Source organism: Sus scrofa, chromosome 9 (genome assembly GCF_000003025.6).
Source record: "Sus scrofa isolate TJ Tabasco breed Duroc chromosome 9, Sscrofa11.1, whole genome shotgun sequence".
Classification (NCBI taxonomy): Eukaryota; Metazoa; Chordata; class Mammalia; order Artiodactyla; family Suidae; genus Sus; species Sus scrofa.
In genome coordinates, this window is record NC_010451.4 from 1,933,661 (window position 1) to 2,178,954 (window position 245,294).

The 245,294-nt window shown below is 53.3% G+C and overlaps 4 protein-coding genes across 29 annotated transcripts; 2 read left to right on the forward strand and 2 right to left on the reverse strand.

The window, feature by feature from the left end:
* On the forward strand, window positions 3,293-17,197 carry OVCH2 (ovochymase 2). Its single transcript, XM_021102643.1, has 14 exons — window positions 3,293-3,380; window positions 4,796-4,905; window positions 7,117-7,208; window positions 8,837-9,017; window positions 9,632-9,722; window positions 9,950-10,101; window positions 10,718-10,907; window positions 12,029-12,052; window positions 13,262-13,352; window positions 13,479-13,603; window positions 14,549-14,689; window positions 15,067-15,197; window positions 16,328-16,421; window positions 16,935-17,197. Exons 1-14 carry the CDS (start codon window positions 3,293-3,295, stop codon window positions 17,099-17,101), a joined length of 1,677 nt encoding a protein of 558 aa, XP_020958302.1. The 3' UTR covers window positions 17,102-17,197.
* Window positions 38,789-52,766, forward strand: LOC110262320 (NADH-cytochrome b5 reductase 2). Its single transcript, XM_021102714.1, is given in 11 exon segments — window positions 38,789-39,660; window positions 39,859-39,904; window positions 39,907-39,930; window positions 42,287-42,393; window positions 42,657-42,850; window positions 44,751-44,946; window positions 45,980-46,025; window positions 46,028-46,078; window positions 46,839-46,859; window positions 46,862-47,597; window positions 51,578-52,766. Coding segments are annotated over 10 exon segments (915 nt in total). The 5' UTR covers window positions 38,789-39,576; the 3' UTR covers window positions 47,008-47,597; window positions 51,578-52,766.
* PPFIBP2 (PPFIA binding protein 2) lies at window positions 51,057-207,768 on the reverse strand. Of its 26 annotated transcripts, none has more exons than XM_021062284.1 (27): window positions 173,983-174,080; window positions 158,672-158,886; window positions 122,233-122,319; window positions 117,215-117,328; window positions 104,875-105,006; window positions 98,203-98,370; window positions 94,343-94,435; window positions 89,392-89,503; window positions 86,662-86,723; window positions 85,602-85,677; window positions 84,393-84,496; window positions 81,966-82,033; window positions 80,438-80,495; window positions 79,494-79,535; window positions 76,388-76,523; window positions 75,238-75,270; window positions 74,606-74,747; window positions 73,764-73,892; window positions 64,641-64,791; window positions 64,293-64,404; window positions 63,959-64,047; window positions 63,574-63,696; window positions 61,849-61,974; window positions 61,002-61,190; window positions 59,786-59,962; window positions 53,651-53,753; window positions 51,057-52,723 (listed from the first exon to the last, which is right to left on the reverse strand). In XM_021062284.1, the coding sequence occupies exons 1-27, from the start codon at window positions 174,044-174,046 to the stop codon at window positions 52,710-52,712; spliced, it is 2,919 nt and encodes a 972-aa protein (XP_020917943.1). In that variant the 5' UTR covers window positions 174,047-174,080; the 3' UTR covers window positions 51,057-52,709. The 26 variants fall into 26 exon arrangements, with proteins under 26 accessions (XP_020917943.1, XP_020917941.1, XP_020917954.1 ...); XM_021062282.1 differs by adding an exon at window positions 57,742-57,807 and having other exon boundaries at window positions 51,057-56,697; XM_021062286.1 differs by lacking the exons at window positions 51,057-52,723; window positions 53,651-53,753 and adding exons at window positions 54,261-56,697; window positions 57,712-57,807.
* Window positions 212,018-238,215, reverse strand: OLFML1 (olfactomedin like 1). Its single transcript, XM_021062306.1, is given in 5 exon segments — window positions 212,018-212,754; window positions 212,757-213,143; window positions 213,146-213,364; window positions 234,646-234,934; window positions 237,712-238,215. Coding segments are annotated over 5 exon segments (1,200 nt in total). The 5' UTR covers window positions 237,838-238,215; the 3' UTR covers window positions 212,018-212,575.

Sequence of the window (245,294 nt, forward strand, 5' to 3'; positions counted from 1 at the left end):
TAAGCATAAACCTAAGTATGTAGTTAAAAGACCTGTACTCTGAAAACTATAAGACACTAAGAAACTGAAGATAACACAAACATATGGAAGATATACATTTTTTATGGACAGGAAGAACTAATATTGCTAAAATGACCATACTACCCAAAGCAATCTACAGATTCAATGCAATTCCTTTAAAAAAAATCACATTTTTCACCTAACTAGAGCAAATAATTTTAAAATTTATATGGAAATGTAAAGAGTGAAAATAGCCAAAATAATCTTGAGAAAGAAGAACAAAGCTGGAGGCATCAATGCTCCTTGATTTCAAACTGTACCACAAAGCTAGTCATCAACCCAAAAACAGATACATATATCAATGGAACAGAATAGTGAGCCCAGAAATAACCCCACACACTTGTGGTCAATTAATCTACAACAAGGCAATGGGGAAGAGACAGAGTCTCCAATAAATGGTGCTGGAAAAACTGGACAGCTACATGCTAAAGAATGAAATTAGAACACTTTCTCACACCATATACAAAAATAAACTCAAATGGACGAAAGACCTAAGTGTAAGACCAAAAACCATAAAACTCTTAGAAAAAAACATAGGCAGAATTCTCTTTGACATATATGATAGCAACATTTTTTTTGCTAAGTCTCCTAGAGCAAGGGAAACAAAGGCAAAACTAAACAAACAGCCTAAGTAGACTGAAAAGCTTTGGCGCAGCAGAGGAAACCATCAACAAAATGAAAAGACAGAGTCCTGAGTGAGAGAAGATATTTGCAAGTGACATGACTAATAACAGGTTGGTATCCAACATATATAAACAGCTCATACGACTCAACATCAGAAAACAAACAACCAGATTTTAAAATGGGCAGAATATCTGAATAGACATGTTTCCAAAGAAGATATACAGGTTCCTACAAGTAACATTGAAAAGATGCTCAACATTGCTAATTATCAGAGAAGTGCAAATCAAAAGCACACTGAGACATCAGAGTGGATGTAGTCAAAAAGACCACAAATAGCAAATGTTGGCAATGATATGGAGAAAAGTAAATCTTTGTGCTCTCCTTGTGGGAAGGTAAATTGTCGCAGCGGCAATGGAAAACAATTTGGAGGTTCCTTTAAAAACTAAAAAATAGAACTATCTTATGATCCAGCGATTCCATTCCTGGGTATATATCCAAGGAAAACATTTTAAAATTGAACACTTGTTTCCTGGCTGGAGGTCCTGGTGGCAAGCCTGGGGTGGCTTGCTTGGCACCCTCGCCCCCCAGGAAGTGATGGCGCACCTTCCCACCCAGCACAGGAATGACAGTGAAGTGCCCATAAACCACCCCAGCATGGGTGGGTCTTCAGCCTGATAATCTACAAGATCTGGCCAGTCCTGGGAGAGGTGGGAATTATATGGAAGGATAATTGGGGCTCTGGAGCCAGATTGCTTGAGTAACTGATTTGGAATCAAGATGCTGGCACTTTCCAGCTGTGTAACCTTGAGCAAGTGACATCATCTTTCTAAACCTCAGTTTCCTTACTTATAAAATAGAGATTTGTTAGGATTAAATTCAGAAATCATGAGTTTCCCTTGTGGCTCAGCAATAATGAACCTGACTAGTATCCATGAAGATGCAGGCCTCACACAGTGGGTCTAGGACTCAGCATTGCCCTGAGCTGTGGCATAGGCCAGCAGCTGCAGCGCCTATTCGACCCCTAGCCTGGGAACGTCCATAGGCCATGGGTTTGGCCCATTAAAAAAAAAGTTGAACACTTTGAAGCACTCAACAAAATCAGGGTTCTGTTACCAAGAAAAAAAAAGAGGAGACTATACATTGGATAGACAACTAGAAAACTTCACCACATAACCTCATCTTGGTTGTTGCTATTGTTACTGTATTATTACTATATTGTTACAGTATTATTACTATTGTTATATTATTCTTGGTTAGATTTATATGTGTTTTACCATTTTTTTTCTTTATTCATCATTGCTTCTTACATCCCTCTCCTTCCTTATAGACTCAATTTCTTTCTTCTAATGTGCTTTCTTCATTTAGTGGCTCTCTTAGCAATGGTATACAGACATTAAATCCTTTCAAGTGTTTGTTTTTTTTCCCTGAAAATATCTTTATGTCACTCTTAGCCTTAAGTGATCTCTTAGCTGGGCAAAACATTCTAAGTTGATAATTATTTTTGCTCAGCATTTCGAAGATATTATTTTCTTGCTGAGTATTTGTGGATAAAGCCTCAATTGGTGTTTGAGTTTCCCTCTTTTCATAAGGCCATAGTCTGGACTGTTCCCTAAATTTGCAATACTCACAAAGTTTAAAACTCCTTTGTTTTTCCTGTATATTATGTGTATGTATTGTGTTTTTATAGACTTGTTTTGTAGAGGGGTGAAAGTCTCCACAAGGAAGTTAGAGGCTTCTGGTTTGACATTTTCTGTTTAGGGGAGGTAATTTGTAAAAGTTGACAGGAAAAAAAAATCTCATAGATGCTATCACAATTACAGTGTGTTCATGGATGCCATTGGTCAATCCACAAGTGTTTCTCCACACACTGACCACAGCCCAGAAACTCAGCCAAAGAAAAGGAAGACTTGAATGTTATCAGAGCCACATGCCACTGCCACATCACCTACCAGGTGCAAAAGTTAAGGCAATTTAGTTTTTGCTTTCCATAAACACACTCACAAAAAAAAATGGTGAAAGCATGAAAATTCACAAATGCCCCAAATGGATAGTATCCTAAATGACAATCTAGCAGCTTCACTTCCTGAGTGTGCTACCAAATTCTTTCCTCTCTTCTAACACATGGCTATAATTACCCATTTACATTTGGGAAACAGGAGAAAGACAAGTGCTTTAGCATATACTAATGGGTTGTTCACAAGAGTGAAGAAATATTTATCCTTGCAAATAAAGACAAAATTGATATTCAGTCGTCTTCTAGGAATTGATAACATCTCCCAAGATGCAAGTAATGTTTGCAGATGGACGTCTTAGGCACCAATCTCTTGGCTGGCCAGATGGACTTTGGGGGAAGCGGTGCATTGACGTGGGCGTAATGGACCAGTACTGTTGCTTGATCAAGACTTTGTCTCTGTGGTTGACTCCCCACATCTTGCAGAGATCTTTGCAAGAAACCACATTCAGAAATATCATATGGACATGGTTGAATGCCTTGATCTTGGCTAATGAACAACTTTCTTTTAAATTGGTATATTGCTGCTCTCAAGGCTTTCTATTTTGGTTCTCTTCAGTCTCTCTAAAATTTCAGGGGAAAACCCTGAGTTTCAAAATGCATATGAACAAGAATAAGCTCATCTTACTACTTGGAATGATCTTCTTGGGACAAAATAAATCTGCAACTCTCGCTCTCCCCAAAGGTAAGTTCCAAGTGAATTCTATAGCTACCTTTAAAGAAAGAACCTTGGCTGGCAATGAACATATTTCCCTCCATATTTATTTAGGAAAACAGGAGAGGCAAATATAATTCGGAGACCTAGTTGGTTTTCATATAATTAATTTGGACTTCTTTCCTACAATCAGCATATTAAACTGAATAGAACTTTTATGGAATACAACTGGGACAAGTTGAACTGATCTAGAGAAAACTGGGATTGGTCACTTATTTGGATGCATTCCGCAATCCCATCCCCTTTCATGGAGCAAATCTGGGAAATCAGCATAAATTTAGAAGCCCTTGTAATATTTTTAAAAATTATATTTCTGGGAAACATGAAGCATGTTCACTGTAGTGTATTGTATATATGTAAATGGTTTTTTTCCCCTTAAGTAACATAAGCTGAAAACAGTTCTTGGCATGCTTCTCTATACTCTTATTTGTATCAGCCTGAAGAATTATCGTTTTTTTTGTCTTTGCTCCAATGATTTCAGGAAATAGTAAATTTTGTGTCTAAGGTATTTACAATTCATTCAGCTGAAGCAGCTAGAAAATTAACTTTTGATTCAATGCCATGCCTATATTGGGTTCAGAATCAACAGACAGTGTTACATCCATGTTTTGCCATTAATTAGCTTTGCATGTCTTTGATTCATTTTCCCATCTGTAATGTGAGGGTAAGAGTGCCTGATTCACAGGCCAAGAATGGGGATTAAATGAGAAGTTACTCAAAAAATTTGCATATTTTAACATAATAATCTAAACAGCTATGCTTTCAAGGATATGTTCTCAAGAAAAAACACTTGTCCATCCTTCCAATTGTTCTAAGTGTCTACTGAATGCTATGAATTGTGCTAAACGTTGGGAGTACAGAGCTGAATAAAACCTAAGGTTTTTTTAAGTAGCTCATAGTGCAAGAAGGGCGATAGACAAACAATGCGCTATGACAATCCTGTAGGGCAAAAACGACGAAAGGGGAGACACGTTTCACATAAATCAAGGAGGACTGCTCAGTTGAGGTGATCTCCAAGCTGAAGAACAGGCATTGGAGGATCCAAGTATGTAAAGGAGTGGGGTGATCATGAGCAGGGCATTCTAGACTCTCCTAGAAAATATTTAGAACCAAAGAGGCTGTATTTGCACTAACCCAGTGGGTAGCTACCTCTGAGACCCTTAAGCCTCATATCAGAAAAACAGATTTCTTCATGACATGAATGTTCTTTGTGAAAAAGCTGGACAATCTCTTGTACTGCAGTTCACAGCAAATCCCTCAATTAAAGCCATTTTGGGAAATTTTCTACATACCCATGTTTTACTTTCTCACTCAGAAGAGTCTCCTGTACCCCTTAGTGCTCAGAACTGTCTAATCACTAATTTTTTGTCCTGTTTCCCCCCTAGTTCCCACTTGCGGGCAGAGTCGGATGAAGGTACAGCCTTTGAGCCACCTTAGCATTTTCAGTCGTATTGTTGGGGGAAACCAAGTGGAAAAGGGAGCCTACCCTTGGCAGGTGAGGCTCAGGGAAGTGACGGGTAAATAGAAGTGGGTCTCAGGATGAGACCTCTCAGAATCCCACGCCACTCACTCACGAGTATGCTCCACTCCGCTTAGCTCCCCAAGATCTCATGGTGATATGCATGTTCTTTTTTTTTTTTTTTGTCTTTTGTCTTTGTTGTTGTTATTGTTGTTGTTGTTGTTGCTATTTCTTGGGCCGCTCCCGCGGCATATGGAGGTTCCCAGGCTAGGGGTTGAATCGGAGCTGTAGCCACCGGCCTACGCCAGAGCCACAGCAACGCGGGATCCGAGCCGCGTCTGCAACCTACACCACAGCTCACGGCAACGCCGGATCGTTAACCCACTGAGCAAGGGCAGGGACCAAACCCGCAACCTCATGGTTCCTAGTCGGATTCGTTAACCACTGCGCCACGACGGGAACTCCGATATGCATGTTCTTTGTGATCTCAGAGTGTGTACAGTGACCCAAGACCCTCGTGATATGCATCAGCCGAGTTCTAGAAAAGATGTGTGCATAACAGCTACAAGCACTGTTGGCTTGCTCCAAAATGTACCATGTAAAAAAATGTTCTGATTCAATAAATATGCTTAAAATATGCTTATCTTTTTATAGTTAAAGATGGTAAGGAAGTCAGCATTGTCATACTCACAGGTCTACTTTGCGTGTGGGATGTGAGGTTCATGCCTACACCATGGGACCTCTCAGGGAATGGCCAGGAGTGCTGCATCTTTAGTGGGTAACGTCCTAGGAATTCTGTCTCAGTCAAATGTTCTGGCTCTCCCACACCATGGAAATGCCTGTGCTTCTGCCTGCAGCCTCTGATGTTCACACTTACTGTCTTTGAAAGTCTCCCAATTTTCTTCACCCTGGGAGCCAAGCTGTATTCTTCCATCTTCATTCTATAAGTAGAACAATAGCTCTCTCTTTTTACTTCTCTTGAGTCAATCATATTAACTTCTGGATCAGTGCATGTTTGGTAAAGGTTTTTGATTGATTTTGTGTCCAGTGGGCTAATGGAATGGCTGAGTCATTGCCATTTTTTAACTGACGAATTAATTACTTGGGTGAAGAGTTGAAAGATCCATTTCTTACTTGGTCGTTTGGTTATCTCGTCAATTCAGAAGCCCATATTCAAGTCATAGTCAGGGTGACTCATTGCCTTTTTCATACTTGTGCTTTGTTGTTCGCCTTTTCTCTGTATTAATTTTTTTCAATTATTCTTGGAATAATTTTTGGTCAAAAAGGAGACAATTCTAATAAATCACTTCTTCTCTGATTCCAACAGTAGAATTAAAAGTGTTTACTTGTACCCTATAAGTCATGTTGGGGTCAAACCAAATACCATGAGTAGGATAATCCAAAGATAGAAAATGCATTGTAGGATTTCCCATGGTGCAGTGGGTTGAGAATCTGACTGCAGTGGCTCAGGTTGCTGTGGAAGCATGGGTTCTATCCCCTGCCCGGTGCAGTGGGTTGAAGGATCCAGCATTGCCACAGTTGCAGTGTAGGTGGCAGCGGTGGCTTGGATTCAATCCCTGGCCCAGGAACTTCCATATGCAGCAATATGTCCACTTAAAAAGAAAAGAAAAGATATTCTAGAGGTGGCTTAAAAAGTAAGCTTGAAGAAGTTGTAGAGGTCAAATAATTGAAGAGTATGAGAAGGTTCTACATCCAGACTATCTCTCTAGGAGGTTTGGAAGGTTTGGAACAGAAACTGGAAGACCCCTTCAGCCTTCATATTGCCTTGATCCCAAACTTCTTCTTCTGGACTCTGCTACATCTTATGCTTCTCTTTCTTTATCTTCATTCACAGATATTGTTCATATTGTTCATATTTTTAGAGCAACAGTCTGAGTCAACAGCATCATATAAATACATCAGTACCATTTATCAATCAATACATACAGCAATACAATTTTTACTACCAATTTTACTAAAACCTTATAGCCAATACCCTCAAATCAACTAGCTCCCCTACAGACCGGGGGTGGGAATATTCCGGCTCCAGCATCTCTCTTCTTTCTGAGCTGTAGTGTGTTTTACCATTTCACTGTCTGTGATTTCTGGTATTTATGAGTAAGATCCGTGATTTCTGATATTTATGAGTAAGATATCTGGATCTATTTTTCAGAATATACTCAGTCTCCAAGTTTGGGGAGACCCCAGGGCATTAACCCGTTGCCATTTAAGATCTTTGCAATTCAGGTGTCTCTGAAACGAAGGCAGAAGCATGTCTGTGGTGGGACCATCATCTCTCCACGGTGGGTGATCACAGCTGCTCACTGCGTTGCTAACAGGTAGGGAAGGCCCAGCTCATCCTTGAAGGTCTGATTACCCTGATTCTCTCTTGGAATCAGCAGCAGTAACTAACTGACTAAATAATCAGCAGCAGTAACTAACTGACTAAATAATCAGCAGCAATAACTGACTGACTAAATAAATAAATAATCAGCAGCAATAACTAACTGACGAACTAAATAAATAATCAGCAGCAATGACTATTAAAACACACAACTGTGTGGTGTACACTTTGGTGGGGGAACATCTTAACTGCGTAACACAAATAGGGCCCATTGATGTGGCCAGAGGGGACTCACCTTGGTGGGAAAACATGCATTCCTTCTGGGAGTGAATACTTTGTTTCCCTAAAATTGACTAGAGGTTAATAAAGAATAATATCCAAGTGGGGAAAAAGCATTATAAAGATTGATTTGTGAAAATTCTCTCCTAGTTTTTTTTGAATTTCAGTGAAAAAAATCCATTTCATTATGCATCTTAGTAAGTGGATAAAAGGAAATGAGGGGAGGCCAGTGAGACATGAAGAAGGCTCCTGTGTCTTCCTTCCTTTTGATCCTGCCTCTCTGAGCAGCACTCTAACAACTTCGCTCTTTCATCTGCCATCTGTGTGCCCCAGACAGTCTGTTGTTGTTAGTGCTCTCGACACGCATAAGGCTGCAAGATCATGCCCCATATTCGCCCTTTTTCATTTAAAGGCTGAAAATATCTCCTGGACATATACTTAGTGCAAGACACTAGTGGGTACCAAAGACACAAAGGTGACTGACATGATTCCTGCCCCCAGAGGGTTGATAGTCTAAAGAAGAGTCAGCTGATGACTCCACTGCAATGTGGCAGATGGTTAGGCTCGAGAGATGCTGTGTAGTAGGTTAGGTACCTAATAGAGCCCCGAACAGTGGCGGTATACCAAGAGAAAACGATGCCCTTTCTGATTTTGTATAAAGCCATCACTTCCAAATCCCCAAGGCTGGCAAGCCCAAAGCTTTTAATCCACTTCAGTCTATCCTGTCAATTTCCTCTCTGGCAACTTTGCTGCAGGTAGAAAGGAAATAGAATGATGCTTCCTACGTCATGCTAGATCTCTGAATCACAAACAGAAGGAGAGGAGGGAAGGTTCCCACTTGCCACTGTTTAATCAGTCGCAGAGCCCTGAGGGAGTGAACTCTGTGGGACTTCAGAGCTACGGTGTATCTATGGCGCCGTCTATGGTCTCTCATCGTGTGCGTTATGCATTAGATCTCTGACGGTAAAGCCGCATGCTTGGCAGGAATCCCAAAGACTTCCCAAGGGATCTCACTGAGGCTGAGGCCAGGCCAACCATCTCGCAGAGCTGAACAGAGCGTTGGGCCCTGAATTACGGCGGACCTGCGTTTTTAGACATTTAACGAGGAGCAGTGAGGAGCAGTCCGTGTACCACCACACCGTTGGCTTCACACGAGGCCGTCTTTCCTAGTCCCCCGCTCGCATTGGGAACGTCTGCATTTGGAATTATTCCAGCTTTCTCTGTACAGCGGCTTCACCCCTGCACTCTCTGTTCTTGTCGTTTGGAAGAGGCCAGTTTGGCCACCACTACAGCTGTACCCAGAGGTTCAATGAAATCCACCCCTTTACTGTTTCCTACCCATAGAAATATTGCATCAACATTCAATGTTACTGCCGGAGAATACGACTTGAGCTATGTCGAGCCGGGAGAGCAAACCCTCACCATTGAAACCATCATCATACACCCACATTTCTCCACCAAGAAACCAATGGATTATGACATTGCTCTTTTGAAGATGGCTGGAGCTTTCCACTTTGGTAAACATGTTGTTATTGCTGTGGATTTTTAGGGCCACACCCATGGTATATAGAGGTTCCCAGGCTAGGGGTTGAATAGGAGCTGTAGTCGCTGGCCTACACCACAGCCACAGCAACTGCGGGATCCAAGCAGTGTCTGCAACCTACACCACAGCTCACAGCAATGTCAGATTCTTGACCCACTGATCGAGGCCAGGGGTCGAACTTGCATCCTCATGGATGCAAGCTGGATTCGTTTCCACTGTGCCACACTGGGAACTTCCTTGGTAAACACTTGAAGCTTATTCTGAGTTGTCTGCCCCATGTTCTCCAGAACTTCCATTTCATAGCACATTTCCTATAGTATAAGTTATGTACCATATGATCAAGAATTATGGAGACGGGAATTTGAGGTGGGGGTTCCCCTACCTGAAACCCTTATTGCTCGTGGCTTTAGATGCAGGATTATGTGAGGTCAGTAGAGGGTCTTTCTCTCTTTGACTGGTAACCCCTGAAGGTGCCAGACAGAAATATCACAATCCTTACAAAGTCTTTGGGGACCCACTTAGATGCCGACTGGTGAGCAGCTATGGGGTCCCCTCCTCCATGGGTGAAACAAGCCCTCCTCTTTTCTGCAGACCAGTTTGTGGGGCCCATGTGTCTTCCAGAGCCAGGGGAGCGATTTGCACCTGGATTTATTTGCACAACTGCAGGCTGGGGCCGACTGAATGAGGGTGAGACCTGTATGCACTACTCTTGATCAGCTCTCAGAACTTTCTGGTGGGTAATCAGAAAATAGAATTTTTAAAAGACCATTGCATGAACAGTTTTAAAGTAGAGAATATTCCATTGTACTTAGAAATCCAGATCTTTACAGAAGACACGAATGGGAATGGGGCAGCTTCAACTCGGGAAGGGTGAAAGAGTGCCTTGCTGGGGTTCTCATTTCTGTGTTTCCTAGACGGCATCGCCCCACAAGTCCTGCAGGAAGTGGACCTGCCCATTTTGACCCAAGACGAGTGTATTACAGCTCTGCTGACACTACAGAAACCCATCAGTGGGCAGACGTTTCTCTGCACGGGCTTCCCAGAGGGAGGAAGAGACGCATGCCAAGTAGGTGGAATGGTCGAGCTGGCAGGTCCCAGGCAGGGTTTCCCTTGGCTTTGTCATCAGATGAGGGGCTGAAAGAAGGATGTAGTGAAGACTGACTCTGGAAAGAAAGATCAGGAGTGATAAAGGGGCCGTCTAAACAACCTGTTTTACCAGAGACTATGAATTCAGAGGTCTTTTGCTTTTGCCAAAGGACCAAATAACAGAGACGATATCAATAATGAATTCAGGGTACCCCACCCCTGAAGGGTACGTGACCTCCCTATTCAGAGGTTTCTAGTTTGTATATAAAGGAGCTCTTCTTCCCTCTGTCCCTCCTGCTCACCAACACCTGAGGTTGATTGTACTGCTGGACAAGATCTCTCTGAGTCTGTAGAATAAGACAGGAGAGGGGAAATCTGGTATCTGATGAAAGCCTAGGATGGGGGAGAAGGATGGGGAAGGAGGTAGACTTGATAGGCTTCAGTGGTATTTAGAGATCACCTGCGAATTGTGCTTCCCTGGTCCCCCAGGTCTCTGGGGAAATTCACAGATCTTCATCTAGCGTCTTTGAGGGGAGACGGAGCACTTTGGGGACAGACACGGACAGTGATGATAACAGAGATATTTTCTCCCGCAGGGAGATTCAGGGGGTTCCCTCATGTGCCGGAATAAGAAAGGGACGTGGACACTGGCGGGCGTGACTTCTTGGGGTTTGGGCTGCGGTCGAGGCTGGAGAAAAAATCTGCAGAAAGATGATCAAGGATCCCCTGGGATCTTCACAGATCTTACTAAAGTGCTGCCCTGGATCCACAGACACATCCAAATTGGTAATCAAGTCAGCACGTAAGGTCAAGACACTAGAGCCAGAGAAAGCATCAGCAGAGTCAAGTCAGGACCACTGAGCAGACAACCTCTGCTTCTGTTCTTATTGTCTCACATGGGGATTGTGGTGTTTACCGAGTCTAAAACAAGGATAAACTAAGCTGTGTGGTACAGCATACACATATTCCGTGAAACTTGAATACATCCACCCTGGACTTTGTCCAATTTGCCTTTAATTAAAACTGGCTTCATCTGGTAACCAGTTTCTACCACTTACTTCTCAACGATACCAGCAAGATTCAGCAGCTATAGCAGAGATCAGTGGTTTTCAACCGGGGAAATTTTGACCCCCTCTCCCCACCACCCCAGGGGACAGTGTCTGGATACATTTGGGGTTGTCACGACAGAGGAGGGGTGCCCCTGGCATCTGGGGGTGGGGCCGTGGATGCTCCTGACCATCCCTCAGTGCACAGGACAGCCCACCCACAGCAGAGAGTGACTCAGACCAAAACGGCAGTCATGCTGTGTACCACGCGTAGAGTCAGGCGCCGTGAGTCTGAAAAGGATGGTGTCTATGCACACCCTTCTACCAGACTGACCACTCAGCGAATTTAAACTTCATCTTGGACGACAAATCCAGCGTAATTGCCTTCTGACCTGGAGGTTTCCAGCATCTGTGAGACTTTTATTTTTTCCCAGAGGGGTTAATTCAAATTAGGAGGAACTTGAGTTTGTTTTCAAGTCCACATTACAGTGGAAGGTATTGGAGTCCTCCGTTCAGCTGGTAGCTATCCCTGCATCTCTTTTGTGGTTGCTTGTGTGTTATATCTACCTCCAGCCTCCCTCTCCATGCAAAGTTAGGGGTAGACCAGATGTCCTCTTCTTGCTTTGTGTCCTCTCCAAGCTAACCAGCCGGCTTAATAAAAAGAGCGAAGTCGTTTAAAACACAAAGGCCCCTTTTCTGCTTTGTCAATTTGTCCCTTCTGTTCTTTCCACTGATTATATTTTCATTAGTTAAAAATCAACTTAAAAACCTCTGTACTTTTGAGACAGGGAGATGTTAACTTCTTGAAATATTTTTCAGGAAACCACAAAACTTGAATCACATCTTTCTTTTCTTTCCCAGGGAAGCGGAGGAAGAGCTACAGAGGTGGGTATTTCTTGCAGCCTGCCCTGCCTGGAGCATGAACTAATCTCTAGCAGTTTTTTTGTTTTTGTTTTTGTTTTGTCTTTTTAGGGCTGCACCCATAGCATATGGAAGTTCCCAGGCAAGGGGTCAAATCAGAGCTGCAGCTGTTGGCCACAGCCACAGCCACAGCCATAGCAGATCCAAGCCCCATCTGTGACCTATACCACAGCTCACGGCAATGCCAGATCTTCAACCCACTGAGAGAGGCTGGGGATTGAACCTCTGTCCTCACAGGTGCTAGTTGGGTTCATTACTGCTGAGCCACGATGGGAACTTCTCTGTAGCATTTCTGAATGTCGGTTCCCCTGGCGTAAAATCATCACCTGGAGCATCCAGAGCCATTCGTCCCCAGCCAGTCAGAACAGGTCCTTCCCAGCAGGACCCCCAGATGCCCCCGCTAGCAACTTCCACATGCGTCGAGCACGCCCCCCAAAAAAGCGTAGACTTTATTGAGTCTGAAGTTGACTAATTAGATAAATAAATTAGAGCTACACTTTAATGCTGCCATAAGGGGATTCAGTTGGAGGGGGAAATAATTCAAGGGGGATTTATGAGATTATACATTAGTTCAAAAGACAAGAAAATAAGGCCTGGACTCGGGCAGTGGCGGGCACAGACGTGGGATGGACAGGACGGGCTGGTCCCTGCGGTGAGGCGGTGAGGGAGAAGAGAGAAGAAGAGCAGCGCCGAGCCCCGAGCATGAAAGGCCGAGGAAGGGCACGCGAGGTAATCACATGAGAAGCGGAGGCAGTCCGGCCGACCCTGCGGAATCCCCCTGGCAGCACAGGACGTTCCGGGAGCTATCTAGGGGGCGGCTGAAAAATCAGAGGTTCCGAAAGGCAGAAATAGAAAGGTTTGAAATGGAAGGTGTGAATGAGATGGGTCAGAGGGCTCCTACGGAGAGAATGCAGACCACGAGGAGAAGCGGCGAAACAGCCGTATTCATCCAGTGGGATCATGGAGTCAGAGAAAGAGGAGTAAAGGAGGAGTCATAGGGTCTCAAGGTCAAGCAGTCACCTACGAGGGTACCATAAAAGCCAAGACAGGAAAAGGTTTCCTGCAGAAAGGAAGCATGCGCAAAGAACCAGCAAGCCCTAGCGTCTCTACAGGTTCTGGCAGGAGAGGGCGCGCCATCACCGTGGGCCTGATTCGCAGGGCTTTCCCTCCCAGCCTCATGCGGTGAGCAGGATCGTGTGATCAGAGCATCAGAGGGGGAGCTGCACTTCCCAGAAAGCCCCTTCCTGTATTACCAGCGCAAGCAGTGAGTAGCCCCTGCGGCCCCCCTTCCCCCTGGCTCCCACCTCCCGTTTGTCTCTGCCCCACTAGCGGGACAGTGACAGCCGCCTGCTACGGAGCAGTCACACCCTCTCTCTGTATCTCCCCGCAGGCTGTGTGTCTGGACCCTCGTGGTGCCAGAGGGGATGCACCTGCTCCTTACTTTTGCCGATTTTGATGCAGAATCTTGTCCCCACAGTTACCTGTCAGTCTATTCGTTAGAAGACGTACTCGTGGGTGAGTGGCTTTTCATGTTGTCAAGTGGACACTAGCGCTGACTTAATGGGGCCCGGGAACCATAGCTCTGCTCCTCAGGCCCCTGTAACACCCCGCTTCCTGTCTCCCACTTTAGGATTGATGGTGGAGAGGGGTAAAATCTGAGCCCGTGTGACGGCTGTAAGGCCAAAGTGCATGTCAGGGGCTGCAGCAGCTTCCCACGGAGCCAGGCTTCCTAGATTCATTTGCCAGACCTGGAGCCCATCAGGAGTAAAATGTAGACCTACCGCAGTGCCTCTCAGTGCCTCCCAGACAGAATGCTGCTCCCCTAAGCATGAAAGTGACTCTACCTGCCTCGACCAGCTCGGCAGGAAAATACCAGCAGATAACCACGAGTAGGAGACAAAGGTTACTAATATAAGAAGCAGAAATGGAGTTCCTATTGTGGCTCAGTGGGTTAAGAACCCAACGTAGTGTCCACGGGAATGCAGGTTCAAGCCCTAGCCTCACTCAGTGGGCTAAGGATCCAGGGTTGCCGTGTCTGTGGCGCAGGCCAGCAGCTGCAGCTCCAATTCAACCCCTAGCCTGGGAACTTCTGTAAGCTGCAGGTGCAGACGTAAAAAGAAAAAAAGTAGCAGAAATGGAGGTGTGTTTCTGTGGTTCTAAACTGGAGATGATTTTGCCTGGACGACAGTAGGCAGTGTCGTAGGAGCATTTTTGACGGTCACAACTGGGGGAGATGTTCCTGGTCTCTGGTGGGCGGAGGCCAGGGAATGCTGCAGAATAGCCTACTGGGTGTGGAGCAGCCTGAACACAACGTTTCAGATCCAAATGTCAGCAGTGCTGATTTCAGAGGCCCCGGTTTAGACAAGCCTGCACTATCCTGAAAGGTCTGTTCCCCCTGAGCCTTGTAACGGGTGCTGCTCTCTCAGCTCTGAACAAAGACGCTCCATCTTTACTCTGCAGGGAGATTCTGCGGCGAGATCCTGACTTCATCGGTGCTCATTGGCTCCAACACTATAAGGCTGAGCTTCATCTCTGACACCACAGATGACGCCGCTGGGTTTAATCTCACCTATAAAGCTCTTAACCCAAACTACCTTCCTGGTAAAACCATTTGCTTTCATCACACACTAGGCCTTTTGCAGAAGCAGAGGCCCCATAGGAAGGGGGAGAGGGGTTGGAAGCCCTATCCCAAGGCCCACTGGGCTCCACGGCAGAGCGGAGCCCAAGGCCAGTGAGACGCGGGCTTCAGGGAAGCCTTCCTCGGTCCTGCTCACGCACACTTGCTGCACCCAGGTGAGCTGAGAGGGTCTGCTGAGCTCCTGAAAACCAGTGCACAGTCCTGTCCCTTCTCAATAGCACTGCCTAAAGACTCAGTTCAGGTCCAACCCGTGGGAGAGAACAAAGGGGGACGAGGCAGAGGGTCCCCTGTTCCCGGGTGATGCCAGCGTTTGGACGTTCTCCCTTGTGCTGTGTTGCAGATTCAGGCTGCGGCTCCTTAACTATCCTGTTTGAAGAAGGCCTCATACAGAGTCTTCACTATCCCCGAGACTACAGCAACATGGCCAGCTGCCACTGGATTTTTCAAGCCCCCAAACATTATCTAGTGAAGGTACAGACTCTGGAGACCCTGACTTTGATCTGGATCGCCACAGAATTGCTCACGTTGACACCATGACGGCAGAGGTTTTTATCTGATGTCTTCGCTGCTGTATCCTTAGTACCGAGAACCTAGCCCCTGGCACCCAAGGCTCTTGATAAACACTTGACTAACAGACCAGCCAAGTATCCCTGTAATTACCCGCACCTACCACTAGATGGCAACAGTGCACTTTTGTCAACACACTGCCTTCATCTGTACCAGGTAGCTTGTTTCATCCAGGTCTGGCCGTTTCTAGAAGCAAGCATTTCTTCCTTATCAATTACACTGCTAACAAAACACTTTGTGGGGCGTGGATAACAAAAGTGTAGCGCTGAACAGGTTCGGGTTAGGGTTAGGGTTAGGGTTAGGGTTAGGGTTAGGGTTAGGGTTAGGGTTAGAGTCTGCCTTGGATTCAGAAGAGGAAACCGGAGCACGGGCTATGGTAGAAGGAGGGCGAGGCTGACTTCAAAGGACGGAGGGCTTTGAACGTCGGGATGCGGAGAGTATTCGGCCTTCAGTGTGCGGTGCTGTGGCCATTTGTCTGTGTGGTGGCTCACTCGGCACGAGTGGGCCATCTGGACACTGCAGTCCGGGTGAGGCTGGAGTTAGGCATTTATTTAGAAGCTGTCCTCTTAAAATCATAATTGAAAGCAAGAGAGTGTATGGAGGCAGAGTCGTTACAAAACAACGGGGAAGGAGTAAGAGTGAGGAGACCTCGGCGCTCTCGTGTGTGTAAGAAGCCAAAAGAGTCCGAGACCCAGGAGGAGAACCAGACTGGTGTAGTATGAGTCCACAGAAAGGAGGCTCTAATTCAAAACGAAAAAAACAAAAACAAAAACACCCAAAGAGGAGCCTTTAATTCAAAACGCAAAACAACCCACCAAAAGACTCTTGCACATCCCCCCCGCCTTGTATTCGGGCGCTTAGATGTTTCAGAAGGGGTGGCAGGCTGGTTTAGCATCGTTTCCTGAGCGATGTAACCCACACGTGGGTACCCGTTACCGCTCTCATCGAAGCCCACGCTCGGGTTTCCTCTGCCGAATCCAAGGCAGGCAGTGCCTCCCGTGAGTCCCTCTGGATGTAACGTGGAGTCTTCTCAGCTCTCCTTTCAGAACCTGGAGATAGAGGAGAGTGGAGACTGCACCTCCGACTACGTGAGCTCGCACGCGGACGTGGAAAGGAAGGAGGAGATCGGTGCGTGTCCCCCGAGCCTCCGCGTCGGGACCCAGTTCTCCTTGGGAACCTTTTAGGGACGAAGAGGGAGCTGGCCCCGTGTTCCTCCGCCCCCCCCCCCCCGCTCCGTCTCCATCCCTCCCTGTGCTCTCACCATCCCGCCTCCTACCTCAGGGGCAGGAGCAGCTTCAGGGAGAATCCAAGAACCATTTGATCCGAAAATGTGGAAGGCCCGCGGTGACCTAGGGGTCCGAGGGGAAAGGGCCACTGAAATAGGCCCTGGGGCTGGACCCAGTTCCCCTACTGGCACTCCCGGTGGGAGTGTTTGGGGATAAACAGAATCGAAATATGCATGCGGTTAAATCACAGTAAAAAGGTGTCCTCTGCCTTTCTGTTTCGAAAACGAATTGTGACATCCACTGGACAAGTTTATTTCTTCACAGTTACCTAACGGACAACTTTTTTCTTCTCTCCAATGCCACGTCTCTTTGCTGGGCCCTCGACTGTGTCATGCCTGGACGGGGTGTGGACCAGCTCGGCTGTGTGGCTTTGTCCTTCCTGCCCCAGTGGTGAGCCCCTCCCAGGTCATGTCCATCACCTTCCAGTCGGACGAAACCTCGACCTTCAGAGGCTTTCAGGCTGCCGTCTCCTTCATTCCGGAAACAGGTGAGAGGATGGAGCCCCACCTGACGCTGTGGTAAAAGGGCAGCAAGGGCAGCCTGTGGCGCCTGGCGTGGTTACAGCTGAGTCACTGTTCACTGCGTCTGAATCCCGGGGATACGTGGTTTCCCATCAGTCTGCGGTTTTATGTGCGTGGCTGTCTCAGGTCACCCTCTCTCATATGTATTGTTGATGCATTAGCATTGAACTTGGCCGGTGCCCCTATAACTCCTGTCCGAACAAAGCCTCTCCATCACAGTCTTTTCTCCTCAAGGCACAGCCCAGGCCCTTTGGCCTTGGCAACACTAGATGGCACTTCAGCACTATGCTGAGGGCCCTTGCAACCAGCAAAACCAAAGAGCACACAAGAGCAAAAAGCAAAACAAAACAGAAGGTGGTGCCAACAGACCAGGGAAAGGACGCTTGTTTATGAGTTGAGACTGGGACAGACTGTTGCTTCCCTAGACCTCAGCCAGGACGCAGGGACCAGGTGACTCAGATGCTTCACTGCTCTGCGCATATCTGCGCAAAATTGGGTTGGAGTTACAAATAAATGTTAGCCAGTAGGTGACTTCGAAAACACGGAATCTGCGAAGGATGAGGATCAGCTGAATCCGCTGAATCAGGATCAGTCTTGGCCTGTCCTTGCTGGAGGTGTGATCTGAGAGTCATTTAAGACTCATGCTCCTCCATGTTTTACAGTGAGAGAATAACACAGGCCGGGTGCGAATGCAGGAGGATTAAGTCGGACAAAGTACACTTGGCCGTGAGCAAGTGAGACACAAAAGGGAGGCTCAGAGATATGACAGCTCTTCACCACCCCGGTCCCTAGACAATTGAAGACACAGCTTCCTCGCAAGTTCTCACACCCACGAACACTCTGCCCAAACCCTGCAAAGCCAACTGTTGTCTTCTCAAGTTGTTCATTCTTGGTAGGCGGTGAGCGGCTGCTTATGGCAAACCCAGGTTCTAGCAAAATACTCCACTTTCCAGTTGAAATACCCAGACAGCCCCATTCGCTGAGACGCCCCGGAAATCTGCATATAATAATTCTGTGATAAACCCTAAACATCAGCATTGCTTGTGTGATCTGAGCAACTCTGCTATGCTTATACTCAGATTTTAGTATCTCCGGATTAGAGAAAGAATCAGTGTTTCTGGAGACGTGGAATGTCCTACCTGAACCATCCAATACGTCAGGTAAGGTGTTTTGGAGAAAGAGATGCCCACAGAGTGTATGAGTCAGGGTTTAACCGGAGAATTCCCAAAACGATACATCGGGTGCTAACATCCGTGACCTCGTTTGGAGATGGAGGGCTTACAAAGGCAGTCGGGTGAAAACGATGCATTACTGTGGACCCTAATCCATTACGCCCGGTGTCCTTATAAAAGGGGACGTTTGGAGAGAGAGACACGCACACCCGGAGGACAACAGAGGGACATGAAGGCGAGGCTGGGGTGATGCACCACCTGCGAATGAGGAACGCCAGAGATTTTGCCGGAAGCCACAGAAGCTAGGGGAGTGGCACGGAGCAGGTCTCCATGCCCACCCTTGGCAGGAAGCCGCCTTCCCCACACCTTGATCTTGGACCTCGAGGCTCCAGAACTGTGATGCAATAAAACATTGACTTTTAAGCCACCTGTCTGATATTTGCTACCGTGGTCCTAGCGAGCTAAGCCAGGGGACCTGGCTTACATGCTGGTGGGGCTGACTAAGCAAGGCAGTCCCTTAGGCGGGTGATGAAAAGGGGACTGGAATTCCACAGGCGTGGGAGGAGGCAGAATTTCTTCTCTCTTCAGGGGAGGCTCCAGCTCTGCTTTTAAGGTCTTTCCATCCAGTGGCATCAGGTCCAGCCAGATTAGCCAGGCTGGTCTTCCTTACCTAGAGTCAACTGATCAGGGGCTCTTGTTACATCTGCAAAACCCCTTCAGGGCCACGTCTAGATTAATGTATGATTGAATAACAGGGGGCTGCAGCCCAGCCAAGCTGCCACATCAGAAAAGCCATCACATGGAGCCAGATGGAATGTTGGTTGTTGTCCTTTTGCTCAAAGCAGCCCTGAAGTATTTCCATCAGAGGATCAAAATTCCCATCTCGAGAGATGGATTCGGTAGGAATGGCTGAATGCTCTGCCAGCCTGTGGTCTGCCCCACAGATCCACCCACAGGGACAAAAGTGAGTGAACCCCTGTGTCTTCATGCAGGGAAACACCGAGAGGCCCTGGGCTTTCTCTTTTCCTTGTTTCCTCCGTGACATCCGCTGACATACCCGTGTGACACCCTGGTCCCTGTGGACAAGGTGGTGAGGGCAGGCAGAGGCCGGGGGTTAAGGGAATTGTCATAGTTTCCCATTTTGATAGGTTATTAAGAGAAAGGTCTACCCCTATTTTAAATTACTTCACTCTTGTTTTATAAATTATCTGAACACAGAGGAACAGAGAGCGTGGAGGGTGAGTATTCCTTGTGACAAGGAGAGACAGAAGCAGTGCGAGACTTTTTGTTCTGGCTTCTTGGACCTCGTGATGCACAGCTATCCTGGGTGGAAATTCTTTGAAAAGTGTGTCTGCAGTGGCTCCTCCTCTCAGCCTATGGGGGGTACAAAGCCATTTCTCTCAGCCTAAACCACGTGCAGTATTTGCCAGGGAGTCTCATGACAGTGCTTGGCTAGATGTATTCATCATGTTATCCCCAGCACCTGCCACAGTGCCCAGAACACCGGAGATGCCAAATAAATACCAGATGAATAAAACTTAATCCACAGAGAGCTCCTGATGTAAAAAGAGACTCCTGATTCTCTCTCCCTGAACTCACAACTGCTTAAGAGCCTTCTTCATGCATACGAATACTCATAAAGACTTAAGAAGGACCGAAAGAAGTTTACATGTGCCCTGTTGTAAATAACACACCTAACCTGGATTCCTTGGGCCATGCAATAGGCAATTCTGGGCTTCACTTTCATTGTACGATTTTGCGAGTCTACAGAACAGGTGGGAGAATAATGCCATGACACCTGTTTCTCCATTGCTCCTATTCCCCAGTTGCTGACATCCCATCGGATTGTCCTGATGCTCATCTGGTGCCCTCTCTGGGCAAGTCTCTGTACCAGAGCCCAGGGCGTGGCAGAGGCAGATACAAAGGAGAACAAGATAGGTACCGACTTACTCCTTATTTCCAAGGAATTTATATTCTAATAATGAAATTCATGTGTATAAATAGAGAGTACCTTTGTGTCAAACTAAGGCTATTCAAAGCTTATATACAGTGTTAGATGTTAGGCTTTGGGGGCGTGGACTGGCCTCCTGAAGTGTTCTCTGGGCTTCTGCTAGTCTGCAGCGTGATCTGGCTCTGGCTCTGGCAGATAAGCGGGCAAAAAAGAGGGGAGGTCAAGGGCAAGGTCGAGACTTTACTCGGGCGAAACGACTAGTTTACGTGTATATTATGCGAAAAGCATTTCCCATTATTCTCAGGTGCCTGTTAGAGTTCCCGGCGCAGGGAGATGCCCAGACCTGGACCTGATGGTGAGAAGGATCCATGGGTATAAAGATGCCTCTTCTTGGCCCCCTTCCGGCGGCCTCTGGGCACCCCTTCCCCTCCCTGCCAGGTCCCTTTCTAGCCAGACTGTGGGGGGCAGGGGGCCCCAGTCAGTTCTTGGCCATTGCAGGTCAGTCTGAAGATTGCCGCTGGGCATCTCTAGGGAGACCTGGCTGGTCACCCCTGCTCATCGCCTCACCAGTGGGTAAGGACACCCAGGGAACGGAATGGGGGGGGGGGGGACTGGGGGTCTGAGTTGGCTGATGGCTAAGTCTTCTGCTAGCACCTCTGACCTCCATCAGGCTCTGCTACCACGTCCCTTTCACCACCCTCATGGGCGCTTCGCCTCGCCAGGCAGGACCGGAGTTCCTGTGCGCTCAGAAAGTTTCCTCCCTCACACAGACTTAATTCAACATAAGTCTGGTTGTTACATAGAGATGTGTTTATTTGCTCTTATCTTCCATCCCAGGATTTTAAAATCAGAAACGAATACTGAATTTTGCGAAATACTTTTAGCATTTGTGAGACGACCAAATGGTTGTCTCCTTTGACATTAATATATTAAATCAAATTAAAACATCGCCTAACTTTCCTACATCCCTGAGTCCCACTTGGACATGAGACATTTGTCTTTCGATGCACTACCGGGCTCTGCTTATGAAAATTTCACTTAGATTTTTGCATCAACCTTCATAATTGAAATTGGCTTTTGACGTTCTCAAAATGGCTCTGGAGATCCTTTTCAAGGCTCTGCAAGGTCAAAACGAGTTCATAGTAACACTAAGACATGATTCTCCCCTTTCATGCACGTTCTCACATGAGAGTGCAGTGGCGTTTTCCAGTTTTTCACCACATAACACGTGATATCGCAACAGATTGCATGTAAAAAGCAGATAGGAAATCCCATCTGTCTTCTGTTTAGCCAGACTTTAAACAGTTTGCGGCAAATGTGAAACAATGCCAGTTTTATTTAAATTTTTTGTCTTCACATACAGATGGCCAAAAAACACATGAAAAGATGTTCAGCATCACTCATGATTAGAGACATGCAAATCAAAACCACTTTGAGGTACCACCTCACACCAGCCAGAATGGCCATCATCAGAGTCTACAAACAACAAGTGCTGGAGAGGGTGTAGAGGAAAAGGAACCCTATCGCACTGTTGGTGGGATTGTAAATTGGTGCAGCCACTGTGGAAAACAGTATGGAGATGCCTCAGAAAACTAAACATAGAACTCCCATTTGATCCAGCAATCCCACTCCTGGGCATCTATCCAGAGAAAACCACGACTCGCAAAGACGCATGTACTCCAATGTTCATTGCAGCACTATTTACAATAGCCAAGACAACGTAAATGTCCATCGACAGAGAAGTGGCTAAAGAAGATGTGGTACATAGACACAATGGAATATTACTCAGCCATTAACAGGAATGAAATACCGGCCTTTTTAGCAACATGGATGGACCTAGAAATTATCATGCTAAGTGAAGTCAGCCATACAATGAGACACTAACATCAAATGCCATCACTGACATGTGGACTCTGAAAAAAGGACACAGTGAACTTCTTTGCAGAACAGGGACTGACTCATAGACTTTGAAAAACTCATGGTTTCCAAAGGAGACAGGTTGGGGGGTTGGGGGAAGCACTGAGGGTTTGGGATAGAAATGCTATAAAATTGGGTTGTGATGATCACTGTACAACTATAAATGTAATAAAATGCATTGAGTAATTTAAACAAATAAATAAAAATAAATTTTTTGTCTTCAAAAGTGTAGTTATTTGGATACATGTTACTTATGTTCATACTTAATAGTTTCATTATGGTTGCCTTAAATAAAAATTGCATAATCTACAAAATTCTGCTTTATTATTTAGTATGTTAACTAGTGATAAATATTACATAACCAAGAGCTCTTTAGAATTCTCAGTGAGTCTTTTCAAAGTATAAGATGTCTCGGGACCAAAACGTTTGAGAACTGCTGATTCTGGTTTTCTTTCTATTTTCTGCCTTTGTCAGACTTTGCATCTCTCTTCTTCATGAAAAGAACTGAAGAGTTTTCCTTCCTTTTTTTTTAAATTGAGGTGTGACAGGGGACATGTTAATTTCAAGGGTACCTCGTAATGACTTGATATGTGTATTTTTGTGGCATGATCATTGCAATAAGTGCAGTTAACTTCCACCACCACACAGTTTCGAAGTTTCTCCTTGTGATGAACACTTTTAAGACCTATGGTCTCAGCAGCCTGGAGCTTCCTTGCTTGCTCTGTGCTTCGCATAAATGTGTAACAGGGGAATAATTAACAACCATGTCATGCAATTACGTATACTACACATCTGTTCCTTGAAGACTTAATGGTAACTTTCTCAATTTCCTTCATTGTTATTGGTTTTTAGGTTTATAAATTTCGCCTTCAGTCAATTTGGTAACTGGTAATCTCCTAGTAATAGCTCTAACACTCAGATGTTCCCACAGATTGTGTTGTACAAATCATTTCCTTATAATACCTTCTGTCTGTGATATTTTGTTCTTTCACAATTTTGCATGTTTTTTAAATCTTTTTTTTTTTTTTTTTTTTTTAAGCGCCTTGCCTGCAGCATATGGAAGTTCCCAGCCTAGGGGCTGAATCCGAATCAGAGCTTCAGCTGCCAGCCACAGCAAGGCCAGGGATCTAATCCACATCCTTATGGATATCGGTCAGGTTCTTAACACCCTGAGCCACAGTGGGAACTCCTTAAATCTTTTTTTAAAAAATCAGACTAGCTAACCTCTTGTCATTTTATAGCAATTGTACTTTTATTTTAGAAAGCAGTTCAATTTTTGTAATGAACCTATTTCCTCTGACTGAACCCTCTTGAGTCCCTTCAGCTCACCCAGACAGGCAGACGGAACCCAGGCGCCGGGGACTGGGGCTCCGAAATACTTCCTGTGGGGGACAGACAGGCACAGCTCTAACCCATGCTGCCACTGAAATGAAGCTGTGAGACTTGGTTATGTTCGTATTCGATCTCTGGACATGAGTGGTGTCCGAGACTGGTGTGAGGGCAGAGGCTGGTACTGGCTGTGTGAGGGCAGAGACTGGTTGTGTGACGTGTGCGACTCACGTGATGACAGACATCCATCTTTCCGACCTGGGATCGTCTGGTCCTGAGAAGAGGGCCTCATCCAGAGCTTGGCGGGGCTGCTGGTGGGGCTGGCTGCTGCCTTGGCCCAGCTCAAGGTGGCAGCCTGGCTCTCCCTCTGACCCCAGGGCTCCTTGCAAAGCCACCCCCCAACCCCAGGCGTCTGAGATTCCTTCCCTTCGCATTTTCTGGCTGCCTGGGTGGTGAAGGCAGATGTCCATGATTTGGCCAAAGGCTCCCCTCGGGAGAGAAGCCTTGGCACCTCCCTCCTCTCCAGGCAGCCTGGCTCCAGCCTTTCACGGTGACTGCCACAACCCCGCGGTGTGGACCGAGGGGTGGCCCTAGATGTGCCTGGCGGGGAGCACAGGATTCGGACTAAATTTCCTGTCCCTTTCTAAGGAGAGCAATAGGCAGGGTTCAGGAGCCAGTTCCGGTTTGTCCCTGTGTCGGGGTCCACAGCGGAGGCCCTCTTTTTCCCTGGGACCTCCTGCTGCCCGTAGGTCAGCTCTGCCCTGTTTCTAGCCCCACAAAACGGGGGGCTGAGAACAGTCACTTAGAAACCCCCCCTGAGACCCACGTCCGCCTGGTGCCATGCGGGGCCCTTTGTGAGTCAGACGCCATCCCACCCCGCGAGCAGGGACCCACACTTCAAGTTGCCCCTCTTTGGGGGTTGGGGGGGATTCGAGCACCAGGCTCCTTGAGCCTCCCTTCTTCGCTGGGCCTATTTAACGCTCCTTTGTCTCAACAGAAAAGGCCCGTGGAGCCCCTCGAGGCCCCCCTGCCTCCTGCAGCACCACTGCCCCCGGTGGACCCGCTTCACTTGAGTCAGCCCGGAGCAGCCCGTGTGCCAGAGAGCGGCGACGGGCAGCTGCTTCCAGGGTGGGCACAGCCGCAGGACGGGGCCTCTTCCAGGTCGGCGATCCGCCCTCGCACGAGGGTCCTGGGAACCTTCCAGCTCGCGGCCCCGCGGACCTGGAACCCGACTCCTTCTCTCAGCGCTTCTCAGGCCCCGCGGTCACAAAAAGGAAAGAAACGGAGGCTTGTGGAGTCGAAGTGACAGTCACAGCGCTGCTGAGACAGCCCGCGCTAGACTGATTCCAGCACAGCCCTCTCGCCAGCGCCCCCGCGTGGTGCCGAACCCCACACGTCGGGTGCCGCCGCCGCTCTTCCCGCCCCACGACCCATCCTCCGTCGTCGGTGCTTTCACGAGGTCACGTGCACGTCTTCACGGAGCCGCATCTTCCTGCCAGACTCTCAGGCAGACCCTGGGGATGCGAGGTTCGTAAAACCCCACCCGCGGTTTTTGAATGGGACTTCGGGTCTGTGTGCACCTGCCCCACATCCTCGCGGACGCTGTGTCAGGTTCTTAACCGGCTGAACCACCATGGGAACTCCTGTTTTTGTTTTTGCTTTTTTTAACAGGAATTTCCTCCACAAACAAAATTCTTTTCTGAAAAAGTCCTCTTTTTGTTCCTGCGAGAGACGAGGAAGCGGAGGCTGGCACGAATTAGTGCACAGCCAGCGCCCTGGTCGTGTCCCAGTGGGGGAACAGGAAGCCTCTTTCACTTCTTTCTTTGGGGCATCTCCCCTTCTTCCTTCCCAGAGGCCAGTAGTTCTCCCAGGACAGGTCTGAGGCTCCGGGTCCCAAGCTGGCAGCCCCGCCAGGACCTGAGCAGGTGGAGCATCCCCTGGAAGCTGCATTTGCTTCCTGTTGTCTCCACAGCCCAAGCTGTGAACTGACAACTACCTGCTACCTTCTGGAGGAGCTAACCCAGCCCCTGGCACAACAGATGCTGTTTGAGAAGAGTTGAGGCACCTGCTGTAAACACGGGGGCGGGGGGGTGGGGGACTTGACTACTAGCATCATTAGCTCTGTAGCCAGAGCCACTTAGGAAGATTCCTCCGGGCGTAGAAGAAATGACAGCAATAGCTGTTCTCTGGCTCCTCCCAAACCCGCTGTGTCTGGCAAATTCCGGTCATTCCTGGAGTCCCAGGTCTCTTGTCTTTATTCAGTCCTATCCCATCGGGCCTACGGCGGCCCCTGGAGCATGCCAGGTTTTCCTGGTCACATTTCTGTTGTACAAGCCAAGGCTGAGACAGTCCAGAAAGCAAAGGGTGACCATTGCTTTACGTCTGTCTGCAGTGCTCGGCAGGGAATTCTGATCCGGTAGCATCAATGAACACTTGTTTAAAATCCTTGAAGAGGAAAACCAGACAAACTCCAATTCAAGTAATACTTTGCTGAGGCCATGGCCCGTTGCTTGGAGTGGGGTGGGGCCTCCATCTGCGTTCTCTTCTAAAGTTCCCTGAAGTCACCTAGATTTGTCCCTTGTTCAGGATGACATTTTTGCACAATGCACAGAGGACAGGCCAGAGTCAGGTTGCAGGGGGAGGGATGGAGCAAGTGGGCTGCTCGTGTGGGGTGGGGGGTGGGGGCAGGAGGCTGCTGAGCTGCTGAGAAAGGTTATCAGGTTAGAAAAGAAACCTGTTCTTAGAGCAGTGGGAGCATCAGGCCCAGAGGAGAGGCCACCTCCTGCCTTCTCTGACCAAAGTCACAGGAAATATGTTTTTTGAATAAATCCAAGTACAAATGAAAAGCCCTAAGAGACAAAACACTGGTTCATGTAGCGCACACGCTTTCTATCGCTGCTGTAGCACATTAGCACAAGTCTCCTGGCTTTCAACAGCACAAAGATATTCTCTCAATTCTGAAAGAACTGGTCTGTGTCAGGAGATTCGTTAAAGATGAGCCAGAATTAGAAAATCAGCTTCACTGAGATAAGTCCATGTGTCAGCAGGGCTGGGCCCTTCCAAGCCCTCTGAGGCTCTGAAGGGATCCCTTTCTTTGCCCTTTTCAGCTTCCTTGGTTTGCCCACCCCCCCATCTTCAAAGCTTATCCCTCCAACCGCTGCTGCTGTCACCGCGTCCTCTTCTTCTCTGTCCCCTCCTGTGTCCTTCTTATAAAGAATATTGGATCGGGTTGGGCCCAGGAGACAATCCAGCATCGTCTTCTCAACTCAAGACCCTTAACCTAAGTGCAGATACAAAGTTCCTCTTACCATAGAAGGTGCATTCACAGGTTCCAGGATTTAGGATGTGGTGTACTGCGGCGGGGTGGCTCTTATTGGCCTGCCACAATTTAAGCTTCGAATGGCCAGACGGGCTCCTTTGTTCAAAGGATAAAATGGAAAGAAATCATTTTCAAAGTTAAAAGCTAGTGAAACGTCTACAGCAGCCTGGAAATTTAAGGGGCACATCCTTAAAGGGGACACCTTTGTGACATCAACTGCTTAGTTAGGAGTTCCCACTGTGGCTCGGGGGGTTAAGAACCCAACTAGTATCCATGAGGATGCGGGTTCCATCCCTGGCCTCACTCAGTGGGTTAAGGATCCAGGGTTGCCGTGAGCTGTGGTGTAGTTTCACAGATCCGGCTCGGATCTGGTATTGCTGTGGCTCTAGTGTAGGCTAGCAGCTACAGCTCCAATTCAACCCTAACCTGGGAACCTCTATAGGCCACAGGTGTGGCCCTAAAATAAATAAAAAATAATATTTAGGATGTATAATTACAAACTGAAGTAACAGCTATGAATAGAACATAACACGTACATCTCCTTAAATTGGGGGATCAGAGCAGGCATCTCTAAGGAAGTAATCGTTGAACTGAGAACTAAACAAGAGTGAAAAACATAAACGGCTGTTATAAATTATTGAAATTAGAGAAGTATGGTATTGTCACAGGGGCTGGGCAACTAAATGAGTGTAAGAGAGCGGGGAGGCCAGAGCCAGACTCGTCCGTATTCAGACACTGACATAGGACGGGGGGTGGGGGTGGGGGGGGGCTTTGCAGGCTAGTGACCAGATATGAGCAATTCAGTCAATACCAAGATACAGAGACAAGGCATTATCCATATCGAACAAGTTAAACCGGATCCTTGCTTCACCTCCTACACGGAACTCAGTCCAGGTGGGTGAGAGGCTTAAGGAAAAGGAAAAAACAATTCAGTCTTGTCAGAGAAAATAGAGAATAATTTCTTTTTGTGAACTGTGACCAGTGTTCTGCAGGCCTTGGGTATGAATAGACAAGTCACAAAAAGCCTTAACCATAAAGGCAAACGTTTGAAGACTGATCCATTTGACCACATAACAATTACAAACTTCTCTTCATCCCAAGGCAGAGAGAGCAGGAGAGGGACAGAGAGAGGGAGACAGAGTGGGAGGGGGGAGAGAAGGGGAGGGAGGGGAGGGGGAGCAAAACCTTGCAGCTGACATAATTGGCAAAGAAGCAGTCTCAAAGATATATAAAGACCCCAAAAAAAAACAGTAGGAAAAAGACAACAATACGAAAATGGGTAATGGTCATGAGCAGGCTTTTTTTTTTTTTTTTCAAAGAAAGAAACTCCATGGGAAATAAACCTATGAAAGACGTTCAACCCCCGTAGCAATTAGGTAATGAAATTAGTTCATAAGCCAGCATTTTACATTTAGAAGATTGCCAAAAATGAAAGTATTTGGCCGTAAATCCTGGCACCTGCAGGTGTGTATGGGGGTTGGGGTGTTTCTGTGTGTGCCTGTGGTGGTGTGTGCGCCGGGCCAGGCGAGAGCCCATTCTTGGCATCTGTGTCTAGCTCAGGCTCCGGAGGCTGGGATTTACTTTGCTGTTGGCAGTGGGAGAACTGATGCGGGAGGGGCAACCAAAGTTCTGAAAGGTGCTGTGGAGCAGCCCCATCACCGTCTCTGCCTCCCATTCTGCCTCCTCTTGGTCTCGTGGCGGGTACCGACCATCTCTGTCTTAACAGAGAATGAACGTGTGTGATTCAGTCACTCTCCAATCCCACAAACACCTGTCCTAGGAGCGGGCTGAGGGTGGGAGCCTGTGGAAGCTCATTGGATAGTCCTGTGCGCTTTGAATCGGCCTGGCTTCCCGTTTCGCTGCCCAGCATCCCCTTCCTCCAGCCTTGCCGCAGATTCAAACAAGCGGAGGCGGATGAGGGCTTTCCTGGGTCAGGGCTGCTCAGAATGCGAGCGGAGGAGGACAGGATGGAGGGAGCTTCGTAACCAAAGGGTGGTAAGCCGGGAGCGATGCAGCCGGGTGGGCTTGGGCTTGGGCCTGGGGGGCAGGCCCGGGGCGGAGCCGGAGTCCCGCGAGAAAGAGCCTTCGGAGCCCGGCCCTCGGGGTGGGGGCACCCGAGGTGCCCCGCGCGCCACCGCCCGTCCCCGGCGCGCGTTTCCCGGCCTAGCCCCCCGCCCGCGTCGGCCCGGCCTCCCAGCCAGCGCCCCTGCGGCAAGTTCGGCGTCTCCTTTAGGGAGGGGTCCCGGACCCGACGGCCCCGGTAGGACCCGGCGGGGCGCCCGCGAGGGGGGGCCCGCCAGGGGCGGGGGAGGCGTGGCGCGGGCGGGGTCGCCGCCGGCCGGGAAGGGGGTGGCCAGGCCTGCCTGGCCGTGGGGTGGCCGGCGGGGTGGGGGCGGATGCGGGAGGCCAGCCGGGGGACGGCAGGCCCCCACCTTCGCCGGCCTCGGAGGCTGTTGGTGTGTCCAGGGCGGTAAGGTAACGGGGTGCCCCCAAGTCCTTTAGACCCTCCTCGGGCCCTGGGGTGGTTTCCGCTGGGGTTTGAGCGGCCACGTCTGATACCCGCACGGCATAAGCTTTATTCCGGGTTCAAAGAACGGAGAAGCGGGAACTCTTAAGTTTGCAGATAACTCGCCGCCTGGTGAGAGGGGTTTCATTTAAAAGAGTGGATTCGAAGGGGAAGCAGTGGTGCTAGTGACAGGAGCCAGAGGCTTCAGTCTACTGGGGAAGGGGTTCCAGAGGTGGGGCGCTGCCCCGTTTTCATCCTTTTAATCCTTTTTTGGTCTTCAATGTCTGGTCTTGGCGGGCCTGGCCGCTGGTGGGTGTGTCATTGACTGTGAATGTAGTGAAATCAGCGTGTCACAAGCGTCCATCTGCTTGGAGGGCAGATTCATCGCCAGCTTGGTCCCAGCTGGTTCCATCTGTTTTTGGCTTTTTCTTTATCTCTGGACTCTTTAAGCTAAAGATTTATGTTCACTTCTGCTAAGGGGGGTGGCGCAGGTTGTGAGCAAAAGGAGGTTCCTGCTGAAGGCGGGGGGTGGTTGGTGGATTTTGAGCAAGGACCTGGAACTGCGCAGGCAGCAGAATCCCCCCCCCCCCCTTCCTTGTTGCTGCTCCTCCAGGGGGCCGCAGGTCTCACTTCTGAGGCTGCTTCCTACTGAACGTGGGTGTAGTTTTCCCCGGGATTAGAGGAGCAGAACTGTTCCCTGACTCCCCTAAATGGATTGTGGCTGAGCTGCAGGCCCGGGTACTTGAACCCCTGGGTCAGCATCATCTCAAGTTTGATGGCTTCAGGCTCTTTCCTAACAAAGCCGACAGGCCGCTGAGAAGGCAAGGCCTGAAGATAAGCAGGAAAAAGCAATTAGGGAGCTGAGAACTGCAAGAAACCAGGTTCAGCTGGGGAGGCTGTCTCGTCACCTGGACCTTGTGTGTTCTATCTGCGGAACTATTGCGGTTGCTCAGGCAGCTTTCTTGTTTGCCTTCATCTGACTGCGGTTACTGCTGCACATGCAGCAGGCTTCACCAGAAACTGCACACGCTCCCCCTTGCTCAGGCAGCAGCTAGTCGAGGGCTAGCCTGGTGTCAAGCACAGCGTTTGCTAGTGAGTTCAGAGAAGTACCGAGTCCTTGTACGGGATCCCTCGTGTCTTCAAGCAAGTCCTCAAGGGCCTGTGCGAGATTTGGGAAAGTGATTTCGCGGGATGTGACACCTCCCCAGGGCACTGCCAGTCTGAGAGCGTCCCCACTGCTGCCAGAACGAGTCCCGTGGCCCTTTCTCTGTCTCAGGCTGGATGACCTCATCTGCCCAAGTTGGGCATCATCTAAGCGAACATAGGCTAGAGCCCATCCAGAGAAGGGAAGGAGGAGCTGGGGCTGCTCTGGTGGGGCCCCTGGTTTATTCTAGGCCACAAAGAAATAGGTGCCCAAGGGGAGAGCAGGGCTGGTGCATTTCTGAGCAGTTAAATAAACAGCCTCTGGGAGTGGCCAGCCCTGGAGGAAGGGTCCTTGCCGTGTGGGGAGAGAGGCCCGCCTGCTATCGGGGTCGCTGGCAGTGGAGGTGGGGGGTGGGATTCTTAACTGGTGAGTGGTTTTTCATCTGGCCTTAGCAGGGCCATGTGCTAGACACACAACACACAATTTCCCTCCCTAATAAGTACCTTCCTATCTGGTCCTTGTGTGTATTCATCCACTCAGTCCAAAGGCATCAGTGGGTGAGATTTCCGCGGGAGCCAAGCTCAGGGCACTTCAACTGCAGGGTGGAAGAAGCACTGATCAGAGTCCACAGCAGCCCAGGGTGTTTCTGCAAGTTCCTCCCTTTGGTAGGTGCAGTGAGAGCGGTGGCAGCAAGACTGGTTAGAGAGACACACTTTAGAGTGAGTGCTTGGTATTCGTTAGATGTGTTAACGGCAGCTGTGAGATCCAGGCAGGGAAGCTGCCTCAGGATGGGCATGAACTTCTGAAGGGGGCACGTTTAGCAGACCTGCCAGCCAACGTGAGCGTCGGACTGTCCTCCTTAGGGTAAGAGGCAGTGCCTTTAATCCACAGGTGTCACTCTGAAGGCGGGGGTGACAGATCCTGCACTGGGATGGATCTTGCCTGTGGGTATAATCCTCCAGAGAGTTACTGCTGCATCGAATTCCCCTTCTGTGTGGACAGCTGTAAGAGACAGAGTTAAGACTAAACAACAACAGTCATTTATTCTGCTTCCGACATTAATATTCCTGCAGGCAGCATGGACAAAGGAGGCGTTTGCCAGAGGGAGCGCTTGGGCAAAGAAGCCGGAGCCGAGTAAGGCAGTGGCAATGACACAGCCAGCTATTACACCTGTTCACCACACTGCTTATCTATTGGGAAGTAACTTAAGGTCTGACAGGGTCACAGGTGTGTTGAGTGGGAGGCTCAGTAGCTACTTCTTCAGGCCGAGGTGCTGACTTTGGTGTGGCCACGGAGTGTGCCCAGTCATTTTAAGGTGGGAGGACTTGTCAAGGTGACTAGTGACTAGATAAGGCCTGCCCACTTGCAGTCTAACTCAACGTTGGATTTCCAGCCTTTCAGGTGTTCAAATAAACCCAATCCCCAGGGGAGAGATATAAAGCCACGTTAGGAAGGCAGCTGCGGATTCCTGCAAGCGTGTAAAGCTTTGACTGATCCCCTGTCCGTGAGGCAGGTTGCAGTCGGTCCATATCGCTGAGCTTGCCTTGTAGCCGGGGCTCGCGTACCTGATCTTTTATGGACTTAGCCTGGGGCTGTTCGCATTCCCGGAAGTGCTGCGGGCAGGAGAGGCCAGGATGGATGAGCCCCTAGACATAGTTTCCTGAAGTTTCTTTTGAGAGTTTGTTCTTTCTGCTTTTTCTGAGAATTGTGGTCAAGGAGAGTGTCACTGGCATTGAAATCCTGGGGCTCTGAAGACTCCCTGAGTCATCTGAGAAACCAAGCGGGCCCATTGTCACTTTGTATGGATTTAGGGAGCCCAAACCTGGGGATTCTTTCCTGAGCAGAGCCTTAGAGACCTCCAAGGCCAGCTCTGGGCCACCCAGCCAGAGCCGGCCGTCAGGAGCAGCAAACGCCTAAACGGTGCTTGCGCCCGGAGCATTATTGTAACATCTGTTGGCCAGTCTTGACCTGAGTATGTGCTAGGTGCTTCTATACTGGGGGGAGGGGGTCACTCCTTGGCCTCTGGGGGAGGTGAGTGTTGGGGTTATGCTGGAGGCAGACAGGGTAAGCTTCCACCAAGTGTGTAAAGAGACTCTGGCCATGGGACTAGGCATGGATGTGCTGAGCCACTGACGTCAGGCCTCCTGCCCTAACGTGCGTTCTGGTGAGCTTCCGGGGTGGCTGGGAGGGCCCAGCTGATGGGAAGGACAGCGGCCCTCGGTCGTTACCCACCCACTCCAGGTTTTCCCCATAAACAGCCCCACCCCAAAGCCTTTTCTCTCTTCTGGAGCGTATACGGGGGTGTAGGAGTTAGGGTCTGGGGGGGCCGGAAGGAGTGGTGTTTGTAGTCTGCCCCCACGCTCTGCTGCTTGTTTAGCTGCCTACCTGCCCTGTTGTTTCCGCTTCTCCCTTTTGGTGGCCTCTGCAGTATAACTGCCGCCTCCTTTGGCAGGAGTGTAGCCCCCAGCAGACACATACTCCCCCCTTCCCCCACTTTGAATCTGAGTTTCCTGAGATCAGCATCCTGCTCTCCTTCTGGATGCCCCAGGGCAGGACTGAATAGGTGTGTATAGAGTCAGTGTAGGTAGGACTGAATAGGTGTGTATAGAGTCAGTGTAGGTAGGACTGAATAGGTGTGTATAGAGTCAGTGTAGGTAGCAACGACTTTCTCTTTCCCTCGTTCCAGGGCTCTGGTCAGGAGTGTCAACTCCATTAATGACTTGAGCCCTCTGAGCAGCGCAGCCAGAGAGCAAGGCTTTAGCTTCCACCAATTCAGGGATGGAAGCCATGCTTAGCTTGCCTTGCATTTTCCGTCTTTTGTGCAGGGACCCCCATCCGTGAGCCCTCCCACTTCTGCCTCCTCTAAAGGGAGCGCTTCAGGGCAGGACCTCTGGAATAAACCCATCCTTACCTTCCTCACAACTGTGAGTAGCCTGGACCCGCCTGAGGTGGCAAGCAGCCAGGGTTAAGGCTCTAACAGGGCTTCTTAGGCAAATGGGTTGTCCAGGAGCGTGGTCTGGACTGGGGGAGTTTGACGAGGGGACAACCGGTCTGTCCCCTTTCTGTTATGAGGAGTTGAAGGTGATCGGGGTCCAGAAGTTATTTGTCCTTCTCTTGGAGAAGCTGAGGGAGAGCAGCTACAGCCCATAAGCATGGGGCCATCCTCTAGCATTTAGGTCCAATTGTTTAGCAAAATAGGCTACAACCTGCGTCAGAGGTGCCGGGTTTTGCCTAAGTACCAGGGCAGTTCCTCCTCCGCCATCCTGAACGAATCGGTGCAAGGCTCTCAAGTCGGGTTCCGCTAACACAAGGGCTCCCATGAGACGGTTTTCAGGGTAGGAACCCCTGGTCACAACTGGAAGTCCATTCAAAAGGATTAAGGTCCTGCCCTCATTGACCCTTAATTGTTCCCACGAGGGCTTAGCAATTTAGCCAGAGCTGGGCATCCATTTACAGCAGAACCTGGCCGTCCCCGTCCTCAGGAAACTCTGGAGCTGGTTCCTCATGCTAGGGGGTGCCTTCAGGCACATCAGTTCCTTCTTCAGATGGCGCCCCCTTTCTGTTATAAATCCTAAGTGTTCTACCCGTGGGAGGGAGATCCCAGCTTTTTCCTTGGAAACTTTGTATCCGCTGTCAGCCAGGTGACAGGTGTTAAGTGTGTTCTGGCCAGAAAGCTCGGAGGCTGGTGATGAGAAAGTTGGTGTATCGAGGTCGAGTTCCCTGTGCTAACTCAGGATCACCACCAACCTCAGCTGAAACCTTTCCAAAAAAGGTGAGGGAGTTTTCAAATCCGCGGGGCAGAACCTTCCAGCACAATTCTTGTTCGCTCCAGCTGTGGAGATCCTGCTATTCCAATGCAAAATGTATCGTGTTCTGCAGCTAAGGGCCCACCCAAGCAGGTGTCTTTTAAATCTAACACCGAATACCAGATTCTCTGGGTTTAGGGTAAAGAGAAAAGTGTAAGGGTTGAGCATTTCCGGGTGAATTTCCTCCACAGCTTCATTTCCTGCTCTGAGGTCCTAAACTAGCCAATATTTCCCTTTCTTTCTTTGTTTTCTTTCCTTTTTTTTTTTTTTTTTTTTTTTTTTTGCTGGCAGAATAGGAGTGTTGCAAAGGTAACGGCAGGATCTAAGAAGCCCTTGTGTGAGTAGCTTTCTGATACAGGCTTAATGCCCACTAGGGCTTCTTTGCTTTAAGGGTATTATTTTTTATTTGGGTGATTGTAGCCAGGTCACAGATTAAGTAGGACTAGTGGTGTCTAGGTATGAGGATGGTACGATTTTTGTCTCAGATAAATTGTGGCTCCCGGTTTATCTGCATAGTAAGTCTCTTCCTATTGGAGGAATCGGCAGCGGGCAGGTATAAGAGCAAGGTGGTACTTTCCCTGCCAATCAAGGGACTCTGTGAGGTCGTGCTTCTTGCTTCCCTTCCACTCTCATTACATTTATCTGGTCACTTTGCTTGGTTGTGTGTTGGAGCCCAAGTAGGTGGCCTCTGCGTCCACTGAGACGTCAGCCTTGTTACCCTTTACAGGGTCAGCCCAGGCTCCTGGGGGCAATTTCCAGGGTGCTCCGGGGAGCACCTGGACCCTCCAGCCCTTTTCCGCTTTTACCTGTGCGAGGACAGGCCAGCACACGGCTGTCCACTGGGTGTCCCTCGGAGCCCTTTGGGCTGTTCGCCTCCAGGGGCGCCTCCTCCACGCACGGTGCGCACTGATTGGCTGTCAGCCCTTCTCCACTGTGGGCGTGGTCAGCCCTTCTCCACTGTGGGCGTGGCCTTTGAAACCCTGGGCGGCTCAGGGAGGTCCGGCGTCCCTCCGGTTGGGGGCGTGGGGCAGCATCCTGGGACGCCTGTTGATCCTGAGTCCCAATACTGGCCGCTCATTGGCAGTTCACTTTATCGCTGCAGCCACCCCCAGATCCCGGCTGTTGAACACCCGGAATTCCCACAGACCAGCCAGGAAGTGGGTGTGGCGGCCCTCGTCTCAACTTTTGTAACTTTCTCGCGGGGGTTGGGGCGGTCTGGGAAATAAAGTGCGACTTCGGAATGGCCTGGCTTTCCCTGACCCCCGGTCTGCCTTCGTGTACAGCGAGGCTCTGCCTTAGCCTCTCAGGAAGGCCTAGGGATTTGGGATTTTCCCTTGGCCCTTGGATGACTCCCGGGGCCCTTCTCCAATTCGCTGACAGGATGCCCTCAACAATAAAACTCCCAAAATGTGCAAGGTGCTGCCAGCCCTTTTCTTCTGGATGGTCCCACCCCGTGTCTGGGAACAGCCTGGACTCCCGGCTGGTACACAGCGCGCCCTGCATTATTTTAAACCCTCTTGAAGGCTCCTCCCCTGCATTAGTTACAATCGTGCCTTTTCTTCCCCAGAGAATAAGATATTTTAGGAGGGTTTGGATCTCTGCCCAAGTGGAGACGTGAGTGTGGCGTACTCCTTGGACTTTCCAAGGACTCCCTCGGGTCCCGGCCTCAGGCCCTTGGATGGAGCCTTCCTGATCTGAGGGAGAGAAGGTAGAGACGTGGTGGGCAGTCCAGCGTCTCCCTTAGGGACCTCCGATGGAGCACAGCTTACGGAGTCCAGAGGGCTGCCCCAAATGTGCACTGGCCTAGTCCCCGAGGGGCGGTGGGAAGCCCTCCTCTGGCCCACCTGTCGGGAGGAGGAGGGGGCAGCAGGTAGGGCAGTGGTGACCCTGAGCCAGTGGAGAGCGCAGGGGATTCAGGAGGGCAGTGGCTGGTGTCGATGACTCAGGAGCTTGGGGTGAACTGCTGGGACAGGCGCTGCCCTTGGTGCAGGGTGTAAATGAAGAGGATGCTCAGGCTGAGGCTCCGATACCAGGAGAATGCGATTTGGACGAGCCTTGCGTTTTGTGTGGAGGCCCTTGTTTTGACTAAGCATCGTGAAAAATTGTGCGTAAGGGATCTCATCCCACTTTTGTAAATGCTGGCAACAGAGGTCCAATTGAAAAATTGATTGCAATTCAGAGAGCCAACTTCTTCCCTCTGCCGCTTTGTCCTGGGGCCACGCTGTGTACCACGTGGTGTTGCAAAAGAAACTAAGCTCTTTGTTAGGGGTGACCCTCGAGGAATTTCCAGCCTTGGAGAATGGAGCTGAGTGATGCTGGGGCAGCACGGAGGGGTTCTTAAATCTAGTTGGTTCCTAGTGGCTTCTTCATAGGGTTGGTGGCAATGCAGGTCTCACAAGATCTGGTCCACGCCGAGGTGTCTAGGTGCTCTGGCTGAAACCTGGACCCCTTTTAAGTCAATGCCTGGACGTTCCCAGGCCCACTGCGGGGCTGCAGGGGGCGCCGGATGTGGGTGCGTGCTTTCAGCAAGCAGTCCCCAGAGGTAGGGTGCGGGGGGGTGGTGGAAACAGGGGCTCTCTACTCAGAGAAGTTGCCCAGAAAGCCTCTCTGGCATCAAGGAGGGCTTGACCCTGCTCAGTTACAGGTAATCAGACAGGGAGGCTGAATGCACACCTGTCCTGTGCTCGCAGCCACAGGGACCCAGGGACTCCGGCAATCAGGGGTCCCTCTTCTTCCTTCCCCGGTTAGACAAAGCGATGTTCCTGAAGCCTGGCAAAATCAGGATTTTAAAGGGCTTGTGTCTCAGAGGAAGGATCCCTAGGGATCTGGGAGGAGCGTCCTGGGAGAGCCCTATCCTGCGGAGACGCACACCTTTGCCCCAGGATGGCAGGCTAGAGCAAGAGGAACCCATAGGAGAGACGTGCTTCTGGATTTCTGACCGTCCCCTGGAGGTGGGCACGCCCCGGGGGTGGGCTGTGAGTGTCTACGTCACACCTACTTACACAAACATTTGTTTCTAATCTGTAGGGTGCCTGCTCCTCTTCCACCCTGGTCCAGGACCAGCCTCTCCTTTCACAGGAGTCTTCCGTGCTGAGCACCCTAGTGGCCTGGCCGTGCTCAACCCACGCCCGCAGTCACAGCAGGTGTTTCCAAGAGCAGTAGGACAGTCAAGGCCACGTAGGACAGAGATGGAAGCCTCATTCGTATCAAGAACAGAGGCTAAGGCTTATGACACCCATGAAGAGATGTGCTGACCGTAGGGCAGGCAGCCTCGGAGGGCTTCCCATCCAGTCTGTCCAGTCCTGTCCCCTTTGCCAGGAGCCAGTCCAACCAGGTAACCAATTGCCCAATCTTGCCCCCCCACCCCCTTACCATAACACTGGCTCCATTTAGACAACCAACCCCCTGGTCCAGTCCTCTAGACAGAGGTCTGGCTCCAACCAGACGCCCAGGGTCCTTTCCCTTGACCAGCCAAGCCCTTCGGCACCCCAGCTTTATCGGCTGAAGTGGAGTCAGCGTGTCCAGTGCCGGGCATCCCCCAGACACTACCCCAGTCTCTAGCCAGCATCCTTACTGTAGACATGCTGGGAGTGAGGGCGTGTCTTTACCTGGGGAGCGCTGCACTTGAACCCTGGCTGCTTTGGGACCTCAGGCTCAATTTAGGGGCCCTTGCTGGCTGGCCCAGAGGTCAAGAACTGGGACCAGCTGCCCAGTGATTTAGCCGGCTTTGTCAGCCCTGGGGCAGGAGGCAGGTCTTGAGTTACGAGATGGAAGGGGCCCCACGTTGGACACAAAATTTCGTTGCTGAATTAAGTCATGTGGAGAGATGCCGCTCAGGCCCTGGTGTAGCCGAGGCCCTCCACCTCGGTTTGGGGAAGGTTCTTTTTCTGTTCAGGTTCAAGTAGGTGAATAATGAAACCCAAGCTGAGATCAGTGTAGCATAAGCTTTACTCGGTGGTCAAGGAATAGAAAAGTGGGAACTAGGTTGACAGATCAGCATCTTACCCACCTTGCAAGACGGACTTAATTTTAAAGACTAAAGATGAAAGGGGAGGAATGAGGCTCATGATGAGGAAGCATAAGCTTTATTCTGCATAAGAGATACTAAAAAATGTCCACACCAGGGCTGCCTGTGCCAGCCCTGGAAGGGGCAGGACTTTCCAGGGAGTGGGGTGCCACCCCTTTTTATCCTTATTTGGTCCTTGATACCTGGTGGCCGCCACTGGTAGGTGTGTCTTCTAACCTGTTACTGGAGGAAAATCAAGGTATGATGAGACTCAAGGTCTGTCGGAGGTCAGATTTGAGGCCATCTTGGTCCCAGCTGGATTTTTGCTTGTGTGTAGCTTCCTTTCTTTCTTTTTTTTTTTTTTTTTTTTTTTTTTTTGCCTTTTCTTGGGCCACTCCCGCAGCATATGGATGTTCCCAGGCTAGGGGTCCAATTGGAGCTGTAGCCACCAGCCTACGCCAGAGCCACAGCAACATGGGATCTGAGCCTCGTCTGCACATACACCACAGCTCACGGCAACGCCGGATCCTTTACCCACTGGGCGAGGCCAGGGATTGAACCCGCAACATCATGGTTCCTGGTCAGATTTGTTAACCATTGAGCCACGACGGGAACTCCCAGTAGCTTCCTTTCTTATCTTTGGATTCTTAAAGATTTATGTTTCCTTCTGCTAAAGCTGTGGCGGGGGGGGGGGGGGGGGTGGTGGTGGAAATTTTCAGCAAGGACCCTGCTGCCAGTGGGGGTTGATGGGATTTGAGCCAAGAACAGCTCTGGCTACAGAGGTACCCACCCCACCCCACTCCTGCCCCCACCAGACTCAGAAGGGCGCCGGGGGAGGCAAGCCCCATCCCTCCTGGCTCTCAGCAGCTCGTCCCCAGCTCTGCCCCTGGGGGTTGGCGTCTTCATCCCGAATTGTGTATTAAGAGCAATGTCCTCACCCCCTCACCTCAAAGGGTGACTTTCAGGGCTTGCACCCTTGGCCGTAGCCAGGATGGAGACAGATGGCAGCAAAGGCCTGGTGGCATTAGCACTCCCGGGCCGTCTGCCTGGGAAGCTGAAACGTCTCCTTTAGTCTGATCTGCAGCCGGCCCCTCCCAACCCGCCGGGTCCACCGTAGACTCCGCCCGCCTCCTGTTTTAGTATATTTACCTCCGCCTAGTTTCTTTCAGAACAGCTTCATGCGTGCCTTTGGCATGGGGAGGGTGCCGCCGTGCCCGAGAGCCATCCTGCAGGGCCGGCAGGACCCGAGCCACCCTGCTCACGTTGTGTCCAGTAGGACCCGTCCCTGTCGTTGGGGTCGCGGCGCTCCCGTTGGCATTGAAGAGCATGAACTCAAAGAGGAAACGTCCTGTCACTTTGCAGGACCCTGAAACCGAGTACCCGCTACCCTGATTGAGAAACAGGTCATGGGTCAGCCCTCCTCGCGATGCCAGGGTCGGGGTTGGGCTGGCTGAGGAGGTGGGGCCGTGCAGTGGGCATGTCCTGGCGTCTAGTTTGGCTGCCGCTGCCTGTGTGTGTACGCTGGGAGCGCCTTCCCCAGGCATCTCAGCTGCCCAGCAAGGCTTCCGGAAAGCTGACAGAGCCTGCCTGTGGTTTCTGTTTCATTAGCAAATCAACCACAACACCCAGAGGTTCCGCTTTGGGTTGCCCTCGCCGACCATGCCTTAGGGCCTCCCGTGGGTGAGTGGGTTTGGTGTCATCCCCAGGGCTGGGGGCCCTGCAGGCGCTCTGCTCCAAAGGGAGGCGCCTCTGCTGAGGTCTGGAGCTTGCCCTGCTGTCTTTCCTGAAGAAGAGAGGTGGGGAGACGGGCTGGGGACCGACCCTTCCCTTTGTCATTGTTCCAGTAGGGCTGACACCAAAGCCGGTCTCACTGAGAACTGCAAACAAGTGAGGCTAAAGTCCGAAGGGCGAAGGTCCCAGTTCCGGCTCCTTGCTGGGCGACCTCAGGGAAGTCCCTCCACCCCTCTGAGCCTCAGTCCATGAACTGGCATTTCCCACTGGTCTTGTGCGGGTTAAGCAGTTGATGTGAAAATTCAGAAACTGGAAACTGCTCTGCACTGGGGTCTCAGACCCACTGCGGATGGGGGTCCCAGCCGTCTGCGAGTTCTGAGTGCGCCCCTTTCTAGTCTGTTCCACCGCCAGGCGGCTGCAGCAGCCTTACTGCTCTGCTAGGCCCACACCTGACACTGTGCAGCCTGCTGTGGGGCTGGCCGGCCTCATCCACGGCCCCCTTGTCCTGTGCACGGAGGTGGGGGTAGAACTTGACGTCACCTCTTCAGGTGACGCACTGACCCACGAGGCAGCCGGCCTGGCCCTTTAGCTCCCCCTCCCTCTTCACCCGTGGGAGCTGAGTGTCCACTGCTGTCCAGCCTCTGCCTGGCTTGCAAGGCCAGTCCTATTGGCGAGAAGGCTAAAGAATGAAATGCTTTGAGAAATCAAACTTGCTAGAAAGTGCCGAGACCTCTGTCTCCTTGGCCCTGGGGCGGGCAGTGCCCAGTTGGCAGGACCGGCTGATTTCGGGGCTTCTGGGGAGTTGGCTGCGAAGACTTAGGCACCTCTGCGACATGAAGGGTGAGAGGCGGGCCCTGTGGGGCCTCTCTGGGGCCACTCCCAGGCCAGGCCCAGCTTGGTGCATCTGCAAGAGCCTCTCTGGGGCTCCTAGTCTCAGCCTGGTTCTCGGCAGGAAGCTGTTTCAGGTGTTTATTTCCGGGATCCCGGTGCCCAGACAGGCCGTGGCTGGTCAGTGAGCCGTCCCTTCTGGCCCTCCGGCCTCAGGGCCCCTCCCCTTTCCTCCTCCCTCCCTCCCTCCGTTTCTCCCAAGGCTCTGTCCGCACCGCCCATCCTCCGTCCTCTGCCCACACAGCTCCTGCTCCCTCGGGCGCTCTGGGCCCTCAGCATCTCGTGATGGAGCTTCTCCCTCACGGCTCCTCGCCTTAGTCACCAGGGCCGCCCGTGTCAGATCCCGCAGGAACCTGCGTGGCCCAGCCCATCCCGTGATGCTGGGAGGTAGCCATGGCCCGCAGGCCTCTGGGCACCCCTGGGCCATCTGTTTCTACCCCAGAGGGGCAGAATTACACGAAGTTCAGAATTCGATGGCTGCCCTTCAGCAGAGCCGTGGACCAGGGAGGCGCAGGGCTCCTGCTGGAGCTCGTGGTCCGTGGACCTGCGAGCCCAGGCCGGCCCTGGGCCAGGCAGCCGGACACAGACCGTGGACCTGCGAGCCCAGGCTGGCCCTGGGCCAGGCAGCCGGACACAGACCGTGGACCTGCGAGCCCAGGCCGGCCCTGGGCCAGGCAGCCGGACACAGACCAGGGACTGCGAGCCCAGGCCGGCCCTGGGCCAGGCAGCCGGACACAGACCGTGGACCTGCGAGCCCAGGCCGGCCCTGGGCCAGGCAGCCGGACACAGACCAGGGACTGCGATCCCAGCACAGACCCGGTGATGCATCCAGTTTAGGAAGAAAGGACTGTGAAGACAGCGTATTTCGCTTTAAAAGAGAAACACCTTTCTGTCACGTTTAGTACCCAGCCTCCAACTTTCACTAGCTCTTCCGGCCCCACAGGCCAGGGCCCTTTGACACAGTGAGCTCGCACCGACAAGTAGGCTTCCAGTACGGGACGCTCACAGCTACCCTAGGGTGGAGTCAGGGCAGACATAGAGGGCGAAGGGACGTGTCCAGGGTTGCACAGGGGGGACAAGGGCAAGCCTGGGATCCAGGCATCCTGGACTTGGGCTCCTTCCCTGCTTGGCCCTCCTCCCGTGCATCCTGCCTCCCCATGGACCCCTCCTCCCTGCGCACCTCTCCTCATGGGCACCCCTCCTCCCAGTGCACCCGCCTCCCTGTGCACCCCTTCACCCAGTGCACCCGCCTCCCGGTGCACCCCTCCACCCAGTGCACCCGTCTCCCGGTGCACCCCTCCACCCATGCCCCCTGCTGCAGTAGGCACCCCCCACCCTCACCCTCAAGCTCAGTCCTTTAGAGAATCCTGGTCCTGTCAGGCTGCCCTGCTCAGTCTTAACTCTGCCTTTTCTCTAGGTACCTCTGTTCACCTCTTGGCCAAAACCGACGGTGTCTTGGTGGTCAGGGCTTACACGCCTGTGTCCAGTGATGATGATCTGGGCTTCGTGGACGTAGTTATCAAGGTAAATGATGCCTGCCATGTCCAGCTCACGAGCCTGTTTGGGGTGATAGGTGGAGAAGGACACGTGCCCTGGACAGGGCTCCCCAGCGGCATCGCTTAACAGTGAAGCCGACGACCTGGTGATGACTCAGGGTGTGGGGTGAGGGGACAGGGCTCACAGAGCTTAGAGCTCTTCATGGCCCCTGGTAGCAGGTATATTCTTGAGACATGTGTGGCTGTGGCTTCAGGTCTGAAGGTGTGAAATCCATGCTGCCCTATTTCCAGATCTACTTCAAAAACGTACACCCTAATCATCCAGATGGGGGGAAGATGACTCAGAACCTGGAGAACATGAAAACTGGGGACACCATCCTTTTTCAAGGCCCATCTGGATGCCCATTCTATCATGGGTCAGGTCCTGGGGGGGGTTACCTGGGACCTCAGGCTGGGAGGAGGGAGATCCCTACAGCCGTCATATTGTTCTAGAAAACTCCTCAGATTTGAGTCACGTGGGCTTCATGCAGTCCCTCACACACCCGCTCTGTGAGATTGTGAGCATCATAAAGGCATGGGAATGATGGGGAGCTTCCCCGTCATGGTACACCTGGTACATGAGAAGCATTTGCTGTTGCTGAAAAATGGAAGATGGGTGAGTGGCTGGATGGATGGGTGGAAGGGTGGAAGGATGGATGGAAGGTAGGAAGGAAGGATGGAGGGAAGGAAGGATGTATGGAAGGAAAGATGGATGGACAGAAGGATGGATGGATGGAAGGAAGGATGGATGGAAGGATGGATGGAAAGATGGATGGATGGATGGAAGAGTGGGTGGATGGATGGAAGGAAGGATGGAAGGATGGATGGATGGAAGGAAGGATGGATGGAAGGATGGATGGAAAGATGGATGGATGGATGGAAGAGTGGGTGGATGGATGGAAGGATGGATGGAAGGAAGGATGGGTGGATGGAAGGAAGGATGGAAGGGTGGATGGATGGAAGGAAGGGTGGTTGGATGGATGGAATGATGGATGGATGGAAGGAAGGATGGATGGGTGGAAGGGCGGATGGATGGACGGACGGATGGATGGAAGGATATATGGAAGGAAGGGTGGATGGAAGGAAGGGTGGTTGGATGGATGGAAGGAAGGATAGAAGGAAGGATGGATGAATGGAAGGAAGGATGGATGGATGGAAGGGTGGGTGGATGGACGGATGGATGGAAGGATGTATGGAAGGAAGGGTGAATGGAAAGATGGAAGGGTGGATGGAAGGATGGATGGAAGAGTGGGTGGATGGACGGATGGATGGAAGGATGGATGGAAAGATGGATGGATGGATGGAAGAGTGGGTGGATGGATGGAAGAGTGGGTGGATGGATGGAAGGAAGGATGGGTGGATGGAAGGGTGGATGGAAAGATGGAAGGATGGATGGATGGAAGGGCGGATGGATGGATGGAAGGAAGGATGGATGGATGGAAGGGTGGGTGGTTGGACGGATGGATGGAAGGATGTATGGAAGGATGGATGGAAGGGTGGGTGGATGGAAGGATGAATGGAAGGAAGGATGGATGGAAGGGTGGGTGGATGGAAGGATGAATGGAAGGAAGGATGGATGGATGGATGAAAGGGTGGGTGGATGGATGGAAGGAATGATGGATGGAAGGGTGGATGGAAAGATGGATGGATGGATGGAAGAGTGGGTGGATGGAAGGAAGGATGGGTGGATGGAAGGATGGATGGATGGATGGAAGGGTGGATGGATGTGAGTGTGGATGAATGGATGGAAGGATGGAAGTTTTTCCTCAAGGATGTGTTTGGGGCACCGGAGAGCTGGGGCTGGCCGAGGAGCCCCTCTGGCTTGCTCCTCTGCCTTGAAATGGTGCGGCACTCCCTTAGGTGGACTCACCTCCTGGGAGTCTTCCAGTGATGTTTGCAGGTTCTCAGGCAAGAGCTGTGGACCTCAGAAGTATCCTGTGTTTCCAGGGAGGTTTACAGTCAAACGATACAAAGCGAGAGAGTCTGAAAACAGACCGGCCCGTCACTTGGGAATGATCGCTGGGGCACAGGTCAGAGGCGACGGGGCTCCCTCCCTGGGGAAGGAGTCATCTATCCCAGAAGGGTGATGCCAGACCTTCCATCCCTAGCTGTTTGTGATGGGAGCACAGGGTTAATGTCTGGACGCTGACTCTGTGAGCCCTGTCCCCTCTCCCCTCATCCTGTGAGCTGCCCCTGGAGCTTCCCAGGCAGGCTGGGAACATGCAAGAGGCTGGGAGCCAGGCTGGGCAGGCCCATGCGTGGTCTCCCAAGGGCTTCTGGGTGCTGTTGAGCCTAATGCTCGGCACCCCTTGAAAATCACACCTGAAAGATGAGAGCAAACACGTAACTACGACGAGCCAAGCATCACCACAGATGCCTTGAAAGCAGCCCATTTACTTTCATTTCTGCTTCACAAATGAGGACACTCAAGAGCTCCGACTGGGGTGAGGGAGCCGCTACCTGCGTTGCGGGCATCGCGCCCCTGCTGCAGCTCATCTGCTGCATCACCAGGACCAGGACCTCCCTCATCTTCGCCAACCAGGTCAGTTCTGAGTCTGCCGTGAGGGCGGGGGATGTCCCACTGTTGGCTGAGTGGGGCCTCTGCGTGCCCCCGGCCCCCAAATCGCCGAGCTCCTGCTGCTCGGGCCCCAGGGCTGTGGAGGGGCTCACTGGGCATGAGTAAGGTGGCCGGAGAAGCCGAGGCCAGGCCTGGTTTTCCATTGTTCCTGTTTTTTAAGCTCTTTCCTTAATACATAAGTCTGGGCTCTTCCCAATCTAAAATCACGGATACCTTTAGTGGAAATTTCAGAAAATTCAGAAGCATGTAAATATTTTATTTTTTTTGGCCTTTTTTCTACTCATTGCTATACTGTCACAATTACGTATGTGTTGTGCATATATACTTCTTCATTTTTAGTTTTTTTCACGCAACATTTTCTTCTCATTAAAACCCTTTATATTTTCATCTGTATCAAGTCACACCATCATTTACTAAATCTTCTATATTCAGGTTGTTTCCAGTTGTAAATCATGAATGAGAGATGAATAATTATGTCTAGGCTCCATCACTCAGATCTTCTTAAACAGAATCCCATTAGTAGAATTATTGGGATGGGCCATGATGCATTTTAAGATCCGAGTCCTGAGTGTAGTATCTCAGAGCCTGTGTCTCTGAGATCCTCCGGCTTTGCTCACTCTCCCCAGCACAGGCTCCGGCCTCGTCCTGCCCTGTGGCTCTCCAGGGCTGGAGGTGGAGTATATGGTGCCACGTGTGGCCACCTTCGTTCTCCTGCTGGGGATCCCGGGCCAGTGGGCTTTGCCGGCCTGGTGCTCAGGGCGGCTGTAGCAGTTGGGGCTGGGACCCAGTGCTCAGCCACAGCTTCCCATCCAGAGGGTCGACACCCACCGTCTGTGCCCCCAAGAGGGGGTTGGTCGTGTGGGAGCCTCCCAGAATCAGACCCCAGAATCTGCTGTGCACATTCCAGCTGGAAAGAGGCAGCAGGAGCAGGAATGTGCTGACCCTCGGAACAGGCAGCCCCCCGGGAGGGGCACAGCTCAAGTTGCTTCTTTTCTAGACTGAGGAGGATATCTTGCTGAGAGAGGAGCTTGAAGAAGTTGCCAGAACCACCCAAAGCAGCTCAACTTGTGATACACCCTGGACAGGCCTCCTGACGGTACAGTCCCCATTGTCCCCAACCCCGGACTTAATCAGGGGCCAGTCCCTGGCTGGGCTCGGAGGCTGAGGTTGAGGCTCCGTCTCTACGTGGGAAATGCAGGCATTGGAGGGAGAGGAGAGGTGGGGTGAGCTTCTGGTGAGGGCAGCGGAGGGCAGGTGTCTGACGCCCCAGTGCCCTCTACACACCGCAGCAAACGTCAGGGGCCACCGGCTTCCGCACGGCAAGGGACAGAGCATCTGCTGCACTAACTACGGCCACCGATGCTCTGTCCCATGCCCTCGCCTCGGCCAGTCCTCACAGGCAGAGCTCCCCCGCCACCAGTGCACACAGCCCTCAAAGCCTGCACACCCGCAGGCTGCCTCTCCCGCACACTCTAGCTGAGCCTGCCTTGTCATGCCTCCTACTGCCCAGCAGAGGGCGCCACCCGACCGACCTGGTCCCCAGGTGCCATGGCACAGCCCCTGGTCACTGTGCGGATTCCCACTGTCTGGATTCCCGTGGTCTGTCTCACGGTGGTGCTCTCATCTCAGAGCAGGCAGACACCAGCCGGGGCCTCAGAGTCCCAGTGGGGGCTGGGATCTGGGGTGAATACTCACAGAGCAGCCTGGGTCCCCCCATCCTCCCCGCACCCAGAAGAGCAGTGCTGGAGGCTGAACCTTGGACGCAGCCCCGTCCCCTCTCCCTGGCCTGAGGGGGGAGGGCCGGAGGCCAGGGCTCAGGGACGCACCTGGCCTTTTGTTCCTCTGCTGAGTCTCAGGCTGGAAGTACAGCTTGGGCTTCCTACCGCGGGCCTGATCAAGGAGCCCCTCCCTCCCCCTGGGGGTCCACCTTCATCCTGGTGTGCGGGCCCCGCCCCTGATGCAGACGCCGCGCCCCCGCCCCTGGAGAGACTGGCTGACGCCAAGGACATGGCTTTCACCTACTAACGCCTCGGCCTGCTCTTCGCAAAGTGGCCCGGTCCTGTTCAAGTTTCAGAGGGCGCTCAGCGTCACCACGTTAAACTGGCTTCCGAACACACCCTTGGGCATGCGGGTACACTGCTTTTGGTGTGGGCCTGAGAAGCAGGTTCAAGAGGCTGGAGACAGAGTGGCTTCTGAGGCCACCTTGCTTGGGGAGGCTTGGAGGCATTCAATTTCAGTGTCTTTTCCCCATAGTTTAGGGGAAATGCAGTGCAGAGACCTGAGTGTGGCTCTGTGGGGGACCTACTCTCTAGGCTTGGCCCGCCCCACACGTGGCTTGGCATCTGTGTGTCCTCCGGAGGGCAGAGCTGGGGCAGGACTCCAGAGGAACCCAAGGAGGCTCCGTCAGCTCCCAGCAATTCCTCCTGAACCCCTTTTCTGGAGTTCTGTCTTTAAGGTAAGACCTGTTAGAGGGCTCAGGCACCCTCCACATGCACTCTCCTTTCTGTTATAGGAGACCCTGGAAGTGGGAATGGTGGTAAAATTACCCATCATGGCAGGAGTCAAGGTGGGCTCCAGGAATTCTAGACTCCCTGCTCTTTGCGCGACAAACGGAGGTAAGGGGTGCTTCTTCATTAGCATCCTCTACATGCCAGGCCCTACTCTTCTGTGGTGGGGTAGGGGTGGTTAGCACAAAAGCTTCTGAACTTACAAACAAAATCAGGTTCCTAAAGCTGTTCCTTAAACCCTTCATATACCAAAGGGTAAAAGTGCTCACTATCACCACCTGCTGGTTATAGTCAGGACAGCATGCCGTTGCTTTGTAGCTCTCTATCACCATCTGCTGTTTGTGATTGGGATGGCACTCTATTGTTTTGTTCGTTCTTTTTAGGGGCGGTACCTGTGGCACATGCAAGTTCCCAGGCTAGGGGGAGAATCAGAGCTGCAGCTGCTGGCCTACACTACAGCCACAGAAACCCAGGATCCGAGCTGTGTCTGTGACCTACACCACAGCTCATAGCAATGCCGGATTCTTAACCCACTGAGCAAGGCCAGGGACCAAACCTGCAGCCTCATGGATACTAGTGGGGTTCATTACTCCTGAGCCACAATGGGAACTCTTGCTTTGTTATCTCTAAGTGGGGTAGAACCACTTCTGCTGATATTTTTTATCAAAATATAGTTGATTTAAAGTACTTCAAGTGTACAGCAAAGTGATTCAGTTCCAGTCTTTTTCAGATTATTTTCCACTATAGATAAGATATTGCATATAGTTCCCTGTGCTATACAGTAGGTCCTTGTTTATTTTATATATTATGGTACATATCTGTTAATTCCAAATTCTAAATTTATTCCCCCCCTTGGCCTTTGGTAACCATAAGTTTGTTTTCTATGCTTATGAGTCTATTTCTATTTGTGTCATTTTAGATTCCACATATAGATTGTATCATTTGACATTTGTCTTTCTCTGACATATTTCACTCAGTAAGATAATCTCTAGGTCTATCCAGGTTGCTGCAAATGACATTTCATTCTTTTTTATGGCTGAGTAATATTCCATTATATAAATATATCATCTTTATCCATTTGTCTGTTGATGGACATTTAGGTTATTTCCATGTCTTAGTTAGTGTGATAGTGCTGCAGTGAATAGTGGAGTGCATGCATCTTCTTGAATTATAGTTTTCTCCAGACATATGCCCAGGAATGGGATTCTGGTATCATATAGCAATTCTGTTTTTAGTTTTTCAAGCCTCTGTACTATTTTCCATAGTGGCTGCACCAATTCACATTCCCACCAACTATGTATGAGGATTCCCTTTTCTCCAGCACTTATTATATTTTGATGATGGCCATTCTGACCAGTGTGAGGTGGTACCTCATTGTATTTTGGGTTTGCGTTTCTCTAATAATTAGGGATGATGAGCATCTTTTCATGTGACTGTCGGCCATCTGTATGTCTTCATTGGAGAAATGTCCATTTGCATCTTTTGCCCATTTTTTGATTGGGTTTTGTTTTTTGATATTGACCTGTATGAGCTGTTTGTATATTTTAGAAATTAATTCCTTGTTGATTGCATTATTTGCAAATATTTTCTCCCATTTCATTGGTTGTCTTTTTGTTGTTTATAGTTTGCTGTGTAAAAGTTTTAAGTTAAATTAGGTCTCATTTGTTTATTTTTGCTTTTTTTTCCATTACTCTAAGAGATTCAAAAAATTGTTGCTGCTGGAGTTCCCATTGTGACAGAGCAGAAATGAACCCAACTGGCATCCATGAGGATGTGGGTTTGACCCCTAGCCTCACTCAGTAGGTCAAGGATCCGGTGTTGCTCTGAGCTATGGAATAGGTTGCAGGTGCAGCTCCAATTTGACCCCTAGCCTGGGAACTTCCATATGCCACGTGTGCAGCCCTAAAAGGGAAAAAAAAAAAGTGTTGCTGTGATTTATGGAGAAGAATCCCCTGCCTAGGATTTTCTCTAGGAGTTTTATAACATCCAGTCTTACAATTAGGTCTTTAAACCACTTGTGTTTATTTTCGTATATGGTGTTAGAGAATGTTCTAATTTCATTCTTTTATGTGTAGCTGTCCAATTTTCTTAGCACCACTTATTGAACACGCTGTCTTTTCTCCATTGTATATTCTTGCCTCCTTTGTTGTAGAATAGTTGACCATAGGTGTGTGATTTTATTTTTGCGCTTTCTATCCTTTTCTATTATTGATCATATTGTTTTATGACTGTAGCTTTGTAGTATACTCTAAAGTCAGGGAGTGTAGTTTCTCCAGCTTTGTCCTCCTTTCTCAAAATTGTTACAGCTATTTGGGGTCTTTTGTGTTTCGTATAAATTTAAAAATTTATTGTTCCAATTCTGTGAAAAATGCCATTGGTAATTTGAGAGGGATTGCACTGAATCTGAGGATTGCCTTGGGTATTATGGTCATTTGAACAATATTGATTCTTCCGACCCAAGAATGTGGTATATGTTCCCATTTGTGTCATCTTCAGTTTCTCCCACTGGCATCTTAGCAGTTTCCAGAGCACAGGTCTTTTACCTCCTTAGGATGGGTTTATTCCTGTATTTTTTTGTTGCAGTGGTAGACAGGATTTCCTTAATTTCTCTTTTTTGTATTTTATCATTAGTGTATAGAAATGCAACAGATTTCTATGTTAATTTTTTATCCTGCAATTTTACCAAATTAATTGACCTCTAGTAGCTTCCTGATGGTGCCTTTAGGATTTTCTTTGTATGGTATCATGTCATCCACAAACAGTGACAGTTATATTCAATTGCTATGGCTAGGCCTTCCAAAACTATGTTGAATAAAAGTGGTGAGAGGGGCATCCTTGTCTTGCTCCTGATCTTAGAGGGAATGCTTTCAGCTTTTCACTATTGAGAATGGTATTAGTTGTGGGTTTGTCATATATGGCCTTTATTATGTTGAGAGAGGTTCTGTGCCCACTTTCTGGAGTTTATCACAAATGGATGTTGAATTGTATGCAAGAATTTTCTCAGCCTATTGTAGATGATCATGTGGTTTTTATTTTTCAATTTGTTAATGTGGTATATTACACTCATTGATTTGTGGATATTGAAAAATCCTTATACCCCTGGGATAAATACCGGTTGATCATGGTGTCTGAACCGTTTAATACATTGTTGGAGTAGGTTTGCTAGTATTGCTGAGGATTTTTGCATCTCTGTTCATCGGTGATAATGACTTGTAATTTTCATTTTTTGTGATATTTTTGTCTAATAGTGGTATCTATGGTAGCTTCATAGAATGAGTTTGGAAGTGTTCCTTTCTCTGCAGGTTTTTTTTTTTTTTTTTTTTTTGGAATAATTTCAGAAGGATAGGTGTTTTCTATAAATGGACGGTAGAATTTGCCTGTGAAGCCATCAGATCCTGGACTTTTTGTTTGTTGGGAGTTTTTAAGATTACTGATTCAATTCCAGTACTGGCAATTGATCTGTTCATATTTTCAGATTCTTCTTGGCTCAGTCTTGGTATTATACCTTTTGAAGAATTTGTTCATCTGGGTTGTCCATTTTATTGGTGTATGGTTGCTTGTCTCTTATGATCCTTTGTGTTCCTATGGTGTTGATTGTAACATCTTTTTACATTTCTGATTTTATTGATGTGGGCCCTCTCACTTTTCTTCTTGATAAGTCTTCCTAAAGGTTTATCAATTTTTTTTTCATAGAACTAGCTTTTAGTTTCACTACTCTTATCTATTTAAATCTCTAATTCATTTGTTTCTGCCCTGATTTTTATGTTTTTCCTTCTACTAACATTGATTTTTATTTGTTCTTTTCTCTGTTGCTTTAAGTAAGGTTAGGTTGTTTAAGGTTTTTCTGGTTTACTGAAGAAAGAAAGATTATATTGCTATAAGCTTTCCTCTTAGAACTGCTTTTGCTTTATCTTATAGGTTTTTTGATTGTCATGTTTTTGTTTCTAGATACTTTTTGATTTCCTCAATAGCATATTGTCTAGCCTCCATGTGTTTGTGTTTTTTGCAGTTTTGTTCTTTTGATTTCTAGTCTCATAATCTTGTGGTTGGAAAAGATGCTTGATATGAATTTTTCTTAAATTTACCAGGCTTGTTTTGTGGCCTAGAATGTGATCTGCCCTGGAGAATGTTCCATGTATGCCTAAGAATGAAGACTGTATTCTGCTGCTTTTAGATGGAAGGCTCTATAAACATCAAGTAGGTCTGTGTTTTCTTATGAATTTTCTATCTGAATGATCTGTCCATTGATGGAGGTGGGGTGTTAAAGGCCACTATTATTGTGTTCCTGTCAATCTCTCCTTTTATGTTATTAATTTGCCTTATGTATTGTGGTGCTTCTATGTTGGGTGTATATATGTATTTATAATTTTATATCTTCTTTTTGGATTGCTCCCTCATCTCATAACCTAGTATATAGTTGGTTGCCAGGTTCTGCCTTGTGTTAATGCTGCTGTTTAGTGGGGCCTGGTCATTAGGTGGTTAGTTGTAGAATGGTAGGGGGCCGGGTGCTTGTGCTAGCTCCCTGGTAAGTGCAATCAGGGTCCTCTGGTAGATGAAGCCAGATCCTTGGGTTAATGATGGACTATTGGCAGGCAGAGCTGGTTCCTGGAGTCTAGCTGTAGAGCCCAGGGATCCCAGAGCTTATTTCACATCATTGGTGGACAGGGTGCTGCTTCCTGACACAGCTGAGTAGGAGGTCTGCTGTGGACCAAAGGTTGTGCTGGCCCACTGGTGGGCGGGCCCTCAAAGAGAGATGCTCTGGAGGCTCAATTCCAGTGCTGGACCCTCTGCCCCCCCAGGTTGGGTAGCCAATTGTAGGGCTCAGAAATCTCACCACTATGGGAACATCTCTACAATAAAATCCTCATTTGTAGGTCACCCCACCCTGGAGGGTGTGGGATTTGATAATATCATGAGTCTGCCCATGCTACCCATCTTGTTGTGGCTCCTTCTTTATGTCTTTAACTGGAGAAGATCTCTTCTGGTATGTTTTGGTCTTTTTCATTGATGATTTTTGATGTCTTCCTGAGAGGAGATGAGGAGTTTGGGGTCTTTTTACTCTGCCATCTTGGATGCTCTCCCCCCATGCTTGATTTTGTATAATTCTCTTAACAAGTCAGAAATTCTTCAGGGATGAGGAAACTGAGGCTTAGAGATGAAGTTAGTATCCCCAGGTCATTCAGCCAGTAGTAGGTGACAGAGCTGCACATCAAACTGGGTTTAACTGGCAAAAGCTAGTTTTTGCAAAAAAAAAAAAAAAAAAAAAAAAAAAAAAAACAAAAAAAACGCATAGTAGCAGCATTGCTTGAACTTGGTGTCACTGGGTTTCTCTCTCAATGTATGTGTATGGGGGGAAGTGAGGAGTTACAGGAGGGAGAGAGTGGCCAGAGAATTCTCTGAAGTACAGCAGTGTAGCACCCACTGGGTGGCCTAACCCAGGTTGGTCTCAGGACAGCCAGTGGGAGTTGGGGAGGTGACTTAGCCTTTACCCATCCAGGTGAGCCCTCTTCTCAGAAAGACAGTGCTGAGCACTGCACTATGAGTAAGTTCCTACCTTCATATGTTTTTAAACACAAGTCATACCATGCTTTTCCCCTGCTTTAAACCTCTCTTTGCTTTCAGTAGGCCCTCTCTGGACACCCTGTCTCCAAGATAAATTCCAGAAGCCTGGTTTACAAAGACTTTCTTGGTGCGGCTCCAGCTAAACACACTACATTCTTTCTTCCCTGGGCCTCGCACTCTGCCCCCCTTCTCAGCCCCAGTGGTTCTCAACCAGAGGTGACACATTCAGGTAAAGTCTGGAGACATTTTTGCTTATCACAACTAGAGGGGTGCTACTGGCATCTGGAGGGAGAAGCCAAGGATGTAGAGCACACCCAATGGCCCATCAGAGAATTATCCAGCCCCAGACAGAGGTCAAGAAGCTCTGCCCTGGTCTTACCAACCTGGGGCATTTCCTCAGATATTCTGGGGTGTTTTGGGTCCATCTGCCTGGAGTGCCTTCCCCCTCTGGCAGCCCTGAGGAACCTGTTTTATTTTTCGGAATTCAAGTATCACTTCTTCCTTGGAGACTTTCAGTCCCTTCCTCTAGCCACCCATTAAAAATGACAACTTGCTCTCTGAGGCTATAGATACTTCTGTAACATTCAGCACAGTCTTACCTGAAACAGGTTTATAGTCCCACATGGGACCAGCAGCACCCGTGGTGGGGTGTTCATGCCTGTATCTCCAGTGCTCCTTAGTCCAGCATGGAAGGTACTTAAGCTGCACATATGAAGGAGTGAGTGGTTCAACTTACCATGGATCTCAGGGGCCATCTGAGGACCCCGATTGGGTCCTCCTGCTGTCTCTACAGGAACCCATGCATAGCAGGTACATGATGAGTTTGTGGTAAGGGTGGGTGTGAAAAGGGAGAAAGGTGAGCTAGGAAGTGCTTGGGCTCAAGCACACACAGCGGACCTCCAACCATAGCACCAGTGAAGGCTTCCTGGAAGAGGCTGAGGCTGTTCTGAGCCTCAGAAGGCAAGATTCAGCTTTGTGACAAGGTGTAGGAGGAAAGTACACTCCATGGTGAGGGAAAGGCAGAAGCACAGGCTAAAGTTCATGAAGCCTGAAGGTTCAAAGGGTCTTGAAGATGTTTTAAAGAAATGCAAAGAGACTTCCATACTCTTGGGTTGGAAAAATTAATGTTAAAATGGCCATACTACCCAAAGCAACATACAGCTTTAAACTGATCCCTAGCAACTTACCCATGACACGTTTTCACAGAACTAGAACAAATAATCCCAAAATTTATTTGGAACCATAAAAACCCAGAATTACCACAGCAATCATGAAGAAAAAGAACAAAGCAGTAGGCGTATCTCTCCCAGATTATACTACAAAGCTACAGTAATCACAACAGCATGGTATTGGCACAAAAACAGACATATGGATCAATGGACTAGAATAAAAAGCCCAGAAATAAACCCATACACCTACTGTCAGTCTCCTCAGCAAGTGATGTTGGAAAGTTGGACAGTCACATGCAAATCAATGAAGTTTGAACACACCCTCACGTCATACACAAAAATAAACTCAAAGTGGCTTCAAGACTTAAATATAAGTCATCACACCATGAAACTCCTAGAGGAGAACATTCTCTTACATAAATCATACCAAAGTCAATAGAAATAAAAGCAAAAATAAATGGGACTTAAACTTACAAGCTTTTGCACAGTAAAGGAAACCATAAACAAAACAAAAAGACAACCTATAGAACAGGAGAAAATATTTGCAAATGATGCGACTGACAAGGGCTTCGTCTCCCAAATATACAAACAACTCATCAACAAAAAAACCAACCACCCAATCAAAAATGAGCAGAAAACCTAAACAGACATTTCTCCAAAGACAACATACAAGTGGACAACAGGCACCTAAGAAAATGCTCAACATCACTAATTATTAGAGAAACGGAAATCAAACCTCAGACCAGTCAAAATGGCCGTCATTAAAAAGCCTACAAATAACACAGGCTGCAGAGGATGTAGAGAACAGCAAACTCTCCTATACCGTTGGAAACGCAAATTGTTGCAGCTATTATGGAAAACAGTATGGAGGTTCCTCAAACACTAAGGATCCCGCAATCCCACTCCTGGGCATGTATCCAGACGAAACTATAATTCAAAAAGATAGGTGCACCCACATGTTTATAGAAGCACTATTCACAAGAGCCACGACATGGAAACAACCTAATGTCTATCAGAAGATGAATGGATAAAGGTGATAGGTACACCTTTACCCAATGAATTGCTACTTGGCTACAGGAAATAATGAGGTAATGCCATTTGCAGCAACATGGACGCAACTAGAGGTTGTTATACTAAGTGAAGTAAGAAAGAGATACCATATGATATCACTTATTTGTGGAATCTAAAATATGACACAAACCTATCTACAAAACAGAAACAGACTCATGGACAAGGAGAACAGACTTGTGGTTGCCAAGGGGGACGGAGTGGGAGGCTGGGGTTATGAGCAGGTGTAAGCTACTATCCAGGGAGGGGATGAACGAGGCCCTACTCTAGAGCCCGAGCACCACATCCAATGTCCCACGATAAACCGGACGGAAAAGAGTATTTTAAAAAGTGTATATATATCTGTGTATACCTGAACCACTCTGCTGTAGAGCAGAAATTAACACTACATTATAAAGCAACTAGAATTTTAAGAAAGGGTCGAGTGCTAAGGTCGTTGAACGCTAATCTTTGGTAGCTGTGGAACGGAGGCGTTCTTAGCAGGTACCAGGATGAAAACATCCCCTGGGGATGGTGGGGGGCCGGGGGGGTCGGAGGGGAGACCTGGAGTCCGACTGGGAAGGAAGCGTGAGGGATCAAGGAGAGAGACCGGCTGTGGAGACAAGAGGGGAGGGGCCAGGGCTGCCACACGGAGAAGAGGAAGGGACAGGACTGGGGGGGAAGATGACTGGGAAGGGACTGTGGGGCCAGTGTTTGGGTACCTCTTCCTGAGGGGGGACATACCGGAGATGTGTTGCCATGGAAACGCCACGCGGGGTCGCCAAGGGCCTTGCCCTGGGGGAGCTGTTTGATCTGCCAATTGCCTCTGAGGCTCATGAGGGAAAGGCCCTGCTCAGATGCTGGCAGGCTCACAGCCAGAGGACCTGAGACACCACTGCAGCCAAGGGCAGCAGGAAGTGAGTCAGCCCCTGTCGGGTGCCTGGGAGCGGGGACACGACGTGGGCTTCAGGGTGCAGCAGCCCAGCAAGGGCCCGTGGCCACTCACCCAACTTGGAACATTCGGAATCTTTTTCCAACAAGAGCTTTTATGAACTCACAACCCTCCCCCTTTGGTGGCAGCACCCCACAACCGTCCCCAGGGACAGTGGGCATCTCAGTCTGCACCGGCATCTCGTTCCCCTCCCTCAAAGGCGGCCTGCAGTCCACGTGTAAACATACCAAAGTGCCAAAGCTGTGAGCACAGCACCCATGACCCCCTCCTGACACCGGCTCCACCACCCGGCTCGTCCTGTCCACACGCACGTAGGAGGCGCCCTGCAGCCCAGCCGGGGACCAGCTCCCCAGGGAGGCAGACGCGGGCCCCGCAGGGGCCTCTCCAGCCCCTCAGCCACAAGGAGTCAGCTCCAGTCCTCAGCGCTGGGGGCGGCCAGGCGGGCGTCGGTCAGCAGCCGGTCTTGGCTGAGCAGAGTCTGAAAGGACACGGCCGGAGGCGCCGGTCAACAGCATGTTTCAGTCAAGGCCACCATGTGGCCTCTACAGGAGAAGCAGCGGGGCCCTGGGTGTGGCCTGACCCAGCCCCTTCTAAGTCCACGGGGTCCCAGGGACCCCACGTGTCAGGTCAGAAGAGACAGCACAATCGAGAGCTGTTCCCACCCCAGAGGAAGGTGCTGCGGTGAAGGCCACTAAAGGCTTGTTAACGTGATCGGGGCAGGACTGGATGGATGCATCTCAGTGTCTGAGCCAAGAAAAAACAAGCTGAACAGATTGTTTGGGTTCAGGGAGATCCCATGACCCAGTCTTGGCGTGGAATACTGCCTTCTTCGAGGCCTCAATGCATCAGCCAAGGACAGTAACGAGGCCTCAACAGGGACAGACGCTGGGGCCGGCAGGCTCGGTGTGGAACCGTCCAGGAACGGACAGTCCATCCTGTTGACTGGCCTCCTCCTGCCCGCTCGTCCACCTACCAGCCTTGCAGGAGGCTGTTATCAGCCCTGCCTGATGGACAAGGAAACCAGGGCTCAGAGAGACAGTGACTCGCCCAAGGTCCCAGCAGGGACCAGGTCAGCCTCCCTCAGACGGCTCCTCTCCCCGGAACCAAACTGCTTCCCCCAGGATTTGTCCCCTGGGCACGCCAGGATGCTCACATGCCTGTCACGTCCGGGAAGGGAGAGGCGTGATAGGAAATAGGGCAGAGCAGGGCTTTGGGCTGATGAGGCAGGGGACCCAGAGCTGTCGAGCCTCTCGGCTTCCTCAGCAGCCCAGGGTCTGGGAAGAGGGCCTGCGACCTCACACACTTTCGCTGGTTTGAGCCCAAGGCCAGCAGCAAGCCAACAAAGCCCAGCAAAGGCCACTGAACCGCTTTCTGCCTCAGGGCTGGTGTAGGCTCCCAGCCCACTGGCCCCATTCACTCTCCCCCATCTGCAGCAAGCAGGGCTACCCCCGGCCCCAGTAGCACCGCACTCCCAGGGCCTCCCCGCACCTACCCGGCAGTGGAAAGAAGGTCAGAGTCCTACCGTGAGGCGGTGAATGTCTTGGGAAAGGAGCCCTATCTGCGTCACGGTGCCCTCCGAAGGTGCCACCTGTAAAATGGGCAGCAACCTGGTCAACACCCACGGCCTGAGCTCGTGATGCACAGAGGCGGCATGCGAGTCCTGCTCGGGCGTGCTCCCCGAGAGAGCAGGCAAGGACTGGGCCAGGCCCGCTTCTGTCCCTCAGGAAAGGCACAGCTTCCAGTGTCCCACACTGTCACACACACACTCCTGCGTCCCCAACCTGGCGCCGGCACTAAGGGGGCACAGGAGCAGGACACAGACAGGGCCTGTCGAGCAGCGCTTCAGCACAGGTTCAGGGCTCCAGCTGTGCCCAGGAGCGAGGAGCGGCAGAGCTGAACACACTGACAACTTCTGGCACCAGCAGGAACCCAGACAGGTGCCCAGGGTGGGAGTAGCTGGGCGTCCTCGAGGAGCAGCTCCTGGGGCTTCCTCACTTTAGGGAGTCCCTAAACCTATGTGGATGTCGTGGATTTGGAAGCATCTTCTTGGGGCCACCAAGGGTTACGGGCCTTCCCTGAAGCTGGAGAGAATTAGTGCCGTAACGGTTCCGGGTGGGGTGTGAGAGCAGGTGCATGAGAAGACTCTCCCACCAGGACACAGAGCTCAGACATAAGGGACAGAGCCCACAGTGTGTGGCTCTAAACTGCAGCATGCAGGCAGAAGCCTCAGGGAGCACCTGTCATTCAGTGGTGCTGGCCCAGGCATCAGATGGCAGCCATGCCAGCTGCCAAGCCTGTGCCCTCATCTCCCGCTGGCTGGACTCCAGGGGAGGCCGTGGCCTGAGCTGCTGGTAGTTTAAGAAGCAAATTTTCACATCACCTCTGTTTGGAACAGATCAGTGTCCAAGCGGGGGTCACGAGGCCCTGCCCCAGCCAACAGACTTAGGACACTGCTGTCCTGCCTCTGCAGGTGAGGCCCTGGGGACCCAGCGGAGCCGAAAGCTGCGCTGGGGCAAACTGGGATCTTACGAACAGGAGCCCAGACTGGCAGGTGGCGTCCGCTCCTCAGCCCTCGGCCAGAGCGGCCCGTCTAAAAGACCCATTAACAGTTAAGTCTCCAAACCAGGAGAATAGGTCCGTTCCAGCTCTGCCAACACAGGCCAACCCCACAGGGCACGGGCCCGGCTAGGTCAGTACAGGGGAGCTGGCACAACACACGGAGAAACGCAAGGCCACCTGGTCTCCCCACGCCCCCCTCACTAGGCGGCCCAACCCCTCGAAGCGGAAACCAACCTCCCCTGGGGTCTGAACGACAGACAGGCCTCCAGTCGGCACGGGAGACGCAAAATGCCTCTGGGCCTCACACCACACAGTGGAGCCCGAAGCAAAGCCACAGGTCTCCTCTGAAGGATCAGGGGCCCGCCTCACTTCCCCCCCCGCCCCCCTGAAACCTGCCAGTCCTGACCCAGCTCAGCGGCGTCGGCTCTGGAGCTGCCCGAGCAGCAGGACTCGGCCTCCCGCTGGCCCAGCTCGCTTCCTCAGACAAGATCACCAAAGACGGGCTGCAGGGCCTGCTCGGTACATAAACACGGCTTTATTACGGAGAGAGGCGACCGCCTCTGCAGGAAGGATGCTCCCTGTTGCCAGCCTTTTGGTCTCAGCCAAGACTGGCCACAGGCCTAAGGCACTTGGGATTGCCCTCAACTGGGCACAGCCGGCGGCCTGAGAGCCCAGCCTCCTGGGATTGTCCATGGTCTCTGGACCCGTCGCCACTGGTGCTGAAGGCGCACGTCCAGCCTTACTGAAGATGTACGAGCGTCTTTAGGTATGCTGCCTCCTGAGTCCCCAAGCCTGGCCCCTCGGCACAGGTGCAGCTCCGTACCTGGCCCCCTCAGGGCTCAGAGACAGACCAGCCCAGGCACATGCAACGGCCGGGACGTGCTCTGGGAGGCATGCACACACGCAGGGGGTCAGGTGCAGTTACGTGGTGACACACACGGTGTTACTGTGAGCTCCCAGGACCACAGGCCGCACAGGTGACAAAGACATCAGCTGATCTGTCCCACCTGGTCCAGCCCGTCCAGTTCGGGGCCATCAAGGGGGCTGAGGCCCCGGAAGCCACCGTAGACCCTGTGACCGTCCGCGACCCCCTCGCTGGGCTCCATCGGGCAAATGTAGTCCGTTGATTCATCGAACTTCTTTTTTCTTATGTTTCCAAAATGTGAGAATCCCAGTTTTCTTGGCTAAAAGAGCAGATGCGAGATTATGATAAATTATTAAGCTGGTTTGCAGCCACCGCTGACACTGCATTTCAGAGCAGGCCCCTGGGGAAAGGAAGAGAGCAAAGGGCTTCTGGAAGAACTCTCTTAGGAAAACAGAGCTCCTGCAAGCATGGCAGCAGGGACGCCAACAGGTAAATCGTCTCCAGCAAGGAGCTGCTGCTTCAAGGCTTCGTCCCCGAAATGCTTGCCCTGCTTTCCCTGCACTCCCAGAGGATGCTGCGGTCCCTGCAGGGGCTGAGCGCCACGCAGGGGGACACCCCTGCTCTCTGCTCGTAGCACCTCGGGAAGCCCCGCACAGCCCAGGTGGCCCTGCCCCCGCTCCAGCTCCCCCCAGCACTGTGCCTGCATCTCTCTCCCCAGCACACTGCCTGTCCTGCTCCCTTGGGTAGGAGTCTGGGTGTGGACTGTAGCTGGACCTGAAGCATCAGCGGGCTGCTGGGGACGGGCCTGCCTGGTCTCCAGAGATCCAGTTGGGATGTATCATCTGAGGATGGTGTGGCTCGAGCAGGGGGAACAGACTCAGTGGGACGCAGAGAGTCCCAGGGAGCAGTACTGTGCTTGGACAGCCTCGGGACCTCTGGCCGCCCGTGTGCTGGCCACTTCCACAGCACAAGGCCACCGGGGCACTCCCTGAGTTGGCAGGACAGCTGTGACCAGGACCACACACTGCACGTGGCATGCAGGTGGGCCTGCCCAAAGGGAACTTGTCTGCTTTGCAGAACGCGTCGAGGCAGCCCTGGGGGACCAGCTCCCAGGCGCCCCAGCCCGGATGCTGCCTGCGCATCACTTCTGCATGAAGGAACCTGTGTGCGCTTGGACACAGAGGGGAGGGAACTGGCCTAACGCAGACAAACAGACGGTGAGAGCAGAGTCTCAGGGCAGAAGCCAAGAGTGCCTCCTCATCCAGGCAGGCCACTGGGGTTTGGTCTCAGGCAGCCCAGCCCAACACGAGGGGCAGAGGGCAGGCCTCCGCCGACCCAGGAAGGGCCCGGCAACTCACCCGGACTTTGGCTGTGGTGGTCAGCGGTGTGTAGGAGGGTGAGGTCATTTTGTCCCGCTTCTCCTGTTCAGCCTCCGGGCCAATCAAGGCATTGAATTTGGTGGTTAGGTGGCGTCTGAGGAGCGTCTTTTGGGGCGGGATATTGAGAAGCATAGCCAGGGTGTCCCCCGTGAAGCGTGGCTCCAGGATCTAAGAAGAAACCACAGACAAGACACCTAGTGACACTCACCAGGGGTGGCTCCGGGGGAATGACACAGAGAAACAGGCCCCTATGGGGCGGGGGTGCCCCAGGGCAGGGGCTGGGGCTCGTCCACTTGTCCCGTGTCCCAGGCACACAGGGCCCGGCCCTGTGACCCACCAGCAGAGCCGTGACCTCCCAGACAAGGCTGCCTCCCAGGGAAGACATCCGAGCCACCCCTTCCTCATTTCTCTGCTGGCGCTGCCACGTGACACATCTGAGTGGTGACCCAGGTCACAGCAGGGCAAGCACAGAAGGCATTTGAGGGGCCTCCCTCCGCCCCCCCGCCCCACCTCCTGGCCCCGCGTTCCTCCAGCTGCTGGTTAATGGGCGAGTCTCCTGCGGCCCCCCTGCCCTGGACTCCTCAGGGCCTGAGGCTTGGGATGTCTTTCCAGAAACCATCTCGTCTCCATGAAACCTACTACACATCAGCCACAAATGATCCAGTTATGCTCTGAGGCTTCCATTTATGCAAGGGGTTCAGATGAAATACTACTTCTTCCTGGGGCGTATGTGCAGCCCTTAAGACAGCAGGTTCTGAGTACCCCGGTGGGAGGTGGGGGGAGGCAGATCACCGAGGCAGGCGGGCCAGCCCACAGAGCCACTCACAATGAGACCTCCGTGGACGCCACTCCCACGCAGGTTGGGTGCATATTCCGCCAGGTCCACGGACCGCAACCACTCCATCACCCTGTGGTTGGACCACTGCACGACTTCGGAAGGCGAACGGTTACTCTGAGACAGGGAGGAGGAGAGTGGAGAGGTCAGGCCTGCAGGTGCAACCCCGGCGCCTGGGCATACGCCAGCCCCGGAGGCCTGGTAAGGTGACTCTCATGCCCACTGACCCGGGCGCCAGGCCAGCCGCCCGAGAGCCTCCGACACGGAGACATGGGATGCCAGAACCGCATCGCCAGAATCCTGTGTTGACAGGAAGGCAGCGTGAGTCCGTGATTCAACACAACCTGAGCATGGACCATCAGTCCCCAGCTGAGTGTGTCACAGAACCAAGACCTCCCTGGTGTGGCCCGATGTTTCAGAAGCACACACACCAAGATTCTCACGAATGGAGTTCCCATCATGGCTCAGCGGTTAGTGAACCTGACTAGTGTCCATGAGGATGCAGGTTCGATCCCTGGCCTCGCTCAGTAGGTTAAGGACCTGGCGTTGCCATGAGCTGTGGTGTAGGTCGCACATGCAGCTCGGATCCTTTGTGGCTGTGGTGTAGGCTGGCAGCTCCAGCTCCAATTTGACCCCGAACCTGGGGACCTCCATATGCCGTGGGTGTAGCCCTAAAAAAAAAAAAAAAAAAAAAAGTGTCTCACAACTGAGGGCCCTCAGGTGCATCTGGTCCTCGCAGTGCCCACCTCTGACCCTGGTGTGGACGCTCTCACGGCATCTCTGTCGACCAGGGGGAAAGGAGGAGATGGGGCGAGGTGGGCGTTTCTACTGCCGGGGAAGATGGGGTGCCCTCACGGCAGGGCTGGACCTAGCTTCCAGGAACGCAGGGTGTGACTGACAAGCCCGAGGCTTTTGGGCCCACCAGGACGCCAAGGCTCACGGAACGTCATCAGGGAGTTAATTCTCCAGGATTTGGGTGTCTTTCTTTTTCTTTTTTTGTCTTTTTGCCATTTCTTGAGCCGCTCCCGAGGCACATGGAGGTTCCCAGGCTAGGGGTCGAATCAGAGCGGCAGCCACCAGCCTACGCCAGAGCCACAGCAACGCGGGATCCGAGCCGCATCTGCGACCTACACCACAGCTCACGGCAACACCGGATCCCTAACCCGCAACCTCATGGTTCCTAGTCGGATTCGTTAACCACTGCGCCACGACGAGAACTCCCAGAATTTGGGTCTCTGTTACCTCCACTGCCTCTGGCAAAACCCGGGTCCCCTGTGCGCCCGGGGCTGGAGTGGGCTAATTCTGCATCCAGAAGTGCAAATCTACTCTGCCGTGTCTGGTTCCTCACGGCTCCTCTTCCCCTCTCGTCCGCCGCTTGGACACCCATCTTTGTTTCGTCTTGTCCCTCCCCCTGCTGCACTCCTCATCTCCCTCAATCATTACGACGGCTCCGAGAGACCTGCTGTTACTGTCGTGCGGCCCGCGGCCCACGTCTCCCCAAGGGAGGTGGCAGCTGGAGGTCTAGCGGCTGCTGGGGGACAACAGGGCACAGACCACGGGGGAGCTGGGACCCCTGAAGCCCCTGCAAAGGCGAGAATCCACAGCCCCGTGGTCTTCGATGCGGCCACTTCTGGAGGACGTGGTTCTGCTTTCCCCACACCTGACCTTCCAGGTGTCCTGGCTCGGGGCCGCCTGCACAGGTCGTGTCCCCCTCACCTCATCCGCTGGCCGCCGGTGCAGGCAGTGGGGGTTGAACTTGTTGACATGCAGCACGTGAATGGCACATTTGATGCTGAGATGATGTAGCTGGCTGGTGACTTTCAGGAAGAGGAGATCATTCTGGAAGAGAAGCACTTTGGCGGATGAACAACAAATGCCCCCGGAGGCTGCTCCCCAGACCAATCACAGGCCGTCCACCACGCTGGCCGGGGGCACGCACCCCCGGCGACCGCTTCCCCAGCACAGCGCTTCGCGTCTGCGGCTTGGGCCCTCGCGTGGGACAAATGACACTGTTTGATTAAGACCTTAAGGGCACGAGGGAGGGGGTGGAATCGAGTTTAACCGCCACAGGGCCGCGGCGTGCTGGAGGAAGAAGCCTCACCACCGTTAGGTACTGCAGCATCCGCCCGTCCACGCGGGATTCGTGGAACTGGTCTTTGTACTGGGGTAAGCCGATATCATCGAGCCAACCTACAGGCACCGGGGGACGGGAGAACGGGGACGAAGAAGAAAGGCGGCAGCGAATCATCATTCTGAAGGTACCGCTGTATCCCCCCCCCCCCCCCCCCGTTAGAGTTGCTGTGATTATTGATATTGATGGAGAGCTGACGTCACCATCGGGGCCCCCCGAGGAGACGGCCGCCCCGAGACACACCTTCCCAGGGAAAGGTCCCCCTCGGAGCCGCCGGAAGTGACACACAGATGCCCGTCCTTACGTGTGACCCAGATGTGGTCCAGCAGGGCGGACTTCTCCTCCTGCTTGGCGTTGATGGCTTTCACTGCCAAAACCAGCTTCTTCCTGTGAAGAGGGTGCTTAATTCCCAGCTCCTGAAAGCGAGAGAGGAGGACAGGCGGGATGTCTCGGCGGTGGCCTGGCTCTCAGAGGACGCTGTGCTGGCGGGAGGCGGGTGGCAGCAGACTTCTGCCCGGCGCCCTGGGGTCTACCGGCAGCGACAGGGAGCCCCTGCACCCTCCTGGGGCGGGGGGAGAAATGGGGGGCCCCCCTCCCCACGCCCTGGTTTGGGAAGAAATGGGAGCCTCCTCACCCAGCGCCCAGCCCTTACCTTTTCCATGTCCTGAGGGGTGGCGGTCAGCAAAGTGTGGCCAGAAGTCACCCACTGCCTGGCAAAGATGACATACTGGGCCAGGCCAAAGTCCTCCAGCCACGCACACACACGCTCTGTGCTCCACTGGGCGAAGGGGGCGTTGGCGTCACTGGGAAGAAGGAAGCAGCGCGGCCCTGTGAGCAGCGCCCCACAAAAGAGAAGCTATGGTGCCCAGAGGGAACCCGCCCCCCGGGGATCCAGCTGAGCAAAATCCCACTAGGAGGCACTCATGTCAGGGAGACCCTAGTTCTCCAGGCTAACACCTGGCCTGAATCTCAAATGAGCAGCTGCTGAGAGCCTGCGGCAGTTAGTTACATGTTCCCAGGAGGCCACATTCTCTCGTGCTGTCTCTCTCTCTCACACACTCACACTCACACACACGTGTCAAAGCCCAGGGTTCAGGCCCCATTAGGATGAAGAGCCACAAACAATTGTCTTTAATGTCATTTTTAGGAAAATACTTATAAAACCAGGAAAAGGGGGTCCGTTCTCTAACATTAAAAAACAAAACACACGTGGAGTTCCCATTGTGACTCAGTGGAAAGGAATCTGACTAGCATCCATGAGGACGCAGGTTCGAGCCCTGGCCTTGCTCAGTGAGTTAAGGATCTGGCATTGCCATGAGCGGTGGTGTAGTGGTCACAGACACAGCTCGGATCTGTGGCTGTGGTGGAGGCTGGCAGCTGTAGCTCCAGTTTAACCCCTATCCTAGGAACCTCCATATGTTGCAGGTGCAGCCCTAAAAAGACAAAAAAAACAAAATCAAAGACCAAAAAAACACTTCTGGTTAATAGTTAGTGCCTTATTTACTAATGAAACACTAGGCACATTCAAGTCAATAGAAAGACAGTATTTTATTTTATTTTATTTTGCTTTTTAAGCCTGCACCCACAGCATATGGAGGTTCCCAGGCTAGGGGCTGAGTTGGAGCTGTAGCCACCGGCCTACACCACAGCCACAGCAATGTGGGATCTAAGCTGCATCCACGACCTACACCACAACTCACAGCAATGCCAGATCCTTAACCCACTGAGCAAGGCCAGGGATCGAACCCACAACCTCATGGTTCCTAGTCAGATTCATTTCTGCTGCACCATAACGGAAACTCCAAAAAAGACAGTATGTTTTATCAGCACTAACACCAGTCTGAGAATTGTAGTGAGTATAAGAGATAAAATAAAAAGCATAGCTATTAGAAAGTAGGAATAAAAGAAAGCCATTCTCTTCAAACGATACGACTGCCCACATAGAAAACCCAAGAACACTCGGGAAGATGGCTATAGTTAGAAACCACACAAAGGCTCACACACGCCTGTATTATCTGTATGACGTACACAAGTCAATTTTCTACATACCATCCAAGCACAGATGCTAACATTTTTGTTAAAACTGTAAATCGGTGCAACCACTGTGGAAAGCAGTATGGAGACGCCTCAGAAAACTAAACATAGAACGACCATTTGACCCAGCAATCCCACTCCTGGGCATCTACCCAGAGAAAACCATGACTCGCAAAGACACATGTACTCCAGCGTTCATTGCAGCACTATTTACAACAGCCAAGACATGGAAACAACCTCAATGTCCATCGACAGAGGAGTGGCTCAAGAAGAGGTGGTACATATACACAATGGGATATTACTCAGCCATTAAAAGGAACGAAATACCGGCCTTTTTAGCAACATGGATGGACCTAGAAACTATCATGCGAAGTGAAGTCAGCCAGACAATGAGACACCTACATCAAATGCTTTCACTGAAATGTGGAGTCTTAAAAAAGGACAGACTGAACTTCTTTGCAGAACAGATGCTGACTCCCAGACACTGAAAAGCTTATGGTCTCCGGAGGAGACAGTTTGGGGGGGAGTGTGCTTGGGCTGTGGGATGGAAATCCTGTGAAATCAGAGTCTTGTGATCATTATACAACTACAGATGTGATAAATTCATTTGAGTAATAAAAAAAATAATTTCAAATCTCACTCACAGCAACCAAGTAGAAAACGTCTAGGAGCTGCCTTTAGAAGCGAACTGTGGGTCCCGTGTTCCTGTTTGGGGGGGGGCGGTGGGGAGGCGGTAACCATGAGACCTCAAACTGAGCAACATGAAAAGAGAGGCATGAATAAATGAAGAGCTAGATCAAGTCCCCAGATAGGAAGCCTGGCTATTACAAAGCCGCCAATTCCGATAACCACGTTAATTTTTCGTTTAAAGTGTGAATGTAACGACAGACTCGAAGTCCCAAGTGAGTCCTCTGGTTGCGGCGAGGTGGCCTGGAGGCTGACGAGGCAACTTTTTTTGTTGTTGTTGTTGTCTTTTTGCCATTTCTTGGGCCGCTCCCGTGGCATATGGAGGTTCCCAGGCTAGGGGTCAAATCGGAGCTGTAGCCACTGGTCTACGCCAGAGCCACAGCAACGCAAGATCCGAGCTGCGTCTGCAACCTACACCACAGCTCACGGCAACGCCGGATCGTTAACCCACTGAGCAAGGGCAGGGATCGAACCCGCAACCTCATGGTTCCTAGTCGGATTCGTTAACCACTGCGCCACAACGGGAACTCCTCTTTTTGTTTTTAAAAATAAAGGATGATTCATGGAATATAGAAAACCAGCTCTTCTACAAGATTCCTTTCAAGCGCGTATTCCTAAAATGCTGGGTTAAAAAAAATTTATTGCCCAGATGAGGCATTAAAAAATTGCTTAAAGATGAGAATTCCTTCAAGGGCCAGAATGAGTGGAGAACGTTCTAGAACAGCTGCTGTCGATGATGCGTCCCTTTAGAGCAGGTGCTGGCCACACAGTCTGGAGCCCGGGTTTTAGCGGATCATGAGTAGTTACAGATTCAGGTTTTGCGACACCAGGAAGTCGCGGAACTTATAAACCTGGGGGGGGGGGGGCTCTTGAAGAAAAGTACACGACTTGAATACGAGGTGAGGAAACAATGTTTAGACTAAGAATAAAATGACCCCCAAACTACAAATCTAGTCCAGTTGAAAAGCATCCTGAAATCCAGAAAGGATGTTTTTATTGATTACCTCCTAGCTATACTTCCAGAGTGCTTTCCCCTGCTGTTTGGGTGCACACTCTCTGACTGCTGCCCCTCTCTATCAGCCAGGGGACTGGTGCCAGGATGCTCAAGTCCCTCACAACAAGTGGCACGGGTCCCCCGGTCCTCCTTGTCCTGCTCGCAGGTTCCACATCCAAGGACTGAACCGATGGGAAGGAAATCCAACCCACAGCTGTTGGCAGGTGGGGGCGGGGCTGTATTTCCTCCCAGAAGGTTGAGTCCCTCTGCTTCCAGCATGATTCCTATTTTTGACCTTAACAGTGTTTTTATTACATGCTGTTCAAGCCGTCTAGTGCCAGTCTGAAGTAGTCTTTGAATTGACATGTATGTATGCATGCATGTCTTTTTAGGGTTGTGCCTATAGCACATGGACGTTCTCAGGCTAGGGGTCAAAGTGGAGCTGCAGCTGCCGGCCTACACCACAGCCACAGCAGCACGGGACCCAAGCCATGCCTCTGCCCTACACCACAGCTCACCGCCTCTCCAGATCCTTAACCCACTGAGCAAGGCCAGGGATCGAACGCGCATCCTCCTGGATGCTAGTCAGGACCATTACACCTGAGCCACAAGAGGACCTCCCTGAATTGACGCTTATTTAAGTAATGTCCTTGTGGCTGTTGCATATCATGCAGCCTTATCTTGGTCAGTGTCAGTACATCATGTAAAATCGGCAAGAGATTTTCGTCTTTTGCCCCTGTGTTCACGATCCACTTTATATGAATAATTTAGGAACCCATTCACTCTTCAAGTTTGGAATTTATCTGTTGCGCTCGGTAAATTATTGCTTTTGGTTTGATCTGGGATTTTTTTGGCTCATTATTTTTCGTAATATCAGGATAATTCATTTCAATGCTCAATTTTACTTCATATTAGTTTTTAATTTCCTTTACTTTTTGGTTTCTGGGAATTGGCAAGAAACAAATAGTTTCCATATCCGGGATATTTTCAGTTCTGGGAGGAAAAAAGTGATTTTGAGATCAGAATTTGCTCTGTCCTAAAGACCTTTTGAAAGCATCCTAGAGCTCTGCTGCTCCTCTACCCTGACCACCTTCCTGCTTCCCGCGCTGGGGACGGTCTCTGACCCCTGGGCCTGTGCTGTCCCACCTCCTCAGCTCCTCTCACTGCCAGGGTCCCCAGAGCTCGTCCAGGGCCATGGCTGAGCATGCTGCTGAGTAATTTAGACATGACCAGAAAGGACTTTCACATTCAGCCAAACCACGTGTTTTACCAACATGGTCCGAAGCATCTTCCCAGACGGCAGTTAAAATAACCAAGTGGATCAAGCAGGCCAGTCCCGCGGTGGAGGGGGAACAGAGGGCGCTCTGACGGTCGTATGCGTTCCGTTAATAAGCGCATCTCTGGAGAGACAGCAGCTGTTCTGACCAAGCATCCCAGACACCCAAGTCACCTGCCTAGGGTTGCACAAATCTGATGAGTGAAAAAGACTTTCCACGGAGTGGCTTCTGGTTTGTATATTCCACACGTCCTTTCGTTTTCCACGACCCCACACTCCTGAAACCAAATGCCAGAGGGCAAGTTCATCTTGGTACACGATCTCTGCCTTCGCATCTTGGGATCAGAGCGCTGAGCACACTGGCACGCGGGCAGGCATTTCTACAGCAGGACAGCTAACTGGCCAAACTAACTGTGACTGCAAACCACATAAACACCATCCGACTCATCCCAGACTAAATGGATGCCCAACGCAACTTCCCCTCAGCCAGGTCTCAAACTTGTCCAGTTATTCCAGCCTCATCTGATCCTAGGCAAGGTGTAGACCAAAGGAGAGTGGGAGTGAAGCGTCAGCATCTTCAACCTGTTTGTGGGAGTTCCCTCTGTGGCCCAGAGGGTGAAGACCCACTGCTGCAGCTGCAACACAGGTGCGATCCTTAGCCCGGGGATTTCCACATGCTCCAGGTGCCCACCCCAAACCCCGACCCCTAAAAAACACTGTGTTTTCAATACCTCACTTATGAAAATATTTCAAAACACACGGTCTTGTCAACACACCGGTTACACCCTCTCTGGACCATAGGCGGGACCTGGGCAAGAAACGGACCTTGAGGCCCACGCCTCCTTATATCCACGATGGACACGACACTGACCACGAGTTTGGGAGAAAGGCAGTAAAATGGGGCCAGAGGCAGGAAGCAGTCTGACCAGAGATCCCTCCTGAGCGAGCGTCCCTGAAGGGAATTTATTCTGGGGACCAACTCAGAAAACCCTTCCACAAAGATCGCATCCAGGCATGTGGCTTTAAGTCCAGCTGACCTCAAATTCATACTCCACTTTTTCTTGGGGAAAAAACAAACAAACAAAATAACTCTCCATATACCAAAACAAATTCCCAAACAGATGCTTTTTAAACTTTTTAAAAATCACTTTTGAAACTCACAGTTTAGGGGTGTTTCTGTTGTGGCTCAGCGGGTTAAGAATCTGACTGGTATCCACGAGAATGTGGGTTCGATCCCTGGCCGTGCTCGGTGGGTTAAATGATCTGGTGTTGCTGCAAGCTGTGGTGTAGGTCCCAGGTATGGCCTGGATCCAGCGTTGCTGTGGCCGTGGTGTACCCTGACAGCTGCAGCTCTGATTCGACCCCTAGCCTGGGAACGTCCATATGATGTGGGTGTGGCCTTAAAAAAATAAATTTAAAAAATTTAAAAAACACCTCACAGAGTTCCTGTCGTGGCACAGCAGAAACAAATCCAACTAGGAACCATGAGGTTGCGGGTTCGATCCCTGGCCTCCCTCAGTGGGTTAAGGATCTGGCGTTGCCGTGAACTGTGGTGTAGGTCACAGACAAGGCTCGGATCCTGCATTGCTGTGGCTGTGACGTAGGCCGGCAGCTGTAACTCCGATTCAACCCCTAGCCTGGGAACCTCCATATGCCGCTGGTATGGCCCAAACAGGACAAAAGACAAAAAACAAAACAAACAAAAAAACAAACCTCACAGTTTAAAACCAAGTTAAAAAAAAACACTGAAAAATTTTAAAGCAAAACAGTGAATGAAATCACAAAGTAAAAGTTGATGAATTTCATTAAAGACAAAACGTAAAAATTTAAATATCAAAGCGAAATTCTGCAACAAACCTAAACATTAACTTGTCACAATTTTTAGACGTGGCTTAATAGCTTAATATAGGAAGAACAGATAGAAATCTGTGCCATGAAATAACTAAAGAAATGATGAATAAATGGGAAACTATGCACATAAGTCACAAAAGAAGACGTAAAATGACAAACATATAAACTAAATTCACAATAAAAATGTAATTTCTTTTGCAGTAGAGAACTTTAAACAAAGAAAAGCTGCAAAACCTTTTTGTGGGCGTACTAGGCATGCACGGCACAGCCGCGCCAACTGGAACGGAAATCGGCAAAATGGGGGAAACTAGTAACACAACTTATGCTTCTATAACCTGGGAGAGTTCCTATAAAATGTGAGTACCAAATATTATATTTAAAACACAGATTGGGGGAAAAAAGGATTGGGGCTAGAGACTTTCGCCAACAAAGGACTTTTCCTATAGGTGTGTTGGTGACAGTATTTTATACACTAAACACACCAGGGCCCATCAGCCATAATGTACATCACGTCTCTGCTCCAGAGCAGCAAGGGCCTGTCTCTCCCACCAGGAAAACTCGGGTTCGTGGCCGCAGGCTCGGCGGCGATCAACACAGATCTCACTGGGCCTTCGTTCCCAGTCTCCTCCTCGTCCACTGTCACGGTTAACGAAGCAGAGGCCACCAGACAAAGCAGCCCTGCGGCCGGAGCTGCCTTCGGCCGAGCCCGTTCCCGGCACTGGCTACCCCACACCAAAGTCACCGGCAGACCCTGCGTGGGCTCCCTGACCGCACGGCTCACTCTCAGGAAAAACACCTAAGGGTCTTGGCCAAGTACCCACCCACTGACCAGCGATCCCCCTTCAAGAATCAGCCCTCAGAATTCCCGTCATGGTGCAGCGGAAACGAATCTGACTAGGAACCATGAGGATATGGGTTCGATCCCTGGCCTTGCTCAGTGGGTTAAGGATCTGGTGTGGCTGTGACGCAGGGTGGCAGCTGTAGCTCCAATTTGACCCCTAGCCTCGGAACCTCCATATGCTGCAAGTGCAGCCCTAAAAAGACAAAAAAAAAAAAAAAAAAAAAAAAGAAAAAAGAAAAAAGAAAAAAAGAGAAAAAATCAGCCCTCAAGAGAGATGATAATATGAGAAAAAGGATGTACATATATGTATAACGGGCTGTGCAGCAGAAACTGACAGAATGTTGTAAATCAACTATAATAAAACAAATTTTTTTACAAAAAGAATCAACCCTAAAGAAAAGCCAGAAGATTAATCATTCAAGCTTATAGTGGCTTAATTTTTAATCTAAGAACCAGAATCAGAATCTAAGAATCAGAAATACTAACGTCTAAGGTCGGATGATCACAGAAGGGAAACAAGCTTCCTTCGCTCATCTTCTTTCTTTCTCTTTTTCAGGCCGTGCCTGCAGCATCTGGAGGTTCCCAGGCTAAGGGTAGAACCGGAGCTGCAGCTGCCAGCCTACACCACAGCCACAGCCACACCAGATCTGAGCAGCATCTGCGACCTATACCACAGTTTGTGCCAGTGCCTAATCCTTTAACCCACTGAGCGAGGCCAGGGGGATCGAACCCACATCCTCATGGTTTGTTACCACTGAGGCACGAGGGGGCTTCTGATGGCTCTGAGCTGGGCTCTGCCTTCTCAGACCACGTCCTTAGGTTCAACAGCATCTAAAGCTAACGCTTTTTACGCATTTACACTTGTGATACAAAGGGTAAACCCTACTCCACGATCCTGGGGGAGCAGGTCCAGGACGGGTCTGGGGACGGCCGCCTAAGGTCCCGCGTGTGTACACAGGCGCTCCCGGAGAGGCCTAGAAACCAGGGGGGAGGGGGGAGGGGGGTGTGCACCCACGAGGCTCTCCCTTTGCTGGGGTCTGGACCACACTGTCTCCAGAACGAAGACAGGAGCTGTGCACGTCTTACTCGGTAACGACCTGCTCTTGGCACCGCGTATGGCATCTCAGACGGGTGACACCTGAGACCGTCAAGCCTTGCTTTTCACGATTTGGGGACATTTCACCTGTCACAGTCCAATCCTTGGGAAGCCCCAAAGCCTGTCTCGGCTGAGGGGCTCAGACCTGTGGGGCTGCTCCACTGGAGACAGTGCACTGTGGGGGTGAGTGAGGGGGGCAGAGGGGACCGAGGGGTTTTCCTAAGACACGGGAGGCAAAGGTTCACCCGGGCAGGTGGGAAGCAGGGAGATCTGAGGACGGGGGAAAAGGTGGTGGCCAGAAGGTGTCCACCAGGTCACCTCTGGAAAAGTCTCCCTCTTTCATGCTCTCTCGTGAAGGGTGATGGGAACCTCCACATAAAACTTCCCGCTGGGGTCCCTTTCCAACCCCTCCAGGAGCGTTGGGTACAGTGGGTGCTGAGGGATGACTGCTCCAGCTGCACCCTGTGCAGAGGCCGGTGTGGGAGGAGGAGGGCCGGACGCAGAGGCAGGGTCCGGATCTCCTGGGGAAGGCGACCCCTGCAGGGGTTAGACGTGCGGTAGCTCCTGTGATCTCCTAAGAGCTTTAACACACACTGGCTTTTGACACACACACACACTTCACAGATGAGGAAGCTGACGTGTAGCAAAGTTACAGCTTGGCTCGGGGCTCAGCCCTCAGAAGCCGGAAGCTGCTGAGCAGAAATTCCAACCTGGGTCTCTGATGCCAGAATCTGTGCTCTTAAAGGCTCCTCTCCAGCCTAACGGGGCCCTGCCTAGAGTAACAAGGCAGTGCAGGGCTGCGGGGTCCTGGGGGGGTCCTCGGAGCCGGGGTGCCCAGCTCCCGCCCCAGCACCTCCGGCCGAACCTCAGCGCACCGGAAGCGTGGGCAGTGCCTGGAAAGGCCGAGTCACTCGGCCCGGGCCCCTGCCTTCGTCCCCCCTCCACCCTGGCCGGGATCTGACACCCTTCTTTGTAGGTGCACTGGACGGTCCTTACCATTTCTGACCCTTGGGGTCTCTGGTCCTAGAGAGCCTCGGCCCAGCGGTTGCCCGGAGCCCCCCTCGTCGAAACTCAGCCACCCCCGGGGCGTCGGTGTTGAAGTTTCCCGACTGAGTTCTTCGGATTCTGCGTGGAGAGGAATCCGAGAGTCTGTCAGGGGCAGGCTGAGCCTGTGGAGTCGGTGCAGCCCTCCCCCGGGGGGGCACAAGCCAGGCCAGGGCCCCCCAGGCCCGGCACCAAGACCGGTGACTGCTCCTCGTGCAGACCCTCCATCACCTCCCCCCCCCCCCCCCCGGGACTGGGCCGCCCTCCGGGGGGGGTCAATGTCAAGGGTGCCCCCTCATTTCGCAGACTGTGTCAGCAGGGCCAGCAAGTACTTGGTTTTTTTTTTTTTTTTTTTTTTGCTCACGGTATGAGGAAGTTCCCAGGCCAGGGATCGAACTTGCACCTGACAACAGGGAGTCCTTAACCCAGGGAACTCCTTCTTAAAATATTTTCGTTTTTTTTTCAAAGATTTCTTAAGACACAGACTGAGCCGGGAGGAAGCCACTGGTGTCCTGGGCCTGTCTCTCCCGGGCACAGCCGTATAGGTGCGGGCCACGTGCTCGGGGTCTGCGGGATGGATGGATCCAGGCCGAGAAGGGCGATCGGGAGGCAACCAGCTGTATTTGGTGCCTGCGGCTCCTAGTGCTCGGTCTCTGCGCCCTAAAAATAACTCGGCATCTCCTCGCCACACCCGACCCAGTTTACTGCTGCTGGGACATCGCCCTGAACAGGGCCTGCCCGGCCGCGAGGAATATTAACTCCCAGCAACATGATGACAATCGCCACCAACTTACTTTCCCCAGAATTTCTTGATGCCTTTGGGACTCCGTTTACCGTCTGGGGTCAAGGGCGACTGGGGGCTGGACTCGGTGCCCGATGACGTGGAGGAGAGGTCAGTGGCCACGGCAGTATCGTCCCAACCACTTTCCGTGTCTCCTGCGAGGGAAAATGAAGGGGCGTGTGAATGACAGGAAGGACGCGGCCTCTGCAAACCTCCCCCCAGCCTGGGCCATCCCTTCGGGAGTCCGAAGCCTCCCCGGCTCTGCCTCCAAGAGCGCAGAGCGCAGCTCGGGGCGCAGGCGCACCCCGGGCTTTCTCTGAAGAGTTGGTGAGCTTAAGGTTTCAAATCGGGGCTAGAGAATGTCTTAAACTGAGAGTTTGGGGGCCCAGCCTTTGCAGGGTCACTCCAGCAAGGAGCCTCCTCTCTTCCCCAAGGGAGATACTGGAATGCATGTGGGGGAGGGGGGCACCTGCCTGACATCTCGGGAAGGGGCGGGGCCAGAGGAGGGGCGGGACCTGGATGACCAGTTGGGAAGGGGAGGTGCCACAGGAGGGGGGCGGGGCACCTGGCTGACCGCCTGGGGAGGGGAGGGGCCAGGGGCGGGAACAGGGCGTCTCCCTCCGCCTCACCTGGAGGGCACAGTACCTAATGCGGGGGCACTGACACTCCGGCCACGACCTCCAGCCAACCAAGGAGCAGAGAAGCCACATGAAGAAGCAAGAGAGGCCCAGCAGAGTTATAGGGAAGCAAAGAAATAAAAAAAGAGTCACCGAGCAAGAGGGAAAAACTCCAACAGAAAGAAAAATAATCCCACCAGGAAGGATGGGGGGAATCCTGACTGAGCTTGACCTACGAGGTCACTGCAGCGAGAGGTGGCCCTGTGTGAAGGACCAACGCTCCTGGTGTCCCCACCTGGCAGGTGAGGCGTGCACACGCAGGGAGGGGGAGGTCCAGGGGCCGAATACACCAGGCCACCCGCTGCTCTCAGGCTGGAGCCGGGGCTCAGGGGGACAGACTGAAACGGTCCAAAGCTTCAGCAAGTCCATGGTCAGAGTGTCTCTAGGACACACTCTTCCCAGGGCTTCTCTGGAGTCCCTGCAGCCCACAGCAGCACTGGCCAAGGGCAGAAGGCAGCTCTGGGAACAGCTGGGAGAGGGCGTCGGGGGCAGGGAGAGCTCTGTCAGGACCAGGACTTTCCCTTCTGGGCCCTGCGATCTGCTGCTGCTACTGGGGACGCACAGCCTGCTGGGCAAAGACCTCCACGGCTTCAGATGCTAAGCACCCAGAGGGTCCCTGCAGCCGGGCCTCCTTGCCCGCTGGCCACGGAGTCCACTCTCTAAGGGAGCACCCTCCCGTGGAGGAGCACCTGACATCCTCCTCTTGGTGACAGAGAGGCTGCAGAGAGGAAGGCAGAGCCAGGAGAGAGCAGGTCAGGAGGACAGAGTGGCGGGTGCGGCCAGGGAGGGCGGCCTGGGGCGTCTGGACGGAGGGAAGGAGGAAAGGCGGTGGGGTCTCAAGACAGGAGGAGTGAGAGGCGCGAGGAACTGCAGCTGGAAGAAGGTGGGCACACACCCCGGTTTTCCGGGGCGCTGAACTGTTTCTGGACGGAAGCAGCGTGCCCAGCCAGCCAGCGTCTCTGGACGTGGGACCACCCTGAGATTCGACTTGCCCGTCCACCCACCCCCAACTGCTCGCCAGGGCTGGACTGGAGTGGGCCGTGCAGGGACCTCATGCAGCCGCGGAAGTGCCGAGGCCACGGCTGCAGAGGTCGCCAGCCCAGGGCCTGGACACTCACTCAGCCTGGGCAGGCTGCTCCCTGCGGGGTCAGGTGGGGAGGTCGTGGGAGATTTGGCAGCCTCTCCATTGGGCGTGGCTCCGGAAAGCTTCCCAGGTAACGTGGGGTACTTGTGCTCCGCCAGGAGAGGGCTGTCCTATTGGAAGGGGAGAGGGAGAGACAAGGGGAGAGAGAGACGGATTTGCCCTCGGTCTGGACGTCTTCGGAGGCAGGAACCACTCCCTGTCTTCCAAGACCTTCGGCTGATTCCAAGACCCCTCAGAAAGTGGGGCCAGAGCTCCGAGAGAGAGAGAAACTTGCTCAAAGCCACACGCACAGTGAGATGGGGACACAGCCAAGCCCCACTCGAGGGCTGACTGCAACCGAGTCCAAGCAGCAAGGGGACGCCTTTGCCATTTTGCTCAGAGGCTCAAAGCGGTAACAGCCATGGACCACCGAGCCCTCTGACTACACAAGCCAGAATTCCAACAAAAGCTCTACCTGTTGCTTTATTTTTATAACACATCGTATCATCCATTCTATGTATGTATTATAACAATTATTTTGAATATCAGGTTAAGGCGAAACACGAAAGGAAGCAGGCACTCAGAGGAAAGCTTTCAACAGAGAGGGGGCCAGAGGCCTACGTGCCAGCGCTGAGCCCCCCCGTAACTGAGGAGCACAGCCCTGCACGAGGTTCAGCCCCGGTGCAGGGGGGCCTGTGCCTGGACCCCGGCCACAGAAAGGGTCCCAAAGATACAAGGGGATTTAAAGGAGAGGAAGGCTTGAACTTATCAGCCAGGAAGGATTCAGGCGGCCCTAAGTCCCCAAACCCGAGGGCCACAAAATGGAACGCATCGGAGTGAAAAGAAAAGAGGAATGAAAGTCACCAAGGGACCCACCGTGGGTCACTTGATTAGGCCCCAAAGAAGGCAGCAGACGGACAAAACCCGTTTCAAAACCAACACATCAGAAAAGCAATGGGGGATTTCAGCCATGGGGGATGTCTTTTCAGGTTTCGTTTCACTGACAGCCAAGCGCCCAGCCCATGCTGAATTCTCTCTGCTCACAGGTCCTAGAAAGTGTCGCAAATCTTGAGTCACTGAACACTGAATGCTCATCCTCTCAAGAAGCTCAGAAGGGAGCGAGATGGGAAGAGCCGGGAAAATTCTCGAGGGATTCTGAAGACACGGGCTGGTGAACCAGAAATAACGGGAGCCTTGAGAGAGGGAGGCCAGACCGTTTTTAAGTTCATGATGATCCCTGAGGTACAGATGGGGCCCGATCAGAAAACTGTGGTCCAGAAAGTCTGCAGCTGCGAGCCAACCACAGGCTGCTTTGTAACCCCCCGGGACGCCTGTAAACACCCAGTCCCAGGCTCCCAGGCCTCAGGGAGGGCGCCCGGCGTGTGTGCTTCTAACACGCATCTCAGGATCCTCTGATGCACCTCAGACCGGGGACTACTGCCTGCGGGGAAGGCAGCATTAAAACATTTCAGGAACTGGAGGGCCTGGCTCGAGTTCCACTCTACACACAGAGATGTGGGGTGGGAAGCCCCTTAGGAACCGCTGGTGGCATCACACACGCCCCCTAAGGCAGGGCAGCGTCAGCCAAGGCCTCTGATGAGGGCTGGCCTGGGAGCTCACAGAGGAGCTGAGACATCGAGAGGGCAGAACGTGCCCCAAGGACGGGCTAAAGGCGCGCAGGCCTGTGAGAAAAACAACGAAAAGGCTCAGCTCCGCTCAGCCAAGAAAAGAAGCTGGGAGGGAAGGATGCTTGGCCGGAGAAGGTGGTGCCCTGTCAGCACACGACCCAGAGGACACAGAATGCCCGAGGCCGGTTCTTTGCCTGTGGTCCCCACAAGAATCTTCGCGACGGCCCGGAAATGCCAGGAGGCGACAACAGCTGACGGCTGAAGACCCGGCTGCCCCGCACCTGAGCCAGAGCGGCCCAGGCTCCGAGTCGGATCGGCTCATTTCTAAACGGAGAATAAGGATCCCTGCCTCTGGCCGAGCACACGGGGACAGCACGGGGACAGCACGCAGAGGCACAGAGCACACGATACGCCCGGAGCCTGGAGGGACAGCAGTAACCACAAGAGCAGTCCCTGGATGAAGGCAGGCGTGAGGCACACGGCACCTAGAACACCAGGCTCCTGTGGCCCAGGCACGACGTAGAGGACGCACTGAGGCCCCGTGCTCATCCGGAGGAGACCGAACAGGAACTTAAAAGGCTTGTGACTGCTGCACCTGAGACGAGGATGCTGGACGCAGAGGGGCGGGGACTTAAATTCTAGAGCTGTCAGCGGCAGGGAGGTGACAGGTTCGTGATGTCGCCGGGGAGGGCGGATCAGGGAAGCACATTCCAGGGGGCACCAGAGGTGTGTCTGACAGACAGAGCGGGGAAGAATACCGAGGGCGGCTTACAGTGTCCTGAGCCCCCAGCCACTGGGAAGCAGGAGCCAGCCACGGAGGTCCGAGACACGGCAGCAAGATCCCTGCACCATGGCGGACGGCACTCCCGTCTTTTTCAACCATGACTTTGAGCGCAGCAAGGATGAGAGCTGCACACCTTGCTCTGCGGTGCAGGGGTCCTAACACTCCCCTCGCCCCCAGCCACCAGCTCTACACTGCCTTGGTTTTGTTTTGCTTTTTGCTTTTTTAGGGCGACACCCGTGGCTACAGCCGCCAGCCTATGCCACAGCCCCAGCCACACAGGATCCAAGCCGTGTCTGCGACCGACCCCACAGCTCACGGCCCTGCTGGATCCTTAAGCCACTGAGCAAGGCCAGGGATCAAACCCGCATCCTCATGGATCCTAGTCACTGAGCCGTGATGGGAACTCCCACCTTGCCTTGTTAAAGATGAAGTTCTCAGAGCCTGCAGGACAGAGGAGATACTAAGAAACCCTGCCCCACAGATGATGGCGTTGAAAGCACAGGATCCAGCTGGGCACACACGACAAGAAAACAGGCGAGGACACTTCATCTTTCCTCTCGCCCGCCCCCCCCTTGTCCCCCCTTGCAGGTAACATGTTTTAAGGTGACCAAAGCTGTACTTGCCAAATGAAAAGACTCTAGCAAATAGCACAGCCTCGCGTAGCCGACAGGGACATGCAGTTAATGTACCTTGGGTTCTACCACTGGGGACAGCTGGTTCCCATCGACACACTATAGGGCAGGAAGGAGGGTTTCAGGGACATGGAGAGAGAGAGACCTGCGTTAGTCACAGCCGCCCAGGACCACCTGCTCCGTCTGCCGGGCTCGCCCCCCGCCCCCAAGTTTACGTCAGGTCATCACCATCTGTGGAGGATACACAGGTCCCTGTCCAACCTCGAGGACAGACCCCTGGGCAGCTACCAGCAACCTGACCGGGGACCGAGGGGCACGTGGCTGTGAGAGCAAAGCCACCACTGGCTCCAGCCTTGCTGGTTTTGCCCTGTATCTGCAGGGAGGCTGGCGAGCCGCTGGACATCAAGCGGTCAATGCAGCAAAGTCTGCAACCTCTGGGACCCCAACCACCTCCTGCTCAAAGCCTGTGACCTGCCCTTCCAGCCCAGGGGTCACCCACCTGGGTCAAGGGATACTCTGTAAGGGGCACACAGCCGTCTCCCGTCTTTCTCGTTTCTTTAAAGAGCTTCCTCTCCAAGCGTCTGCTTTATCCCACAACCCACCCCCAGGGCCGACTCCATCCATATCCCGTCCTCATTCAACGGCTCCCCAGCCCCTCCGAGGGCCCTGGGGACACAGGGCCAGGACCCGAGGACCTCTCCGGCTCCATCTGACTCACGGCTCTTCCCTTAGCGCCCCCTGCTCCCACCGTTGCCCCAAACCTCCCTGGGCCTCCTCAGCACCTTCTCCCATCAGCAACAGGCAGCGTGTCCTGATGTGCCCTGCGGCCAAGACACCTCAACCACAGCCGACTGGTTTGCCCAAAATGTCCACGTACTTCCTGCCCCACTTCCCACTCCCACCCCCACGAGGCAGGGACCAGGACTGGCGCGTGTGTCCCCGCACCGTGCCAGGCACAAAGAAGGAACCAGTTATCGTCACGGATAGACTGAGGGGCTGACCTTATCCACAGATTCACCCCTCAGGTCTTCAAGACTGCAGGAGAGCTTTCTCTGAGCCCTGGGAAAACACAAAGGAAAGTCAGCAAGGAAACAGTTCCTAGGGAAGACGATGCTGGTACCACTCGTGCAGGGGACATCTCACAGGTTTAATCAGTCTGCCTCGGGCTCAGGGTCAAGATCAGAAAAAACCCAAAAACCATACCCTCTCATCAGAGCCATTACACCTCAGAAGACACAGGCCCTCTCTGAGGATGGCCTGGTCTGACAACGTGCTGCTGAGGACACGGGAGCACCACCGAGACACAAATCTAAAGCCCCTGGCGCTTCTCGAAGAGCCAAAAAACACTCAATTCGGTTGGCTCGACGGCAGCTGGCTGTGGTGGGGTTGTAAAAGGCCCGTGTCTGTGGAGTCATAAGAGAGGCAAGGTGCCAACACTGCACTGTCTGGGCGTCGAGAGTAATCCAGGGCGGGAGCTGCTGTCACCCTGGAGCAGAGACCAACCCATCAGCCACACTTGCTAGGCTCCTCCAAGGTGCAAGGTGCGCCTCGACCAGTCTGCTCAGAGCAATCTGCCCTCTCGGGGGCCATTTTGCAGAGAGGGGCACTGAATGAAAAGAGAAGCAGCAACGCCACTAGCAGTTACAAGGGGCTCCTTCCGACAAGCCTCCTTGGCCGTGATGCGTCTCCGCTCATAGGAATACATTACCATCGGTGAGTACATTAGTCTCGTGTGAGTCTGGTCAATGTGAGTCACTCAGTGTTGACGTCCTCCTGGGTGCACTCATAAACCCATCTTCTTATTCTGCCCTCCCTGATACTGCTGCTTTGCTCTGGAGCTAAAGGCTCAGGGAACAACGGCGTTCTGGAAAGTGGGGCTCTGAGAGTGCTGGCTCTGGAGCCTCAGCGCCACTCCAGGGAGGCCTCCACTCCGCGTGCGGCCGTCTGCCCCAGACACCCTGGCTCAAGGACAGCCTGCTCCTGGCAGGGACGCCCCAGATCCCCATTACTTGGAAGCGTGTTCTAAAGAGCTGATGCAGGGAACTAGAAATGGGTTCATTTCCGAGGGAATCAGTCAGGCAGCAGCCAAGTGACCCCACAGGCCAGCCCGTTATGAGCTCATTGCCCTGTGAAGCTTCCCCGAAGCAGCTGGGCCAACCTCCCCGCGAGGAGCCCTGGTCCTGCCCGAGGAGCATCGACTGTCACAGGGCGAGATTCCCTCCGAGAGCAGGAAGGACACCCCAGGGGCTGTCGGCAGTGACACACACATGCGGTTCCCTGAGGAACCACTGGGGGGCGCAGGCGAGGCTCCAAGCCCTGGCAGATCTTTTCTCAGGACACTGACCCACCTGGGCCTCACCCGTGGGAAGGAAGGCCCCCCTGCAGCCAGAGGAGGTAAGATGGCTCATGACGCTCCACCACCGTGACCCCACTGTGGCCACTGCTGGGGCCTGGGTGCTGCCCTGACAACAGAAGGTGGCTGTGCCCCCACCATATCAGTGGCGTCATGAGAGTGCTTGCGCCTCCTACCTGGTTTCCAGCGATTTCTGCGGTAGTGGAGGTGGCCCCGCCGTGGGAGGGCTGCATCTCGGAGACAGCTGCACAGGAAACAAAGGACCGTCACAGCAGGGGCCACCGGCCACCCCTGCCCCTCTCTGGACACAGATGCCTTCTGGGATGCATGTCCACCCCCGGGCACAGCCATGGCACTACGCCCACTCCACTGCCTTAAGATGCCCAAGAGGAGGATCTGATGAACAACCTTGGCCAAGGGGCCTCTCCTTCCAGGGTCTAGGACATCTGAGCAGCAGAGGCCTGAGAAGGCCCTTCGAGACCTGAACCCCTGGGGCCTCTGCTGCCCCTGCGGCCCTTTCTAAGCTCGGTTTTTCGGCTTCTCCTTTCCCTCCGTCACTGTACACCCTTTCAAAACACTCTTTGCTGGCCTAAGTTGGCCCAAGCCAATTTCTGCGTACAGCGAGCCATACTACAATTCACATAGTCGCCCAACAAACTTGAGCAACAGCTACTGCCTGCCAGGCCCTGGGCTGGGCTGTGGGGCAAGCGCAACCCCCCCCCCCGCCGCCCCGGGGAGGCTGATAAGTTAATTAGGACAAAAGATCAAAGACGAAGAAAAAAAATGGAGTTTCCGTTGTGGCTCAGTGGAAAGGAATGTGACCAGGATCCACAAGGACACAGGTTCAATCCCAGGCCTCACTCAGTGGGTTAAGGATCCAGTGTTGCTGTGACCTGTGGTGTAGGTCACAGACACAGCTTGGATCTTGCGTTGCTGTGGCTGTGGCACAGGCAGCTGCCGCTCCGATTCAGCTACTATCCTGGGAACCTCCATATGCCTCAAAAGACCCCAAAAAGACCAAAAAAAATCAGTGCAAGATGTTCCTCTGACATCAATACCTATGATACAAGAGGGGACAGCGGTGAGAGAGGGGACCCTCTTTGGTGGCGGGAAGGTTAGGAAGGCCTCAGAGGGGAGAACACTTGAGCTGAATCTTGAGAAATGCGACTGGGCTGAGCGGGGCTGGAAAAGGCACATCAGCGGTGGCGGAACAGGAGCTACTGGTGGCGGATGAGGCGGCAAACCCACGGCATCACCGGCTGCCCAGGCGGCCTCTTGCTCTAGAGTCGAGCATCTTTCTGGTTGACGGCAGAAAGGACGCTGGCATGATATACGCACAGCTGTTAAAGGCCTGGGCTTGGGGTTCAGGTCCGAGTCCCACGTTTACTTGCTGTGTGACCGAGAGCAGATGACTTCCCCTCTCTGAGCCTCAGCTTCCTCACAAGAAAGAAGAATCCCAGTGGGCTGTCAGGAGGAGTCAGTGAGGCGAGCTGTGTACTGTGCTCACCACGGGGCCCCTGAGAGGAGCCAAGCAAGTGACAGTCACCGCTATTCGACTTCTGCCAGCAACCTGGAACTCTGCTGACTCCCTAAGAGGGCCACTGGGTGACACTTTTGCTCTGCCATTAATTACGAGGTTGAGCTGGACCGCTGAGATCCCTTTTCAAATTTTCTTGTAGTTGATTACACTTGTGTTAATTTCTGCTGTACAGCAGTGATTCCGTTATACCTAAATTCTTTTCCATTGTGATTTTTTATATTAAAGTATAGTTATTTTAGGGTTATGCCAATTTCTGCTCTACAGCAGAGCGACCCAGTCATACATATATATACGTTCCTCTTCTCACACAATCTTCCACCGTGTTCTACCCCAAGGCACTGGATACAGTTCCCTGTGCTGGACAGGAAGGCCTGTTGTTCAGCCATATGACGTGTGATGGGTGGCACTGAGATCCTTTTTAGAATCTGGAGTTTCCAGAACCATTTAGATCCTGGGCTGAAGCCCCTTCTCCCCCTGAGATCCGTGTGTACGCGTTTTCCGGCCGACGTGCACCTAGACTGAGTCCAGAGAGACTCAGAGAACTGGACCCGATTTTAAACCAGAACAAAGGAAATCTGGCTCCTTTGTTCCACGGGCATTGAAATGGGGGTGAAATGGGGGTGCATCACTTCTAAAGGCACAGTTATCCCTCCAAACAAGCAAGATGCAGTCACTCATTTAACAAATATCTGTTGAATTCTCCTGGGCATCTGCCGTCATTACAGATGCTGGAGAGGCAGCAGTACGTAAGCTGAAGCACAGCGGGGGCTGAGCTTCTATCCCAGAGAGGAAAGGCTCAGACAAGCCAGGAAACAGTTAAAAAAGACATTTCCTACCCTTGGATGTCAGCAGCTACCACGCTGTCCCTCCTGACAGGAACCCAGGCCTGTACCCTGTGCGCCCACCCCGCCCCAGGGCTCTCCCCCAGGCCTCGGGGGCCACTGGCTGATTTATTATGTGCCTGTCAAGACTGCCGTGGCAGGGGTCTGACCAGACCCTCCCCAGCCCAGGGCCGGCTCCAGGGGCCTGCTGAAGCCCCATGTCCAGGGAGCAGACGCAGTACCTCTGGTTTAACGGATTCCTCGGGGCCTTTGTTTGCACTGTTCCACTTCCGGAAGCTCCCCTCCAGGTCCTCCTCGTTGCTGGAGAGGGTCCTTTCTGCAGGGCCTGGAAGCGTCAAGGCAGGAGAGATGACGGCTCCTTGTTCAGGAGCCTCTGAGTGTCCCGCGGGATGCTCAGGTGGTTTCTCCGGCATTACGAAGGGTAAAGGGTAAAGGAGCACACACGAAGGGACACTGGCAGTGTGACGCACGAGCTCTGCAGGGCACCCGGGCAAGGGCTGCCGCGGGGCGGGGGGTCACCCCAAGGTCAAAGCTCACACGCGGAACAGGGAGGAGGCCCCACTTCCAACCTTCTCGTTCCTTCTCACTCTTGGCCACAGGCAGGGACGCCCTGACCAAGATTCCAAACAAAGGAGGAGAGGAAATCGGGCTGTGACGTGTGCAGGGCTGGCGGTGGCCTGGGTGGCAGCCCGTCAGCCACAACTCAGACCAGGCGTCAGTTCCTCCCAGGAGGCAGCAGCAGCTCCGCTGGAACGAGTGGCTCCTGAACAGCCTCAGGGCAGCCCCTCCTTGGAAGCAGCTGCTCCCTCAGTGTCTGCCAGGTCAAGGGTGTGACCAGCAAGGCTGACAGCTGGGCGCAGAGCCCACGGTGCCCACAGGGCACCAATGCTGCCGCAGTGCGGCATTCAGCCTGGGCAGCGAGGCTGAAGCACCGACAGCTGTCCCCGCCCTGTGACTTCCTGTGGGAACCCAGGTGCCCTGAGGCTCCAGGACGGCTCCCCCAAGTGTCGGGGTCAGAGCAGAGGCGTTTAGGTTCTCCTGGATGTGGACAAGCTCTAATCCCGCCCCCTCACTCCCCTCACCCACTGCCCGCTCCCCCTACCCCACCCTGCTCCCTGCTCCCACTAGAGCATTTTTCCAAATGAAGACGGAGGCTCTTCCGGCAGGGCTGCCTGCATTTAACACAGAGATGGACTATTTGGGGGAGAAGATAGTAAGTCCCCCGCCCCCCGCTTTTTTTTAAATTGACGTAGTTGATTGGCGATGCTGTGTTAGCGTCTGGTGCACAGCCCAGCGACAGCTATTCAGCGACACCTCCGGCCGCTTTCATCATCTCTTATCACAAGCTATCGAGCAGACTGCCCCATGCTACCCGGCAGGACCCTGCAGTCTGTCTGTTTCCGCGGGTCCCGGACGCCGCCCGCTCTCACCTGGAGTCGCCATCACCTTCTCCTTCATCCGCCGGTACTGGTTTAACAGCCCAGTGAGCTCCTCTATCCGGCGGTCCTGTCACAGGGCCAGACACAGGGCTGTGTCAGCCACCACAGCACCTGAGGCGCGGTCATCCGGGGGCCCAGGCTGGGTTCTGGGCCCGCTGGGAAGATGCAGTGGGGGACCCGTGGAACATTCCAAGGGGCCCCCCCAGAACCTGGATTCCCAGGGGCCTGCCTGCACCTGAAGCTCCACGTCCAATCTCTAACCAGAAAACAGGCCCTGTGGGACACGGCCTTCGGGGGCTCAAACATCTCCAGAAGCGGAGCCCACTGTCTTCCCACCCTCCGACGTCGCTACGAAACCTGCCTCCTGGTCCCAGCGGGTCGTACTTCCCCGGATACCCGGCCCATCCCTGAGGAGTCTGACATTCCTCACCTGACAGACCAAAGTCCCAGGAGGGGTCGTTTCTTTCAGCAAAGGCGGGGGACTTGGGAGGCCACGCAGACCCCAGAGTTTGATAAACCGGGGCGCGACCCTGGCTGTGCCATCTACCGTCACCCAACCTCGAGCAAAACTGCTTGGCCCTTGGAGTCTTGGTTTCCTCGTCAGTGACATGCAGGGCTGTCACCCTTAGGGCCGATGTCTGTGCCAGAGACGCTGTCGTTACAGCGGGGGCCGGCCTATGGTTACGCGGGGATTCAGTGCGAGGCAGAGAAGGCTGGCCATGCACGTGGGAGGCGGGTGGACTGCTGCCGAGCTGTGCTAGGAATCTGAGCAGCAGCGATGACGCTGGCAGCAACCTCAGGGCTGTTTTCCCCTCTATCAGCATGAACAGGCACAGCTTGAATCTGCCTGTAGGAGATTCCATTTCAGCAAAGTTCCCAGGCATCAAAGCCAAAACAGGTGGCTGGGCCGAGTCTCCAGGAGGCAGAGGCTGTTCTCCTGACACTTCCCTGCGTCAGTGGCCTGATGGACACAGCCACGCCCAAACTCCTAGAGACCAAAGGGACCAAACAGGAGGAGGAGAGTTGCGGGGAAAGGACAGGGCCATCTCACCTTCTCCTCATTGGCAACAAGCAAAGTCTCCATTCCCATTTTCAGACGCTGAATTTCTTGATCTAAAAGAATTTAGGCGTAGGAAGAACTGTTTACGTAAATGCAGACAGCTAAGATGCTAAGACTTTCCATGCAAATGACTAAATTGCATGGGAGCTCCCTCCCCTCTTTAAAGAGCCCATGGTGGTGGCTGGCAGTCAGTCTCATCAAATATTTGTTGGACTATTAAGTAAATGAACCGGGTATTTTGTCTTCTCTTTACAGATGTGTGTGGGGAAAAACCAAAATGCCCTTTACTCAGAAGGGACAGAGGCACCCCAAATCTTTCACAACCTCCCTCCCACAAGGAAACAGACACTTGTCCTTCATGCCTGGGGTAGGGGTGTACCCGGGCAGCTAACGAGTTTTAGAGAGAGGCATCCAGTCCCATGGACGGTAGCAGAGGAGGACTTAAAATGAGAAAATACAAAATCTGTGGCTGAAGGGAGACGGGAAAACAACGATTATGTCAAAAGAGCTGTATACTTGGCTTCGTTTAGAAGGAGACGGTCAGATTGACTGACGCTGTCTAGGCAGATCTGCGAACGCGTTCAGACAAGCTCCGCAGGTCAAGAAAACAAGCTCAAGTCTTCATAAACCTGCGGAATTTCCCTGCGGGCCAAGGGGTCTCCATCAGCCTGTGGTGGACAACACACGGCCTTCTCTCACTTGGGAGCCAACAGGGACTCTCCTGAATTCTTCCCAAACTAGTCGGCAGAGCCAGACCAAGGGCCAAAGTCATTCTGCCTAAACCATGGAGGTCTAAGAATTGGCACATAGTTAAGTTTAAAAAAAAAAAAAAAAAGGAGTTCCCGTTGTGGCGCAGTGGTTAACGAATCAACTAGGAACCACGAGGTTGCGGGTTTGATCCCTGGCCTTGCTCAGTGGGTTGAGGATCCGGTGTTGCCGTGAGCTGTGGTGAAGGTTGCAGATGTGGCTCAGATCCCAAGTGGCTGTGGCTCTGGCGTAGGCCGGCAGCTACAGCTCCAATTAGACCCTCTTAGCCTGAGAACCTCCATATGCCGTGGGAGCGGCCCTAGAAAAAGGCAAAAAGACAAAAAAAAAAAAACAAAAAAAAAAAAACAAAAAAAAACCCTACACTCATCCCCAAACTGGGTACTACAAAGAGACAGAGACGTTCGCATGCAAAAGGCACAGCGACGAGGGGACAAAAGTGTGTACAGGCCCCCTCTCCTTGCAGGAGGCTGGCTACCCCAACAAGAGCAGGAAGAACAGATGTGTGGACGTGGCGTAAGTAGTCGTAGGGACTCATTTTCAGAGGAAGGCGCAGAACGCTGCCCATTATCTTAGGCTCTTGGCGGCTGAAGATAACTCTGCTGCCCAGTTTGTTGAGGGGAGGCTGGAAAGCTCCAGAGGAAGCCTGGAGAACCTCCACCTGAGCAGCAAGCGACGCAAGGACGCGTTCCAGGAGGTAGCTAAGGATGGCAAGGGCCAGGGCCTGCACGTCTCGGACTGTGGGGGTGCAGGGGTACAGGGAAGCCTGCCCGGCCGGGAAGTCACGGCCTGGGGAGCCCTCTGTCCCAGGTTAGCATCACAGCCAAGCTAGAGCACCTCGGCATCTCTGGCCTCCACGTTAGGCTTTGGCAGGTGGGTGACACACTCCAGTGGCTTGGGAAGACACTGAGTGACGCTGGTGGGGGGCGAGCATGGGGGTCACTGATCTCCTTCTTTAGCCGAAGCCATTGTTTCATGGCCGCTCGGCTCCCCCACCCCAGCCAGGGATCCCGCTAAGCTGTGCCAAGGCCAGAGGCTACGGTGGGACCAGTCCTCGGGGCTGGCACCCCGTCCAGCATCGTGCTGCAGCTGGGGGCACGAGGAGACGTCGGAAGGAGTGTGCTCACTTTGCACACAAGGCAAATAGCTGTAAGCATTACGCCCACACTCATGAGACTATCTGAGAATGTACCCCCTACTTTTCATCACTGACCTCCCGAGAGGCCCTTCATCATCCTTCCGCTTACTCGGTAAACCCTTCCCAGGAGCCACGGGCTGAAGGCCGCGGGGGCTCTGGACACAGTCTCGAGTCAGACAGTCCCCGCCTCGGAGGGAGAACGACGGCCTGTCAAGGGGACCCCGCAAAAGACACCACGGATCGACTCCGACGAGAGCTCCGCCAGAAACAAGAAGGAGGCGGAGTCTGAGAAAAATGGGCTTGGGGGACCTACTTGAGGCAGGTGGCTGGGAAAGGTCCTCTGAGAAGGGACATTTAGGTCATGACCCGGAGGCTGAGAAATAGGGCATCTGCTTGGTAACCTCAGGCCCTTGTGTGAGCGTCCAGCAGGGACCCCTTCAGTGACTGAGCGAACGGCTAAGCCGCCCCTTGGATGACGACACAAAGACAGGTCCTTGCAGTCGAGGGACAGGGCGAAAGCTCCAGAGGCGGCCACGCAGAGAGCCGGTCAGAGCGCATCTGAGAGGAGCCTTCAGAGCCGAGTCTTCTAAACAGGGCAGGGGTTCGTGGCAATGATGCCCCAAAAGAGCTGGGCTTTACAGACTCATGTGTGCACACACACCCGCTGCACGCCTCCTCTTACAGGCTCATGTGTGCACGCACGTGCACACACGCACTGCATGCCTCCTCACACAGCCACACGCATACCCGAGACACACACGTCCGCTCATAAGAGCGGGCCCAGGGCCAGTGCCTTCAGTCGCAGTCGGGCCAGTTACCTTTCTCCGCCTGGTCGCTGTGCAGAGCCGCGGTCCGCGAGAGCTGGCTGTGCAGACGCTCGATCTCTGCATCCTTTAGGGCCACCTGCTCTTGCAGCTGGGCGACCTCAGCCTAGAAGAGCAACAGAGGAGCCCTCGCAGCTCAGAGGGACCCCAGTCCCCGACGAGCACCTCAGGGCAGAGCCCAGGGCCACTGAGTCCAAGGACATGCCAGGAGATTGTGAGCGAAGGTGCCAGGTAAGCAGCCAGAGGTGCCCCCTCTGCCCCGGGACCCTGTGCTTCCGGGCCACTCTGAATCCGCCATGGCTCCGGCCATCCACCTGCTCCTTCTCCTGCTTCCTCCTGCCTGACCAGGCTCTTTTCCTCCCCTGCCTTCTGCAGCCCAAATGCCACCGAGGTGGGACGGCTGCCCTTGGTCCAGACAGATGTTCGCTGCCGGGACATGGTCCCCCCTCTCCTGCCTCTCCTGCGGCAGCAGGTGTGCACGTGTTCCACTGTGAGGAGTGCGAGCAGCGTTCATTCCCCCCCCCCACAGGAAATAGAGTGAAATCAAATCCCTCCTGTAGACAAGGAAGGAGCCAAGAGATCCCCCATCAAACTCTCCCACCCCGACTGCCCAGCCTCTGCCTCTGCCGGACCTCAGGCACCTACGCTCCTTTACCCAAGTGCCATTACAAGCATTGGGATGCGCTGAGTGGACATACTGAGCCAAGCAGGCGAGTACAATGCAGGTGCACGTGCCCACATGCACGTGGGCGGCTGCTGTGGGTGGGTCCCGAGCCTCTGCTAAGGAGGGCAGATTCAATTTCACATTCACAATAGGTGAGGCTGTCCATGACTTTCCTTCTCACAGATACGAGTGGTTCATGACCACTGAGCTACCACGGGCACTCCCTGTCCGTGACCTTCCACACTCATGCGAAGATCTGTGAAGGCTCCATCCTGAGAGGCACAGTGGCTTTGGAGTCAAACCTGGATCCTCTCATTTCCTAGTGGGCTAAGAGAGACTTTTCTGAGTTTGGGCTTATCTATAAAACCAGGAAAACAGCGTTTAGCTCATGGGGCTGTGGTGAGGATTAAATGTGACAATGACAGTTAAGTCCTCAGTAAATAACTACTACAGCTGCTGCTCTCATCCGACTCCTTCCCTTGTGGATAATTAGCTCTCTGAGTATCAAACCCGACCAAGAAAGGGCGGGGGAACGGATTCCCAGGCAGCCAACAGGGCGCCCAGCGAAAGCTTCTCTTCTGGACACCCCACCCCGTGCGGTGGCCCAATCCATCCCACCTTCATCCTGTAAGGATACGGTAGGGGCTCGTCCTTTCCCACGGTCGTCTTTGAAAAATTCAAGTAACCAAGCGAGCCCCGGACCTGTGAATGGCGCTTCTCCCAAGCAGGCCTGGGTTGGTCTCAGGACACAGAGACGGAGCACCCACTCCGCGCGGGCCCTGGGTTCCCTAGTCTCCTGCGTCACTCCCACAGGAAAAGCATGACATGAGCACAACCTCTGCAGGTCACTGCAGATAAAAGAGGAAAACTTCCACTGTGAGTGTCGCCCGAGGCTGCGCCAGGTCTCACAACCCCCTGGACCGCCGCCCCCAAGCAGGGGGGGCCTTGCTCCAAGTCCACCAACCACCTTACGCAGGAGCCAACATCAGTCTTTAAGTTACAGGGTCCAGAGATAAGAAACAAAGCTACAAATAAAAAATCCAGATGGAACCAGCTGGGAAGAAGACGTCAATGAATCTGATCTCCAGCAGCTGAGTCTCCTTACACCCTGATTTCACCACATTAGCATATTAAATAACACACCCGCCAGCAGCCAGGACCAGACGGAAGGATCACAAAAGGATAAAAAAGGGGTAGCCCCCCCACTCCCTGGTGAGAGCCCCGCCCCTTCCCCAGGAGACCCTGGCACCTGCCTCCATCCATAGCCTCCTCCCTTTGTCTTCGCTCTGAAAATCAAGTCGTTCCCACCAGGTGGCGAGAAGCTGATCTGTGAACTTAGCTCCAGCTTCTCCATTTTTCAGCAGCTAAACAAAGCTGTGTTCATCTCCACTGGGGGATTCCTCATTGGCTGCTTGAACCCAAATGGAAAAACAACCCTTCCCAGGTGAGGCAGAGGGGCTTGGTCAGGCCTGGGCCGGAGCAGGATCCGGGCAACTTGCAGTATCATCAAGTCAGGGAGCTATTCTGTGACCAGGCCAGGCGGCCAGCCGTCTGCTCCAGAGCCAGAGCCCCGGCCACCGGGCCCGACTGCAGCACAGATGAGGGCTGCTCTTACCAGGCAGGGCTCCCTGAGCCCACCTCCAGGGCTTCTGGACAAATCCTCCCCAAGGTTCCAAAAGTGGGGCCGTGTGAAAAGGACGAGGCGGGGGCGGCAGAGGCAGGGGCAGCGGGCGGGGGGTGTTTGTTCCTAAATCCCTACAGAGCACGTCCCGCTGCCCGGTTTCTGCCCACAGAGGACAGACAGCCAAGTCCAGCTGTGCCAACTTGCTTGTGGAGACTCGCAGTCAGGGCACAGCTCCTCACAGCTAATCCGGGCTTTGGGGCCCGTGGGCGTCTGATTAACGGCGACGGTGGCTTCTGAAAACACTAGCCTTGAAGACTCAGTGCCGATGCCCCGGTGCCCACGGGGGCCGGACCCAGTCCCGACGCTGCTCATGCCCACGGGCAGACTAGTCTTGGAAGATCATCTCTAACTCTCCTTGCACCTGTCACACCTGCTTCTCCCTTCCTGGCAGACAGGGTGAGAGCGGGTCGTCAGCAATCAGGATGCCCGATTCTCATCTGCAGGCCCTGCAGTGGGCATCAGGAACAGGGGCCCAGAGGCCAGTCTCTTCCCTCTGAGGCCTGACTCTGGGCGAGGTCATTTAGTCAAAATCTACAGACCAACTGGCCGGGCCCAATCTCCTGTGTGCCAGTTTCCAGAACAGGCCAGAAACGGCAGGTGCTCTGTTATGCCCCGAGCGGTATCTATCTGCCCCTCAGCTGGGACGTGTATCACAGGCGGGGGCCCTCCCCCCGACCACCGGGAGAGCATGCGCCACCCATGCACCACATGGCCACTGAGCCGGGGCTGCGTGGCAAGAGGTGGGCCAAGCCCCGCAGATGGGCGCCAGGCAGAGCTGGGTGCCTGCCTCCCCGCGGTGCTGGGCCTCTTCAAACCCAGGGACCATGCCTTCCTGCCGCTGCATGAAAAGATCACTCACACTTAGGGACTGAGAAGCTTTTCACAGGAATCCAAAGAGCTTGCAAAACCCAGGTGCGTCTTAACTGCAGGAAGTTCAGATGACGGAGGGAAAGAGGGGGAGTTTAGGAGACGTGGATCCAGGTCTGAACCTCCCCTTGACCATCGGAGCCTGGGCTTCCTCGCCGGGAAAATGAAGACCATAAACCCACCGGCCTCACTGGGTCACAGCGCGGCCAGACGAGAACGTGTGTGCAGAGGGCTTGACCCCTTCTCGCCCCGAGGAGCGGCTCCAGTCCTGGTAGTTATTAAATAACCCACCGAATCTCAAAGGTCTACAGGCCAGGGCGAAGCACGCAGGTGACTTCAAAGAGCTGTTTGGCTTTACAATAGAAGGCGGGGTGCACCTGTCCAAAGGTTTCACCAAGACAGGACTCGCTCATGCAAGGGAATCACCAGGAGGGAGGGTTCTGAGCTGCCTGAAAAAAATGCTCCAAGAACAGGGGACAGGGAAGCACACACACAGGGACCCTTCGATAAAAACAGAGCTGTGGGGAAACAAGTGGCTGTCTAGGGTTGCTGCTGACCCGCTGAAAAATCTTGGGACAGTTACCTAACTTCCCTGTGTCTCAGTGTCCTCGCCTGTCAAACAGGTAAGAACGTTCTTTACCTTAACACGGGAGAGCCCTAGAAAGCCCCCAACACCATGTTCAGAGTTTTAATGGCACAGTACAAAGTTGTGTATCAATTTTCAGCACCAAGAGTTGGGGGGGGGTGCGGAGAGAAAGAGAAAGAGCAGAGAGAGAGCGAGAGACACCAAATAGAGAAATGCCTGGAAGGAAATACTAAGAGCAGTAGCTCCTGAGTGATTTTTTATCCCTTTAAACTTTTGTGGTTTAAAATGATCTGTAAGGAGTATCACTGGGTTTATATTCATTAGAAGTTACAGAAGAAATTAAACTAAAAGTACAAACCAGATGTTAATTCTGAGAGGAGAATGCCTAGGGGATCATCTGCTCACACGTGTGGGTGGCACTGCCGAGCCCTCGGGGAAGGCGGGGTGCACCCGCCCAGGGCAGCCCTGACCGGCTGGCTCCTCGGGCAGCAAAGCTGCTTCAGGGTTTCAGAGCGTCCGCCCCCCCCAGCCCCCCTCCTCCCCCAGGTCTAACTGTGCTTTAAATCTAACACTGAAGCGACAGCTAATTCGACATTTTTAAGTACAGTGTCCCGACCCAAACAATCAACTGACTGTGGGTGGAATCCATTTCCACGAGGAGAGGAGAGGAACGAAGAAATAACGGAGGGAGGGAAAAGCGTACTTCCCACGGGAATGCATCACTGGGGGCCTTAAAAGAGCAAGCTCCCCAGTTCCACAGAAACACGGTTTGGTTAAAAAAAAATCCCAAGTATACAGCATATCTTGGGGAAGCGCTAAAAATACACACATCTCGTTTCATTCGAATGATGATTAGGGGCTGCTCGGTTTAATGTGCCACAGCCAGGACAGTGCTGGCAGCCATCTGCCCCGGGACCTGTCGCTTGCTCGCTCACTCACAGGGCCCCTGTTCGGCCCGGTGTCAGCCTGGGGACCCGGCAGAGGCAGCTCCTGGTCTCATGGGCTTTCCCGAGAAGACCCTTCTGGATTAAACGTATCCGCCTGCACTGTCCGCACACGGCGGGGTGGATGTCCCTTGCTCAGGTTGAGGCAGATGCCCCCCTTGGGCGGGCACCTCTCCACGGCCGTCGGGACAGCCTCTTACCTTGGTGGCCTTCAGCTTCCACTCATACTGATTCCGTTCGTTTTCCAACTCTTCCACCTTGATTTTGAGGTGCCGGAGCTCCTGCAGTAACTCCTAGAGGGATGAAGAAGAGAGAGCCTGGTGGGTGAGGAGCAGAAGGTTCCCGGACCTACGGCGCTGGCTAAGCACATGCACATGGGGTGCCCAGCGGGGGCCCCGACGCCAGGCTGCAGACTGCGGCTCCAAGCTTTAACCACAGTCCTTGTTTCAGGACCCGGCGTGTGCCCATTCAAAACAAAAGCCATGGAGTTTGCACTGTGGGGCGATGGGATCGGCAGCATCTCTGGAGCCGTGGGACGCAGGTTCAATCCCCAGCCTGGCCCAGTGGGTTAAGGATCCAGCATTGCCACAGCTGTGGCGTAGGCTGCAACTGCAGCGCAGATCTGATCCCTGGCTGGAAACTCCATATGCTGCCGGGCAGCCAAAAACAAAAACAAAAAACTCCAAAAAACAAAGGCCTGGGAGTTCCAGACAAAAGACAGAAAATGTTTTTAGAGCCTGTTCTGCCCACCCCTTTCTGACACCTGTGCTCCCCACGGGGCAGGACATGGAGGGGGCAGGACAGGGGGATTTGTAAGCAGAAAAAAACAGAGAGGCAGACATGAGGCGGCTTCCCACAGGCGAAGGGGCTGGAAGCAGGCACTCGGGGAGGCCCTGTGCTGGACGGAGGAACCCAGGGCCGGTCAGCGATCCGGAGAGGTTTCCCAGAGGCAGTGACAGCTGGGAGGACAGAAGTACACCACCAACGGACAGACGCTAAGTGGCACCTGTAGAGCCCAGTCTGGGGGTTCCAGTTCAGAGGAGGAGTGGCTTGAGGGGAGGGAGGAGGCGTCCAGGGAGTGGACGGGAGGCACCAAGCAGGACAGCCCGCTGGGCTGGAGTGGGGAACGGGCAGCACTGAGTGGACGCGAGGCCACCAGGATAAGGGGGCTGAGAACATAAGGCCCCCTGATGCCGTTCTCTGGAGAGCAGGGAGCCAGTGCAGGCTGCTGAGTGAGGGAGGGACACGGACAAAGCTGTCCACGGGGAGCTGGGAGTCAGGCCTGAGCTTCGGGCCCCTGGGCCTCAGCCTTCTAAGGAACCGCTTCAGTAAGACAGCACTCAGCACCCTTGTCCCAAACCTGGGCTCCTTGTTAAAGAAATGGTGCTGCTAAGTGGTCTCTATCGGAAAGAAACTAGCATAAAAGCGGCTGCTTCCCCAGAGGCTCCAAACGCCAGATTCAGGTAGCAAACCTCCCACCTAACACGTGGGTGGCACAGAGGCATCTAATGGCCCCCACGGCCCCTCCTCCTCACCTCCTGGACATCCCTGTCTCACTAAATGGCATCTCCAACCACCTGGTCACCTGGGCCAGGACCTGGCACCCAGGCCGGGCGTCTCCACCTGTCTCTCCATCTGCACTTCACCCCAAGTCTTGCTTCTTCCGCCTCCAAGGGCATCACGTGAATCGCCCATTTTTCTCCAGCTCTTATCCCCATGACCCTGGCCCAGCAGGTGGTCTCGAGAGCCTGGACAGTCTCACCACGGGGGGGTCCTATCGACTTTACCCCACGACCCACACAGCCTGGCCCGACCCAGCGCCCTGCCCGCCTCTGGCATCGTTTTCTCCCCCTGGTTATGATCCAACCACGCCCAATACTTTTTAACGCCTCTTTCCCCCTCGGGACCTCACGCGTGCTGCCCCCTCGCTCTGGAAGGAACTACCTGCCAGGTGCATCCCTGCCCATCCTCCTGCCTCCCTCAACTAGGCTGTGTCCGCCTCCACACCTGACAAGGTGACACCTGTTAGAGCCTCCTCGCTCGTCTGCAGTTGAACACGCACTGGTGTGACGGCTCATGGCTACGTCTCCTGCTCCACTGCGAACGCCATGAGCTCTGCTGACCCCTGGCATGTGGTGGGAAGGCATCACTCTGGATGGATGAACACGTGACACTCAAGCCATCATTTAACTGGCACAGAGCTCTGTGCATTCTGAGACGATCCACCAGAAAGCTGGATTTCATGGGGATTATTTACTATGATTTTCTTGTAGCTAAGGCGAACATGTGTTGATGCCCTTTAAAAAAAAAATGTAAGAGCTCCCGTTGTGGCTCAGTGGTAATGAACCCAACTAGTATCCACGAGGTTGTGGGTTCGATCCCTGGCCTCGCTCAGTGGGTTAAGGATCTGGCGTTGCCATGAGCTGCGGTGTAGGTCATAGATGTGGCTTGGTTCCCGTGTTGCTGTGGCTGTGGAGTAGGCTGGCAGCTGCAGCTCTGATTCAACCCCTAGCCTGGGAACTTCCATGTGCCACGGTGGAGCCCTAAAAAGACCAAAAAAAAAAAAAAAAAGAGAGAGAGAGAGAGAGAGAGAGAGAGAAGTCAGAGTTCCCACTATGGCTCAGTGGTAATGAACCCAACTCGTATCCACAGGATGCAGGTTTGATCCCTGGCCTCACTGGGAGGGTTAAGGATCTGGTGTTGCCGTGAGCTGTGGTGTAGGTCACAGACGCGGCTCGGATCCCGCATGGCTGTGGCTGTGGTGTAGGCCGGCAGCTGCAGCTCCGATTTGACCCCTAGCCTGGGAACCTCCATACGCCGCAGGTGCATAAAAAGCAAACAAAAGCTGTCTTCCGAGCCACGATTATTGCCTCTGTGATCTGCAACATCAGACGTAAGACCTAGGGTGCCTTGCAAGCAGATCCAGGGTCGATTTCTGAGACCATTTCCGGCCCCGCCGGAGGGACGCCCGGCCTGCTGGGGGCAGAACCGGAAGAGGAGGTTCCTGAGGAGCTACCACCGTGGGGACACAGAGCGTGACATCCCAGCCCTCGTGGCCTCTTTGGGGCATCCTCTTCCTGAGCTGCCTGTTGCCTGTGACGGGCTATCCATACCGGTGCACACGTGACTTCTTTTGCAACCTCTCTGGGTCAGACACTCAACATGGGGCTCGCCCCAGCAGCCTCTCCAAAGCTGTCCCCACCTCTCATTCTCACTGGTTCCCCGCTGAGCCCTCCCTTCCCGCCCACGTCTGGGTAGCGATGTTCGCCGCTGAGTTCCAGGGTTGAGCACCAAGCACGGCAGCGTCCCACAGACCTGGCTACGGTGACCTGGCTACGGAGAACTCGCCCTGCCCTTCAGCTTGCAAGTCCTCTCTAAGGGAGGGCCTGGGAGACACAGGCCACCTCTGCGTACCTGCCACCACGCAGGACCCGGTGACACCCGTGTGAGGGGCCCACTCCAGAATCCGGATCAGATGAACCCACCGGGTCCAGAGGCCGTGACACCCCGATGTTCTCCCTTGAACGGGCGAACTTCTCTAGACACTCATGTGATGGCAACGGCCACAGTGCATGGAACCCTGGGTTCTATTTTCTCACTGGGGATAAGCCGCTTTAAAAACACACTTGAAAGGATTCTTTCAGAATGCTGTTCTCTCTCAAATTAAAAAAACAAGTCACCTGAGATGACATTTCATTCCACCTCCCAGCCCAGGAAGGAGAATGAGCGTCTGAGTCGCTCCGGGGAGGGGCGATCACGAAGCCCCGCCTTTTGCACAAACCCCCCCATCACGCGGGGCGCCGGACACGCCTCATGCCCAGGCCGGAGGGAGATGAGGGCTGCCACCTGGCGGAGGGTTGGCCTCGCCCGCTCAGACCCTGGTCGGCGAGGGTCATGGACTCAGCTCGGTCTGAGGGCAGCGAGGCCCGAGCCCTGCCCAGAGGCAACCGCAGGTCCCTGTTAGGCCACAGCACACTGCTCTGGTTAGGAGACACCCGGCCCCTCCGCCCCGAGATGCTCCCCACACGCATGCTCCCGGATACTTAAGTGCGGTTCCTACAGGGGACCCCTCCCCACAGGCACAGGCCCGGCTGCAGGGCTGGGGTCGGGCCGCCACCTCCTCAGGGTGCTCCCTACTGAGTACGAGGCGCTCTTGCATCTGCCTGTGGATGTCCAGCTGCAGCCCACGCATCTGCTCCTGCAGCTCACTGATCACATTCAGAACCGACTGCAGGAAGGAAGAGAGAGGAGAGAAGGGCGCTCAGCACTCGGGGAGCCCTCGGACACGGGGCAGAGCCGGAGGGCGGAGCCAGGGCGCCCCGCAGTCACTGCGCCGAGCCGCGCCCTCCGCAGGAACCAAAAGACCGGCGTTTTCCGCGCCTGCGCCACCAGCTCCTCCGGCCTGGCCTGCAGTAGGAACAGCCCTCCGGCAGCTCCCTTGAGCCACACTCCCTTGGGCCGGCCTTGCACGTGGGCCTCCGGGGCCCAGAGTCCAGCCACAGCGGAGCCGGGCCCACATCCGGACGCGTCCCTTCTGCAGACGCCCGTGTGCACACGCCACCTCCCTCCCCAAACACGCTGTCACCCGCGCACAGGGCCACACGCACGCACGCTGCTGCGGCCCCAACCCCAAGCTCTCCCTCACTCCCCACGCCAAGCCTGACTCCTTGGTACCTTCAGGAACCTTCTGGCCTTGACAGCTGCTTTGGAAAAATAACTGCCCCCCTGGAGGCCACACCTGCTCAGTTCCCAACCCCTTGCGCCAGCAGCCCTACTGGGCTTCCTGTATCCACACCACAGACACCGGGGATCCCTCTGCAGGGATCCAAGGACTCAGGAAGCAATGGTGCTCCCAGGTGAGTGGGGGGGACACACACATAACAACCACAACAGGCTGCAGGTGCTAAGCCAGCAGGAGCGTGGGGCTTTCGGGCTGAGTGAGGGAATAATTCTGCCTGGGTCAAGACACAGAGATGCACGAGCCTAGTGACATCAAGCAGACACGATCTAGCTCAGATGCCCGACAAGGGTTGAGGGTCCCTGCCTGGCTGGCCGCGGCCACGAGGAGTCACAGTCTAGCGCTGTCTCTGCGGAGCTCTGTGCACCTGTCAGAGGCATCAGTGGGGCCGAGCCCATTCTTTCTTTGATCTTATCAAGAACGTAGCTTTAACGAAAAGCCTTTCTACTGTCCTCACCACTGGCCTCGGCGGCTTTGCCCGTCCTGATGCTGGTTGTGCAGGTCACTTTCTGTGACCTTTCTATCTTCCACACAAGCCTCTCTGAAAACCAGTTTCTCTCGAGGTACCCTCTAGGCGTTTCCTCTTTACTGGTATTATTCATGAGGTCACATAATCAGAATTACCTTTTTAAGTAGTTCAATATTCTTGCGTCATGGCTGCTATTTCACTCCTGAGCTTTCCAAGGCCTGGTCAACCAGCATCCATAGCGCGTGTCTGCTGTGTCGAGTCTCCCCTCCCTCCCTGGGGTGAACGCTCACGAGAACCGTGGCCGCACTCTCGAGGTGCCCAGCACTTTCACTGCGCAAGCAAGGTTCTCCCTTTGCTTCAGCACAAGAGCTAGAGCGGCAGCTTTCCTGGTTTCTTTCTCTAGGTTCCAGGCAGAAACTATAAATGGGGGGGGGGGGGAACCAACCTTTGGGACACGTCCGTGTTTAGCTGGAGGGGCTTTTGAGGAGCTCCCCAACTCTCCCCTCCTCCATGACTGCTGTCTGTCCCCATCACTCTGGGACTGCATCGGGAGTGCACCTGCCTGCCTCCTCTGCTCCACGTGACCCTATGATATGCCCTGCACGCCGGGGACACTCTCGCCGCCCCCCATGCACATGGAGGTGCCATTTTCCAGCATGCCCACCCTCGGGCCTGGCACGTCACCTTATTTTCACAATACTTTGTCTCCAGGGCTGGCACATCTCCTCTGAACGGGTCTGTTTCTCTCCCACAGGGCAGAGCCTCTTGTAGTGGTGTTTCCATTCTTGGGTCCCATGTCATGACGTTCAGGTAACATTTATAAGGTTTCAATCACTGTTTTGTGACCTCGACTCAGTTTATTGCTCCTGCTTTGCCAACCATCAAAGTTTTTTTTTTTTTTTTAAGGTTCTTTTCTGCATGAAACGACTGGGCACCTCCCATGATCAGTCGTTCCCACGCCATCCCACCTGTTAAACTTGTTCATAGGTTTTGTTTCTCTCCGGCTTCCTTCATGCTCGGCTGCCACACCGCTGGTGGGAACATCGACTCCCTACCTGTCAAAAGTTCAAGCGCATGTACCCTTTGACCCTTCAACCGCCTCACACAGGTCACAGTTACTCGCAGCAGCCTTGCTTGGAACAGCAAACACTTGGAAACAAATAATCACCAAAAGAGAACTGGTTAAATACATGAGGGCCGAGACGGAGAAATAATATGCAAGTATAAAGATGACTATAAAATGCAAGTATAAAGATGTATGAATATCAAGTACATTTTTCAATGTCCTTGGTATGACATGAACTCTATGACTGCTCAATTAAAAAAGCAAGCTGTGGACTTCCCGTTGTGGCTCAGCAGGTCGTATCCCTGAGGATGCGGGTTCAATCCCTGGCCTGACTTGATGGGTTAAGGATCCGGTGTTGCTGGATCCTGTGTTGCCGTGAGCTGTTGGTGCAGGTTGGCAGCTGCAGCTCTGATTTGACCCCTAGCCTGGGTACTTCCATGTGCCGCAGGTGTGGCCCAAAAGGGAAAAAGAGAGAGAGAGAGATCTAACAGAGAATAGACTTGCTGCCAAGGGAGGGGGGGTAGAGGCGGGATGGAGTGGGAGTCTGGGATCAGCAGATACAAACAGCATATAGAAGGGGTAACTAACAAGGGCCCCAGGGCATGACATGCAGCATCCTAGGATAAATCATACAGGAAAAGAATATGAAATGTATACACACACACACACACACACACACATAACTGAATCACTTTGCTGTGCCCTAGAAATTAACGCAACATTGTAAATCAACTATAGCTCGATAAACTAACTTTAAAAAGGTCTAGAGTAATGTATTATTTGTATAAAAACGAAGGAAAGAACTTAGGCACCTGAATATGCTTGTCCGTGTCTAAGCTAACTCCGAAAGATACAAAACAAGCTGATAATACTGGAGCCTGACTGTGGGCTGTGGCACAGACATGGAAGGAGAGGTTTTGCTGTGTAGACCGTTTGAATTTGGAGTATGTTTCCTATACAAACAAAAATGAGTCAATAAAATCAAAACAAGGCTAATAAAACGCTCCCAGTCAGGCCAGCTCTTCTCGGAGCAAACACAATCGCCCCAGCCTTTGCTCTGGACTCCGAGTCCATCACTCCAGTTGCCCCTGGTTCAGAAGTCAGAATCCCTCCGTTCCATGGCCTCAGCCCTAGGAAGAAAGTACGCCCCCCACCTGCGCTCTAAGACAGTCCACTTGCTGCCAGGAACCCTGGGGGCGGTTTCCGGTTCTCCGCGCGCTGGGCTATCCCCCGATCAACTGGGCCGGCCTCACTTTCCAGCACATGCTGGGTGCCTGCCCCCCTCTGGAAGGACTGCTCTGGTACATGTCGGAGCCATCCGACCTCAGCCCCCTGCTCGGGGAAGCCAGACGCCCTCCTCTGAAAAGATCCCCCAAGGGACGCGCGCTGACAGGTGCACCACCCAGAAGGTGTGCTTTGCCTCTGGGTCGCCTTCTTTCAGGTTCCACTCTCCTGATGGCGGTGTTGACCTTCCATGTCGGTCACTTTCCCTACAGTCCTGCTTTTCCGGAGTAAAATTTAATTGGGCCAATCTTGGGTCCCCTGCAATGACCCAGGACCATGGCCCAAGGCCAGGAGGAGAGGTACAGAAAACACCCACGTCCCATCCGGGCCACCCCTGACGGACGCCTGAGCAAGGCTGCTGCCAGCTTCTCTCCACTTAACAAGAAGCGTGCACCTCCAAGTCCTCGGGATTACAGACCAAATCTGTAGTCACCGCGACGCTACTGGCTTAGGATAAAGCCTGAGCTTTTTACACGGAGAGGAGTTCACTTCAGATCAAGCTACTGCAGAAAAAAAAAACCTCCTGCCTCTTTCAAACCACAAGTAATCAGGCCTTAGGCTAAGCACATTCAAAGGACCCACAGCAGCAGGGAAGGACGGAAAGCAGCATTCTCTTTCTTCTGGGGACCTGAGCTGGCCAGCCTCCCGCCCAAACACGTCCACGCACGTGACAATGGGGCAGCTTAGAGAGTCCTCCGCCTGGTTTTAAGCCTCGGCTGCTCCAGTGACCAAGAGCGGCGGAGGTTCTGGCACACCAGCAAAGGTTATGTTTAATGGCAAGAAGGAGAAAGTTGTTTCAGGTCATGTGGCTGTTTGCTGAGGATCACAAGTTTGAACAGCCTGAAAAATGCCTCTGTGTGGAAACCTAATGTTTGTAGTAGCAACTGGGAAGGGCTCTTATCTGGTCGGACTGAGGCCAGCAGCTCAGGGTTTATGTGGCCTCATGTGTGAACAGCCTCCCAGAAAACGAAAACAAAAATTCGGATTGAAAAGTAAACCTATGGAAAAGGAAAAATGACCACCTTGGTGGCACTTGGCCTAGACACGGGGGTTCCCCTTCTTTCTTAAGAAACTGGGCCGCCCCAGCTCGGTACAGGCTCAGCTCTTTCCCCAGTGGTCTCTCTCTCTCTCTCTCTCTCTCTCTCACACACACACACACACACACACACAGGCCCATGCGTGGGTCCATGTTCCCCACAGTGACTGGTTCAGAACCGGGCACGTGACCAAACTGGCCCAGTGAGATGCTAACTCCTAAGAAAGTCTCTCTCTCTCTCTGCAGGAGTTGGCCGGTAACATGCAGAGGCGCTGCTGGCCATCTCTGCCCCCACGTGGGGAGGCCTTCCTGAGAAGGAGGCTGGAACAGAACCGAATCATACACTCAGCCCGATTTCTAACGACATGGTCAAGCCATCTGGCTCCAGTAATACCAGCTTTTTAAACTCTAGGTCCTGCCAGTGCTGTGACTCTTTCTTTTCCTTCTTTTTTCTTTCTTGTCTTTCCTTCTTTTTTTCTTTCCTTAAGCGGCTCGCCTTTCGGCCTTCTGACAGAGTTTATTCAATTCTGCCTCCAAGCCTGAAAGTATATCCACATGTGACCACACAGCTGGAAATATGGGTAAAATAACTCTAAAACCTGGAGAAAATTCCATTGCTTCCCTCTGAACATTTAAGCAGCAGCATTTATCAACAACTGACACTCAGATAAGTTTTCGGTCTGCGTGAACTTTGCAGAAGGGCAATAACGCAGCTAGATCTGTGTTTCCATGTCCAGCAGGCGTAACCGCACAGTCAGTAACTGATAAAAGCTAGTTATTACCATGTGGCCAGCTCCGTGCTAAGGATTATGCATGTACATTATCTCACTCCTCCCTCAGAACCACCGAGCAGAAAGCAAGTACTACTATCTCCATTTGACAGAAGAAGAAAGAAAGGTTTCGGAGGCTTAATAACTTGCCTAAGATCGCAAAGCTACAGAGGAGCTGAGCCTGGATTACAGCCAGAAGATGTGCTTCACGAGCCTGCACTCTTAGTCTCTAGAAGATAGTGCCCGCAGCCTAATGGAGATAAATTTTCGTTTGGCAACTCCCCTTCTTACTAATGGGCATGTTCTCAAAAACAACGCAAGGAATATGCCCCACGAATGACAAGTGTCTCAGTCACCAGTGTTTATCCAGTAAACACAGAGAGGTGCCCAGGGTCAGGACGTGATGATACTGGCATTTAACCGAAAGAACAAAATCCGTCTTTAGGTTTTAGAGATGCCTGCGTGGAAGCAAAGGACCCTGCGACACAGACCTAACTTTTTTGAGATTTTTTTTTTTGTGTGCCTTATCTCATCACATGGTTACCTATTTTACAGATAAAGAAATTCAAGTTCAAAAGGGTTAGGTAGTTAACTTGTTGAAGTTCTAAGGGCTGGTAAGCAGTTAGGTCACTAACTGAGCCAAGGTGCTTCTGCGGCTATCTTCTTTCCACATCTCCCGATGCCAGAAACAAACAGGGACTTGCAGGTAGAAGCACGTGGAAGGTGATGACCTGGGGTTAAAACAGCCTGGTCTCTCTCAAATCAAGGAGCTCGGGGCCCAAAATTTACCCAAAACGTGTATCCATAAAAAGGCTCTGGTCAATTGAGTATGGAGCAAGAGCAAGACAAGACACGGAAAACGCGCTCCAAGAGAGAGCCTCTGCGTGGGCTCAGCAGCGGGAGAAAAGAAGCACGTGACCCAAGGACTCCGGCCGGTTGGGAAACGCAGTCAGGGAACAGAGGGTGCCTCCAGACCCCGAGAGAGTGACAGTGGCCTGCTGGGCAGCCGCCGTCATCCCCTGCCTGGTCCCTACCGCGGCGCTCACAGCAGACGTCCTGGGTCCCCCAGGTCTTGTCTGGTCCTCCTTCCGCCACTCTCCCCTCCCCATCCTTGTCTGCAGCTTGAGGGAAGCGAAAGCCTTAAAGCCAAAAGTGGGTGGTTTGGGCCTTGCTGAAATGTGCAGCCACAGCAAAACCTGATAACTTGGTATTAACACATCATTGCGTCTCTAGCGCATCGATGTTTCTGGCGCCCGGTGGCTGCCAGGCTTGGGGTTGATAAGGCAGCCCAAGGCCACACGCGGCTGCTTCTCCCGATCGGAGCTTCGGACAGTACGGGTCCCCCCAGCACGTGATGTCTCCCACTCACCTCTGCTTTTTTCTGCTTCTCCTCCTGTTCTCTCTGCTCCTTCTCCATGCCCACGAGCTTGAGCTTCAGCTCAGACACTTCCGTCAGCAGATCGAGCTTCTGGGTCTCCAGAGATGTACGACTTAGCAACTCCTGCAGGCGAAAACGGAGCCCAACGTTATAACCCTCCACAGCAACACGAGCAGCTCTAGCGCCCCCCACAGCACGTGAGGCACGCTCGCCACGGTGCGTGGAAACGTCTGCGGATGAGCCGCAGCCGGACTGAGGACAGGCCCGGGCTGACGCTGGGTCCCTCGGGGATGACACAGCCCCTCTGCCCCGCCTCTGCTCTGCGAGACAATACGAGCCCCAATTCTCAGAAAACCCCTTTGTCCTTAGTCACTATTTCCAGGTAGAGAAAGATGGATCTGTCTGCTCGACGGATGAAACTGTTCCACCTCTATTTTTCAGGCAAAGCGGCAGATCCTCTCCCCCCAAAACAAGCAAATCAATCAATCAAGCAAGCTTATGGGACTGATATTTTTCTAAGCCACAGTTTCCATATCACCTCCTGGCCTCCGTCAGTATTGAGCCCAGTTTTCCACACGTCACAGTGAGACCTCATTGCAATGTCCCCACAAGGGAGCAAGAACAGACAGCAGACAGTCAGTGGATATTTATCACACAGTCATATTGGAGTCTTATTTACGAGATACGTCTACTTCCTGGCTGCTGTGGAACTAAGTAAGGCGACTGTCCTTTCCCCACCATGAGGACAGACCAGGAGAAGTGAGCAGCAGTCCCGCCGAGCCCAGAACAGTCGTCAACAACCTGCCATTAACTCATACACTTAATAAGCATAAATCAGACCAAAAGCAAAGCTGACAAGCAAAGCACCTGCTCAGCACAACCGGCAACTATGAGGCCCTCAAAGGCCAGGGGTAACATTTCTCCACGGGCCAAAGGCCTTAAATCCTGGGGCGTGGCAGACGCAGGACACACAGGTCCCAGCGAGGAGACCACGGCGTGGCACTAGGACAGGAACCAGCCGACGAGCAGACGCCACGGTCTAAACCTTCCCATTGCCTCGGGGACCCGACCCCAGTCTGAGAACGGTGATCGCAGCGGTCTGACCCGGAGCTGCCACCTCACGGACTCCCAACTGTCCTCAAGTCATACAGCAAACCACACGAGACACAGATTTTCTATTTTTTTTTATTTTTTATTTTTTTTTTGTCTTTTGTCTTTTTTGTTGTTGTTGTTGTTGCTATTTCTTGGGCCGCTCCCGTGGCATATGGAGGTTCCCAGGCTAGGGGTTGAATCGGAGCTGTAGCCACCGGCCTACGCCAGAGCCACAGCAACGCTGGATCCGAGCCGAGTCTGCAACCTACACCACAGCTCACAGCAACGCCGGATCCTTAACCCACTGAGCAAGGCCAGGGGCCGAACCCGCAACCTCATGGTTCCTAGTCGGATTCACTAACCACTGCGCCACGACGGGAACTCCAAGACACAGATTTTCAACTTGGGTACGTGATTCCCTAGGCCAAAGGCCACACGTACCTCAGAAAGACAGGCTGCGACCTGTCCATCTGCTGACCTGAGGGGATGAGTATCTAGAAGCCAAAGAATTCAGTAAAATGAACTCAGTAGGGGCTGAGGAGCCCAGTCAGACTGGAGGCTGGCTTATGGGGCCAAGGCCATGGTGCCCCGTGCCAGAACTGTGGGCCACTTGGTCATGAGCAGCTGCCCGGTAAGTGTGTCCAATGGCGGGGGTGGGAGGGGGCAAGGATTCCCTAAGCGGCCCCTCTGGGCTACACACCACAGGGCACTTCACACACTCCCCTCAGTAAGCGCTCCCAGGACTGGGCAGTAAACACCATCACCCCTATGCTGCAGATGAAAAAACTGGCCCAGAGAGCGGCCTGTCTTGGCCAAGGGCACACGCCAGTCAACAGCAGGGTCGGTTTTCAACCCCCAGTCTGTTTGGCTCCAACACTCATTTCTGTCTGATGCATCACACTGCTTCCCAAACAGAGGAAGAAGTCCAAGAATGTCAACGGAAATAAAAGATACAGGCTGAAAAAAGCCAATCCACAAATATTCACGGAGCCCAGAAAACAGCCACTCCACCTGTCAGGATCTTGTTGAGCAGGTACGACGGGCTGGGCTTGGTGCTAAGGCCATGCGGGCCTTAAAAGGCCCTGAAGCAGTCCCCGGATAATGAGGATGCCACCCCCAACACTGCCTTCTCACCCAGCCTCCCCCCACCCCCACCTGCCTTTCTGCCTCCGCCACCTCCTCTGCGTCTCTCTCTCTCTCCATCCTGTCACCTACCCGCTTTGTTCTCCAAAAATGACTTCAGGGGCTTTGCCTATACACATGATCCAAGCAAATTAAGCAAGTAGGGAAAGAAATCGAAGCCAGAATGATCGTTGGTGTAAAACTCATGGCCTACACACTACCGTACATAAAACAGAGAACTGACAAGGACCTGCCACCCAACAGCGCAGGGAACTCCACTCAACATTCCAACAACCTGCATGGACAAGAATCTGAGAAGGAATGGATTTAGTGTACGTGTAACTGATTCACTTTTCTGTGCACCTGAAACTAACACAACATAGTAAGTCAACTCTACTCCAATAAATTTTTAATTTATTTTTGTTTATTTATGTCTTTATTTTTTCAGGCCCACGCCTGCAGCATATGGAGGTTGCCAGGTTAGGGGTTGAAGCGGAGCTGTAGCTGCAGGCCCACACCACAGCCACAGCAACGCAGGATCCTTTACCCACTGAGGGCAGGGATCGAACCCGTGTCCTCATGGATGCAGGTTAGGGTCGCTAACCACTGAGCCACGATGGGAACTCCCAATAAATTTTTCATTTTAAAAAATTAAAATGAAAAATTAAACTCATACCCTCAAGTAGCTAGAGATGGAGTGTGATGTGTTTGTGAGCTTCCCAGCCACCAGTGCAAAGAGGAAAAGGAGCAATTCCAGAGCTCAAGGTCCATGGGATAATAACGATGGTTCCGGAGTGCTGAGAACGGAGAACTTTTCTTCCATGAGACTTTGATCATTTGTTCAGTGAGTATGTTTTAAAATATCTACCAGGAGTTCCCATCGTGGCTCAGCAGTAACAAACCCAACTAGGATCCATGAAGACACGGCTTCAATCCCTGGCCTCGAGAGTGGGTTAAGGATCCAGCGTTGCCATGAGCTGTGGTGTAGGTTGCAGATGCGGCTCAGATCCCCTGTGGCTGTGGCTGTGGCGTAGGCCGGCAGCTATGGCTCCAATTCCGCCTCTAGCCTGGGAACTTCCATATGTCGCAAGCGCAGCCCTAAAAAGACAAAAAAAACAAAAAACAAAACCTACCAGACACTAAGGCCGAGGGATAGGAGAGTTTCAAGCCCCTGCTGAGGAGGGCGTGCATGGCCTAACCTGATATCCACGCAAATGTCTACTGACCAGCATTCAAGATACCGCTTTGGTGGGATTCAAAAGCGCCTCAGAAGGTGTCTCTCTTGCAAGCTAAGAAACTACTCTGTTTCCATTATTGCCAAAAACCCCTCCGGCTGCTTTAACTGCCAGGTTATGACTGGTCATACTAATGGTATAACTGGCTGCATTCAAGTTCCAACAGCCATTCCAACTGTTCTTGCCGGGGTTCCAATGGTCACGCTACCTTCCTAAGTAGATATTTCAGCTGGACTCACCCACGTTTTCATCAGCAACTTGGGCTGCTCAACTTCACATGCACCATTGATTACAAAACTTCTACTCTCTCCCAGCTCCTAACTATTGAGCACATGCTTCCTGCTTTCATTACCATCACCCCTGGTCCTTGTCATTAATAAGTACTGTCCCACTCTCTGAATGCAAAAGCAGCTTTCCACAGCCGCCGGCCAGGCCAGCTCCACTGCCCCATCTCCAGGCCCAGCATGGCCTCCAGCCACTGGTGTGTACTGTCACCTCCAGCCTAGCTGTTTTCAGGGGATTTACATACCCTGCATTCTCGTCTTTCTGCTTCCAGCATAAACGGAATCCTGGCTCCTGCAGGACGTGACCAGTCCTTCTCAGCATCTAAGCAAGACCATTCTGCTCCAACAGCCCAACACACAGAATACCTTTCCCCGAAGACCGCTTCCACATCACTCGCCCCTGCCCTCCTCCTCCAAGGCGGCGCCACTCGGTTATGCCACAGCCTCCCCAAACATCCAGACCCCAAGACAGCCTCCTACGGCCCTAGAGGCTTCTGTGTTTGGATCGGCAGTTCTCTACCTACTCTGGACACACCTCCTCTGCTCAGTAGTGCAACCGTCCCCTCAATATCCACCCTGGCGCCTGGACCTCAATACCAATAGGCTTTGCTTTCACGTCACTGCGGCTTCTCAGCAGGACGGCCACAGCCTGGCCCTCATCAATTCTCTCCTCCGGCCACAATCCTCTGACTTTCTTAATTGTTAAGGCCACACCTGTGGCCTGTGGACATTCCCAGGCTAGGGTTGGATTTGGTGCTGCACCTGCAGCCTTCCCTACAGCCACACCGGATACGAGCCGCATCTGGGACCTATGTATGCTGCAGCCCGCGGTAATGCGGGATCCTTAACCCGCTGAGCGAGGCCAGGGATCAAACCCGCATCCTCACGGAGACAGTATCAGGTCTCTAGCCCACTGAGCTGAAGACTCCCCTCTGACCTTTCAACTGGCCAATCTTTGGTTTCTTCCTCTGTGGCCACTGGTTACTTAATTACGCCCTATTTTCCTGGTTTATCAACTTCCTCTCGGCAATATCTGCCTCCTTACTCACCTTATACTTTGAGACTTGTCATTCCAGAAAACCCTTCATCTGAATCATCCCTGCCCCTAGGTCCCAAGCATATTTGCTTTACAAGAGCCCAGTCCAGACCAAACCTCAAAGGCTTTTGTCCCTGTTTCCACTCCCCGTGGCCTGAGAATTGCTGGTAAGAAGTCACTAAAGGATGCCAACTGCTTTCCATACGCGTTTACGCGATCTAATTACAGCGGATCCTCCAGCGCAGCGGGGCAAAAACTTGTATTCACCTGACTGGCTCCTTCAGAGACTGTTCCAAAGCTTTTCCACTCTCCCTGAGCCCTAAACCCCACCCGATCCCGTCCCCCGCCCCCCCCAAATAACCTCATGTTTACTGAAAAGAGTTTTAAAGATCAGCTGATCACTCCCTGTACTTAGCCTTCCCCGAGTCGGCTCCCACGTGTCCCTCTAGAATCCGTACCACAGAGAAAGCAAGCCCCGCACCTTCTTTCTGAGGCTAGTCGGACACAAGGGTACAGCCCACTTCCTGGTCGGGTTCTGAGAACGTTCAGAACCCTTCTCCAGCCCAGCAAGCTTCCGGATTGCACAGCAGCAGCGCATGTCCAAGGATGCAGAGTCCAGGCTTTGCTCCTCGTCCCCCCCCATGACCCACCTTCCCGCGGCGGATCCAAGCGCCACGCCATCCACTCAGCTGGGAGACTCAGATCACCGCCTGCTTAACCAGAGGGGTCTGGCTTTTGTCCTCGGAGCCCCGGTCCTGCTTCTCCCTCTAGCTGGTGGCGCAGAACGACGCCCGCTCTCAGGGACCTGGGCTCCCCACCTCCGTCTGCCTTGGAGGAAGTTCCCAGGGCTGCTCGGCTTCGCCAGGGCAGGGCCATCAATCACCCGCTCTGACAGGTACTTAATCGCGCCCTCGCCATCAGCCTCCAGGCCTCGGGCTATGAACACGATCCACTTCTGACCTTCGCAAGAACCAGCCCCCTGGACCTTCCTTCCCCGAGGGGACCACCAGCCGCTGCCCAGGGCTCGCTCAGGCAAATGCGCTCTGCGGGCACGTGGGCGAGGCTGGCTCTCAGAAGCCTCCACACTTTCTGCCTCTTCTTCCTCATCTTCCTGTCATTTCCCAGCAAAATGTCTGCCCGCTGCAGCCCAGCTTCTGTCTTCAGCAGGCAGGACACAGAGGCAGCGCCGGTTCTGGGCCCAAGGTCCAGGCTTTCAGACCCGACTTCTGCTTCTCGGCTCGAGACGACCCACTGACTCGCCCTCCATCCGTGTCTCTGTGAGCCCATCCCCCGGTCTGTCTCTCTGATCTTTCCTTTTGGTTTTTCATCTCTGCAGCATGGTCACTGCCTGGTCCTTATCTTTATCTGGAAGGTATGTGCTTTGCTTCTAAAATCTTCTTCGGCTTCTTTTATTCCATCTACCCCTTAAGAAAAACATCCCTGGATCCTCAGTGCTCAGCCCCAAGATGGGCGTGATTTCGGCTGGGATCCAGCCTATGTGTCCAGAGCACGAAGGCCGAGGCCGGGCTTGGTGCCTGCTCAGCCCTCAGGGTGCGACCTTGCCGGGGGTCCCTGGGAATCATGAAGCTACAATAATGGGGGAGGGGAAGGTACAGGAGTCAGGTGGGAGCGCTGGGGGGGGGGGTTGCTGGAGAACAGGGGCAAAGCGTTTCAAAAGCAGCAGTGTCTGCCCTCCTGATGGTTTCAAGGTTGCCTGGCAGGGGACGGGCGTGGGGGGATGGGGGGTGTGGAAGGAGGGGGGTTAGTGCTTTACTCGAAGGACCAGGTAATGAGACTTCGGGGGAAAACCAGGGCAGAAGTGATCCCCAGCCCTCGCTTGACCGCCACCAGTAACCTGCTCCAGGAGACTCGCATCTCCTTCCCGGTGTGAAATGAGGCTCCCACCGCCGAGCAAACCGCCCTGACTGGAGCGGATAAAGAATCTGCCTTTCAACTCCGCTCCCCCTCAAAGGCCTCATCTTGAAGCAATTAGCTCCATCTCCAAGGGTGGAACCCGACCCCGGAGTTACCAACCAATGACGCAGGACAGCAGCCAGACCAGCAACCTGAAACCCGAAGGAAAAGACGGGCCTTGGGGAGGCTTGAAAGGGAAAAAATGTGTCCCTTTGCCCTTGGAAGTAGTTGGCCAGGCTCTGCCGGGAAAGCCTCTTTTAGGGAGAGGGGCTCGCAGGCAGCCTGGGCGTGGGTCCAGACTCGGTACCCACTGAGTCACCGCTCCGAACTCAGTGCCCTCAGCTGCAAGAGGGAGCAGAGCGCCGACGCCCACTGGAGACCCCACAGCGCACGAGGGGGGCTTGAGCGCAGCCGTCGCCTCGGCCTCCTAACTCCCCCAGAGGAGGCTTTAGGGAGGGACTGGCAGACCCTCGTCGTCCTCACCGTGACCCAGTGTCCCGTCTCCTCAGACCTGAGCTCCTGCTCAGTCCTGGGCACAGCTCTGTTTAACATCCTCTTTGAGGTAGAAATACCTCCTTTACCGTGCTCTTGGGGAGTGCCTGTTGTGGCGCAGCAGAAACGAACCCACCTGGTGTCCACGAGGACACAGGTTCGATCCCTGGCCTCGCTCAGTGGGTTAAGGATCCAGCGATGCTGTGAGCTGTGGTGCAGGTCACAGATGCAGCTTGGATCCTGAGTGGCTATGGCTGCGGTGTAGGCCGGCAAGGGCGGCTCCGATCCGACCCCTAGCCTGGGAACTTCCATATACCGCAGGCGTGGCCCTAAAAAGCAAAAGAAATCAAAGTAAAACACAAGGGCTCTTGGGAAATGCATGCGCTGGGCGCTGACGGCGCTTTGCTGGGTTCGTGTACCCGGGCACGCTGTCCCTCACTCGAGAGCAGGAACTGGGCCTGTGTCCTGGGTCCCACACCCGCCCTGGCCGTGTTAGTCCAGTTTCAACCAAAGCGAAATAGCTGTAGCACAGCTCTAAGAGGGGGGCAGTGCAGGTCCGCACGGCCGTCCCCGTTCTCTGCAGATAAGAACACAGGTTCACTGACTCCCAGATCAGCAGCCGGTGGGGCACCTGCAGAGTCATGTCCACTGACTGAAGCCCCCAGACTGCTTACTCTCCACGCCTCACCTAAAAGGCGGCCAACACAACGAGGCTGCCCGCCCCGGGGAGGCTCTGGGTCACGGCAGAGGACCTGGAGCCTGGTGTCCTGCCACGCTGCCCCAAAGCTGGGGTGTTCCTCAAAGGAGCTTGCATCCTCTCCTCCTGCCCCGTCGGCTTCCCCGCCCTGCCTTCTCTCTGGCCGCAAACACCGCGTCTGCTCTCGACACCGACGACGCCTGTAAACAGCCAGTCCCTGGCGAGCATCCACTTGGCTGCCGGCTCTGCAACAGACCTCTTCACTGAACAGCGTCTGCTCCTTCCCTGAAATCATCTCCCTGGAGGGAAGGGTCAGGGGTTAGAGGCAGAGCTTACAGGACCCCAGAGAGCCCGCAGAGGCCACGTTAGCCAAGGCCGCCAGGGACTTCGCATACATCAAGAGTCGGGGCACCTCTCTCGGTGACACAGATTTTGCTGCCAACTTGGTCTGAGCCAGCACAGTGGGGAGGGCGCTGGGCCACAGCACTATTCCTGGGAGTTCTTCTGGGCCCTGGGCTTGCAGAGCCCAGTTCAGAGCCCTCACAGATGCAGCTGGGCGATGCCCTGACCTGCCTAAGGGACAGAGGGACAAGGCTCGGCCCCGTGAACTCTGACCCCCCCCCAGATCAGTGAAAACAGACTCAGGCTGTGGCCCTCTGAAGACCCACGTGTACGTTTCCTGGGAAATGTCTCCTCCTAACGGCGAAGTTTCCCTGGAGAATGCAGGCCTGCCCAGCGAGTTTGTGAGGTTGTATTTCCACAGGCAGCCCCAGCAGATGCTTGTAGCTGCCCCTTCTCACCCTGCGTCCTGCCGCAGGCTGCAGACAAGAAGTCTTTTGCCCTCAAATGTCCCATAATCATGTGTGGCTCACGTGGTCCTGCCTCTGTGCTGAATCCTGCCTGGTCCGGATTTCCTGGCTAATACGGGTCCTTCATGCTCGCTTTCTGGAGACCAGGTGGGTTCAGGTGTAGAAGAACAGACGAGAACTAAGACATCCGCACTCAGCAGTGGGGGCCGGGCCAGGCCAACCTGGGCTGAGGCGCCCGTGGCTCACACGGTGAGTGGCAAACTCCCTCCCTCCCGGGCTCCTGGAGGCAGGCCGACATCGCCAGGGGAACAGCGGCGGCGAGGCAGGTGGCACCAGGGGTCGCAGCCCATGGAGACACAGGGTCTGGGTGACGCTGGTTGGGGTTGGGTTCCCAGGTCACCCCAGGGCTCTTCCAGCCAGCGAGGGAGCAGAGACTGGAACAGAGGCTGCCGATCAGAGATCTGGGGGCCGGGCTGGGCCTGAAGGTAAATACTGCGTCAATCGCAGTTTTACTTTTTTCATTTAAATTAGTTGCCAATGTTTTTAAAATAGAAAGACTGGCCTTTAAATCTTTACATCTCGGTGTCCAGCTGCTTGTGAGAACTGGGGATGTCTCCGAACCCCGGGCCTCCACAAGCATCAGCTAGAGCTGAGCTGCAGCCACCTCCTTGAGACAGGATGTGTTTGTGTGCAGGGCCAGCAGGCGCTGGATCCCCAGGGGAAGCAGGGTCAATAGGCCCCAGAAGACCCCACGCTGTGGCCGTGAAAGGGTCTCCTTCAGAGCTCCTCGGGCCTTTAATAGGAGGCCAGGCTCAGCCGGGCAGGACCGGTCTCCAGGGCCGGCAGAAAGAGGCAATTGTTTGCCTCCACTCTCTGGCTCAAGGCTGTGAGTCACCCCGGCTCTACCACAAGCCCTGGGGCCCAGGATATCACAGTCAAATCCGGCACGTCTCTGCCTGCTCGGACGACACCTACACAGGATGTGCTCCGAGCTATAGACGGCATCACCCTGAGCCACGGTGCAAGAATTCAGCATCTTTTCAAAAAGCGTCCGGCGGATCGGGGGAAGGCATCGGCCCGCACAGCGGACCATCCGCAGTGGCATCTGGGGCTGGCCACCCACCATCTCTAGTCCGGGCACCCACTGCATGAGTGGGAGCGGAGGCTCAAATGCCACCTATGACGTAACGCAGAGGCCTCCAGGAAAAGAGTTTTGCACAATCCTCTCATTTCACCCTTGAAACCCTGAGAGACGCGCAGCCCAAGTTATGGGCCCAGAGGTAGCTTGGTTACGTTCGGGAAGATCTCGAAGGCGCAGAGGTAGCAAAGACGAGCTGCCACGCGCCGAAACCCCCAAGCCGGGTGCCCGCCCCACGGCACACGCAAACCCACGACCGCGAGCTCAGCAGAGCGCACGAGCAAGGAGGGGAGAAGGACCAGGATGTTGGGTCTCAATCCAGTCGACGGGCCAGCAGACGTGCAAGGAGGAGACCGCCTCCCCCGGCTGGGGCTCGGCCCCCGGGCAGACACTCTGCCCAGAGCGGGTGCCAGCCGTCCCGGCAGCGCGCGGCCAGACGCTCGGGCACCACGATGGGCCCGTTCTGTCCTCCAGTCTCAGGGTTACTCACCAGGCCCTGCCTGCCCCGGGAACCGTCAGCCTTCTGCTCTTTTCCTGACGCGTTCCCTCCCCGTGCACGTTGTCCTGGTCTCTGTCGAGGTGTTCTCAGTTGGCCCATCACCTTCCTTCCCCGGTCCCCACCCTGGCATCACACCTTGCGCTCTCTCAAGAAACATCCTTTCGCGGGTTAGCCTTTGCCCTCCACGAAAACGCTTTTCTGCCTTTTGAGAGTCCTTCACCAGGCTATTTTCTTTCCCGAATCTTCAAAAGAAAGATTCAACGTTTAAGAACAAAATGAGCCACAGGAAAGACTCAGCTCGGACGGCCACGCAGAGTTCCGGCGAATGTAATGAGCAAGAAATGACACACGATTTAGACCATCGAATAGCGCCAAGACTGTGGTAACTTACGAAGCAGCAGAAAGGACAGACCAATGACAGCTTCGCAGCTGTCAGATGAGGTTTCTACAGACTTATTTGCATAAAAACATTGTTAAAAGTTCCTCAAACGCACTCAAAGAAACACTTGGAAACTAAGATGCTTATCCTAGGACCAAAGGTCATATTCAAAGCCTGTGTTTATTACTATTCCGAAGAGAAGTGATTTGAATTTTATGCCAACCACAGCAAAAAATAAATAGAAAGTTAGAGCGTGTGTGGGGGGGATGTTATAAACAGTAATCTAATTGAACCCACTCATTTTAAGAGACAGACTTTCATTCTTTAAATAATTAGTAAGCATTTTTATGTGCCAAGTACCAGGAGCTAAAAGGTATACATACATAAACTTCAGTCACGGATAATTTTCAAAATAACGGAGATGCAAAAACGATACAAGTTAAAAAACATATTAATTAGGTATATTACTAGAGTTCATAAAATTTCTAATGAGCTTCTCAACAGATTCTAAAAAGACTTTAGATAAAAATTCAACACCCTCTTCCTAAAAATTAGAGTTTGTTATTTATGATAGGCTCTGACTATTCAACAGTAAAAGGGTCAGGAGTTCCTGTTGTGGCTCAGCAGTAATGAACCCAACTAGGATCCATGAGGACGCAGGTTCGAATCGAGGCCTTGCTCAGCGGGTTCAGGATCTGGCATTGCTGCGAGCCGTGCTGCAGGTCGCAGACACGGCTTGGATCCTGCGTGGCTGTGGCTGTGGTGTAGGCCGGCGGCAACAGTTCCGATTCAACCCCCTCTCCTGGGAACCTCCATATGCCGTGGGTGCGGCCCCGAAAAGACCAAAAAAAAGAAGAGAGTCATTTAATTCAATAATGATACTTTTACCCCCCAAAATCTCTATGTGATAGTAAAGACAACAATATGGCAAATTTTTAAAATGGGAAAAAACTCAGTCTATGAGGCTGGACAAACAAATCTGAGGACTAAAGCATCTCTCTGGTATGAATGGAACTTTGTCAATCACATGTACACCCAGCAAAAGGGACCAGAGAAAACAAGCAGACATTGAAGAAATTCTTTGAAGGTAAAAGAGCAGCTAATTTTTTTTCATTTTGACATGTATTACATTATATTAAAATATTTATGAAATATGTGATCGGTTTTATCAAAGAAAGCGACACAGAGGGAGGGGGGAAAACTGGACAAAACAAGCTGCTTGACTTTCGAAAGCCCCAGATGCCACTTACAGGGCAAGAGCAGCAGCACTGCCATGCCGGAACTGAGGGTGCCCTGGGCATGAGGAGTTAGCCAGGTGAGCGTGCCCAGCGCGGTTCTCGGGCTGAGATAAGGGCGATACTGCCAGTGCACAGCACCCGCCCTGAACCGGGCCTGGAGGAAGCGCCCTGGGAATCTTGAACCAGCCCAGCAAGTTATTCCTCTTGGGCCAGCCCTTCCTCCCCGCCGCCCCCACCCCCAGCTCTCCCCATCGAGGCTGGTTTCACCTGCTGTGTAAACACCACACAGGACGGGATAGGAAGCAGTGGCTCCATAACCTGGACCCAGCCAGGGGCTCTCCCACCGGAGCTGCCGTGGGTCTCGAGGTCCTTGCCCCCCACCCCCACCCCGCTTACCTGCTGCAGCATCTCTTCGGCAGCATTGAGTTTCACCTGGTGCCCTTCCAGACACACCTCCAGGTCCCGGATCTTCTCTCCTTGGGCTTCCACTTGGTCTGTGAGGACGCTCACCTGTCCCAGGACAGAAAGCAGGGGTGGATCAGCCAGGCTGGGCCTCCGCGGCAGGGGAGCTGTGAAGCCACGGCACTGACCCTGCTGAGAAGAGCGGCTGTTCTCTCCACAGGCGGCAGGTGCAGGAAGTGCCCCGGACGAAGGGAGCCCCGGGGGTTTTCTTACCCGCCCGGGACGTCTCGGCCACTGCCTGGACTTTGTTGGTCCCTTTGCTTCCTGCTCTCGACAGACTCGGGAGAGAAACTCCCAGCAGCCACGAGAGCAGCCTCTGCGCTGGACTCGGGCAGAGCTCCCTGGGGCGCCCGGCCCGGAGGCGCACCCCAGCCGGCTCACCGGGGCCTCTGCCTCCTCCCGTGGGAGCACCGGCCACACGTCTGCGGAGACTAACCAATGACCTCAGCCCTCTCAGCAGGGTGTGCAGACGGCTCACCTATCGGGCGAGGGTTCTGAAGCAACTAAGGAATGTGGGACGCAGCAGGCGCGCCGGAGCCCTGACCCAGCTTGGCTGCAGCAAGGCTTTTGTGCTTCGCAGGCCAAAACATGACTCTGGGTCATAAACACACACAAGCCGCACTGCACGCAGTGGCAGGAGGCGTCATCTCTCTGAAGGACACGGACTGTCAGGATGGTTCACTAATAAAACTCCACTTGCACTGAGTCATGTGAGTTACACCCGACACACGGACGGACGGAGAGGCTTTTCCTAGCCTTCTCCATCAGCACACGGTCCCAGGATGAAGGGTGCCTCAGAGCAGGAAGACGACAGGAGCAAATGAACCGGTTCCCTCCAAATAAAGACTCGAAGGGCTGTAAACGGAGATCCTTTACAGCCTCGGGTTGTAACCAAGGGCTCATGAATCACCACTGACATGCAGATGGTCCTAACTCACTTCTCAGGCTGCGCCGGACAGGCAGCTGGAGCGGCGGCTCATGTGAACTCGCCTATGTGTGTTTACGTGAAGGGACTAATCTTCACGACCAGGGCTGCGTTAAGCTCTCCATGTTCACATTCCTCAGGGCTCAGGCCATGCTGTGCCGACATTTCAGTCAGAATCCAGAGGTGGGCGCCTCATCCTTCCTGCCTGGCCTCATCGGCGGGCCTTTGCTTCCCCTGACGCTGCTTTCAAAGGAGGAGGATTGCAGGGGTGGCCTTTGCTCCCCGGGCTGCAGAGGTTCTGTGTGGGAAGGATGTGTCCTGGTTAATCTCACTGTGAGCCTAACACAGAGTCTGCACCACACCTTGGGGCCGTGCGCCAGGGGTACCCAGAGGGGTATCATGGTCCTTGACATCCTACAGCTTAAAGCTCCTCAAGATAGACAGGGCCGCGGGGGCCCTGTGAACACAAACGCTCTAAATTAGGAATGCAGAGGCGTCGAAATTTGGGACAAAAATGTGGAAAGATACTACAAGTGACATTTACTCAAGAAAAATAAAGATTTTTCGAACCCCTACTGCATGCTAGACATAATTTTAGAAACTGAGGGGATATATAAGTGAAAATCCTTACATTTTAGGAGTTCCCGTCGTGGCGCAGCGGAAATGAATCTGACTAGGAACCATGAGGTTGCAGGTTCGATCCCTGGCCTCGCTCAGTGGGTTAAGGATCCGGTGTTGCCGTGAGCTGTGGTGTAGGTCACAGATGCGGCTCGGATCTGGCATTGCTGTGGCTGTGGTGTAGACTGGCAGCTGTAGCTCCGACTGGACCCCTAGCCTGGGAACTTCCATATGCTTTGGTGTAGCCCTAAAAAAGCAACAACAACAACAAAAGTTACATTCTATTCGATCCAGCCATCCCACTCCTGGGCATCTATCCAAAGAAAACCACAACTCACAAAGACACATGTACGCCAATGTTCATTGCAGCACTATTCACAATAGCCAAGACATGGAAACAACCTAAATGTCCATTGACAGAGAAGTAGATAAAGAAGCTGTGGTACATACACACAATGGAATATTACTCAGCCATTAAAAGGAAAGAAATAATGGTATTTGCAACACATGGATGGACCTAGAAATGATCATGCTAAGTGAAGTCAGACAGTGAGACACCAACATCAAATGCCATCACTGACATGTAGAATCTGAAAAAAGGACACAATGAACTTCTTTGCAGAACCAGATGCTGACTCACAGACTTTGAAAAACTGATGGTTTCCAAAGGAGACAGTTTGGGAGGGGGGCTGGGGGTTGGGGATGGAAATGCTGTAAAATTGGGTTGTGATGATGATTGTACAACTATAAATATAATAAAATTGAGTTAAAAAAATTATAAATTATATTCTGGGAGTTCCATTGTGGCTCAGCAATAATGAACCTGGCTAGTAACCATGAGGATGAGAGTTCGACCTCTGGCCTTGCTCAGGGGGTTAGGGATCCAGCGTTGCCCTGAGCTCTGGTGTAGGTTGCAGACGCGGCTAAAAATCCCGAGGTGCTGTGGCTGTGGTGTCAGCCGACAGCTACAGCTCTAATTCAGCTCCTAGCCTGGGAACCTCCATATGCTGTGAGTACAGCCCTCAAACGGCAAAAAAAGAAAAAAAAAAAAAGAAAGAAAAAAAGAAAAAAGTTACATTCTAATGAAGATATAAAAGATTCTGGTTTTATGTGTTTTTAATCCTGAAACCAAGTACTTTGTCTTGTGTGATTTCCCTTGTTCTCCTCCAAGAGAACCTTCTGGGCCAAGTGCTCCCTTGAATGCGTTCCGGCCGGGCTGCCTGGTGAGTCAAGCAAGAGGCCCTACCATGTGGAGGCCGAACCTGCTCCATGGAGCTTCTGCGAGATGGTGGGGAGCACATGAGGGCTCCTCGCAAAGTCTCAACGTCCTGGAAGACTAGACACCACCAGCACCCCTTTCCGACGTTCCTGGTAAGCAGCCTGCCAGCGGTGCCAGAGGTATTTCCATAAGGATTATTTAAGAATTTAGAATTTTTTAAATAGCAAAGAGATTCTCACACAGGATTTCTTCATTACATTGTAATCCTCTAAATAGGAATATGTCTTATTTCAGCCATGAAGGTTCCTGGTTCAACAGTGGGCAATTTCAAAGGGTTTGCTGCAAAAGTCTCAACGGGACACGCTTTTCTTTTTTTTTTTTTTTTTTTTTTTTTTTGTCTTTTTGCCATTTCTTGGGCCACTCCCGCAGCACATGGAGATTCCCAGGCTAGGGGTTGAATCGGAACCGTAGCCACCAGCCTACACCAGAGCCACAGCAACACGGGATCCGAGCCGCGTCTGCAACCTACACCACAGATCATGGCAACGCCGGATCCTTAACCCACTGAGCGAGGCCAGGGATCGAACCCGCAACCTCATGGTTCCTAGTCGGATTCGTTAACCACTGCGCCACAAAGGGAACTCCCGGACATGCTTTTCATCAGTCATGTCCTTGGGATGGGGTTCAAATTACACATCCCTCAAACAGTCTGCACTATAGGCTGCTCTGCAGTGGGGCCCCAGCGACCTCTCTGAGGGCAGTTCCCAGGCTGCTGCGTGGTCACCAGCTCCAGCTACGCAGCCCCTCCTGTTCTGCCCACACCAAGCTCACGCCTGCCACAGGGTGTGTGCTGGACAGACCGCCTCCTCTGCCTGGAATGTGCCTCTCCCAGTTCCCACGGGGCCCCCTTGCCAGCTGCTCCAGGTCTGCTCCGTCAGGGAGGTGCTCCGTGACCAGGTCCTTCTCCTGCCCGACCTTCCTCCCAGGAATTCTCATCACTGGAAACGTCCTGTGAACTGGTCTGTTCACTGTGTACACACACACACACACACACACACACACACACACAAGCCTGAGAACAAGACTTTGTCTACTCTTCACTGCTCTGTCCCTAGCACCTGAAACCAGCATCACCACGCTGTGGGCATGCAAATTTTTTCTAATGAACAAATCAATGACGTGAAGGGGGGCAAAAAACTGGGATGCGAAATTGTGCAACTGTTTATTTTGTCTGAACTTAATTATTTCAAATAGGGGCAGGAATGGGGGGGGAGGCTGAGAGAAAAGGCTAAGAGGTGAAACTTTTGATTTTCACGTTTCTAAAATAACACTATTCTTACATTCATAAACTGCAGTTAAGTGAATAAAAGCAGCAGGGTGAACTACAAGGAAAAGGGCCAGACATGGTCCAGCCTCTTACTGCTGGTGCTAACGCTGGGGCTCTGAGCTCAGCCCCCGGCACCCTGCCTGCCCCGTCTCCCCCGACCCACCACCAGTCTTGCCCTCCTCCCTGGAGGAGCCGGGACTGGCACATCAGCCTCATTATCCCCCAAGTCGTCCATCCGTGTCTGAGGCAGACAGACCTTGAGGCTTGATTCCTGCCTTTGGGAACTAACACAGCGAGGAGCTCCCCCCGCCGCACAAAGCCGCCCACAATACTCAACTGCACGTCTACCAGGGAACGCACGTCTTCAGGACTGAAGCTCTACCCTTGATTCCTTGTGCCTCAAGAGTTTTGGAGTCTCCTGGCTTCAAAGTAAGAGAGGCACCAAAGGCTTAGTCCCTCATGTTACCAGCTCCAGGGGATTTAGCTTCCAAGTGATCAGTCCAATCCAGCTCCAGAAGATCTGGGCCTGATCCTGTCAGCATCCACACTGGCTTTGAAAGTGGCTTTGCTTTATTAGTGACAGGAGCATACAGCGTACCTCCCCCGCAAGACTCCCAGCTGACAGGGTCCCTTGGTCAGCCAGTGCACAGAGGCGGGTACCGGGTAATCCATGACATGTAAGTGCATCTATTCGCAGCCCCCAAGAACCCAGGCCAGAGTTACACTGTGCCCCAGTTACTTCTGCTTTGTTTCAGGAGCAGGAGATCTGCCCGGAGAAAACCCTCTGGTCTTCTCCCCGACCGAAGGCAGTTCCGGAGTCGGCAGGAACAGAATAGGCTGCTTCCCGCCCAAAGAGGACCCACCTGTAATATGAGGGACTCCTTGTCTCCCTCTAGACGCGCCAAGCGCTCCTGGTACGTCTCATTACTGGCAGCCCCGTGGTGATTGACCTGGGACGAAAGCAAAAAGAAAAGCACACTTAAAAGGCTGCACAAGCATCTGCCCAACTTCCAAGTGTGCCATCTAAGAGGACAGTTGCGCTGATTATCTGTGCAAAACCACCTAAAGGGAAACCATGGGATTTCAAAACGGCTACAAGGAGGACCAGATCAGATGCCACTGAGAGGTGCGCCACGCAAGTTGGCAAAACCATCCCTCGATGACCTCACCTTTGGCTAGAAAGGCCTCAGCGGAGCTCTAGCCCCGGCGGTGCCTGGCGAGACTGGACGTGTCGGGTCTGGCTTAGCTGGAGGCACAGCTTCCAGGGGCACCGACAGCAATGAACGCCGACTCTCTGAGGAGGCCGGGGAGCTGGTGCCACTCACCGAGCTGCTAAGAGGGAACAACGCCCGCACGGATCTCATGTCCTGACTCCCAGGCCAGGCTGGTCCCCAGAGCCGAGGCACACCTCACGGCACGGCAGCCCGTCCTGAACATCTCAGGGGGCCGGAGGATGAGGGGCGCCAACTGCCAGCCCATCACCTACTCACACGTCCCTTCCAGAAGTGGCCAAGCCCACCCCTCAGTTAGGGCTCTGGCAGCCAGGGCGGCACGTGGAGCTCCTGCAGTGCCAGGGCTGAGAGGAGCAAGCTCAGACGGCACTTCCGAGAAAAACCCTAAAGACAGACAGAGGCATCTCAAGGGCTAAGCAGAGGGAACACACAGGAAATAAAAAGTCGTCGGAAACCGTGGAAAACAGAGGGAAGGGAGAAGCGCGGATCCGGCAGGGGAGGGGCAAACCTGACACAACGCCCCGAGTCGGAGGCGCTGCGGTCACCGTCCGGGGTGTCTGCCCTGCTTGTAGGCGCGGAGGAGGGAGGCAGCTGTTCATGGAACTGAGCTGGCCCGGCACCACCAACACTCCCTCCCTCCACGATGCATTTAGGGCCGAAACCAGAGGCCCTCCATAGGCTGTCCGGGGGTTCGGCTCTCTGAAAAAGCAGACGGCGTGGCCAGATGGGGAAATGACACGACCATCTGGGCTAGTCCCGGGGAGTCTGTGCTCCAGTGCTCCTGACTGTGCAAAGAAGGGAGCCAGAGAGGAAGCCAAGCACAGGGGCCCAGAGGCACCCCCTACTTTGAGCCCATCCCCCCCTTCCAATATTAAGAACGGGCTCCCCACCCCTCTTCACTGAGAAAGGACACCCCCCTTTCTTCCCTGGCCCCATCCCTCCCCCAGTGCACTGCCTAGGTGAGGCCAGGTGGCAGAGCCAGGCTCAGTTCTAAACGAGAAGCAAGGACGGAGAATTGCGCATTCAAGTCCTGGAGCGTCACTTGTGACAGAAGCACTGGCTATTTGCTGGAGGTGCAGACGGGAGGATGAGCCCAGGGGCCATGTCCCAGGGCGGCTGTGCCAGGCACAGGCTAGACGGACCGGGCACCCCTACCAGGCCACTGCCTTTTCCTCCAGCCCCTCTCCAGCCTGCATCTTGTTCACTGCTATGGAAGCTCTTTCAGAGCCTTAGACAAAGGGCCTTAACAATCACTAATGGCTTCTCTGTGTTGGTGGCAGTTTATTACTGTTCCATTAATCAATATTCCACTCATCACATGGTCAAACACCGACTAGCATCCAAAGACAGAATCATAACCTCCATTTTTTCTGAACCTAACAAGAAAAGAGGGAAGTAATTCTTCACAGCAGGTCAATAGCTTCTCTGTCCAAGAGCTCACATGACGGCGATTTTCAGCGAACGGAAGCGAAGCTGTGCCTGCCCAACCCCAGGGCCAACGTCAGCAGGTGTGTGAGGCCATGTAGCACCCACCGGCAGCGGCCACTCCCCCAGCAGGAGGTGAAGGGCGGTTCCTGCCACGAGACCCCAGCCAGCCACACGCCAACAAATGGAGCTCGGTGTGTCCATACGATCAGAGACCCACCCACGTGGGAGGCAGCTTGTTGACAAAAAAAGTTAAGGACCTAAGCTGACACTGCACGTCCAGTTAGTACATAAAAGGCATGTCCCTGAGCCTGCAACACATGCCAGAGAAAGAGAATCTGAATCCACTGCAGCAGCCAGGGGAGAAGGGGAAGCACAACTGAGGGCCGAGACGCACAGATCCGTCTGTTCAGGCCAAGCAGACTGTCCGGGAGGAGCACGGCTCTTCCTAAGAAAGGAGAAACTTGCTTGTTTTTGCAGAGACTCGGCGTCAGGTGATAAACTCTCCCGATGATATGACAGCGTCATAGGAAACAGGAGAACGCACTGCTTTCCTGTGCTGCCCTCGAAATAGGTCAAAGGTTAGTGGATAACATGGGCCAAAGGCCAAAGCAGGTCTATGGAGACCAACCAAGTGGTCCACGCACCTTGCTCTAGGCCCGTGCGGTCTTGTCAGGAGCGCTCAGTACCCGCCCAGCCCTAGGGAAAGCACATCCCGTCTATTAATTCCTTTAAGCCTGCCCACCACCTCGCTGGAGGGGTACTGTTTTTATTCCCATTCTACACCTAAAGAAACTGAGGCACAAACAGATGATCTGCCCCAGATGCTGTGTATTCACGAGTAAGCTCTCTGTGGTCACGGCTGAATGAAGAGATGGCATGAACTTTGTTTGACGCAATGGGATTATACGACAACTCAAAACCAGGTTTGAAAGTGCTGTCTGAACCTCAATGTCCATGAACTGAGGAGTGGACAGAGAGACCACGGCTCGCCCATCTCTTTCTCATGGATCAGCTAAACCATTTCAACACAAGGTAGATACTCACGGACCATCGTGGAAATACAGACACACTGGAGAGGAAAGGTGGCAAGAGCCTAAGCATCATATGATGTGTCTGTCACTAGAAAACCACCCTCTACAGGCACTGAAATCTGTGACAATAAAGCGATGGAAGGTCTGGAGGGGACAGAACCACCCTCTGTGTGGCTCCCTTCTGGGGAAGGGGCTGGCCTTTGAAAAAGTGGGGGTTGGGAGGTTTTTACTTTCACCATAACATTTGCGCCTCCTGCCACAATGTCTCTACTTTAGTAGTCACTTTAAAACCCGAGGCATGGTTGGAGGGCCTAGAACAACAGTCCTCGGTGCTTCTTCCCTCCCCCGAGACTTGAAGACTTGAGACGCATCCCCTGGCAGCAGTCACAGAGACCCGGGTAGCAGCGCTGCTCAGGCAGAAAGGCCCCCCTTCACCCGGTCACCATTCTAGAGGAACAGGGCAGCTTCCTCGCACAGCATCTACCCAAACCAGTGCTGTTCTCGAGCGAACTTCTGAAGGGTATTGAATGGCAGAGAGTGGAAGAGAATGTCCCAGACATTTGCCGTATTGCTAGCCCTTGCCTGTGGTGACATAGAGTCTTGTGTTTTCACCACCTGCCTAAGACGCCCATCCCTCAAGAAAAAGGCACTCAAACCTCAGCTGGACTCAGACCATGATAAAGCATCCCCTCTCTCCTTGAAGAAGAACGTGGAAGGCATCGGAGAACAGGGCGGGAAAAAATGGTGTCGGAATCACCTTGTTGAATGCCAAGTTCACCAGCCAAAGCGAGGTTTTGAGTTCGAGTGAATAAAAACGTTCTGTACTATCATTCCAGCCATTGGCCAAGAGGTTCGATCACTTTTTGGTGCCACTCTTGATTGATAAAATGACTGCATCATCGGGGCATAAAATGCCAGGTTGTTACGAAAATGTCATTCCAATTATGCCAAAACATGTTGCAAAAGACAGAGTTGGGACACAGCTCCATTTTGACCTCCTTTGAGAAGAGCCTTTGTCGGGAGGCACACCTGCTTCCTTAACTCTGACAGTGGGGGTTGCAGTAGAAGGCTTGGATCAACACTGAGACCATCTCAACTGAGGAATCCCAGGTTCTGGAGTCTCTCCAAGGCCTCACGCATGTTTTCTCCTAGGTCAATCATTGTTGGAGAGGTTGACTAGCTCTCTGTGCACGAAGTCAGACTGAGAGACCCAGGCTGGCTGGCGTTCCAGAGAAGAAAGTCCTACAGAATTCTGCAGGATGCTACATGTTAGGTTTCTGGCATAGGACAGCAAGTGCATTTAAAGAAGAATTCTAATATCCTGTTCTACCCTACATGCTCATCCCATTGACGAATATAAATTTAAGAAGAGATTATTTTCCGGAGCTACTGTGGGCTCAGCAGTTTAAAGATCCTGCATTGTCGCTGCAGTGGCTCAGGTCACTGCTGTGGCACAGGTTCGATACTTGGCCCAGGAATTTTTGTGGGTCATGGGTGCTGCCGAGGAAAAAACCAAAAAAAACAAACAAAAAAAAGAAGGTCCTTTTTACTCAGCTAATGATGTTAGCCCCTGGGCTGGACCTGCACCATGGACTTCTGATGTGGCAAGATGTGCTATCCATATATCCATATATCTGATCAAATTTTCTCCTCTTCTGCTTTGATGGTTATTTCTACAAATGTGACAGAGGGAAAATGAATCTTCTCTCCAAACCTTCTGTGGTTAAAGGTGTTCCTGAAACTGTAATTCAGCTTAGCTACCTGATACAATATTGTGTGGGACCAAGAGATATTGGAAAGGCAAGCCATCTGTACACTCAACGGAGGTGAGACGGCCAAGAGAAAGGGACGTTTCCTTGTCCTCTTGCATCTCTTACTGAGGCATGCCGGAGACAAAGTATCTCTCTTGTATCACAGAACTGAATCAGCATGGGGAGTTCCTGTGTGTATATTGTCAATAACTCAGAGTTTAGCCAAGACTATTGACGTCAAGACACCTTGGCTTCCATCGAAGCTTTGCTCTCAAGCCCAGAAATAAACCCACATGCCTATGGCCAATTAATCTTCAACAAAGGAGGCAAGAATATACAATGGCGAAAAGACAGCCTCTTTAGCAAGTGGTGTTGGGAAAACTGGGCAGCTGCGTGTGAATCAACAAAGGTAGAAGACACCCCCTCACACCAGGTGCAAAAATCACCTCGAGACGGCTTCAAGACGTAAACCTAAGATGTGGAACCACGGAGCACCTGGAGGAGAAAGGAGGCAAAGCAGTCTGACATAAATTGGACCAACGTCTTCAAGAGAAAGAACAGCAAAAACAATCAAGCTTATAAGCTTTTTCACAGCAAAGGAAACCAGACACAAAACAAAAAAGCAACATTTGCAAACATGACCGACAAGGCTTAATTTCCAAAATAAACATATAGCTCTTACAGCTCCGTAGCCAAAAGAAAAAACGACTCAATCAAAAAATGCGCAGAAGACCTGAACAGATATTTTTCCAAAGACGACACACAGCTGGACAACAGGCACCTGAAAAGATGCTCAACATTGCTACTTATTAGAGAAATGCAAATAAAAACTATAAAAGTCTATAAATACCCAATGCTGGCGAAGATGTGGAGAAAAGGGAGCCTCCTACACTGCTGGTGTGAATGTAAACTGGTGCAGCCACTATGGAAAACAGCACAGAGGTTCCTCAAAAAACTAAAAAGAGTTGCCATGTGGGAGTTCCTGCTGTGGAACACAACAGACACAAACCGGACTAGGATCCATGAGGATGCAGGCTCCAACCCTGGCTTCGCTCCGAGGGTTAAGGATCCAGTGTTGCCGTGAGCTGTGGTGTAGGTCGCAGACACGGCCTGGATGCTGCGTTGCTGTGGCTGGGGTGTAGGCCAGCGGCTGAAGCTCCGATTTGACCCCTGGCCTGGGAACCTCCTAAAAAGCAAAGAGTTTCCATATGGTCCAGCAATCCCATTCCTGGACGTTTATCCAGACAAAACTCTAATCCTAAAAGATACATGTACCCCTATGTTCACAGCAGCACTATGTACAGTCGCCAAGACATGGAAACAATGTAAACGCCAACTGACAGATGAATGGACAAAGAAGATGCGGTACATGCGTGGGTGTAAACACACACACAGAGGGTAATATCACCCAGCCATAAAAAAGAGAATGACATGATGCCATTTGCAGCAACAAGGATGGGCCTAGAGCGTATTAGACTAAGCGAAGTGAGTCAGAAAGAGAAAGACAAATGCCATTATGATATGACTTATACACAGAACCTAAGATACTATACAAATGAGAGTTATCTGCAAAATGGAACACAGACTCATACAGAGAACAGATCTGTGTTTCCAAGGGGGAGGGTGGGGAGTTTGGGACTAGCAGACTTGAACTGTTCAGTACAGCGTGGACCAACAACCACGTCCCGCTATGTAGTACATGGAACTGTACTCAATACCCTGAAGTAACCTATAATGGCAAAGAATACGCACACACACACACACACCTGAATCACTCTGTTCTTCACCAGAGACTAACACAACATTGTAAATCAACTACACTTCAATTAAAACAAACAAACAAAAAAAAGCCTTGGGAGTTCCCATTGTGGCTCAGTGGTAACAAACCCAACTAGTACCCATGAGGATACGGGTTTGATTCCTGGCCTCGCTCAGTGGGTTAAGGATCTGGCATTGCTGTGAGCTGTGGTGTAGGTCACAGATGAGACTTGGATCCCAGGTTACTGTGGTTGTGGTGTGGGCGAGCAGCTGCAGCTCTGATTCAACTCCTAGCCTGGGAACTTCCATATGGCGTGGGTGCGGCCCTAAAAAGACAAATACACACACACCCACGAAGAAATAAAAAAGAAGCTGAAGTAGGGCTAAAGGATGTAAGGATGGATGAGAAATGAAAAATGTAGGGCAATAAGGACATAAAGACACCTGACAACCGTTGAAGAAGCTAGACTGAAAGAATGCCACGTCCTATGCGACTGCACAAATGCCCGATCTGAGAGCCACAGCTCCTCCGTGCCCATCCCGCACCCGGCAGACTTCGAGGCAGAGCAGAGGATCCCCGGGGGCTTTGCTGGGCAACTTCCATTCTTATGAACAAAATTCCTGCAGCCTCCTCCTCCACAAGGCCGGACTGTCCCTGCAGAACAACAGCAGGGGCGATGCGGGGGCAGGGCTGCACTAAAGATGCACCATAGGTCCCCCCATCTCATCTCAAGCTTCCCATCCTTCATTTTTGTGGTGGTTGTTTTTCTTTTTCTTTTCCTGGCCGCATTCACAGCACGTGGAAGCCCCTAAGCCAGGGATTGACCCTGCACCATAGCAGTGACAATGCCGGATCCTTGACTCACTGTGTCACAAGAGAACTCCAGGATTTTTTCTTTTTTTTGGCCGTACCCACCACATGCAGGAGTTCCCGGGTCAGGTATTTAACCCACACTAGAGCAGAGACAATGTTGGATCCTTAACCCACTGAGCCACCAGGGAACTCCTCCCATCCTTTAAACAGAGAAACACCATACCTCACAGAGCAACGCAAAGGGTTAGGTCATTAAACACAAAGACACACGTGGGGGAATAACTGTGCAGAACGCTTTTTAGAGCAGGGTGCTCTAACACTTCCTCTGCGTAGTATAAACAGACTTTTGAAAGATCGTGGAAATATGGAAGTCCCATAAATGGCTGTGACGGAGCTCAACACTGAAGCAGTCAGTCAGCTCGCCCCTTGCACCAACAGGTTGGAGGAACTCACTCTTTCTGTGCACAAACAAAAACAGGTGCCATTCTGGATCCCGATGCCTATGAAGCTATCTCTCTAGATCTCAACAAACCACCCAAGGGAACAATTACCAAAAGAAAAACAGTGCGCAAGAGACAACACAGAACCTGCTGTCAGCTAAGAGCCCTGGAGCCGTGCCTCGGGCACAGCCGGCTGAGAACCTGCTCGCTTTTCCATCGTCCCTGAAGAGATGCCCGCGTTTGGAGTCCTATCTATGGGGCAACCGAGCATCCTACGAGCATCCTACCACCACGCTCTGAGTACCAGGCGTGACACCCAAGTTTCTAATGAGCACAGGGAGAGTTTCAATAGCTAACAATGACCAACCGTCAACACTCCAATTTGTATTTTTGCTCCCGTCTGAAAGGTCACATTGAGGTTAAACATAAGCCTCCTAGCAAAGCCCCCTCCCCTGCCCAGGCAGCCTCCTCGGAGCCACCCCCTCTGACGTCAGTGGTCAGGCTCCCCCCTGGCCTGGCCCCTCCAATGCAGCTTGGGCGAGGGAGGGCCACCGTTAGGTCTCTCTCCGCAGGGCCCAGGAGGGGGCGTGCTCGATGCCACGGCTGGGGGCCCTGCTGAATCCCCGGGAGTCTGACTCCTTCACAGCCTGGCTGCCCTCTGCCAGGGGGGCATGCCCTCCATGCATGTTCTGCCACTCTCTTGGGGATGCTTGGTGAGGGCAACCCTGCAGCATTCGCTGACAGCCTGCTGGGTCCCAGGAGACCTCTAGTCAGCACAGCCCTTCGCTGCACCCAAGGAAAAAGCCGGTTCCGAAGAGTCAGGTGGGGTGGAAAGCTGGCATGGGGTGTCCTCTGGTTTGCAGGCACGGAGGGCGGGGAAGCCTATGGCATCAGCCTCTCGGGGAGACGCTCCAGCCATCGCGGGGTGACTCGGACCAGCAGCTGCCTCCCAGAGCCCCTGGCCTGGGCTCCTCGAAAAGACATCTGGCCCTCTTCTTCTAACACCAAGGTCTAGAGTCTTCTAGTAAAGGGCCACAGTAACTGCAGGATGGCTAATGAGCTATGGATTCCCGTTCTTTCAGGATCCTGGCCCCAGCATGTATACACTGTCCCAACGGGTCAGGTCACGTTAAATCACAGCATGGCCCCTGGCCTGGAAACACACTGCGATTTTGAACACAACACACTCGATAAACCGTGGGTAAGTCTTTAGCTACCAAACAGGTAGGTGACGTCCGTTTTCGGCCAACTCCAAAAAAGAAAACGTGTAATTTACCCACTGCCTGGTCAAGGGGATCTTTTCAAATCGAGAAAAACCAATCTCAAGAGCGCCTCGGCTGGCAGGCACAGGGGAGACGTCGGAGTTACCGAGGCTGCACTTCAAGCTCAGGACCAGGCCTCCCACACCGAACTTTAGCAACTGGTAAAACGGAGACCTTAAATGTAAGGAGACCAGGAGTGCCCGTCGTGGCGCAGCAGAAACGAATCCCACTAGGAACCATGAGGTTGTGGGTTCGATCCCTAGCCACGTTCAGTGGGTTAAGGATCCGGCGTTGCCGTGAGCTGTGGAGTAGGTCGCAGCCGAGGCTCGGATCTGGCGTTGCTGTGGCTGTGGTGTAGGCCGGCAGCTACAGCTCCAATTAGACCCCGAGCCTGGGAACCTCCATGTGCCGCGGGTGTGGACCTAAAAAAAGACAAAAGAAAAAAAAAATGAGTCCAAAAAAATTAAAAATAAAAACGAATAGATGGTAGAAGCTACAATTCCTATTACATGGCTCAGATTACCCATCACCAAGGGAACCAAGCAGAACGAGTGCAGGCAGGTGCTTGTAGAAAAGAAAACCGCTCCTAGATTTTTTTTTCTTATTTAAGGACTTTCAGGGCTTTCTGGCAGTTATTACAAAACCACTTTTCCGAGGCAAGGAATAGCCAAGCAATCCGCTATTCTTTGGCACAGAGTTAGAGAGGTTTCTTCGAAATGCAGTGTGAGTGGACTACAATCAGGTCCTTAGCTCCCAGGAATCCAACGAGAGACCCTGTCCTGACCTTGACCTCCTTATGCCCCCACCGCTGAGCTGCAATTATACATCAGGGGAGACTACATGTGGCTGGGCGGGTGTCACCATCAAATGATCTACGGTTAGGGAAGAGCAAAGCAAATTCACGACTAGCTAGTTAAATGGCTGGGTCAACTAGTGCTCACGTAAACATGCTTCACTCATCGATCTACTCCATGACTCCAGCATTCCTCAACACCTGTCAGGTGCCACCTTCTGTTCCAGGCAGCCCCTGCCTTCAAAAAGCTCAGAGTCCAAACCTGCTAGGTCCTGCCCTGGAGTCGGATGTAAGCCGGCAGCAGGGCCATGGGGAAGGGATGGATGGAGTTTACCTACAAGGGAGAAAGAGGCTTTAAGGTGGGGGGTCCCGCTTGAATAACTGAGTCCTGAAAGCTCTGAAGGAATCCCCCCTGGAGAACAGAGAACGGTATCTTGGAAAAGAGTCTTCACAATACAGACAGGCTCTCTGCGAAGCCATGACAACCGCCACCCTTCAGACGCTCTGCTTTCCCAGAACTGACACAGAAGAACCAAGGACAGCTTGAAGGCAGTCTAGCGATAAGCCTTCCAGCCAAGGGTTGGTGAGATGCCCGTGAAAGCTCCTAACTGATCATCCTGGGAAACAGGGGTGAGAGAAATGCATTTGATTCACCAAGATCTTGTTCCAAAATTATAGCCTTGCCTAAGTTTAGTCCCTACCAAATTCTCTTCTTCAGGTGGCTGAATGCGTAAGGCATGTGCAGCACTGGGCTGCAGGCGAAGCAGTATAGATCAACATGCTGGCATCTTCTAAAGGGATGACGTCAAAGCCAGGAGGGGAGTAAGAACAGGAGGCCCTTTGAGCGGTGTTCCTTCCTCCTCTTGACAACTCCAAGAGACACACTGACGCATGACCACCAAAACACCTGCTGGAGACAGAGGGGTGGCATCAGGGGCGGGGTTGGCGATGGAGGGGCACTGTGACTCTTGCGCTCACCTGGAGGCACTAGAAGTCAATTGCCCGGTGCCCAGACCTTCCATCTGAAGAGCCGACCATCAAATAGGCAGGAGAGAGAGATCTACAGGTGGACAAGGTGGGACTCGGTGAGGGGCAAAGTGAGGAGCTGCTCCTTTGGTCACGAGAAGCCCATTAACCCTGCACGATTCCCCAGTGGGAACGAATTCCAGGGGAGATGGATGCGCCACGTTGCTGCAGAACTAGAGGCAAAGGAACATTATAGAGTGAGGGAATCAAGATGGCAAAATAGAAGGCTACTGAGCGCACCTTTCTCTCCAAATACATCAAAAGTGCATCTCCCTGTGGAACGATTCTCGCAGAATATACACTACTGAACGCTGGAAAAATATATCAAACACCCACGAGTGCGAGAAAGATCTCCACATAACCAACTAGCACAAAAGGTGGGGGGGAGAAGAAATCAGGACAGGCCTGCGCCCCGGGAAGGAGCTGTGAAAGAGGAAAGCTTCCTGCACCCTGAGAAGCCCCTTCACCAGCAGGGAGATGAGCCAGGACATACAGGGAGCTTCCTGGCTTGGAGGAGAGCCCAGCGGCTGGTTGGCAGGAGGCGGAACAGAGAAATGGGCACAGGGGCGTCATGCTACCTTGCCGCCATCCGCAGTCTGAGAGGTGCACCTGCTGGTACGTGCCAGGGCTGGGTGCTCCAGAGGACAGACCCGAGGAGAGGACGGGGCTTAACTGCAGAGAGATGGCCTGAAAGAGCTGGAGCGCCGTACAGGCCGCAACCAGGTGTGTACTTGGACGAAGCCCAGGCCTGCCACAGAAACAAAGCACCGTGGCTAAGGGGCACGAGATGGGAGGGGCAGGGACCTCCACGGCAGCCTCACTTTGGCATGCTCAGAGACAGGTGCCACTGTGGAAACCCCATCCTTAACGGGCACATGTGTGAAGGGAGGGGCGAGGCCTGCCACAACAGCCACTTTCTCGGTGCCACTCTAGCAACTCTGGGAGCAGGACGATGGGTGCTGCCATGGCTGGGATGGATCTGACCTTAGCAACTGTGGGCTTTGTGGGCGCATGCACACTACACAGGGCCAGGGTCTGGCCTGCTTCCACAGGTCCCACAGCAAGTCCAGGTGTGTGATTACTGTGGTCCTGGTACCTGACGTCAGCAGACTGGTGCATGTGGCGGCTCTGTGAACACAGGAACAGCAGGGCCGCCCACCCGAACTCCCACAGTGGAGGCAGGGCCGAGGGCAGTGCCAACACCAGTGTCCTTTGTGAGCACACACAGGCAACACCACAGACGCACCACCCAAAGCTCCTCCTGGAATTGGGAGTGGCTCCTTTCCCAGTAGAAATGCTCCAGTCCCACGTACCTCACACTGCCTCTCAGAAACTGATCTGGGGGCTTCTGCTCCAACAATTAGGGAACAGACCATGTCCCTGACATGGCAGTGACAACTAAGGAGCAAAGAGGGGGCCCTGCCCAACATCCGATGCAGGCTCTGGTCACACCACCAGTATCAGCCCCAATCAAGGGGACAACAGCCAGCATAACCAAGTGAAGAGGGGGCAAGCATCCATACTAAAAACAGCTTTCACACCAAAAATATTAAACCCACACAGACTAAACAGGGAGGCTCCCACATAAAAAACAGCCCTCCAAGACCACAGCAGACACCTGTTTTCCCTACACACAGAGTGAGAGAAATCAGGAAAATGAAGAAGCTGAGGAACCACCCGCAATTAAAACATCAAGAGAATTCCCCTTAAAGAACAAACAATGAAACAAACCCCTTCAGTCTAAAAAACACCAAGTTCAAAAAGGAGATAATGAAAACACTGAAGGAATTAAGAAGGGGCCATTAACAGAACTGCAGATTACTGTAAAAAAGGAACTAGAAACTAGAGAGAAGAACCAAGAAAAATAAGAAAACTCATTTGTTGAGTCAAAAGCTGAGCTAAAGGCAATGAGTATCAGAATTAATAATGCAGCACAAAATAGACAGAATAATGGAAATCACTCGATCAAAACAGCAGACAGAAAGCCAAATTGAAAAAAAAAAAAAAAAAAAAGAAAGCAATGTAAGAGACCTATAGGATAGTATAAAGCATGCCAATCTATAGGATGCCAATCTATGCATAACAGGGATCTCAGAGGGAGAAGAGAAAGGGGATTGAAAATATATTTGAAGAAATTATGGTTGAAAACTTCCCAAACCTACAGAAGGGGAAAGATAGCCAGGTACAGGAAGCACAGAACGTCCCAAACCTGAAAAACCTAAACAGACCTACACCAAAACATTAAAATCAAAATGGCAAAAGTTAAAGAGAGGATTCTAAAAGCAGCAAGAGAAAAACAAAGAGAGTTAATTCCAAGGGGACCCCCCATAAGGTTATTGATTTCTCTAAGGAAAAAAGTTGCAGGCAAGTGGCAAGATATATTCAAAGTCCTAAAAGGGAAAAAATCTGCCATCTAGGATATTCTATCTGGCAAGATTATTATTTAGAATAGGAGAGAGAATTTCTCAGACAAGCAAAAACTGAAAGAATACCAGATTACTCAACCTATCCTAGAGGAAATACTGAAAGGTCTTCTCTAAATAAAAAAGCAGAATCTATAGAGAAGAGAAAATTACATTTGGAAAGTAAATCACTTAATTAAGCCAGTGCACTGATTAAAAACAAATTTTTAAAAAATTCTGTGCAAGCAAAGATAACCACATGAACAGCAAAAGGATGAACAGGAAGATGGAAAAGAAGACATCAATCGTAAAATATGAGGGAGAAGAGTAGGAAATGTACATTTTTTCCCATAGTGTGTTTGACCCTATATGACTACTAATCTAAAGCAAGTAGATATAGGAAGAGGTTGACATACTTGTAAAAGAGGGTGACCAAAAATCAAAAACATATGACAGATTCACAAACACCAAAAATAAGAGAAAACAGCGTAATACAAAATTATCAGAGCTCCTCAGTGGCAAAATGGGATTGGCAGCATCTTGGGAGCGCTGGGACACAGGTTCGATCCCTGGCCCAGCACAGTGGGTTAAGCATTCATTGTTGCAGCAGCTGTGGCTTAGTTCAAGGCTTGGCTCAGGAGCTGGCCCACGAGCTCCATATGCCTTGGGGCAGCCAAAGTGGGGGAAAAAAGGAAAAACAAAATTATCAAACCACAAAAGGAAAAAGGATAGAGAAGAAATACAAAAGTCACTGGAAAAACAAAATTTTAAATGGCAGTAAGTAAATACATATCAATAATTACCTTAAATGTAAATGGACTTAATTAAATGCTCCAATCAAAAGAAAGAGTGGCAGATTGGATAAAAAAAAAAACAAAACAAGAGCCCACAAGAAACCCATGCTGACTGCAAGAAACCTACTTTAGGGCAAAGGACATACAGAGATTGAAAATAAGGTGATAGAAAAAGCAACCAAAAAAAAAAAAAAAAAAAGAGAAAGAGAGATATCATACAAATAGAAATAAGAAAGAGAGGATTACAATATTCATATCAGAAATAGACTTTAGGAATTCCCATCATGGCTCAGCAGAAACAAATCAGACTAGTATCCATGAGGACGCGGGTTTGAATCCTGGCCATACTCAAGTGGGTTGAGGATCTGGCATGGTCATAAGCTGTGGTGTAGGTCACAGACCTAGCTTGGATGTGGTGTTGCTGGGGCTTAGGCTAGTGGCTACAGCTCCGATTCGACCCCTAGCCTGGGAATGTCCATATGCCACAGGTGCAGTCCTAAAAAGCAAAAAAAAGAAAAAGAAAAAAATAGACTTTAAGGAATTGGCTCAGCTGTAACAAACCTGAGTAGTTTCCTTGAGGACACAGGTTTGATCCCTGGCCTTAATCGGTGTGTTAAGGATCCAGCGTTGCTGTGAACTGTGGTGTAGGCCTGCAGCTATAGCTCCAATTTGACTCCTAGCCTGGGAACTTCCATATGCCACAGACATGGACCTAAAAAAACAAAACAAACAAAAAAGAACTAGACTTTAAAACAAAGGCCATAAAGAAAAGAAGGACACTGCATATTGACAAAAAGATCAATACAAGAAAAGGATATCACACTTGTCAACATATATGCACCCAATATAGGAGCATCCAAATGCATAAAGCAAATACTGACAAAGGGAGAAACTGACAGGAGTATAACGGCAGTAGGAGACTTTAATACCCCACTGACATCAATGGACAGATCTTTGAGACAGAAAATCAGCAAAGCAGCAGAAACCCTAAATGATACAATAGAACCTTTAGACATAATATTTTTCAAGATTTTACACTCCACAAAAGCAGACCACCCATTCTTATCAAGTGCACATGGAATAGTCTCTGGATTGACCACCTACTAGGGTATAAAATGAGCTTCAACAAATTCAAGAGTATAAAAATTACATCAAGCACCTTTTCTGACCACAATAGCATGAAACTAGAAATCACAGAAAAAGAAACAAGAAAAAAAAAAAAAAAAATTACATGGAGACAAAACAACATGATACTAAAAAACCAATGAGATCAAAGAAGAAATTTTAAAATGCCTGAGACAAATGACCATGAAAATATAATCATACAAAATCTATGGGATTCAGCAAAAGCAGTTCTTAGAGGGAAGTTCATAGCTATACAGGCCTACTTCCAGAAACAAACAAAATAAAACAACCTAACAACCACCAAAAGAATTAAAAAAGAACAAACAAATCCTAAAAGCAGCAGAAGGAAGGAAATAAAGATCAGAGGGAAAATAGAGATTTAAAAAACAATAGAAAAAAAAAAAATCAGTAAGTCCAAGAGCTGATTCTTTGAAAGGGTAAACAAAATTGACAAACCTCTGGCCAGGCTCACCAAGAAGAAAAGAGAGAGAGGACCCAAATAAAATAGTAAGTGAAGGAGGAGAAATCACAACTGACAACTGCAGAAATATAAAAACCACAGGAGCATACTACGAACATTTATACGCCAACAAACTCAACATCCTAGAAAAAATGGACGAGCTTCTTAAACATATAGCCCACCAAAACTGAATCAAGGAGAAAAGGACAACTTAAATAGATCACTAGACATGAAATAGAATCTGGAATTGAAAAAAATCTCTCTACCAACAAAAGTCCAGGACCATGGCTTCCTGGGCAAATTCTACCAAAACATACAAAGGAGAATTTATACTGATCTTTTCTCAAACTCTTCCAAAAGATTAAAGAGGAAGGAACACTCCCAAAGACATTCCTATGAGCCACCGTCACCCTGATACCAAAACCAAAGACACTACTGGAGAAAAAAAAAAAAATTTTACAGGCCATTATCTGATCAAATATAGATGCAAAAACTCTCAAAATATTAGCAAACCAAATCCAGCATGCATCAAAAAGATCATATACCACAACCAAATCACAAGGATGGTTCAACATATGCAAATCACTGTTATTGGGCACAACAAAAAAGATAAAATCACATGTAGATGCAGGAAATACATTAGATAAAATTCAACATCCACTTATGATAAAAACAGATATCTGAATCATGAGACAGACTAGAGAGCCCAGAAATAAACCCACATACCTATGGTCAATTCATCTTCAGCAACGGAGGAAAGACAGACTCTTCAGCTAGTGGTATTGGCAAAGCTGAACAGCCACATAGAAATCAATGAAGTTAGAACACATCCTGGAACCACGCACAAAAATAAACTCAAAAATAAAGACTTAAATATAAGACTTGACACCACAACTCCTAGAAGAAAACTCAGGCAAAACATTCTCTGATAGTAATTGTACTAATGTTTTCTTAGGTCAGTCTTCCAAGGAAATAGAAATAAAAGCAAAAATGAACAAATGAGACCCAATCAAACTTAGAACCTTTTACACAGCAAAGGAAACCATAAACAAAAAGACAGCCCACAGAATATGGGAGAAAACATTTGCAAACGATGGGCCAACGAGGAAGGGCTTCATCTCCAAAATATACAAACAACTCATGCATAATAAGGACAACGCAATGAAAAATTGGGCAGAAGACTTAAACTGACGTTTCTCCAAAGACACAGAGATGGCCAGTAGGCACAGGAAAACATGTTCTCTGTCAATAAATATTAGAAAAATGCAAATCGCAACTACAATAACATACGCCTCACACCAGTCAGAATGGCCAATATTTAAAAATCTACAAATCACAAATGCTAGAGAGGATGTGGAGAAAAGGGAACCGTCCACACTGTTGGTGGGAATGTAAGTTGGTGCAGCCACTATGGAAAATGACATGGAGGTCCCTCAAAGAACTAAAAATTCAGTTGCCCTATGATCCATTCCTGGCATATATGCAGACAAAACTGTAATTTGAAAAGATACACACACACCCATATTCATAACAGCACTATTCAAAATAGCCAAGGCATGGAAACAACTTAATATCCATCAACAAATGAATAAACAACGATGTGGCATATCCATACACACACACACACACACACACACACACACACACACACACACACACACAATGGAATATTATTCAGCCATAAAAAAGAATGAAATAACATCCTTTGCAGCAACATGAGTGGACCTACAGATTCTCATACTAAGTCAGAAAGAAAAAGACAAATATATAGTATCGCTTATATGCAGAATCCAAAATACACCACCAAGGAACTTATCTAGGCAACAGGCTCATACACACAGATAACAGACTTGCGGTTGCCAGGGGGAGGGAAGGATTGGGAGTTTGGGATGAGCACTACAAACTACAATATATAGAGATGGATAAACAACAAGGACTTACTCTGTCTACAGCACAGGGAACTGTGTTCAACATCCTTGATAAACCGTAATGGAAAAGAGTATGAAAATGAATACACATATGTGTACGAGAATCACTTTGCTATACCGTAGAACACAATATCGTAAATCAACTATACTTCAATCACAAAAAATTTTTAAAGAATATTATAGAAGGATCTTGAAAGCTTTCTTAGGGACTAAGCCAGTGGAAGAGAGTTTGGGGTGACCAGGAAAGAAGAGAGATAGTGCGGGTTTAGCCTGCTTTTTCTTTCTTTTTTTTTTTTTTTTTCTTTTTGCCTTTTCTAGGGCTGCTCCAGTGGCATATGGAGGTTCCCAGGCTAGGGGTAGAATCGGAGCTGTAGCCACTGGCCTACACCACAGCCACAGCAACGTGGGATCCGAGCCGAGTCTGCAACCTACACCACAGCTCACGGCAACACCGGATCCTTCATCCACTGAGCGAGGCCAGGGATCGAACCCGTAAACCTCATGGTTCCTAGTCGGATTCGTTAACCACTGAGCCATGACGGGAACTCCAGGGTTTAGCCTGCTCTTGATCTGAAGATTCCTGTTGGGAAAGGAAGCCAGGATCTAAGGCAGCACAGAGAGACAAGTACCTGGTCAGAGACAGTCTTGATTTGTTTTCTCCAAGAATTAAGGAAAAACATTTTCTGCCAGGACAAGGGACAAGTAGGCAGGCAGAGTAAAGAAACGACCAGAGCAAGAGAACACAGTACAGGATTAGGTGAAGAGGACAGGATACGGAATAGCCTTGGCCCGCAGAAGGCACTCCTGACCCATGAAGCCAAAGGAAGTTGGCAAACGCTGGCTGTGAACTCTTACACTTGTGGTGAAGTGGAGGAAAGACGGGAGGTTCACCTACGTGTGGCCATTGTTTTCAGTGAAGTGGGTGGGGACCATAAGGTCGGGGACAGGTGCAAAGTGTGACAGAGCGGAGTGACACAGAGGACGGGAAGAGAAGTGCCGGGATGGGACAAGGGCCCTCCCCCACCCCAGGTGCTGCTGCCAGCTCCCAGGACTCCCGAGGGCTGGGGAGCTCTGGAGTACCCGCAAGCTATTCAGCAAGTGACCCTGCTATGATACTGCTTGGTTAAACCCTGCTGGGGAAGAGGCACGCGGGCCTCTTCAAACTGCTGGCGGATCAGAGTCACAGGTGCAAGAGGTCAGAGAAGGCAGAATTCTAGCTCCTAAATGACCCTGGGAGTGTGATGAGGGGTATGCTGGGTGCTCTGGCTGAAAAACGGATGGGTCCTCAGGGACCTGGGACACCGAGTACCTCTGAGTAACCAGACCCGCTGGCATCCTCTTCCTGGTCTTAAAAACCCTCTCCGCCCAGAATTGAGGTTGGGCACGCGGTTCTGGAGTGAACAGCAGCCGCCTGGAGTGGCTGAGGTCCTGCTGCCACAACACCTAGGAAGTGTTTTCTGAGCACTTCACATGTACTGATTCATCCAGATTTTACGGTCAGGGAAACGGAGTCCCAGGGAGGTTGAGTCAATTGTCCAACGTCTGACCCATGAAGGGGTCGAATCAGAGCTGTAACCATTGGCCTACACCAGCGCCACAGCAACGTGGGATCCAAGCCGAGTCTGCAACCTACACCACAGCTCATGGCAACGCCATGAAACCCAAGGAGTTGGCTGCTGGACTCGTGCCCGCAGCCCAGCCAGGAGGAGGGGCTTTCGCAGAAGCAGCTGCCCACGCCCACCCTCACTGCAGGCTGACTCCAGGGCGAGGCGAGCTCAGGAGCTGGGACACCGTTTTAGCTCCTCCGGCCCGAGAGGCCAGGCCACCAGGTGGACCCCCTGAGCACCTGAGCATGGCCTCACGTCGGCAGGTTGAGCTCACTGCCCATCCTATGCAGAAGCCAAGCCAGCCGCATGGCCGAGCCGTGGTGATTCCGGTTTTGGCTTTTCGGAGGGCAGGCTGTGCCTTTGGTTTGGAATTTGGCCTCAACCCTGAGCGCGCCAGAAGCCAGCGGCAACGTGAAGATGTGCACCATGCTGGGATTTCTGTTCCTGAGAAAATCGAGTCCTGCTCGGAGGGCAGTGGGTGGACCCCACAGCCCCTGCTTGGAGCTATTTTAAGAGGCTCTTTTATGACTGTGTGCGTTGGAGCCACTGATCTCAGAGCAGGACAGGTGTGGGCTGTTTGTGAGTCAGGAACCAAACAGCTGAGGGGCAGAGGCTGTGGCAGGAGACTCCCAGGGCTCTGTTTGTTGGGGCAGGAGCTGGAGGACCAGCTCTGGGCAGCCTTCTCTTCCGCAGCCACAGCCAAACTGCCCAGAGCCAGCGGCCACTGGGGCCTCTGGCTACTCACAGTGGCCGAGGTCCAAGCTGCCCCTTGTAGGTCTTTGGTTTGCAGCCTTGACCTGGAATGGGGAAGGGGCCTGTGCGAAGGAGCCATGGCCTAAGCAGCACTCCTAGGAGAGAGCCAACCTGGTTTCGCCTGTGCTGCTTTCCGTGGCCCCTTCCTGGTAACGGCCAATGGCAGTTAACTGAATACCCTCGGCGTGCCTGCTGCTCTGCTAAGCATTTTTACGTTATCTCCCCTGATGCTCATAAATCCTGTAAGGGGCAGGTCCGCTTCCCTACTTTACAGATGAAGAACAGGACTGGAGGTTATCAACCTGGGGTCACATAGCTAGTAAGTACGGCAAAGCCAAGAGCCCAACCAAGGCTTTACTTCAAACGGCGTGTTTTGTGGGTTTTTTGCCACATTGGCAGCATATGCAAGTTTCCAGGCCAGGGATCGATCCCGCGCCACAGCGACCCAAGACACTGCAGTGACGATGCCAGATGCTTAACCCCCTGCGCCACAAGGGAAACGCCAAACTGCATGTTAACGACAACAGTACGGCCGTGTCCCATCCCCCGAGGGCCATGAACCGCGTCTTCTCTGAGCAAGTGCTTTCCCCTCCTCCTCCTCTGCGCCTTCTGAGCCATAGGCGTCGCCCCCTCCACCCCAGATCCAGAGAGGTCTCCCTCCGAGGCTTTGTCCTCCTGGACTGGTCCAAGGGCAAGGACTCCTGGCCTCCTAGCAGGTCACACCTCATCCAGACACCTCTTCTGCTGGAACCACCCCCTCTGCCCGGGGACAAGAGAGACACGGTGTGTTTCCACCCTCAGACACGCGGGCTAAGGGAAACGTGCTCCCGGCCATCCTACACGTAAGGACGCAGGTGAGAAGGGTGGGTGAGCCGACACCTGGGGAGTATGAGGCCTGGGGCGGACGGCCACTCCCTCCACTACGGGGATGAGGTCAGCAAAGGACTGGTGGAAAAGGGGGGCCCTGATGGAGTCAGATGACCAGGTGGGAACTAGGAGGAGGACACGGGGGTGGAAGCTCAGAACAGGCAGGGCAGCTCCTTGGCAGCTCATCAGAAGAGATATAAGTGATGAAATTAACAAGGTAAGTTGAGGTGGGGTTAAAATTGTCTTAAAGGAGTTCCTGTCATGGCACAGCAGAAATGATTCTGAGTAGGAACCATGAGGTTGCAGGTTTGATCCCTGGCCTCATTCAGTGGGTTAAGGATCCGGCGCTGCTGTGAACTGTGGTGTAGGTCGCAGACCCGGCTCGGATTTGGTGTTGCTGTGGTGTAGGCTGGCAGCTGTGGCTCCGATTAGACCCCTAGGCTGGGAACCTCTATACGCCATGGGTGTGGCCCTAAAAAAAAAAAAAAAAAAAAAAAAATCATCTTAAAGGCCAAGCAGGCAGAGAAGCCTGGGCTTTCTCTTTCAGACGAAGAACAAGTCCCAGGCCTTAAAAAGGATTTTTTTTTTTTTAAGGGGGATTCTAAGAACTGGCAGTAGTATTTCAAGCAGAGAACAGGAAAGATGCTGGTTATACTGCCTATGATGTATCGAATACTGTATGCCTTTATTTTTCTTTCTTTTTAGGGCCGAACCTGTGGCATACGGAAGTTCCCAGGCCAGGGTCGAATCAGAGCTGCAGCTGCTGGCTTACACCACAGCCACAGGAATGCGGGATCCAAGCCACATCTGCCACAACTCACAGCAACACCGGATCCTTAACCCACTGAGTGAGGCCGGGGATCGAACCCGCATCCTCACCGATACTACTTGGGTTCTTAACCTGCTGAGCCACAACAGGAACTCTTTTTTTTTTAATGCTCCTAAAATTCTAAAAGTAGAAGAAGAATGTTTTGCTGGAGTCATCTTTGAGTCTGGTGGGATCTGCGGTTTCCATGCTTAGAGCTGCCCTCAGCAGACTCCCAACCGTCCACAAGGGACAGAGCTCACAGCCGGGGTCTCAGGCCAATTGCAACGCATGCAGAATTCGTTCCTCCGCAGGGCTGGATCTGTGGAGCATCTGTCCCAGCGGCTGGGTATGCCCCTAGGACCCCAGGCACACAGTTTACAAAGCTCCGCCCGCGCTGGGTATGCCCCCTAGGACCCCGGGCACACTGTTACAAAGCTCTGCCCGGACGCGGGAGAATAGAGACCAAGGGAGGGGAAGCGCCGTTCTCACCCATTTCCTCCAGCACCTCTTCAACAAGGCTTTTCTGGTCCCTAAGACAGTGGATGTGGACCCTGGCCCAAATGTCTGGTTACCTCGGCTCTCTGAGAGCGGCTGTGGCCCCATCTCAAAGCTGAGCAGGGGCTGAGCAGACAGGATTTCTGCTGGATTCTAAATCCACAATTTTCTACACATTTGGCCAAAGAAATGAGGAAAGAGAACTGGACTGGGAGCCGGAGAACAGGGTCAGGCTCAGGCCGCACCGCCAGCCGCCAGCACACTAACAGCCACGAGGCACCGAGCCATGCTCTCGTGCGCTTTTCAAACGAGGGGTTTGTACGCATTGATCCCGCCAAGCCCTCAGCCTCTCTAATTCGCTCCACTTGCCTCACTTCTCGCAGCACAGCTTGCTGTGCACCCCATCGCAATGGAGTCATTTTCTTAAAACACAAATTAGATGCTCCAACGTATCTCACGCCACTTCCCTGTTCTGAGTCTCCCATTATACAAACCGCATTGCCCACAGCCCTCGCGGCCGCCGTCCCTGTCCTGTGTGGTCTGGCGCCCGCCCGCCTTTCCCTCCATCCCTGAGCTCAGACCCGACTCAGTCCTGCTTCTCCTTCAGGTTTCAGGGAAGTGGTACTTCCTCAAAGAGGGCTCCCTGACGGCTCTTCTCAACAGCCATAGCCCTGGATGAGGGCCAGTGACAGGGGCTCGGCCTGGCTGCCCTCATCCACTTGTAAGTTTCAGGTTTATTTCCTGGGTGGCTTAACCAGGGCTCCCAGGCATCAGCTCCAGATTCACAAGAGCAGAGACCCGTTCTACTTTTTGCTCACCCTGGACAACCAGTACCCGGAACTCGATAAACATTTGCTGACTGAGAGCTGCAGAGGGTGTACACAAGAGCCAGCAGTCCTGGGGGTAGGGCGAGGGGGGGGAACCTTTCAAGGCAAACGCTTCCTGTCCCTCCTGTTCTCCTACAGCTACAATGTCAGATCTCTTATCTGTCGGCTGCTTTTGCTGGTTCCTGCCTCTGAAACACTCAGCCCAGCATGAAAATGCATCACACTGGGCCCCGTCTTTGCCAGTTCAACAATGGTGACAACGAGGAAGGAGCTGGGCTCCTGAGTGGGCAGAGGCTGGTCCATCCCCCGTAGTCATCCACCAGCACCCCACACACCCGCCCTCATCCTCCAGAGAGACCGCAGGAACAACATGCGGCCAAACAAAGCCCTGGCCTCTGCAAAGTGCCCAGAAGAGGCCTCCCGGAGCCTCCCCCAGAAATGCCTAGGCTCCCTGGGCTGACAGCAGGCTAATGCCCACACGGGATAACATCAGAGCAGAGAAGCCAGAAACGGCCGGACCCAGGGCATCTGAAAGGCAGCGGCTCGCTCTCGGCATCCTCAGGCCAATGCACCTTTCTTTCCGGTCAGTGTTTGGAGCCTTCAACTGTTCAAGTGCCAGAGTTAAAATAACCAACTTTCCTCACTTCATTCTCGCCCTTCTGCACAGAGGCTCATTCAGCAGAATGTCAGAGGAGAAACAAAGCCGGCCGACTGTTTTCTCCCTGGTGTCTATAATTAGATTCTCATGGAGCACTTGGCCAGGACAGGGCTGCCGGACAAACACCTCCCCCGACACCCCCCCAAGCGTCTCTCCCCCGCGCATCTCCACGGAGACCCAGACAAAGCCGCCGCACTTACCCTCTTGAGCCACGCGAAATGCTTGTACACGTCAATGTCCCCATCCATGCTGACCACCCATGTCAGCAGCTAGCGGCCCTGCTTGGAAAAAGCCCTTTTTCTGGCCCGAGACCAACCCCTCTCTCGTCCCTGCCTCCGCCCCCCGCCCCCACCCCTCGGGGACGCCAAGCTGGGTGCCTGTTTCCCCAACTCCCCTGGCCTGTGTCCTTCAGCCTTTTCCCGAAACAGTTTCAGAGACCCAGCGGCTCAGACCAGACCGTGCGGCTCCTGCACCCGCCCCCGCCGCCCCCAGCGGCACCAGCTCGGGACGCTGAGCCTGCAAGAGCGGGGGACCTAGCGCAGGGCGGGGGAAGGACAGACTTGGACGGGGCTTGTAAACACACACACACACACACACACACACACACACGCGGCGCGCCGCACACGGGAAGGTTCTCCTCGGTGATACTACCAGAGCCTGCCAGAGGGAGACAGTCCTGGAGAGAAGTCCGCGTCTGGCTTCCCCCTCCCGGCGGGGCTGGAACTCATTACGGCGAGACCCCGGTTTCCTGTCTCTGCTCCGCTCCGCGTTTACCCACAGGCTCCCAGCTGCTCTCAGTTTATTCGGGACTGGGGAGAGGACTAAAAATAGGTGCTGCTCTTGGAAGAGCTGCCGGTTCCCACACACAGCCTGACCCCCACCGGCAGCCCACACCCGCCCCTTCTCCAGGCCGCCGCGGCAGTGCCCCGACGGGAGCCTGTTGTTTCCAAAAAAGAGCAGACTCCGAACCAGCTCGGGTCTGGGTTCCCGGCCCTTGCTGGCTGTTTGCCGTCCAGGGCACGGGGGGCACTGTCCACTGCTGAGCCCCGGGGACCTCAACGGCCAGCCGCCACCACGCGGCCCCCTGGGGGCGCATTCTGCACAGGGACACGCACAGGGGCAGACTGGGCACCACTTCTGTCAAGTCCCAGGCCCACCCCCCGCTGGCGGGCCCCACTCCCAACCAGCCGCTTCACAAGCCAGGTGAGGTCACCTGCCTTGGGTCCTTGAGCTCCGGTGGGAGCCTGGGAGCTGTGTCCTCCACCCACCACGGGTCATAGGCTGGCTTTCCCAGTGGCCTCTCCAGCACACCCCACATGCTGCCCCCAGTTCCTCACACCCCCACCTTCTGAGAGCCCCCCTGAAACCAGCCTTTCTCCCCGGCCCAGCCCTCAACGCGAGGCCCTCCGCTCGGCGCGATTATGAAAGCGTCTCTGATGTGGGTGCACTGGGAACCCCGCTTACAGGCAAGCGCCCTGAGCTCCGCTGCCCTCAATGACTTGCAGAGGCACATCTTGTGACTGCGTGTGTGGGCCTTCCCAGCGCCCTCGGGGGTCACCAGAGGGTTCCTGCAACTCCCAGCCCAAGGAGAGGCTCTGTGGGGTGTCGCCTGCCTGCCCCTGAGCATCTGCTTCAGCTGTGGCCCAGATGCAGGGCCCGGGGACAAAGCAGAGACGCACAGTCCTTGGCGGGCTGGCCCGGCCGACAGAGACCACAGAGGCGGCAGGAGGGCTCTGGCCAGCAGCTGGCACGAGGGAGGAGTAAATTCCTGGAGACACACCCAGCTCAGAGGCCAGAAAGGAAACAGGCCCTGCTGCCCGTGCCCTGAGCTCTAGAGCCTTCTTCTGGCCTCTGGCCCAGTTCCAGAGCAAAGCCCGGGCCCCACCCACCGACGTCCCGCCCAGAACTGGGAAAGGATGCGTGGGTGAGGAAGACCGCCGAGGCTGCCGGCTGCCTAGGCCTTTGACTGTTTTCTGAATAAAAACCTGAGAAAGTCAAATGAAAACCATGTGGCCGAGATCCATCTGCCCAGCATCCGAGGCAACTGGGGGCAGCTTCCTGCCCTGGGCAAGCGGGGGCTTCTCACGGGGTGTGGATGAAGGCGTTTCCACGCCTCCGCGGAGGAAGAGGCAGGAGAGCCGACTTGGAGGCTGGACAGGGAGAGGCGGGCACACCCTGGCTGGGGCTCGGCGGCCTTCGGTGGGTTCTAGTGTGAGAGGAGCAAAGAGGGGCCCAGACAGCGACAGGGCCACCCCTGCCTGTGAGGAGCTGGCCCCCCAGCCCCCGCGCCCTCCCCACACCTCCACCTGCCCTGTGGTACCAAACCTCAGCCGCTGACACACCTGACCGCCTGGCCACACTGCAGGACTGCGTATCCGAGCCCGATTCACTCCTCTAGTCTCTGCATCTGAATGATTCTTGGCACACAGTGGGTACGTCAGCATTCTTGGAAGGAATGAGGCTCAGTCGGACTAGCAAGATAAGCCTAAAATTCTTCTCAGAGGAAATGAGTTTCCCTGGGTGAAAATGCTGGACTCAGGAAAAGACAAGGCCAACTTCATCTATCAGCTCAACTCCTGTGTCATGAACCGGGCAAGGGGGAGGGAGAGGAGGGAATCCAACTTGCAGTTAAATTCTTGACATATTTTTATGGTCTCCTTAAGTAGCGATTCTTACCTCAGCCTTTTTCTTGAAACCCCAAAGTAAATGTCATATTGAAACTCAACTCAAAATTCCACAAGGAGTTCCCGTCGTGGCGCAGCGGAAACGAATCCAACTAGGAACCACGAGGTTGCAGATTCAATCCCTGGCCTCGCTCAGTGGGTGAAGGATCCGGCGCTGCTGTGAGCGGTGGTGCAGGTCACAAACGAGGCTCGGATCTGATGTTGCTGTGGCTGTGGTGCAGACTGACAGCTGTAGCTCCGATTGGACCCCTAGCCTGGGAACCTCAGGCGCGACCCTTAAAAAAAAAAAAAAATCCGCAAAATAGCCCCCCAAAGGCCTAGGAGCAAACCCACGCTGCACCCCCTCACTCAGAAGCCATCCCAGCCCAGGGGCTCCTCACAGAGGCGGGAGGGCCTTCGGGGGATCGGACGGGCCCCTATGTTCATAGAATGTATACAAAGCTCCAGGGGTAGCCATAAATCATTTCTCTGAAATGGTTTTCATCAGATTATCAAAATGATCCACGACTCCCACAAGACAGCAAAAGTCTGGGTTTTATCCGGTCTGAGCGGTTACTTGGATAGGCTTAGGCTGCCCCTGTTCGGGCCGATGGGGTGGTCCTGCTTCTCTTGTGCTGCCCCTGTGGGGTCATCTCAGGGACACCCTGGCTCCATCACTCAGGAGAGAGGCTTTCAGGAACCACACAGGGGACGCCAACAGGAGTCCTTACAGTGACCCCACAGCCCCTGGGGGACTCCCCAAAGCCACTCCCTTCAGCCAGACTCAACTCATTACCGTCTGGAACACCAGGCAGCCAGCTAAGGCCAAAGGGCAGGCAACTGAGCATCTGGGGAGTAAAAACACAGCCAAGAGTGGCCAGGTTAGCTCAGGGGGACTCCTACGGCCTGCCCTGCTCCTCATGCCAGGGTCCAGGAGGGCCCCCGGAGAGTGATGTATCTGGCTGGACTCCCACCTATGCGTGGGAATGGCTGGGGGTGGGGTTCCCAGATGTGCACCTCCTGCCGGCTGCACCGAATCCAGCGACTGCAGGCTGAGGCCTAGGCAGCTAGCTGGGCTCAGGACGCCGTTTGAGAGGTTAGACACACAGGAACTCCTCCGAGAGCTGGGCACTGAGCCTGTGCCTGCGAGGGGATTCCTCCCCGCCGCCAGGGCGCCTGGAAGCGCAGCAGGCCACTGGCAGCGCTCGCAGTGGGCGGGGTCCCCAGCTCAGACCCCCAGTCCTGCTAACCCGGCAACATGGCCCACTGTGTCCCCTGGGCCTGAAGCAGGAAATTCAGGGGAAGGATTTATTTGCTCTTTCACCAGTGTTTGCACTTTCTTGGTCATTTATAAACACTGGTTTTCAGGAACTGAAATTGTCCCAAGTCAGGTCTGAAAGGGGTCAGATCTCTAAAATTTAGTCAGATACGGGCGGGGGGGATAAAATCCAGGAAGATTAAAACTGCCAAGTTTTCAGTCTGGGGTGCTGTGCCAGGTCAAAACGGATTCAAGGTGCCCCAGAGGGCAGGAGACGTCCAGGGCAGAGCCTGGCAGCCGCAGGGCCAGGAAATGGAGAGCCAGCCAAAGCACTGGGACCCGGGGAGCTGGGAGAGGTCCCTCGCCTTCGACAGCGGAAGGCGGGGTCTCCGCTCCCCGCCCCGCCCCCAGCCCTCTCCCCCCCACCAACAGCGCCTGCCCTCTGTCCACACAGGTTCCAAGGAAAATGGGAAAGACTGCTCTCTGCCAGCAGCCGACTCGGGTGCACGGCCCAGCAGCTTCACCGACGGGGGCAGCTTAGGTCACCTTTTCTAACCGGGGGCGGGGGCGGCGGTGGGGAGCTCTCTCTCTCCTGTGAAACCCCGACCCTCTTCCCTGGGCTTTAGACGGTGCAGCGTTTGTCCCTGACTGCCACCCAGTGGCTCCTTCCAGTACTGCACAAAGACAGACCCTGCCCCAGGGCAGCGGTCCTGAGCCCTCTTTTGGGTTCACACCTGCTGGGGGCGGGGGAGAAAGCCACTGGAAATTGGCTCACATAGGTTCTCCTTTTCTTCTTGAAAACCGATCCCCAAATGGCCTGTCTCTTAAGATCCTCGGGGAAAGGTTTTCCTATACAACTCCTGCCTGTAACTTGCCCAAAGGAACGTGTTTGAGGCGCACACCTTGTCTGCGAATGGAGACCCAGAGGCGGGTCGCAGGCCCGGGAAACTCAAGGTCACCACTTCTAACTCATAAAACAGCCTCTTCCCCACCCTTCCCTTCAATACGGTGAACAGACCTGCTTCTCTGGCCCAAAGGAAAGGCTGCAGGCTGGGTCTGGCGGGAAGCAGGGCTCTGCTGGAGGCGCTGGGGCTGAAGAGCAGCCCTCTGTGACAAGGCGGCTGAGCTGATGAGGGGGGTGGCCGTGTGCCCTCCAGGCCTGCTCTCCGTCTCTGGAGAGACGTCAAGAAGGTGGCTGCGGGCACCTGAGCTGAGGGACAGTCTGACACAGGGGAGCCCACAGCCTAGAGGGGGCCTCGCTTCCCAGACCAGCCAGGCTGTCCGTCCCCTTTCACCGTTCCAGGGATCAAGGCCTTGGCCCTGACAGGGCAGCTGCCCCCCACGTGTCTCCACCCAGACCGGGAAAGGCAAAGGCTGGTGCCCACCAGGGCCTGCTCTACAGCCCTCAATGGGCTGCAGATCCTAGAGCCCGACTGTCACCCAGCTGTCCCTTCAGGACACTGAGCCCCAGAGGAGGGGAAAGAGGTTCACCCAGAGCCACAGGCCAGGGGCAGAGAGCTGGCCTTGTGACTCGGCCCTGCCTCGTTCCCTTCCCTCCTCCCTGGACGCCTGCAGCCTGGCCGAGCAAAGCCCGGGTTCCTTGGGAGGCCAGGCCCGCCCCCCGAAGCCCGCTTCCAGAGGGGGGCACAGGATACAGCCCCTCCAGAGGGTCTCTGCCGAGCTCGCCGCTCACCCGGAGCCCAGGCTCTGCCCTCACTTTCCGCTGGGGTTGCCCGCCTTTCCTCCGCCTTCACCTTCAGCGCTGGGAGCCTCGGGTCTGTTACCACCCCCCCCACCCCCAGCAACATCAGAGACATTCAACACGCACAGGTCAGCGCCCTGCAGGTGAGGAGAGTGTGCCAGACTCAGAGACGCCCGGAGCTGGGCCATGTGGAGACCCCGCGGCTCTGGCACTGCCTGGGCACCCGTCCAGAACCTGCCCCCTCCCAGCTGGCTGACCGCAGCCCTGCAGCGCCTGCTGGAAACCGGCTGAGCAGCCCCTCATGGGCTCCCCTGTCCCCGAGGGTTACACCACAGGCCTAGGAAGGACCTGCGGCGAGAAGGAGGGGGCCCCTTTCTGGAGCCCAGCTCCAGGCCCGTCACGGCAGAGATGCCGCAGCCTCCAGCCTGGGCCGCAGCTTCCTCACCCTGAGCTTGGACCCATCGGCCAAAGCATGAAGAAGGTCGCGCTGCTCTGATCGCACAGGACAGCCTCACTGAGGCTGCGCTGCAGGCCGTGGTCCATGACCCCTGCTCGCCTTGGGCTCCAGGAAACTTTCCTACACAGGAGCCCAAGCCAAGCTCCGCTCCACCAACTGTCTGAGGTCAAGCCCAGAGTTCAGTCACAGACAATGACACCGGGTGGGCCCCGTGGAGGTCAGAGAAGCTGATAACTCAAGAAGTCCTTGCACGGACCTTACAGGACAGCTAAGGGGACAGCTTGTAAACACCGCTTTGCTAACAAACTGCCTTCACGGCTTAAGTTCGCTTCCGGCGTTTCTTCTTTCCTCTCTTGAACTGCGTGCCTTCCCAGCATCACACAGCCCCGCTGTGGCTGGTGGGAACCCTGAGCCTAAAAAGGGGCCTGCGAAGATGTCCAACGAATGGCCTCTGGGCATCAGAGGCTAGAGAGGCCCAGCTCCAGCTGGAATATGTACAACCCTTAACCCAGGACCTCCTCTCACTCCGCCGCCGCCGCCCACCGTTCCCCCCACCCGAGGCCATCCCGCCCGTTCCGTGATACCCCACCCCTGCCTCCAGGGAGGCAGAGCTGAGCCAGCTCCCGGCTCCGCTTGGCTGCCCTGTGAGCAGACCCTCTCTTGACCGTAAACCTCAGCATCTCAGGGGTCGGCTTACGGGCGCAGGGCACACAGACCTGGTCTGCGCACAGCTCTGCTCCCAGGACAGGGGACCCGGCCTTAGTCTCGCTCACCGAGGCCCCAGGGGCGTCCCCAGCTTCGAGAGCCCCGCACATCCTCATCCGAGCTTGAAGCCCACTTGTGTTGTTGGCCGCCCAGGAAGGGGGGAGCCTGTTTTAGGCCCCAAGCTCCAGAAAGTGACTCATGCGCCAGCACCACTGAATCCTGGGCAGTTCCGCTCTACTTGTGTCTTTAAGGATGAGTCTGGCCTACTTACAGCTCTTCCCAGGAGGAGACTCCCTGCTGTCTCCGGCCACCCTGCGTCCAGCCCACCCGCAGAGGGGAACCAGCCACCCTGTGAAGATACACAGCCGCCTAACGCCGTCTTCCCGACCACAGCACCCCAGACTGCAGCTCCCTCATCCCCTAAGACATCAGGGCAGGGGCCCAGGACGCGTCTTCAAGGCGTGGACAAGTTCTAACCGCCAGCCGCCCCGCGGCCACCGTGGCCCCTCCAGCAGCCCCCATTCCCGTGGGCCGCAGCTGCCACATCTGTGCCTCAAGACACAGAGTTAGAGCTTCTCTCATTGTCCTCCCCTCCCGCCCTTGGGGGACACCCGACCCAAAGGCTGCTAATCCATAACTGAGCACAGATTAAAATAAGAGCCTGTGGGAGTTCCCGTCGTGGCGCAGTGGGTAACGAATCCGACTAAGAACCATGAGGTTGCGGGTTCGATCCCTGGCCTTGCTCCGTTGATTAAGGATCTGTGAGCTGTGGTGTAGGTTGCAGGTGCAGCTCGGATCCCGCGATGCTGCTGTAGGCTGAGGTCTACAGCTCCAATTAGACCCCTAGCCTGGGAACCTCCATATGCCGTGGGAAGCAGCCCTAGAAAAGGAAAAAAAAAAAAAAAGATAAAATCTTTTAAGGTCTATTTCCTTTGCATTTAATATTTCTTCTTAGACCAGGGCAGGGGAGGGACTTAAGCTTAAAAAAATATGAGCAGGGCCAATGAGAGTCTCTCCTTCAGAACTGGAGTTAAAACACACTCGTGGGGGAGGGACAGACTGGGAGCGAGGGACGGGCAGACGCAGGCTGTTCCGTGTGGAACAGATGAGCAGGGAGCGCGTGCTGTGCAGCCCGGGGAGCTCTATTCAATATCCTGTGATTAAACCATAATGGAAAATAATATGAAAAAAACGCATACATGTGCGTAACCGACTCACTTTGCTGTGTAGCAGTAATTAAAACAATATTGTAAATCAACTATACTTCAGTAAAATAAATTTAAAATAAGTTTAAAGCACACGCACACACAAATCGTGAAAACGCATCAACAAGAGGAATGACGATCACGTGCTCCAGTCGCCCTGCGCCCTCGTCCTAAGGGCCATGCGTTCCCAGTCCCATCACGGCGCCTTCCCGACAAAGGACCCCCAACACCTGTTTCCCAGCCTCTCCTGCAGCTGAGGGGGTGCACGGAACAAACCCTGCCCACTGGGACCTGTGGGAAGCTGCGGGGGTGGGGGTGCAGACGCAGAGCAAGACTTTCCTCCCTAGTTTATAAAAACGGGGCATGTTCTACTCAGGACACGGCTGGGTCTGTGTGAGGACAGGCTGCCCGGAGCCGAAAGAGCCTTCTTGCAACCATTAGGGGCACACCTGAGGCTGCAGGGCAACCCCCGAGGATGGCAGGGCAGAAAGGAAGGAAAGCCAGAGCCCCTGAGGTCGTCCCGGGGCCACTGATTGAACCCTGGGACCACCCATCCTCTGGAGGTCTCGTCATGACATATAAACCTGCCTCTTTTTTCTTTGTCTTTTTAGGGCCACACCCACAGCATATGGAGGTTCCCAGGGTAGGGGTTGAAGCAGAGCTGCAGCTGCCGGCCACATCAATGCCGGATCCTTAACCCACTGAGCGAAGTCAGGGATCAAACCTGCATCCTTATGGATACTAGTCGGGTTCGTTACCTTTGACCCATCTGCTTATTGTTCACACCACTTTGCTGAGAAAGAATCCCAACGACAGGCGTCACGAGGCTGGGCCAGACCGCGCCAGGCCAGCACCCGACAAAGGGGAACAGTGCCAGCACCCACGGGACACAGATGCTGTGAATGAGAGAGGACAAGGACTGCCTGCCTGAGCCCTCGAGCCACCTCATTAGTTCCAATTCTAACCCACACGGGACTGTTTTTCGTAATAATTCAAGTGAGGCTCGGGTTTAAAGCAGTGCTGCACAAACTTCAATGTGACTGTGAATTACCTGGAAATTACGTGGGGTGGGGGGAGAGGGGGAGACGGCCTAAACCTGCCTAAACCTGTTTGTCTTAAAGACAAGCCGTCGGGATGCCAAAGCTGCAGGTCCAGAGCTCGCAATTTGAATAGCAACATCTTCTACACAAAAATACCAACCTAAGGCAATCTAAAACCCATCTCAAGAGGGGCAGCGTGTCTATTTCCAGACAGATAAGGCGGGCTGTGGAATGTGTGTGGACCCAGACTGCAAGATGACTCCAGGTCTGCCAGACCGAAAACACACACAGGCTGTCTCTCTGTCCAGAATCAAAACTTTAACATCCACCCTGGTAGCCCGGAATGTTTATATGAACTTTTGACCCACCTAAAAGTACACGCTTCACAGATTGCTGATGGCCAACATCACTCCAGAAGACTGAGGAGTCTAACGTACAGAAAAATCTCTCAAGGCGAGCCTTCCCGAACCATTGTGAAGCGCTCCAAACAGACCTGCACATCTGAGGGCAAGCTGCGTGCTGCAAGGCGCCTTGCGAAAACCAACTGCCACATCAAAAATATTTTGGCTCAAAAATATTAAAAAATATATTTTTTTTAAAGTATCTCTTTTGGTAAATTATAAGTTAGATCCATATTTCATACCATGCACTAAGGAGATTGCGGATGAATTCGAGCTAACGCCAGACGCAAATGAAACGATAAACCTGAGGATTCAGGTGAACATTATTTGACCTTCCTAGAAACGAAAGAAACGCAAACAGGAAAGACCAATAAAGTTAATCAAAACCTTTTTAAAGTCTTTGTCTCCAAAAAATCACCATCAACAACATGGTAAAACAAAGTGAGGAAAAGCCACAAAGCAAAGGGCCGGTATAACATCATTTAAATATAAGAAAAGCACTAAAACCATAGTAAGAGCTGGGAAAAGAGCATCAACTATTAAAAACCAGACTAGGGTAGGCACAGCCAAGAGACTCGACATGCTTTCTGGGGGGTGTGCAAGGAAAAGAGCTATTTTTTTAACCCATCCTTTAAAGAAATCTCTATTTGAAACGATGCCTTATAATTTACATCTATTAGAATAATTCTCCATCGATGAATATGTATCGATGGAGAATGATTTTTTTTTTTCAGATAGGGGTATGAGATCAAAAGTTTGGAGACCATGCAGAAGAATAAATATGAATCAACTCATGAAAAAAAAATAGCCTTTCTTCTAAACAAAGAAAAGCAAAGATGAAGTGAAACCATTTATCCTGCGAAGTCAGTGAGGCTGTTTTTTCAATCTTAGTGCCTGTTGTTGATCAAGATGTACCTCAAACCCGCCAATGAAAATAGAAGCGGGTGAGATCGTCTCTGAAAAGCGGTCTGGAAAAAATGCGTCACGAGCCTTAAAAATATTCACACCTTTGATCAGAGCTGCCAGATTCAGCAGACTGCATGAAATATATTCAAAATTACTCACTGTGTATCTAAAATTCAAACTTAATCGAGCATTCAGTATTTTGTCTGTTATCCCGACTTAATTTTTCTGCTTTGAAGACTATCTGAAGAGAGTACTCTGAGATAAACAAACATTTCTGGACAAAGACATTTTCTGCAGCAATGCCATGTGCTCGTGAAAGATTAAAATAATCTAAAAGTCAGTATTAGACAGAGACCTGGCTACATAAATTCAGATACATCTATCCGAGGTAAAAATCAGTCACTGTGAATTGTCCAGTGAGGAATAAGCACGCCAGCCCTTCTCTGTACCCTGGCACACTGGGCTGTTACTGGGGAAGACACCCCTGGGGTGGGACGGGCAGTCCTGAGCGGAGCAGAGAAGGGGCATCGCCGGCAAGCAGGTGCCAAACTGCTCGACAGCCTAATGAAAAGGTTCAGGGAACAGCAGGGCAGGCTCTGCCTGGGGCTTCCCAGGGGCCCCAGACACATGGTGACAGGCCAGCACAAGGACAGACAGCGTCAACAAGTGACCCTAAGAGAGAGGCTGTGGCCGATGGACACCGGAGTGGTGGCTTACGATACCCAGCACTTGGCTTTACGTTCTGTTTTCTGCGGTGGAGTTTTCCTCGTGCAAGCTCAGCCTCTCTCACCTGCAATTCTGAAGCCCTAAAACCTTGTGAGAACCAAAGGTCGGTTCTTCTGTTTTAAATGAGGTTGCTGCTAAACATATTTGGCAACAAAACCAGACGTGAACTGGCAGGAGACGCGTATTCCACTTCACGCGGGGCTATTCACCGGTTCTGCTGAGGAAATGAACCCGTTTCCTGCCCTGGGTCTGCAAGAGCTGGTGCAAAGCACACGACACCCAGGCCCATCTCACCTTCCTCAGGTTGAATGAGCTCCGAGTTCTACAACGTGGACCCAAGAGTCTCAGACAGAGAGGCTATGGACCTGCCACTTCCTTGAGGCTTCACAGAACACCGCAGCCCGAGGCAGCAGTGCCCGCCGGAGAGGAGGGAGGGGTGGGGTCCACGCCGGGCGTGGAGGGTAAAGGGAGCCAGGGAGCCACGCGGAGGGGCGGGCACATGACTGGGGAGAAGCTGGGATCAGCGCAAACGTAGCAAAGGCAGAGAACTCCGCTCTAGGGAGGCGAGGGGGGAGCCTCCCGCTGCGGGGCAGAGACCTAAACTGCCAAAGCCGCCCCCCAGCAGCTCCTGACGGCCCACAGAGAGGAGCTGCAGGTGGGGACTCCCGGCTCGTCTCAACACCCTCGGAGAGGACCACCAAGAGCGGCCTTCGTGGGGGGCGATGCAGGTCTCCAAACCCAAACCGCAGCGCGCCCTGCGCCAACCTCCACCCTCCTCCCTGGAAAGGAGCCCACAAACTCCGCGGCTGGCAGCGACACAGACCCATTGCCTTACAGTTCTGGAGGTCCCAAGCCTGAAACGGGCCTCACGGGGCTGAAGCACCCTGTTGGCCTGGCGGCTTCCCTTTCCAGAGGCTCCAGGGCAGCATCCCGTTCTCCAGCTCCTGCAGCTGCCTGCGTCCCCTGGCTCCGGGCCTTTCCACCCCACAGCCGGCAGCCTGGAGGGCTCCTCCTCACCCGCATCCCTGGGACTCGGACGCCGCTGCCCGCCTTCCACGTATAAGGACGCCAGTGCTCACACTGGGCCACCTGGATAAGCCAGGCTGCCCGCCTATTAAACTCAGCTGAGCAGCAACCTTCGTTCCATGGGCCGCCTCCCCTTCTGCACAGGTCCTGGCAATTAGCATGTGGCGCCTCCGGGAGGCCGCCGTCCTTCTCCCTCCCGCACAGGTGCGGGGATGCGGTCGGCCTTTGTAATGAAAAGGTTGAATCACACACATAAGGAACCCACTGAGACATTCTGCAGTGTTCAGGAGAAGCCGTGGGGGTGAGGCTGGTATTGACAGGACATCGCATGCTCCCCCCAGCTCCTGGTTACATTCCAGAAGCTTCCTCCATGGACTGGCTCCTCACCTCACCCATTCCCAGATAATACCAGGCTGCTAGAGGGGACCGGCCTGTCTCCACAGACAAGGAGATGGGTGACCAGAGCCGTAAATGTACAGCTTTGGCGACTCGCCTGCTTCCCTTGGAGACTGCAGGTGTGTGGGATGCTCGAGAGGGAGGAGGGCCGTCAGGAAAGCCGCAGGCTGCTCTGGGGGCGGGAAGCACCTCGAGGGCGAGTGACCCGCAGAGCAGGGGGCCGGTAAGGAACAGATGAAGCAACAAGGCTCTGGTGTGGCGTCAGAAACGAGGAGCAGGGCAGGCCTGGCGGAAAACAGCGACCCCGGCTGGGGCTGTGACACAGTCAATTGTGCACATGCTGTCGGGGGAAAAGGGTCTTCCATGCTTGCTCTTCTCCGGCCGCGGACGCCCCCTTCTCGGGAGGGGACACGGCCAGGCTGACGGTGCTCGACCAGGCCCTGCCTCCTGGTGGGGGCGGGGCTGGCCCGAGCTGGACGGGGCACAGATGAAGCGAGAGCCCCAGGCGGGGGTGCCCCCCGTGATCATGTTCCCCGCCCAGGCCAGGGGCTTCCTCACCAAGCTCTCCTCGAAGCACTCCTTTATGTAGGCAGCTGTGGGGCCCGGGACCTGGCTCAGGAGGGCGGCCCTCTCCTGAGGATGCTCCAGCAGCCCCAGGGCCAGCCTCAAGTCCTCGACGAGCTGCAGCACCTGGAAGGGGTTCAGGTAGGAGGCCGAGGAGGCCAGGCCAGGCTCACAGGTCCCATCGCCCACATCTGGCCCTGTTTTGGTGCCTGAAACGAGAGAGCAAGAGAGAGAGACGGGAGCCTCCGTGAGAAGGGTGGACGTCACGGACCAGGAACTGATAAAGGGCAAAGTTAGTGACAGCGGAGGGACCGACCGGGTGGGAGAAGCCTAGAAGACATTTCTGCCTCAGCAGAATCGCTCACAAGGCGAACGCTGCAGGAATTATCTTTTAAGCAGGGTCCGGTGTGACAGCGGGGGACGACAGCGCCCGCTGGACTGGCCCCGGAGCTCGCACCCCCAGACACCTGGGACAGCACAGCCGCCCTCATCGGGGGCCAAAGACCCGTGCGCTGACACCCTGAGACGCCATTCTTCAGCTCTGGGCTGCACCGACTCGTCCTCTTTTTATTTTATTTTTTTTATTCTTTATTTTTTTAGGGCTGCACCCACAGCATATGGAGATTCCCAGACTAAGGGTCGAATTGGAGCTGTAGCCACCGGCCTGCACCACAGCCACAGCACTGCCAGATCCAAGCCGAGTCTGCAGCCTACACCACAGCTCATGGCCACGCCGGATCCTCAACCCACTGAGTGAGGCCAGGGATCGAACCCGCAACCTCGTGGTTCCTAGTCGGTTCGCGTCATGACGGGAACTCCATCGTCCTCTTTTGAAGTTAACGTGGGAGACTCTCTATCTGCACGACGGCCGCTCCACTGCGCACCTGCCACTGCTCTCCTCCCAAGGCAGCTCCCGACTCTGAGCCGGCCCCGCTCTGATCAGCAGCAGTAGGGAGGTGATGCGGTGTGGGGTCTGGTGAGGGCTGAGTCGATCGCCATCCTTCTGGATCTGCCCAGCTGGGCCGTCTCTACACCCTCTACATACGCTTATTCTCTCTCTCTCTTTTTTTTTTTTTTTTTAGGGCCACACCTGCAGCACATGAAGTTCCCAGGCTAGGGGTCAAATTGGAGCTGTAACTGCTGGCCTACAACACAGCTAATGGCAACACTGGATCCAAGCCGCATCTGTGACCTACACCACAACTCACGGCAACGCCAGCTCCTTAACCCACTGAGCGAGGCCAGGGATCGAACCCGCGTGGGTTCTGCATGGACACTGCATGGACACGGTGTCGGGTTCTTAACCTGCTGAGCTGCAGCGGGGCCTCCCGATCCTCACCTTTTGCCTTGTGTTGATTAAACTGTGTGTCGCTGCACCTCACCTCGCACTCTGGGCTGGGGTCGCTGAGACCAGAGGCCGTGTCGCAGAGGCTGACACAGTTAGCGTGCCGCCTGCCCAGCAGATGATGCGGGGTCCGGAATGTCTGAACACACACTTGGAGGAATAGCTAAGAAGGCCTGGATTTCTCCAGAGATCTGGGATACCGGGTCAGTTTTTTCTAAAAGGTTATGTCCCAAATAAGACTGTTCCTGCCTTTCTAACCCCACCATTAAAGAAAAAAAAAAAGTCTCCTGTGCCTAAGTACTGGGATATACTTTTCAAACAAAATCTGGGCAACACAGTCTAACAAAGGATTTCTGTTTCAGCAGCAAGACACAGTCAGAAAATATGGGGTCATGACGGAATTTCCAGGGCATTTGGGTTGTTTATAAAGCCAGCAGAACAAAATATTTGAAATCAGGACTCTTGCTGGAAAATGCGGGCAGGAGGGCCACCACAGCCCTGGTTACACTGCAGGCTGACGGCGGATTCCAGGTTCCTCTCCCCTTTTAAAAGCCAACTTCCTCCTTGCCATGGCAGTCTTTGGAATGAGAAATCCACACAGAAGGAAACAATTACTATTTGATTGCCGGTTTGCTTTTCTCAAAGTGCAGGATGGAGGCAACTGTGAATTGCAAGCCACAATCAAGTCCGCGCCTCCGGGGAGCTAGGAAACGCCCCTGATGTGCGCTCAGCACTTTCCGCCTCCTACAAACCCGATTCTGAGTCGACTGGGAAAGGCCACGGCCAAAACCTCCAGGAAAGAAAATGGACAGAGGCAGGGCAAGACCCCAGCCTCCACACAATCCCTCTTCATCCTGGTCACACCACACACACACACACACACCACACACACTTAGAAACGTAGCTAAGTCAGGCCAGGAGTAGGGGGAAGACGGAGATTGTCATGGACTTTCTATCCTCTGCAGCCTTGGCCGAGGCCCTTCCACTCTCTGGGCCCCTTCCTAAACCCTTAAGCGTCTTCCTTATTCCTCAAATACCCCGTGTGTGTGGGGGGGGTGGGGTGTGGAGGGCACGTACCTATTTGTATTGTGGGCAAATAGAAGACTTGAGTTTCTTTTTCTTTGCAATTTACATCAATGCACAGGCCCACAGAATGGTCCAGAAGGGGGAAACTCCTAAGGCCCAGCATCAGCAAAGGCAAAAACCACCCAGAACACTCAACGCCACACAGAGTCCCTGCAAATGATCAGCTCCCATGGAAAAACCACAGTCACAGAGGGAACGACAGCCAAGTAGGACCACAGCTGCGACAAATAAGATGCGCGCTCACGGACCTGCCGCAAAACCACGCAAAAGAGGCAACAGCACAAGGCAAGGGGTCCGTCCCTAAATTACTTCCCACGGAAGAGTCACTCACCTCTCGTTCTAGCCCTGATAATTCTCTTTGGGGCCAATCTCTCCATCGCTGTATCTTCAACCGTAAAGCACTCTTTAGGGAAGACAGTTTAGCACAGAGAGTTTCAATGGTTCAGGCACACACTGAAATCACCTGGGGAGTTTTACAAACTACCTGTGCCTGGGTCACACCTCCAGTGGTTCTAATTTGATTGCTTGGAGACTGAGCTGGGATAACAAAAAGCATTCCAGGTGATTCCAGCGGCAGCCTCAGTGGCTACCACTGACTGGCACATCTCCTCAACCAACGGTAAGTGTTTTGTTTTGTTTTTTTCTTTTTTTTGGCCACCCCACAGCATACGGAGTTCCCAGGCCGGGGATCAGATCCGAGCCACGCTGGATCCTTTAACCCACTGTGCTTCGACGGGGCTCAAACCTACATCCTGGCGCTGCAGAGATGCCGCCAATCCCATCGCACTACAGCTGGAACTCCTCAATGGTGAATTTTGATGTTTAGCGAGGACCCCTGAGCATGGTTATTCTAAGGGTGCAGAACCAACATTTAATACAGGTTTAGTGATCGCTGGGGGAAGGGCAAGACTACATAAACTGCCAGTACCGGATTGTATTGAAAGCCTTTTAATGATCGCTTCCAAAAGCAGCTAAGTATGCATGTAGCAGTAATTAGGGCCGTCCAGCTCAGAGCAGGATAACCCTTCTGCCCTGAGGTTACACCCACAGGACTTCCTCCGAGGGACACATAGGAAAGTGACATGGGTCACTTCCGGGAGAAAGTCTTCAGGAGCCAGAACAAGACTCTCCTTGTCGCCCCTTCACACTCTCTGGCCTCCGGCAATGGCGGGGACTGAGCCAGCCTGTGTCTTGAAGTGACGAGGACACGGCCCAGGGCTCCAGGCAGACTCGGGGGACGAATGAGGGACGAGCCGTTCCGAGCGACTGACATTTGGGGCTGTTTGTTACTGAGCAGAACTCAGCCGGTCTTCACTTATACCAAGTATGTTGCGTAACTCAGACAATACGTGCAAGATAAACTTTAAAAAGGGTCTCTGTCGTGCTAATGAAGGTTCTTTGGCACGAGGTATAAAATATCTGATGAGCGCATCAGATGTGAATTTTTAAATGCTCTATTTAGGAGTTCCCATTGTGGCGTGGAGGAAATGAAGCTGACTAGTATCCAAAAGATGCAGGTTCGATTCCTGGCCTTGCTCAGTGGGTTGGGGATCCGGCGTTGTGGTGAGCTGCAGTGTAGGTCACAGACTCGGCTCGGATCCCATGTGGCTGTGGCTAGGCCTGCAGCTGTAGCTCCAATTTGACCCCTAGCCTGAGAACTTCCATACGCGACGGGTGCGGCCCTTAAAAAAAAAAAGAAAAGAAAAATCATGAGTCCTCTCATTTTAAAGACACACAGTGAGTCCCAACAAGGATACAACAAAAAAATCCACCTTAGAAACAACACAATGAAACTGAAGAACACCAAAGATAAATCTTCAACCAACCAGAGACGATCGACAGATATTTCACGGTTAGACTGTCAACAACTTCTCATCAGCAATAAGGCCTGATGCCCACAGGTAGTTACCTACCTGTAACCTCTACAAGATAAACTCCCACTTAAGATTAAGGCTAAAGTCAGGGCTCTTTTCCCATAATGACTCGCGTGATTTTTTACCGGCAGACTATTCCTAAAGGGATTTTTTTTTAAAGGATCTCCTTCATGAAGCAGGAAAAGCTGCAAGAGCCAAAGCAAGGCTGAAAGGGGTGTCATAAAAGAACCAACTGTGTCAAAGAAGTTGCTTAAACTGTTCAACAGGATAAACACCATCAATCTAAAAAACACAGATGGAGGGGCTCCCTAAAGTGGCTGTGGCCGGGTCTGTGTCCCCAGGGTCAGCCGCAGCCACCCCTTCCAAGAGGAGCAGAAAGACTCTGGAGAACCCAGTGAGAAGGAGAGTGCACACAGGCAGGAAGGAGAAGGCTCGCCAGAAACCCGCCCGCTGGCACCTTGGTCTTGGCGCCTCCAACCTCCAGAACGGTTTTCTTCCTGAAGCTCTTCAGTGCTACACAGTATGACCAAAGGCACGAGGCAAGAGGATTTACGGTTGGCTCCCCAGGCGAACTTTACCCTCAAGACGCAGATCTGCAGCCCCTTGGGCACCATCAGCCACCACCCAAGACTCAGGATGCAGCCTGGGGGCCACGTGTCCAGCACACTCTCTAACACCCCCTAGACCCAAGGCCTCTGCTTCAACACGCTCCTTCGAGAGGGAATGCCGAAAGAGCTTGGACTCTGAGATACCACGGATCTTGTGTTTTGTCCCCGTGTGCTCTCAATGACCTCTCTATCCCCCAACTTCCTGCTGTGCAAAGGGGGTGACGATACTCTTCATCTCTCGCACGTTTACAAGGATTGGGTAAAACAATGCATATGCTATCGGCAGAGTAAGTGCGCAGTTTCGGAGGGACGGTCAGTGAGGACCCGCTGTGGAGCACGGGGACTCTACTCAACAGTGTGCGATCACCCAGATGGGAAAAGAATCAGGAAAAGAACGGACGTGTGCACGTGACTGAATCGCTTGGCTGTACAGCAGACACTGGCAAAATATTGCACGTCGACTCTACTTCAACATCTTTTAAAACGTTCAATGAATCGTAATAAATGAATAAACAGCAATCATTTGGAGGATTTGACTCAAGATGGTACTGGAACACAAAACGAATGTGGAAGAAGGGATGGTGAGGAGCTGAGCACTGGAAGAGTTGGGCGTTACTGAAGAGGAAGCAGAATTACGACGCTTCATTGTTATCCTGTGAAGACGAAGAGACTTCGCTTCAGTCTTTGTGTTAAGGATGAGCATTAAAAATATAGAAATAGTTTCCTGTGTGGCTCAGCATTAAGGAAGCCAAAGAGGACCTGCAAGGACTCAGGTTTGATCCCCGGCCTCACCCAGTGGGTTAAGGATCTGGCGTTGCCGTGAGCTGTGGCGTAGGTCATAGATGCAGCTTGGATCCCGTGTTGCTGTGGCTGGTGGTGTAGGCCGGCAGCTGTAGCTCTGATTAGACCCCTAGCCTGGCAACTTCCATATGCTGCAAGTGCAGCCTAAAAAAACAAAACAAAAAAAAAAAAAGAAAGAAAAGATTGTTATTTACTAATCTTTGTGATAGACTGATGACTCTCCCCAAAATGTCCACATCCTAATGCCTGGAAATTATGAGTGTTTCTTAGCTTATATGGCAGAGGGGACTTTATAGACGTGATTGAGAGACTATTCTGGATTTCTAATCACATGAGCTCGTTGGGTCAGAAAAGGGGGCAAAAGAATGGGCCAGAATGTGTGTGAGGACTCAGCCCGTCACTGCTGGCTGTGAGGATGGAGGAAGGGGCCGTGAGCCAAGGAAGGTGACAGCTTCATAGCTGCCAAAAAGGGCAGGTGGTGACGGACTAGCTGTACTCAGAAAAACCCCAAATACCCTCAAAGGCAAAAACACACCGATGTACACTTTTAAGCAGCTGAACTGAGGAAATCCAGCAGCTCAGGAGTAAGAGAGCATTTGAGCCGGTGTCTGCCCCGCGGACCAACTGCCTGGTGGCCCGACACCTGGGCTTGAAGGCACCAAGTGAGGACAAGAGAAGATGCTTACAGCCCGAGCAGAGGGAAGGGTGGGATGGGGGACCTCTGAACAAAGCCAGGATGCCAAAGGGCAAGAGCCTTGGTCAATCAACTGGAAACACTCAGCCCACCGAAGGCAACTTGGCCTTGATTCTGGAATAAGAACACACGCCAACAATTCAATGTTTTTGAACATTAAAAGAGGGGAGAAGAGGGAGGCACGGAAAGAGTGGGATGAGTAGAAATCAAAAATGGTTGAACAATGGACTGTTGGACTGGTCATCAAAATCACCGGCTGGTTAAAATTAGACAGATATTGTCAAATTGGTTAAAAAGTAAAAATGCATCTAGATTTCCCTGGCAAAAGATACAACTGAAACAAAAGTGCATTGAAAGCTTGGGAGGAAAAGGATGGAAGACAACAATGCCAAACAAATAACAACCAAAAGAAAGTTGGAACAGATAAACATTAAGCAAAATACTCTCCACGGCGAAAAACATTGCTAGAGATAAACGGAAGAACTAGATGATGGTGAAAAGCACTCACCAAGAAGATATCATTCTAAAAGTGTATTCATGTAATAAAAACACATTCAAAATATAAGGCAAACCATATGGAAGTGTATGGAGATAGAACACACCATCTAGTAGAATAATTTTAATACACGTTTCTCAGAAACTGATTAATCAGAAAAAGATCCCTAATAACCAAGAAGACGCAAATCACTTTATGTGGAATCTAAAAGAAGGGTACAATGAAGTTTTTGCACAACAGATACTGACTCACAGACTTTGAGAAGCATTAAAAATACAAAATAGTTTCCTTTGTGGCTCAGCATTAACGAACCCAAATTGTACCCATAAGGACTCAGGGGCTGGGGGGGGATGGGCTGGGCTTCAGGATGGAAATGCTATAAAATTGGGTTGTGATAACCATTGTACAGCTATAAATGTAATAAAATTCACTGAGTTAAAAAAAAAAAAAAAAGATTCAAATAAGCAATACCAGGAGGGTAGCAGATCTTAGAAAAATAAAATACAATAACCAACTTTAGGCTAACAAAATGGAAAACCTTGGTAAAATATACAAATATCTAGAAAAATATAACTTGTCAAAACTCAATCAGAAAACTCAGAAGAAATTAAAACCTGACTGTCCATAACCATTAAAAAAAGACAAGCTTCCATTAATATTGTTAAAATGGACAGACTGCCCAAAACACTCTACGGATATAAAGCAATCCCTATCAAACTACCCATGACGTTTTTGCACGGAACTGGAATAAATAATCCTAAAATTTAGATGGAAACATCGAAGACCCAGAGTTGCCAAAGCAGTCAAGAGAAAAAAGAGCAAAGCAGGAGGCAAAACCCCCCCAGGCTTCAGAAACCACCACAGAGCCTCAGTAATCCAGAGCACGGTGCCGGTACAAAGACAGACATACGGATCGGGGGACAGAACAGAGAGGCCAGAAATACAGCCCCACCTATCGAGCAAAGGAGAAAGTCTCTTCAGCAAGTGGTGCTGGGACAACTGGACAGCCGCATGCAAATCAATGCAGTTAAAACACACCCTCACGCCATACAAAAATAAACTCAAAATCACTTCAAAACTTAAATATAACACCTGGCACCATAAAACTCCTAAAAGAGAGAATATAGGCTAAACATTCTCTGACATTAATTGCACCAGTGTTTTCTCAGGTCGGCCTTCAAAAGCACTGGAAATAAAAGCAAAAATAAACAAAGGGGACCGAATCAAATCTATAAGCTTTTGCACAGCAAAGGAAGCCATAAACAAAACAAGAAGGCAATCCACAGAACGGGAGGAATATTTGCAAATGATGTGCTCAATAGGGCTTAATTTCCAAAATGTAAAAACAGCTCACACAACTCAATAACAACAACGAAAAAAAACCAACCCAATCAGAAAATGGGCAGAAGACATACAGATGGCCAACAGGCACCTGAAAAGATGCTCACCATCGCCAACTATTACAGAAATGCAAATCCAGACTACAGTGAGGGACCACCTCACCCCAGTCGGAATGGGCATCGTTAGCAAGTCCACAAACAATAAATGCTGGAGGGCGTGTGAAGAAAAGGAAAGAAACACTCCCACACCGTTGGCGGGAATGTAAATTGTTGCAGCCACTCTGAGACACGGTATGGAGGTTCCTTAATAAACTAAAATTGAACTACCATAGGATTCCGCAATCCTATTCCTGGGCAACTATCTGGAGAAAACTCTAATTCAAAAAGATATATACACCCCACTAGGTCACTGCAGCCCTACTTACAACAGCCAAGACAAGGAAGCAACCAGTGACAGAGACGTGGATAAAGAAGATATGGTATCTATATATATACAGTGGAATACTACTCAGCCATGGTCAAGAAGGGAAGAATGGAAGCATTTGCAGCAGCATGGATGGACCTAGAGATTATCAAACTAAGCGAAGTAAGTCAGAAAGAGAAAGGCAAATATTGTATCACTTATATGTGGATCTAACCACAACACAAATGAACTTGTCTCTGAAAGAGAATCAGACTCATGACACAGAGAACAGACCTGTGGCCGCCAAGGCAGTGGGGGCGGGGACGGGAAGGAGGGGGGTTTGGGATTAGCAGGTGCAATCTATCGTCTATAGAATGGAAAAACGACAAGGTCCTACTGCTTAGCACAGGGAACTATATTCAATATCCCAAAATAAACCAAAGATTCTGTGTGTGTGTGTGTGTGTGTGTGTGTGCCGTGTGTAACTGAATCTTTTTTTTCTGGCCATATCCATGGTATGTGGAAATTCCCAGGCCAGGATCGAACCCAAGCCATAGTGGTGATAATGAGCCACAGCAGTGACGACACCAATCCCTTAACTGCTAGGCCCCCAGGGAACTCCTATAACTGAATCCATGGCTAAGTAGCAGAAGCCAACACAACAGTGCCAATCAATTATATTTCAATCAACCAATCAATCAATTTAAATAAATAAAAATAACTTTAAGAAAAAGACAATCTTCCAAAGAGAAAATACAAGGTCCACATGGGTTTTCAGGTCAGTTCCTACAACTACAGCAAGTATTTAAAGAACAAATGATAAGTCCGGTTTTATGCACACTCTCTCAGAGAACAGAAAAGGAGGCTACAGAGCCATAGGAGTGAGAGGTGGGCTCTGCCAGAAACGGAGGGAGGGGATGGCTGCTGAATAGGGGTCTCCACCCTCTCGTGGGCCATTTCAACCTCTTCACACAAAGGGCAGTCTTTGACAGCTCAGCCCCGAGGCCCTACTTCTGCCCTGACCCTCCTCAGCTTCGTGTCATCACAGACGACCCAGCCTGGGTGCTGCCTGCAAAGCAGGCAGCTTTGATGACGGCTGCAGGTGGATCCACCCTGGAGAGGGCGGGAGCAAGAGCAACCACCTGCTCAGGCCGGGGCCCAGCGTCAGCCCTGACATCACTCACGGGCGACCTGAGTGAGCCCGGAACTTTCTCTGCCCCCACAGAACCTTTCCAAAAGGCACACACTAATCAGAGCTGGCTGAAAGGCCCCAACAGAGCAACCTCTTTGTTTAACGGTCATAAAACATATTTCTCTTAGCTATTCCTTATCGGGGGTAAGACAAGCACGGGAGGAGGCTCCTGCCACAGCAGAGAGACCCTCTGTGGCGTTCCGTTGTGGATCAGCGGGTTAAGAACCCAACGAGCATCCAAGAGGCCCTCTGCGTCCTGACCTGAGGTCTCTGGCCCTGCTGCGGACGAGGCGACACAGAGCAGCCCGACCCCGTGAGCCCGCAGATGAGGCCCCTGTGGCATCGGTGTGGGTGGCGGTGGCCCCAGGTCATCCGGAGGGAAGAGGGTCAAGCTCCATCCTCAACAGTGTGATCCCATCACGGTGTCAAGTGCAGCCCCACCACGGGGGCTGATCAGCAGGAAGTCGGGCCCAGGGTTCGCCCCGCCCTGGAACTAGAACACAGCTTTGCGGTAGAAACCAAATGTTCTGACAAGGGTCCGGGGTCTCAGTCACCTCTTCCCCGCTTCCCGGCATAAAATTCTCGGCTTCTAGGTAAGTACAGTCATGCCCGGGACACACCAATCAGGTTTCAAGAACTCAATTCTGCAAAAGGAGTTTCACTTAATCCCTCTGCCGCAGTTCCTATTTCTCCTTCCAAGGCCTTTCTTTTTCTCACCCTCCAGAGCCGATGAGGGCCTGGGGATGGGGGCCACCACGTCTGACTCTGGAGGGAGCCTTTGTTACTTGTGTATCAGGATGTGCTCTCTTTCCAGGCTGGCTCTTTCTAGCAGGGACCATCTTCTACCTTGACTGGAGGAGGGCGACATCTTTATTATATTAAGGCTTAGTTAGGAGTTCCCGCTGTGGCTCAGGGGGTTAAGAACCCGACTAGTACCCATGAGGATGCGGGTTCCATCCCTAGGCTCGCTCGGTGGGTTAAGGTTCTGGCGCTGCCGTGAGCTGTGGTGTAGGTCGTAGATGTGGCTGCTGTGGCTGTGGGGTAGGCTGGCAGCTGCAGCTCTGATTCCATCCCTTGCCTGGGAGCGTCCAAGTGCCTCAGGTACGGCCCCGAAAAGAAAAAAATGCAATAAAATAAAGGCTCAGTTGCATCAACATCGCTCTCACACACCCTAAGTATACACTTTGGGAAAGCGTTTTGGGAAAGCAAAGAATCGCCTGTCACGGTACCCAGGGATTAACCAAGGAAATTCCTTGTTGTGATCATTAATAGTCATTCTTGAAGGAATTGTGTCCATTCTGGTAGGAGTCATGCTGTCTCTGCAGAAACGCTTTGCTATTGGAAGCATGTGGGAAGCCCATCACATTTTCCTCCACTGAAATAAGTGAAATCGTGTTTTCCTAAAGCGAGAACCCGATCCGGGGGCACGTGTTTGAGCACCTTACCAGATGCAAAGCCACCGAGCGTGGGCGGTGCTGGCAGCCCTACCTGACATCCTTTGACCTCTAAGTAACCAAAGCCTGCAAGAAAGACCGATGCAAAGCTTCACCCACAAACACCGCTTCTGTAGGACCTGTGTCTTGAGATGAATTCCGCCTTTCTGCGCACTGCTCCGCCCTTAAGCACAGGACCCCTGGCTTGGAAGCCGAGTGGGACAGAGAAGAGAGCAGGGCCACCGGGGCCCAGGGGACCGGCAGCATGAGTAGGACAGGACCCCTCTCCCAGTTAACTCTCTTCTCCCTCAGGGGCCCCACAGAGCCCCGGCTCACCGACCATGCGCCATAGAGCCAGCCCAGGAATGAAAGGAGCCCCAGAGAGACTCAGATGGCCCTGGACTCAGGTCTCAGTAATGCCACTTACCAGCACTAGAGCTCGGCTCGCAAAAATAATGATATCAAGATTCACAACAAGATAACAGTAACTCACATCCTCTGAGCGCTTACCGAGTGCCAGGCGCGAAGTCCCTTCTGTGCCTTCAGTAACCCTCCCAACGATATGAGGTGGGGACTGTTTTTACCACTGGTTTTTATAGAGGCAAAGAGGGGTTAAGCAATTTGTCCAAAGATCCCGCAGGCAGCAGTAAGTGGCTGAAAGCTACGACCCATCCGTCTCATCTGTCGTCCACATTCAAAACCACAAAAACGTCTAAGTTCTTTCACCCAGTTCAGCCCCGCCCCTTGACAAGGAGGACGCGCTAATGACCCCGAGGCAGAGTATCCCGCACAAAAGCATTAAATAATCATCACTCCTTTCATCACAAACGGCACAGAACATGTGCCCTGCAGACACTCACTAATAACTCGGTGTTGAATTAGCAGCGACGCAGCTCCTGTCAAGCGTCTCTGTGAGCCAATTACTGCTGAAGAGACGGCTCACACGATGTGCCACCCGCCTGAGTTACAGAAGCTAGTGATCACGGGAGTTCCCGTCGTGGCACAGTGGAAATGAATCCAAGTATCCATGAGGATGCAGGTTCGATCCCTGGCCTCGCTCAGTGGGTGAAAGATCCGGCGTTGCCATGAGCTGTGGTGTAGGTTGCAGACGTGGCTCAGATCCTGTGTTGCTGTGGCTCTGGTGTAGGCTGGAGGCTTCAGCTCCGATTGGACCCCTAGCCTGGAAACCTCCATATGCTGAGGGTGAGGCCCTAAAAAGACAAAAGACAGACAGACAAGCAAACCCTCTTCTGTGCTGCAGGCCAAAAGAGGCACAGGAGATGGGGTGGCAAAGCCTCTGTCTCACAAGTGTATGATCTGGTGCGGGAGGCAGATGGTAAAAACAAAGACACATATATGAACGCAGGGTCAGGGGCTGACAAGCGCTACAGAGAAATAAAAACAGGACACACGGACGCGGGGGAAGCGAGGACGCTGCCGCCGAGAGGGGAGGCCTCTCACGACTCAGCGACACAGATCAGACCTGAGTGTGCCTGCAGGAGGACATTCCAGCAGAGGGGACAGCAAGGCCCTGAGACAGCCAGCAGGACAATGTAGGCGGGGCAGCCACAGGCCAAGTCCCATCCAGCCGCCGGTTATGACGGGGCTCTAGATTCTTACCCCGAGACGGGAAGCCAGGGAAGGGTTGTGGGGAGCGAGGGATGTGATTTGATTTACATTTAAAGGATTGCTCTGCTGCTCTGTGGAAGACAGGGGGCAAGAGCAGAGCAGAGACCACTCAGAAGGCTATGCATTCATCTTTTGACCCCAGGCGAGTCCAGGAGGCATCGCGGGCCTTAGACAGTGAAAACCAGACAGGTGAAGGGAGAGGCTAAATAAAGGACCGCTCTACTGTGTCCCTAGAGAAGACTCACATGTAAAGATGCTTTTGTCCTTCGTGAATTTATCCTGAGCTCACATGCGATGGCGCTTCCTACAGGCCAGGCTCTGTTTTAAGCATCAGAGAGCCACCTTCTTAGGTGGGTACTATTTCATCCCGCTCTAAATCTGAGGAAATGGAGGCGTGGGTGATGCAGGCAATTCGGTGCAGAGTTGGGATTTAAACCCAGCGCTCTGGCTACAGGTGTTCCTCCCCCGGCCCACAGAGCAGGCCTTGGAATGTCTTGGCCACTTCTCTGCGAAACGCTCCTGCCTGTTCCGGAGAAGCCCGGGAGCCCTTCCTGAGCAGCCTGCAGGGTGGAGGCCTGAGGAAACGGGAGAAGGAGGGAGCGGGTCCTGGAAGGGAAGGAGCATGGGGGTCCCGGGCCCACCCAACCGACAGCAGGGCCCGCCCTCCGCACCCGGGGCTGACCCCAGACCCACACGAGGTCCCGACACAACGTCCTCGCCCCCCAACAGAGGGGACTTTACCAGAGGCTTTGTCACTTCAGGAATGCTTGTGCAGGGAGACTAGGAGGCAGGGAGACTAGGGGGAAGGACCCCACCCAGGGCTGTCTTCTTCAGCAGGGGTCACATCACCCATCACAGCCACCCAAGAGCTCTGCATGCCGGGGGTGGGGGGTGCTCTGAGAGGCTCCTCCGAGCTCCTTGGCTCGGGGCTCAGGAGTGCTGACAACCTGAGGAGCAGGTCTGAGAGTCTGACCTGCCCACGAGAGTCTCAGTGCAAACGAGGTCCCGGAAGCTTCCAGATGAGACTCTAAAAGAATGGCTACAGGAGTTCCCTGGTGGCTCAGCAGGTTAAGGATCCAGCATTGTCGCTGCTGTGGCGCAGGTTCGATCCCTAGCCTGGGTGCTTCCATGTGCCTCGGGTATACAATAAATAAATAAATTAAAAAAAAACAAAAGGACTGCTAGGAACCCCACGCTCTTGACCGTGTCCTCCCGGTGGGGCTTCAGGGACCCTCCCCTAGAGCAGGACATCCCAACCGCTGGAGCCTCTGGAAAGTGGGACGTTAGTCGTGACCTCTCGAGGGTGCTGTGTTCCCTAAGAAATTAAGAGCCTGACAGACGTCATCAGAACACATGGCAGGGCCACCAAAACCTGAAGGTGCTACTACACGGACACCTCCTGTGCCCCAGGCGCAAACACCCAGAGCCCTCAGTGCGCCCGCCGGGTGTATCTCGGCAGGACGGAGGAGAGGCAAGGGACCGGGTCCAGTGGCCCGTGTGTGCCCTGGGCTGCAGCCACACTCAGCCCAAACCTCCCTCCCGCAGCAAAGTCCCAAAGAAACACGCCCCGTCGGCAAGTAAGGCCACTGGCCTGTATCAGGTAAGGACAGAAAGAAGGCCTGGGCCTGACGGGAAAGACTTCCAACGACAGCCTTGGTCTAACCAGTATGGGCTTCAGTTGCCCCATCCAGGAGTTCCTCCGCCCAAACAGCCCGCTGGCGGGCCTTTCCAATCAGCAATTGGCTGGATCTTCTCCAGCGAATGTTCCTAAGTGGCCATGGCAAACATGAAGCCAGACAGTTGTGACGGATAAAAAACAATACGGCATAAAGAACAGTCTTCAGGTGATTAGGTGAATCAGTACAGAACTGCCTCCTGCCTTCCAAACATACTGAAGACCAGCTGGGGACGGGGGCGGACACCGGCGTTGGGTGGCCAAGTCTGGGAGTTTCAGCTTGAGCATCATAAGGTATGATGTGCTCTGAGCACGTCTACAATAAAAATCTCACGGCACTGAAACTGCCTCACAGCCAGGATCCAAACTGCGACACGGTTAGACCTGTGCACAAATATACATGCATTTATATAACACGGGAGCATGTGCAGGCTCAACAGACACCTAGGCTCACACCGGACGTCAAAGAGGCCAAGTCTGAGCTATTAGAAGAGAGATGGCAGCGGTTCCCTGGTGGCCTAGCAGGGTAAGGATCCAGCATTGTCACTGCTGTGGCTTGGGTGACGTGGGTTCAGTCCCTGGCCTAGGGACTTCCACATGCTGCAGGTGTGGCCAAAAAGAGAGAGAGAGAGAGATGGCACACAGAGTAAAAGAAATCCAACAGGGGGCTCCTCTCTGCACCCGAAAGAGAAGTCCAGCGAGAGGACGCGGTCTCTCGGTCTGACCTACCGGCGAGGATGCCGTCCATCTGCTCCAGGGCGGCTTCCAGCACGTGACTCGCATCAGACGCCATGAGGCCGTCTCGCTGCTCGGTCTCCTGTCTCCTACTGGAAACGCAAACACACAACAAAGGGACAGTTACAGAGAGTTCCCCATCGCTACCCAAGTCCGCAAACCCTCATTCCGCCAGCACACGGCGCGCTCCCACTGGCATCCCGAAGCCCGCGTGGGGTTTCTGCGGGTCTACAGCCACTCCCTCCTGGCACGAGTGAGCCCCTTCACTTCGGTCATGAAAAGCCACTAGGGCTCTCCAGTCACCTGCAGCAGCAAGAGAGCGACGGCTACCCTCCTATCCCAGGCTCCAGAAGCTCCGGCCGCCCCTGGCGAAGGCTGAGGCTCCCCTAGGATGGGGGATGCACACGGCCAGCAGGAGCTCCATCCAGGCGTGCCCTGCAGCTGGGCCACAGCAGGCAGTAGCTGTCTTCTGCCCTTGAGCCACACCTGCAATGCTCCTGGGGCAGCCGTGGTCAGGCTGAGCCAGCTTGACTGCCACTTTCATTGCCAAGGGGGCTGATGGCCCGTCCAGGAGGGCGTGGGGGCACTGTCGTGGGGAGAGGACCCCCCCAGGAGCCAGGAGCACTGTCCAGAGCCATTTCAGTTCCACTCCACCCAGTGCCATTCAAGATACAGAGTCCCATCTTCTCGGGGCTGCAGAATTTCTCCAGGAAGACACCGCCTAGCCCCACCCTGATGCCAAGCCGCCCCCAGGGAGAGGCAGTGCCTGGTTCCCTCTCAGAAGGGTCTTTTAAGCTCAACCGTCTTCTTGCAGCCTGTTTCCTGACTTCCTGCCTGCTCCCCCCAGCAGAGACTTCCAACAGCATCTGTGATAAGAGACGTAGCTCAGGTCTGTGGCTGGAGGCAGGTGCCGCTGTTTGCTGGTTCAGCAAAGCCCCTGTGAATGCCCAGTGGGCCTACGTGCTGCGGAGGACAGAGGCGGGGCTCCCAGACCCCAGGGTGACAGGTCGGGGCACAGGAGGTTCTGCTGCTCATTTTCCCCATGAACTTTCACCTTCAGAGCGGAGAGAGGAGCGTGAGCGCCCACAGGAAAGTGGCCTTGGAGACGCATGGCTAAGGGTGTCGGGGCCACGGAGAACCGACCACACTGGACGGTGCCAGGCAGGAGTGGGTAAATGCCCTGGGGTCCAAGCCATCTCTGGCATTTACTGTGTCATCCTGAGCCCCAGTCCCCCCTGTAAAGTGGGGACAGTAACAGCACCTCACTCACAGGTCCTGTCATGATTCAGTAGGTGACTAGGAAAATGCATGTCGTGAAGTTCCTGTTGTGGCGGCAGAAACTACTGACGAGTATCCATGAGGCTGTGGTGTGGGTTCGATCCCTGGCCCCACTCCGTGGGTGAAGGGCCTGGCGTTGCCGTGGCTGTGGTGTAGGCTGGCAACTATAGCTCCCCCAACCTGGGAACTTCCACGTGCCATAGGCACAGCCATAGAAAAGAAAAAAAATTAAAATAAGGAATCCCTGCAGGGGTGTGTCTGCAGCACCCGGACACAGCCCAGCACCCCAGCACCGTGGGTTATGTTGCCAAAGCTATGGTGTAGTCAAAAAAGTGGCTTGTTTCTGACCTCTGACCTGGGATCTCCACATACCTGCCGCAGAGCAGCCAAAAAAGAAAAACTTAACACATCCCAGCCATAGCACCCAAATTAAGATGTTAGCCACACACACACATAGATGTACTCACAAATTACATTCATGCTTGACTACATATGTTCACAAAAATTAACTAATTAATTAAATGGTATAGACCTGGGGGAGGGGGAACCCAGCAAGTCCAAGAGGCTGGTTCTTTGGAGAAGGGAGGCAGGCACGGCAAAGACAGAGAGCAACTACGTGTGGGGAGACGGCAGGCTGTGACTCAAAGGTGCAAAGGCGAGGAGGGGTCAGGGACGGACACGGATTCCCGGCAGCGCGAGAACCATCACGCAGGCACTGCTCAGGGGAGTGAGAACAGGAGCGTGCGGAGGAGGCTGGAGCCTCACTGGTACCCGGGCCGTGGCAGGAGCCAGGCGGGGCTGCGAGGAGGGGCAGCCCAGGTGACAGAGCGAATGTGGGATCTCAGGTTCCAAAGGGAAGCCAGCCTGGTGGGGGCGGAGCAACAGGAAAAGGCGAGGAAGGAGCAGAAGCGGGGCAGCATCCAGCCACCTCGAGGGCCACAGAGAACATCCCAGGTCTGAAAGGCGTGGACTTCCTCCCAGCTGCTCCAGGGGACATCCAAAGTCCACACGGTGACCGGCGGAGGCAGCGCGGCGGGACCCGGCCCGCGGCCCGCCCAGCGTGCCTCGCTGCTGCGGCAGCCTGGGTCCCCATTTGCTCCCCCAACCCTCCAAGCCCCTTTTCCTCCTCTGCCCTGACCTCACCCCCAGGCTCTCTGCACGGCTGATCCATCCTCAGCCTTCCCACCTCAGCTCCCCAGTCTCTGCTCCGAGACGCGGTCCCTGCACGCCCCTTGGCAGCACCGAGGTTCCAAATCTCATCCCTCCCTGTGCCCCTTGCCAACCGCGCTTGCTAACCCTCCAAGAGGCAGGCGGACCCTGTCTGCCTTGTTCACCTCCCTGTGCCCAGGGCCTAGAGCAGAGTGAACTTATGTGTAGGTGCTTGTGAATCAATGATGGATCCACGCAGCCAGCGTTGCCTGTGCCCTGCTGCGCTGGGCACTGGGGGACACTGACGTTTCAACCTAGTCGCGCCCCGTGGACCGTGCAGGCTGGTGGGGCAGACAGACATATGAACGGATGATTACGATGCAGGGTGAGGTAGGCTGACAGGCAGGCTTGCAGGTTCCTGGGTCTTGAAAGGCAGGGAGGGACTTTCTCCGAAGATAAGGGCCCTTCCAGGCAGAGGGGGCAGCGAGGGGGAGCCACGTAAGGACAGCATGGAGCCGGCGAATGTCAAAACGGTTGACGAGATTACACAGGAGCAGCTAGCTGCTCACCATGAGTCAAAACCCCCACGGAGCTCACAGTAGCGGGACAAGGGCAACTCACGAGAAGGGCCTGGGAGCCATGCCCAGGGCGGGAGGCATCTGGACGCCGGTGTGCACCAGCGCAGGCGGCCTCAGAGGGAAACTCGGCGAGGTTCGCACTTGCAAGACCTCGCCTTTCAGCAGACTGGCTCCCGGGGGGCTCAGTACCAGGATGAAAGGCGGGAGGGCGGCCAGAGGTGCGGAGCCCCGAGGGCCCGCTAGGTCCCCCTGCACCAGAAGGGCCATCAAAGACAACCCACAGGCCCTCTGCCTGCAGACGAGTTTGTACTTGGCACAGAGCAAGTTGGGTGGACCCATGGAAGCTGGCGAGAAGGGAAACATGAGTCAAAGGTGTATCATCTTTCCAGCCCCGGACCTGGGCCGGTAAGAGGGGGAGCGCTCAGGAGGCAGAACCTGCTTTGGGCAGCTGATGAGCTCAGTTCCAGGCCCCAGGTGATGGAAGGTGCGAGAATGGGCCCTGACCGCCTATGGTGCCAGGTGGCTGTGAGGAGTCACCGGTGTGGGGACAGAGGGGACCTCGTGCGCCACGGGAGCGAGGCCTCCAGCCCCACCTGTGAACACGGACACTCTGATTGGAATGGGCAGCCATGGGCTCCACACCCACTCCCATACTGGCAGCCGAGCCCCTTTCCTCCCTCACCAGCTTGGGGCTCCCCGTCCGTCACGCACCCAGGGATAATCCCAGCTCTCAAGGAACTTGGGGTCTCAGAAGACAACATGCCAGTCCAGCTCCATTCTGTGTCTGTCCAACCCCACAGCGACACAGCACCTCCTTGGGAGCCTGGGTTCCCAGGGGATGTGGGGCTTAAGCCCATGAAGCACCAGGAGCCTGAGCCAGGAGGCCCCCTGCAAGGAAGCGGTGCAGAGGCTGGAGGAGCAGCCGGCAGAGGCGGTAACCCAAGGCCTGGCACAGACAGCAGGGTCCAGGTCAGACTCCAGAGGGGCACACGAAAGGCAGGGCACCCTCTCCGCAGGTGGCACTGAGGGTGGGGTCAAACCATGCTCTCCACCCGTGAGAGGGAGAGGGGAGCTATGGCGGCCCCCCCAGGGCCCGACACGGCCAGGACATGGAGGAGCTGACAGTGTGCCCTGGGGGCTCGAGGCACCCCACCCGCCCAGGGAGGAGACAGGAGCCGGCAGAGGAGGACTCGGTGCTTTTAACAGGCTCGGTCCAGCACCAGCTGTCATGCCGGCCGAAAGCAGTTTTCATTCTCTGTGGCCATCTGGTCTATCGGCAGAACCCTGCCCTTGATCCTGACGAGCAGGCAGGCTTCTCGTAGAAACTGGCTCATCTCAGATACAAAGGCCAGGCAGGGAAAGCTGTTTAAGGAAAGGCGTGGTCGGATGAACAACAAGGCCCTATTGTAACAGCACAGAGAACTGTATTTAATAACCTGGGATAAACCCTAATGGAAAAGAATACGAAAAAGAATGTTCCTATGGGAGTTCCCGTCGTGGCGCAGTGGTTAACAAATCCGACGAGGAACCATGAGGTTGCGGGTTCGATCCCTGGCCTCGCTCAATGGGTTAAGGATCCAGTGTTGCTGTGAGCTGTGGTGTAGGCCGGGGGCTACAGCTCCAGTGGACCCCTAGCCTGGGAACCTCCATATACCGCGGGAGCAGCCCTAGAAAAGTCAAAAATACAAAAAATTAAAAAAAAAAAAAAGAATGTTTCTATGTATCACTGAGTCACTCTGCTGTACGCAGAAATTAACATGTTGAATATCAACTGTGCGTCAATAAAATTTTTTTAAAAAGAAAGAAAAGGTGTGGCTCCTTTATCAGGCATCCTTCCCCTCCCTGGATGCTGTCATCTTCCCCCCGGGACAGCACCTGCAGCTAACGCAGGACGTGACCTTCCTCTTGGCTGCCAGCGGGGAAGAGGACAACCCCTCGGCTGGGAGACCAGCCAATGAGAATTTTTCAGAACAGCTGTATCTGGTGACGGCTGTCAGTGGTCGCGGGATCTGAACCACGGCCAGCTGGTTTGGCACCTCCAGGTGGAACAGGGTGTGGGCCTGGATGAAGCAGAGAAAGTGAGCCACAGTCAGGGCCCGCCACCTGCGCACGCACTCTGCAGAGGGACCGCACTGACCAGGTCCGTGCCCAGCAAAGGGGAATCGGAAGCAGCGGGAATCACGGACTAAGCCTTGGGCAAGTAAATCTTACCTTGTCCCACCCGTGCTGAAGTGCAGGCTCCCGTCGCATTTTAGAAACAACTTCTCTGGGGAGTTCCCATCGTGGCGCAGTGGTTAATGAATCCGACGAGGAACCACGAGGTTGCGGGTTCAGTCCCTGGCCTTGCTCAGTGGGTTAACGATCCGGCGTTGCCGTGAACTGTGGTGTAGGCCACAGATGCGGCTCGGATCCCGCGTTGCTGTGGCTCTGGCGTAGGCCGGCGGCTACAGCTCTGATTGGACCCCTAGCCTGGGAACCTCCACATGCCGCGGGAGCGGACCTAGAAAAAAGGCAAAAAGACCAAAAAAAAAAAAAAAAAGAGAGAGAAACGACTTCTCTCTCGGTAAAGTGGGTTAGGGAGGCAAACGTTTGGGGCAGGTTTGGAGCCTTCTGGATGAAGGAAGGACTCGGGAACAGATCTGCGGTCCCTGGTACCCCCAGATCTCCTCAGAGCTGCAGCCGGCGGGTGGGGGGCATCCCTGCACAGAAGGCAGAGCCTGAGGAAGGGCCCCTCAACCATGAACCCACCAAACCTGGACTCATCTCAGCCCTCTCCTGCCCCAGATGGCCAACAGGTGGTAAAGAAGTAACACCACATCCCAGCAAACTGAAGACTGCCCCCCACCCACAATTTACTAGCTGCCCATAAAGCACAGCTGCTTGCTATGCAAATGGTCATTGAGAGAAATACCTGCTGTTATCCCTCAGCTGGGGAGACTGCCTCTTTCTTAAAAGGATACAGGAAACGTCTCTCTTTGGGATAGTAGAGCGTTTTGAAACCATTTTCAGCACTAAAAATAATAAAGACGGAGGAAGATGTGCAAAGAAAACAGACGGGAGTGCCTACATCTCAGTCTCAGCCCATACTGAGCAGTACCAACTTCCTTCTTAAAGGACAAGAAAGAACAGGCACTCTTGAGTAAAACCTGGGCTCTGCTGCATAACAGCTGTGGGTCTCTAAACACGTTATTTAACCTCTCTGAGCTTCAATTGCTATAAAATCGTATAAAACTAATCTCATTGTTTTTATGGGCAAAAGTCAAGACAGACCTCAGATAACTACAGAAGATTGGAGTCTAACATCTAATTTAGCAACCCACTGAAACAACAGGAGGGGAATTTATTTTGAAAGACATAAACCCACAAGGGCATGGAGAATGTGATGGGACTCAAGGGAGACGCCTCGGCAACAGCCCTGCAGAAAGCATAAAGGGGGCAGCCGGTCCATGCTGGAGGGCGTCCAGCAGCTCTGGGAGAGACTTCTTCAGGAACAGGGAACTAACAGACCACCTGATGCATCTGAACATCGTAAGAGGTGTATATAATGATGAAGGATCTATTTAACTCGATGAGAAAATAGCAAACAAGCAAATGCAAAAGAACTCCAAGGAAACCAAAACGGTAAAATAATCATGGACCTTGCAATGAAGAATCCCATACACACGGATTTAAGACATTGCACTGGCGGGATTGGGGGTCGGGGAGCGGGGGAGCACTCGTGAGGCGCGGAAACAGGACTGGAAAGAGAGCTGATTCCTCAGCTTCTGGGCTGGGAACCCAGGAGTCACTAGATATTGAAACTGAAAAAAAATAAAGTGGCGGAAAACGCCTACTTTCAGTGAGATGGATTAAATACTAAAAGAGTTTGAAGTGGAGGCATCTGAGGGGCTGGGGGCTAGGGAGACGTTATTTTAACACATCGCATGCAATTATCTGACTCCTGCTTGTGCAGATATACAGTAGTGACAAAATAAAACCAAAGGCCGTTCCCGTTGTGGCGCAGCGGAAATCAGACTAGTATCCATGAGGACGCAGGTTCGATCCCCGGCCTCGCTCAGGGGGTTAAGGATCCAGCGTTGCCAGGGCTGTGGTGTAGGCCAGCAGCTGTAGCTCCGATTGGACCCCTAGCCTGGGAACCTCCATATGCTGCAGGGGTGGCCCTAAAAGCAAATAAATAAATAAAAATTTTAAAAATAAATATAAATAAAAACAAAAAGATTTAAAGAAGAGTTCACTCAATGCTACCTCACTTAAGCTGTGTGTGCCACTTAGGAACTCTTCTCCCGCTTCAGAGCCCAGCAAAGCAGCAAGCACGGCACCTGAGCTGCACGCCCTCACCCCCCTGTGCCCCCCATCCCTCGCCCAGTGAAGGGTTTGAGCACAGGGGGCTCTAACTTACCTTCATAAGAGGGTCACTTTGGCTGCTGCTTGGACCAGGGGTGGGAGGGCGGCAGCAAACACAAGACAACCAGGCAGGAGCTGAAGGCAGCCTAGACCGGGATGACGGTGGCTGACGGTCTAAGCCTTACATACACGGAGGCAGAGCCAGTAAATGCTACGGATGGACTGGGCGGGGGCATGAGAGGGGGTTAAAACCCGACAGCGAGGCCCGGAGCCGCTGGGAGATGAGGAGAGCTGCAGGGGGTGGATGAAAACAGATTGGTTCTGGAGATACTCCGTTTAAGATGCCCAAGGACACCCAGCACAACAGGCTGAGCAGGCATCTGGAAACATGAGTCATATTCAGAGGGCACGCTGGGCGAGAGATGACACGGGAGCCGGCTGCAGAAGGTGGTATGTCAAACAGCATGAAGTCACTTAAGACGTCGTGTAAGACCCAAAAACAGAGGCCCCGGGACCCTCTGCAACCGTCCACTGTGCTGCGTGCCGCTGTCAGAGAGGAGAACCCACGGAGGAGGCAGCGGAGAGCTGAGACGGAGCGCAAGCCCTGGAAACCACAGGAAGGTTCAGGGCGGAGGCCCCCAAGTGCCGCTGAGTCAGACCGAGGGAGGCCGTCTCCTCTGCCAGGGCTCGCTGGGGGCGGCGCACCTGCTCCACAGCCCCGCCCGCCCCTGCACATCCTCATCCTGGGCTGCAACAGCCGGACTGGTTTCCCGGCCCCTCTCCAGTCACCCTGCCCTGAACCTCACCAAACCTTGGCCTTTGTCAGAATCACCTGGAAAGCTAAGGGAGCAAGAAGCCTGACCCCAGAGCTTCAGAGGTAGCACAGCGGAAACAAACCCGACTGGGTCCAAGAGGTTACAGGTTCCATGCCTGGCCCCGTTCAGTGGGTTATGGATCCAGCTCTGTCGTGAGCTGTGGTGTAGGTTGCAGACACAGCTCAGATCTGGCATTGCTGTGGCTGTGGTGTAGGCCGGTGGCTGCAGCTGTGATTCTACCCTTAGCCTGGGAACTTCCATATGCTGCACTTACAGCCCCAAAAAGCTTAAAAAAAAAAAAAAAAAAAAAAGAGAGAGAGAGAGAAGGAGCCCAACCTCATCTAAGAAGGCCTGGTCTTTGCATGCAGACCTAGCTCTGCAGTGATTCTGAGACTGACCAAAGCTGAACCCCCTGACAGAATGCAAACCCAGCTCCCAGGCAGACACTCTTTGTGCTTAGAAAGTCTCCAGGGCTCAACCACCAGCCAGGGTAGAATCGGGCTCCTTCCACACCGACTTGGCCCCTCTGTTGCAGCTTCAGCCTCCAGCGCACACCATGGCAGGCCTCTGCCCTCCCCACCAACTGTCTGGGCCTCGGTGGCCGGATTCTCTGTGCTGGTTAATTGCCTGAACCAGATGCTTTCCTGCTTTTATTCCCAAGCTTCCCTGCTAATGTCCCATCTTCCCTTCCAGCCAATTCTTCCAGGAAACTCTGCTTGACCTGCTCACCTAAATGTCACCTCCTCGCCTCTTTGACCTTGCAGGGAGGATGAGAGCAGCTGTGCATGGCCAGGCCACCTCCCCTGCAAGGCTTCCCTGTGACTGGGCCCCGAAGAGCAGCCCCCTCTGTAAGCCCTGCAGAAACGTTTAAAGAGGTACTGATAAAATAAAACCATGAGTTGTCAGTGGGAACTAAAGCCTGGGAGACAGTGGGGGCCTTGGAGGAGGGTGGCAACAGGTGGCCCCGCCCCCGTCCAGGTCCTCACATTCAGCGCCCCCCCCCATGGCCCTCCCCGAATGCTCTCCAGCCAGTGCAGTGATGCCACCATGGTGGCCAAGTTAGAGACCTGGGTCATCCCCGGCCTTCCGTCTCTCACCCACATGCATCCAGTTGGTCACCATGCCCAGTAAAGTCTCCCGCCCCCCCTCTCAGAAGGTGTCACCTCATCTTCACCTGCCCAGCTTCAGGCCGTGTCATCTCCCATCAGAATGACGGCAATGGTTTCCCGGCCGGTGCCCCGCCTGCAGCCTCACCCCGCGCTCCCTCATCCTCCAGGAGCGTGGGCCTCGTTCTCAAAGCTCACCAGAGCACCCAGAGCTTGCACAACCCTCCACGTGCTTCCTACCCCAGGAAACGACCCAGAGAGGACGTGGAGGTGCCGGGAGACAGTCACGAGCGCGCGCGCTGCAGCCAGTCTTCCATTGGACCCACGTCTGCCATCACCTCTGGACAAGTCCCTACACACGGCTGAGCTCAGCTCCGCTTTTATAAAATGCAGGCGAAAATATACACACTGCGGGGTGCGGGGACTCCATGAGATAACGCACGTGCCGACGTCTGCCCGCGACCAGGCGGGAGGTGGAAGCCGCAGTCGTTCTAATGTCACACCTGGTCCCCTCCCAGAGCACCATCATTAGACACAAGTGCCAAGCCACCATTTCCCCACTGCCTTCACTCTAAGGCCCCCTCAGGAGGCAGCCTTTCAGGCCCAGACCCCTGTCCCCCGGCTCCAGCGCCTCTCCTCCTCCAAGGCCCAGGTCCAGCCTCACGAGCCCAGGCAAACTCTCCTTCCCCCAGATCCAAGCGGCCGCCCAGACTCGGTCCCCTCGCCATGCTCACGACATGCCCTCACAGCCCCTGGAACTTTCTAGAGCTCGGGCCACTCTATGTGTGGGACTCCTTTGTCTGAGTGGCAGCTCCTCGTGGGCAGGGCTGTGTCTCTGATCCCAGAGCTCGGCCCAGGACCTGGCACAGAGCAGGTGGTCAGCTCTTGTACGTGGAAGGATGAGCACAACCACGCACCTGCCTCAGGCGGCAACTGGAAGCTGACTGGGGCAAAAGTCCTCTCCCTCTGGGGTTAGTGAGACGAGTTACCTGCTTCCAAATACACGGGGACAGGGACAGGAAAGACAGTCCCGTTCTAGAAGAAAAAAAGAGGTGACTGGCCTTAAGTGGAAGCCGAGAGGCTCCCGGGGCAGCAGGCACGTCTGCACGTGGGGCCCTGAGACCTGACTGAGGTCCCGTCCAGCCCTGAGGTCTGTGTCCCCACGGGGATGGGCCTGGCATGCTTAGAAAAGCAGCACACCTGTCCTCAGGGCCACGCAGGGCCCACGGACACCCACGCTGTGCCGGGACCAAAGGACAAGGCCACAGGCGTTAAGCTTCCATCAGGACAGCAGAGGCAGACACAGAGAGACGACCTGGCATGACGTGGGGGAGTCAGAGCGGGGGGTGGGCAGGACCGGAGGCTGAGAAAGCTGTGGTCTGTGAGTCTAAACAGCAGTGACAAGCTGGAGACTTGATTTCTTCGTCAATGAAGAGAAGCTTAAATGGCCTGAGAAAAACTGCACGGGAGAAAATCAAAGAAAGCCATTTAAGGTGAACAAGCATGTTTAACTTGTCCCTGCCTAATCACGGGATCAGGAACTCTGCATAACGAGCATTTGTTTAAGGCTTCTGGCTTCAGGACGGTTTTTCCCACGGAAGGTTCCTCATTCCCACTAACCAACCCCGATCAGGCTCCGTGGACGAGTCTGCCCGTGCAGCAGGGTCCAGCGGGGCCGATATCCATCAGAATCGCCCAAGAGCCCTGAGCCCAGGTGCAGGCTGGCGGTGCCCACTGGCGACAGGGGACGAATGCAGTATTTCTTGCTTAGCGTCTTTGTCTCGCCGTACCAGGTGGCTGAGCTGTGTGCCCTGGGCACTCCCAGCCACTCCCCGCCAGGCGAGTTCCAGAGGATCCCTGAGGACGTCTACGCTGGAGCCCGGCTCTGCTGAACCCACTGGAAGGAGTCCTTTTGCTTCCTGGCCCTGCCGTTCAGAGCCCGGCCCGCGCCCGTCACACACCACTGCTCCCCTGGCAGCCGCCTTGGCAGGGCCAAAGCCAGAGGCTTCCACACGGGCACTTACCCAAGAGGAACGCACCCTTGTCACCAAACCAGAGCGCTTTAAACTGGGCTCCCCAACAGCTCTTCCAGCAACACATACTGGGCACACAGTCCCGGGGCTGAACCCCTCCCCGAAAGAGTGCCGCCAACAGCCCTGGGCACCAGCGCGCCTCCAGGCACCGTGAGCTGGCCTGCTCCCCGCCCAGCTGCCCCCTCCTTCTCTTCAGAGGAACGCACCCCAAAGGTGTGCCCCTGAGACACCGCGCATCTGACCCCAAGGAGGAGCCCGGGTCTGGGTGAGGGAGTGAGAGGCTGCCGCTCACGCCCAGAGCACGGGACCCTCTCGGCTGAAGGGACGTGAACAGCCTCTGCTTCCGACGTCTCAGCACCTGTCGCACCTTCTCACCTCGCCCTTTCTGCTCCCGACATTCTGCCCGGGGCTGCTCCTTTTCCCCACTTCCAGGCGTTATGACTGGGGTAAAGAGGCCACGACAATCTCAGTGACCAAGGCCATGGGCCTTAAAATAGGCCCGCCCAGGAATTCCCGCTGTGGCTCAGCAGGTTGAGAGCCCGAAGCTGTCTCTCTGAGGATCCACATTCAACCCCTGGCCCCGTTCAGTGGGTTAGGGATCCCGTGTTGCCGCAAGTTGCGGTGTGACCGCAGATGCATGTGGGAGTTCCCAGGCTAGGGGACCGAACCAGAGCTGTGGCTGTGGCTGTGGCTGTGGCTGGTGTAGGCCCCAGGTGCAGCTCTGTTTCAATCCCCAGCCCAGGAACTTCCACACGTCATGGGTACGGCCATAAAAAGAAAAAACAAGACCAAAAAAAAGGTCTGAGGAATGATTTGTGTAGATCTCAGAAGACAAAGGACGCACGGACACCAGCAAGGAGGGGCTGGGGGCCGAGGCAGGAACCTGTGGTCTTGGATGAGTGAGATGGGGGCCGATGGTGTCTGGGGCAGAGTCTCACCAGCCTCGACTCCGTGCTAAAGATAAACACATCTTGGGAGCTCCCGCTGTGGCTCAGCGGTCACGAACCCAACTAGTACCCAGGGGGATGTGGGTTCAATCCCTGGCCCTGCTCGGTGGGTTAAGGACCTGGCATTGCTGTGGCTGTGGTGTAGGCCGGCAGCTACAGCTCTGAGTCAACCCCTAGCCTGGGAACTCCCTTAGGCCACGAGACCAGCCCCCCAAAAAGGAAAAAAACAATAAGTAAATAAAAATGTGGAGTTCCCGCTGTGGCCCAACAGGATCAGTAGCGTCTCTGGCATGCTGGGACATGGGTTCGATCCCTGGCACAGTGGATTAAGGATCTGGTGTTCCCACAGCTGCTGTGGCTCAGATCTGATCCCTGGCTGAGACGCCACATGCTGAGGGGCAGGCAAAAAAGAAAAAAAAAAAAAAAATGCATGACCCACAGAAGTCAATATATAATTTCTTTTTTTTTTTTTTTTTTTTTTTTTCCACTTTGTAGGGTTGCACCCAAGGCCTGCCGAGGTTCCCAGGCTAGGGGTCAAATCAGAGCTGTAGCTGCCGGCCTACACCATAGCCACAGCATACAGGATTCGAGCCACATCTATGATCTACACCGCAGCTCATGGCAATGCCAGATCCTTAACCCACTGCCCGAGGCCAGAGATCGAACCGCAATCTCATAGATACTAGCTGGGTTCGTTACCACTGAGCCGCGATGGGAACTCCTAGATTGGTTTAATCTATTTAATAAACACTACTTGCCCCTCAATCATCTGTAACACTCTGTGGTAGATGCTATGATGGAAAACAATGAATTTAAACTATGTTATTTATCTACCAAGGGCCAAACCCTTTCATCTCCCATCCATGTCAATTAGACTGGGAAGCTGCGTGCAGAATTGGGCCTCTGTCTGGGATCCGGGCGCCAAAAGCCAGCAAGCCTTGGCTTTTGCCAACTTAGGCTTCAGAAATTCATAACTTAATCGCCAAATTTTAAAGCAGCCACAGTGTTCCTTGATGGGACAGTAAACATCATTTCCCTGAAATCCCCAGCATCTGGAAAATTAAGTTCAGGTGGCAATGAACCGCGGACGGCGGTTCTCCGATGTCACGAGCTCCGCGGGCAGGGAGCTTGGAAAACATCACGTGGGAGGTAGTTTCAAAACAAGAGGAGCTTCAAAGAGCAACCATTTCCCCAAAGCACCTTCTGGGCAATAAGGTCCATCCCGTCCTGCACTTGTCCAAGTCGACAAACATCCAAGGGAAACTCGTGGGTGTCTGGGGACTACCAGGGAGGAGGAGGCGCAGGCAGGGGGACGGTGCAGCCCAGCGGGAGGGGCACCGGGAGAGGGAGGCTCAGCGGGGGGAGGAGAAGGGGGACCGGGGCAGTGTGGGCAATCCTAGAAGGCTTCACGGAGGAAGAGAGATTTCTCCAGGTGGGCAGCAGCCATTGACACAAAGGCAGTGCAAGGAGCATAAAGTGTCCACCCCCCGGCGTGGGGAGCTGCGGGGGAGCGCATACAACTCTGTGTGGCCAGAGAACGGTGGGGGCGGGGGGGACACCAAAGGAGGCTGGGACCAGCTTGTGAAGAACTGCGCTCTCTCAGCGTCTCAGCCCTAGAACCTGGCCTTTCTGGGGGTGAAGCTGCCCCTTCCCTCCAGCAATAATGCGGAAGCAAACAAGGACATGCCTGAAGGGATGCTTCTCAGCGGAGTTTCCAGGGCCTTACCGAGTAGAGCCAGGCTGCGGCAGCCTGTCCCCCCACCCACCTCGGGACCTTCCAACACCCTCCCCGACCCTGACTCAGCTTCCCTTTCCCCAGCCCCTCACTCTGGGCAGGGAGAACGCAGCTTCTCCACTGCAGACCCCGTCAGCCACCAGCTTTGGGATGTCTCCTGAAACTCCACCCACCTTCTCCTACCAGCCCCCCAGCTCGCAGGGAACCCTCCCTCCTGCTCCCTCTGCCCCTCTGGTCACCACTTGCCTCCCAGGCAGGAAGAGTCAGGGCGAGTGGTGACCAAGAGGCAGAGGGAGCTGGGGAGCAGGTGTCTTCCTCCTCTCGGATGCCCCTCAGCAAACACCGGCCCTGCCTCTTTCTCTGATGAGAAACACAATCCCTCCATCCTCTCTCTCCCCTCAAACCACCACCTCCCCGCCGCTGCCCTCTGATCCCTCATCTATCATTGCTGAGGTCCAACCCCACAGTGGGTCCCTCTCTAGGCTGAGTCCACATCCCCCCCCTTCTGCTCGGTCCTCTCAACCCGCACAAACATCAATCAAAGCCTCTGCTCCCCAAGACGCCTCCTCGGCCCCGGATCCCCCGGCTCCTCCTCTGCTTCGCTGCCCCGGGCTTGCCCCCCGGCCCCGTCCCCTCGGACACCCTCCTGGATGAGGGTCCCCCTGCTGAGCCCGAGGAGCCCCAGCATCTGCTGAGCTGTTTCAGCTCTCGCTTCCTTGAGAGGCAGAGGGTGTAGGGTGGGTTAAAGCACAAGCTGAAGAGTGCCTGGGTTACAACCCGCCTTCCTGACCCTGGCTCCGTACTGTGTCCCGGGTGGCACGCTCCCGGGGGGCCGCAGCTTCCTCTTCTAGAAGGTGAGATAAGAATAATAAAAGTACTTCCGCAGAGGTGGTTGCAAAGGTGAAGTGAGCCCAGTGGCCAGTCAGTGTCGTCCAGGGTCGCTTTCCTTGGCACACCCCTGACCCTCCTCCTCGGGCACTTGGGACAAGTGCTCTCTGGGTCCCTCCATCACGGAACGTCCTGCGTCCCAGCTCCGCTCGCTGCCCGGGGCTGCCTGGCGCTCCTTTCCAGTCTCTCCCTGGAGAACCCAGACTTCGTCTCCACGTCCATGCTCGTAACACCAGACGGCCCCTGCCAGCCCCGCACCCGAACACCCAGACGCCCATCAGCTTTCTGGCTACACCACAGCAGCCCCTGAGACTCGGCAGGATCAGAAACTCTCAGCACAGTCCTGCCCTAGCCTGGCAGCTCCCAGCCTCCCGGAACAGTGCACCCTGCCCTCCCGGGACTCTGCCCTGGTCCCTCCCTCGCCTTCCAACAGCGGCCAGGTCCCTGTGCATCGCTGTGCAGGCATGGGCTCCTCCGTCTCCCGTTCCTGCCGGCCCAGCCTGCGCCCGGGTGCTCAGAAGCAGGCCCTGGGCGGGGGCTCTGCACCTGGTCTCTCCCCCCGCAGTCCCAGCTCAGAGGTCTGGCACCCAAGGCTGATCCCGATTCTCCTGGACACGGGACAGGAATGGCAACAGCTGCCATGAGGCCAGCATTTACAGGTGCCCCACATGCCAACAGTCCTAACCGCTATTTTCTAAATTTTACAGACAAGGGAACCAAAGCTTCGAGAGGTCAAGCCCCTTGGTCAAATCGCACATCCAGGAAACAGCAGAGATGGGCTCCGACCCCAGGCAGTCTGACTCCGAGTCCTGTTCTTAACCCCCTGCAGCACTCCGGCCGCAGCCGCAGCCTCCTGAGCTCCTGCCCCTCCCGCCAGGCAGGGCCTCCTCACTGGGCTGAGCCTTTTCATGCTGTCCCTCCAGTCTCTGTCCATCCGAACTCATTTCTCAAGGCCCAGATGTTTCTCCTTCTGCGACAGCCTTTCCACTCCTACCCGTGCAAGAGGCCCTCCCGAGACCCACCGCACCCGCTCAAGGCTCCTTGGGTCTGTGTCGTGTGCCCGTGGGGACGCCCAGGGCAGGGGACGCACGGTCTCTTGCCTGGACTTCCTCACGGCGGGGATGAGAGAGACAACGGAGCCGTGCGGCCCAGCCCCTTCCTTCCCTCTGCTTCCAGGGCCACCTGGGGCGGGGGGCTGCCCCACGAGGAGGCCTGCCTCAGCTGGGTCCCCGAGAGGCAAAGGGGTGCTTGGGGACCCTCCTGGCCGCAGTCTCTAAACACCCTTAGTAGCCCTGGGCCTGATATCTTGGTCTCCACTTGTCTGACTCCTCGTCTTATTTTTCAGTTGATGCCAAGCCCAGCGGGCACTTCAGTGGCACAATTACCACAGGCCGCGCCAAGCTGGGTCGCTCTCAGCACAGGATGAAGCAACAGTGCCCACGGAAAGACTGGTCAGAGCCGGTCTGTGTGGCACACGTGTGACCAACATGCTGTCTCTGAGTGAGTGATCACCAGCAAAGAGGCCCCACGGCAGCCTGGGGGGACCCCTCATCCACGTGGCTCCCCCTGTCTGGGAGCCTGGTCCCCCCGCCACCTGCTTCCCCAGGAAGGCATCTGGGGGTGGGGGCGGGGGGCCGCCCACCACTGGACCAAGCTGTGGCCACTGGACCAAGCTGCCAAAGCAAATGAATGCCTTGGGGTCTGCAGACCAGCCTCATCTGTCCGGTGAGCACGAGTCAGGCCCCGAGCCACAGGCACTCAGGTGAATGGATGCCAAGGATGTCTGACCCAGCAGGTGGCCTCCCAGGCCCCTCCTCGCCAGCTCCCACCTGCTCCCATGGCAGAGGGACCTGACCCCACCTCAAGAGCTCAGCCCCAAACACGCCCTTCTCACAGCAGGGGACAGGCACACAGGACACACAAACTTCCCCCGGGGGAAACAAATAGACACGGAGTCATTGCACTGCCTTGACCTGATGGTAGACAGACTCAGAGGAATGCTTCAATGCAACCTCAGCTTGAGTGCTTCCAAAAGCTTCATCCCGAAAACCACCTCTAAAAATATATAACCGCCAGCAGTCACTGTGGAAGCTGGTGGGGAGGAAGGAGATTCGTTATGCTGTGTATCTACATCTGCGTATCTTTGAATTTTTTTAAACAACAGGTTTTTTGTTTTGGGGATTTTTTTAAGCCACCACTTAGGGAGCTGGGTTGGTCCAGAGGAAGCCGCAAGATCCTACCTTCCCTGCTTGGGACCAAAAAACTGAGACTTGAACCTAATTCCCGATGACAGATGGTGCTCTTTCTGTCACGCCATCCAGGCTCCACGAAGGTCCCAACCTCTGACCAAACAGCGATCCCACCGCAGTTCAGACCCTCTCACCACCTCTCATCTGGATTTCCAAAGCTGCCTACCTCTGGCTGCCTCTTCCTCAACCCATCTTGTCCAGAGAGGGCAGGTGCGTTCATGCAATTCAGGGCGTCACTCCCCTGCTCTCAAACCGTCCGTGCGTCGGCTCACCGTCCAAGTCCTCCCAGAGAGCCCCTTCCCAGCTGCACCTCTCTCCAGGCTCTCCGGCAAGCCCCTGCCTACTCCCTAGACACAGGAAGCTTTGCCTGCTTTCTGTTTCCTCCGAATGGATGCTCATCTCCATCCGTACTTTCAAATCTCACCCATTAGCCAAATGCACCAACCCAAGGAAGCCTTTCCCGACACCACTCCCTCCAGGGCCCACAGTGCTGGCTGCCTCCCTCGGCTCCTGCCACACGTGGCGCTGACTTTATCATCACCTTCAAAGTTCTGTTTCTATGACTCCTCAAGACACCTATCTCCCCTTCCAAACTAAGACAATTTGAGAGCAAGAAGCATGTGCTATTCACCTGTCGGTCCTCAGGGAACACAGACCAGGCTCCACTTCCTCCCTTTCTCCCACCAGAGGCACCCCCTCTTAGTGGTCTGATGCCCAGAGGTGAAGGCAGCTCTGCCACGAGGGGAAGCTGGCCATGCTTGGGCCTGGCACCAGCTAACTGGCGGATGTAATTAAATTCCCGAAGCACCAATGGGAGAAGAAGATGAAACTTCCCCTAACGGATGATAACACCAGGCATTTCTCCTCATTCTATTATTTCAGAATGCTAAGCAACAAGGAAAAAACAGATCTGAATTGGCAAGTATTCTCCATCACTCACGGAAAACTTCAGTCTGAAGCCAGCTACTGCCTACAAGCTTCCCAAGCTGCCTGGGGAGGAGCACAAGTCCCAGAATTTGGGCCAGCTCTAGGTAAATACACACCTAATTACAATAGTAATTAGTAACTATAATAAATGTAATTGACTTAACATTTATTCTGTATTTTGAACCTTCATTTCAACATGTGTTAAACAGTTTGACTGGGGAGTTCCCTTGTGGTGCAGTGGATTAAGGATTGGGTGTTATCGATGCATCAGCTCAGGTTGCTGCTGTGGCATAGGTTCGAACCCTGGCCCGGCACTTCCACATGCTGTGGGCATAGCCAAAAAAAAAAAAAAAAAAACAGTTTAAAGTAGCAGGAAACCAAAGAAAGTTCCTTAGAGAGAAGCTGTGTGCAAGGGCCACAGCCTGGCTCCTGCCTCTGGCAGAGAAGGGGGCTCCCTCTGCAGGCCTGGGCTGGAGGGGACTCGTAGGAGATTTGCAACTCCTCCTTTACTGGAGGCTGAGGGCCACGAGCCAGGTGAAGACACCACACAGAACCCACTCCCTGAGAGCCCAGACCGCAGGGATTGGCTCAGCCTGCACTTGCTTTTCTGGGCTGAGCCTTCAGACAAGGCCAAGCAAGCTCCCTCCTCTGGCTGAGCTGAGTCTGCCTTCCCTCTCCTGGTCCCTGGGCAGGACTGCCAGTGCCTGCCTCTCCACCCCACTGAGCCTTGTTCACTGAGGATTTTAGAAACATCCTGTTATGGGCTGAATTGCATGCCCTCCTGCAAATCCAAACCCTAAGCCCAGCCCCTCAGCACGTGAGTATATTTAGAAAGAAGACCTTGAAAGAGGTCACGAAGGTGAGCCCTGCTCCAGTGACTGGTATCCTTCTAAGGGCACAGCGGGGCCCGAGAGATGACCACCTGAAGACACGGGGAGGTGACCATCTCCAAGCCAAGAGAAGGGCCTCAGAGAACCAGCCTCGCCAACGCCTTGATCTCAGACTTCTACTTATTTTATTTTCTGTCTTTTTAGGGCCGTACCCGTGGCATATGGAGGTTCCCAGGCTAGGGGTCGAATCGGAACTGTAGCCGCTGGCCTACACCACAGCCACAGCAAGGCAGGATCCGAACCTCATCTGCGACCTACACCACAGCTCACGGCAACACCAAATCCTTCACCCACGGAGCAAGGCCAGGGATCGAACCTGCATTCTCATGGATGCTAGTCAGATTGATTTCCACTGAGCCACGACGGGAACCCCGATCTTGGACTTCCAGCCTCCGGAACCGTGCAGAGGTACGTGTCCATGGCTAATCCACCTGGTGTGCGGAGTTCTGTCCTGGCAGCCCCGGCCAGCTGACCCTCGCCCCACTGGGCACACCCATCAGAAGGGGCAGCCTCGGCTCCAGGTGCGGCGGTCCCCGCTCTCGCCTGCTGGCGCTCCTCCTCCTCCTCCCGCCCGAGGGGGCCGGCTTTGCGTCTCCAGGCCTTAGACGGCACCCAGGTGAGGACAGCGCTGATGGTCCTTATCTCTGCTCCCTGTTGGTCCATCCTGGGCGGAGCCACACCTGGGGACCAGGGCCATTTAGGGAGAACTGGTGTTGGGACGCTGTCAGGAGCCTGACCTAAGACCGCAGCCGGACCAGCTGTCACGCTGCCTCCAGGCGACTTAACGACCCCTGCGCGTGATGACCTCGGGGTACCCGCCACACCCCCTCACCTCAGATCACGTCCCTTCCCTGAGAGCTCTAGGCCAGAGAATAACTCAGGTCAGGGACTTTCCGAAGAAAATGAACCAGGAATGTGCCATCTGCACAGGGATGCAGGGACCTCAGACGGGCCGCTGGAAGGCCCTGCCCCGGAGGTCTGTCCGTCCGACCCCCAGGGACTGGGAGACCCGCAGTCGCTTCTGGGGGCCCCTCTCCATCTTGCTCACCTCTTCTCTTCCACAAAGCAGGGCCACCACCTTCCCCTGGCAGACAGCCCACAGCTCCTCCGAAGCCTGCGTGACGCAAGAGCCAGAGAAGGGGAAGGCCACACGGACGCCAGAGGCCCACAGCCCAGCAGGGAGCCTGGGCCTCTGCGGCTTCTTCCTCATTCTCCTGCAGAAGAAGCCAGAGGCGACACGGAGAGCCCAGCCTTTGGAGTCAGGCAGGCTTGGGTTTAAATCCTGGCTCTGCTGCTTAGAGCTGGGCTGTTTCTGACCCTGAGCAACACAGATTAACCTCTCAGGTTACGGTGTAACGGAGCTCTGGCCACCTGCCTCCCGCAGGGCTGGTCAGAGGGCTGGGAGAGCGGACAGCCCAAGCCACCCCCCTCAGCACCAGCCCCTCTCAGAGAACCCTTGGCTGAGGCAGTGTTCCAGAAGGCGGAGTTAGTTAGCCAAGGCCCCGGTCAGCGCCTAAACGTTGGGATCAGGGAAAAATATATGACAATGACTCCCTTTGAGAAGTTGCCAGATCTTCAGGCCAGCCTGCAATTAGGGGGGCCGTGGGGGACAAACACACTCACAGGCTCTGTGCTTTCTGGGTCTCAGCAGGGCTCCCAGAATGGAAAGCTTTCTGCTGATGACACGCTGACGCCTTCCTCAGCCATCCCGCGGGTCCCACAGGCCCTGACCCCGGCTTAGGGACAGAGAGCAGCCAGAGTTTAGGATGCTCGTGCACCATCGGGGCGCAGACACCTGGCGGAGCAATCGCAGCTGGGGAGATGTTCTGGGGAGACCCTCACCTGGGGGCTGGGGCTGGGCTCCAGGGGCTGCAGAGAGGAGGGAGCACATCCTGACCACAGCCGTGGAGCGGGGCTCCCCGCCAGGCACTGGACCACTGGACGGCCCAGAAGGAGACAGCCGAGGCGCACTGCTGTCCCAGGGAGGCCCACTGCCCACTGCTGGTCCGCTCACAGAGGATGTCACAGGCTCACAGACACCTAACGCCCAGGGGCACGCGCCCCCAAGTCACTTAGGAAAGGGTTCCGCACACGACTTGAGACGGTGCTGCGACCAGATGTGTGTCCCAGCCTGTGAGACCCCTCTTCCTCAACTGTCCCCAGGCTTATTTAAAGTCCTCCTTCAAGTGGACGTGACCATGACATGTGAGGACTGGGTCTGGGACCCGGGAGCAGCCCTTTGCACTTTTCAGAGCGCTCAGGATTAGCCAGCAGGACGCGAAGGCGCCCTGCCAGCGCCAGACCCCAGGACGCCGCAGCCCAGACAGCCTTCCTGGGCCGGCTTTCTCTGGGGCTGGGGAAAGCTTCCAGCAGGGAGCCCGAAGGACTCCAGGTCCAGCCTGAGGACAGAAGCAGGCTGTGGCTGCTGGGGCTGGATCTGGATTCGGAGCTCCAGGAGGGAGCAGCCCTGTGCAGACCTGAGCAGCAACAAGGACTGGCTGGCCCGCCACGATACGGAATAAGAAAGAGCCCGGCTTCGACAGGCAGCCACCCCCAACAGCCTGCTCAGACCCTGGGCGCGACACCATGGAGACAACGCCCTCCTTTCCCGCAGGTGTCCCAGCGCCCCCTCCACACCCCGCAGGGCAGGGCAGGCTCCCGGGCAAGGCTTACTGAGCGGGCATCGGCCCGCCTCTCCGCCCCCACAGCTCCACTTGGCCGACTGCCCCGGGGCCCTCTCTCCCCCCACACCCTACCCTGCCAACCCGCCACCCTGCTTAGCATCCCTCGACGGCTGACACCCTGCGGTCCCCAACAGGTGGGGTGAGTTGTAGGGGACTGGCTACTAATGACAAAGTAACTGAAGTCAAGAATCTTCTGGACAAATCGGAGCAGATTCTGGGTTATCTTGCCCCATTCTAATATGCTTTATTCGGGGGAGGAAAAAGAGGAAATTGGCCAGGAAATCAGCTACTGCGCTCAGGAAATAACAGTTTCTGTGACACCATGAGCAACCATGAAATTTCCTACAGCTTTGGAGTTTCGCCTCCTGAATGTATGTGTTTAGACGTGAGTGTGTGTGCAGCACACTATTCACTGGGCCGGGTGTGCATCACAGCAACCTGGTCACGTCCACCAAGAGCTTCTCACAGGCTCCGCAGCCTGACCCGCAGACTGCCCAGCCGCCGGCCGCAACACCAACCGCCGGTCTCCGTGCTAAACCTAAACTCCGAATAATCTGGACACTCTACACAGCGACAAGACGGGGTGGAAAGAACACGAGTTTGAGGACCAGACAGACTGGGCATCAGCCTTACGTCAGCCACTCACCTGCCAGGGACCTCGGGAGCGTCAGTTTCCCCTGAGAGGCTCCTGTGGGAAGAGAGTGGGCACAGTGCCCACTGCCTGAGGCATAAACCGTGCTTTCCAATCCCGGCTTCCCTATCTAGCCTCCCTCCACCCCTGGTTCTACCCAAATCAACCATCCTGACGCCTGCCCCTTTTCTGTCGTTTTAGGGCCGCACCCACGGCATATGGAGCTTCCCAGGCTAGGAGTCACATCAGAGCTACAGCTGCCAGCCTACACCACAGGCACAGCAACGCAGGATCCAAGCCTCTTCTGCAACCTACACCACAGCTCACGGCAACACCGGATCCTTAACCCCACCGAGCGAGGCCAGGGATCGAACCTGTATCCTCATGGATACTAATCAGGTTCATTACCACTGAGCCACAGCGGGAACTCCCTCATGCCTTTCTCGTGCATTGCTGTTTCTTCTGCTAGAAAGGCCCTCCTTCCCCCCCCAGGAAGGGGGTGTCTCTGGTCTGTCTTTCCTTCAAGACACACCTCAAACGTCCCCTCTTTGGCAAGCCAGGCGCCCCAATCTCCCCCTGAGCGTTCACGGTGTGCTCCCTGCAGTTACCGCCTATTCTGAGGGGGTACATCCCTCAAATGCCATCCAGGCGGGGGACAGGGCTCACCTCATGTTCCCACCGAAACAGTTCTCAGCACGGAGGAAGGTCAAAGCACAGGGGGACCAGATGATAAGTGAGGTCTCAATTCTAACGACTCCAGGAGACATGCTCAGGAATTACGTTCTACCTCTGCTGCTAAAGGAGTTCTCCTAGGTCCAGTGGGCCAGTTCTGATGGGGGGGACCTACTAGGGAGCCAGGTTCCCCTCCCTGCCACCCGGCCGGGACTGCGTGCCCGTCAGGCATCCACGTTGCCTAACCACAGCACTCCCCGCCCTCCCACCACACACTCCGCCCAAAACCTCAGCCTCCTCGAAGAAGGCCCTGCTGCCCACAGCCCTTCCCGGCCTCCTCTCTGGGCTGGAAGCTTGCTCCACAGCCCAGGCTGCAGAGAGACAGAGCCCCAGGGCCAGGCTAGTGCCCTCCTGGCTGGTCCCCTCCTCCGCCCGCTGTGACCTCCTGACGATATGAGCGCAGTGTCTCAGACCACACAGCCCCGGTCCTCCAGGTACCAGGATGCTGTGTTCTCAAAATCTTCCAGGTAGGGCCCATGAGTCTGCAGGAGCCTGCGTGCCCCAGCCACGTGGCGAGGCCAAGCTGGCATCAGCAGAGAACCCGCACGGTGCAATCCGTCTGGGATCTGGCTTCAAAGGTTCAGCCCGCAAAGGCACTGCCTCAGCCCTTCCTCTCGCCCAGTGCCGGTAGCAGGTGGACCTCAGCTGAGACGTGGGACAGAGCAGCTTCTGCACAGCTACTCGGCGGCCGTCAGCCTTCCACCCTTGGTCCCCCGACACTTGCTGCGAATCACCTCTCTGCTCAGAAGCCACCGATCATCCCCCCAAATCCTAGAGCACTTTTACGGAGACCTCCGGCCCTTCAGCAGAGCTGCCTCCTCTGCTATTTCACAGCCCTCTCTGGGCCACACTGCCCGGGCAATACCCTCTTCAGGGGGTGCGAGTACTCGCTCTGAAACAGCAGCCTGGCCCCACAGGGAAGCTCGAATTAGCTGGAGTTCCCTCCCTCATGTCAAAATGAAACATGCCTCCTATTCCACCCCCCGACCCTGCCCTCCGAGCAACACAGAACATGGTTCGTTTGGGTTTTTTCAAGGCTGCATTCTCGGCGTATGGAGCTTCCCAGGTTAGGGGTCACATCAGAGCTACAGCTGCCGGCCTACCCCGCAGCCACTGCAACGTGGGATCCGAGCCTCATCGGCGACCTACACCACAGCTCACGGCAACACCGGATCTTGAACCCACCGACCGAGGCCAGGGATCGAACCCACATCCTCATGGGTGCGAGTCAGGTTTGTTAGCACTGCGCCACGATGGGAACTCCGCTACGCAGAACACGGCAGCTCCCTCATCCATCTGAAAAACCAATCGCAGCCCTGTGTCTTCCCGACTGTTCCAGAACCTTCTAGAGCTTACAGGACAGGGCCTCCAGCTTTACGGCGGTCCCGGGTCCTCGTCTACCTGCCCCCACACTGTGGACCCAAGTTCCCGCCTACAGGTGTGGCTGGTCTTGGCCACTGCAGGGAAAGGCCCCTCCGCAGGAGGTCTAACGCCAGAAAGAACTTCCACCACTGCAGCCAGGCCGGGAGACTCTGGTGCTTTTCTGCGGTCAGGGCGGAAACGCACAGGCATTGATCTGGGGGAGGCTGAGGGAGGACTTTGCGCTTTCCCCGCCACGTCCCCTCAGGCTGGTCTGGGCTCTGCCCTCCCTGTTTGTTGTCCTGTCCTGTACCTTGGTGACTCGCCATCTGAAATCGGCCTGCCCCCACCCCACCCTGGACTCCGGCCTCCTGGGCTTCCTGCTCACCTCGGCCAGGGAGATGACCCCGGGGGGCCCAGACTACACTGCCTCCCCCTGAAATCTGAGAATCCACCTCTGGATGACCTAAATGGCTCCCCTTGACAAAGCCTACGTGCCAGGCTCCCAGAGAAGAGGTTGCCACTCACACCACTTACTGCGCACCATGCGTCAAGGACGCAGCCAACATTTTATGTCTGTCATTGTCCATTTAATCTGTTGTTGTTGTCGTTGTTTAGGGCCGCACCCACAGCATGTAGTTCTCAGGCTAGGGGTCTAATCAGAGCTGTACCTGCCGGCCTACACCACAGCTCAGGGCAACGCCGGATCCTTAACCCACCGAGCGAGGCCAGGCATGGCACCTGCGTCCTCATGAATGCTCGTCAGATTCATTAACCGCTAAGCCACAATGGGAACTCCTCATTTAATCTTTACGATGACAAAAGGACACAGGCTGTTATTGCTCTGATGTGACAGGCGAGGGACTTCAAGCTCAGAGAGGGAGTAGAGCCAAGCCTGAGTAGAGCCAGGATTTCAAGGAAAGACTGAGCGAGCAGGGCGCTCAGAGGTGAGGCGGCCAAGTCCTCGGGGCAAAGGAAACCCACCCCCTGCCAAGCTGGAGTCAGGGGCCGGGTGAGGAGTCGGTTTCCAGAAGCAGGATGACACCCCAGCCGGATGCTCTGTGCAGCTCCGGTGAGCCGGGCAGCGAAAACCTAGCCGGATGCACAGGGCGCGCTTGCTATTACCAGAGAAGAGCGCTGCATCGAAGAACCAGATGTCTTGGCGGCTCGCAGGAGGAGCTTATGTAATAAAACATTTTCATGACAGGCCGTCAAAGTCAGGTGACAGAGCCAAGAACTAACTGCTTTGCTTTGGCAGAACGTCGCATTGGAAGAATCCTCCCGAACTCAGGTTCTAAATGTCCCCCCATCCTCCCCCAGCCCCCTCCCGCACCTGCCACGGTTGCTTAGGAATTTGGAGTTTGACCCCACACATCCCAGGACCCCGAGACAGTCCTGTGGTCCCAAGATCCCGCTGGCCTCCTCCTTTCACTCTCAAAAGTGCCCCAGTTTGGACAATATAGGGAATACTCGGGAACCTTTAAAAAAAAATCACATTCCTTGTCTGGCACCTGTTTCCCTCCCATAATGGGAGTGCCACCACCCCTTTAAGAGACAAGCGCTCCATAAACCCCCACAGCCAGCAGTGCCTCTCTGTTCCCCCCAGAGGCGCTCTCTGCAGCCAGTCCCCACACCTCGGGTTCATCCACGAAGCAGTCCCATCAAGCTAGGTATTCATGCGGAAGCCTCTGCTCCAGAGCAAACAGCCTGGGGCTGTGGGAGCCAACAGCTGCTCCAGAAGAAAGAGGAGCTGTCACTCGTGCAGGCAAGGGACAAAGGTAACCCACTTCTGGTCTCCTCACCTTCGCTGTGGCTCCGCCACTGCCTCTGTTCCCTGGGCCCCTGCAGCCCATCGCTGGCCCCTACACACAGACACACAGACACACACACACAGACACACACACACGTCCATCACACACACACACACACACACACACACACACACACACACACACACACACACACACACACACACACACACACACACACGGTCCATCAGAGGAGTTCCCTCTGGTGGGCTGCGTGGGCCTTCCTGCCAGAAGCAGGAGAGGTCTGCTAAGAAGAGCTCCTGGGAGTTCCCATCGTGGCGCAGTGGCTAACCAATCCGACTAGGAACCATGAGGTTGCGGGTTCGGTCCCTGCCCTTGCTCAGTGGGTTAACGATCCGGCGTTGCCATGAGCTGTGGTGTAGGTTGCAGACGCGGCTTGGATCCCGAGTTGTTGTGGCTGTGGTGTAGGCCGGCGGCTACAGCTCCGATGAGACCCCTAGCCTGGGAACCTCCATATGCCGCGGGAGCGGCCCAAAGAAATAGCAAAAAAAAAAAAAGAAGAGCTCCTGGGACAGAGCAGTCACAGGAGTGGCCTCGAGGTCAGACGGTCCTGCCCTGGCGAGGGCCCAGTTGCATGAGTGGGCCATTGCAACCTCGCTCACAGTCCCGGTGGGTTTGTGTCTTCACCGGGGAGTCAGGGTCGGGGTTCTGACTCTACCGGCAGGCACGTGCTGCCCTGAGCAAACCCTGGGATTTGGGCACTTCCTTCCCTATGCCCGTCCTCAGCCAGAGAGGACACAGCCGGACCCAGAGCAGAGTGTCGGGAAGCCACAGCACCTGCAGGGGCCGAGGCCGTGCTGGGATCAGGGCCCCACAGCCTCGCCCGGGTTAGCAACCCCTCCTGAAGGCTGGAGGCCCAGCCCCCCCACGACACTCAGCTCTCCAGTCTGCAATCGCCGGCAGCCCCTGTCACTCTACCGTGGGTGTGCAGACTTGTGCTCACACTCTGGTCTCAGTAAAACACACACACACTCAAAACAAGATGAGGAGAGACTCGCCTCACATAGCTTGAGTTATACAGACGCAGCCACGTAACTCCAAAGACCCGAGAGGCTTGGCGAGTTCTGACTCTAAGTGGAATCACAGCATTCCATGTGTCTTCGGGTTGGTTTGTTTTTCTTTTCTTTTTTTTTTTTTTGGCCACCCTGCTGCATACAGAGCTCCCAGGCCAGGAATCAGACCAGCCACGGCTACGGCAACACTGGATCCTTTAAACCCATTTTGCCAGGCTGGGGACTGAACGCGCATCCTGGCGCTGCAGATCTGCCCGCCATCCCGGTGGGCCACGGCGGCAACTCCACGTGTGTGCTTGTTTTCATTTGGCTATTACCCCATGCCCGGCAATACTCTACAGGCTTCACGTGCATTAACCCAGCTCTGCCCGGGCAAACCGAGATGACCCTCATGCCACGGCAACGGCCGGACTTCCCCTGAGAGGCTGGAGACCGAGGGCCTGGCCAGGCGGAGGGGCGTGGCGGGTCCTCCTTCCTTACTGGGCAGCTGTGGCCCTTACTCAGCATCTAGAATCCCTGGCCCTGGCCCTACGCACAGGCTCCTGCTGGGAAGGGGTTCTCATGGCTGAAGCCTTCCGCAAAAAGGCACTTCCCGCCCATCACGCCGACTCCAGCGCCACACAGGCAGCTCATGACTGGGTGGCTGTGTCCTGAAAGTGTGTTGTCGGGGAGAGGGGCTCGGGTCCTTGGAACACGTCTTTCCACAGAACTGATGGATGGGTTGCGTTCCCAGAAAGACCATTTAATCCATGTGGGCCCACACGGAGCACTAACAAGTGAAAGCGAGCTGATAGCATAAGCCACTCCCATCGGCCCACACGGCACAGGCCATGGGACGAAAAGAAGGTCCCAGCAGCTGTGACGGCCCCAGTGGCTTTGGCTGACGGGGACACCTCCCCTGGATCTTTGACCTCTAAGACTCCAGGAGCTGTTCCACAGCCTGAATTCGCCCTGCACCCGATCTCCGTCTCATTTTTCACTGCCTCTTGGAAGCTCCATCTGGACCTTCTTGCAGCTCTCGTCTGGCCAAACCCACCGTGTGACAAGGGCTAGAACCCAGGGCCCGAGGGCCAGGAGGCCTGGGCTCTGCCGCCAGCGGTGGGGCGTCTGTGCATAGGTCTCTTTGGGCCTCACCATCCTCGTGGGTGAACGTACAAGGGGGTGCAAGGAGCTACCCAAGGCCCCTCCTGACTCCAGAAGGCGACAGCCACCCTCACTCCCTCCCCCTTCCGAGAAGCGCGTCCACGCTCTCAGCCACTAACAACCACCTCATTCTTCCCCCGGCAAAATCTGGCACAAAATGTCAGGGTCCACACTGACCCTTTTCTCTCCCCAAACCCCATCAGTCACCAGCTCCTGCGGGATTTCTGCTCCTCCTCGCCGTCCCTATGGCCGTGGCCTTGCTGCAGGGCCTAAGCCACCTCGATGCCATCAGCACATTCTCCCAAGTTCTCCTCCATCCCTCCAACCTGCCCGCCTCAGTCTCGAACCCTCCCCAAAGCAGCCTTCACTTGCCTCTTTCAACTCCAAGACCTTCGGGGGCGTCATTCCTTTATCTTCTTTGACTTCAACTTTCAAGGTCTCTGCGACGTGACTGCAGCCTCACCTGTGTCCCCACCCCAGCCTATAACTCAATGACCGTGCCCGTGGACCACTTCTTATCAGGCCTGTGCTAGTCTTTCAGGTTTTGCCCTTGTGAATTTCCTCATCGCAGGCCCAAAACAACCCGTCCCCTTTCCCCTTTCACTGAGGCAAACGCTTCCTTGGCATCTGCTGCGTGTAGGGCCAAGCACAAGGCTGATGCAACCCCAGGGCAGCCCAGCTGGTAGAGGGGGTGTGAACGGACATGCAAAGCCAGTGTGTTAAGCACCTTAGCAGAAATCCACGCTAGAGTCTGTACGAGCACAATTTAAAGAGCAGAGTAAAGCGGACTTGGGTTGGGGGTGTTTTAAGGCTGACCCACATCCTCAGGGATTAGTAAGAGCTCATTCATCTCGCAGAGCAGAGACAGAGGTCTGCCCAGGAAGGGGAAATAGGGATGCAAAGACTCTCCGGTTAACGAGTCTGACCAGGAACCATGAGGTTGCGGGTCCGCTCATTTTTTAAAGCTTTACTGAAGTGTAGTTGATTCCCAATGCCACGATAACCTCCGCTGTACAGCAAAGTCACACAGTCACACACACACCCCCACCCCACCCACCCACTACTCGATTTTCTTCACCGAGTTCCCTGCTGTGGAGGCAGCCTGGCCTCTCTAACGCCTCCGGGGGGAGGTGATCGCTGGGCGATCCCTGGCCTTGCTCAGTGGGTTAAGGATCGGGCGTTGCCGTGAGCTGTGGTGTGGGTCACAGACGCGGCTCGGATCCCACGATGCTGTGGCTCTGGTGTAGGCCAGTGGCTACAGCTCTGATTCGACCCCTAGCCTGGGACCCTCCATATGCCGTGGGAGCAGCCCAAGAAATGGCAAAAAAAAAAAAAAAGGCTCAAAGGAGAGGAATTGGGAAACCACACAGTTTGGAGAACAGAGAAGATGCAGCTGGTGAATCAAATTACGAGCAGCCTCTGTGGAGCCTTGAATGCCAAACAAGGATGTTATACTTCATCCTTTGGAGGCCAATCCTACTCCCTCTTCTCAGACCCTCCACCCCCGGAGGCGTTGGAGAGGCCAGGCTGCCTCCACAGCAGGGAACTGGGTGATGAAAATCATCGAGCAGTGGGTGGGTGGGGGTGGGGGGGTGTGTGTGACTGCGTGACTCCACTGTACAGCGGAGGTTATCGTAGCATTGGGAATCAACTACACTTCAGTAAAGCTTTAAAAAATGAAAAACTGGGGAGTTCCCGTTGTGGCTTAGCAGGCTAAGGACCAGACTAGAATCCAGGAGGATGCGGGTTTGATCCCTGGCCTCGCTCAGTGGGTTAAGGATCCAGCATTGCCTTGAGCTGTGGTGTAGGTGGCACACAAGGCTCGGATCCCGCGTGGCTGTGGCTGTGGCTGTGGTGTAGGCTGGCGGCCACAGCTCCGATTCAACCCTAGCCTGGGAACCTCCACACGCAACCCTTAAAAAAAAAAGAAGAAGAAAAGCTATAAACCAACTATACTTTAATTAAAAAAATAAAAATAAAAAATGAAAACAAATCATAGGCCTGCAAACATTTTAAAAAATGACATAAAATCATCATGCAGTGACTGCTGGGTTCTCTGAGCATAAATGCGTATGGGACAGGGGAAGGGAGGGTAAGAATTCCCAAGAAGCATCAAAGGAAGAATAACCCAGGAGCATCCCACGGAAACCACACACCTTCCGAGACAAAGCTGGGCGTTAGCGGGACCCGGCGAGGCCCTGATCTGGGTCCAGAGGGAAACAGACTGCATCTCCCAGACGGTACTTACAGCGTGTGTGCGACAAGAAGGGCCCCCTGGGGACCCCAAGACCTGGCTGTCAGAGACAGGTCACCTTTCTGAGCCCGGCTGCAGATTCTGCCAAAACTGAGACACGGAGGTGTGTCATCAAGTGTTGAAACCAAAGACTGACTGAGGCCAGGAAGCGTAAAGTGGAACTGCTCTGTGGGAGGAGGAAGCAGGAAAAAGCGACTCAGGACCACACGGAGCTGCCAGGGATGCAGCCAGGTCACGACCCCACCAAATGGTGACGACACCGCGTCTTTTTGTTTAAACTCCCTGTCACCTCTTGAATGAAGTGCAGTCTGGGGACTTCCTAAATGTTTCAACGCCTCAAGACTGGTGTTCCTATCAGCTCCTCCTTCTCGTGGTTTGCAAAAGGGGACCCACCAGAGCATTTTAAGCAGGAGAGTGGCCTGAACAGATCTGTATGTTAGAAAGAACATGTTTTCGTTGGCCAGTAAAAAAACACACTGTCCAGACATCACTGCCAACGATACAGTCTAAAGGGCAGGCCAGGCCCTGGTCCAAGCTCAGCTCCTGCGGACTCTCCCTCTCCCCACGTCTCCACTGGCCCCAGCCCACCTGGTCCCTCCTAACTGCCCCCTCTCCGGGGTCCAACACAAGCCCTCATCAATTCTGTCTTGAGGGCTCTTCCCCGTCCCGACTGGCCTCTCCACCCCCACTGTCCCTGCTTCCCCAGCTTGGCGGGGCCACCCCCGCCCCAGCCCGTCCCACCTGGCTTTCGTCAGAATCACCGGGAACTTGGTTTAAAAAAACAACCAGACCTACTTAATCTGAGTAATTTAAAAGCTCCCCAGGTGACAGGGAGGCGCAGCCGGGCTTGCAAACTAAGGCTCTAAATCCTTCGACAGACAGTGCAGGGACAGCCTCTGGGGACGAGTGAGAAATGCAGGAGGTCAGGTCCCACCCCTGACCTAAGAGTCAGAATCTGCATTTGAACAAGATCCCCAGGTAATTCCTAAGCTCGTTAAAGGCTGAGAAGCTCGGCTATAAAGTGCTGCCGGACCATTCATTCCACAAATATTTACTGGATTTTCTCCACAGGACTAGGGGTTGGCAGGGTGGGGGTTGGGAGCGAGGGTCAAGGGCCAAGGTCCCTGGCTTTAAACTCCCAGAACCACCAGTCAAGCTCCTGCTTAAAGCCCATTGTTGGGGAGTTCCCGTCGTGGCGCAGCAGAAAGGAATCCGAAGAGGAACCATGATGCCCCTGGGCCCGCTCAGTGGGTTAAGGAAGCGGCATCACCGTGAGCTGTGGTGTAGGTCGCAGACTCGGCTCGGATCTGGCCTGGCTGTGGCTGTGGTGTAGGCCGGTGGCTACAGCTCCGATGAGACCCCTAGCCTGGGAACCTCCATATGCCGTGGGAGCGGCCCTAAAAAAAGAAAAGAAAAAAAAAAAAAACATTGTTGGTTCTCCTGCTTTCAAAGTCCAGACTTCACCTGGCCTTGGTGGCCCGTGGGGTTTCTTCCGTGTCACCAACTTCCTTATCTACCATTCACCACCGGAACCAACCCTGCCACTTCTCAGGCTACCCAGGGCTTGCCTGGCTACACGCTCTCACAGAGGGGTCATGCTCTACCCACCTCTGCCGGGAGAAGCCCAGAAGCCCTTGGAAGGCCCGTCACACATACGTCGCCCCTTCTTGAAATTATCCCAGATCTTCCCCGCTCAGAAGAAAGGCAGGAATTCCCACAACAACCCTTTGCTCTTACCTCCTTCCTAGCGTATCTCATGCTTCGTAAAAGCCAGGGCACCTGGGGTCGCGCCCCCCCCCCCCCCACCGAAAGGACCATGACACTCAGTTTGCCTCTGCAGTAGCAATAAGCTACTAACAACTAGCACATCATCAAATCTCAAAGCAATAATACTGTAGCAAACAAGACTGGGGCTGAGTGCAGTAAGTGAAAAGCTCGCCTATTCCCACCTCAAAGTCATTTAAACACAAATTTAAGCAGATTACATACAAATGGGCTGCCTGTCTTAAGCCCCAAAGAGAAACGTTCTCCAAAGGAAATATTATGTTTTTCATACAATATCAATAATAGAGACTGAACATGCTGAAGACAAATTCTGTGTACAGCCAACGACCTTCCTGTAGTTGGGCATTTAACTTCACAGAATGCGACGTAAAACTGGGAAGCACTCCAGATGTGTATTCTAATCAATTAAGGAACTGGGGAAGGAAGGAGAGATGAGAAAAACGAAGTAACCCAAAATATGGAAAGGGAGACGGGTCTATACCAAATGTCCATCTCGTCTAAAAGTAACATACAACACTCTGGATCTTTTACGAGGATGCAATGCTGGCTAAAATGCCTGTTTTGATCTTACTCAAACTTTGCAAGTTCTGGTCTTTAAATATATCGTCATATTTTCACCTAAGGAACTGCAGGTCTGGGGTGGAGGTCAGGAGGGCGGGGAGCCCACCGCTCTCAGGTAGCCCTCTCCCCATCCTGCTGTCTCCTGGGAGGCAGTGGCCTGCCATGCGGAAAAGTATGCTGCATTTTTGTAATTACAGCAGAGCTGGTTTCAGCTCAGGCACTGCAGCTGGACACACGCTCTGCGCAATACGATTTGCTCGGGCAAATAGGCAACCAGCTTCCCCGCCGCCTTGGGCTCGCTTCTACACCACGCCGCTGCTCCAGCTGATGGAGCAGAGCTGTGACACCGCACACAAGGGAGGGGACCCGCCACCCTGCGCATCTCCCGGTCTATCCTGGCACCTGTAGGGGCGCAGACGGTCTGCAGACCCCCGGCAAGACTGGGAGTTACACCCTCCTCCTCCTCGTCTTCGGGCCCCATCCTCGCGCCTGGGACACCTGGGGCCCAAAGAGGCACTCACCCCACATCCGAAGTGCTTCTTGGACCTGGGGGTCCGGGGATTCCCAGTCAATGCCCTTGCAGGGGAGCCCCCCCCGCGACCCAACCGCGCAGCAGACCTGGGGGCGTGGGGAGAGCCCACTGACCTGGGTGCGGGGCTCCGCTCCGGGCAGCTCAGGTGTGCGGGCCTTTCCGGCGTCCCTCCCACCTCCGACCAAGCGAGCCGAGCACCGAGCCGTAGGCCACTGACCCACCGACCAGCGAACCTACCAACCAGCGTACCGACCGGCAGCCGCCGGGTCTGGAGCCCACGTGACGGGGGCGGGGACCCGCGGGAGGCTGGTCCGGAGCGCCCGCCCCCCCCCGCCGGGACCACCCCTCTGTCACGCCCCCTCCTGCTCCGCCCCCCGGCGGCCCGCAGGGACCGGTCAGCCAAAGGTGCCGGTTCCGCGGGACCCGCCGCGGCAACCCCGCCCCTTCGAACCTGCTTCGCCCCCCGCCCCCGCCTCAGCCCTGTCCCGCCCCCTAGGCCCGGCTCCGCGTTACCCCGCCCCGCCTCCCCGGAGGCCACGCCCCCCGGAGCCCCGCCTCGCCCTTGTCACCTCCCCCTCCAGCACCCTTCCGGCCCCGGGAGACGCCCGCCGTGCCCAGCTGCCGGTCCCCTGGGCTTCTCCGGCCCTTCGGCCCCGCTCCCGGCCGCAGGAGAAGCAGAAAGGGAACTCGTGTCGAGAATTGCAGAGCGAAGCCATGGAAAAAAGGTTTTAGGGGCACCCCAGCGTAGCCACTGTTTGGGTGGGCGGACTTCCCAGGCCGGTGCCATCCCGTCCAAATTGAGGCTGGCCTGAGAAGAGCCTCGTTTCGTGTCTCTGAGGGCTCCCAGTTTGGAAGACTGAGCCACCCTAGGGTCTGCCGCGCCGGAACCCCAAGACCTGGGGTGGAGGTCCCTCTAGTGGTTGGCGCCAGGCAAAGGCACTGGAGCCCCTTCTCGTGACCGCCGTGGAGACGCAGCGCTGCCCTGTGCCCGGCACCTGGCCGGGGTTCCACAGGCTGAAGAGCTTTGGCGAGGTCTCACTACAGGAATGGACTTTAGAATCCGGGCCCCGGGGACCCAGTCCAACACCCTCCCCCACCGTGGGGCCTAAATCCCCTTTGGGTGTACTGGTGGTTGCCCTCCCTGGGCCTCCAAGAACTGGTTGCCCGGTTCAGCTGATTAAAATCCCTGTGGGCCTCAGTGGCATTGACACCAGGGACTCTGGCATAGTCCCCAGCTCTGGCAGGAGTCCTTACCACCCTAGCCTCGGTCTTTAGATCCGTTTCTACAGGCTGGAGTGGTGATGGACTCCAGAAGACACATCTTTTTTCCTGTTATGCTGGTGGTCTGAAGTTACCAGCATGCCCACAAGACCCGCACGTGGGAACAAAACTTAAGCCACCCTGGCAAATATGAGACTCTGGTCACTGCGGGAACCTGGCCAGAGGCAGGCCAAGGGCAAAGCCAGCGGAGGAAGGCTGGGGCCCACGAGAGTTGTGTTACAACAGGAGGAGAAGCTTTAGTTCTCTTTCACTTCCTTAAAATAGCAGCACAGAGGCTTTTGTACAGGAGGCTGCCACAGTTCACACGAGTTCATGTGTGTTTCCAAACCCCACACGCGGTCGCCCCCGTGGACACACAGCCCCTGGAAAATGCTAGTCTGTTCTCTAGAACTTTTTGAAAAATCACATTAAAAACAGTGTAAGCTGGAGTTGCCTTGTGGCTCATCAGGTTAAGGATCCAGTGTGTCACTGCAACAGCTCGGGGCGCTGCTGTGGGGGGTGTACAAGCGTTAGGATTTTTTTTTTTTTTTTTTTTTTTGGTCTTTTTAGGGCCAAAAAGGTTTCCAAGACTAGGGTTCCCATCGGTGCTGTAGCTGCCACCCTGCACCACAGCCACAGCAACATGGGATCTGAGCCACGTCTGCGACCCACACCACAGCTCACAGCAATGCCGGATCCTTAACCCACTGAGTGAGGCCAGGGATCAAACCTGCATCCTCATGGGTACTGGTCAGGTTTGTTTCCACTGAGCCACGATGGGAATTCCCAGCATTAGAATTTTTTTTTTTTTTTTTTGTCTTTTTGCCTTTTCTGGGGCTGCTCCTGCAGCATATGGAGGTTCCCAGGCCAGGGGTCCAATCGGAGCTGTAGCAACCGGCCTACACCAGAGCCACAGCTACGCAGGATCCGAGCCGAGTCTGCGACCTACACCACAGCTCACGGCAACGCCAGATCCCCAACCCACTGAGCGAGGCCAGGGCTCAAACCCGCAACCTCATGGTTCCTAGTTGGATTCGTCAACCACTGAGCCACCACGGGAACTCCAGGATTTTTAAAAGCTCCTCAGGTGATTCTTCGATGCCGTCACGTGTAAGAACCACTGGTAGAAGTCTTAGGAACCCCAGTCCTCACAGAAATCCAACAAAAGACCCAGAGCTGAAAATTCATCCGAAAGAAGCTCAAGAAGTAGGCAGGGGCCTGCATGTCCAGCCGCGGCCCCAGGGGAAAGAGAGTGAGTGGCCCACGAACTGGAGCGTCCCTGAGAAAATGTCTTGACCTAAAAAAGCGGTTCTAGCTGCAGGAATTTAAGGCACCAGAGGGGGTTGTTAGAGGCTGCTGTGCCCTGCAGAACTGTCAGATCGAAGCAGATGGCAGATGAAAGGCAGGCACGTTACAGGCAGCCCCTCTGTGCCCAAATTATGTGTGCAGGACTCAGGGAGAATTCCAGGCACTGACACACACACACACACACACACACACACCCCCGCATTCCTCTCCCCTGTGAAATAGGTCATGTTATCTTACCCGCAGGCAGCTAATGTCCCCAAACCCATGGAGTGGGTAATATCACCGTGTTTTTTAAATTCATACTTGCCTCATTCCACAAGGGATCAAGGCTCTCTTTAGCACTCTGTTAGCACTGTGGGCACCTGCCCTGTGTCCAGGGGGTGGGTAATTCTATTCTGCCAGAGAGCTACTCAGAAGCTATGGGAAGAGTTCCCCATGGCACAGTGAAAACAAATCCGACTTGGAACCATGAGGTTGTGGGTTTGATCCCTGGCCTCACTCAGTGGGTTAAGGATCTGGCGTTGCCGTGAGCTGTGATGGAGGTTGTAGACACGGCTTGGCTCCCACACTGCTGTGGCTGTGGTGTAGGCTGGCAGCTGTAGCTCCAATTGGACTCCCTAGCCTGAGAAACTCCATATGCCTCGGGTGCGGCCCTAAAAAGGGAAAAATAAAAAGCTATGGGAAGAAAAAAACAAAAGCAAAACACCAGCCCTCTCTTTAGCGCCTCTGGTCCCAGGCTGGGCTTGGCAGAGTCGGGAGAGCAGCTGCGAGCACGCAGAGCAACCCCTCATGTGACCAACCTGGACAGGGAGAAGCCTGAGCACATGACACAGGCTGGCATCATGGCCTGCACTTGTGATCCAAGCCAGGCTGCCCTGGACCGATGTGAGGGAAAGAGTTTGAAACCGGCCCTCTGGGTGGGAACAGCGGCCCTCTGGATGGGCACGATGGCCCTCTGTCCCCTGTGCCACGTGGCCTGCCTGCTGTGGCATGGAGTCCCATGCCTGCTATCTGGCCTCCATCCAGATCCCAGGATATTTGCCAAGGGCCTTGGTGGTGGGGGGATTGCACGCTGTACACCCAAGAACAGGCAGCAGTCCCTGAAGCTTTTATGGTAAGGGTAGGTAGGCAAATATAACCCGAGGAGGGTTATTTGCTCACTGTCAGTTTTCTTCTGTTTCCAGCAAGAAGAGAGAAGCAGAAGGTAAGTCAAGGTAAGACTAGAGGTGGGGTCCCCACCCTTAGGCCGGTCTCTGGAGGAAGCAGCTTTTGAAAGGCCGGTAGGAAGAGCTTGTGCAGACATGAAACTAGCTAAAAGGGCGGGTCATCCTCATTTTTAGGCTGAAACGCTGAATGTATAATTATTATGCTATAAAAGGCTGGGCAAACAGACATACAGATGCAATGCTGCCTTGGACAATGAAAGACTGGGATCTGCAGTATTTTCCAGCTCTGTCTTTCATCTTGTAGCTTGGTGATTTTGCTTCAGTTCCAAGGCCAGGGATCAGATGGGACATCACTAGATCCTTTAACCCACTGCGCCAGGCTGGGGATCAAACCTATGTCCTGGCACAGCAGAGGCACAGCCAATGCCACTGCATCACAGCGGGAACTCCAGCTTTGCCACTTTGTTTTGTTTGTTGGTTTTTCTTTTTCGGGTCTCACTGGCACCATATGGAGGTCCCCAAGCTAGGGGGTCACAGCCACAGCCGGGCTACACCACAGCCACAGCAACTTGGGATCCAAGACACATCTGTGACCTATACCACAGCTTGTGGCAACATTTAACCCACGGAGCGAGGCCAGGTATCGAACCCACACCCTCACGGATACAAGTTGGGTTCCTAACCCGCTGAGCCACAACAGGAACTCTTCGCTTTGATACTTCGAATGACTCACCTAAACCCTCCTCCCTCATCTGTGAAGACTTGTCCTGCAGGTCTCGAAAGTGAGATGAGTTGTAACGTAGGTGTAGACACTTTGTAGCTAGAACGTGGTATTCAGAAGGTAACGTCTTCACTTTATTAGAACATCGCCTAGCGTGGTGGAGCTCCAGAACCAGGGATTAACCTCAATGAGAAACATCAATAAGAAAGTGAGATTAAACATCAATAAGAAAGAGCACAGCAGCTGGGCCGTGAAACATGGAGGCACCTCAATGGGCATTCGAGAAAGAGCAAGGAGCCTGAGCAAAGGCGGGAGGAGAGAAACCCCAGTATTAGAAGGTTGCCTGCATTTCTAAGGGCTGGGAGGGTGGGGAAGGGGCGGGGGCGAGGGGAGGTGGAGTAAATGCGAAGAAAGGAAGAAGCTGGGTCAGTAGTGGAGGGCCTTGAGCACCGGGAGGTTTGGATGGGGCGTGGACGGTGTTGAAAATTCCTGACTCTTATCTGAGCTCCGGAAAGATACCTACAGCGGTGCCATCCGATAAGGATGCGGGTGCCTTCCCACTTCCAGCCCCCCTCCGTGTGTGATCAGGAGGGTGCTGTCTTGCGAGGGGCCGTGGCTCCCTGTCCCGGAGAGCAGCGCTCCTGGCACTCCCCCTCCCAGCTGGGACGCGTCACTCCAGAGGCTGCTTTCTCTTTGTCTGGAGTCTGTAAATGATCTGGTTCCCATCGTTCCAGGCATAGAGTTGCTTATCTCTGGGGTTGTAATGGATCACAGAGTGACTTCTCGGCCGCCTGGGGAAGAACAGGCTGGGCAGACTGTCCTCCGTGACAGTGCCCAGCGGGTCGTAACGCAGGTGATGCGATGCGGGCCGTGGCCCCCAGAACTGTAGACCACGTAGAGCACCCCACACACGAGGAACGAGGCTTCGGCGTCCTGGCTTCGGCACGGAGTGTCCCAGGAGTGTTCCACACCCAGGGTGTCGGCCGCGATTTTCGTGAGAACCAAGTGGCCCTGGATGCCTGGCCCCGAGTGGATGGCCCAGAGCCCGTGCTCGTCCACGGCCAGGTCAATGTACGTGGCGGCGGAGTGCTGGTAGACCGGGGCTCTGCCGACCCCTCCCGAGAGCAGCATTCGGTCTTCCAGGCTCCTCTTGTGCAGGTTGTACTTGACTATCTCATTGGGGGTCCCGTGGTTGTGAAAAAACAGGAAACCTTGGTAGATCACTTGGCCTGTGCCTGCCAGGAGTGTGTGAGGATCAGCTTCCGGGGGCCGGGCTTGGTGCTGTCCTCCGTGAATGCCCGCATGTTGGCAAATTCCCAGACCGTGTTGCTCCGGGGCCCAGGGAAGAAATAAACCTTTGGAGAGTCACCGGCAGCGTCTTTCATCCAAGAGCCGTCTGTGTCCACCGTCTTCTTCACTATTTTCAGAGACTTTATGCCCATCAGCATGTTGTCACAGCCTGGCCAGACAGGAGAAAAAGGGGCGGTTACTTTATAAACACGAGAGATGCCTGCTTTTCTTTCTTTTCTTTTTTTTTTTTTTTTTTTTTTTGTCCTTCAGTGTCTAGAGTCAGATTAGCCCACAGAGATCAATCATAATTGATTGTAGCATTCAAAAATCAAAGAATTAAATCAACAGCTGCATCTCTGTGCAAGGGCATGACTGTCCATTTATCAGAGTAAGCATGAGTCAAGTTGGGCCAGGCAGGAGATAAACAACTCCTTGCTGTGCCAGGGGCCCCAGCCACTCTTTAGACCCCTTGAGGGTGACAGTAACAATGACTTTAGGAAGCCACCTGATTCAGTTCTGTTTGCCAAGATTGTACTGGGTATCTCTTGCATCCTTAGCTTACAGTACTCTCCCAGAACAGTGCTAAGTACTGAGGATAAAAAATTATACTTTCGGGAGTTCCCATCGTGGCTCAATGGTTAATGAATCCGACTAGGAACCATGAGGTTGTGGGTTCGATCCCTGGCCTTACTCATTGGGTTAAGGACCTGGCGTTGCCGTGACCTGTGGTGTAAGTTGCAGATGAGGCTCGGACCCCTCGGATCTTGCATTGCTGTAGCTCTGGTGTAGGCTGGCAGCTACAGCTCTGATTTGCCCCCTCGCCTGGGAACCTCCATATGCCACGGGAGCAGCCCTAGAAATGGCAAAAGACAAAAAAAAAAAAAAAAAAAAAGTATCGTATCAAGCTTACACCTTGAAGAGATGAGCTTCTAGTGAAGGATTCTGGTCCCTAAAACTATTAGAAAATTGTAGGCGTTCCACTCATCCATTTGTTGATTTGTTCATGACCGTATGCATGCACTTAGTCAGCTCACCTTGGATACCTGCACAGGGCAAGATGCTGAGTGACATGTCACGGGTTGGGGATACAGGTGCTGGGGTGCAGTGTGAAATTAGGCTTGGGTCTTGCTTAATAGGTACGTGACTATCGAGAATATAAAGCTTGAAGTGCATGTTTTTAAAGGAGGACAAAGAAGAGAGCTATCATTTGACATCGAGGAGAACCTACCTTTGAATTAGACCTTGAAAGACACCGCGAAGGACATTCCAAGATGCGTGGGGAAAAAAACTTTCCCAACAGTTAACAAAACCACATCGGGAAAGTCCTCCAAAATCAGTGTTAGTAAAGTGGTCTAGAGTTCCACCCAGTACCGCTAAACACTTTCTGGATGAAACCAGGGATGCAGAACTGTTCCAATAGCCAAGACATGGAAACACCATAAATGAACAGCAACAGATGATTGGATTAAGAAGACGTGGTATAAATACACACAATGGAACACTACTCAGCCATAAAAAAGAATGAAATAATGCCATTTGCAGCAACATGGATGGAACTAGAGACTCTCATCCTGAGTGAAGTAAGTCAGAAAGAGAAAGACAAATACCACGTGATATCACTTATATCTGGAATCGAATATACAGCACAAATGAACCTTTCCACAGAAAAGAAAATCATGGACATGGACAGCAAACTTGTGGTTGCCAAGGGGAGGGGGAGGGAGTGGATGAATTGGGAATTTGGGGTTAATAGATGCAGACTGTTGCCTTTGGAATGGATTAGCAATGAGATCCTGCTGTGTAGCCCTGGGAACTCTATCTAGTCACTTATGGTGGAGCATGACAATGTGAGAAAAAAGAATGTATACATGTATGTGTAATGGGGTCACCATGCTGTACAGTAGAAAACTGACAGAACACTATGAAACATCTATGATGGAAAATATAAAAATCATTTAAAATTTAAAAAAACCATGCATACATAAAACAAAGTAATGAATTGAAACCAGCTCTGCGCCTGGAACCCCGAGGGCGGGGCTGAGGAATACAGGTTTAATTCTATAGGGAGGTAGGGAGCTATGGAGGTTTTCTGAGCAGGAGTGGAACATGGTCGAGGATGCCCTCCAAGACCGATTAGGCTGGCAGTCACTGCACGATGGCCACGAGAGAAAGAGAAACCGATTTGTAGGATCAAATCGGGGAAACCATCTGCAGGATATTTCTATAATCCAAATAGCATAATAAGGGTCTGAATTAGGTGGGAGAAGATGAAGGAAAAAGAAGGAGCCTATGGGAGTTATGGCTATGGCACAGTGGTTAAGGATCTGGCATTGCGACAGCTGTGGCGTAAGTTGCAGCTGTGGCTCAGATCCTATCCCTGACCTGGGAACTTCCATATGCCACAGGTGTAGCCAAAAAAAGGAGGGGGGGAGCCCACATTTTCTTATCTCCTCACTGTGCCATTCAGACTATTATTCTTTTTTCTTTTTTTTTTTTCTTTTCTTTTTGCTTTTTAGGGCTGCACCTGTGGCATATGGAGGTTTCCAGGCTAGGTGTCCAATTAGAGCTATAGAGGCCGGCCTATACCACGGCCACAGCCGCATCAGATCGAGCCGTGTCTGCAACCTATACCACAGTCACAGCAACGCCAGATCCTTAACCCACTCAGCAAGGCCAGGGATCAAACCCGCAACCTCATGGTTCCTAGTTGGATTCGTCTCTGCTGCGCCACAATGGAACTAACAGGCTCTTCTTCTACCGCCTTTATGCAAAACCCCTTCCTTCTTTGACCCTGATCCTGGATCAATTCAAAAGTCTGCCTCTGCCCTTGAGAGTTGCGTGTGGGTAGAGAAAATCCCCTAGTGGTTCATGCTGGTGTCAGCTGGGGGGTCTCCAACCTCAGCGAGCCCTGGTTCTGCCCTTTTCTCCATGGCCAGCCCATCTCCACATGACAGCTCTCCTAAATCTGCCTCCCCCACCCCCGTCCAACAACTAGCTCGTTCGTCCCTCAAATGACGCCTTGGAAATCATAAACACCAGTAGACATGACCTTTCTCCACTTCCTGTAATTCACCTGCAGCCTTTTCCTCAACTCCTACCCTCCCCCACATCCTGGAAGAGGCCGTGTCATTGCTTCTGCCCAAGACGAACAGATGCACCTGCGCTTCTGTCTCATCCTCTCCTGGCTTCTTCGAGACGCTCTCCATGAAGGGGCCCCGTTCTGCTGTCTCCGATTTCTCCTTCACCACTGGTTCTGTAGCTTGTACATCAGTTCGCCCACAAGTGGGCACCATTTTCTAGTTATCTCACTCTTTCTAACCCTCTAGGGAGCTAGATGCTCCTACGGAAGAGTTTATACTCCCTGTATCCATGTCCTCACCTCCCATTTTTTCATTTAACGCTGCAGAAATTCCCCTTTGTGGTGTGACCAGGGGCTTCCCAACTGAAAGCTCAGAACTGGTGCGTCCATGTCGCAGCTGACCTTGCAGCGTGACGTTACCGATCAGTTCCTCCTTAGCGAAGGGCTCTGCTCCCTTGACCTTTGTGTCACCACGGAGGCCATATCTGTGTCATCAAATGCCAGGTCATCTTCCTCTTCCCTCGTTACACATTTGCAGCCTCCTTCCTATGTACGTTGCACCCACTGACCTGTGTCCCATCCCAGGGGATGTGGACAGAAGTGGGGGGAGCCGTTTCCACCTGGCCCTGACAGAGGCCACCTCAAGAAGTGGGATGCGCCAGTGGGCTGTTATTTTGTTAAACATATGGGTCCCCCAGGCCACCTGAGGACAAAAAACAGAGTGATGGGAGGGACACTGGATACAGGGATCAAACAAGTGTGACCAGAGGAGCCCCAGAGGTCGAGGGAGTAAGCATGTAGCGAGCTTCCAGTTACAGCGGCTGCTTGGGGAGCACGCCTACCCCGGCGCCTTAACCATTTCACCAGCACAGCGGTCACCGCCTCTCCTCTCTCCTCAAGTCTCCACCCCGCCCTCCTCCGCCAGCTGTGAAGACCTCGCCTCTGATTTCCCTGGGGAAGCAGAAGCACTGGGACAACCGCCTCACCTCCTGCCTGGACTGCCGCAGCAGCCAGCCGCACTCGACCCCAGAGCCCACTCCCCACGGCAGCCCAAGGCATCGGTCCAAAAATAAGTCAGATCATGTCACACGTCTGCTCCGAACTCGCCAGGGACTTCCCTCCTGACTCAGAGTAAAGCTCCAGTGTCTACCTGCCCAGCCATCTGGGACGGTCCGCCCCCTGCCTCTCTGCCTGCCCTCCTACGACTCCCCTACTGTGATGGTTTGTTCAGCCACACTGGCCTCCCTGCTGCTCCTCAAACTGTGCCAAGCACACTCCTGCCTCAGGAATTTGACGCGGTTTGTTCCCTCTGCTTGGAAACCCCCAGATAGCTGCATGGCTTCCTCCCTCGCTCCCTTTCGGGCTGTTCTCAAATGCTCCCTCATCACCAAGGTCTACTCTGACCACCCCCCTAAGCATGGAAGCCCAGCCGCTGCGGAAAACAATACGGAGATTCCTCAAAACAGTAAAAAGAGAGTTGCCCTATGATCCAGCAGTCCCCCTCCTGGGCATCTCCCCAGATAAAACCATAATTCAAAAAGATACATGCACCCCAATGTTCATTGCAGCCTATTCACAAGAGCCGAGACATGGAAACAACCAAATGTCCATCGACAGATGATGGATAAAGATGTGGTCCATACACACAGTGAATGTTACTTGGCCATTAAAAAGAAGGAAATAATGCCATTTGTAGCAATATGAATGCACTCGAAATTATCATACTAAGCAAAGTAAGTCAGAAAGAGAAAGACAAATACCATATGATATCACTTATACGTGGTATCAAAAACACAGCACAAGGGTGTTCTGGTTGTGGCTCAGCAGTAATGAACCCGACTAGTACCCACAAGGATGTGGGTTTGAACTCTGGCCTCGCTCAGGAGCTGGTGCTGGGTAAAGATCTGGTGTTGCTGTGGCTGTGGGGTAGGCTGGCAGCTGCAGCTCTGACTGGACCCCTAGCCCTCGAACTTCCATATGCTGTGGGTTCAGCACTAAAAAGCCAAAAAATGAAACAAACAAACAAAAAAACCCCAAAAAACAAAAATGGAGAATACAAAAAAGAATATATACAACTGAGTCACTTTTGCTGCACAGCAGAAATTAAAACAACATTGTAAAGCAAGTATACTTCAATAAAATTTTTAAAAAATTCTGTATTTCTAGGGCTACACTCACGGCATATGGAAATTCCCAGGCTAGGGGTCAAATCAGAGTTAGAGCTGCCGACCTACACCACAGCCACAGCCGAGCCAGATCCAAGTCACATCTGCGACCTACACAGCAGCTCACGGCAACGCCAGATCCTTAACCCACTTGGCAGGGCCAGGGATCGAACCTATGTCCTTACGGATGCTAGTCAGATTCATTCCCACTGAGCCACGATGGGAACTCCAAACTAACATTTCCGAATGGCAGCCTCCTCCTCCAGCTTTCCATTACCCTGGCTCCTGTTCGCCACAGTGCTTATTATCTGCTGTCTGATGTATTAATGAATTCACCTGTCGCCGTAGGGATTGCTCAGCTCCCCTCAACAGAACAGACACTCCACGTGGGCATGGGCTTTGTCTTATCTGCAGGTGGTCTGTCCTGATCCTAGAATGGCACTGGCACAGAGTAGGCCAGTATTTGCTGAATGAATGAGGTTTCCAACAATTCAATCCATTAGCCAATTGCATCTGAACCCAAATTCTGCCTTCTTTCCTGCTCTCTTTATGTTCCCAGTGGATCGAGTCCCTGTCACCTACTCAAGGACTTAGCACCTGAAATTATCTCCCTCTCCTGCCCAGGAGTCTCTCCCTTCCAGACTGGATCGTTCCCCTCTGAAAACAAACAGACCATGAGATCATTCTAGAAACTTTCTAGGGTGGCCCCGTTTCTCTGTTCTACTTTATAACCAAAGTCCTTGAAAGAGGAGTCTCCTCACTGCCAATTAGCTCCTGAGCCCTAACCAGCTCCAGCCCCCCACAGGTGTAAATGACCCTGCCCACTCCACCCAGTCGGTCATTGTCAGGGTGACCAACAGCCCCCGTGCAGCCACATCCAGGGGTCAATTCTCCATCTTTATCTTTTTTTTTTAATTGCTATATATTTTTATTACTCAATGAATTTATTACACTTATAGTTGTACAATGATCATCACAATCCAATCTTATAGGGTTTCCATCCTGCACCCCCAGCCATCCCCCCACCCCCCAAACTGTCTTCTTTGGAAACCATACGTTTTTTTCTCAGTCTTTATCTTAATCACCTTCTCAGCAAACGCGTGACTTGACTGCTACCCCTTCCGAAGCTCTTCTCTCATCTCTGAACCCCCTACTTTGTCCTCACAGCTCTGGATTGTTTTCTTGGCGTCGTGGCAGCTCCTTCTCCTCACCCACCTGTAAGTATCTGTCCTCAGACCTCTTCTCTTCTCTGGCATCACTTTCCAAGCCACTTCCTTCTTGCCCAGGCTCCGAATAGCATGCACATTCGAATAATGATGAATTCCATATTTGCCGCTGGACTGATATCCTACCTGGAAGTCCACCTGGCCCCAGACTCCTTCATCCACCTGCGTATTCAGCACTCCCACCTGGAGGTCCTCAGACTTAACCTGCCCAAAGCAGAAATCCTGTTTTCATCCCCCCAGCTCCCTCCCTGGTCTTCCCATTTCAAGCAAGACCCATCCATCAAGTTTCTTGTCTAAAAGTCACCCTTGACTCCTTTCGTTCCATCCTGCCACACTAGCGAGTTCTGGCAGTAGACATCTGTTGAAATTATGATGCACTTAAATTAAAACGCTCAAATGCACATACTGTGTGTGTGTGTGTGTGTGTGGTGTGTGTGTGTGTGTGTGGTGTAAATTCTCCTCGTCCCGCCTGCTCCTTCTCCCAGTGTTCCTCTGCCTTCCACGAATCTTCACCCCTTGCCTGGACCAGGACGGTCGTCCCTAATTTGTCTCCCTGATTTCACTCTTGCCTGTTTGTAGTATAGTAGAGGAATCTATCTAAAAACATGAGTTATGCCGCTGAGCTGCTAAACCCCTTTTCCTACCAGTCTTGGAGCAAAACCCTAACTCCTCCCCTGGCTGAAAGCACCTGCCGGTTTGGCCCCTCCCTGTCTCTGGGGCTAGATGCTCCACTCCCGCCCCCTCCCTCCCGGCTCACTGTGTTTTGGTTACAGTGGCTTTCCTGGAGCTGTCAAGGTTGTTTCTGGGAGCTGTCAAGGTTATTTCTGCCTCAGGGCCCTTGCACGTACAATTCTGTCAGCCTGAAATGTTCTGCTCCTAGATCCTCCCACAGTCGGCTCCCACTCATCCTTCAAATCTCAGGGCCAATCTCATCTCCTCCAGAGGCTTCCCGACCACTGACTCTAGATTTAAAAGTAGCCCTCTTCTTTCCTCGAGATCTGGAACTGCGTAACATTTGACTCAGGAGGGTATTTGTCCTTCTCCCGCCACTAGACTGCAAGCACCACGGGAGCAGGGCCTGTGCCCTCATGTTTGCTACTGGCCTCTGCAGTCTTGCTGAGACCTTCGCGAGTTCAATAAACCCGTGTGGAACGAAGGAGGAAGGTAGGGTTGTTCAAGCACAGGTTTTCCAGGGTTTAAAAAGCGCTGCACATTCAGAGTTCTGCCCACAGGTTTGTCTTAAGGCGTAACAATTTGTGAAGCACCTTAAAGCTGTTTTGATGCTTCCAGGTGCATTATTTCACCTAAAAATGTGACAACATCCTCCTCCTCAAGGGAACGTAAGGCAGGAGTGGGGTCGATGGGGCTGGAGCAGGACAGTCGCACAGGTGGCTCTAGAGGGCCCGGAAGGGGACCACGGCGAGAGAGGGACACCACCAAGGGAGGGGACTTTGGGAGAGCACGCTACGTGAACCATTGCTCAGGAAAGCCATCAGAACGAAGCAGGCTTGCTTCACTAGACACCATAAATAAAAGCAGGCCATGCACCCAAGGTCAGTAAGTGAAGGGTAACGTGAGGCCTGCGTTCAAGTTCAGCCAGACAATGACCCCTGGGACCCAGGACAGGAGTTTAAGGGAAAGAGGACTTTCACAGCAGAGACCCTCATGAGCCAGAAACCTGAGACGGTTCGACTCAGTTTAGCATCTGTCACGGCCCTCTTGCTGTCCTAGTGTGACCTCTAGGGTCACAGACGGCTCCACCCAGATGCGAAGGAGGAGCTGCTGCGGGAGGCCTGGAGGAGGAGGAAGAGGTGGTCTCCTGCCCGCCCCCCACTTTCCTTGGGTTATAAAACGTAGCCCACTCAACCCGCGGAGCTGGGCCTCTCACAAGTGTCCTATGTTAATAAACCTATTTCTGGCCCATCACTTTGTCTCTTCCCAAATTCCTTCTGTGCTGAGACACTAAGAATCTGAACTTCCGTAAGTCCAGACACCGGGTGAGTGATCTAATTACGAAACTGTGGGAGCCTGTGATGGCACAGCAGAAATCTGACCAGTGACCATGAGGTCGTGGGTTCGATCCCTGGCCTCACTCAGCGGGTTAAGGATCCAGCGTTGCTGTGAGCTGCGATGTAGGTCACAGACTCGGCTCAGCTCGGTCACAGACCTTGACAGCTCCCAGAAATAACCTTGGACCCCACGGTGCGTGGCTGGGATATAAGCAGAGAGCTGCAGATCTGACTGGACCCCTAGGCTGGGAACCTCCATATGTCAGGCGTCCGGCCCTAAAAAAAAAAAGACACACACACACACACACACACACACAAATCAGGGTTGGGGAGCAACCTTATTTGGAAGGGCTGAGTCCCGGGAGCTTTCTCCATGGTGACATCTTCTGTGGCTGCTCCCAGAGGGTTGGCCTGACCCCCACCGTAGCCAAGACCAGACTTGAGGTGAGCTGTGGAAGTTGCTTGGCCACCGTGTCCCTCTGCTGACCCGCTTTGCCAAACTGGGGGTTTGCTTCCTCATGGCCTCTGAGCTGGAAGGCAGGGCCGGCCAGGACACCTCCAGGCAGCCCCCGGGGCAGGGCAGGGGTGTGCACCCACGTGGTGGAAGGGGTGGGGAATGGGGGAGCCCAGGCTGAGAGAGGGAGCGCTGAGGGCAGTGTTCTCCCTAGGGCCTAGTCACAGGGGCTGAGACACCTGCCTTGACCGGGAAGCCCCTCCCCGCCCAGCCCACCCTCTGGGAGGAAAGTTAGCAGCCTGCAGCCCAGCCCCGAGATTCTCCGACTTAGAACAAGGCACATTCAACGTCTCACCAGCGAGAAACTCTTCACTTCAAATACAGCAGAGGGATGGAGTTCCTGCTGTGGTGCGGCAGTAGCGACCCCCGCTAGTATCCATGAGGATTCGGGTTCAATCCGTGGCCTCGCTCAGTGGGTTAAGGATCAGGCATTGCTGCAGCCGTGGTGTAGGCTGGCAGCTGTAGCTCCAGTTTGACCCCTAGCCTGGGAACCTCCATATGCCGAGGGTGCAGCCCTAGAGACAAAACAATAAAATACAGCAGAAACTAATACAAACATTCTCCTTTCTCCTCCTCCTCCTAATGCAGAATCCTCAGAGAAATAGCAAAACAAGACAGCGCTGGACAGTTCTGATCAGGGAGACACAGTTGTGGGGAGTGGGGGGCAGTGCACAGAAATTTCCCCTGTGCCTTCCCTGCAGTTCCTCCTGTCCCGCGGCAGCCAGAACCTGGGACTGGGAGTCAGAGACCCAGGGGGTCGAACGCCATCTCCGATTCTCTGCGCGACTCCCTGTAAGTCCCTTTGTCCATCCAGCCTTGGCTTTCCCAGCTATAAAACAAGAGGGGTAGCCTGCTCTGTTTCTTCAGGTGGATGTTATACATATATTTTTTTTATGCTTTTTTTTTCTCCAGGCTAGGGGCTGAATCGGAGTTACAGCCACCGGCCTACACCACAGCCACAGCAAGGCCAGATCCGAGGCACGTCTGCGACCTACACCACAGCTCACGGCAATGCCAGATCCTTAACCAGATCCTTAACCCACTGTGCGAGGCCAGGGATCGAACCTTCGTCCTCATGGATCCTAGTTGGGTTCGTTGCCGCTGAGCCACGACGGGAACTCCATTCTCTGGTTTTATAAATTCCTTCTTGCGGAATGTGGGGAGAAGAGGCTGCCAGGGTGCAAGTAAGGAAGTTAAAACTCCCTGCGGTGCTTCTCCGGAGGAGGGGAGATAATTAGCAGGAGCAAAAGGTTGAAAAGGGTAGGAAATAAATTGAAAGCCTTTGAGTCCAGCCAGGATGCAAATTATTGAACAGAGACACTGACATTCTGCAAACCAGAGAGTGAACATCTGAGGTTCACCCCTCAGGCGGAATCGGAGACAAGCCATTAGGATAGAATCTGGCCCAAGGCCTCAGAGTGAACTCATATATAAATACACTTATTTGAATCCTTAAAATATTTTTTTCCTTATTTAGCAGCAGTAATCTCTACACGTGGTGAAACTTGTCCCTCTGCAGGGGAGTGACTCAATCAGTTATATTTTAAACACAGTTGTCTGGATATTAGCAGAGAAGGAACAGGGAGGTGGGGGGGTGGATGCAGGGAGAGAGGCAGACAGAAACATCCAAATAGTGATATTAAAAAATGGGGATGTTTAAGAAACAGACAGAGAAGTCAGGTAACAGATTTGGTTGAGGGAGCTGGTCATAAGCCAGACCCAGAATTTTGGGGGCGGAACACCCCAGGCAGCAGGAAGGAGGAAGAACAGATTTGCTGGGAAGAAAAGTGATGAATTCACTAAAAAAAAAAGAAAGAAAGAAAATTTCTGGAGTTTCCACTGTGGCATGGTGGGGTAAAAATCCAACTGCAGCGGCTCGGGTCACAGCAGAGACGTGGGTTCCATCCCCAGCCCGGGGCAGTGGGGTAAAAGCATCAGGTCCCAGCTGTGGCTCAGACTCAGTCCCTGGCCCAGGAACTTCCAGAGGCTGCTGGTGCGGCCATGAAAAGAGAGAGAGAGAATTTCTGAAAGCCGTGAGTATTTTGACAGCTCCTTGAACTTCTCTGTTATAAATCTTGACTTCCTCAGCCACCTGATCCAGATTCACGTGAATAAACGCCTGTCGAGACCTATCAAGTGACAGGGACGGGGTTGTAAACACGGACCACATGACAGCGCTCCGAGGGGGACTCGATCACAAAGCTCAAGCCACTGCAGTAAGATTGTCCACGTGGACTTCACTGTTCTGGAAATTGGGGCCATTTCATGCTTTTTGTCCACAGAATAAATTTCCTTTTTTTCTTCAAGTTAGATTCTATTTATTTATGTATGTTTTCAGTGGCAATAATGTGGTTAAGTTACAATGCTGTGTTCGTTTCAGGTATACAGAAAATGAATCAGTTGTGTATATATAGTGGGAAAGAATCTAAAGAAGAACGCAGGTGTGTGTGCGTACATCACAATGACAAGCTGCTGAGTCCCCTGTGCCGCACGGTGGTCCCTGTCAGTTACCTATTTTACAGACAGTAGAGCGTATCTGTCAACCCCACCTGCCTCTTTACCCCTCCCCACCAATTCAGCATGGTACCCAAGGTCCCTCCCTGACCTCCCTTGTCACTTCCCCGCCACGCTGGAACCAGTCACCAGTCACTGAACTGGCCTCTCACAAGCTTTAGACTTTACCCCCCAACCCTCCTGCTGCCTTTTCCTGGCTCATCTTTGCTGACCTGGGGTCCATCGTCCAAACAAAATTCCCGACTCCTGCACAGCAGCCGCCTGCTTCTCCTCGCGTGTCCAGAGCGTTGTGTGCAGCTCCCTTCGGGGCAGCCCCCAGGCTGAGCTGGAACGGCTTATCTGCTTCATTTCCTTGCAAGCATTTCAGACAGAGGCTGTGTCTCACTTATCTTTTCACCGCAGGCGCCTGGCACTGCACAGACTGCCCTCACCGTTCAAAGTCTCACTGTCCAAACTCAAGAATCGGCGGGATTGAGAGGACACAGTCTTAGTCCGTTGCTACCCCAACTCATGAGAGGCCAACTTAGAAATCAAATAGAGCCACGTACTCAGAGGTACGTGTGGACATTTGCAGGTGCTGTTTCACCGAGAGCCTGGCTGGATAGATGGCAGGAAGGCAGGAAGGCAGGAAGGCCAGCTCTGTGAACTAGTTCTCAGGGAGCCAGGGGAGGATTTGCCTTTGCAAAGGCTTCTGAGTCCACAGTGAGGGCTTCAGCAGGGCCTGGAGTACAGTAAGGGGTCTGTACATGTCAGTGAGCTGCACAGAACTTTCCAGCAAATCCGTACCAAAGGTCTTTTCTAGCTTCCCAACACCAGCAGCATTCCAAGGCACCCAGTATAGAGGCCTGATGGGCCGTATGCAAGAGAAAACGGGCCGTGCAGGGCTCCTGGCTTGCGGCGCTGGGGGCTGCCCTACAGCATGGAAGGTGCGGGGGCTGGGAAAACCTCTGAGAAGAAGCACAGGGGCCACGGCTTCCACTCTGAGTTCCTATAACAGGTTGGAGTTCACGGCCAACCACCTGCAGGTGTGACTTTTCAGACGCGGCCAGCTTTCCACAACCTCCTCACCTTCGCTGGTTTTCTTCCACAGTATTTATCTTCTAGTTGACACAGGCAACACATTTACTTGTTGTCATGGTTATTATGTGGCTCCCTCAATAGCGTGTAGGCTCGATGAGGGCAGGGCTTTGTCTAGTCTGTTCTATGTACTGCTGTGTATCCCGTCCCAGCAGGGCATCTGGCACAGATGACAAGTTCTCTGCTGTAACTGTGAATACGGTAAATTTCCAAAGACAGCATATATTCTACCAAAACTCTTTGGGCTTCTGAATAATTTTTTTAAATGCCAAGGGTTCCTGAGACTACAAGTTTGAGAACGGCTGGCCTAGAGGCTCCCAGCTGCTCACCACTCGTGTAAAGTAAGGCACGGACCTGGGCAGTCCCCCAGGGAATTTCTGATCCAATGGCCTCAGTTTTGCATCAGTTATCCGACTGCTGCAACATCTTGAGCATCTTAGGTTTAGAATTATGACCTTCTGGCTTCTATTCAATTTCCATTTAAAGACCGGGCTGGTTTTGGGGTTTTGCATAGTGGGTTTGTTTGGTTTTGCCGTATTTTGTGCTGTTTTCTCCTGTAATATTCTTACCCAGACTAAAAAGGATGGAAATGCCTCTCAAGGTCTGGGTGTGGTACTTCCAGCGTCCCATTTGCCCAGCTGGAAAAGAGTTATTTTGACATTTCCACATGGATTCTTCCCCTGAGATCAACGCCACTTCAAAACTGGCCGTCACACGAATGTCCCACCCGCGGCTTCCATATAGAAATTTGCAAACTAAAAACCCATCGTGATTGCTGCCCATTTCCAGGAGCAGCAAGACCAAAAGCCTCATCTGGATGCAATTAGCGGGGCTTCTAGAAGGATGGGCTCCGGAGCCAGACCGGGACCAGGCTTTGGCCAAAGGAACGTGGGGAGAGGGACCAGCCTTTGGTGTACTTGTGTCCTCTGCCTCCACCTTGAGAACAAGCCCAGGTTTGCCTCCTGAGGGATCAGATACACACAGAGAAGAACAGAGCCATTCCAGCCAAGGCCATCGTCCACGGCCATCCCCTGGGCAACGAGCCACCAACTGTAGATGCACCAGGGAGTCCCTCCATGGACAGCTCAGCCTGGCCCAGGTCAACAGAGCTGCCCAGGGGCTCTGTAGACTCCCGAGACGTAATCAGTATAGTCAATAGTCTGAACCCACTAACTTTCAACGTGGTTTGTTAGGCAGCATCGCTGTGGCAGATACCTCACGTGGAGTCAGGGTGGGACAAGTGTGAGTGCGAGGGACTGAGATGAGTCTAGTGTGTCTCGAGGGTGCCGCTTACTCTTCAGTGTATCGGGAAAGTGGGAGGAGGATGGCCCTGAGAGAAGCTCTGAGCCACAGTTTTGTCATCTAGGATCCATGAGGACACGGGTTTGACTCCTGGACTCGCTCAGTGGGTGAAGGATCCGGCATTGCCATGAGCTGCGGTGTAGGTCACAGATGCCGCTCGGATCTGGCATCGCTGTGGCTGTGGTGTAGGCCGGTGGCTACAGCTCCAATTTGAGCCCTAGCCTGGGAACTTCCATATGTCATGGTGCGTTCCTGGGGGGAAAAAAATGACAGAGCAAAGATGCAGTAACTCTAGCAAGAGAACCACAGTGGCAATTCAGGATGAAGCCCTGGAACTGGAAGATCAGGCAGGAGCCTGTTGCTATGGTAACAAGACTGGAGCGGATGAGAGTGCATTAGAGAGAGAAAGAATAGACTTGAGAGGCATTCAGAAGAAGAATCTGTTGGCCACGGCAACTTATCAGACGAGGGCTAAAAATTTAGTACAGGAGAGTGGGGGGGTTTGTTTTCTTTTTAGGGCGGCACCCGCAGCATATGGAGCTTCCCAGGCCAAGGGTCGAATCGGAGCTACAGCCGCCGGGCTACACCCCAGCCACAGCAACACGGGATCCGAGCCTCATCGGCAACCTACACCACAGCTTGTGGCAGTGCTGGATCCTTAACCCACTGACTGAAGCCAGGAATCAAATCCGCAACCTCACAGAGACTGTGTCAAGTTCTTCACCCGCTGAGCCACAGTGGGGACTTGGGACTCTTTTGCTAACTAAGAGAATTGCGGGGAAGCCACAGGAATTTTATTGCCTAAAAATAAAGGAAGAAAAGACAGGGAATTAAAAACCAAGGAGGCTGAGAGGGACGCTGAGCCTTCTTGGCCGGGAACTGGAAGAACGACTTCACCGAGTCCACGTGTGGGTGGCAATAACCTTCCAACAACGGCCAAGAGGACTGACGTGGCTCTCCCGCCTGTCCCGCGACAAACTCATAAACCCAACAGGCACAAGATCAGAAACAGCCGAGTGGGTCTTTAGTCTCAGAACAGAGGCTCCTGCATGAGGGCCCCTGAGACAGCACGGGGCGGCCTGCCCGTCTCTCCCTCCTACCAGCCCCCAGACTCCCCCACTGCCAGTCCAACATGAACTCTGGAGGAGTTCCCGTCGTGGCACAGTGGTTAACGAATTCGACTAGGAACCATGAGGTTGCGGGTTCGATCCCTGGCCTTGCTCAGTGGGTTAAGGATCTGGCGTTGCTGTGAGCTGTGGTATAGGTTGCAGACACGGCTTGGATCCCGTGTTGCCGTGGCTCTGGTGTAGGCTGGCAACTACAGCACCGATTGGACCCCTAGCCTGGGAACCTCCATATGCCACAGGAGCAGCTCAAGAAATGGCAAAAAGACAACAAACAAACAAAACATGAACTCTGGAGCCAGAAAGACTCTCCTAAAACCTGCACCTGAGCCCAGACATGCCAAAGCAGAACAGCACGATGGGAAAACTTAGTGTGTGTAGGACTCAGCCACCTCGGTCTGAACCCTGCTCTGACATTACTCAGCTCTGAGACCTTGGACAAAGGACTGATAGCTCAGGGCCTGATTTCCTCACTTATAAAACAGGGATAATTATAATACCCATCTCACAGGTTTGTTGTAAGAATTAGCTCATCTAATCCAACAAGACATAGAAAATACTTAAAATTATCTGGTACCTAACAAGCACTGAACAACTACTAGCCACTACCATCCACGTAATTTTCATTCCCTGCAGCTTGAATGTGGGATGCGGCTCAGTGTGAAGGAGCTGAGCACTTGTCTGGCTCATTCCCGTCCACTCTCCCCTCCGCCCGATGCCTACTGAGCGCCGAGCCCGATGAGGACTGTACACGGCACACGCGGCCCCATTCCCTTGAGGTGCTTTCTCTCTGCTCTCCATTTGATTAGTGCTTTTCCAACATTAAAACTTGCCTTGACAGTTACTTTCCAGAGCCCAGTCTCCCCTCACCTCCACAGTAACCCCGACCTTATGACTCACAGCCCACCTGCCCTCGGGCTCCTGTGATGCCCCCCAGCAGAGCAGTCATCGCCCATCCGTCTTCCTGGCTCTGCTTGGGGAGCTTCCCCACTTGGCTTGTGTTGAGGACAAGCACGTCATCCTAGTCAAATCTCCGTCTCTAACGCCTGGCACGAGGCGAACCTCCTTCTGGAATTCAATTAGACATGTGTTGGATGCACGAACAAATGAACGCTGCAGAGAGAATGAACGTGGAGGTTCACGCCACCTGGAGCCAAAAGCCATCGGCTACAACAACGTTGGCACCTTCTATCAGTATCGGCAGGGATGGTTCTGGAGGCAGCCTCGCAGGCGATGGGCCTTCCGGCTGCACACACAAAGGAGGTGCTCTGTCCACAGGTCTCTCTGAACCCGGCACAGTGACCTATGGGACAGTCCGGCAGGCAGCATAGGTTAATCTGTACATACCGCTTTGGCATTGCTGCCCCATGAATGCAGCAACTCCTGTGTGTGTGTGTGCGCACGCGTGCAACACATACACTCAAGAGCTCTTACCCTCTCCTGCCTCACACCTCTGCTGACCTTCAATACCCTCCTTCGGGGCAGAATCATCTGTTGTCCATCAGCTGATGTTTTGTTTCACTCAGCATCACAGACTAATGGACCTAGGAGCTGGCTCACAAATGCACTATTTGGCTTCCTGTGGGGTCTGTGCTCATTTGCTTTATTTTCTGTTTTGGTTTTTGAATGGCTTTGAATATGAGGCATGCACATTTATACCTGAATGGATCCCAGAGGCCTTTGAATTTGCAGCAACAGACTTTCTTATCTGAAACAGGATCTAACCAAAGATGTCAGTTAATTCAGCACAGAGAGAGTTACTTTGAGCACCTGTCCTAAAAAAAGGGACATAAAAAGGACATAGAATAAAATCTGCCGTGTTGGCTTGTTCTGAATGCCTTGAGAAGTTTTCTTCACAAGCTACTGACAAGTTAAAAAGTGGTTAATACTCCTCTGATCCACACAAGAATGCAGCCTGTGGAAGCTGCCAAAGACTGTTCGCTGGGTCAGTTCTCAATCTGGGTATCTGAGCGGCAATGGTGCTTTGCCGCAGGTGGCCAAGGTCAAGGCAAAATTTCTGTTCGGTTCTAACAGTCATAGCACCAAAGACTTGGAGCGACTTTAAAATATAAGTGAGATTATATTCGAGTAACTTTCACTCGATGCATTCCAAATTGTGTGTGCATGCGAGAAAGTGAAGAGAGAGAGGGAGAAGGAGAAAGAGAGCATGTGTATATTAGAGTTAAGGTTCCCAGAATTTTCCCCGGATGGTGGCCCTCAGGCGAGCACCATTTGGGGATGACCTCTAAACAAGGGCTGAAGACGTGAGAACACCTCTGCAGGAAGTGGCTTAAGGACAGAGCAAACCTACCTCATTTATCTCCCCACTAGCTGGCCCTTTGTAGTGGTCCAGTAAATATTCCTAGCATAAATGAGAACCGTTCAGACTAGATGTTGGAATGTTCTGGAAATCTCCTAAGGCACAATGTTGAGTTTTCCAAGGAAGATAATGTTATCCTCTCTCTGTAAGCTTCCCCAAAACTCCCTAAGACGGCATGGCATGGACCTATGAACGAAACTCTTGCTGGGACCTCTGGTGACCTCCCCAGCTCATAATCCCAAGAGCTGTGCCCACATAGCTGCCTTGAGGCTCAGGATTTTGGTGAAAGTCCCACGGCTGGCACAGTCCCAGCAGGTCGAGGTTAGAAGAGAGGAAGATGGGAGCGTCGTGGGAAGAAGCGGGGTCCAGGGAATTCATCGCAGGGGCTGGGATGGACAGAATCCTAAGACTCCCCCAGCGGACACGCCCTCCCCGATCCCCTGCCCAGAGGGGGGGCGGGGGCAGCCCTGGGAGTAGGACAGCACTGCTTGCCGACTAGGTTACCTTACAAGACACAGCTAGAGAGATTTTCTGGATGTAGTTAAGGTCTCAAATCCCTTGATTTTGAGCTAATGGAAAAGAAGAGGATTATGGGTGGGCTTGACTTAGATAAAAACGCTTACAAGAGGAACTGGGCTCTTCCCAAAGAGAGCGCCCTCCTCCTGGCTCTGAAGGAACAGCAGCCGCATTGCTGGAGAACAACGGAAGCCGGAGAGGGCAGCATCTCGAAGCTGAGGGCCCCCGTCCCACAACCACAGGAGGGAATTCCGCCAGCATCCTCGACGAGCTTGGAAGAGGACCCCAAGTTCCAGGAGAGAATGTGGCCCCGCCAAGACCTTGATGGCACGGTACCCTCGTGAGACCGTGAACAAAGCCATCAGCGAAGCGGTGCCTGGACTCCCCACCCCACAGAAACTCCATGTCTATTACTTGACGGCACTTCAAATTTTTCTCAATGCATATTATTTTAAACTGCTAAAACTGTGGTGAGTTGTGACACAGCATTAGAACAACCAACAGGCATAGCCATTCAAAGCAACGGCCAAGCGGTAGGGGAGGGACACAGGGTGTGAAATACACAGCAGTGCGTGGGGGGGACACCGGCCGCCCAGGCCCGTCCTTGGCACAGAACCTCTGGAAAGGAGAGGTCAGAGCGCCTGAGTCACCCGGTCGTGATTGTCTCCAGGCTCATCTTTCCCTAAACCAAGCTCGGAGGGGCGGCGGCCGCTAGTGTCTCTCCCAGGCTCCTGGGAGGCCTGGGCTGGGCTCTGTGATACGGGGAAGGGGGACGGCAGGGGTTCAGGGTCTGGCTGGGGGTCGAATGCACACACGCATGTGTGTGGTGGGGGGTTAGTGCTGCAGGGGACGATGAGCTGCTCCAGGAGCACTAGGGGCCCATCCGCCTGGCAAGGGGCCCCCCAAAAGTGTTTGCAGAGAATCCACAGCATTTTTGCAACATCGTGTGTGTTCTTCCTATTATTTAATTGCTACAGCACGTGGGTGACTTATGGGAGAAGAAAATGAGGGAGATAGCTCAGGCCACTTGGTGAAGGGCCTCCTGCATAACAGGCTGAGCTTTGGGTGGACTTTGCTGGGGTGGCTGCTGATAACCAGTGACAAACAACAAAAACATGCTACACGGAGAAGCGACAGGATCCCCTGTGTGTCAGGGGAAGGTCGACGTGACAGCAGTAGGAGCAGGACCAGAGGCAGGAGAAGTGGAAAGAAAGCCAGGGCAGGACGAGCTCCCTCCTCCGTCCCACTGTGAACACAGGGCCAGCAAGGGTGGGGCCAGACCCTGCTTGTTGCATCATGAACCCACCGATCATCAGATGAGGGCTCCAGGCAGCAGGCTCAGAGGCAGCCATCGCCAAAAAGTCAGAAGAGTTTTCGCCTACTTTGGTCTCCAGGGTCTGAGAGATGAGGCAGGGGAAGAAGGCTGAGAACATAGACAGTGAGTGCAGACTCGGGACCTCTGCTGCGCTCTAGCTGGAAAGGGGCCGCAGCAGACAGACAGCAGCAGGAGCAGGACGGCAGTCAAGGCTGCGGGCTCGGAGCATCTCAGGGCTACAATCTGGCTCCACAGCTCTGACCCCCGGCACAAAACTTCAGCCCCGCGCTCGTTCAGGCTACCGTAACGCCATCAGCCTGATTTTGAGGGCACTCTTCATTCTCTGCAGGTTCACCCTGGGCCTTTCCCCTGTCCTTTGGCCCAGGCTTACACCCATTGCTCCTCTCGGAGGGGGTTTAACTCTAGACGGGGCCAAAAGTATCACGCAGTTGACCAGCCTGACCAGGTGCTTTTTACTGTAGATGAAGCTCCCTCCTCTCCGTCTCCTGACTTGGCGGTAACATGGTCTCTCTCTTTCTCTTCTTTTTGGCCACACCCATGGCATGCAGGAGTTCCTGAGCCCAGGGCTGAACCTGTGCCACAGCAGTGACAACACCAGGTCCTTAACCTGCTGAGCCACCAGGGAACTCCAGGACGTGCTCTTTTCTATCAAAACCTCATAACCCCCCGTCTGGGCCAACGATCTGTCTATTCAATCGTTCACTCGGCTCCTCACTAACCACTAGGTACTGAACATAGACCCCATTCCAGGCGTGCGACGCAGCCCTGAACATGTGATGCGGGATCCAGGCTCTCACAGCTCACATTCCAGACGGGGAGGCAGCAAATTAGCAGCAAGCAAACCAATGAACTACAAGATCTCAGGGTAATAAGTGCGCCAAAAACAACACAAAACAAAGCAAGCCAACAAACAAAACACCCCTAAAAAACAAACAAAGTGGTAAGTGCTCCAAAACGCCTCTTGGACGGCCTGCCTCAGTGTCCGGACCAACCACCCGACCGCCAAAGCCAAACACCCGGTCACATCCTGGACTCGCCCTTCTCACTCACTGTTCACATTCATTTCTTTTCGCCACGTGTTTCCCAGCTCTCAGAGCCGCTCAAATCCATCCGTCCCACTCCATCTCACCGACAGGCGCACACCAGCGCTCGCTGCCCAGTTTCCTGCAGTACTTCCCAGTCAGTCCTCTCTCTCGTCTTGCCCTCTTCCCGCGCGTCATTCCCCTGATGAAAACCGTTCAATGGTTCACTACAGCATCTCCGGTCAAGTTCACCCCCACAGCTCAGCACACAGGGTCTGTCATTATCTCACCTGGCCCCACAGCTTCCACTCAGCCGTCTCTGCAGACACGCATGGAAGGGTCACTTGCCTTTGGTCTGTGGGACCCTCGTGGGATGCGCCCTCTGCTCAGCCTTCTCTAACTTTGTTCAAAACTCAGACCAAAGGTCGCCTCATTCTGGGAGACCCTTCTTACAGGGGCCCCTGGAGTTTTGACAGAGACCACACCGAGAAGGCAACGTGAAACCCTTAGCGCAACCAAGGCATACAGTTTATGTCCCCGTTACCTGAAGGAATGTCTTGCATTTGGAGCAGGCCTAATTAGCATATAAATAAAGTTTTCCTATTTGCAATGAAACCAGCTCAGAACACAGCCTCCAAGGGAGGGACTTATCTCCCTCCTTGTTTTAATGAAACGGACTCCTGCACAGGAAATTTCCCTTCTCATTTACGCTTTCATTGCTTGGTACTTGGCTATTGTAATGTGAGCCCCGAACCCTGATCCCCAATGGCCTGGAAGTGATTCTGATGGATCACAAGACTGGGGACAAAGACCTGGACTGTATCATCATCCCACCAGCACAGACACGAATCCTTGGCCCTGGTCCCTGGCCCTGAGCTTTGGCTGTGGCCATTTCCGAGTTCACAGTTTCCTGGCACGTGCGCGGCCTGTCCCTAACGGCAGGGTGCTTGGAGAATCCTCTGCTCTCCCTGGGCCGCACACCTCCCCCGACCCAAGGCTCCCCGGGGAGGCCCTCCCCGGCTGACCTCTGACACCGAGGCCCCGACCTCCCTGGGGCCCCAGGGGAAGGGACAGCTGCTTTCCCAGACTGGGGTTTCCTTTGAACACCTGTTTCCCGATAAGGGCTCTCTCCGGGCACCGGCCCTCGAGAGCTCGCGCCCAGCTCTCACCAGTCAGGCCGCGACCTCTGTGGGTCTGTCGCAGAGACTGATGTCCCGAAAGGGAAGGAAGAGATGCCATCACATACTTGCGTTCAGCAGCGTCCGGATCTTCTTCTTTTCCTCAGCGTCTTGGATGAGATTCTCTGCCAGCGTCTTGTCCTCCGATTCGACGCAGGCGTCGGCTTCCCGCAGGTACTCCAGGTAGTCGATCTCGCGCTGGGCACGCTCGACCCTCAGGGCGAGGTTATGCACCGCGCTCTTGTACTCACTCGTGTGGCTCTGACACCGGCCCAGCAGCGTGGATATGTTTTTCGAGAACTCTTGGAATTCTTGGATGTACGCCCTCGTGGCTTGGGTGCATTTCTGCAGTCCTTGCTTCAGTCAGAAAATAAAACCCCAAAGTATTGCTAGTTATTTCAATTGCCCGAGCAATAGCCATAGCTCTCATTCATAGAAACGATTGCTTTTAAATATAGATAATCAAAAGGGGAGGAATAAAAACCACCCATAATGCCTTAATTCCAAGTACTACTAACACTTTTGTGTATCAATCTTTAAAAGTGTTTCCTTGCATTTAGTCGTATATAAATGTTAAATGTGATTTCACTGTATGTATGTTTTATAATGTATTTTCATTATTATTATTATTTTACCTTTTTAGGGATGCATTCTCAGCATATGGAGGTTCCCAGGCTAGGGGTCAAATCGGAGCTACAGCTGCCGGCCTGCACCACAGCCATGGCCAACATAGGACCCAAGCCTTGTCTGTGACCTACACCACGGCTCACGGCAAGGCCAGATCCTCAACCCACTGAGCGACGCCGGGGATCGAACCTGCAACCTCAGGATTCCTAGTTGGATTAGCCTCCACTGCACCACGTTGGGCACGCCCGATAACGTATTTTTAACTTGCTGATGGATTGTGGACAGATTTCGATACCAGTTAACGGACACCTACGCCGTAAATTTAATGACGCAATCCCATTGAATTGATATACTTTTATTTACCCTATTTGACTCTTGTTAATCAGCATGGACATTTACGTGGTTGCCAATGTTTTGCCATTGAAACAATGCTAAAAACAAAACTTTGTCTTTACATATTTGTGTATTTCTCTGGCTATTTTCTGAGGATACATTTCCAGAAGTAGCTCCATCCCCAGCACCTGGTACCTAGCAGTGCTCACTAAATACTGAATGAATGAAAGAAGAAGTGAATGGGAATTCCTGTCATGGCTCAGTGGTTAATGAACCCAGCAAGCATCCAGGAGGACGCAGGTTCGATCCCTGGCCTCATTCAGTGGGTTGAGGATCCAGTGTTGCTGTGGCTGTGGTGTTGGCTGGCGGCTACAGCTCCGATTCGACCCCTAGCCTGGGAACCTGCATATGCCCAGGTGCCATGGGTGCAGCCCTAAAAAGACCAAAAAAAGAAAGAAATTCTCTAAGTCTATCCTCTTTTTTCTTCCCCTCTGACACCAATCCCTCAGTGTGCAGATCACGTCACTGGTCGCTGCCTGTCTGCATCGGGCATTAGAGGTGCCACCTGGGGCTCGGCGTCCCCAGGGCACGTGACCAGCGTGGGAAGCTCTATATCCATCACATCCGTATCTTTTTTTTTAATTTTAATTTTTTGCTTTTTAGGGCCGCAAGTGCGGCATATGGAAGTTCCCAGGCTAGGGTTTGAATCAGAACTACGGCTGCTGGCCTTTACCACAGCTACGGCAATGCCAGACCCAAGCTGCATCTGCAAACTACACCACAGCTACCGCCACACTGGATCCAAGCCACAGGATCTTCAACCTACACCAGCAGCTCCGCTCAGGGCAATGCCGGATCCTTAACCCACTGGGCAAGGCCAGAAATCAAACCCATGTCCTCATGGTTCCTGGCCGGATTCGTTTCTGCTGCGCCAGGACGGGAACTCCCCATACCCGCATCTTTTAAAATCCACGTTCATAGCTCGGAAAGTATCTGTCTCTGCTGGATACCCGTGTCTGCTGGGAACCTTGCAGGATGTGACTGGCGCTAATCCCCGAGGCAGGTGGGTGCTAAACCGAGAGGGACTGCGGGGCAGTGTCGTCCTGGCACATTTCAGGAGGTGAGACTGGGAGGGGGCGTCTGGGGGGGGGAACAAAGAAGGAGCAGAAAGCGGCCACCAGCCTGGGGACATTTTACCCACGAATCCAGGCCTCTGCCTGACATCAAGAAACGCAGCAGCCTGCTCTGAGGAATACTTTTCCTCTGACGGTAGCTAAATAGTTTGGACGTGAAGAGGCTTCAGGAAAACATAGAAGATAAATATTGAAGATAAGTGTGTCTTTGGAAGAACATAAGTAATTTAATTGAAATTTAACTTGTAAGAAAGCGAGGCGTGAAGGATGAAATAGCCACAGTCCAGGCCAGGGTGTGGCCAAGGCCAGGGCGGGCGGGGGGGGGGTACATTTGCCCCTGGGAGCCTGTCTCTGCTGTAAAAATGCTGGGTTTTGCAAATTTTAATGAAGTAGCCGCTGCTGCAACATTTGGCAAAAAAGGCCCGGATATTTTCTGTTTTATGTTGCTGAAATCTGCTTATTTTTAAACGCAAGTCCAATTCAGCCAAAGCTCAGAGCTTCTCAGTACTCGGCTAGCATGATTTTTACAGTGACCTTATGGCTCATCATAAAGAGACAAAAAGAACAGGAAGCCCTGCTCTCATCCTCAGAGAGTAAGACGTGAAGGACAGTGACCAAAAAGTGGCTATTTTAAAACTGCATGAGTGGCTAATAGCATTTTAGACATTTTAGCCCCAGGCCAGGCAATGTTCTAAGAAGGAATTAGTGCGGTACACCTTCAGAGTAGCCATAAGAGGTCAATTTAACTCTCGTCCTCCCTTCATAGACGAGAGAAACTGCCAGACTGGAGGATGGAGGAAGGCCCTGCTCCAGGTCCCAGAGAGACCGCTCGTCTATGAAGAGCAGCAAGTGTGCCGTCAGCACCGTCGCTATATCATCACGACCTGGAACAATGCATCCGAGTGCGGAGGGAGGAGGCGCCCGTCCTGCTGCGGACAGGGCAAGTTCCAGCTGTCCCAGGAGGAACCCTGAGGGGCAGTGGGTGAGAGGAAGGACTTCCGGGAGGCAGGTGCCCAGATCAGGCGCACAGATGCCACCTACCTCCAAGACCTGGAAGCGCTGATAGATGTAATGCACCATGCCCGGGTCCTGGGCGCACCGCGGCGGGGGCAGAAGGGCGGTGAGGACCAGAACCCTGAAGGCAGAAGCTCGCGTAAGAGCCAGCATCGTCCTGCACGCCACCCCGGGCGGGAATCTCTCTGCTCTGGCTCCTCGAAGTCGGCCCAAGGGGCCAGGTGGAGGCCTCCCGCTTCCTAGCCGCTGCAGAGAAAACCCACCAAAAAAAAAAAAACCACCAGCGAGCAAGGTCTGCGCGTCTGGTTACGCCGCCAGCTGCGTGATCTCACTTTGCGAGCTGGTGATCAGGTCCAGCTGTGGGCAGGCCAGTCCCCAGAGGCCTTGCAGGCGACTTGGGGCAGAGAGCTCCCGGGGTCCAGCATCTGCTGCTGTCACCTTTGGCACCCGCAGACCCTCCCCAGGCCAGCGGCTGCACCCTCTTGCAGGCCTGGGTGGGTGTGCGTGGGGTGGGGTGGGGGGCGGGGGCGGGGGTGGGGGGCGGGGGGTAGGCGGGCTGCTCCCCTCTCCCCAGCTCTTCCCTTTTCACTTTTGCTCCTCCTGGAACAGTCTGCAGGCCAATCGCAGGCCTGACCCCACGCGCACCACCCCCAGCTTCTCAGAGTTGGAATCTCCGTTTAGTTTCTGGCCCCAGTTCCCAGGATCCTCTTCCCAGAAGTCGAGGGGAGACCCCACCCCTCTCCAGATCTGCTTTGCGTTCCTGTAGTCTCTTAAAGGCACAGCCAGAAAAATGAGAGCCCTGATGTGCCCCACAGTCCTGGCTGCCTGAGGAGACCGCTGAAAAGCCTGAGAGTCACATTCAGAAGAGGCATGCCGGTTAGTGACACAGCGACACTTCCAGAGCCCAGCCGTCGGGAATGGAAGCCCGCGGGGGAGGGCTCTGGGGTTTCTCGTCTCTGGCAGCAGCATTGCCTTCACCTGTAGCTGCAGGCCGGCGAGGCCGAGGACCCAACCCCGCAGCCCAGTCCAGGTGAAGATGAATCACATTGCAAGGACCAAGGGCGAAACCTGCCGGGGTCTGCCTGGCTCAACCTCTCCTCCCACGAGTGGGTCCAGGATACGAAGGATGTTTCCTCAGTCACCCGCTGAAGCGGAGAAGGTTGGGGCTTCTATGCCGAGTGGAAGAATTCTGACCAGGAGTCAGAAGACTGGATTTGTACTTGGTCCCTGTGAGAGACACTAAGAGAGATTTCCAGAGTTCTCTTCATGGCTCGGCAGTTAATGAACCCAACTAGGAACCAGGAGGACACGGGTTCGATCCCTGGCCTCACTCAGTGGGTTAAAGATCCGGCCTTGCCGTGAGCTGTGGTGTAGGTCGAAGAGGAGGCTCTGATTTGGCGTTGCTGTGGCTGTGGTGTAGGCAGCCGTAGCTCCAATTAGACCCCAGCCCGGGGACTTCCATATGCCGCACCTGCGGCCCTAAAAAGCAAAAAAAAAAAAAAAAAAAAAAAAAAAGAAAGACAAAGAAAATTTTCCGATGTGGCCCTTGCATGCCCTGGTCCCTGTTAGCTCTTCCTCTCAACCTCTCTTCCCAAAGCCTTTAGCCCCGAAACGGTCCTTCCTTCCCTCTTGGTAAAACCACAGACAATGGCTCCTCATCCTTAAGCACAGTTTCTCTGGAGTTCCCGCTGCTGCTCAGTGGGTTAAGAACCCAACTAGGATCCATGAGGATATGGGTTTGATCCCTGGCCTCGCTCAGAGGGTTAGGGATCCAGCATTGCCACAAGCTGCTGGGTAGGTCACAGGTGTGGTTCAGATCCGGCGTTGCTGTGCCTGTGGTGTAGACCAGCAGCTGCAGCTCCAATTCGCCCCCTAGCCTGGGAATTTCCACATGCCACAGGTGCAGCCCTAAAAGAAGAAAAAGAAATAAAAAAGAACGCAATCCCTCCTACTCTGTTTCCAATAACTTTGACGCGAGCTGGCCTCTGGATCTGCAGGTACGAAGCGCTCTGAGCCAGTTCACAGGGGGTTCGGGTATCTGCAGGGAGTGTGGGGGGTTGATCCCCTCAGACACCCAGGGGCCACTGTGTTCTCCAAAGCAGGTGAACCTCCATTGAATTCCCCTAAATTCTCAGGAGAAAACACTGCCCGCTCAGCCCCCTTCCCCAGGTGAGAACACCCTGTTGGAAACTTCCCGCAGGCGGTGTCGGGCAATAAAGACACACTCAAGATGCGCTGCCTCAGGCCCTAACTTTGAAACAGTCGCTATGAGGGATAAAATCCAGTGGAGGTGAAACTCGGATTGCGTCACAACTAACCTTTCGGCGCAGGGCGTAGCTAAACTCGGTTTTCCAAAGCATGCTTATGTTATTTTAGAGTGAAATAGACATTCAATATGAAAGGCATCTAAAGAATTACTGGAGACTCGGTGAGAAGGCAGGGGGAGCCCTTCCTATGGCCCGTGTCCTTGGGCTACTTCCAGGCCGTCCACTGCCCCCTCTCTGTGGCGGGGGCGCCGCAGAACTCGGCCTCAGGACCCTTCCGTCAGGCCCTGCAGATGCCCCCTCTCTGCCCGCCCTGGATTCAGGCCCCACGCCGCTCTCGCTCCGTCATCCGCCCAGAGGGACAAGCTTGGCCTCTGGTCTACCTGCCCGCACCCGACTCTTGTGATCTCAGAGGGAGCAAAGGCCACCGCTGGTCCCCCAACCGGGTAGCATCGACGAGCCGAAGGGCAGACCCAGAGTGGAAACCCTCGTGGTCTTGGGTCTGTTGGTTTGTTGTTGCTGGTTTTTGTCTTTTTAGAGCCACACGCGCGGCATACGGAGGTTCCCGGGCTAGGGGTGAGTTGGAGCTGCAGCCGCTGGCCTACGCCAGAGCCACGGCCACGCGGGATCTGAGCCGCATCTGTGACCCACCCAGCAGCTTGTGGTAACGCTGGACCCCTAACCCGCTGAGCGAGGCCAAGGATCGAACCCACAACCTCATGGATACAGTCGAGTTCGTTACTGATGAGCCGCAACGGGAACTCTGAGGCCCTGCCTTCTTGAGGAGGCAGAGGCCAAGCAGCAGCATCCCAGGCAGGATGCTGGCACTCATTATTTGGAGCTGAGCACCATGCCTCTTGTGAAATTCCCTTCTCGTCTTCCCCTTCGTCTTCTCTTCACCCCTCCTGCCCCCACCCCACCCCAAGCGCTCTTTGCCTTTCCGTCCAGTCTCCCAACCTTTTCTATCTAATTGCATTGCTTCCTGCCTGAGTGATCGGAGCAGGCTCTAATTCCTGGTCTATGTCTCTTTTGATAAAATGTTGACTGCTCTTCTGCCAAAAGGAAAGCACTTTCAAACGTAACCTCAGCCAACCCCTTGTCGGGAGGAAGAAATTTTTCCCTACCCTTCTTGGTTCTTTTGGCTGGTCTAAGAATTACACTGACATGAGACAGAGCAACAGGAGAAAGTCAAAAATTAAAAAAAAAAAGACCCAGGAAAATGGAGTAACGCTCCAGAATGGCCAAAGTGCTCCCCTTAAAGACAACAGAGGATGGGGGGCGGGCAGTGACTTGGGCCTTCGAAGAGGACGAAGGCAATTTCCGTGGCACTGGACAAGCGGGTGTTTGGTGAGCAAACCTTGGAGGGGGGGCTGCAGAGACACTGGCGCAGAGGCAGGAATTTCAACAGCATTTTGGTTACACCTGACTTCGCTAGACTCCCTCGTCCACACAGGCAGTCACAGTTCTCCAGGGCGCTCGCTCCCTTCCTCCAAGAGGTCCTCTAGCCACGCTTTTAGGGGAAGGTCGACGTTCTCCCCGAGTCTTTTTGGGCCTTAAAAGCAATCAGCCTAAATTATTCCTCCTGCCAGAGGCAGGATCTGGGGAGGCCGTTCTGTCCTCTTCCCCCTCTTCCTTCAGCTCAGATGGTCCCACATTCACCACCCCCCCAAGGGCCACATCAAATTCCTCCCCCCATGCAATTTAAGACTACGATTCTCCCACAACCTGACTAGAAACGGGAATTTATTACGGACATATTCTGAAAAGTATCCGATCCCAAACAGGAAGACTGAAATAATGGGAATAATTTTAAGTTAAGCAGGAAAAAGCCTTTTACAGCAATAAAAGATGTTGTTTATGAACAAGATCAAATCATTAAAAAAAAAAAAGACTTCACGTCTCCCTACCTCCTCCTCCCCCCACCTCCAGGCAGAATAGCCCTTATGACTGTGTCCACGGCAGGTTGAAATCTGTCCGAATCTCAGACAATGGAGAGGAAGGCTCATCCAGAGCTGGTGCCCTGGCCGTGCAGCGTGGAAGGAGGAGGAGGAGAAATGCAGGCTGGTTATGGCTGAATTGTGTCCCCCCCTGAAACAGCCTTTTTTTTTTTTTTCTGGTCTTTTTAAGGCCCCACTAGTGAAGTTCCCAGGCTAGGGGTCAAATCAGAGCTGCTGCTGCCAGCTGACGCCACAGCCACAGCAACGCCAGATCTGAGGCCTGTCTGCAACCTACACAACAGCTGTGGCAATGCTGGATCCTTAACCCACTGAGCAAGGCCAGGGATTGAACCCACATCCTCATGGATACTAGTCAGGTTCTTAACCGGCTGAGCCACAAGGGAACTCCCCCTGCAACATTCTTACATGGAAGTCTTAGCCCATTAGCCCCTCAGAATGAGGCTACACTTGGAGATAGGACATTTAAAAGGGTAATAAGGTTGAACTGAGGTCCTTAGGCTGGGCCCTAGTCTAAGCCGACCACAGGTATCCTCATAAAAAGAGGACATTTGGAGCCACGAAAAGATGCCAGGGGAAACACCACATGCAGATGCAGTAAGGAGGCAATCACAAGCCAAGGAGAGGCCCCTCAGGAGAAACCACACCTGCCGACCCCTTAATCTTGGACTTCTGGCCCCAGAACCGTGAAAAACAGATCCCCGTGTTTTAAGCCCCCCAGTCTGTGGTGTTTTGTTATGGGAGCCTCCCCCGAGCTGCAGAAGCAGGCAGCCCGGGGCCAGAATGGAGACAGATCCCAAAGGGGAGCTGCAGGTCGCCCTCCCCCAGACGACGAGGGATAAGGGGGCTTCCTGGGAGACACGCAGGGTTCCCAAGGCCAGCCTGAGGCATGGGAGGGACCTAGGAAAACAGAGTCACCTGCTGGGATGGCCCAGACCTGCCCTTAAATGTCGTCTTAGCTAAAGCCAGTAGAGGACGTTGGGGTCCTGGTTTGGGGCTTCAGAGGGCAGGAGGCAAGTCCCAGGGAATCGGATCAGCAAGTGTTTGAACAAGAGTTTGGGAGCCCCGCAGAGACAGGGGCGCAGGGAGGAATCTAACAGACTCGCCTGAGTCCCTCCTTGTCTACACCGAGTTCACGCTGTTCTCTGCGGTGCTGGCTCCCCCCCAGGAGGGAAGGGGTCCTCTGCCTGTTGTCGGCAGGGGTGGGGTGGGGGTCAGGGGTTCTTCCTGGGTCTTGGGGCCTTGATTCTTTTCAGTTTGAAACAATCCGATTGCAAACAAAACACAACAAAACCTGAAACTTGACTTGAGGAGTTCCCAACATGGCTCAGTGGTTAACGAATCCGACCAGGAACCATGAGGTTTCGGGTTCAATCCCTGGCCTTGCTCAGTGGGTTAAGGATCCAGTGTTGCTGTGAGCTGTGCTGTAGGTTGCAGACGAGGCTGGGATCTGGTGTTGCTGCAGCTCCGATTCAACCCCTAGCCTGGGAACCTCCATATGCCATGGGCGAGGCCCTAAAAATATGACAACAACAACAACAACAACAAACCCTGAAATAATCCGAATGCCAAAGGGATTTTGAGGTGGCAAATTTTGCTCCCCTCCACATGCAAGGCTTTTCGGGGGGGGGCACTCTGGGAACAATACCCAGTGGGGGAGGGTGAATGGAGGATGAGTGGGCAAACAGAGAATTTAAACTGCAGGGCAGCTGCCACACAGGCCTCAGCCAATCCCACAAGGGGCTCTGGGGTCAAGGAGGGCCCTGTGGTGTGTCCCAAAGGGAGGCTAGGGGATGACACCTAGGCCCCCCTGGCATCTGGGGCTCAATGGCAAGGGGGCATATGCAGCCTTTTTTTTTTTTTAGGGCTGCACCTATGACTATGGAGGTTCCCAGGCTAAGGGGGAGAATTGGAGCTGCAGCCACCGGCCTACACCACAGCCACAGCAATATCTGATCCGAGCCGTGTCTGCGACCCACACCACAACTCACCGAAACACCGGGTCCTTAACCCACTGAGTGAGGCCAGGATCTAACCTGCCACCTCATGGTTCCTAGTTGGATTCATTTCCACTGGGCCACAACGGGAACTCCAGGGGCGTACACAGTCTTGAGTGGGGCAGCTTCCTTGGTCTGGGGACAATGCCTGCAGAGGGACACAGCTGTGAGCTGTTAGTGGCAAGAGTCACAGAATTTGGGGACCGAGCATCCTTATCCTAAAGGGTCCATTTGGGCAACATGCCTGAGTATCCACTTCCACAGGGAGAGGCCAGACCTTGTCCAGCTCGCCGGGTACATTAAACACGCTCGGTATGACAGTAAGTGGAGGAACAACTCTTAGTCACGTGAGCCACATGCAGCTGTGTTCCAGAGAGACCTGCTGGCGGCCGGGTGAAGGATGGAGCAGAGGGCAGCAGGCCAAACTCAAGTGGGAGGCCAGGAGGCTGTTACAGTGATTTGTGGGGAGATGATGAGGGCGCAACCAGAGTAGATCGGGGGAGAGAGAGGTAAATGGATGGTGTGATGTCATGACTTACAAGAAATAAACATTTGGCCTTCCACCAAGGCTCCTGGCCCAGAGCTCCTGAAACTGTGAGTTTTCTTGGAAGAGAGCCCTGAAAGCTTCTTTTGTCATGTTAATGAGGTGGCTTTCGGAAAGCCTCTGGGGGCCTGGGTGCCCAGGAGCCAGCCTTGTGATGTGAGAGTTGAAACGTTCATTTCCACCCCTGACGTCCAGGGAGGAGAAAGGAGCTCCAGGCCGAGTTTAATCATTGTGAGTTAATCAGCCCTGCCTCTGTAAGGAAGCCTCCAGCAAATCCTCCCTGGAGAGCGCTCGGAGAGCTTCCAGGTCGGTGGACACGTGGGGACTGGGGGAGGTTTGCCCCACACCTCCCCCCGCCCCAGGCTTCTCTTCCACGTGGCTGTTGGAGGTCCATCCTTTTATAATACACCAGTCATCGCGAGAGTAAGATGTTGCCCTGAGTTCTGTGAGCGGCTCTAGCAAATTAATCAAACTCCTGGAGGGACTGTGGGAACCTCCGATTTACAGCCAGGTGGTCAGAGCATGGGCGGCAAAACCTGGACTTGAGGCTGGTGTCTGAACTGGAGGCAGTCCTGGGGGACTGAGCCCTTAACCTGCCGTCTCCAGGGAGAAGTGTCAGAACCGAGGGAGACTGCAGGACACTGGGCTGGTAAAGAAGGATGGGTTATGAGGGTTTCCCCCCCCTTTTTAGGGATGCACATGCAGCATATGGCAGTTCCCAGTCTGGGGGTCAAGGTGGAGCTACAGCCACCGGCCTGCGCCAGAGCCGCTGCAACGCAAGATCTGAGCCATGTCTGGGACCTACACCACAGTTAATGGCAACTCAGGATCCTTAACTCACAGAGAGAGG

Bases quoted from the DNA above. Each gene is read 5' to 3' on its own strand.
- OVCH2 (XM_021102643.1), top strand. From the start codon at position 3,293: ATGCATATGAACAAGAATAAGCTCATCTTACTACTTGGAATGATCTTC. The intron at 3,381-4,795 runs GTAAGTTCCAAG...TTTCCCCCCTAG, and splicing joins AACTCTCGCTCTCCCCAAAG to TTCCCACTTGCGGGCAGAGT. The intron at 13,353-13,478 runs GTGAGTAGCCCC...ATCTCCCCGCAG, and splicing joins CTGTATTACCAGCGCAAGCA to GCTGTGTGTCTGGACCCTCG.
- PPFIBP2 (XM_021062281.1), bottom strand. From the start codon at position 174,046: ATGGCGTCTGATGCGAGTCACGTGCTGGAAGCCGCCCTGGAGCAGATG. The intron at 158,887-173,982 runs GTAGGTCAGACC...CTCTCGTTTCAG, and splicing joins GATGGACGGCATCCTCGCCG to GCACCAAAACAGGGCCAGAT. The intron at 53,754-59,785 runs GTGGGACAGATC...TCATATGTGCAG, and splicing joins AACTGGACGGGCTGGACCAG to CTTAAGTACCTTCCATGCTG.